The sequence below is a fragment of the Monodelphis domestica genome, chromosome 1 (assembly GCF_027887165.1).
Source record: "Monodelphis domestica isolate mMonDom1 chromosome 1, mMonDom1.pri, whole genome shotgun sequence".
In the NCBI taxonomy this organism is placed as follows: Eukaryota; Metazoa; Chordata; class Mammalia; order Didelphimorphia; family Didelphidae; genus Monodelphis; species Monodelphis domestica.
In genome coordinates, this window is record NC_077227.1 from 607,540,656 (window position 1) to 607,829,013 (window position 288,358).

General features: G+C 36.2%; 3 protein-coding genes, 1 long non-coding RNA gene and 1 pseudogene across 6 annotated transcripts; 2 read left to right on the forward strand and 3 right to left on the reverse strand.

The window, feature by feature from the left end:
* Window positions 1–27,956: 27,956 nt before the first annotated feature.
* THBD (thrombomodulin) lies at window positions 27,957–29,594 on the forward strand. Its single transcript, XM_056817809.1, has one exon. It carries the CDS (start codon window positions 27,957–27,959, stop codon window positions 29,592–29,594), a length of 1,638 nt encoding a protein of 545 aa, XP_056673787.1.
* Window positions 29,595–45,900: 16,306 nt separating this feature from the next.
* On the reverse strand, window positions 45,901–49,278 carry SSTR4 (somatostatin receptor 4). Its single transcript, XM_001382059.4, has one exon. The coding sequence runs from the start codon at window positions 48,375–48,377 to the stop codon at window positions 47,190–47,192; it is 1,188 nt and encodes a 395-aa protein (XP_001382096.3). The 5' UTR covers window positions 48,378–49,278; the 3' UTR covers window positions 45,901–47,189.
* Window positions 49,279–54,517: 5,239 nt separating this feature from the next.
* LOC103104513 (uncharacterized) lies at window positions 54,518–106,476 on the reverse strand. Of its 2 annotated transcripts, XR_008915598.1 has the most exons (6): window positions 106,235–106,476; window positions 99,947–100,126; window positions 65,249–65,398; window positions 61,864–61,952; window positions 61,446–61,540; window positions 54,518–60,862 (listed from the first exon to the last, which is right to left on the reverse strand). It is a non-coding gene; the product is annotated as an uncharacterized LOC103104513 (long non-coding RNA). The 2 variants fall into 2 exon arrangements; XR_008915599.1 differs by lacking the exon at window positions 65,249–65,398.
* LOC130456772 (U2 spliceosomal RNA) lies at window positions 100,620–100,763 on the reverse strand (annotated as a pseudogene).
* Window positions 106,477–106,674: 198 nt separating the features above from the next.
* Window positions 106,675–222,585, forward strand: LOC103104397 (putative leucine-rich repeat-containing protein DDB_G0290503). Of its 2 annotated transcripts, none has more exons than XR_008915600.1 (3): window positions 106,675–106,890; window positions 132,950–133,029; window positions 222,336–222,585. XR_008915600.1 is itself a non-coding variant. In XM_056813820.1 (3 exons), exon 3 carries the CDS (start codon window positions 190,068–190,070, stop codon window positions 191,967–191,969), a length of 1,902 nt encoding a protein of 633 aa, XP_056669798.1. In that variant the 5' UTR covers window positions 106,675–106,890; window positions 132,950–133,029; window positions 189,470–190,067; the 3' UTR covers window positions 191,970–193,488. The 2 variants fall into 2 exon arrangements, 1 of the variants encoding a protein (XP_056669798.1); XM_056813820.1 differs by lacking the exon at window positions 222,336–222,585 and adding an exon at window positions 189,470–193,488.
* Window positions 222,586–288,358: the final 65,773 nt, after the last annotated feature.

Below are 288,358 nucleotides of genomic sequence, written 5' to 3' on the forward strand. Positions count from 1 at the left end.
CAATATTTGTAGATGTTTTGGAATCATTTTATTCAGCATTTGGCTCTTGCGCAACCTTGCCTCCATTATAAAAAAACTAGTATTCTTTTTTTGTTTGCAAAATGTTTGCAAATGTTCTTTCAGGCTGATTCCTGACTTCAGACTTGATATTAGCATTAGACTTTGTGCACTTCTGGAGGGCAAGTCTGGGCTGGCCCTGTTTCTATTTTCTTGGACTATTAAGTGTGTTATTCCAGGATCTTAAGGACATGCTGAGGATAATGCAACCTTTCATTGCTCCTGAAGTGGTCTGATTGCTGCCCCATTGATCAGAAAGTTTCTGACCCAGGTTTGGGTCAAAGAAAGAGAAGACATACTGGACTCAGCTCCTCTTAGGCAACTCTATTGACTCAGAGCAGCAGGGCAGTAGATTCTCTTTTGGACTGGGTTCCCCCAACCCCTTGCTATTCCCTTGCAAGTAGGATTAGATGTTGGAAGTGAGACCCTGCTTTGCACCTGAAGTCAAAGCCACACAACTGGCACTACTGTTGCTAGCTTCTGAATGTCTTTATTTCTCAATACATTGTCCAGGACATCCTTATCAGGATATCCCACTATCCTTCACAGTCCCTCTTTCTCATTCTACCCAGATATGAGGCCCAGGACTTAGTAGTGAACAACAAAGCTGCCAGTCCATACTTGTCCCAATCCCAGGGCTTTATTCTATATCTTGGAGTCATCTCAACATGAGTAGAGACCTCCCCTTGCCCCAGTGAAAACCCTTCACTAAGTTCAGGACAGGTTGGTGCTCTTTCCCCACCCTTATCCCTGGTGCCAGTAGACCTGGGAAGGACAAATGTTTCACTGTGACTTTTCTGCATTTCTCCACCAAGTTTTGGTCAGGAACATTATCCAGATCTGTGAAAACAAGTTTGTGGAGAGGAGTTTGGCAACACTGCTTCCCATAACTCTGTTGACTTCATTTCCCCTGGCTTAATGATCATCTTATCATTTGCTACTCTTTTCCTCTTTTCCATTCATCAGAATTCAACAAACTAGCAATAGCAATGTACTAAATATCAGGAAAGAAATTAAGGAACAAAATATTTCTCTTTTTTTCCTTCAGAAACCAAATATTTCCATGTGTGCCTATTCCATATTTATGCTTCTTTGCATTTGAGTATAAGTCCCCATGGGAGGAACTCGATTTTTTTTTCAGATTAGTTTTTATTTGCTGCCAATATCTAATGAGCATATAGAATATATTATTTTCTAATGCTGCTTTATTAGAATTAAGAGACTCTCCTTGAAGCTTGAAAAGGGCAGTTGTAGGTCATCTAACAGAAAATCTTTGCAGAGTGGGTAGGCTACATATGGAATTCATTTTTTTCTGAGAAATTTTATAGGACAAAAATATTAACATGGTTGAGATATACTTAGGATCACTCCATAATGCAAAATAAAAGCTGGGAGAATGGGGGTAGGGTTAGGGTTATTGACACATGACTTTTTATGTCATTGTCTGAGATTGAATAAGAGGTTGAATTGACCATTGGTCGGACTACTTCTTACTGGGCTAATGTTTCCTGCAAAAGGAAATGCATCTCCCAGGAGAAATACAAGTGAATTCTATAGCAAATTATAAAATCTACAACAATGTTTGTTGTAACAGTAGAGAAATGTTTGGCTACATGAATGAGATAAATGGCTCTTTCCCACACCTAAACTATCTGTCTATGTAAAGTTCCTTTGATAATTATTACAATTTCATGGTGGACTAAAAGATTTAATTGGTTGTTTGAAGCAATATAAAGATGGGTTGAGTAGGGAAGGAAAGGAAAGGCATCAAGCATTATATGCTTACTATATGCCAAGCACCCATGCTAAGAACTATGAATAGAAATACAAGCAAAAAGAAAGAAAGCCTTTCTCAAAGAGTTTTAATTCTAATGAGGGAAGACATAAGTAAAAAGAACTTAGAAGCGATGGATACAGGTGGAGAGCTAAAGATACTCATGAAAGGATATAATTCTGAAGTCCATAAAAATCAAGGAAAAAGCTTGAAAGAATGAAGTTTTGCTGACCTGGACCTTTTCACAAAATGGAGGCTACAAGAGGAACTCACTTCAGAGAGGAGGGAATCAATCTGGTGGAGAGATATTCCAAGGTGAGAAGAGTGAAAGGGTGGTTGGATATTCTAAAGCAAGGAAACCACAGGTGCTGAGGGAAGTCCCAGGATGAGATAGAATCTGTATTATAGGTAGATCATTGTTCAAAACCTATTTCCATATTATTCATATCTGCAATGGAGTGATCTTTTAAAGCCAAAATCCCAATTACATCCCCATCGAACCACATGATCAATCATATATTTTTCTTTTGCGTTTTTACACCCACAGTTCTTTCTCTGGATGTGGATAGCATTCCTTTACATAAGTTCCTCAATATTGCCCTGGATCATTGCATTGCTGCTAGTAGAAAAGTCTATTACATTTCATTGTGGCATCATGTATCAGTCTCTGTGTATAAGGTTCTCCTGGTTCTGCTCATTTTGCTCTGCATCAATTCCTGGAGTTCTTTCCAGTTCATGTGGAATTCCTCCAGTTTATAATTCTTTTAAACACAATAATATTCCATCACCATCAAATACCACAATTTGTTCAGCCATTCCCCAATCAGTGGATCCCCCCTCATTTTCCAATTTTTTGCCACCACAAAGAACATGGCTATAAATATTTTTGAACAAGTATTTTTCCTTATTATATCTTTGAGGTACAAACCCAGCAGTGGTATGGCTGGATCAAAGTATAAGCATTCTTTTAAAGCCTTTTGGGTATAAATCCTGGTGCTTTCCAATATGGTTGGAATATAAAAGATATTGTGACTCAAATTTAAAAGACAGAAGTCACTTTCTGAGAAACAAAAAACAAAACAAAACAAAACAGCTTTTAAAAGAATTCGTTTAGATCCTGAGACCATGACTTTCCAAGTTAAAAATCAGCTTCAGAAAACATTTCTTTCTTAATGTTTCACTCTCATATTCAATAAACAATGGAAAATGGGGATGAAATGAGTTAACTCATTGTCCAGAATATAATGGGACATTTTAAGGTGTCTTGTTCAGTTGTTCAGTCATGTCCAATTCTTAGTGACCCTATTTGGAGTTTTCTTGGCAAAGATACTGAATTGGTTTTTCACTTCCTTCTCCAGCTCATTTTATAGACAAGGAAACTGAGGCACACAGCATTAAGTGACTTTCCCAGGGTCTCACAATTACTAAATGTCTAAGGTCATATTTGAACTTAGGTCTTCCTGAGGCCAGAAGCCACATTTTATCCACAATACCACCTAGTTGCTTAGGTATTACTAATGTGGTATATTTTAAAGTCCCTCTGATTTAGAATTAGCTGCATGCATTTATCTAGTTTCATCAGTAATACTACTTTGTAATTGACATTATCAACCTGATCCTGCCAAGACCTGTCTATGGTAATTTCCATTAGTCAGCTGGGCTCTAAAACCATGAGGGTTATTTCTAATTCTGAAGTTCAGTGCCAGTCCCTGAGGCCCATGGAATGTAAAATTAGGAAGTGGTTTATGGCCATCCACTTTTCAAGAAAGTCTGAGTGCCAGGTCTTCAGTAATGGGTTCCTTGAGAATTCTAATAGGTCTTAAAAAACAAAATAATGCTATGGTGGTCTATCCTTGGTGTCCCATTTTGTTTTTATATACCTCTGCTTTAGGGTTTATTTAAGGATTTTTGTCTGGACTATATACTTCCTTATCTTCTGTTAAATTTCCTGACAACTGAAAGCAGAAGAGGGGCACACTCTGAGCTCTAGGTGGGAGGTAGTTATTATCTGTAAAGATCTGCAGATGTTTGTTCTTTTTTTAAAAAAGAAATAATACTAATCTATAAACTAATTACAGAACAGAAATTTTAATCATAACTCAAATCTGAACTTGCTAAAACTTCAAGAGACTTTATAGTTCTCAGTGTGTTGAGCTGGGTGATAGAGGACATAGTGTGAAAACTGAGGAATAGTAATAACTGGAGGAATAATGAACCTTCAGAAAACTAGGTTTCTTCCTAAATCTGAAATTTTTGGTTTCTATATAACATCCTGGGGCACTTTAGAGTACACAGAATTTGGGGGCAAAAGATCTGGGTTAAAATCCCAGCTGGGGATCATTAGGCAAGTTACTAAACCTCTCTGTTTCCTCATCTGTGAACTGAAGGATTTGGGCTCCATGACCTGGTTCATCTTTTGTTCCTTCCAGCTTTAAGCTATCATCCTATGATCCTGCTACAGAGCAATGCTTTGTCTAATAGATCACTGTCCAGTCATTCTCCCAAATAGGTCAACTCTCTGTACAGCCAAAAGTCACAACTCTCAGAGGACTAAGAGTGTATTTGCCTTCAAAACCTTCATGTGTAAACACATGAAAATGCATACACCAGCTTGTTCTGTGCCATCACCTCTGACACAAGGACCTGAGAGAAGTCAGACACCAAGGAGTGGTCAGAGAATGTTCTAGTACACCCTGGGCCAAAACAAGTGCTTACTGGGCCTCTTCTGTGTGAAACACTTTTTAAAAAGGGAAAGATACCAAAACATATATGGGTTAAATGAAGCATGCTGCTCATAAAATCTTTGGAATGCTATTATAAGTGTAAGGAAAGAGTGATTGATTTACTCAACCTCATTCCACTTTAAGTAAGTGATAAGATGCCCAATCAATCAATCTCATGTTCCAACTATGGAACAGTATTTCAAACTATAGTGATATTGCATAAAGACAATGTTTGGATAGGCTGAGGAAATTTGGCTACAATTCAGAGATCAACTATAAATTATTGAGCAAGTTGAGAAGTAATGGAATCCAGAAATTGGAATGAATGAGGCTTTCCAACATATCCCTGAAGAGGAACCACCTGTGGAATTAAAAAAAGGCCTAGACTCTGGCTCTTGTTCCCTACTTCCACTTTGGACAGAGGAGGAATTTTTGAGTTTTGAATGGGTCTGGAGGATTTTGGACCTCCCATCTTTCCATAGTTCACCTAGGCATATCCTTGGATTAGGTTACAAGCCAATCATAGATAAACATAGATTTACCTTGCTTAAGGGGAACTTCTTGAGTACCCCTTAAAATAGGAGAAAAGTACTTACAGCAAACAGAAGCAGTGAGTCACTCCCTTTTGCCATCTCAGATTTCTTGACTTGATACCATTTTCCTTTCCACCCTATATTTAATTGTAGAAGACTATTTCACGGATTGAGGGGGGGTTAGATGATAATTTTTTTTACTATTTTAATGTATTATATTAGTGTGGCCCTAGAGATATGCTAGATTCTCCTATCTTTTGGAGAGAGAGAGTGAGAGAGTTTTGAGAGAGAGAGAGAGGTGGGGGTGGGGGTGCTTATGATTTCAATCCCTTTTCCATACCCATTGAGACATGCTGCATTGAGTAATCAATATTATCAATATTGCTTTATTTGTCCTCATAGATTGGGTTAAAACAAAAATCTAGATTCAAGGGCTTACAGCAAATTGGTATTTGGGAAACTAGTAGTCAAAAAAAGCATATTCCCATATACCAATATGATAATACAGCTAGAATTTCAGCCCTGCAAATGCTGGAAACTCATCTAGCTTGAAGGGGAGGGAGTCAAATCAGGAAAAGTACACACTCAACATTGGGATTCAAATAGATAGCTTTTATACCCTAAAAATAGTCGATTCCATATGTGGGAGGAGGCACTCCTAATGAGATCCAGATGTGGAAAATTTTCCAAAGTCACTTCTCTATACCAGTCTTGAGCTGGAGGAGTTCCTTTATTGGGACTAGAATTGATTAAAGGTTTGAGAGAGATATCTGAGGCATCATAAAAGGAATGGCTCACAGGTTTCTGCAGTTATTCAGGAATTTAATTCAATCATCAGCTTCAATAATTTGTGGAATACAATTATAATGTAATAGTATTGTGCCATAAAGCATGATGAACAGAATGGATTCTAGTCCCAATAAAGGAACTCCTCCTATTCTCAAGAAGTTCACAATCTAATTAATAAGAGGAGACAACATGCAAACAACAATAAACAAATGATATATACAGATTAAAATGGAGACAATTGTGGTAATACTAATAAGAATAATACTAAGATATGAGAAGTGAAAGAGATTAAGAAGTAGAGGATGACACATAGCTTGACAGCATAGGTTACCAAGATGACATATCTAATGGACTTTTGAGGAGAGACTTGAAATAGGGAAACAAATTAGAAAGCTTTTGCACTGGTCTAGATTTGAAATTATTTGAATGTCTATGTCACCATCATTGGCAATCTCAGAAAAAAGTATTTATGAGACATATCATAAAGGTGTAATCTACAAGATATGACAACCATTCAGATTTGGGAGGTAAGACATGAGAACAGAGAAAATAAGGAGGAGAGGATGACAGATAGTTTGACAGCATAGGTGACTGAGATGACTTCGTTTAGTGGTGTCATATAGCTTGACATCATCTATTTACATCACATAATAAAACATTTTGTTTCAAATTCTTCTTTTACCTGGAAGCCATATTTAATTCTGTTTCAAAAAAATGATAATATCTAAGGGTTGGGAGAAAAACCACAATGAGCTTAATTTATCTTTCCCAAATTTTGCATTTTATATAAATTGTTCTTAACTATTATCATATCTATAGGATATTATAAATTAGAGAACAATTTTCCACATGAACATCAAATATTCAGATATTGTCTTCATACTTGGGTGTATTTTATATATTTGCAGCAAATGAATACGGCATGAGTATGGAACTGAATTAAAGGTCATGTGAATCAAAGCAGTATATATGTCACAAAATTTGGGGAATTTAGTCAATAATTATGCAGTCAATAATAAATTACTCTTGACATAATAACATGAGGTCCTTGAAGACTCATATTGTTTTCCTTTTTATCTCTTTATTCCAAATGTTTAGTGTATAGTACACAATTAATAAATGCTTGTTGGTTGATTGATTGTTTTGTTTACTTCCCTGGGACTTTTTGGAACACCATTACTATTCATCAGCCAATATATTGTGAATGTTTATAGATTTATTTTTAGTCATACAATCTAAAATGTTTTTATGTGAAATTCATGAACATATAATTGGCCTATAGTTGAAGAAGTCACTGGTATTCTCATCTCTTATTAATAGAGTAATATCTCTCTAAGAAAGATGGGATAAGATATACAGCTGAGAGAAAGTTGTAAAGACTTTTGCTAGAAATGTATCAGACAGCTCCTAGATATGTGACACTGGGTAAATCATTTAACTTCTGTCTGCCTCCGTTTCTTAAACTGTAAAATGGTGATAAAAATAACATCCAATAGTTTTGTTTTTTTTTTTTGTGATGGACAAATGGAATATTCTTATGGCTTAGCATAGTAGGGTTTAATAAATATTTATTTCTCTTTTCCCACTTACCAAGCTTTGACCCAATTAATATGGATCTTATCTTGCCCAAAATTTCCAGTTTTGCAGAGAGGAATTTCTGTCATATCGCTTCATCCAATTACTATACTATTAATTCGTGCTAATTTTATGTTCTTCATTCAGTCCAACTAAATTTTCCTTGCAGTCAACTTTTTGTGACTCTAAAGTAGACAGAATTTCTTTTCAACATTCTTCCTCTTTAGGAATTTTTTCTCAACTTTGATTTACTCACTTCTCAAGTCTGTAATAAAACTGTGATGTTTGAATTATCTATTTTGTTCTTTGTGTTTCTGTCATCTAAATATAATCGGTATTATTCAGTGACTTTAAGATAATACTCATGAGTTGTTTTTTCACTAAGAAATTTGATTTTACATACTGAATGCTAAAACTTCTGTAATAAATATTAAATGCTATTTTGGAACCATACAACCTTAATAACAGAATGAATCATGGAAGCCATTTAGTTAAATCTTTAAATTTTATATGTGAGGGAACTGAACTTTTACTTTTTGGCAATATTAAATTCAAAAGCTCTTTTCATCCTAGGATGAAAACATCCTTTACTTACTGATTCCATTAATATCCATGCATAATAACTTTATTTACTAGATGAAAGAATCAAACTTCTAGGGAGTCTTTGTTTCTTTTCTGTTAAAAGTTAAACTTGTGTAGTCATGTAGTAAATATGATTTAAAAACACAGATACTTGTTGAAGAAATATCTTTAAAATAACCCAGAAGACCAAGCTGCTGACTCAGTATATTATATAGTACATACACATGCAAATTTCCAGGATTCCAATGGAATTGTAACCTGATCAACATTGTGTTTCTCCGCAACAGTGAACATTATAAACCATCCATGCTTGCTCATGCATTCAAGTTTTGTCCCTGAATTCTCACAAAGTTCACACATGGTGTGTGCCTAATGTGCTGCCTTAGAGTCAGAGGTATATGATTTTAAAATACTCATTTCTATGACTTTTACATTCTATAGGTTTATCAACATAAAGTGAAGTTTAACCTCGAAAAATCTACTGTTGGCATTAGAAAAAGTAAGACTGTCAGCGACTTCAGATTTCAAGATTTTACCTTTCAACAGAGAAATTTAAATTTCATAATTAATGCTTTCTAAAGCATGGTTAAGATGAAAGCATAGTTAGGTGAATGTAGAAGTGGTTGAAAGACTGTATCCTATTGAATGTTGATGCCAGCCAGGAAAAAAAAAAGTATTTTTATTAATGTTGAGTAAAAGCAGAAATGACATGCTTATCAAATTTTTAAATGGCACAAAGTTGGAAGGATAGCTCATCTGCTGGATGACAAAATCAAGCTGAAAAATTATCTTGATAGATTGGAGCCAAGAAAATGTAATCCAATAGGGATGAAATATAAGTTCTGTACTTGGGTTTAAAAAAAATCAAAGAACAAATCTAGCCAATCACTGAATTAAATTAATGAAGGAATGAATGAATGAATGAAATATTTATTAAGCACTTGGTACAAAGCATTGTGCCAAGCACTGGGAATATAAATAGAAAAGCAAATCAATCACTGCTCTCAAGGAGTTCATAGTCTAACGGAAGAAGGCAATATTCTGGAAAGTATATATAGAATGGTATGATCCAGCAGGTCTATGGGAACCAAAGGGTCTATTATTTGTTCCTTTAATTCATTCTTTGACCCCGTCATAGATATGCTACCCCCTTAATCTCCAATATGACAAAATCTGTTTTTGCAAATGGATCCTGTGTCATATTCCTAATATTATGGTTGCTCATAAGGGGTGTTACCATATGATAGATGAGGGCACTGGGCTTCAAAGCCAAAAAACCTGGGTTTGGGGTCTACTTCTAACATATTTTGGCTTTGTGACCCTTGGCAAAAGATTCATCCCTTCTGCTCTGAATACTTTATAACACTATTTTATTGCAGAGAAACTTCTGACATATATTACTCAGGGGAGTTTTCACACCTGATATTAAAATGAAATCAAAGGTCTAATCTCCAGCACGTGATTATTATGCCACCTTTCTGGCTTTCATTTTAACATGGACCTATGAATTCATCTTTGTAATATTTTCTAGGACTGGAAATCATTTAGCCATATTGTCAATTCCTTCCCAACATATCTTAGAGGTTAGTCCTGGACATATAGAAGTTGTGACTTTTCTATAATCACACAATGTATATACACATATATGTGTGTATATGTGTATATAGGCTATATGCCTATATGAATATATATGGGGATTTATGGGAATATTTAGGGACTGATGGGAAAAGCCATTTCATATGCATATGAAATGGCTTTTCCCATCAGTACCCAAATGCCCAGCCCAACTTTCCTTTGAGAAGAATGTTTCCTTACCCTACTTTATTGTTGCTAGCACTGTATGCTTTTTTTATTGTTCTAGTTAATGATACAACCTTTAATTTATTATTTCAGTTTCTGTGTTCTTTGGAAGGCCTGCAACTTCTCTTCTAGTTGTGGTAGTTTTCATGTTAATGCTGTTTGTGCTCATTTGTTCTTTCCCTTAAATAAAACAACTAGAAATGCTTACTTGCATATAGTATGTGTGTAGTACATAGTACATTTACACATACTCTCAGATATGTGTAAGTTATATGATCATGGACATATGTCACAACATACATATGTGTGCATACACATGCATTTCAGAGGCAAGACTTGAACCCAGGTTTTCCTGACTTAAAAATGTTTTTTCTGTCCACAAGGTCAATTGCCTCTTTTTGTTTTTGATGGGAGTACTCATTCCCTCCTAAAAGTTCATCTGAAAAAGCTATGATAGTTTCCAAGGTTCCAATAGAGAAGGTCCCTTCTTCTAGCATAGAAACTGTAAGCTTATAGATAGACCCTCTTAAATTGTTTTTCACAAAAATTACCTGCACAACCATGATCTGTAATGAAAAGGGGGAAACCAATGTTTGCTCTAATTGTCCCTTAAAGACTGATGGTGAGATATTATATTATATTATATTATATTATATTATATTATATTATATTATATTATATTATATTATATTATATTATATTATATTATATTATATTATATTATATTATATTATATTATGTTATGTTATGTTATGTTATGTTATGTTATGTTATGTTATGTTATGTTATGTTATGTTATGTTATGTTATGTTTTATGTTATGTTATGTTATGTTATATTATATTGGAATGGGGCAGAAGGTTCTTGACATATTTGATAGGTGCTCTGGTGAGGTGAATAACTGATTGTTTATGCATATACAATACATACCCATACACCAAATGAATTTAACTTATGGAAAGGACACTAACTGACAATTCTGAAAGACAGAATACCAAGAGGTGATACTTGAATTTTTAAAAGATTCTAGAGGTTTCAAGATGTTAAAATAGGTAAGAAAACATTTCAGAAATGGGACAGTCTATCTACAAACAAGGAGGTGGAAGATGGAAAGTGACATATGGGTAATAGAAAATGGGCAAGTTTGGGGAGAGTGAACAAAAGGAGTTATATTAAATCATCATGAAAGAAAGGTTAGAGCTAAGTTATAAGGTATTTCAAATTACAGAAAGGAGTTTATTTTATCCTAAAGGTAATAGGGAGGCACTGAAGATGCTCAAGCAAGTGAGTCATATGATCAAAACTGAAGCTATCAGAACTGAAAAATGAAAGGACCATTTTCAAAGATAATGATATTCTTTGCCACCAGAGATTCAAGCAAAAGACATTCAAATGGTTCAAAGATGATTCTGGATTTAGAAAGAGGCCTGAGTCAATGACTTCTGAGATCTTCCCTGATACTTTGAATTTGTGATTCTATGATTAATAACACCAAGTCAATATTATAAAAGATGCATTTTATCTTCGGTAAATTTCTCATCCAAGTACCTACAGTGCACTCTTATTTTTGTGAGAATACGCTTTTGAAAAACTGAAATGTAGGCATATAATCAATGTCATTTTACTAGGTATCCCCCAACTCTCCAAATAATCCTTGTGTTTCCTTTCTAAGTCTCCTGTTAAGTACACAATGCACTCATAAAACCAAGTCCTCAGGAAACACTTGTCAGAATGACAACTTTCACTTTAAGTTTCTTAAGTCCAAGTCTCAAGATAAGAACTTTTCTCATTGTGAAAAGAGTCCTAAAAAGAGAAACTCTTATCAGCTTTGGGAGGTCCATTTTAAATACCTGTTCATTTTTACTACACAGTGAAAGATTAACATCTTTATGGAAATGTTACTTAGATGGGGGAGGGAGAGAGAAGCTGAAAGCACAGGATAACCCAGGAAATCTAAAGGAAGGTATAGTACTTTATCTGCCCAGTCAGCCCTCCCCAAATGTTTTTTTCTTTAACCGCTCACCCGCCATCTGCTGATAAAAGCAAGTATTGCGTTATATAATTTCCCCCAAAAAACATTTATTTCCAAGTATGCCACACCCTTGTTTCTCTGCTCCTAATGGGCTAGTTGGTTTTCATATTAATTCTCTTTCAAAAAGGACCTAATGGAAATTGAGAGTTGAAATACTCTGAAATTAAGATAGAATGAAAACCTGATGCAGTGCAAAAAAAAAAAAAAAAAAGATGGGCTTGAAATCAGACCTTGGTTCTGGTCTTGGTTCTACTTACAGGTTAAGTGACCTATGGTAAGTCATCTGACTTCTCAATCTTTCATCATCTTTATCGAAGAAATTGAGACATGAAAACAACTTCCTTATTTACATTGAATAATTCTAGTGAGGACCAAATGAGATATATATGTGGAAGCATTCTAGAACCAATGAAGTATTATGTGGCTCTAAGGGATGATGATTATCTAGGCTACTCTGACAGAGTGTGTACCCATAGGATGAGGACTCTGGTCCTCAGGAGCATCTTTTTGTTCTGTTTCTAAAAATTAAGCTCTACTGAATTTGGGGTAAAAAAGGTTTGCTTCTAAAAAAGAGAAAGGATATCAGAGAAGGGAATCAAGCTATCTTTTCATCTACATTCATTTTTAGATTGATTCTGTTTTTTCACTAGAGCTATGTCACTAAGAGTGACTGGGAGGAATCTAATTTTAGGGCCTCCTATGTTTTGCCTCTCAGTCTACTAATTGATTTTTGATCATCAATAAACTAAATAAACAAAAATAAAAGTTCTGAACTCAAACCCTTAATGAAGAGTTTCTGTATTAGAAAAATTTTACCAGAGCATTTTCCTCATCCATATTATGTTAACAATAGTACCACAGATATGTTTCCTGTAGTTGAATTTTGCCCCTACAGTTGTTTCTGTTACTGATAGTAACAATCAACATCATACCTCAGGAATGTCATTTTGCTCTGGAATGAGAAAAGAATTGAGAAACAGGAGAGGGACATGGGTTTGAATCCCCTTTATGATTCTTGCTACATATGTGGCTTTGACTGCCTATATATGTGACCTTCCTGGGCCTCAATTTTTACATTTGTGAAATGTAAGAAGAAAGCCAGGCATTGTAGTATATACTTGTAATCCCTGATAATTGTTGAGTTTGAGGATCATGGATCACTTAAGTTTGGGGATCTTGAATGGTGGCAAGGCAAGGGATATCTGAACAAAGTCTGGCACTGATAACAATGAGCCTTTAGGAATGGAGAATTGCCAGGCTGCCTAAGGAAAGTCAAATTGTCCTTGATTAGTGCAACTAAGTGGCAAAGAGAGAGTCATGGGCCTCTAGTCAGGAGGAATTAGATTCGAATTTGTCCTAGGACACTTCCCAGCTATGTGACCCTGGGCAAGTCATTTAATTCCATATACCTAGCCCTTGTCATTCTGCCCAAAGTTGTCACTGGGACAGAAGATAAGACCTTTTTTGGTAATGTCCTTGATCCAAATAAAGTTGAGCAGGTTAAAGATTCCATGCTAATCAACTTTGAGTTTAGACCTGTTAGTGCCTAATTTACTTCCAACCTGGGCAAGATAAGGTGACTCAGTCTCAATAAAATAAAATAGAGAGGAAGTATTGAACTAAATAATTTCTATATTTCCTTTCAATTCAAGGTCATATAGTTATTATTTGTAGAAAAATATTTATAAAGGAAACATAATACCTTGGTCAAAGTATTGGATTGGTTCAAATCCCAGCTCTGTTACTTATCAAAGCAGACTGCACCTTTAAAACTGAAAAGAATACTCTGTTAAGAACAATATGCCAGGGGTTAGAGTCAAAATGGTGGCATAGAGGCAGCGAAAGTTCAGACCTCTGAAAACCCTTCCTCACCAATTAAAAACAAAATGCTTCTAGGGGACTGAAAGCCAAATCTAACAACAATACAGAGTTAAGGAACCCTCCTGCTTGACTTAACAGGTACACCCTCAAAAAGCCTGAATTTGAAAGGTCCCAGGACTTCTTCCCCGCCCCCCACCCACAGTACTGAGCCTTCAGCAGTGGTTGGAATCTCTGGACCAGCAAGGGTGCTGGCCTGAGGGTGTACCTTGCGGGCAAAACTGTGCCAGGCTCAGGACCCCAACACGGGTGGTTAAGAGGCAGCTTGAGGAGAAGTACAGAGGAGGTAGCCTAGTCACAGCAGAAAAGGCACTCCATATTGCCCTCCTCCCCTTCCTGAGGTTTTGGCTTCAGGACATATCCAGCTCTGCAAGTTCAACTCAGCTGGGCTTAATCTCATCAAACCTTCAGAGGGCAGGGAAGCTCAAGCTCCAACAACCCTGCCCCACAGACTGCTCTGAGTGACTTGCTAAGCTCCAAGGGTAAAGGCTGACAGAAAAGCCCAAACCCACAGATCTAGCACACAATGAAAGTAGCAAGAGTGCAGACAACTACAGGGGGAAAAGAAGGGGAAAATATGAGCAAACAACAGGAAAAGAAAAAATAAATTACAATTGACAGCTTCTATCCTGGCAATGAACAAAGAGCAAATATAACAGAAGATCAAGGAATACCACACAAAAACACAAAAACTCCAGTGAATTGGACAAAGGCTTTGGAAGAACTCAAAAAACAATTCAAAACACAATTAAGAGAAGCTGAAGAAAACTGGGAAAATAACTTAAAAAGCAAGATAAGTCATCTGGAAACAGAGGCACTTGAACTAAAAAGAGACTATAGTATCTTGAAAGCCAAAATTAATCAACTTGAAAATGAGGCAAAGGAGATGAAAGATGACCTCCAAAGAAAATCAGACCAGAAGGAGAAGGATGACCAAAAAGCCAGGGATGAAATTCAGTCTTTAAAAACCAGAATAGAACAATTAGAAGCAAGTGACTTCACAAGGCAGCAGGAAACTATAAAACAAAATTAAAAGAATGAAAAAATTGAGGAAAATATAAAACATCTCATTCACAAAACAGAAGATTTAGAAAATTGTTCCAGGAGAGACAACTTTAGAATCATTGGTCAACCAGAAGACCATGACAAAAGAAAAAGCCTGGACATCATCCTACAGGAAATTATCCAAGAAAACTGCCCCAACATTCTATACAAGAGGGAAAAGTGGAGATTGAGAGAATCCACAGATCACCTCCTGTACTTAATCCCCAAATGACAAAACCCAGGAATGTTATAGTCAAATTCAAGAACTACCAGACCAAGGAAAAACTATTACAAGCTGCTAAGAAGAAGTCATTCAGATACCATGGAACTTCAGTGAGGATAATACAGGATCTGACTGCATCTACACTGAAGGACCAAAAGGCATGGAATATGATATTCCAGAAAGCAAGGGAACTAGGTATACAACCAAGAATCAACTACCCAGCAAAATTGACTATTCTTACAGGGGAAAGTATGGTCATTTAATAAAATAGAAGAATTACAAGCATTTGTAAAGAAAAGACCAGCCTGAAAAGAAAATTTGATGTCCAAACACAGAACTCAAGAGAATCATCAAAAGGTAATTAAGACAGGGAGAAAAAACAAAAAACAAAGCAAAACAAAAAGTGAACAAACTTTCTTAAGGGATCCAATAAGTTAAAATGATATGTATCCCTACAATAAAAGAGGATATTGGTAACTCTTAAAAATTGTTATTATCACCTGGGTAGCTAAAAGATTTATACTTAAAGGGAATAGTGATAAACTGTATAGGATGAAATGCCAAGACATAAATATGTGTATATTCACATTCAGAGGAAAAACTGTGGGAATAGAAACATTGAAGAAAAAATGGCTTCTTGACTACATCGGTCAAAGGAGATATGATTGGAGATGTAGTCTCTAAATGAACAACCTAGTGCAAATATCAACAACATGGAAATAGGTTCTGATCAAGGACACATGTAATACCTAGTGAAATTGCAGGTCAGCTACAGAAAGGATGGGGGAGAGGAGGGGGAGAGAAAGAATATGATTCTTGTAACCAAGGAATAATGTTCTAAATTAAATAAGTAAATAAATAAATAAAGAGCAATGTGTCAAGATCTGCATGATATAGATAGGCTTACTGCCTATTGTTGAGCAATGTCTTCCAGGATCATCCCAAAATTCTCTGCAAAAAAAATTTCATTTCCCAGTAAGTGTAACTCTAGGTACTAGTTAGAGGGTGTTAGTTTTGGAGGCAGATAGCTCTGTTCTGTTTCTTATTTATACATCATTTGTTGCACATAGAGTAAGGACAGGAGGAACCAAACATTTATTGTGTCTATGTATCAAAACACTGTGGTAAATGTTTTTACAAATACATAAAAACCCTGGGAGGTAATGTTATTATTATCCCCATCTTACAGATGAGGAAACAGAGTCAAAGATTAAATGATCACACAGTAAATGGCTATGACTAAATTTGAACTCAAATCTTACTTACTCCAGGTCTAGTGCTCTATCTACTCCACTTACCTATCTGTTTCTTGGAGTAGCTGAGTAGGTATCATAGATTAACAACTTTAAAATTCTCTTTCTCTCTTGATTTGGTGAAGATCATATAGGTTCAGCTCCATTACAAGAGAAGGAGGAGAACCTTGTTCAAAGGCAAATCAAGACTCTAGAAGCATCAAAAACTTCCTTCTAAAAACTGGGCATTTCTCACAAGTGGTCTTGGCTGACAATAGTCTGAGGCTTCATCAGGAGTGTGTCACTAAGTGTAAATGGGCAGGTGGTAGGAACTTTTTTGTACTAAACCAATTACATTCTATTCTAATCCTTTTCCCTAGGAGAAGCCCCGTGAATCTTTCCAGTGAACCACAGCACTTTGAAAAAAGTCAAATCCTTTTTGGATCATGCCCACATCTCCTTTCTTTGTCACACATTTCCCGTTAGGAACCACTCTCTATTAACAGAGGAAAGGAACTTGATAAACACATTTATTCTAGTATAATAGACATAGATCATAGATTCTAGAGCTGGAAGGAATTCTAGGATCCATAGAGTCCAGCTTGTCATATACATATGGAGAAATGAAGATACAAAGAGACTGAGTAACTTGACCTGGGTTTTTTAAAGCCAAGTATGCCTGACTTGGAGGTTAGTGTTATATTCTCTACTCGAAGCTGCCTTTCCACACTTAACTAGCTTATCTCCTCTCAGGACTAACTGCATTTAAAAAGAGGATATGAAGAGAACAAGGTTTAAAACAAAAAAAAAATGAATAGTTGATATTAGAATTCCAGACATAAGTGGAATAAAATTTCATTTACAAGAGGATTATTTATTTCCCCCCCTTTTTTATTTAGAAAAATTTTCCATGGTTACATGATTAATGATCACCCCCCCTCCCCATTTACTTCCCCCTTCTGAAGCTCATGAAGAGTTTCACTGTGTCCTGGATCATTGCATTGCTGCTAGTAGAAAAGTTTATTATATTCAATTATGCCATAATGTATCAGTCTCTGTGTATGATATTCTCCTGCTTCTGCTCCTTTCACTCTGCATCAGTTCCTGGAGGTCATTCCAGTTCACATGGAATTCCTCCAGTTCATTATTCCTTTCAGCACAATATCTTATCACCATCATATAATACAATTTATTCAGCCATTCCCCAATCAATGGACATCCCCTCATTTTTCAGTTTTTGCCACCACAAAGAGCGAGGCTATAAATATTTTTGTACGTCTTTTTCCTTATTATCTCTTTGGGGTACAAACATAACTGGTATAGCTGGGACAACGGGTAGGCATTCTTTTAAAACCCTTTGTGCATAGTTCCAAATTGCCCTCCAGAATGTTTGGACCAATTCACAACTCCACCAGCAGTGTATAAGTGTCTATAAGGGGATTATGTAGATATGTCTAACTAAAGCCCATCAAAGTGTGCCACTTCTCTCTCCACTCCCTCTCCCCAGTCTTCACCTCTATAACCATATCTCCCCTCCTATAAGAGTGTGGCTCTTACATAAAACCATAATATAATGGAAAGAATCCAGATACTACAGTGATTAGGTCTGGATTTAATTCTATTTTTTTATTCAATCATTGTTTTATTGATCTATTGTCATTCATCCAAAGTTCATGAATTATTCTTTCATGCATTTATTCAACAAGTATTTATTAGTCCTACCTCTGCTCCTTGGAGATAGTGTGGTCCAGTAGAAAGAGGATTCAATTTGGAGCCAGGGAAATTGGACTCAAATCTTGGCTCTGCCCTTTGCTACTTTTGTGTCACATACTTTCACCCTGCTTCAGCTTCTTCATCTATGAAATCATAGGCCTCAATTAAATGACATTTAAGGAACCTTCCAACTTGAAATCTGCAATATTTACAATAACTTGGTGCTTACTACCTGTGTAACCCTAGATAAATGATTTAATCTGTGTGCCTCAAATTCCTAAGCTGTAAAATGGGGAGAATAATACTTGTGTTACTTCTAGAGTTCTTTTGAGGAAATATTATATATATATATATATATATATATATATATATATAACCTTAAAGCATCATACTTCAAATATCTATGATTTTTGAAGAATTGGCTAGTCCCTTGTGGTCAAACTGGCAATAATCTTCCCTGAACTTAAGTTTGTCCTTTATCAATAGATCAAAAATTCCATAAATGCTAAGTATCATTATCTTAGTTTTCCATCTATGAAATAGAATTGATCAAATGCTTCTTTACTGCAATAAGAACAGATAATTATATAGTTATATTGTTCACCTGACCATTAGCATGAGAAAGAGGATTTTTAGGCAGTTAAACATCTGATACAAGAAGACTAAGCATTAACTCTGGATTCATAGTACCTTGGTTCACATCCTAGATCTGATGCTTACCGTGTAGTATTGGGCAAGTAATTTAGCATCTCTTGCTTCAGTTTCCTCAGCTGTAAATGAAGGTGGTTGGATCAGAGGTCCCCTGAGGTTCTTTTCAGTTATAAATCTATAATCCTATCATCTTGTGGTCTATTTATCAAGCCTCTAGGAAAACACACTGAAAATTGTGTATCAAAGAAATTGAGGGCATATGCCCCAGGAGATCACCAGTTCATACACATAGCACATTTTGCAGAAAATAACAGGAACTTCTTGTGCCCTCTCTGCTATGCATGAACATGGTTCATGTGAATCTCACTTTCTTAACTTGTCTCTTGCTACAAAGGTCCACTCTATTCCCCTGTCTGAACTTTCTGTCCTGAGCTTATCAAGACTGATGAGGAGAGAAGATACTCTGTTAAATCTTGGAGCTGTCCAAACAATCCACCTCTGTCCCAGCCATATCCTCATAATACAGGAAGACATGAACTTCCTGAGAATTACCCCCAATCTCTCCCATCCCAAATTACAAGGAGAGACAGTGATTTTAACATGGAATACTCACCACCTTCTGTCTTGGCAGCACCACATCATTGGTTCAAGTTTCCTTCTTATACAAATTCTATTAAAACCCTTTCTCAGAAAAATAATGTTATCTTGGATCAAAATGTGTTGGGAGTGTCAGAAAGATGTTTATTATATTAGAATGTAGAGAATGCTCAAGAGTAGTCAAGGATTCAGAAGTACATTCAGAGAAATCAAACCCTTTGAAGCTGAAAACCTCTGAAAGGTACAAATACATACTCCTTTCCTTTTGCAAAGGACTTTGTAATATCAGAAATAAGTTTTTGTATTTAAAGTCCTAAGAATCTTTTTTCTTTTTCATGTTTTTCTCTTTCTGACCTGTGACTTCCCTTTCCCTCCCACAGATGATTTCATCACCATAACTTTGTTGTTATTACTATAAGAGTAATCTTGTAGTGAGAATATGGTTATATTCTCATTGCCCCCAGAGCAGTTGTAATAGAAAGGAGAAGTTAGGCTGAAATATTATACTGTTATAATTAACAATAACAATAATCAGGATAATTGATTATTTATACACATGGTCTGAAAAATACCGCAAGCCTCCTACGGAGCTTCTTCCTCATTCTCTCTCTGCCAGTAGAGTAATGCAAATTGAGGAAGCCCTGACTCTACTATAACACTTTGTATTTGTTGTTGTTGCTGTAGTTGTTATTATCAGGGCTACTATGAACCCATCTTCAAAAGGACCAAGCCCATTGGAAGAACATTATGGAGATATATGTGCATGACCCCTATATTTTTATACTCTTATCAGATCATCACACTAAAATTCTGTGAGATATATGATATTACTATCTCTATTTTATGGATCAGAAAATGGAGGCTGATAGAACTTCCATCCTATAGTCAAGCATGGAATTGAATACAGTCCTTCCTGACTCAAAGTCCAGCATTCTTTTTTTAAAAACCCTTGCCTTCCATCTTAGAATCAATATTGATTCTAAAAGAGAAGAGCAATAAGGGCTAGGCAAAGGGAATTTAGTGATTTGACCAGGGTCACACAACTAGGAAGTATCTGAGGTCAGATTTATACTCAAGACCTCCTGTTTTTAGGCCTGAAACTCTATTCTCTGAGTCACTGCATCACATGACCTGTAGATTCCTAAAAATACTCTGAATGGGGCAACACTTCTCCCCTTCTTGCCCCATCTTACTCTTAGGTTCCTGATAAACAGTTATACATCAGGTTTAAGGTACACCATGGATCTGAACTCCTAAAATTATAGCTTACTGGTAAGTCAACCAAATAGCATATTACATAAAAGCCATTTACTAAGATAATATATCATGAACAATAGTTAGAAGATATTTTCTCCATGAATCCCAAGGCCCATGATCCCATAAATACATATAGCATCCATGAGAAGAGCAGGCACATCTTAGAGTAAACTAGTAGAGAAGCACATGTTTATGGGACATGCCTGACTCAGAAAACATATCCCTCTAGTACTTAATTTCCTTGATTCCCTTTCCTTTCTTATAGTGTTCTCTTTGGCTACCCCTGGGTATAGCATTTCCACTGGAAAGGTGATTTAACTGGATTCCTTAGTCTTGTTTCTCTGGAGAGTTCAACTCCCCAATAGCCAGGGCTAATTTTCTCAACTCAGTACTCCTTTGGTCTTTTTTGCCTTGTCTCACTGGGTTTTCTTCCTGGTAGATGTAGTGTTTCCTACTATTCTTTTTCATGAGCAATTCTCTTGCAAGATGCCATGGCCAATATGGACTGGAGAAGAATGAAATTCCTTTCATCCCAGAGGTGAGAAAGGTTTCCTCTCAAGAACTAGGTTCTTTCCTAGTGCATTCTATTTTAGATTCAGAGGGCTCATACTCTTCAGAAATATCTATTACCTCAACTCACCCATAGAGTTTCTTGTTTTTTAAAGGGCAACCAGTGATATAGTTAATGGTTAGTGAACCCCTAATTCCATCAGCCTTGCTTAAACAACTTCACACCTCACAAAAATATGACAAATTATATTTTTGTAGTTAGTTTATAGTCTTAGTATATATTCTCTGCCCTTTAAAGTCTAATTTTTTTAAATATATAATTTTATTAATTGATTGGGTGTAAAATCAGTTGATCAAAAGGGTCCTGATTCTGTTCCCTGCTCCCATCTCATTGCATAAATATAAGGTACACTCATAAGTAAGTAAATCCCATTTCAAGTCCTATCTTGAAGATATGCTAGCTATATGATCTTGGGCAATTGTTTATCTTCTCAGAGGTCTAGAAAACTCTCTCAAACACCAAGTTGTGGTTAAGTTTCTGACCTACATTGAAGTTTCCTCACCTATAAGTTCCATAGGTCAATGAAATCACAGATGCAATCACTTTCTGTACTAAAAGATTATTGAGGGATTGATAGATAAGATATCTGGAAGAAGAGAAGTAAACATAACTGTGCAGGGATCTTAGAATTAATTACTGCTGAAAGAAAACCAAAAACATAACAATAATTACTATATGACTAGTGTAGACAATTTTTCTTATCTATATATGAATCAACAACATTCTCAATGAAGATAATAGAAGAAATAGTCTTTGCACAAGTGATATTAAATAATGTACTACATTTTTTCACTTTTCACAGTTGTCTAAAAGAAAATAAGAAATCTTATTTTTCTTATTAATTGTAAAAAACAATTATATTCAGTAGAAAATATCAATTTAAAAGTTTTTCCAACAAAATTGTCTAGTACACAAATATCAAAATGATTCACAAATCCTGAAAGGCATAAGAACACAAATAACCCTATTCAATGACTTTCTAATAATCAATACCAGGAAAAGCACAAAACCAGATGTTTGCATGCCAAAAGTATCCACTGCTGTGATAGAAGAAAACCAATGCAGAATCCAGGCTAAGAGGGATTATCTAAAGAGAGTGAGGTCCTGCAGATGCTCTGGATAAGAGATGACTTTGTACTTTGTACAAAGCACTAAAATAATGTTGAATCTCTGGCAAGAAATCTATAATTACTAAAAGAATTTTGGCCTGATCATCCACACAGAAAAGATCAAGGGGATAAAAAAAAATGTCTATGCCTAGATTATAACATGCATTCAGATGGACAAAGTACAAAGCTTATTGATTTGTATATATATGCCTGAGCTAGACAAATGATGTTTGGTCCAGATTTGAAGAGGAGGAGGAAAGTGGGATAGGTTGAATTTAAATAATTGCAAAGCTCCTTTAATGACTTCGAGCTTCTCATGAAATCAAATGTCCATCTTTTTTTTTTAATATCACCATTGTACTAGTATCTTTTCATGAAAGAGGGAGACATATAATTCATCAATTTCAGCAGAACTGAAAATGAAAATCACAAAGAGGGCAGTGAAGAGGTACATGATAGGTAAGCGTAGGATGCTACACAGAGCAAGTAAGTAAGAACAGGAGCAAAAGCCTTCATCCAGAAAGTGAATGATAGAAAGGAAAGATGAACTGATCAGATGGTAAGAATGAAGCATGAAAGGTGGATATCCAGAATGCTCCTCTCATATTGCTGGAAGAAACTGAAGGACTCCAAAATGTTAAGTGGGTCTCAATTCTAAATTATGGTAGGATATAGAACAAGAGATTCCCAGAATGGATTTCTATCTACATCTTTGAAGGGAGCTTCCAAATTCATGAAATCATAGATCTATTCAATTATTGGGTGTATGCAAGGTACTGCTTTATGTGTGTTAAAAATATATATATATTGTGTTAATATATAATTAATTTATATAAATATATAAATAAATTTAATTAATATATATTAATAATAATATATATTATGTGTGTTAAAATATAATCTTGAACCCAGTAGCATTTGTTTCAGGAGGAAAGATAAAAGATACAAATCAAGTGATTCCTACCACAGTATAAGAATGAATCATATTTAAAAAGCGTTAATGTTTACAAAGCATCTCCCCTCTCCCTGCACACACAAAACCACCCTACCAAGTAGCATAAGGATTACTATCTTTGTTTTGATAGGTGAATCCTTTACATTGAAGTCCTACTCTGATATCTCATCCCCCTCTTAGGTAATACTAAGTTCCCAAAGTCTGTGTCATTAAAGATCAAGCTCTGGCCATTCCCATAGAGGCAGAAAAATTACAACGTGAGCCCAGTATGGACAATAAAGTCTGTGGCCCCACCTAATGAGTTATGATAGGCTTATCTTCAGGCAGACTATTAGTAACTCTCCAAGTCCTTCTATTAATATGTATGAGATCAGTTATACTTGGTCAATTGAGGTCCCACATTTACAAAATTACAGATTTTCTAAAAAAAAAAAATCAGTACTTCTCCATAGCCACACAGCTAAATGTTAAATATCAGGAGTCTCTTGTTACTTTAGCCTATTGCTAGTTCCACTACACCATGATAAAAATGATATCAATTCTCTCATTCTCCACCATCCCCATTTTTTTTAAATCACTATAACTGGGACAGTTAGGTGGCTCAGTGGATTGAATGTCAGGTCTAGTGATAGGAGGTCCTCAATTCAAATGTGACCTCAGATAATTCCTCACTGTATAACTCTAGGCAAGTCATTTCACCACTCTGCTGCCTTAGAACCAATACATAGTACTGTTTCAAAAACAGAAGGGTTTTTTTTTTTTTAATCACTATAACACTTCTACGCAGAAAAGGACAATCTCTGACTGAATGAACTCAGGTGACTTCATTGGAGAGGTGGCATTTGGTCTGGATTTTGAAGAAGTAGAATGATAAATAATATGTTGAGGGAGAGGATTCCAACAATTTAGCTCAACAAACATTTAGCAAGTGCAGATTATGTGCCAAGCTCTATCTATGCACTAGAGATACAGAAAAAAAAAATGAAAGCTTCTGCTCTCAAGAAGCTTACAGTCTACTAGAAAGGCCCACACTCTGGGAAGAGAGAATACCTTGGGCAAACATGTGAATGTAGGAAAGGGTACTGGTGAGTTCATGGCCCCTCTTCTCATCACAGAAACACAACTGAGGAACACTTCATCTGGCAGTGAAATGCAGAATGATTTCAATGTTGAGAGAATGAAAGCAATGAAAAGAGAGGAAGCTATTTGACGACTGTGTGCAAACTCTGCTTCTGTTACTACCTCTCTGAGGTTAAATAAATAAATCAGTTAATTTCTCTGGCCTCAGTTTCATCATCTGTAAAATGAAGGGGATTGGGATAAATGACAGATGAGAGTTCTTCCTGCTTCTACATCCTTGATCCTAAGGTTGAATATGCATTTCATTCATTTAGCAACCAGAAAGAGCCCTAGCATCCAAGGACCCAGTTCCTAGACTTAATTTGTACCACTGATCAGTTTTGCGCCCTATGCAATCAAACAAATCCTCTCAGACTCATTTTTATTTGTAAAATGAGGGACTTGTACTAGATTCTGTTAAGCTCTTTGATTCTAACATTACCCTGTCCCCAGAGTGATGGTTTCACTGAACTCCATCCTGCAGCTTCCCAGGCTTTTTACTGACCTGATTAGCTGACAGTTTCCTGTACACTTGGCACAGGGAGCTCTTATCCCCTAAGGCGCCTTTTAAGACTTTGCCGCCATCCCTCACTTCTTTAGAAAGGATCACTTGTAGCGCTACCTGAGTCATTTACTCATATCCTATTCTCCTTCCTGACGCCCTCCATCTTCTCTAAACTGAATGGGGTCCTGCTGATGCTGCTGATACAGAAGGCGGGGCTGATTCCATTAGCTTAGCCCGGGTCTCCTTCCAGATGACATGCACAGCTGGAGATAATCTGTGGGTGGAGAGGGTTAACTTTTTCTCATTATCATGGGAGGGTATGATCCAGGTGACTCCCGCTGAGTCATACTGGGGCTCTACGTCCCACTCAAGTTCCGAGATTTGGGGGCGGGGAGAGGAGGGAAAAAAAAAAAAGATCCGCAACCCATTCTACTAGTTACAAACATTCAGACCCAGTCCTGCTCCCTCTGGGCTGGTCAGTAGACTAGAAATGGATACTAGACTACTACTACTACGTTATTTGGTCCCTTAGGAGGTAGCTGTAGATATAGTAGTGGACCTTGAGTAAGGAAGAAGAATTCGAATCCAGCCACAGACACTTAGCTGGGTAACCCGGGGCATATGATTTAATTTAGCTTCAATCTATTTGCTCATCTATAAAATGAGAATAATAGTAGGACTAACATTCCAAAATTGTTGTGAGGTTCAACTAAGACAATATATTTTTTTGTGCTCTGCCATAAACTAGGCTCAATGTTTGGGTAGAGTGGCCTGGAACTGGAGCCGATTACAGACAGCTTTTACGAAGTTTTTTTTGTTTGTTTGTTTTGTTTTGTTTTGTTTTGTTTTCAGGGAGAGGTCATAGGAACAAGCCAACCACCATTTATCCATCGGAAAGCTATGTGTGCTTCTAGGATCTGGGAGACCTGGGAGGTGAGCAAATCACTTCAGGGCACTGGAAGGGATGGTACTGCTTGCAGCACTGCTTCGTGGCCCTGGGACTCTTAGCGTTCTTGTGCATCCTCTCTTGGGGGGGGGGGGGGGGCGGGAATAGTAGGGAGAAAATATTACTCCCCGCTTCCCAACTCCTATCATCCTAACTCTCAGTTAGGGGTTAAATTGTGTTATATTTGGTTCCGAAGACCAGCCTTCTTATCCCCTTACACTTAACTTAGGGAGCCAGACTCCCAAACTCGAAAATGCTTTCTTTTTGCACTTGAAGAAGTTCTCATTCGCCTAAAAGTTGTATTTAAACGCAGATTGCTTCACTGACCTGGCCTGGAAGTAGTATAATAGCAGAATACATACACACCTCTGCCAAAGACTGTCTGTCCTTCACAAATCTGTCTGTCCTCTTTTAAGGGTCAGATGCTCCACAAAGTGGGAGACCTAGGCGGGGTCCAAACTTTTGCTGGAGCCCTCCCAAGCAATTTGCCTTGAGGGTATTTGGTAGAGTTCAACAGCACCCCCTTCTGGTGCTTTAAAGTAGTTGAGCACAGGGAGGGAGTCACCAAATTAAAAAAAAAAAACAAACAAACAAAAACAATACCTTTTTTTTCGGGGTTTTTTTTTCAGTCTATTTTGGGTTCTTTGGATTCATATTTTGCATGGAATTGTGGATTGATTAAAATTAAAGGATGAGAGCCATGGTCAGTTCATCCTCTATGTGAAGCTTTCTCTACTACCCCAGACTTTCAGTGGAAAGCTTTTCTGCTCCTCAGTCGCCCCATCCTTACCCTAAACCACACATTTGCCTGCACTATTCACTTGGTACTTGGTTCCCTTGGTTGGTTGATTCAGTCATTCAAAATATTTCTTTAACTCCTCTGACAGATACTCTGTACATATTTTTATATACTTAGATGTTTGTACATTGTCTTCCTGCTTTCGAATGTAAACTCTTTTAGAGCAGACATCATTTGCCTTTATGTTATAACCCCTGTGCTTAGAAATAATTGTTGCTTAATTTATATTCATAAAACTGCTCCCTTCTGCTTTTTAGTCAGATTGTAAGTCCTTCAAGGTGAGGGATCCCTTTCCTTACATTTCGTTGTATCTCCAGCATTATATGTAGTCTGCAGCAGGTACTTCTTAAATAGTTTTGAATGACATTATTTTCTTTTCCAAAGCACTGAGCAGCAAACAATTCCTATAGAAACATATAATTAACATCAGAACTTCTGGAGCCTCGATGTCAGAGCAAACTCAAGTTTTCTCTACTTTTTCCTCAGAGGCAGAAGCTCCTTAACCCGATGTGCTCATTTTCTGATACCCCCAGAAGCGTGTAACAGAGGTGCCCCGCATTGGGTGAAAGCATCCCAGGTTTAAAGTTAATAAAGTTGAATAGCTCTTTCCTTTCCTTTTCCCCTCTCTTATCCAGAGGAAATTTCTTTCATCAAACTCTTACAGGCACCCTTGATCAGAGACCAGTTGTCCTTTTAAACCCAATATTCCTTCATTCAACCTTATTGGGTAAGGGTATTGCTAGGCTAGGATGTTTTCTCCCTAAAGTTCACCATTCAGGAATTCTGCCTGCACAGCGATGTAATAAAATCTTTTCTACAAAGAAACAAACAAAAACACTTAAGAATCTGGAGTAGTGTTCGTGTATTTTCTTTTCTTTTTTTTTTTAATGGGAAAATATATATGCAGGCATTATCCTCTGAGATCATTTCTGATTGTTTGGGAGCTGGAGACCGTTATATTGTTTACTCTTCAATACTTTCCTCAGTCTGTGTTCTCCACTCTGTCCCCACCCCCAGTCTCCACACACCCCATTTACCCCACCCCACCCAATTCACCCTCTTTGACCTTCGTAGCACTCAGCAATTTCTATGACTGTACTTTACTCATAGAGCGAGGTGATCGCAGCGTTTTGGTAACACAATAATCAGAGAATGCACCATCAGCCCGTCCCACCAGGCACTTCCTTCCTTTCCCGAATTGCAAGGGAGGGCTGAGCACTTATAAAAACTTAGGCATCAACTTTCAGGCATGACAGAAACTTCCCTCGGCTGGAATCGGACGGTCACTGCATAGAACCGAGAGAGTATCAAGAAGCCAGATCTCCCTTTCGATCCCCGAGCACTTCAGGGCTAGACACCAGAGCCCCTGGAAGCAGAAGAAATCGCAGTCGATTTCACTTCCCTCACTCCTCCACCACTCCCTCTCCTTCCTCCCAGACAACTGGCCTCAGAGAATGCTGCCTTTCCTGCTCCCTCTCCTCTCTATTCTGACTATGGCGGAGCTGGGGCTCCCAGCCTCCCCAGCTCTGCAGCCCGGAGGCAGCCAGTGCATTGAGGACGACTGCTATGCTGTCTTCTGGAGCCCGGAGCAGTTTACTGGGGCGAACCTGGTCTGCCAGCAGTTCGGAGGCCACTTGATGACTGTGCGCTCCTCAGTGGCCGCCGATGTCATCTCTCTGTTAGCTCAGGGGGGCTCAGAAATCTCACTCCCTGCCAGTCGCCTTTGGATCGGGCTAGAGCTTGAGCAGAACTGCAGTCACGAACAGAAGGGCCAGCTGCGTGGGTTCAGGTGGGTCACAGGCGATACCAGCACCAGCTACAGTAAGTGGAAGCACAGTGGCCGTGGCGCCCTCTGCGGTCACCAGTGTGTTGTGGTCTCTGAGGATTCTGCTTCTGGCTCCGTGGAACTGGTCTGGGAGGAGCATTCCTGTGACTTGGTCACGGAGGGCTTTCTCTGCGAGTATAACTACTTCGGATCCTGCAAACCCCTCAACCTGGAGCCCAGTATCGGGGTCAATGTCACATACAGTACCCCTTTCGGGGGAAAGGGAGCTGACTTCCAGGCGCTGCCCCTCAACAGCCACGCCTTGGTAGTGCCTCTCGGTTTGGATCTTGTATGTAAGAAGGTCGAGGACACTCCTCGTTGGAGTAAGGAGAGCTTGGGACCCTGGGACTGCCGGGTGGAGAATGGTGGCTGCTCACAGATTTGCAGTCAAGACAATGGGAACCCTGAGTGCCTTTGCTCACAGGGGACTCTTTCAAAGGCCGACCTGCGCTCTTGCCTGACTGAGGGCGACTTATGCAACCCTGGGCGTTGTGACCAGTATTGCCAACTCAGCTCAGAAGCCCCAGGAGGCTACACTTGCATGTGTGATTCGGGTTACTACCTGGGCGAGGACGGTCACAGTTGCATAGACGTCGACGACTGCGCACTGGACCCCAATCCTTGCCCGCAGAAGTGCGTTAACACGCTGGGAGCCTTCAAGTGCGAATGTAACCCAGGCTTCGAACTGCTGGACAGCGAGTGTGTGGAGCTGCTCGACCCTTGCTTCGGAATCCAATGCCAACATAAGTGTTTACCTTTGGAGGGGGGCGCCTATCGCTGTATCTGCAAAGAGGGCTTTATGCCCATTCCAGACCAGCCCGACAGGTGCATGTCGTTCTGCAACACCAGTGAGTGCCCAGCCATATGCAATCCCTATAATCCGGACGACTGCCAGTGCCCAGACGGCTACATTTTGGATGAGGATCAGATGTGCAGTGACATAGATGATTGTGCAGCAGATGAATGCCGTGGGGGTGAATGCATCAACCTTCCTGGCAGCTTTCAATGCATCTGCCCGCCACCATACACACTCAGTAGGACAGGGCAAGAGTGTATACTTATAGAAATTGTCTCCGGTGATGAGGGTTCAGGAACAATCCCATCCACTGAGGCTACAGGTCCCACAACTTCCTCACCGGTGGCAGGACCTATCCATTCGGTCGTGCTCATTGGCATCGCCGTCAGCATCTTATCCATTATCACGGTGCTTCTTGCCACCATCTGCCACTTGAGGAAAAAGAAGTATTCAGCCCAGGCTACACTGGATTACAAATGCGCAGGCCCCACCAAAGAAGAGGTCTTGTAGCAGGTGCACATGGAGTCAGTCCCTCAGAAACTCTGAAAGATCTGGCTTATGCTCTCCTCACGAATCCAGGACCAAGGGCCCAAGGACAGCTTCAGTCCCAGAGCAGAGATGAGGGGAGCTGAGTAAACACAGATAAGCTTGATGGCATTAATTGATATTAATAATGACAATCCCTTCTCCTCCCCACTCAGTCTTCTGCTCTCTGCTACATTACTCCTACAACACACAGCACCTTAATTTTTTTTTTCTGATCTGGGGAGACTATTGCCAGAAACTTCTTTCCCAGATGTAAGGGAATGTAGTGGGTTATGGGACCCACACTTAGGGAGTAGTATGTAAAAACTCATGACAGTGACCAGCCATGGTGAACACTATGGTTATCAGTGAGAATATTGTAAGGTGTTTAATACAGATTACCAAATTGATTTGTGACCATAATTCAGATACTTCAAAACTGCACTCCTATTTGCCCTAGCCCCAATTCTGTCACCTTTGATGGATTAGGATAAATTTGGAATTCCTTGGTGGTATTTAGGATATTTTTTCCCAAATATCTATACTCCATTTTCCTTTTCATTTCTTCCTTTCATTTTTTAAAAAGAAAAATCTCTAGCTTTCTTTTTATAGGTCTCAAACAAGCATAGGAGTTCCTTTTAGCATATTAAAATAAAACTACTTTATTATGTGACTTTAACATTTCTCTGTGAATTTATATTATTTATAGCTCTCACAAATGTGAAATCAAGACCCCAATTTGTTCTAATATTCCTTGCCCTTTACCAACTCTCCCTCAACTTCTGAGAGCTAGGATAACTTTTACCTCAACAAATTCAGACTTCAAGCAGGATGCCTTTCTGTCCTTTCATAAAAATCCTACTCTTATCTTTCTCTGCTCAGGCTATTAGTCTTGGCCAGAAAAAATAACCACAGTGGGGGAAATAATCATTAAAAAATTATTTTAAACTGTTACTCAAATCTTCTACTTATATGGGCAGTATAGATTCAGCAAAGTTAATATGTTCAAAGTTTTAAGTCACTTTGCTGGGTTGGAACAGAAATAAATCCAAATGTCACTGTATCTATCTTGTTTTAGGATCTAGTTTGTGATTGAATTGGAAAGTCGATGTTATTGTTGGATTTTCTTTGTGCTTACCTTTTGTCTTATGTGATGGTGAAAATGCTGAGCATGTTGCTCTACCATGAAAAAAAAACTGATTTGAAAGTGCAGGGAAGAGCAATATCAGTGCTGGATTTGGGCTCAGGAAAGTTGGAGCTGAAGGACCCATTTTTATTGTGAGGAAAATCCAGAGCAGAGGGCTTGTGACAACAGACAAAAACACTGTCAAGGAAACTACTAAGTGTTGCTGTTGACAGAAAGCATTTTTAAAGGGTTGGAGGGTCAGGGGAGAGCCTACATCATCAAAAATGTAAGCCTTCATTGATCAGTCTCCCAGAAAAAATATACTCACACTTTCAAATTGCTTCTGTAAACCCAGATTTTAAATCTCTGGAAATTCTCAAACAGAGAATTAACAAGGAAGAAATAATAAGTCATCGTGACCTTTATTTCAAAAACAGAAAGTTTTATCCGATAGGCTACCTTTCTTGTAGAAATGACCAGGTACATATAACTTGAGACTGCTATGCAAGGTTGGAGAATGTTTTTTGGTCCAGTTAAGCTAGGTCGATGAAATTGTTCTTCAGCTGTTGAAAAAGAGCAAATGTGTTATGCAAAGTACCTTTTTTTTTTCAGTAAAGTTTTTCTCTAAAGTTTTGTAAACTTGGCACATTTGTAAATACTTATTTATTTATTGGAAACAAAAAATAGGGTACCAGAAAAAGCCTGGTTCCAGATTTCACTTGTAGAAAATAAAAGTTTTAAAATTGTTTGTGTTAACATGACTGAATCATTTATTTATTCTATGTTTTTTAAAAATCCATTTAAAAAATTTAGTGTGTTTCTTGTGTTCTAGATTCACATGAGACAGTACACAAGACAGCATGCTTCAAAGAACAATATATGTTATGGTATATTCAGTTATCTTCATTTTCTCTCAAAGATCCTTTCACAAGATGAAAAGCTTACATCTAAAAAAAACCCTATGTTTTTCTCTCACAAAACACAAAGAATTTTATGCTTCCTGTGCATGAATGCAGTACAAATTATTTATGACTTTCTGTAGTCACTTACTTTTGTATCATAAGGCATTATATATGTATGTATTTCTGATTACTTTGTAAGAGGATTATTTGGGAGAAAATATCAGAAAGTATAGCTGGATAGAGGACATCTCTGAAATGCTTCAAAAACAATACCTTCCATGACCCTCTGATTATGTTTTGTCCAGCATTGCTAAATTAGCTAAGGAAAAATTGGGATTTGCTTTGATGAAATTGCAGAGCATTCTGTATCAAAAGACCCTGTTTGAAGATCTCATTCTAGGGCACCTATTAAAATAAAACTCCATGACCATATTCCAAGATCTTGATAACAATCATTTTTATATAATCTACATTAAAAAAATAAAAATGCCAGTTCTTCAGTGTTCTCTCTATGCCTTTATCAATTATTTGATCTAACTCATAGTCCTCTTATAAGTGGTCTCTTAAAGCCGTTATAGAGCAACATTCAGGTAGAAATTGTAATGCCTAGATAAATATCCAGATACTTTTTAAGCATCTAGATAACTGAATGAATATTTCATCTTTCAACTGATTTTTAGAACTTGTCAGAATCTGTCTGAGGCCTTAAGTAAAGCAAATTCCACATGGAGCAAAAATACAGTATTTGGGAGAGCTGTCCTAAAATGTGCATTCTCAGATACAGACAAAATGGTGATAGCAAAATCATATTATATCAGTGATTAATGTCATAGTCAGACACAAGGGACCATCACTCCCCCCACCATGCCCCTGCAAGGTATCATTGTAATATTTTATATACATTTAAGTTGTCATACTATAGGGTAGTGGTTACCCAAGAATGTGTCTTCCTGGAATATGGTGAAGCCAGTTCTGTGGAGAGAGCAGATTGTTATATTTTCAATGTGAGTGTTTATACCTCAGTAATATACAAATATTACAATTCAGGGCCCAATTCGTTGTTTTGCTTATTACCTAGATTTTAGAAAGTAACAGAAAAATGTTAATAATACAGATTAAACTTAAAAAGTGTGTATCCTGTAAACACTTTTCCCCCCTCTGGAGAGCTGGTTATTAAACATTTACCAATCCACCACTTTATGGCTCATAGCTGCATTTCTTTAGGTATATCTTGAACTGTATGGAATTTAGCCATTCAATTATGTTACTATGTACAAGACTCAACTACTAGAGTGTGCCCCAATTTCTCAAAATGATAAGCAAAAAATGTTTGTTAATATTAAGGAAGCCAATGTCTTTTTAAGCCTCAGTCGTGTGCTCTGAAAAATAAGGATAATATCCCTTACCCAATCTACTTCATAGAGATGTATCAAATAGCATAAGATATTTGAAAGCACTTTGAAAACTATGTACATTATCATCATTGCTTTCTTTCATTAAATTTGCAGACTTTGGGGGATACCAATGTGTTGAGGGCAGCTTTGCATAGAGGATCGTGATGTCTAGACTCCAGTAAGTTCTAGATCCCTCCTCTGACACTAGCTGTATGACCCTGGACAGGTCATATAATCTTTTGGGACCTTAATAACTCCTTTAGGACTTTTATGTCTATTAAGCTATTGATAGCCTATTCTCTGTGTTGGTGAAGGGAGTTTCCCAGTGGAACACCCCAAGAGCTAAGTAAGTGGGGCCAGAGGCTCAATCCTCCACAGATGTTTGCTTTATCCTCTCAAAATGGCTTTGTACCATCTGTTGCATGGTAAAGGTCTTTTGACTAAACTGGCAAGTTAGTCAGTCATTAGTTATGACCCAAAGATAGAGGAACCAGGACAGGTTTTGTAGCCACCAGTCAATGGGCCCAGGGCATTGCCCTGATATGAATGTGGGCCATCCCTAAGTAATATCCACAGCCCTGACATGAAATTCATTTCACAATATATATATATATATGTATATATATATATATATATATACATTATACACATCTGTATATGCCTCTGTATTATAAATACATACACATAACACAGAAAAAAATACCCAAATTAATAGCATGTTTTTACTATGAGAGTTTTTTTTCACTTTAACTTAAATAAATTTTTTTATCATCATAGTTTTGATATCATTCATTTCAATATTTTTTCTCTTATCTTCTCACAACATGCCACCTTCCCCTTCCACCTTAGCACCTGAAGGGTAATATTTGAAAGGCCAGAGATAGTAGATTTGGTACATTTTTTTCTCATAAAATTATGAAGCACTATTAATATATTCCATATCATTCCCTAAGCTTCAATCTTGCACTCAACTTTACTTTTGCTATCATAGAATTTAGGCCTGCGTGGTAGCTTAGAGGTTATAAAGTCTTACCTCTCATTTTATTGGAAATTGTAAGAAACAGAAATGAAATGATTTACTCAAGGTCACACAATTAGTTAGTGTGGAAGTCAGAACTGAAACTTAGGGTGGTACCAGTGAGGGATGAAGTTGTAATAATGCCATTTCGGAAGACCTAGAACTTTTGGAGATAATGCAGGATGAAAGTGTTTTGTAGAGTTATTCTGATTGTCTATAGGAAGAAAAATGGCACAGTACTTCACAGGGGTCTCAATAATTATTCAGTGAATGAGCCAATATAAGAATGTATAAATGGCATTTTTTCTGGCCTAATTCAAATGATCTTGTGCAAAATGTTCTTGTAAGGCTTTATTTCTCAAAGAATGCTTTGTCATAGCATTAAGATCCCACAAGTAGAGTTCCAGGTTCAGGTTCAAAGTTGAGGTTCAGACTGAAAATCCAGAATTATTATGCTGGGTTTATGATAAGCTTTTAAGATACAAAAGGATCCAGTCTCACAGCTCATATTGTTAAAAACAAACCCCAAATGTCTTCTCTAGATTTCTAACCAGCTGCCAATAATTCTATGAATACAGTGCTATCAAGGTAGACTTGGGCCAGTATGAACTAAGCAAATCTGTCATTAGCATTCACCAGCTGTTTCTTTCAATGTCCTTTATACTCATTTGAACAACCCTTTCAAGAGATCCAGAGCTCTCAAGTTGGAGAAGAGAAATTAAAAAGCTAGTGAGAGTGATTAAGCAGACTTCTACTTGTAGCTTAGTGCCCCTTGTGCTCATTTCTAATTACTGTAGTTAGCTGATTAAAAGTAGGTATATAGGTGTGTCTAATTCTTTTAACCAATCACAAGATATCTCTTGTGTATTTATCCAATTAACAAAACACTTAATCCTTCTCAAATTGATTAAAGACTTGTTTGTACATAGTTTACACTTGTGATGGATTGATTCAATCATGAATAATGATAATCACTATTATAGCTAGCATTTATATAGCACATTAAGTTTTACAAAGTGCTTTGCATATGTTATCTCTTTTGACAGTGTCTTCAATGATTACATTAATTGGTATAAGGTAGAACCTTCCCTTCTCATTATCAGGAAAGAATTTTTAATTAGCCACAAATCAAACCTCTTCTGCAGCTCTTATCAAACCTTCAGATATTTTAACTAATGAAAACTGAGCAACCCACACAGGACCTGCCAACGAGAAAGCATTCCTTCTAAAAGGCTAGGGTTTTAACACTCCAGGGCTTAACAAAGTGCCTGTCACATTTTAGTCACTTAATTCCTTGCTGGCTTGAGGGAATTTAAAAGGGGAAAAAAAAGTGAGTACATGTAGTATTTCTGGGGGAAGGAATTTTTTTTTCCAGTCTGTATTCTGACTGTCCTTATTACAAGAGTTGGTTCAATTTTCAAAATAACTCCTAAGAAGACAGAGGATGTAGTGTTCCAGGTATCAGGAGATGAATTATAGTAGTACATATCCAAAGTATTTATGAGTTCTCACTTTTTAGATTTTCTATTTCCCCAAAAATGAATGAGAAAGGATAAAAATATTCCTACCAATTTTGCTAAAAATGTATGTGAACAGAAATGAAATAATAAAGCTGCTTTTCTTTGAAGAAATGTAATACTCAAATATGAAGTTTTGCCACTCCCTATGACTTGAAAAGTAAAATTTAAGATAAGATTTGAAAATTATCATCTGATCTTTTTAGATGCTTCTTTTTAAAATTCAAGGAAAAAAAATCACCATTCCCCCACACTTGTCTCTTTCTAGGACATCCCTTCTCCCACCCTCTGCTTTTTCTTTTCTGTAGAAACTTCCATTCTTTTCCCTTTTTTTTTTCTTGGTCAGCCATTTCAAATATAAGCAAACTAATTTCTTCTCACAAGAGAAACTGCATATTGTTTTAATACTGGATGCTAAATAAACTGAAGTCATTCCGCTTATGTTTTAAAATGTGTAAGTGTGAAGAAAAAAAGGATCCTAGATCCTAGGGAACATTAAGGAATAGTTATTCCACTGGTTGAATATCAATGCCACAACCAGGAAGTATTATAGAGAAAAAAAATGGAAACTGCCAATTCTCAAATTTGGGAAATTGAAAAATAATTCTACGTAGTACATGTAGCTGAAAGTCCTCCTCCAATTCCAGTGATTCCTTTTGTCTTATATGCTCACAGAAAGGATTTTCTTTTTAATGTAAAATTTCATGAAGGGCATTACCCTTAAAACCAAGTCCTGTCTTTCTCTATTATAGAGTAAATATTGTACCAGTGGGTGTTTGCACTCTTCGATAATGTTATTCCCTAATATTTTGCTTTCAATTAGGCATTGTACAATACATGTTCAAAATTTCACAGCTTTTGTTGAAGTAAGCAAAAACTTTGTTTCTTCTATTATAGGATGTAATCAGGAATATCTGAGTTCAAATCTGACGTGTGACCCTGGACTACTCATTTAATCTCTCTCTATCTCAATTTCCTCAATCATAAGAGAAGGATAATAGGCCTGTCTCCTAGGGCTGTTGTGATAATCAAATGAGATGACAATTTTAAAGTGCTTGAATTATTTTATTGTTGTTGTTCAGTTGTGATTGACTCTTCAGGTTCCCATTTGGAGTTTTCTTGGCAGAGATACTGGAGTGGTTTGCAATTTCCTTCTCTAACTCATTTTATAAATGAGGAAACTGAGGCAAACAGGTTATGTATCTTGTCCAGGGTCACACAGCAAATAAGTATCTGAGATTAAATTTTAATTTATGCCTTCCTGATTCTAGACCTGGTACTCTATCCAATATGCCACCTAACTATAACACATTTAGTACTAAATAAATGCTTGTTTACTTTCTCCTCTGTGCCCATTCTACTGTCTACTCTCATATAAAAATACTGGGGAAAAGAATCTGTGCTTTATATTACATTGTATCTCTAATACCTTGCATGGCCCCTTGCATACATCAAGCCCTCAATAAATGTTTATTGATGGTTATATATGTCAAAAATCCATCAGCCAGGCAGGCTCTGCTTTAGTCTAGTGTTCTGTACCTTTCCAAAAGGTAATGAAAATGATACCTACTCCCAGAAGTTATATAAAAAATAGATTAGGGTTCAGAGAAGAAGGGCAGGTTGGGAAAGAAGGGTAGTTTTTTGGCCTCTAAAGATTTCTATGGTGTCATTAAAAACATATGGGAATAATTTTATTTTCTGGAGAATAGTAATTATAAATATAAATAAAGAGATTGTTCAAGCAAATCAATTATTCAGATAATCTTCCATTTGGGATTATCTGTATCTCTATAACAATGGAAATCATTGAGAATTGATTGCATATCCAGGCAATCAAGAGTGCTTTTGGGAATTGAATACTATATATACTTATAAGTTATTATTATGAGTGTCATATAACTTCTTTGTTATACTCCTCAGCAAAATGGTAGAAAGGATGCCTAAAATATTTACTTCAAAAAGCTTCCATGAGAATTGAAGAATAATATATCTAAGGCATTTTGAAAATATTAAACTCTATATAAGTGCTATTATTCTTATTAATAATGCTTTATATGACTTCTTCTGAGAGTCTTCTATAGCCAGAAATATGACCAGTTTTGAGGACTGAGGTAGAGAAGGGAGATAATAATATCCACAGAGTTATCGAAATAATGTTCTTAAAATGTGGGTCTGATTATGTTTTTCCTCTACTCAGAAAAACTCTGTGGCTCCCTATTACTGACCTCTAGAAGCAAATAACTATTCACCCTGGCATTTTGAAGGGTGAAACTCTTCACAATCTGGTATTCAATTTGTATTTCAGGTTCTGTTATATATTAATACCTTTCACAGTCTCTACATTCCAGTCAGTCTGGCCTTCATACTCGTCCTTATATTCAGCACTGCAGTTCCCATCTCCTTGTCTTTGCATTGGCCATCTCCCATGCTTGGAATGAATTCCCTCTTTGCCTCCATTCCTTAAAACACCTAGTTTCCTTCAAGGTTTGGTTTAAGTGCTCCCTTCTTCAACTAAACTTTCTTGATCATTCTCAGGTGTTAGCAAGCTGCTCTTCAATCAATTTGTATCTATTTTATTATGCTTATATGAGGACATTTTGTTTCTTCCATAGACTATAAACTTCTTGAAGGCAATAACTATTTTTCTTCTGTATCTCAGGCTTTCATATCCCACAGTTTACCACAGAGTCTGACACACAGAAAGCATTTAGCAAATGCTTATTGGTTCAATGATGTTGCACTATGAATTTTAAAAAAAAGCACTTTCCTCACAACCTGAAGAGACAAGTAGCGAAAGTATTATTATCTTGATATTACACATGAGCAGTCTGGGAAAGGTCAGATAATTTGCCCAGGATAACCCAGCTCATAGATGTTCAATAGGGTCTTCTTTACTACCTTCCATGAACTCCAAATCAGCAGCATGTCGCTCCCATCATTATACTCCATCTCTAGACTCTCTAACTTTACTCTAACTGTTCTCTATTGTTGAAATTCTCTCCACTTTCTGACTTTCCTGACTTCTTCAAGTCTCAGTTAAAATCACATCATCTACAAAAAGCCTCTCTGGGTTACCCTCAAATCTAGTGCTTTCCCTCTAAGATGATTTCCCATTTACTCTTCATTTTATTTTTTATGCATGTGTGTACATGTAATATATATGTATATATATGCAATATATGCATCTATGTAGATATGTTGTTTAATGTGGTTTTTTCTGGCAAAGTCTAACTCTTCATAGGGTTTTCTTGGCAAAGAGACAGGAGTGGTTTGCCATTTCCTCCTCCACTCATTTTATAGAAGAGAAACTGAGGCAAATAAGGTAAAATAACTTGCCCTAGAGTCTCACAGCTAGTAAATATCTAAGGCCTGATTTAAATTCAAGTCTTCTTGAGTACAGGAATTTTATTCACTGTGCCATCAAGCTGAGCCAATATATTTGAATATATCTAAACATATATATATATATGCATATATATATATAATTATTTATATGTTTTCTCCCTCCTTAGAGTGTGAGCTTCTCAAGGACAGGAACTATTTACTCTTTGAATCCCTAGTACTTAGCACGGTGTCTGGCATATAGTAAATGCTTAATAAATATTTAATTTGTTGACTTGAGTTATGACTGAAACTCAGATATCTCCCAACTTAGAAGAATAGGGTTTTTTTTCTTTTGTCCTTCCCTCTCCTCCCTTTCTATGCCTCTTCTGAGCTCAATTGAGATACTTTTTTTTCTTTTAATAGTTTAATCAGAAAAGAGACTCCTATTTATCATCCTGTTAATCATACTCCATGCCAAGCCCATCCTCCTTGTGCACTATAAATGCATAATGAAGTTGCATACAAAGCATTATTTTCTGTAACTATAACAGCTCAGTTTTTCTTATTTCTTTGCTCTTCTGGCTGCAGAAGAAACAGACAGGTTCAAAATAGTCTTCCAGTTATAGTGCAATGCCTCTATGCTAAGAATCTAAACATCAGTCCCCTCCTATGCTATCCTCAATGTCACTGATAGTTTCCTTGTTAAACTAGTAAAATATAATGGAATAACCTCCCATATAATCAGATTAATTTTATTACTCTCTAATCAATTTCCATGTGAAGTCACTGATGAAAAGAGAAGCAAATGAATTAGGGAACTGAGAGAAACAACCCATCATCTGAGGTCTTGCATACAACCCTCTGTAAACTGGAAATGGTGATACCTGTTGCCTTCCTGATTGAATCCAGCTCTTTATCATGTATATTTCTTACCTCTATTCCCATTCTCTCCATTCTACTTTTACCCCAAACATATTAGTCTAAAGCCATAGGAGGTAGGGCAAATAATGGTATTTTATGTAAGTAAATTACTTCCACCAACCAAGTTGGACTAAAACCATCAGTACTTCCTAGAAGCTAGGGCACCTTGTTCTTTCTCTCTAGCACTTGGTACAGGAAGTCAGAAGCACTGATAAGAGCCTATCATGTTTAGTCATATTCTCCTATGAACCAATAGTGAATAATTCAAATAATTTCAGCAACCTTTTTTTAATATGGTTTGAAGCTATATGCTTATTTATGTTTTGCCTTCTTTGTCCAGAAGATAAAATATGAACTCTTCAGCCAACTTACTATTTAAGTCTTATTTCATATTACTCTTCTTCATGGACTCTATTCCTTTCAAACTGAACCAGTAACCATTTCCTATACATACCAGTCTATCTTTTCCCCTCATGGATGTATTCCCTTCTTACTTGTAACTTAGAATTATTAACTTTTTTTTTTCAAATTCCAGGTCTGGTGCCACCTTCTATAAGAAGTCATGTCTGATCTCTCTAGATCTGGTGTTCTCTCTTGCTTTTGAAATGATTTTTTTTTATTTTGTACATTTTTGCTTTTTTATATTCATGTTCTATTTCTCTAGCAGAATGTAAACTCTAAGAGGGCAGGCATTATTTCATGGTTGTCTTTGTAACTTCAGCATCTGTCTCCAGTATCTTGTATAATAGAAACTTAATTATTATTAATTAAATTGCAGTTGAATTAAGTTTTTCTAGACTTTAGCCCCTGGATTTATCCACTAAGCCACTCTAAGATCCATTTTTAAATCAAAAACCATCTTTAGTATTTGTTTTTAATAGAAAAGTTTACCAAACATCTCATTTCAAAAACATTTTTAACAAAAGCAGGGTTTTCTTCTCTTTTAAGTCGCTACTTTAATCCTCTAATTCATTCATTTTGCTTGAAAAGCAATAGAATATAAGTAGCCATTAGAAACTGCAGTCTGCCTGATTTATTCATGAGCATTTTAACTGCCTCTAAAATATCATGGCTCATAATTATGTTACCTTTTGAAATTCACTCTGGGAATGCATCAATCAGAAAATAGGCAGCATATGTGCAAAATATGGATATGAAACAGAAAAAATATAATTTAAAATTGGATAGTTTCTGAAAACATTGTTCTTGCAAAATAAGAATGGAAAGAAGCAATTGTCTTCTAAGTATGTAGAACAGAGACAGTGATTCAGCCTGAATCAAAATGGTGCTCAAACTTGTAGAAAAGTGGGGAAAAATAGCTGATTAACCAATTGTTTGTTCCCTCACTTTCCCCCAAATAGCAAATAGTGATCCTGTCTATACATAAGGTAGGAATCTTTTTTTCCCCTCTGTTGAAGGCTATTGATTTAGAGGGGAAAGAGGAAACAATCAAGGACATGTATAAATAAATTGCAATTTCAGGTTTTAAAATATATGTATATATATGTACATATGTGTACTAATACATACATAATATGTGCGTGCCTGTTTGTCTTTAGAAAATGAAATATTCCACTTACCAATTAAAAGAAATTAATGAAAGGGGAGTGCTAAGATATATTCAATAAATCTAGTCAATATGTATTCTAAATCCTACCTTAATGTCATGGTAATAGGCCCTTGAAGGAGGGAGAGAAAGGAAAAGAGAAAGTCTGTAAGGGAAGAGAAATGAGATAAATGAGTGGAAAGACAAATAGGTTAAAGAAGTATAATCTTGAAAGAGGGAAAGGTATCAAGAGAGGAAAGCTGGGAGAAAGAAAAAAAACTTTAAAGGAAGAGACAAAGTAGACTGTCATTTTTGGCTGCTCTCCTTTTTTACAGATGCTGTAAAAGTTCATATTTGATATTATCATCTTTATTAGATTCAAGCCAGATCTTCCTCTAAACAAATTCAAGGTAAGATGTGGGCTAAACTAACAATCATGGAAAACAGTCCCAATGAAGTAGATCTTTTTCCTTCTCACTTCCAATATGTCTCCCAACATCACACATGTGTATAAAGATACATATTACATACACATAAACATGAACACATAAGCAGTGAACACAAATTTTTGAGTTGCTGGATTAGTCACTCTCCTGAGAGAGGGAAAAAGAAGTATGGCTTTGGATCCAGAGTGGAGACACTCAAAAACTTCATAGATAACCTAACAGTCATGGTTTCTTCACTTTCTTTTGTGACCTCAACTCTGAGACACATGCAACAAGGGTTTTCTATCTATGCAGAAACAGTTATGTAATTATTTGTTGTAAACCTTAAATTTTCTTAGACTTGTGAATGTTGGAAATTTCACCATTGGAAGGTTTCATGCTTGGAGGGAATTTCCTACTGATAGTGGGAACTCTATTGGAATGTGAACCCCCTTGGCATGGGAGGTTCCTTCTCCTCCCTACTTGGGACTGCTTTAGGACAGAAACCTTTTGCTAAACAATGGAAAGGGCTTTGACCTATGCTTAAGCATAGAACAGGAAGTTCTTTGAGTCATGATTGATTTTAGAATTGATACAATAGAGATACTTGGAATGACAGAACCAGGTCTTGGAACTTACAATCTCCACCCCACTCAGTCCTAACAGGATTTAGGAAGGGCTGCAAAATAGATCAAAATTTAATTATTTGAGAATATGACCTTCAACAGACATGTGCAAAGGGGCAGACCTCTGGGCTGTCCTGGGTTAAACTAGAGCCACCATTGGCACAGGGAAGACATGGACAGTGATTGGTAGATGTGAGAACTGAGGGGAGAGAACTGAGATGGTTTCCTTAAAGATAGTGGGGTCTGAGGACTGAGGGTGGAGAGGTTTTGCTCTGAGAGGTTATGCTCTGAGAAGTTTTGCTCTGAAGGAGGCTGGAGGTGGAGGCCGATGAGACTGTTTCTCCATTTTGGTCACGTGAGTGATAGGGACTAATCTCTTTTCTTTGCCTCAGCTATCTAAGGGCTTGGGCCTTTTGGCCCAGCCTAAACAGAGGGGGTATTTAAGCCCTATTCCCTTCTCTCTCTCTCTCTCTCTCTCTCTCTCTCTCTCTCTCTCTCTCTCTCTCTCTCTCTATCTCTAATACCTTTCTTCCTCCTGTTTGTAATTAAACTCCATAAAAGGTTGACTGCTGACTTGAGTTTTCATTTAGGAATTACATAGCTGAATTCCTTGGCGAACTTAAATTAATATATATCAGTCTTTTAAAGTGATTTCCTTATCACATTGTTAAATTCAGGGCATTTAAATATTAAATATTGAGGCATTATTTTGTCTCTTATATTCCTAAATATTTGAAGATACTTGGTGATATTAACTGGAGAGTTCTCTAACTCCCTGCTTCCGTTTGAGTGTAACACCTATGTTAAAGTGTTTCTGCTCCCTGTGAAGTCCCATGGAAGTTGTGTTGTTGTTTAAATAGTTAGAGCAGACAGGTGAATACAAAAACCTTAAGCCCAACAAAATGAAAATGGCTTCACAAAGTGGATGACTAAAAGGTTTGTCATGTTTGAATTGATTCTGTTATGATGCCTCACAGATTTGAAACAGTTACAAAACTGGAGGAAAAAATACCCACTTCCAAAGATTCACATGATTTCCTGGCAGAACCAAACCTAGTATTACAAGTTCATTTCTAACAAGCAATGAATAAAATGTTAAAATCTATAAATTCTTTGGCTCATTCTCTCACTGTCTCTGTTATCAAACCTAGTCAGTACTAAAAAAAAAAAAGAAGAACAGGCAAGTACTGTGTTTTATACTCAATCAAATCCAAAATCTTTTCTTATGAAAAGAAGCAGCAGATTGTTACTTTGGATTTTGGCAGCTGAGGATGTATTACCAATATTCTTGGCTCATTCCTGGTTATTTCTTATCAGAGAAAGAAAATTGCAGAGTGTGTGTCATGGGGGAGATTGGAGCTCCTGGAAAGTGTTCTGAGATATGAGGCTAAAGGCAGTGTCCCCACCCAAGCCATGGCAAGGGTCCAGCATCCTTCTCTAATCTCTAACCATTGGCATGACTTAACCCCTTCACCCCAAGGCTATTTATCTTTTTTCCCCTTTGCAAATGTCTGCCATTTAAATAACACCTCCCACAGTCTCATCCTGTGATGCCATGGCTACAGGAGGTCAATAAATACCAGTGACTTACTTCCAGTTTCCTGAGATCACATGTTTCTGGAAAGGGAGGAAAGAGCACTGAACCAGAGATTAGGAGAGTGGGGTACAAGTTTCAGTTTGGCCTAGTTTCCCTGTGTGAGCTTGTTCAGGACTCTTTGCCTTAGCTTCCTCATCTGTAAAATAAAGGAGTTGGATTAAAGGGATGTCTGAGGAATCTTCTAGCTCCAAAATGACTTTCACTATCAATATAGTCAGGGGCAGAATGGTCGAATGGAAAGTGACATGGGAGGTCAGGAAGACTTAGATTCAAGCTGTCCTTCACATACTAGCTGTCTCATTAAATCATTTAATCTCCCAGTTTTTTCAGGAAACTCTTTAAAATGATAAATAGTTTTTCTCTACTTGTGGAGGTTTCCCACTGAGAGTTCATTACACCAATGAAACTTCAGGTCTCTGTCCTCTCTACTGCCAAAGATTTACTAGCAAATTAATTATTTGCAAGATTGGTATATCATAGAGTATATCAGACTATAGATTATTGGGGTGGGAGGGATAGGTGGGAAGAGGGTGACTGGGTAATGGTTTGGCAATTGGCAACTTGCTTTTGTTTCCCTCATATTTCTTTTAACATTTCTCTGGAGGAAGTTGGCCTTTAGCATTTTGAAACCTAGCTAGATGTAGAGAAGGGTGTGTGGGTGAGGTGATGTGGGAGAAAAGGAATGGTTCATTTCTTCACGGATAAAACTACAGATTACAATACCTGAAAGTGATCTTAGATATCCAAAGCCTTTATTTTTACAGAAGAGGAAACTGAGGCTCACAGTTGTGAGGTTGCTTTCCCAAAGACATGAAGAAAGATCTGCAAATAACTGAGAGCTGACTTGGAAGAATGTGTCCAGACTAAGGCAAGCTTAGGTAGAAACTTTCTATAAATAATTACATGAATGAAAAGAACTCACATTTATATAGCATTTTAAGATTTTTAAAGGGATTTAAGACTTACAACTAGAGTCAAGGAGGGTCTTATTGCTAAAATATGGTCAAAAATTAAACAACTATCCACTTAATTATGGCAAAAATTCTTCTGTGTCTCACACTAATCAAGGATTTGTTTGTATCTCACTCCACTGTGCTAAAGGACCAGTGACCAGGGAGCTGAAATGCTGGTTCCTTGAGAGCAGGAGCTCTGGCACTGAGAGAGAGAGAGAGAGAGAGAGAGAGAGAGAGAGAGAGAGAGAGAGAGAGAGAGAGAGAGAGAGAGAGAGAGAGAGAACGGGAGGGAGGGAGGGAGGGAGAGAGAAAAACTTATGCATATATGTTGAAATAGATTAAAATAACTAATCCTTAGTCCTGTCATTGCTTAATGGCAGAGGATATAATAACCTCACTTGAGTTCCCCTGTTCCCATGGAGATCATATGATTCCTTACTTGCCTCAAAGAGAGTGTCATCTTCTAAGTTTATGCCAGACTCAGGTTGGGAGGTACAAGTATTAGAGTTGATTTTACTTCCAGGGGACTCACACTTCCATTAAAATCCCAATTTCAAGTCAAGATATGATGCCTTTAAATTTTAATACATGCCCAAGAAAAGGCAGTGAAGTATGCTGGAAAGAGCTCTGGATTTGGGATCATAGGACCTGGATTCAAATGCATACCTAACACTTCATAGAGGTATGAACTTGGGGAAGCACCTTTTCTGCAATTGTTTTTTCTTCTGTAAAATGAGGGGATGGTATGAGGTGACTCTTAAAATTCCTTACAGTTCTAAATCTTATATCCACCAAGATCCCATTCTCTTCCCCATCTCTATTCCCCACAAGTATATATCACCATCACCACATGGCTGGATATTTTGAACATGGAATCATTGATTTCTCTTCCTTAAAATGAATCCCCCCACTACCATCCACCATGGACATTAAGCATATTCATTCAATAACAAATAACATTTTTATTTGGACTTCTAAGAAAAAGAACAATTATCAGAAATTACAGACTTCTCTTGATTTGACTGAGCAGAAATGAGACTTTTCACAAATTGGCTATTTCCATTGCAAGAACTGTCAGCCCTAATTGATCTAGCAAGAAAGAATTTATGTCTTTTGGGGTTCTTTAGATCTAAGGCTTGAGTCAAGGTTTATTATGTAAGTATTTTCTAATGGTTAATGAACTCTGTTACCTCCCCCCCAAGCAAACAAATGATGAAGAAAGGATAAACTTTCTTCTACATACACATTTACATCCTTTCTTAAGAACAATTACTTTTTCTATTTTAATTTTTCCTTCCCATCCCCATTGCTACTCTCTTAGCAGTAATACAAATACATACCTCACAAATATGACAAATTCCCACACTAAAGGGACAATGGTAAATAAATAATGGCACAAGAGCCAGGTGAGATTTTATCCTCTCTATTGTTTTTATTATTGCCTAACTCAATGTTTTACATTAAGCCCCACAATACATGGCTTCAAAATTGACTCTGGTCACAAAGAACCTGTTATTGACCAGGAGTGATACAGATGTCACTTATGATATGACTACATGCCAAGGCTAGAGGCAAACAAGAGAGTATCCTAGACTATTGTAAATAAATATCACTTGGTAACAGAGGAATAGGAAAGGAGTCTTCTGAAATATCGTATTCTTTTTTTTCTCTGTACATAGTTCATACTGTACCCAAATTACAATAAGAAAGACATAGCCCATAGAAAAGGAAAGAGTTCTTATTTTGAGGACAGAATCTAGGGTCAGGTTCCTTTCTGACACCTGACTGTTTTTTTTTTCTATCCTTTCTAAAGGAAAGCTGGAGAAACAAGTCACAGATATAGCACTCTCTTATTTCCCCTTCATCCCATCCCATTCCAATAAAAATGCAAAAACCAAAATAAAACAAACTCCAAGGGTACAGGAATGCTAATCACCATGGTCCATGCATTGAGTGAATCCTACCCCATTGGAGATGTCCTTTAGCAAACTGTGGTTCTAGGGAGAGGAAAGGGTCTCAGCAGGGTGCAGATGTCCTTTAGTATCTAGAAAGGAGATGGTCTTTTGGGAAAGTCTAGCCACTCCAGAAGTCCAAGGTTTTAGGGGATGTTCAAGGAGGAGGCAGTTTTACGGGACATGATGAGGATGGTCTCTTTGAAAGGTGATGATCTCTGCATAATGAACCAGGACTGAAAAAGTAATAGGTGGGACCAAGAAGCAGAAGTTTGTTCTTTAGAAGGTGGTGGTCCTGGTAAGGGTGCCATGCTTGCCACAGGGTTCTGGATGCACAGGCTCCTGCTGACAGGGCAGAGCTGGGCACATGCACCCACCCCCTTTGCTCTTGAGGGCTGTAGCATAGTAGTCCAGTGGTTCTTCCTCAGCAGCAGAAGCAGCATCCAGGAGACAACAACGAAGGCAGAGCACCCTCTGGAAAGAACGCCTGAAGTTATCTGAAAGGAAGCCATATAGAATGGGATTTGCACAGCTGTTAGCATAACTGAGGATGAGTGACACGTGGTTAGCAGTGGCATCCAGGCTAGGCATAAAGAGGTTCAGCAGCTGTACCACATAGAAAGGCATCCAGCAAAGCACAAAGACAGCTACCACCATGAGCACCAACCTGGTGATCTTCTTCTCTGATCTGCGTCTCTGCTGCCATCCAGCCCTGAGGGCCACTGCTCTCATCTTGCCCACAATAAGCAGATAACAGAGGCCAATGGCTAGGACAGGAAGGAGGAAACCCAGGAGAAAGGTGTAGACCACAAAGACAGCAGACCAGGCTGGGTGAGGCCAATGAAGGTTGCAGGCCACAGCCTGGCCCCCTCGAGTGGGCTTTGTATCTGCAAAGATGGTAATGGGCAGAGTGACCAGCAAGGATGCTAGCCACACTCCTCCATTGATGAGCTTGGCCACACTGGGCCTTCGGTAGGTGGCAGCTCTCAGGGGGTGCACCACAGCAATATATCGGTCTACACTGAGCACTGTCAGGCAGAAGACACTGGTGAACATATTGAGGCCATCAACACTCAGCACAGTCCTGCAGAGGGCAGAGCCAAAGGGCCAATGGCGTAGGGCAGCAGAGGAGGCCACAAAGGGCACACTGAGCATAAAAAGTTCATCAGCAATGGCCAGATTCAACAGGTAGATGTTGGTGGCGGTCTTCATCTTAGCATATCGTAGAATGACAAAGATAACTAAGGCATTACCCACCAGCCCCACCAGGCACACCAGTGCATAGATGGACTGTATAATTATCATTCCAGCCTCACCCCCTGCCCCGCTTCCTTCATCTTCCTCCCCGCTCATACTTCCCTGGGGGCGGCTGACATTGGGGGCCCTGGGCCAGTCCGTCCAAAATCCAATGATTCCTGTCGTTATGGCTTCCTCCACCCCAGGGGCCAGTGTCGAGGGGCCACTCATGCCGGCAAACGGCCCATCAATGGGCTGACCGCAGGTGACAGAAGAGAACCAATGAAGAGGAGATGAAGAGAAGAGAGATGCTGCAGGAGCCCCTGCTGTCAGCCAGATGTGAAGCTCTCAGCTGGGCAGTCAGGAAAGAGGGAGGAGAAAAGAACTGTGGCTTTGCCCGAGGCTGCAGTGGTGAAGGCTCTGGAGGCTGCTGCAGCTGTAGCAGATGTGTGCTTCTCAACTGCCACCGAGTCTGCCTAAATAGCGAGTGGCTGTCACCCACTTAAAGCTGCTTCCAATCCTGAGCAGGCTCGGCTTTGATTTGCTTCACACATACCCACTGTTGCATGACAATACGCTCTCTCCCTTTGGCTCTTCTTTTTTTTTTTTCTCTCTCTCGCACCGCCCTCCCCCCACCTCCCTCCTTCCAGATTCTCTTTTCTCCCGTTCCCCTCCCCTCTCCTACTTTCTCCGTCTCTAAAGTCTCCAGAAGCAGCTCTCTCACTCTATCTGTATTCTTTGTTTCCATCAGAATACATCCAGAGGGAGGGGGATGAAAAAGCAGGGCTTATTTATTTTTTGGCTTAAAAAAATCATTTTGTCCACCTCAACTCCTCTGAAGTCCCTTTTGGGACAATTCGGGGAGGAAAGGGATGATGGAAGGGAACGAATGAGGAGGAGATGCGGTTGTACTACATCCCAGAATGATATCTTTTCACGTTTCTTACTTCAGATACATGGGCAGCAGCTTATGTGTGGCCTTAAATCGTCTCTCCAATTCCCTGGAAGAGGTGGAAAGTTAGGAACAGGAGCTCAGTGCAGAGAGCAGCTAGGTCTAGATGGTGGTGTGAAGGAGATAAAGCAGGGAAGAAAAAGCCAAGTAATCCCAAACCCTGGACTGCTTCTCTGTCTCTGTTTGCTTAGTTCACATGGGAGCTGTCCATGGCTCCTAAATCCTAAAATCAGCAGAGATACTGGTTAAGCAAGTATTACCGCCTTCAATCTCCAGCAACCTCTGGCATCCTACACAATTTTCTGCAGCCATCCTTTGGGGGTGAGAAGCATACTTCCTATAAACTTCTTGCTTTTACAAACAATGGTCCAGTCCAAAATCTGGTCAAGGCTGGATAGTGAGGTGAGATCTGAGTTAAAGATCCAGACTTAGAAACTCAGGAAGGAGTCAGAATCTGACTTAAATTTGAAAAATGGCAGATTTTTTTGTACTCAAGAAAATCCTTCACTCCTCCAGAATTCTGTTTTTAACCAATGATACAATGTGATCTTTTTTTTTTTTTGGTAGACATTTTATTTTATCAATTACATGTTATAACAATTTTCCACATGAGTTTTCTGAAGTTATATCATCCAAATTGTCTCCCTTCCTCCCTACTTTCCCCTTCCTGGAAAAATGGTAAGCAATTTGATCTTAGTTATACATGTATTATCATGCAAAATATATTTCCATGTTCATTTTTATAAGAGAATACCAACCCCAAAAGTAAAATCATAAATAAACCAATGTGAAAACAGTATACTTTGATCTGCATCCAACCCCAACAATTCTTTCTCTGGAAGTAGACAAAATAGACAAAGCATTCTTTGTCACAAGTCCTTCAGAATTGTCTTGGATCATTGTATTGCTGAGAATAGTTGTCTTTCACAGTTGGTTACAGGATATTTCTATTACTGTGGACAATGTTCTCCTGGTTCTGCTTATTTCATTCTGCATCAGCCCAAGTAGGTCTTTCCAGTTCTTTCTGAAATTTTGTTCATTTCTTAAAGCTCAATTATACTCTATCACCACTATATACCACAATTTGTTCAGCTATTCCCCAATTAAGGCCTCTCAAAGAGCTGTTATAATATTTTTGTACAACTAGGTCCTCTCCTCCCTTTTACAAAATCTCTTGGGGATACAGACCTAGTAGTGGTATTACTGAATCAAAATACATGCATTGTTTTATAGACCTTTGGGCATATTTAAAAGTTGCCCTCCAGAATAGTTGGATCAGTTCACAACTCCACCAGCAATGCATTAGTGTTCCAATTTTGCCATATTTTCTCCAACATTTATCACTTTCTTTTTCTGTTATATGTGTCAATTTGATAAGTGTGAAGTGGTATTTCAGAGTTGTTTTAAATAGCATTTCTCTAATAAAGAGTTATTTGGAACATTTTTCATATGATTGTTGAAAGTGTTTATTTCTTCGTCTGAAAACTCCTTGTTCATCTCCTTTGATCATTTATCAATTGGAGAATAGCTTATATTATTAAAAATCTGACTTAGTCCTCTATATGTTTGAAAAATTAGACCTTTATCAGAGAAATTTGTTATAAAAAGTTTTCCCCAGTTTGTTATTTCCCTTTTAGTCTTGGTAAAATTGGTTTTGTTTGTATAAAAACTTTAAAATTTAATATTGTCAAAATTATTGATTTTCCATTTTGCAACATTTTCTTTCTCATGTTTGGTCATAAATTCTTCCCTGCTCCAAAAATCTAACAGGTAAAATATTCTATATTACCCTATTTTCCTTATAATATCATTCCTTATGTTTAAATCATATACCCATTTTGACCTTATCTTAGTATAGATATTAGTCCATACCTAATTTCTGCCATCCTGTTTTTCAGTTTTTTTCCAGCAGTTTTTGTCAAATAGTGAGTTCTTATCCCAAAATCAAGGGTCTTTGTGTTTATCAAACACTAGATTGCTGAGGTCATTTACCCCTAATCTATTCCATTGATCCACCCTTCTATTACTTAGCTGGTACTGGATTGTTTTGATTAGTAGAGTTTGAGATCTGGTACTGCTGGGCCACTATTCTTCACATTTTATTTTCATTCATTCCCTTGATATTATTGATCTTTTCTTCTTCCAGATGAATTGTTATTCTTTTTTTCCAATTCTATAAAATAATTTTGCAGTATTTTGATTTGGTATGGCACTGAGTAAGTAAATTAATTTAGGTTGAATTGTCATTTTTATTATATTAGACTATCCATGACCAATTAATGTTTTTCTAATTGTTTAGATTTGACTTTGTGTAAAAAGTGTTTTGTAATTGTGTTCATACAATTCCTGTTTGTCTTGGCAAATAGATTCCCAAGTATTTTATATTGTCTAGAGTTATCTTAAATGGAATTTCTTTCTCTATCTCTTGCCATTGGACTTTGTTGGTAATATATGAAGAAATGTTGATGATTTATGTGGGTTTGTTTTGTATCCTGCAATTTTACTTGTTATTAATTATTTCAACTACTTTTTCAGGTGATTCTCTAGGATTCTCTAAGTATACTCATATCATATTTAAAGAGTGATAGTTTGGTTTCCTTTTTGACTATATTTCTAATACAATATTGAGTAACAGTGGTGATAATGTGAATCCCTGCTTCATTCCTGATTACCAGGAAGACTTCTAAGTTATTGCTTTTGTCAGATAATACTTCCTAATAGTTTCAGATAGCTACTACTTATCATTTTAAGGAAAGACTCAATTACTAATTTGTTTTCTACTGTTTTTAATAGAAATGGATGTTGTTTTATGTTAAAGGCTTTTTCTGAATCTATTGATACAATCATGTGATCTCTATTAGTTATGTTTTGACAGTCAATTATGCAGATAGATTTCCTAATATTAAACAAGCCTTACATACCTGGTATAAATCGCACCTGGTCATAGTGAATAATCCTAGTGATATTTTGCTATTCTTTCTTTGCAAGTTATTTTATTTAAGACTTTTGCATTGGTATTCATTAAGGAAATTGTTCTATAATTGTCTTTTTCTGTTTTTGCTCTTTCTGGCTTAGGTATTAGCAACATATTTGTGTCATAAAAGAGAATTTGGTGGGATTCCTTCTTTGTCTATTTGCTAAATAGTTAATATAGTATTAAGATTAGTTGTTCTTTAAATGATTAATAAAATTCATTTTAGAATTCATCTGTCCCTGGGTTTTTTTTTTAATATGGAATTCATTGATGGCTTGTTCAATTTATTTTTCTGAGATGGAATTATTTAAGCATTTTGTTTCCTCATTTGTTAATCTGGGCAATTTATGTTTTTGTAAATATTCATTTGTTTCACCTAGATTGGCAAATTTATTGTCACATAATTAGATAAAATAGCTCCTAATGGTTGCTTTAATTTCCTCTTCATTGGTGGTGAATTCACCCTTTTCATTTTGGATACTGGTAATTTGATTTTCTCTTTCCTTTTCAAAATCAAATTAATCAGTGATCTACCTATTTTATTTGTTCTGTTTGTTTTTTCAAAACATCAAATTCCTAGTTTTATTTATTAGTTCAGTAGTTCTCTTACTTTCAATTTTACTAATTTCTCCTTTGATTTTTAGGATTTCCAATCTAGTCTTTAATTGAGAGTTTTTGATATGCTATTTTTCTAGTTTTTTAGTTGCATGCCCAATTTACTAATCTGTTTTTTTCTCTATTTTATTCATGTAAGTGTTTAGAGATATGTTTTCACCTAAATATTGCTTTGGCTGTATGCCATAAATTTTAATCTGTTGTCTCCTCATTGTCATTCTCTTTAACAAAATGATTGATTCTTTCTATAATTTATTTTTGACACAACCTTTTTAAGAATTATATTGTTTAATCTCTAATTAATTTTTAATTTAAAAAAAGATAAGGAAAAAAATTACATTTTGATAAAAGGCTACTATATATGATGAAGTAATATCAATACCAAGCATGTGCATCAAAATGATATAGCCTCCAAATTTGTAAAGGAGAAATTAAATGAACTTCAAATTAACCAATGCTCTACCTTTTCCCCCCCATAGAACCAGCTCCTATTCTTATTTATTAATTCAGTAGTTCTTTTACTTTCATTGTTATTAATTTTTCCTTTCATATTTAGGATTTCCAATTTAGTCTTTATTTGGAGATTTGTAAGTTGTTCTTTTATTAGTTATTTTTAGTTGCATGCCCAATTGATCGATCTGTTTTTTCTTTATTTTATTGATATAAGCATTCAGGGATATACATTTTCCCCCTAGTATTGCTTTGGCTATATCCCATAAATCTTGATTCATTGTCTATTCATTTTCATTCTCTTAAATAAATTAGTGATTGTTTCTATGATTTGTTCTTCAACTCACCTGTTTTGAGGAATTTGATTATTTAGTTTCCAATTAATTTTTAATTTGCCTTTTCATGAAACCTTATTGATTATAATTTTATTGCATTATTGTATAAAAAAGCTGCATTCATTATTTCTGCTTTTCTTCATTTGCTTGTGAAGTTTTTATGCCCTAGTACATGATCAATTTTTGTATATATACCATGTGATGCTGAAAAGAAGGTATATTTCTTTTTAACCCTATTTGGTTTTCTCCAACTGTCTATTAAATCTAACTTTTCTAAAATTTCATTCACTTCCTTTCCTTATTTCTTATTTATTTTTTGGTTAGACTTATCTAGCTCTGAGAGTAGAAGGTTGAGGTCCCCCACTAGTATAGTTTTACTATCTATTTCCTCCTTCAGCTCCTTTAGTTTCTCTCTTGAGAATCTGGATGCTATACCATTTGGTACATATGTACTAAATACTGCTATTACTTTATTGCCTATATTGCCTTTATTGGGATGTAATTACCTTACTTGTCTCTTTTAATCAGATGCATTTTTGCTTTAGCTTTGTCTGAGATTATGATTGCTAAAATTTATCTTATTTGAAGCCAAATAGATTCTGCTCCAGCCTCTTATCTTTATTCTCTGTGTGATTACCTGCCTCCAATATGTTTCTTGTAAATAATTTATAGTAGGATTCTGGTTTTTAATCCACTTTGCTATCCACTTCTATTTTATGTGTGAGTTCATCCTATTTATATTCACACTTATGATTACCATTTGTGTATTCTTCTCCATCTTTATTTTCTCTTTAATTCTTCCTTTCTCCTTTTACTCTTTTCTGACACACCAGTTTTTGGCTTTTAATCATCTTCCCCATTCCCCCTCCCTCATATTATCCCTCTTCCCACCACCACTTTTCTCATTCCCCTTCTAATTCTCTAAAGGATAAGATAGGAACCTATAGCCCAGTGAATCTAGCTGCTCTATGAGTAAATTCCAATGAGAGTAAGATTTAAGTATTGCCTATCTCTACAATTATTTTCCCCTTCCCTGTAATAGTTTTCTCCTTACCTCTTTATGTGATATAATTTACCCCATTTTCCTTCTCTCTTCCCATTTCTCTTAGTGTAATCCTCTTTTTCACCTCTAGATTTTTAAAAATATTCTTCTAAACAGCTTACTATCACACCCTCTGTCTATGTATACTTCTAACTTCAATGATAATGATTAAAAAAATAAGTTGCAGATATCATCTTCCATATAGGAATATAAACAATTTGACCTTATTGAAGACCTAATTTTTCCCCTTACTTATGTTTCTCTTCAATGTTGTATTTAGACATCAAATTCTCTGTTTGCTTGTTTTTTTTCTTCAGGAATGCATGGAAATATTCTCTCTAATCAATTATATAGTGTTTTAAGTTTTGCAAATCTCTTTATATCTCTTATCTCATTTCCTCCTCACAACAACCCTATTTTATAGATGATGACATTGAGTTTATATCCTGCAGGGATTATTTCTACTAGTTTTTTAGCTGATTTTATTGGATTCTCTAGGTATACCATCATGTCATTTGCAAAGAATGATAGTTTAGTTTCCTCATTGCTTTCTCTGATCTCTTCAATTTCTTTTTCTTCTCTAATTGCTACTGCTAGAATTTCAAATACAATATTAAGTAGTAGTGGTGATAATGGGTATCCCTGCTTCACTCCTGATCTTATTGGAAAGACATCTAACTCATCCCCATTGCAGATGATACTTGCTGATGGTTTTAAATAAATACTGTTTATTATTTTGAGGAAATGCCCGTCTATTCCTATTCTTTCTAGTGTTTTCAATAGGAATAGGTGTTATATTTTTTCAAAGGCTTTTTCTTCATTCATTAAAATAATCGTGTGATTTCTATTATTTTGGTTGTTGAAATGGTCAATTATGTGTTTTCCTAATATTTTCCTAGGTTTTTTCCCCTAATATTAATCCATCCTTGCATTCCTGGTATAAATCCCACCTCATCATACTGAATAATCATTGTGATAACTTGCTATAGTCTTTCAGCTAGTATTTTATTAAATATGTTTGTATCTATGTTCATTAAGGATATTGGCTCATAGTTTTCTTTCTCTGTTTTTGGTCTTCCCAGATTGGGAATCAATACCATATTTTTATTATATAGATGATAATGTTGAGACTCCATGAGTTTAATGACTTGTCCAGGGTTATAGAGTGAATAAATATCTGACATAAGGTTTGAACTTAGATCTTCCTGATTCCACTTTACCCACTACATCACTAAGCTTCCTCATGTAATTGACAAGTCTCAAATGATATTGGGGTTGCATATTCATTATTGAACTAAAAATGTCCTCTTTAGTCCAGGTACTTCATGGTCCCCAATAAATACCTCTCTCTTTTTTTGTCTCCAATCAATGTTTTTATTTTGGTATTCTTAACATTTTAGATATTCTCCTGGCCAGTGCCTAGAATGGAAATTCTTTACCTGGATTCTATAGACTCTACTGTGTTTATGGATAGAATATAGGACATCCATAAATCTATAAGACAAAAAAAATTTGAATCTTTTTTTCAACAACTTTTTAATGAAATTTAGTGTCTAAAAATATCATTGTGGTCCATTGGACCATATGAGAGTCCATGATACAGAAAAAGCTGAGAACCTCTGGCCTTGAACATCCTTAGAATAGTACCCTCTAATAGATTTTAGTATGACATTTAATTATAGATGGGATTGCAGAAATATCAGTAAAACTAAGAAGATGGATGACCTAAGGGATTTCTATAGAGGAGCCCAAAGCAATATAAATAGATAGTAATCAGTGAACCCACCCTAGAGCTCTTTCTCCAGTGGAATCAGTTCATAACATGGCAAAAACATATGTATACCAAGAAGGGAGTACTAGTCTTGTATATTCTTTAGGACAAAAGGTAAGAACTGATAAAATACTTATGTCAAAGGAAATCAATGTGGAAAATGAGACCCTCATAAAAAATCCTTTCAAATACCATTTCTAGTCGGCATATAGGTATATGTGGGTGGGGAGGAGATAATTTCTGACATTTTGATTGAATTTCTGTAATCAAACCTTGTTAGCTCTCAAAGTCAATCATCAATTTTTTATTTCATGCTTTGCATTTTAAAACATAATCACTAAGTGATACAGGAAAAAAAAATTGTCATTGTGAGCAAGAGACAAGAGATAACAAGTGATAAATACCATTCAAGTTTCTAGAAGTAAAGGGTGTCAAGTCAATATGTAGGCAGTAGGAATAAGAGAGTTGAGATTATTTTCATTTCATCATATGTATATGTAACCTAGGATCATGAGCTAGCCCTTTATTTTTTTGGTAAGTATGGCAGTAACATTTCCTCTTTGTCTGAGGTATAAGTACCTTTTGCCATATATACATCTTCAATAACAAACAAACAGACAAATCAAAAGCCCTAACATGCACCATCTAACATGGGGAAACAATTGGAAAACTCATGTTAATGAGCACCTAAGAATTTACCCTTGTAAGGGGGAAAAGGGAGTTATTTATTAAAAAGGTTGTACTGGATTATTTAGGAATAGGGTCACCAGGTATTTATATTAATTCCAAAAAATTTATTTTCAAAATATAGAAAGAGTAAGGTAAGAAAACCAGAGAGAGGATAGGGTAAGATATCTAGCCTGAGCACTAAATAATTTATTCCTGGTCCCTGGCTCAACCTTGGCAGGAAGACTTAGTTTCAGCCAGTCTTGGCAAAGCCAAGGACCTGGGGAATACTAGTTCAAGAGGTAGGTCTCTCCAGAGGTTAGTTTCTTCAGAAAATATCCAGGAAAGTGGTCAGCCTTTTCACTCTCCTTGTCTGTCCAAAAGGAAGAGAGTTAAGAATAGCCTCACCAGGAACTGGGTCTCACATCGAGTCAGCAGATTCTTCTTCAGCCTCCACTCCAAGTAGAACTTCAAGTAGAACTGACTCTGGAAGTTGTAACTCCCTTTTAAAGACACTTTCTTTTGCATCACTTCCTTTGCCTTCCCCTAATGTTATGTCTACCAAGCACAGTTGAAGCTTTGCTTTAAGACTGCCCAGGGGTAGTTAGTTTAATTCCAATTCATTACCACTATTGCACACATGGGTCACAGACCTCCCCCCACTCAAGTATGAATGGGGTGTTTAAACCTTTGGTGATTAAATCTAAAAATGGGCAGATCTCCCCACTCAACTTTTAAGTACTATGTTTACACTTTAGGTGATTAAATTTAAAACTGGGCAGGGGTTGCAATTTAATCTTCACAATCAGGGGAGAGTTAATTAATTTTATTTTCACAATCAGGGGAGAGTTAAATTTAATCTTAACCTCCTCTTATGTCTCTTCTGAAGCAGAACTTTTCCTGTAAGCAGGAATAGTTTCAACAGAATAGGCTATTATTCATGATTATTGTTCTTTAGCTTCGTTGGCTCCTGAATTTAAACAGCCAACAGGAATGTTCTTACCAGTTCTATCTTAGCTTAATTGGGTTTTTGTCATTATCATATTAAAAGAATATGTTTAGGCAGAATGATAATTGCATTGCATCATCTGTGAGGATATTAATGCAATATTTATGCAATCATTTTTCTTTCTCTCAAGATTAGGAAAGGTGAAAGTTCTAATTTTAATTTAGTGTTATACCAATCCATTTGATGAAAATAAAGAGTGGGCACTATATCTATTAAGTGAAGCTCTAAGTATAACATTATGTTTAAATTTGGACAGTTCTCAAGGAATTGAATATCCAAATCTCAAAAATTAATTAAAGGGAAAGAAATTAAGAGGCTACAGATTTATCCTCTCCCACTCAGAGAAAGAGACAAAGAGAAAGGAAGAAGATATATAATCATTGAAAAACCAATAATACAAAATATTTTCCTCAGTATAAAAATGAGCAATATCTTGCTGAATAAATACATAGTTCTTGAATTCAGTGACTATTTCATTCCTGTTTTTGTGTTCCCAAAACTTTGCACAAGTAGATGCTTAATTTATCGCACTAATGAAAGTATCACTGGAGGCTTTAAGAAATTGAATTTAAAATCCTGACTCTTAGTCTTCATTTGTGTGACCATGGACAAGTATTTGAAATAATCTGGGTCTCTATCCTTTGCTCTAAAATAAAGTTGTTAGGTTTCATAGATTTGAATGACCCTTCCAACTTTGGAGCCCATAAGTTCATTTGCATCATTTTTAGATTTATTCAGTAATTTCTCTCTTTTCTCTGGGATTGAAAATTTTACTATAGAAATTTTCTTAGGTAGGAATAATGTCAGTAGATTTGATTTTTTCATTTCACACTTACTCTGTCCAAGAAACTTGGTCTGAAGGCCAGTAGCCCAAAGCATTTGAACTTAGTAAGAAGAAGAAGATAGGGAACCAATTTTCCTTCAAGTCAATGGAGGATTAAAAGAACATTTCTAATATGTTCCTGACCTTAGACCAGTATCAATGACTTTAAAAGACTTTCATGACTGCACAAATAAGGAATTTATTAACTCTTGGCATTCGTAGTTCAAAGTATAATGTACTTTGGTTTTCATGTTGTCATTGTGAAAGTTTTTTTTAATCAATTTGCCAGTAAAGTATCAAGCATTAACTAAATGTCTACTCTATATCAAGCATTGAAATAGGACCTGGCAAAACAAAGAAAAAAGTGAAAAAGTCTCTCAAATCAAAGAGCTTACATTCTAATGGGGGAATATAACTTGTTAGTCTATAGGTAAATAGTATCTCTGTCTCTCACTATATAATATACATACATTTGTTTATATATATACCCACATATATCTATTTGTACAAAAATTTATATGGCTATATGTATGTGTGTATGTATATGTATATGTGTATGTATGAACGAAGAGTACTCTGTAAGCTTGAAGCAGTGCTCCCTCTACCCCAGGAACAGAGTATAACTTCAAAATATGAGCAAGGTAAGAAAATGAAACAATAACAAAAATTAGAAAAATGAATAAAAGACAAAGAAAAAAATCTGACTTTGGGAGGTTACTTTAGTGACAGGGAGCTCAACATAAAATTTAAGAAGAGAACAATAGTGTAAAAATGGAAATGTGTGAAACTTCAAAGGAAAGTGTGAAAGGGCATTAGGTCCTCAAGGAACTCCTGGAATAACTTGAAAAGAAGTTTTAAAAATTAAATAATAAGAGAATTGCAAGACCATCAACAGCTTGGGGGAAAAAATCAATGAATAGAACAACTTCCTAAAAATTAAAGTGAGCTACATTGAAATAGAAAAAAATACACTGGGGGAAAAAACAAAGCTCCTTAAAGAATAGAATTGGGAAAATGAAAAAAGAAACATAAAAGCTCAAGGGAGAAAATAATTTCCTAAAAATTAGAATTGGACTAATGAAAGCTAATGACTCCTTACGACATAAAGAAACAATAAAACAGTCGTGGGAATGGAAAAAAAATAGAACAAAATCTGAAATATTTAACTCAAAAAACAATTGACCTAAAATATATATCCAGGAGAGAAAATCTAAGAATCATCAGAACAGCTGAAAGCCATGAAATAAAAAAGACCCTGGACAGCATATTGCAAGAAATCATCAGGAGGAATTGCCCTGATATTCTCAAACAAGTGGGAAAAATAGAAATGGAAAGAATTTACCAATCTTCTCCTGAAAGAAATCTCAAATTTAAAATTCCAAGACTATTATAGGCAAATTCCAGAACTCCCAGGCCAAGGAAAAGTTATTGCAAATACAGTGATTCCTCAGTTTTTCTAAATAATCTGTTCTAAAACTGTAAAAATTGAATTAGTCTCTAGTAATAAAAATATTATATTTTATGAGGTCTATTAAGGATTATTAGAATTCAAGGAATAAAGAAAATATAGAAATAAGAAACCACATGCCCATGGCTGATTAGCCAATTCAGAATACCCACACTTAGCTTACTTACTACATTATTGCAATGGGAGAGCAGAGCATACAAGAGGGAGAGGTAGGCATTACTTCCAGTTTAAATACTAATTGTGATTTTGCCCAGGTGGAGACTCAGGTGAGATTATAGGGAATTATGGGGAATACCAAGGACTTCTGGGGATTGAAGTCTAAGGTTCAAATCTCCATTTTTACATCCCCCCCCTGAGGCCCAAGGAAGACTAGTCTCTGCGATGGGTCTTATAAATATACCAACTTTGAAATTACAATAATTTGAGGATAAGAGAATAAAACCAATAATTGCTATGTGCATTGACAAAAAGCCAGTTAGGGGGAAATCCCTCTTGGCATAAGAGTATACATACAAATAAATGTTCAATCAACCAAAGTTCATTCTTGATCTTCTCATGCAGCTTGTGGTCTGGAGGCATCTTCATGGTATCTTCTCCAAACAGTTCAGTTTCTGGATTGAGAGAGGTAGCATGTTTCTTAACCTAAAATTTCTCTTTCAAGGAATTTAAACTTTGAAATTAAAAATAATAATAATAATTATACATCTTCCCCCCCCCCCTCTGAACAGGGTGATTGAAAAACACAGGGATCATTTAGGGATACATGGCTGAGTTATGAGGTATATGAATCATTTGGCAAGAGAAATAAAAAAACATAAAAAAATCCAAAAAAAAGATAATTTATGGATGAAATATAGACTATCAAAATCTTATGTGTAAAAATGCTAAGTAAAGGAAAAATAAATCTATAACAGGTCCTTGAATCAGGGCCCAATTAAAATGATTTAAGCAATTATGCATTTACCCAGTCAGTAGCCAGGACTACAAAAAGTTGCCACATTATGAAAGACAGAATAGGGAGTAGATTATATGAGCCAGGTAAGAGCCAAATTTTGGTACTTAACTGTAAGTATTTTCACGAAAGAGTGTAGATACAAGGAAGGTCTATGTCTTAACATATGTCAAGCATCCCAACCTTGAGTCTCACATTAGGTTCAAGTCTTTTGTATTGGCTTAGAAGTGCATCAATCCTACCTGGATTGGTTCTTCTTTTGATTTTTTTTTTGATCTGTGTGCTCTTTTGGCACTATTCAGGTTAAATCTGTGCTCCTTTTTTGTATTATCTTGTCCTGGAATCAGACAAAATCATTAAGCAAAGTCCCATGAATTTTTTAAAATAATCAGTGGCTTCATTTTTATAGTCTCAAGCTTTTGGGTATGCATTAATATTATAGTAAATATATTTTAAACTTATATTACTGCAAAATCAAAAAAGGTTAAAGAAAATCTCAATACTAGTGATATGTTTCAAATATAAAAAGGAGAGAAAAATAAAGAACTAAAATATTATATTGCACATGCAAGAAAAATATAATAATAAAAAAGGAAAAATATAGCTAATAATCATTGGCACACTGTCAGCTAAGAAAATGTAGAATACAAGGCTTCTCACCAAAAATGAGATCCATTTCCTCTTCATATCTGGCCATGATTCACTGTGAGTACAAGCAAATGAATTTCACAAGGTAACAGTTTTTTTTTCTATAAAGAAGAACAATAGTACCACATGTAATGCACATTCAAAAAGGTATCAATATCCCCAAAATTCACAATAGCCCAATTAATTATAATAGCAAACAAAACCACTATCATATTTCACTTAAGTGGCTGAGATACTATGGGAGAATTTCTACTTGACTGAGATGTGATATCTCACTCCCAATGAGAGAGCTCATTAATTTTGTATAGTCAGGTATATATTCTCCTCCATATGCTTTATCTGATTTTCATTTTCTATCTGAATGGACAAATAAATTTATTTGCTTTTCAATGCATGTATTGCTCACATTGAGCAGGAGAACAGGTGGGTCACCATTTGTTTTCACAAAATTAGCATCAAGTTCAAGTGGGCATGCCCACAAAATCCAAGGCAACCAAGGAAAACCAAGACAAATTTTTCAGGGAAAAAATTGATGAAAACCAAAAATGATGATTAGCAATGTCAATGAAAACCAAGTTATTACTGTAGTCAAAAGGAAACAATTCAAATATACAGTCAGTCAGGACCACATAGAATGTAGAAGTTTCTACATTAAAGGACCAGAAGGTGTGGAAAATGATTTGTCAAAAGTCAAAGGACTTTGGATAACAACCAAGAATCATATACCCAGTGAAAGTGACCATAATCCTCTGGGCTTGGGGCAAATGATATTTAATGAAATGCGAGACTTTCAGGTATTCCTTACAAAAAGATCAGAACTAAAAAGAAAACTCACTGAGCAAATTTGACTCAATAGATGCCTAAAAAAAAAACTGAATACTTAAGGGATTAAATTATTTACATTCCTATTATGGGAAGATGATTAAGATATCTATGATACTTGAGATACTCAAGGTGCTTAAAGTACTCAAGATACTTAAATTAATTTAAAAACTTTATTAGGGTGGTATGAAGGTGTATGCACAGGAAAAAATAGCTTAGCTTATATTTTATCATATAAGAATTAGTAATATATTGTAATTTATTGAGAAGGGAAGCAAGATAGTCAAATTTGCACTTAAGAATAAAAGCATTGATGGTATTGAGCAGCAGACATGTTGAGGAGCTGACACTTCCACATGCTCCCAATCTCTAGTTTATCTGTGTCAAGACTTTGAGAAATTTCCTTTTGGGTGAGATTGGGAAATATTTCTTTTTCCCAGTTGATCTGAGATATCTTGCTTCAAGAGAGAGCTCATTCAATCTATGCATTGCACAGTATATCCTTATATATATATATATATACATATATATATATATATATAACTTCTCTGACTTTCATTTGCTATCTTCTTGGATTTATTCACTTTTAATTTTTAATGGTCTCGTATAACTAACATTTTATTTGAAGAGAGTACATCTTGATGAGTGCATCCCAATTCTAATACATAGTTACATGAGTTATTCTCTGTGACTTTCTCCCTCCCCATTCTCTTTCCATGCTTTTTGCCTTCCTCTACCACATCATCTCTGTCCTCATACTGTCTGTCTCTATCTCATTTACCATTTTTTCTGTGGCTGTTCATTCCTGCACCCTCTGTGTTTTATTAAAATGTGATTGAAACCTCACTCCCCAGTGCCATCATACTCTTTTCTGGCAAGTACACAAGAACTGAGTGCCTGTCTCCATTTCATAATTCCATAATTTACTTAGAAATTCAGTGGCATTCCATTACTTTTAAAATATGCCAACTAGGATAGTGGCTTGAAACTAAGGGTGAAATAATTTCCCTTGGACTAGCAATATTTGATGTAGAGGGGCCAATGAAAAAAATTCTCATCTTGCACCTCCTCCCTGAGGAAGTAGAGCAAGAATCCTCATGGCCCATGTCTTCTCCTGTTTTTCAGGCAAGAATCAAAGTCTCCCTTGAGACTTCAGAGATATCTATTCATGTATCTCTGAATAATATTTGGATAAAACTTCATGGAAATACACATAAACTGCTTGGGCAACACACACACACACATACACACATCTTACGCATTTAATTAGGGTGTTGAAGTAGGTAGAATCTAAATTCCTTCAACCTCTAAGTCTATGATTCTTCTGGGGGTAGAGGGGGAAGGAACTCTAGATGTTGAATAACCATACCACAGATCTTATTTTTCTCTCCCCTTGAATGTGGTAACATTAAATGGTACATAATTTCTGAGAAAATCATTGACAATGATGTTGACTATAACTGTGGGAAAATTGTAACAAAGGGAAGAAAAAACAAATTATATCTAATTAAAATTATTTATGTAACATGCTTGATTTAATATTATTAAAAACCAGCATTTAGCTATGCTATATCACAATAACACTAATGCTAAACAAAATTATTTACATATTTTAGTGTTAATGACTAGTAATTTTGAATAATAATGCTATATAATGCTAATAAAATAATTCATGTGAGATACTTGCTACTAATGATAAATACTAAGAATTAACTATATATAGTATGAACACTATACATGCTTTATCTCATTTGAACCTCCCAGCAACTCTGTAAGGAAGGTAATACTGATAATATTCCTATTTTACAGATGGGGAAATCAAGGCCCAGGCCAAGGGCCACACAACTAGGAGCTGTCAGATTTGTACTCAAATTCAGGTCCTTCAACTCCAAATCCATTCAATAAGTAATTCTGCATAATATTGAATATGTGTTTCATAACTTTGTCATGAATTTTATTTTACAATAATATTCTCTTCCTTTATAATCAGCATCTTGCATGAATCCATCTATGTAGCTGGATAATCTCCTTGAAACTTGAAAAAAAGGAAGGTATATTGATCACAGTTAATCTTTCATGTTGTATAAAAACTCACATTTCCCTTTCTCCACTCCTTGCTGTCCTTCTTTATAAATCTGGATTGAACATGAGATTGATTATCCCCCCCCCCCATTATTGCCCACTGAGCCATTGTGAAGACTAGTGAAAAGTTGAAAAACTATGAATGACTATTGAAAGTCAAAGGAAAAAGACTTGACTTGTAAATGTGATTATATAAAGCTTCCTAAGAGGGAAGGGAAAATGGTGCAAATAAGCATTAATTAAGTGCCTACTCTGAGCCAAGCACTTTAGGGCACAGGTTAACCCATCATCCCAACATGATTAATTTAAGGACATAGATTTAGGGCTGGGGTAGGGTCTTAGTGGATGGTGGTCAACACTTTCATTTTATAAATGAGTTTACTTCATCCCTAAGAGCTTAAGTGACTTGCTCAACAGAATGTGATTGGTAGGATATAGCTAAAGAAGCCCTCAAATTCCTCCATGTATAAGCATCGAAAGATCTATACAATACCTGCACTTGCAGGGATTTTGATTGACAAAATTAGCACACTATGTAATTAATTCATCTGGCGATCCTCATAGAAATACAGTTGAGTGGTCATGACATCTTTTATCAGACAAAGGTAAGACAGGCTTGTTTCAAGTATCAAACTTCTTCAACCTGAAAAGACAATGGCTACGTCAGTCATTATTTTTCAGAGACCAGTATAGATAAAGCTAGAACTAAGATGTAAGTGGCCACTACTCTGGTTCTACTTTACAAGTAACATATAAGACATATTATAGATTATTGAAAGGGAGACATTATATGCAGAGGACTTTGTCCTCAGGGCATATTTGAGTCTCAAGTCCTCATTTGAGGTATGTCTTGTCCAATGAGAAAATTCTACTGGTCTGAGTATCAAGACATCCTTCTTCCTGATTCTTATAGGATCATAGATCTGAAACTAAGAGGTACGTCAGAGGTCATCTAGATCTCTCATTTTACAGAGAGGGAAACTGAAGCTCAGAGTAGTTTAAAGGCTTGCCTTGTCACATAGATAGTTAGTGTCAGAGCAAGAAACTGAGTGAAGAACATAAGATTCAAAGTTCAGCAGTCATTCCTTTTGAAATGAGTACACAGAATAAGGATTTGAACTCAGGTCTTCTGTCTTCAGATCTAGTCTTCTTTTCACTTTGCAACTCCTACCTCAAGTTCCCATCTCTTCACTAAGTTTCTTAATCTTCATGCTTCATTTTCCCCCCTCAGTTTACAATCATCACCTCCTATATGTTCCAAGCCCACAGGGTTTTTGTGAGGCTCAAATAGACCATGTAGGTAAAGTATGTGCAAACTTTATCCAGGAGGTTTTTTATCCAAGGTAATATGCTTGGAAACACCTTGGAGAAATGTCACAGCATTTCTGTTAGTCTCCCAATACTCCCTCTTACCTAAAGAATTCTGATTTACTTTTAACATTCTAAGAACTGCAGATCCCAGAGTCCCCAGAATCTCCTGGTTTTAAGACTATCCCTCAGCCCCATCTCTCCTCCTCTTTTCTATGTCCCTTGTTCCCCTCCATCCAAGTATCACCCCTATAAAAAATGAAACAGGATACACAATGAAGATAAATGCAATTAGGGAAAAAATTGGGATGTTGAAAATAGTATTTGTGCAATGCTGTGGTGATAATTCTGATTCACTAGAAGCTCTAAAAGCAATAAGAAGTTCTAGATCTATATTGTAATGATGTATGAGCCTGGATTCCCTTCCCAAATAAGAATCTGTGGGGTGAATCAGCAGCAAGCTCTTTCAAAGGCAGTAAGCTTTCACAAGAGAACACTGCATTCTTGTAAACGAGCAGTAGCATTTGGAATGGGCTGCAAAGTCAGCAGCTTTGTTTTCAGAATGGACTTCTCCATGTGCCCAGAAGTTACATATTTCATTCTCTTGCCTATTAGGTAATAGGGATTTCTGAAAGATGATGATTGTGATGACTTTGAATAAGATCCTGGCTTAGGAGGACCAGGATCACTATTCTGATTCCATTTAGGTTAAAGGGGATCAAAAGTGATAACTCCAGGCAAAAGATGAAACTGAATTCCTCCCAGCATTAAAGAACAAATGGTTTATTGTACTTATCACTTTCCCAACCAGACTAGGTTAAGTCATATGTTTTTTTATTGTTGCTGTTGAACTCTTTCAGTTGTGTCTGACTCTGACATCCTTTTGGGAGTTTTCTAGGCAAAGATACTGAAATAGTTTCCTTTACCTTCTGAGCTCATTTTACAGTTTAGGAAATGGAGGTAAACAGGATAAGTGACTTGCCCAGGGCTACATATCAATAAGTGTCTGAGGCCAGATTTGAACTCTGGAAGAAGAGTCTTTCTGACTGCAAGCCCAGCATTCTCTCCACTGAGTGACCTAGCTGAGTCTTCAGGTGGTACTTCAGAAAAATTTCAGGTCCTTAGCATTATCATTTCCAAATTTCATGAACTGGATTATGGTGGGAAAAATTTGAGAAATACATAAATACAAGTTATTATTTTTACATAAAATGGTCAAATGACTTTAGCCACAAAAGCAAATATCTATAAAATGAGTTTTTATAAAGTGAATCTCATTTTTAATACATAGGGTTGATTGCAATTTGAAGTAAGCTTTCAGAGAAAGGTGAAAAGACACTGTTGTGGAAAGAGCACTAGATTTGGAATCAGAGAATCTGGACCTGCAATCTGGATCTGCTACTATCTGATTGGCCTCTAGCAAATCCTCTCCCTTCTCCTGGTCCCAACTTACACATTTATAAAAAGAAAGATTTGTATTAGACAATCTCTAAGGTCCCTTCCTATTCTAAATCCTACAAATCATTTTGAAACCTATTTGATCTCTAATGATCAGTTTTCTAACCATATATATTTATACATTAAATTTAGGTAATTTTTTCCCTGAACTTTAATTACATGATAAAAAGGTTCTTTACTTAGTTTGATTTTATTCCCTTACTTTCTCTCCCCTCTTCCCCTCCCATCCTCTTCCCTCTTCTTCCCTTTCCTTCCCTCCTTTCCCTTCACATTCCCTCCTCTCTCTCTCCCTCCCTCCTCCCTTTTTTCTTTCTCTTTGTTTCTTTGTTTCCCTCTCTCCCTCCCTCTCTCTGTCTCTCTCTCTTCCTATTATATTTTCATCATTTCTTCAGTGGATGGGGTGGAAAGTTGAAAGGGAGAAAAAGATAGATAAATATTAGAGAGGAAAAAAATACTACTCTCTGCAACCAAATGTCTCAATTTGTAGAATGCAAGTATTGAGGAACATTTTGGCTGGGGGGAAAAAAATACTTACTTTGATTATTGCTTTTTTAATCATAAAAAACATCATGACACTTTATTATTTGGAGAGTATAAACTGGAGTCTTGCCATTCAGTCATGGGGTGTCTTGGTTCTCCATGGTACTAACATGACCTGTAGTACACTTATGGGGAACCTAGCCAACTTCCCTGGAGACACTGGGTGTGGTGTACATGCTCTAAGGGGAGATGTGGGCTTCCCACAGCACATACTTGAATACATTCCTGTTCTAACTAAAATAACTGAAAGAATGATTTAACCTTTTATGAAAGCTCAGCTGCAACTAACATACCCCCTGTCTGAATTGGGCACATCTGTGTATACTTATTTATTCTGATTGAATACCAACAGCATGCTGGTTATTGGATGGGATTTGGAAATAAGAACAGTCCTGGCACAGTAGGAATTGAGGAGTGTAACTGCAGGTCTTTGAGTTGATATATACCATTAATAGAAATATTTAAAAAGAGAGGGAAGGACTGGAAGGTGAGTCTGTCAGTGCTGCCTCTAAATGGATGGAAATTAAGGAGACAAAGCTAAAATTAGAGCCTTGGATCCAGTGTGATTTTCATCCCTAACCACTACAACTAATAATATATTTTATATAAATGACATATTCTAATATGTATTATTAGGCATTGCACAAAACAAATGTTAAAAAACATAATTTTATGTGTATTATTTAGTATTTTATGTATCATATAAATATATAACTATAATATGCATATACACAATATAAATTTATAAATATATATCATATGTACTTATAAATGTATGTAATCTTCTCTCCATCATTTTCTTAAGTACTGACAATCAACAAAACAATAAATCCTTTGGCTTTTACTGATTTCTGAGGTGAAAATGTTCCCACTGAAAATTTAACAATCAATGCTCCCAAGTCAGTTTAAGTTACTCCAATACTCCCTTGAAGGGCTTCAAATTCATGCCATGTTAAGACTGATTTAAGGCAACTGGGGATTTTCAGCCTGAAGAATGCCTAATGAAGACAGGATAGCCTTCTTCAAGTATCTGAAGGACTTTCATATGGAAGAATGAAACTTGTTCTATTAGTTTCAAGCAAACAGAACTGCCAAAGGGCAGATGTTAGAAAGAAGTAGACATTGCATAAGGAAAAACTCCCTAATAATACAGAGTTATCTCAAAATGAATTGGGTTACTTCAGAAGGTAAGAGGTTCCTCCTCTTTGGAAATCTTCAAGAAAAAACTGAATAAACAATTTGTGGCATATGATTGTGATGGAATGCTACTGTGGCATAAGAAATTAACTTAACCTCCATTGTCTAGCCCCATGTTGGCAAATCTATGGCACATGTGCTAGAGCATTCTGGAGAACTAAAATTATCCCTACTTAACACTTAGTAAGCCACTAAGTAAGAGAGTTCACAAGCCATTTACTAGGGAAAAAAAGTTCACACCAACAAAGGCCAAAAACAAAAGTCTTTATCTTCATTGGCGCTTAGGTGAGATACTCTCTTTAGCGTAAGCTTTGATGAAATTCTTGACAATTTAGCCTCATGTGTGCTGAACATTCTCAGAAGATTTTTCAGTGTCTCTTGGCTATTCAGATTTCAGATTCCTAATTAGGTCTTTGGATTCTGGTGAGATTTGCTTTTGGATTTGCATTCTCAGTCTGGAGGAATTAAGATTAAGGTATTTGTACCTAGGGAATTTTTTTCTACCTCTTACCTATATTTCCCACTTTCATAGTTCTACCATGCTATAGATAAAAACTGCTTACAGTCATTTTGACTGGAAAGTTGATTATTTTTATAAACAGAGACCATGATAACTTTTTTAAAATTCTTATATTTGTTAAACTCATTTCAATTACATATATAAGCTATTTGACCAATATGTTAACCTTTAAAGATTTTTTTTAAACCAGTAAGGAATCTAGTATGTAAATTTTGCCTTGCAACTTTGTGTCTTTTGCAAATTCAATAACATTCCAACCAAGTCTTTATCCAAGCCCTTGATAAGAGTGTTAAATAGCAAAGAACTAATCACACATCTCTAGAACTCCACTACAGATTTCTCCAAGTTGACATTGAGCCAAAGAAAATGACAATTTAATACATTCAAACAGTTCTATATCTACTTATCTAGATTATCACTCAAAAAATTATGACCTACTTTGCCATGTTCTTCCTATAGTGCCATGCTGTCCCCTATAAATATTATGAAGTCATTAAAGAGAGATAGATAAAAAATCAACTACCTAGTTTCTGTCTTAGCCATGCCAACAGCTCCATTCAGGGATGGATGCTCCTGAAAGGGGAAAAAATGACTGGGAAAGTTTTGTTTTGTTTTCTGTAGATTGCTAGCCTAATGGATGTAAAAGCCTTCTGCTTTCTGAAAGAGCTATTAATCAATTTGGAAAGTCTGGAAATTTGAGTTAAAAGAGAAAAAATCTACTCTTCTCATGAAGTGGCAACAATTGCCAAGGTGAAGGCAGAAAATGGAATCATAGAAGTATTCCCCAAATAGAAAGCTTTCCAGCACTTAAGGAGTTAATAATCTAACCACCTTGCAGCCCTAAAATAATCTATACTTTTTCTATTGTGAGGACCCTTTGAAGGTCTGGTTAGAAAGCACTTGGAGAGCTAAGAAGGGTCATTAATCCCAACCAATGTATGTTTCTAAGAACAGTGAAATGTTAAAATACTCTGAAGTCTATTGTCCAAATAAACATTAGGGCATGACAAATAATTCAGGAACATGTTAGGAGCTACAGAGCTTCTCTCACTCTGTTTCTGTTTCTACTCATTTTTGCCTACTTTTGTGTGTGCAGAAATGTGCATTCTAATTGCATACCTGTGCCTGTCTCTGTGTTTCTCTTTCTACTTCATTTCCTGTACTTTGACTGCTCTTTTTCTCTTTCTCTTTTTTTCTTGACCTTCAATTTCCACTTCCTTTAACTGGCCATAAAATAAAATTATGACATATTTCAAAATGCCTATTGTATTTATCAAATGGAATTTTCCCCTTCTTAATTTTAAAAGCAGTTAAATTCAAGCTTTTATGTATCTCGTCTGCTTAAAAAGAATCTGTAACAAAATCAAGCTGCTTTTCTTCTCCCAGTTCTCTTCATTTTTTTTTCTTTTGCGTGACTTTTCATTTGTTTCTTTCTTTGTCACTATCATTTGCTATCAATAGCCAGATATTGCATTGAAGAGTGCCATACCTGGAGTGAGGAAGATTCATCTCCCTGAGTTCAAATCTGGACTCACACACTGACTAGCTGTGTGACTTCTGGGCAAGTCACTTAACTCTGCCTCAGTTCTCATCTGTAAAATGAGGTAGAGAAGGAAATGACAAACCAATCTAGCATCTCTGCCCCCCCCCCAAATCCTCCAAATAGTCATGAAGAGTTGGACATGTCTGAACAACAAGAAATCATTTGATAGGTCATAGATCTGGGGCTTGTCACTTTTTTGTATTAAGGCATTCTAATGAAAGCTATGGACACCTCATGATAAAGTATATGTGTGTATTATATTATGCCATGTTATATTAGATTTCATATATATACATACACTCATGCAATATATACATACACATATGTATATGCATATATAATATACACACACACATACACATTGCTGAATTGCTGACTTTCCATGCACTTTTCTATCTCTTCCCTAGATGCCTTCTTCCCACATTGGAGATTCCTCCATACCAGCCTCTTTCTCCTCCCTCCTTTGATTGTAGAGCTCCTCATTACAGCTTCCATTTGAGACAGATCCCATTCCAATCGGGAGCACTTCTAACCCAGGTTAGCTCCTTCTACCCCCTCACCCCCTTCAACTCCCTTTAATGTGTTTTCTTCCCACGTTAGAATATAAACTCTGTAAGGGCAGGGACTGTCTTTCTTTTTGTTTATATTTTTATTTCCAGTGCTTAGAACAGTGCCTGGCACAAAGTAATTGCTTAAGAAATGAATTATTTCTCTCAATATAATTATATTGAAGTATCATTACTGTGTGGAGAGAAAAGAATTAATTTGCTCTTCTCAGAATGGTGTGACAGAGGCTGGCACTAAAGAAAAATACCAGGTTGAAGAGTGTGTGGAACTGATCGCCTTGATGGGGTAGGGGCCCCAGGAGATTGGAATCTTGAGGAGAGTAGAAGATTCTGGCTGGAAGAACAGTTGGTCTCTCAGTCTAGAGAAGTTGGAGAGAGAAGGTAGAATAAGACTGTCTCCTTAGGGTTACCCACTTTTTCCTGCTTGTGACTGGAAGTCTTTCCCCTTAACACTTCCCACTTGAAGGGACTCAGAGAAGAGAAACCTGAGAAAAGGCATTTTGAATCTCTGTCAGACTTTACCTCAGCTCCTGTTGACCTGGGTCTGAACTGTGGCCAAGGGGCCAAACCTAGGGTCAGTCAACCTGACTTTCTCTCAGGGAGCTCAGGCTGCCAAAGCCTGAGTTCCCCCCAAACTTGAGGAGGGAGGTAAAAGGGTTTAATATAGAGACAGGGACCCCTTTTTCACACTTTCCTTTCCCATTCTTTCCCTGTCAGTTATTCCTTTGGATTAACCTGATTGAGTTGACATTAAAATAGTTATCTTTTTCCCTAAGCTGTGAATCAAGTGTGAGTGAATAGATCAAGGGGAGACCCTTTGGTCTCTAGTAGTGGAAGGGGGACAAGAGTCAATCTGGGAAAGCAGCCATAGCTAAGGAAGGAAGGCAGAAGGGAGAAAATCTTCAAACCCCCTCTCCTCTCTCTCTGAGCCAACTCTAAACATCAGCTGTCTCCCCTGAACCCCACTTTGAGAAGGGATGTCTCCTCTCTTTTCCTCTCTCTATATATACTGAAAGACTTGACCTCCCCTCAACTACAACAGAGACCACGGACTCTTCCCTCCAGAATCTTCTACTCTCCTCAAGATTCCAATCTTCTGGGGCCCCTCCCCCATCAAGGTGATCAATTCCACACACTCTTCAGCCTGGCACTTTTCTTTTCTTTAGTGCCAGTCTCTGTCACAATGGGAACCTCAAGGATTTTCTCTTATTGCCACACACCTAGTGAGTTGGGAGGCCTCTAAGCTGAAGAAAGCAGAGCATTATGTTATCCTACCTCCTAATCTTCTCTGATCTTTAGGAGCCAAAGCTTATGCTATGCAACTTGTTGCTTTATGATTGAGAAAAACTTGGAAAGAAATACACAGAATAATGAAAGAAGAAATGAGTACAAGCAAGAGAATATTATGCCCACCTATAGAATTATTGCTAGAAACACAAAGTGTGAATGTTCCTTCCAGAAAGTGAATGAAAAAGTGAAAAAATGAAAGACTTAATTTATGTGAACATGTTGGTCTTCTAGACAATACCTTTCACTGTTCAGGGGTGGGTAGAAATGGGGCTGGGGTATTTGTGGACAGGATTTATTATGTTGCTATGAAGAAAAGTAAGCTAAACATATAAGAGTTATAATATCATTTATGTACAGTCTTCTTTTTCTTTGTAAGTGGAAATGCTAATTTTATTTGGTTTTATAAAATTTGAAATTAAAAAAAAACAAAATAGGGAAAAATTCAAGACATCAATTCTTAATCTGAGATCCATAGACTGCTTGGAAATCAGCAGATGGATGTTAGAGGATCCATGAACTTGGTAGGAAAAAAAGATCTCTAGTTTCACTAACTTCTAACTTAAAATTAGCATTTCTTTCAATTATGAATATAGGCAATTACTCTGAGCTTATTATTCTGAGAAGGCTTCATCATATTGTCAAAGGAATCTATGACACTCCCCACAAAAGAACATTAAGAATCTCTGCTATAAAATGATCATGACATATCCTGGGGGTTCAGGTCTAAGGGATTTACATTCTTGGCTAGTAAGATCTTCCAGGTGCTGGTATTGTGTGGGTTGTATCCAGGCTCAGAACATTGCAGAGCCTATTAAAGAAGAAATGTAATCATTCAATACAGTTCAACCTAACTATTCACAAAGGGGGGGGGGAGCTATGTGAAGGAACAATTCTTTGATATACAGTTAATTGAATGGATAATTCATAGAACTCATCTGTCAGGGTTGACCCTGTATTTTTGGGAAGCCATAGAAAAGGCATAATGAGCTGAACCCAGAAATAATTAGGAGGAAAAGAGGGAGCCAGATTGTGTTTAGGAAAGTACACAGTGTTTTCAATGACCCCAACTGGAAGAAAGGCTTTTCCCCTCCCAATATCATCTTAGTGATATTATATGGCAATAATAATAGTCTCCAAAAAATTAAAATTTTAAGTCACCCAAAGGGCAGGGAAGAGATACATGGTAGGTAGCAGTAGAATGGCATATGTTACTAATAAAGAATTATACAGAAGAATTAGAATTAATTCATCATTAGAGAGATGTATACTGGAAAACTGAATTGGACCAGCCATGAAGTAGCAGCAAAGAATAACAAGTGGACAGCCATGTCTGCTCTATTAGGGTTCATGCCTCATGAAGAAATCTAAAGCAAAGGTTCTTAACATTTTTGTGTGTCATGGGCCCCTTTGGTGGTTTGACAATACTCATGTATTCCTCAGAATAACGTCTTCTACATAATTGAAGGAAGTGCTAAATTTCAACTAGAGGCTAGTAAAAGTAAAGATGTAATTTTTAGAGGGTTTATGGGCCCAAAGCAATTAAAAGCATTTATTTAGTACTTAATATTTGCCAGGCAATGTGCTCTAATCCCAAATTTAGAACCACTGATCTAGAAAATGGCTCTTTTTATCTTGATTGGATATCCCGTGGAGGCTTTCTAATAGGCTTATCATAGGAAGGCAACTCTGAGGCCATTGAATCCACCTCCTTCCCTTTAAAAGGAAGTGACTAAGGCTGCATTGTAGATGGGTTGCTATTGGCTCATTTGGAGGGAGTAGTCCCATTGAGGAGATCACAACTCCACATAAGTATTGAGAAGGAAGTAGGAACCCCAGTACCAGTTTTTGGTAATTGCATGTTGTCTCCCTGTTTAGTTAGGGATGTGAGGAAAAGGGCAGGTTTGTGGCCACCATTTTGAGAGCCAATATTGTAGGGAGCAGTCATTATGCTTAAAGTAGGGGTTATAAACCATTTTTTTCCAGTGTAATGAACCCTTGGTCAAGCCTATGGATCCCTTTTCAGAATAATATTTTAAAATACATTAAATAAAATAGATTATAGAGGAAACCAATAATTTTAAAACATGCATATCAAGCTATTTAAAGTAAAATGAGTGCTTGAAATCTATCAGGGGATATATGGATCATAGATAAAGAACCCTTTGTCTAAAGACAGTGCAACAAAGGAACAAGGACAGGATTCTGAGTAAAAAACACTGGGTTTGAATCTATTTGCTACCAATGTGACCCTGGTAGTCATCCAAACTCCTTGGGCCCCAGTTTATTCCATCTTTAAATTAAATGACCTATGAGACTCCTTCCCTCTCAGAGGTGTTATCTCATTTACAGTAAATTCTTGATAAAACAGTAAACCCTATGAAGTTTGTAACATGGATCTTTCTAGTCTCAGGACAGCACTGAAGCCCTGACCAATTTAGCATGTCACTCCTTTTACCTTTCTGATTTTGCTGTGTTCTACTCAAATAATGCAAAATTAAAAAAAAAAATCCTCAATAAAATCACGTTTCTGTTGTTGGATTTTTTTCCCATCTTCAAATGATATGAATGCTTCTTTGAGCAAGAATTTAAACAAAATAAGAGCCATATTATGTTCCTACCACATTCCCTTCACCAAGTTATGGCTCAGAGGGAGTATTTCCACCAATTTCTTACTGCTTTGTCTTCTGAGAATGAATGCTTCTATTGCACTTTTGAAAACACTTGATGAAAACAATGCCCATGGGATATATTTTGTAAAGCAAGGACATGATCCTGGACTGATTTTTCTGATGAGGAAATAAAACTCCACTGACAGGTTAAATAACCCAGCAGGGGTGTGATTTAATGAGCATTTGCACTTCCAGCTACTCTAGTATCCTGCCAATTCTTGCCTCTCCAACCCAGGAAATGGTGCTCGTAGGTGAAGAATAATGGAGATATTACCTAGATGGGACCAGGAAGACATTATGTTAAATCTCACTAAACTGCTGCCCTAGATGAACTCCTGACTATATGATTCAGGTGTCTGGTGCCAAATTAGACTCAGACAGGAGGAAATAGTTAAGCTTATTCTGCTTGTTCTAGTTGAGGGCTGATCAGGGACCAGGAGTTAAAAGTGAGAGAGCCTGAGATATTGAAGCCCTTAAACAAAGTGGAGAGAGTAGTCTCTTTTAGGAAAGAAATGTATGTCTCAGTCTAAACCATATGAACTCTTAACATCCCTTCAAATTTTATTATTCTAAAACCTTTATTGTATAATCACATTTGCTTGTAGATTAAACCTTGAAAAGTGTGTATGAGAGGCATAATTTACTAATTGTCAAGAATTTGAGAGAGACAAATTTCCAGACTTTTTTTTATGAGTAGATGATTCTAATTAAGACTCTTAACAATGCTATTTTTAAATTCTCCAGGCCTTGAAATTGAGCTAATCCTTTTTTCTAAGTCAATGGCTCTGAAGCCTGAATAAATACAACTATACATTTTTTATGTACCTTTCTTTGGAGTGCAGCTACTAATAACTCACATTTCCACAGTACCTAAAGGTTTATAAAACACTCTCTTTACAACTACCCTGTGAGGTAAGGATTATATATTAATAGCATTTCCATTTTTCAGATGAGGAAACTAAGGCTCTAATAAGTTAAATCAATAGAGTTGGAATTCATGTCTCTGTCTTCTGACTTCAAACAGTGATCATTTTCATTATGCCTCAGTGACTCAATTCAATTAAATAAACATTTTGTAAGCATTTACTATGGGCATTATTCTGGATTGGGTCTTGGAGAGAAAGATTTTAAAAGAGAAAGGGAATAAACACGTATATGGTCCCTACTATGTTCCAGGCACATTTTTTTTCTCATCAGATATTACCTTATTGATCCCTATAACAACACTGTGAAGTTGGTGTTATCATTATCCCCATTTTACAGTTGAGGAAAGTGAGGCAAATAGAGTCATGTGATTTACCCAAGGTCATATAGTTGGCTACTATATGTGGCTGAATTTGAGCTCAGATCTTCTTGAGTATGTATAAGAGTAGAATAATTTGAAATTTCTCTTCCTATGTTTCTAGCCTCCCTACATATTATTCCCCTCTATATGCTCTGCTGTACAATGACCCTGGCCTCCTTGCTCTTTCATACATAAGACACTCCGATCTTTTGATTCTTAAATGCTTTCAAAGACTGCCTTTCATGTTTGGAATTCTTTCCCTCCTCATCTCCACCTTCTGGCTTCCTCTGCTTCCTTCAAGGCTCAGCTATAGTCCTACCTTCTACAAATAGTCTCTCCTAATATTTCATTTTAGTGCCTTCCCTCTGAGATTACCCCCAATTTATCCCATTTGTATTTTGTTTGTTCATAGACTGTGAACTTCTGAAGAACACAGATCATTTTTTAAACCTTTCTTTGTATTCCCCAACATTTAGTAACATAGAAGGTGCTTCATAAATGCTAATTGACTGACTGAAACAAGGTTGAAAAAGCAGTTTTTAACTGGTTAATTAACATTCAGTATGCACTTACTAGGTGCCACCCACTGTACTAAGCCCAGAAAGGCTAAAATATGATTTGAGGAAATTCATGTCTGAATGTGGGAAAAACATGTAAACAACTATGAACATACAAGATGAATACAGTGTAATTGAGAGATGACTGCAGAGAGATACAATGAAGGAAATGGTATAATTTTATAAGATAAGAGTATAATGAAAGAAATAAATGTAAGCATATATAGAACAAGAACCAGCCCAAGCTGAAAAAGCATTCTCATTGGCTCTTCTTTTTTCCTCTCTGGACAAGGTCCAATTGGATTGGTTCCCCCAGGGCATGCTGACCCACTTGTCTCATACGCTTTTCTCTTTTGTTACAATGCACATATATAAAAACTATAATCTAAAATAGAATATGATATGCATGTAGTATGAGAAAATATAATAATTAAAATTAAATTATGAGGCTGATAGTAGCTTTAATAACTTTGTTAAATCAAAGTAGCAGTAGTAAAGAGAGGGAAAGCTAGGGAAGAGGGAGAGAAATATTTAGGTCCCCAATCTATTGGCCACCATGATGGATTGAAGCTGAGCACCAACAAGAGTTCCTCTAGGTTCTACACTCCATCCAGAAGACCCCTGGCAGGCTCCTGGATCTCTCCTTATAAGTTGTTTTCTCTACCCACTAGCTCTCACATGTCATGTCTAAGGAACCAACCATAGTTTCTTAATTTGTCTGGGCTGCCCAGGGAAGGCAGTGCCTGTGGAATCAGCTTCCTGTCTCATTGATTCCTTAAATTCCTTTCTCTGAGGTCTTGTCTATACCTGAATTATTCAGTGGTTTTTGACCTCCAGGTCACTGAGATATGACCTTAACAAAGCAACATAATGGAGAGAGAAATTGTCTTCCAACACAAGGCATATCAGAAGCTCATGGAAGAAGAGATTATGCCCATGGCCAGTATCAGGAGCTAGGAAACTGTAAGGGGAATAAAGTATTTGAGTTAAGTCTTGAGGGATAGGTATACAGCTAAGAGGCACAATGGATAGAACACTGGGTCTGGAGTCAAGAAGACTCTTCTTCTTGATTACAAATATGGCCTCAAACACTTACTAGTTGTGTGGCCCTAATCAGGTCACTTAAACACTACCTCAGTTTCCTCATCTATAAAAATGAATTGTAGAGGGAAATGACAGATTGCTTTAGTATCTGCTATTAAGATGAACATTCCCTGAAGCCTGTATTTTAATTTATATGTATTTATTAAATAAGATTTTTTTAAGTGGGTCAAAGAAAAAAAGTCACCAGCCACAAGTGGGTGGTTGTTCTCTTCATGAGCTTCCTTCCCTAGTCAATTCTTGCCTGTTGTGGCATTCTCCTAGCTTCCTTCCTTAAGACAGGTGCATGACCAAATAACAGACTCACCAATGCTCACCTAGCCAGCTCTTCTTTCTCTGTGGTGCCAAGGCTAAAGGGGTCAATTTCCTTTGAACAAATTCCCTTTGTGCTACTTGTGACATCACTTTTCTGAGTTCCTCTTTTTGGTGGATGCCAATCTCTATCTGGATCAGAGGCAGGTCTTCTGGATACCAAGAATCATATGGGACAAGAGGCAAAAGTATTTTGGGAGCCTGGGACCCTGGAGGCCTCTGCTGTCCAGGAAGGCATTCTTTCCTATCCAAAGTAGTTTGTTGACTGATAAGCACCAGGTTTTGTTCTTATTTCAGTCAAGGGGTAGGGCTGAATTGCCACATAGTTCAATTAGAGAATGGGCTATTTTCAAGCCCAATATGAAGTTTACGCCTTTAAATCAATCAGTGTATCAAGAAAAAGGGTACAGGCTACTTTTAATTTTTCACACTGCCAAGAAAATCCCAAAAGAGTTCACAAAAAGCAGGGCACAACTGAAATTACTGAGTAACAACTTGAGAGAAAGATAGAATTTCAATAGGTAGAGGTGAGTTTTGGTGATAAGGTAGAAAGAAAGGGGGAAAGCCATTTTATGTGCATGGACCAGTACAAGCTAATGTATGAAAAGAGGGAAGCATGGAGCATATGTAGGAGGTGACAAATACAGGTTTACTTCCATGACTATAGGTGTTACAATATTAATAATCAGTTATCAAGTCAAAATGACTTGGCAATAATGGTATAGGTAGTATAACAGAAAATCAATCAAACTACATTTTTGTAAGGTATTATAGAAAGGAGTCTTATGATAAGTTTATTAGAATATACTACTATAATTACTGGGAAATGATATCAGTTAGAGGGATATTATATTGGGCATGAGTATTTTCCAATCTGCTTGGGATGTGTAGTTCCAACGTGGAATCCAGTGAGATAAGCCTGGAAATGCAGGTTGGGGCCAGCCTCTAGAGTGCTCCCCCTAGACTCAAGTTGTTTACTAGGCTGTGCTATTCTCAGCAAATGAAGCACTTTGGACATTTTTCCATTACTCCATAGAATGACATTCAGAATGCAGGTTTCCTTCCTTATGAAATCTGAAATGAACTGAAATTCATAGAAGGCTCATGTTATTAGCTGGAAACGATAACACAAAAGCAAAAAGCTAGGCAAACTGCATTGGACTGTTTTGTTTTATTTAAGAAGTAGTCCTGCTTCTCCAAATTGACATTTCTAGATAAGTGGATTCTAGATATTTATGCTTTAGAGAATACCCTCATGGCCTGCTAATGCATGCATTGTGTTTATTACCAAGGTCCAGAAGTTGAAGGAAATAAAAGCAACAAGACATAAAGTAGATTGGATTGGGAAACATCCATTAATCTCTGAAGAATGAGGCTCAGGAGACATCTGGGAAAAAGCTAGCTTTCTTTCCCCTGAGCAAACAAAGCAGTGAGATGTCTCAGTCAGGATTTGCTTTCTTATTGTCTCACTGGTGACTCATATTCCTTCGCTCCATGAGTCAATTAGGTAAATGATATGTCTCAGGCTATTTATTTTTGGAGCTACTGAAAGGATTTATATGGGTCCTTCTCCTCTCCCCATAAAGAGTTGGAAGCCTTTAGAAACCCATAGAATATTATGAATTATTATCAAAAAGAGGAGAAACATATGATCAAGGCTTAGAGTTTAGAAGCCACTTACAAATGTGATACCTATAAAAAAAAAGTAAGAACACACACACATACATTTGCATGCACATGAATGCCCACCATCAATCAATCTACAAACATCTCTGTGTAGAAATACACATTTTAAAAAAGAAATAAGGTATAGACACAAGGAGGCACTATGATATGTTTGAAAGATGATAATTAAAGATATATTATCAGGTAACTTGTCTAAAGAAAATACTTCTGTAGGAGACACTATGTTAGAAGTCCCTGCTTTCAAGGAGCTAAGATTCTAACAGGAGAGATGAGTACACATAAATATATAGGGATACAAAAATACAGGAATCTACACATGTACAAAGTATATGTAAGGTAATTATAGGTTAATGGGGGTAGAAGCACTAGTGTCAAGGGATATGAGGAAAGGCTTTGCATGGAGGGTGGCACTTGAGTTGAGATTTTTTTTAAAAACCCTTACTTTCCATCTTGCAATCAATACTATGTATTGGTTCCAAGGCAGAAGCAAGGGCTAGGGAATGGGACTTAAGTGACTTGCCTAGGGTCACATAGCTAGGAAGTATCTGAGGTCAGATTTGAACCCAGGATATCCCATCTCTAGGCCTGGTTCTCAATCTACTGAGCCATCCAGCTGCCCCTTGAGTTGAGATTTGAAGGAACTTATAGATTCTCAGACATAGATATGGGGGAAGAATTTCATTCTAGGTATGAGGGATAACCTGTGCAAAAGTATGGAAGTAGGAGATGAGATGATGTTATAAGGAACAAAAAGAAAGCTTATTTGATTTGCATTAAATAGAAAATTATAAGAGTAGCATAGTGGAGAGTGAGATTGAAGCCACATTTTGAACATTAATGAGTGAATGAATGAATGAATGAATGAATGAATGAATGAATGAATGAAAATACATTTATACAAACTATTTCAGTATCTTTCCCAAGAAAACCTTTGATGGGATTATAAAGAGTTAGACATGACTGAAATAATTGAATAATAATAGCATGTACCAAGTACTGTGCTAAGTACTAGGACTACAAAGTAAATTAAAGATAGTCCCTGCCTTTAAGGAGTTCACAGGACAATCAGGACAAGGAGAATTTAATCAAGAAATATCACACAGAGCCACTCCCTGGGAGGATTATGTTCTCAGGAATCATATAGAACTAAAGCTCTGAGATGTCCCACTGAAATATAGAAAATGGGGTTTAATATGGATTTTGAAAAGGGAGAGAGCAACAGGCTGATTATTAGCTTACTGGTTTTCCATATCTTCTTCTCTGCTTCCTTACTAACTACTCTTTCCTCAATCCCAATCCTTTGCAATCTTATTTCTTCCTTAATTGCTTCATTAAAACTGATCTTTCAAAGGTCACCAATGAAATTCTAATCATCAAATTCAGTTATGTTTTTCTGAAAGTTCTCCATAGTATTTCAATGGGGTGTCATTTGCTTCATTTGACATTGTTCAATCATTGATCATTTTCTGGAGATTTCCTCTTTTTTGTCCTGAGATGACATACTCTTTGGATTTCCCTACTAATTGTTTCCCCTCTCCCCCTTTACAAGTTCTCCATCTTCTTTCTCCTTCCTCTAGGTGGATAGTTCCTAAGGTTCTATTCTTGGTCTGTATTTCTTCTCTCTATGTTCTTTGCTTTGTCAGTCTCATTCACTACTAACACCATTCTAGTTGAATGATTTGAATTCCAGATCCATATCTCCAACTGACTATAAACTTAAAATTTAAGATATCTCAAACTAATCTTTTGTTAAACTCTTAAGCCAAAGATCTTTTGGTTTCACCACTTTTTAACTGGTAACCCTGGTCCTTAGTACTATTTGATTTTTTCTTCTACTATGCTCCTTATATCTATTTGAATATGAATATGAATATTGAATATGAAGCCCTAATTATTTTCCCTAAGTACAATTTCTCTGTCAGCTACTTCCCACTCCCAATCTCTGTTCCTCTATCCAAAAACTTAGGATAGACTCCCCATTACTACCCATCTGGACTACTAAAGTATTTTCCTAGCAATTTTTTCTGTGGTTACTCTCTCCTCTCTTATTCTCTCTGCTCCCCTCCCCATCTCTACATCCATAATGCATTCACTGACCATTATTCTCCTATCTTCCTACAACTGGAAACTAGGACTCTACCCACCTAATGAATAAAACTCTCATATTTAAATATCTCCCTTGCTTTCTGCCTTCTTCCAGTTTTTTCTTTAAATTCCATTAAGATGATTTGTTAGTAGTGTCTCAGGCTAAATGATGTTGCCCATAATTTTCCTCCACTCTCTTCTATATAGTCTTTTTTTTTGGATTTATTTTATTTTATTTTATTTTGTTGTTTTAATTTGTATTTCTTTTTTTTTTTAAATATATTTTATTTGATCATTTCCAAGCATTATTCGTTAAAGACATAGATCATTTTCTTTTCCTCCCCCCTAACCCCCCATAGCCAACGCGTAAATCCACTGGGCATTAGATGTTTTCTTGATTTGAACCCATTGCTTTGTTGATAGTATTTGCATTAGAGTGTTCATTTAGAGTCTATCCTCTGTCATGTCCCCTCAACCTCTGTATTCAGGCAGTTGCTTTTTCTTGGTGTCTCCACTCCCATAGTTTATCCTTTGCTTATGAATGGTGTTTTTTTCTCCTGGATCCCTGCAAGTTGTTCAGGGACGTTACACCGCCACTAATGGAGAAGTCCATTACGTTCGATTATACCACAGTTCTTCTATATAGTCTTAACTTTAATTCATGTATCTTTTTATTTCAAACATTCTTTGATTAATTTGGTTAATAAAAACAATTGGTTAATTATATGAAAGAATAATCCACTCAAAAATAAAAATAGCTGATGATCTAAAAGACAATAGTGAGATACACAGCAGCATAAATGCCTTTAAACTGTTAACTTGAAGACTAGAAGTGGCATAAAAGTTCCTAGGAAAACAGCAGGAAGTGAGAAAGTCATAAATAAGAGCAAACAATAACAGATGGTTTGCCCAGATAATATTCAAGCGCTCACAGTAAGTTAAATGATCTAGTCAAAGTCATCTAGCATTCTGGAAAAATTCTCTGTGGAAGATTTATTAGGCAAAATGGACAAAAGTCTCATAGGATGAAATGATGTAGGAAAGTAGTCATTCCTTCACTGCAGGGAATACTGAGCAACATTGTTGCTGTTCAATCATTTCAGTTGTATCTGACTCTTCATGACCCCATTCGGAATTATTTTGGAAGACACTGGAGTAGTTTGCCATATACTTCTCCAGTCCATTTTACAGTTGCAGAAATTGAGTGACTCATACAGGGTCACACAGGTTATAAGCGTCTGAGGCCAGATTTGAACTCATGAAGCTGAATCTTCCTGACTTCAGGGCCAGCATTCTATCTGCTGACTAACACAAATACTATCAAAGATCCATTAAAGCAATTAGGGTTATTTGTGAATGTGTCATATATATTTACTAAACTGTAAACTCCATGAAAGGAGGAACTGACTTATTAAAATTATGCCTTTCATTTGGAACTCTGCCCAAAGGGTACTAAAAGTCTGTTTGCCCTTTGATCCAGCCAAAGCATTGCTGGGTTTATACCCCAAAGAGATAATAAGGAAAAAGACTTGTACAAGAATATTCATAGCTGCACTCTTTGTGGTAGCAAAAAATTGGAAAATGAGGGGATGCCCTCCTATTGGGGGATGGCTGCACAAATTGTGGTATAAGTTGGGGATGGAATACTATTGTGCTAAAAGGAATAATAAAGTGGAGGAATTCCATGGAGACTGGAACAACCTCCAGGAAGTGATGCAGAGTGAAAGGAGCAGAACCAGGAGAACATTGTACACAGAGACTGATACACTGTGGTACAATTGAATGTAATGGACTTCTCCATTAGCGGCAATGCAATGATCCAGAACAATTTGGAGGGACACATTCAGAGGAAGAACTGTGGGAGAAGAAACACAGAAGAAAAACAACTGTTTGATTACATGGGTCAATGGGGATATGATTGGGTATGTAGACTCTAAATGATCACCCTAGTGCAAGCATCAACAACATGGAAATAGGTTTTGATCAAGGACACATGTAAAACCCAGTGGAATTTTGCACTGGCTACTGGAGAGATTGCAGGGAGGAGAAGGAAAGAACATGACTCTTGTAACCAAGGAAAAATGTTCTAAATTGACTAAATAAAATTTTTAAAAATAAAAAAAAGAAACTTGAGGCAACTGTAAATGGGTTCAATCTCAATTCCTATTCTGTGAAGGCAGAAAGTTTTAAAGGAACCTCTACTTTCCCTTTGTAAAAATTAGATAGCTGGTTAGTAATCATGAAATCAATAAAATATTTATTAAGTGCTTGCTAAGGTATTGTTGATACATAAAAGAAAATCATCTCTACATTATTTATAATGATCAAGATAGTCATAACAGTAACAAGAACAATAATTTTATGTAGTACTTTACTACATTCCAGACACTGTGCTTGGCACTTTCCAACTATTATCTCATTTGATCCTCACAATAACTCTGGAAGAATATTAATAATATGAAAATAGGTCTTGATCAATGACACATGTAAAATCCAGGGCAACTGCTCATTGGCTATGGGAGGGGCATAGGAGAAGGGGAGAGAAAGAACATGAATCATGTAACCATGAAAAACTATTCTAAAACAATTAAATAAAAATTTTCAAATATAAAAATTATAAATAAAAATATAATAATTTTTCAAATCTAAAAAATAAATATAGAAGGCAAGTGCTATTATTATCCCAATTTTACAGAAATCAAAACAGAGAAAAACAGAGGCTAAGTGACTTGTCTAGGGTCATACAGCTAGAACAGGTGAGTCTGGATTTGAACCCATTTTCCTGATTTCAGGTCTAGTACTCTATCTACTGTGATGCCTCACTGCATCGAATACACACATATATACATATATGAATAATAAACATTAAAATGTTCATAAATGTATACTTATACAAAGTAGTTAAATAATGGGAAAAAAAACTATGCCTTTCCCTTAAGCACTAAACACAAAAGATGCATAATAAATGCATGCTGAATCATTGCCTCTTTTGGACTCTGTTCACTTATTTGTACCAAAGAATTTTAGTAGTGTAGTTGATAAATCACTTGGACTGGAGCCAGGAAGACCAGAATTCAAATTCAGTCTCAAACATTTACCAGCTCTGTGACCCTGGGCAAGTGACTAAGCCTCTGTTTCAGTTTTCTTAACTGTAAAATGGGTAATAAGAGCAACTCACAGGATTGTTATGAGGATTCAGTTGATCTGCTATTTGTAAAGTTGTTTAGCACAGTTCCTGGAATATACTATGCACTATATATAATACTTATTCCTTCCCTCCATGCATTTGAGATTTGTTGCCTTGAATCTTCTCTTATTATCTTAAATTGTTATTAAAATATTGTATTGTTACTTAACATTTCCTATTTATATCTGTTCTCCCAAAAGTACATTATAAAGTCCTAGATATTAGCAAACATTTCTTCTACTTCTTTGTACACTTTCTAGAGGCATCTGGATAAAGAGTCAGGCCTAGAGAGGGGAGGTCCTAGATTAAAATCTGCCCTCATATTTTCTAGCTGTATAACACTGGGCAAGTCACTTCCCTCCCATTGCCTAGCCCTTACTGGTCTTCTGTCTTGGATCTAATACATGGTATTGATTCTAAGATGGACAGTAAGGGAAGAAAAAAAGAAGTAAAAAGAAAGAGAAAGAAGAAGGAGGAGGAGGAGGAGGAGGAAGAGGAGGAAGAGGAACAAGAGGAAGAGGAAGAAGAAGAACAAGGAGAAGGAGAAGGAGAAGGAGAAGGAGAAAAAGAAGAGTTCAAATCTAACTTCAGACACTGTAACATTGGCAAACTGTTTAACCTTTATCTGGATCAGACTTCTCATGTGTAAAATGGAGATAATAATAGTACTTATCACCCAGAATTTTTGTGAGGGTGAAATGAAGTTTATTTATAAAGCACCTGGCACAGAGTAGGTACTTAATAAAAGCTTGTTTACTTGTTTACTTGGAGGTCATATAGCAGGTGTGCCATAAATAATCAGAGATGATATTTATATATTGCGATGCTTTATGCTTCTCTTATGTTTTGTTTCTTACAACCACCACACAAGGCAAGTTTTACAGCTATTATGATCACCATTTTTCAGATTAGTAGAAACTCAGAAAGGTTACAGTACTCCCCCCAAAATTATATGGTGGCACAGCTGTGATATGGCTTTAAACTAGTTCAGGTGGAACAGGTTTGACTCTTGGTAGGAGCCAGGGAATGGTATGTGTATAGGATAAGCAATATTAGGGTTGCCCATAGGAAGTGGTAGGGCAAATAAAATAGGTTAGGCTGGGAGCAGAAAGCAAGCAAGGGGTTTTTCAAGGGAGAAGCTTTTGATATTTGCCTGGAATTTAAATATCCTTGTTCATAAGCTGCTCTGATCTTTGTCTCATTTCAGATCCAAACTGACCTTTGGAGGAACAGCATGATTTGCATTGTGTTCTTGCTTATTCTATCTGTTCTCTGTAGGGAAATGACCTGAGAGAGAGAAGGTTGAGGAGAGAAGAAAAGAAAGAGGGAGAAAAGAAGGAGAGAGGGAGAGAAAGTGCGTGTGCATGTGTGTGTGTGTGTGTGTGTGTGTGTGTATGTGTGTGACTCAAATCCAATGTGTTACTTACAGGTCCTAATACATAAAAGTAAGATGCTACACATTGTTCAAAATAATAATATGCATTGAAACAAATCTATTGTTATTGAATAGATTCTATTCTAACTAACACATATTCAGACTCTGAAAAATTCAGAAGTATTTACTTCTGTCTCATATTGAAGAGAAAATCGAATAAAAATATAATTGCTGTCCAAGAAAAGTGTCAGTGTCAGTCCTGAAGAAGTAAAGAATCTTAGCATTGGAAGGGATCTCAGAGACTATCTACTCCAACTCATACCTAAGCTACAAATTCCTCATAATGCAATTTAATTCAGTAAAATCCAATGAGCTTTTCTCAAAAATAGTTGATCAAAAGAGAAATTTGTAAAATGCTTTATAAAACTTAAAGTGCTAAATGAATATATTATTGTAACCATTTTATTAACTATCTGTCCTCATTCTATCAATTTTTAAAATGCCTACTATGTGCCAGACACTATGTTAGGTGAAGAGACACAAATGAGAAAAAAAAAGTATTAAATGCATATGTGCCAAAAATTGTGCTAAATTCATGGGATAAGTGAAAATGTAAGCCAGTCAAAATCTCCCTGGTGTCCTGCTCCAGCTTTCTTTTGCATTTTGTCTTTATTCATTAGAATGTAACCTCCTCAAGAGCAAGTACTGTCTTTTTTTAAAATTAATATCCTCAGTGCTTATTTAGTACAATGTCTACACCATAGTAGGTCTTTTCAACTTTCATCTATTGCCTCAATCTCTGTTCTCAGATGTCAAATAAAACAGATTTAGTCCATCTTCCATTAGTAGAAAAAATTCCTAATAAACAAAAGCCATGTTTTAATGATTATCAATAAAAGATGCTCTTTCTCTCTGCTTTCATCACCAAATGAGTATGTCATGGGCATTGAACCTCCGAAACTCAGGCAAAGTATTATCAGGGAAATTCCTCTGCTCCCTTAGGTCCAACTGACTCCCAACCCAAAACACCTGACCTTGAAGATTACCCTCCTTTGATTACCCCCATTGAATTGAGGTGAACAAAGAGAAACCTCATTCATTCATCCTCCAAATCAGGAGAACCACCCCTATACCCTCTGGCTAAGAAACCCCTTACCCCAGAGTCATGTCCCAACTTCTGTAGAAGAATATAAAAATGGAGACACTCTGGGAGCAATGTTCCAGGTTGCTTCACTCATGGTGTCTTGTTTGCCAAAATTCCATGTTACCAATAAATCCCTCTTTGCTTTTAAGTTAAGTTTTGGAGTCTTTCATTCTTGCAAAAGGTATCCTTCCTGAACCCCAGGGGTACACCTCTATATTCCGCAACATATGTTCCTCCAATCCATTATCTCAATGCCCTTATCCTACAGTTCTCCTTCAAATTGAAACTTTAATGACTGTAGAAAGAATATTGCCATGCATGAACTTGTTCTATTTTTTATTCTCTGATAGTTTAGTTTGATGGCTACCCTTCTCTCCCCCAAGAAAATGAAGGATATTTAAATGAATCTAGAAGACTAGCTAGGACAGTTTGCTGAACTACAAGAATAACTGATTCTGGGATTATATTTCTTGAACTTTTAGCTGTATGAGTCTATTATCTTTCCATCTTATTTGACTACTCCTCCTTCCCAGAGGAAAAATAACAAAACAAAACAAATATTTTTAGAAAAAAAGTCAGAAAAGTCGAGAAATGCTACTGTTTCTGACCGTGGTCCATGAAATTGCCTGATGTATAATGAGCCTCACTAATGGATAGCACCACTAAGAAAAACAAATACAGGTAACCCTAATGGTGCAGAGAGATGTGTCCAAACCCTGTGCATCCTGAGAAATGCAGCTGCCTATATTAATAAAAATAAATGATGTTTTATAGAAACAACTGGGGCTTTAAGCAAATAGGAGGCAAGCTATGTTATCTTTGTGGGCAGCAATCAGCCCTGAATATCAAAGTGACTCTGGGGAAAGGAGCAATGCTCTAGGCCTAGACTAGAAAAATTTTTATAAACAAGATATGTCACCAATGAGTAAGACACAGCAAAATGTGTCTTATTGTTGTCTGACTCATTTATCATATACAACATTATTTTCACTGGCATTTTAAGATAATCTTCCAGAATTATATTCAATTCCCTTCATTACTCACTTTAAAATGTCAATTACTTAATTTTCAGGTGACATTTTTCCTCCCAATTTGGCCATATCTTGCCATGTATGACAACTATAGTACATTTTGTCTTTTAAAAAAAATGAAATGGATAAGTATACTACTGAATGGGGAGTTTTCTTTCCAATTCAAATCAGTTAAAAAAAAAACAAAACACCTTAACCTTCTGTTTTAGAATCAATACTAAGTATCAGTTCCAAGACAGAAGAGTGGTAAAAGCTAGGCAATTGGGGTTAAATGACTTGCCCAGGATCTCATGCCTAGGAAATGTCTGAGGCCAGATTTGAAGTCTCACTGCCTGAAATAAAATTAATTTATGCAGTTTTACTGTACCCTTTGTACAAAACATCAGATTATCTATTGTCAGTAGTCATTGTAAAATCATGTTGAATGGGGGACATGATAAAAGGCTGGAGAGAGAAAAATGTTTTTGTATTTAGAAAGTTAAAGGCCAGGTTTGATAGATAGATTCAGAATTAATTGAATGGCCGGACACAAAAGAGTAGTCATAAAAAGGACAATGTTGATTTGTAAGGAAGTTTTTAGTGAGTGATCCAAGGATTTGTCCACAGACCTGTAAACTTCAACATTTTTTTCAAAAACATGAGTCTCAAAAGTGCAGGTGACAAATAGTTAAAGAAACAGGTAACATATTGGATGATGAAGTTTGTGTTCAAAAAGGATCTTGCTAGGTTAGAATTTGGGTTCAAACCTAAGATGAGTATGAATATTTACTCAAATTTAGATTCAGGTTAAAATAGTAAATTCATAAATTCTAGATGGGAGAAATATTGCTTACGATTTGAGGAAGATCTAGCAATTTGTGGACTTTAGGCTCAATATGTCAGAAGTGTGATTTGTCAACCAAAAACACTATAGCAAATAGGGTACATTAAGAAACATAATGAACATGGCTAGTGACATGAGCACTGTACCCCCAGAAACTCAGGCAAACTATTATCAGGGAAACTCCCTTGCTCCCTTACATCCTTGTGACTCTGAGTCTAAAAACATTCAATGACCCCTCTAGGGTCCTGAGATGACTATCTACCTTTGATCATCCTCTAGATTTAAGATGGACAGAGAGATGTACCTCCAGGCTACACCTGGATCCTATCAGATAACATCTCAAGATATCTGTTTGTTAAGGAATCTTTATGCCTCTAGGAAGACCCCAGTCAGATGACCACCTCACCCCATCAAATGCCTGAGTGACTAGCACTCTAGGTCACGTCCACACCATGACATAGCATCTGTTGTAAAGAGTATAAAATCTCCAGAACTGATGTCATCTGGGGACAGCTTTTCCATCCATGCTGTCCTCCCAGGGGAACAGCTTTTCCATCCATGCTGTCCTCCCAAGGAACTGCTCCCCATCTTGCTGTTCCACCTTGCTATCCTCCTGGCCATTCTCAACATTACTTCCAAAATTAATAAATTTCTCTTTTTGTTTTTAAGCTAACTTTTGGAGTGTTGCATTCTTGCAAAAGGTATCCTTCCCGAACCCCAGGGGTATACCTCTCCCACCCCACAACAGCTAGGAAAGTGATTATTGTACCTTCCCTTAATTAGACTCGATATTAAATTGTGTTCACTTCTGGATGCCACATTTTAGGAAAAGCATTGAAAATTGTAGCAATAATATTAACAACATTAGTAATAAAAATAGCAATGCATTATAAACTTAGTAATGCCTACATTTTTTCAAACAAATGTGTTACACTATTCTGCACTCTTTATATAATAAATGTTTGAAAACAATTTTCCTAAGCTGTACAGTATTCAAATAAAATTAATAATGTATTATAATTGTATTATAGTACAAAGTATTGAGTACATAAAAACATTAAAAAAATCTATATACATATTTACATAAAAGTAGGGAAGGGATAGGATGAGTATTTACTAGGTGACTACTATGTGTCAGGCATTTTGCTAAGTGCTTCTTATCCCAATCCCACTAGTCTGTTGGTCAGATTTCCATAACAAAATTTCTGCTCTATCAACCTTTCAGGGGTCTAGAAGAGGATCTGAGTATCTTTTTCAGGCTATCAGCTCAAGTCTCCATTTTCATTCCTGCTAATCAATCACCAGCACCACATAATATAACCTTAATATTGTTAATCCAATTCACAAGCACTGAACAGTTGATTTAATTAGCTATCAATTTTATTTTTACAATGACATATTAACTGAGAAGATATAGCAAGAACAGAGTTACAAAAAGATATTCCTGACTTAAGGGCAAACTCTTCCTTCTATCAATTCCTCCCTGAGCTGAGACTCAAAGTCATGAATACAAAGCATTTGCTCCACCAAGTTTACTTATGAATGAGAAGGAGCCACTAAGCTGGTCACTCCTGTGCAACAAGACATGATTTTTTGACTTTGGGTTGATGTGCTGCTGAGCTGAGTCAGTCAATTAGTCAATAAGCATTGATTAAATATTTACTATATACAAGACACTGATAAGTGCCCCCAAAAGTTAAAAAAGCAAAGTGGGTCAAGCATCTCCTCCAGGATGCTGTAGGCATCAGGCTCAGCTGCCTGTAAACTTTGAGATATACTCTTATCTCTCAATCTCAGCTCTTCTGATGTTTGGAAGTCTCATAAGGCTCAACCAAAGGAAAGAAGCTGCAAAAAGGAAGTTGTCCTTTCTTAAGGCTATGCTTATCTAGGAGGCCATACACTCATCCCCTTCCCCTTGAGTTCTCCAGAAGTCAGGGATTTCCTCCTTGTATGTTATGGCCAGTAGAAAGGGAAAACAAGTTTTTCTATTGGGGTTTTTGATCTGCACTCTGAAATTTAGCTCAGCAGTCATCCAAAAGGCCTTTTTATCTTCACACAGTGAACCCATAAGAAATGATCACAGATTACCTATGCTCTGAAATGCAATAAAAGGCCCTTCTCCACTTCTCAGAAGAAAACTTCCTGAATATTCATGTAGGTTCACTGCATATGCTTGAAAAAGTGGACTTCCTTTGGCCAGACTGAATAGATATGGATTGATTTAAAAAATCATTAAAAATGTTCACATATAAAATAATAAGAATTACAATTCAACTATTTGATTTATTTTGTAATACAAACTTTTTTTTAAAATCCCCCATAGACTTATGAGAAAGAATGCTATCTACCCCAAGAGAAAGAACTGTGGGAGTTGAAATGCCAAAGGAAAACACATATGTGATTCATCTCTTGTCTATATGGGTATAGGATTTGGGGTTTTGGTTTTTAAAAGATTTCTCTATTACAAAAATGAATAATATGGAAATATGTATTGAGTGATAATATATGTGTAACGAGTAGAATTGCTTGTCAGCTCTGGGAGGGAGAGGGAAAAAGGGAGAGAAAGAATATGAATCATGTAACCATGGGAAAATACTTTAAAATAAAGAATATATTAAAAATATAATATATAAAAGAATATAAAGAATAAAAAATAATACACTGTAAATAATAAAATAAAACAATATAAATAATATATAAAAATAAACAATAATTAAAATAAACAAAACAATATATAAAAATAAACAATTAAAACCCCCATAAATGCAATATTTAATTTTGTAGTAAATTTGAAGTGAAACTTTTATTATTGTCATTTTATAAAGAAATTTTTTTTTTTGCTCAGTCTTTGTGAAAACTTTTCTCTATTTGCTTTTCTTGCAATAGCTTAAACTGACCTCATGGGCTTTTCTTCAAACAAGTTATATATTTATTCATCACAAAGCTGGCCAGGTCTTATTTTTTTAAACAAGAAAAAATGTCATATATTTTTTAAAATTATTTTTGAAAATTTCAGATGATTATAGTAATTCCTATTATTTAAATCTCCAAAAAGAAAAAAAGAAAAAATGTTTGGTTTCTTTGGGGGATGGTGGGAGGAGGAACCATATTATCATACTGTACATATCAAAATTAATGGTGCTGAGAAATAGACATTACCATCCTTTGAATTCTACACAGAGTAACTTATAGGGAATATAATTTACATTCAAATACAGCCTGCAATGCAATAGTTTAATTTGTGTCATGAGTCTGTGGCAGGTCATATCCTCTGGAGATTTACAGGAACCAAGTGAAATTTGATACCATTTATATGGATTATTAGGGAACACTGGCAAAAGCATTGAGTTAATTTCATTCAAAGAATGTAATCAGAATAGATATAAAATGTTATACTTCGGTATTAAAAAAACCAACTTCACAAATTCAAGATTGAAGAGGCGAAGTTAGATAGTAGTGGCAATCAAAAAACCTGTGTGAACTTGAATCAAAAGAGCTAGAGCTTCCAGTAATAAGGAAGTGATAGTTCTTCTGACTTTGCCCTGGTCCAACTACTTACATCTGGAGAATTGTATCCTGCTCTGGATGCCCCATTTAAAAAAGACATTGATGAAGTGGGTAGTATATAGAGAAGGGCAATCAGCATGATGCAGAAATGCAATAATATATGGAAGGTGCTTGAGAAATCTTAAAAGTACTATATAAATAATATTATTTCTATATCATATGAGGATCAATTGAATGAATTGGGAATCTCTGGCCTACAGAAGAGAAGTCTTGGGGGGGGGGTGAGCATAGCAATTATCTTCTAGTATTTCAAGGGATATCATTTGAAGGACTTCTGTTTGACCCCAAAAAGCTATTTGTGAGGGGGAAAATTCATGCTTGAAGTCAGAGAAAAAAAACAAAATTGAGTTGTCTAAAAGTGAAACGGATTATATCAAGAGGTGATAATTGTTCCTCACTGGAAAACTTCAAGCATAGACTGAGGGACTACTTGACAGATATATTATTGTTGATAATCTGATAATAATGTAGTGGGATAATAATAGCATTTTTCTCCCAACATTGTTGTGAGGATCAAATGAGACAGTGTTTGTGAAGCACTTGACACTTAAATACTTTCCTTTTTTCCCTCCTTCCTTCCTTCCTTCCTTCCTTCCTTCCCTCTCAGTTGACATAAATTATTTTTACTTAACCAACTCAAACTTTATTTTTATTGAAACAAGTAAGTATATTATTTGAGAGTGGTACTTGATAATATCTGATAATTTGTACAATACTTTAGAGTATAGTAAATAATGCCTTGTAGTATAGTAGTATAATTAATCAATGATCTATCTATCTATCTATCTATCTATCTATCTATCTATCTATTTAATGTTGGTCATTATCTTGAGCTTCCCTGAGATGCTTTCTCCCCATGGTGGTGTGTAGTGATAGAGATGGACAGGATAGTTTGCAAAAAAATCAAAGGATAATTAAAGCTGACTTTATATAATACTTTTGAAATTTATAAAATATTTTATACTAACTAATTTGAGTCTCTCAATAATCTTGTGAGTGCTACGGGTATTACTGTTGTCATTTGTATGTGAAGAAACTGTACCTCAGATTTAAATGGTCACATGTCAGAAGCAATATTGAAATTCTTTTCTTCCCAACTCTAAGTCCAACTCTTTAATCATTAAAACACACTTGTCTCTTCTTCACCACCCATTCAAATCAGTTGCCAAGCTCTGTCAATTCAACCTCCACTACATCTCTCACCTCATTCCCCTTCCCTTGACTCACACAGCCACCCTAGTTTAGGTCCTAATCACTGCTCACTTGGGCTGTTGCAGTAGATTCCTAATTGGTCTCCCTGCTTCTAGTCTTTCCCTTTTCTAATCCATTCTCCACACAGCTGTCAAAATAATCTTCCTAAAGACAGGCTTGCCAAAGTCCCTTTTCTCCTGAAGGATCTTCACTGGTTCCATATTGAAGGAAGGAAGAAAACAAGCATTTATGAGTAATTCTAGGGTTAAAGTTAAAGCTCTTAGATTAAGATCCAAAGCTCTTTTCAGTGATGCTCTAGGTCAGAGATGCCAAGCAAACTAACAAACCAGATTAAAATGTTAATGGGAAATAATTAACAAAATAAATAAAAATACAATAAACCATTTTGTTGTCCAGTAGATTCAGTCATGTCTGACTCTTTGTGACCTCATTTAAAGATTTTTTGATAACTAGTGCCTGAGGATGAAGGTGAGTTGTCCTCACTCAAATTCAGGGACTCTGTGAAATCTGCCACCTAGTTACCTTACAGAAAACATATTAATATATGGGGTTTTAAGTTAATATGCTCCCACAAGGGATGTATGGTTTAGTGCCTTCTCCATCTTTCCATTTGAGTTTGACACCACTGCTTTAGGCTACTCTTTCCTGCTACTTTCCTTCTTGAACACTCCATTCCAGTCAATTTGGTTTATTTGTTATTCCCCAAAATGAGTAGCAGCTCACCTCCTTCTACCTTTATGCATTTGTACAGCTTGTACTATATCTCTTTTCAATCCTTCTTCCTAGAATCCTTAGCTTCCTTCATGACTAACTCAGTTGCCTCATACAACAGAAATTTTTTATTCATAAAAAATTATCTGCATTTGCTTTGTCTATAAACATGTTATCCATACCATCCCCTGATTGGATGTAATCTCCTAAAGATCAGGGTCAATTTTTTGTTGTCTTTATTATCCTGGAACCCTAAAAATGCCTTGTAAATAGTAGTCACTAAGTAAATGCTTGGTGAATTAAATTGCCCAACAGAAGTTCCCTAGATTATGAAAGTTACAGAATCATAGAATCTGAAAGATGTGACACCTGCAGCCATCTGGTCTATAGGAAAAAGGAATCCCTATTATAATACAGACAATAAAGCATAAAACTGCACTCAGAATTCTCAAACACCCTGTGTAAATGGTCTTTTGACCTCTAGTTGAGACTCTCTAAGGAAAGTCCATTTCTCAAGGTAGTCTATTTCATTTTCCAAAATCTCTAATTATTAGGAAATTTTTCCTGACATCAAGCTCCTATTGTTTTCTTTGGTTTTGACACCCATTCTACCTGATTTCATTTTCTAGGGCCAAACAGAAAAAGGCAAAACCCTCCTCCACCAGAAAGCCTGTTCAATACATGAAGGATTCCATCATATCCTTGTATCATCTTCTCCATCTTAAATACAACCAATTCTTTTAGCTCATCTTCATATGATATGTACTTAGAAATCTTCATCATTTTGGTTGCCCTTCTCCGAATAAGCTTTTGCTATCACTGGTCTTCTCAAAATGTGGACTTGATAATAGAAAACAGACCTCCAGATATAGTCTGACTAGTGCAGAATATAGTGGAACTAGTAACTCTCTATTTCTGGAAAATTCATGAAATTCCTATACTTCTCTTAATGTAGCCTCAGAACTAATTAGCATTTGAGAGGGAAAAGGGGTATATTCCTATTACACTGTGTTGACGACTCTTTGGGAGGTTTAAGTCTTTTTTTCAGAACTATTTGTCTAACAGAGTGTCACATCTTGTTAAATGTGCTTGTCTCCCTTATTATTTTCATTCTTTGTTCTTATATATCTATGCCTGGCTTCTGATATTAACTTACTAGTTCTTTGATAATTAGTTGAGTGAATAGTTTCAGCCCAATTCTCTAGCTTATTCAGATTCTTTTAGCTAACAATATTATATTAAGTACTTACTATGTGCCAGGATCTAAAACATTCTTTTAGATCCTTACTGCCACATATTATGTTAAGTATCCCTCTCAGCTTTTAGTTATACACAGATTTAATGAGCAAGTCATCTATGCTTCTATATAAATCACTCAAAAAAGAATAAATGGAATAGGGCCAAGCACACATCAATGAGGTACTCTACAGGCAACCTCTTGCCATAATGACGTGGAGCCATTAATCTACTACTTTGCAATCAGTTCTAAATCCATCTAATTGCATTGTTATCTAATCTACATTTATCATCTTCACAAGAATAGTATGAGATATCTAGCACAGATTGTGCTAAAATCTAAATAAACCATAACCACAGGGAAATTATCTTAGTCCAACATGACCAATTCTTGATGAAGCCACAGTGGCCTATTGTAATCACCATTATTTCTCTCTTTAGATATTTAGCAGCTCTCATGAACAGTCCAATAATTTCCCAAGGAATCAAAGTAAATCTCATTGACCTAAAGCTTTTGTCATCTTTTTTAACTTTTTAAATTTATTTTAGGCAATTTTTTTCCTCTAATCTTGGGACACATCTTAATCTTTCAAATATCTTCTCCAAGCAACTCAAAATTGCATCTGCAGTTTTTGTGGTATCTAAGCCAGTTGATCAGAATTAATAAGTGACAGAAAGGTGCTCTTACTCTTGCCATAATTACTTTGGGTATCAACTCTCTATCATTCTTTTTCATTTTCTCATTTAAGGTGAAGAGTTCAGTTTCCTTGGCAGAAAAGGCAGAAGCAAAATAATTAGGCAGCTTTCCTCCTGCCTCTCTATTGTCAGTTATCATTATCATGTTTCCAAGAAAAGTTCAATTCTTACTTTTGTGTTCCATTTTCTTCCAATATAGGAAAAAAAACAGCAATGAAGCAAATAAACAAAAATAAAACCTCAGCTCATTCTGCACTTCAGTCTTAGCACTATTTTTTATTCTCATGACATGCTCTTATATTCATCTTTTGCTTCTCAACCTTGCTTCTATCATTTGCACATTTTTTTAAAAGTCTCAGTTGGTCAATGAACTCCTTGTACATCAAGGTTAATACATTCATGAAAACCCCATTTTACTTGATTGCCAAAGTACTCGAATGGTGAGGATTCAAGTACTTTGGCAATCAAGAAGTGAAAAATGTGCAATGTAAATGGCATATGCTAATACACAAAGGGAAAGACATCAACAAAATATGATTCAACTATTCCATAATTTTAATGATGGAAGACATGAACATCTTTAAGCCCTCAGAATATGGATCCATAGATGCATATCCCCATGAAAACCAAGGTCAAAGGCAACTAGGTTGAGTAGATATAGGACAAGACTGGGAGTTGGGAAGAATTCCATTTAAATCCAACCTATGATGTTTCTTATATATGGTACTCTGAGCAAATCACGTAATCTTTTCTGACTCAGTTTCCTTATCTATAAAATGTAGATAATAGTAGCACTTATCTCACAGGGCTGTTGTGAGGATCATCTGCGATTATATTTGTAAAGCATTTTGTGAACTTTAAATACTGTACAAATTACAGTTATTATTTTTAGTATTAAATGGATAAAAGGAATAGATAGTAATAATCATGTTTTTAAAACTGATGCTTTCATTTTTCATAATGCCAGCTTTTGGGTTCTTTTAGGTCTGGCATAGATGTTTATTACTTATTAATAGTATTTTAACCTAATTTTATTTGAATAAAGTTTGTACCCAGAATGTCTCCCCACTCTTAGTAACTTTCCAAGAATATATTCCTCCACAAGGAATTTTGGGTGCTGCAGGTCCTGGATTCACTCAAAACATTATTGGTTTTGATCTCCACACCTAGATCTTGTTTGGGGTTCTCCTCCACACTTGACTTCACCAAAATGTTATTTAATGTTTACATTTATTCATATCTCTCTTGATCTATGTTGCTTTCAAATTGCCTTCTGAACAAAACATTTTAACTGCATATATGAGGTTTATGTAAGGATTCCCTTGTCTAAATCTTATATAACATGTCTTCCAAAAGCTGGAGGAGAGGGACCCATAATTCCTTTTTAGCTCCCTATACCAAATGACCTAATAGTTTTTTTTCTAAAACTATTTCATATTTTGCATTTGTTCTTGGGAACAATAGCAAACAAGTCCTACATACATAGCAGAAATACATTTCTAAAGCAACATTGAGGTTTCAAAAGTTTCACAAAATGTATTATTTTAATCCTATATATTCAATCGTAATTGTGAAAATGCTTATTTAGATCTTGGTTCAAAATCTCATGTATTGAACATTGTTAATTTTGCATAGTCTAGGAAACTATTTTGAAGCTAGTTTGATCGTTTTCCTATGCAATGAAATGATGTCTGCATTAGTAAGCCTGAGAGTGGCACTGATCCCAAAGCCTTCCCAGGTTCTCTCTCCCTCTGCTGGTGTCTGATCTCTCAGTTATTTGTATGTAACTTAGTTATTTACTCTTTCAACTATTACTCAATTACTGCTAAAGTAAGTTGGGTGGTTCCCCAAAGGGGTAGCCATGCAGCAACTACTCTTTCACTCAAGATTCTTAGGGTAATCTTCATGGGTTATTATTCCCATCAACACTATGGCTCTTGATTATTTAGGGCAACTCATAACTCTGGATAGGTACATTTCAGTGCCCATTGTCTTTATCAGCAATTGTCCACAAAAGTTCCTCAATAAGAAGAGCTTCTGAGTTAAGCAAATGCTCCCACTATTAAACTGAGCTGATCCATTCTGTACTTACCTAATGCCTTGCCTGTAATAGTATCTTATCCAAGCTCGTTGATCCGATGAGTCCTTTTTTTAATTCTCTGCTTCTAAAATCTCCCTTTCCTTCTTGTCTATTTCAAGCTGGGCTTAATGCTTGACAACAACTATAATATCCATCAGTTATAGACACAGGATTTGGTGGTGATATCTTCAGCTGAAATAACAAAATCATTTGGAAAAAAATCAACATCTTTTATCTTCAAGTTGGCAAAAGATTTTCCAACTCTTCTACTTTGCAGGATTCTATTTCTTCTCGACTGTTCAACAACAGGTATAATATTTTGTTCCTTCTCCCACCTCTACTCAACAGTAAATATAAAACAAGGTATGTTCTCTCTACTCCTTACTGTTAATAGTAGTAGTCAGTTATATAATAAATTATTCTTTCTTCTTACTCTTTTAGGTAGCAGGTGTCAGTAGAGAATATTCCATAATCTCATTTGCTAAACAACACTGTACCTAGCAACAATTGACAAGGAAGAGTGGCTTAAAAATAAACAAACAACGCAAACATCTTACCTTTTGTCTTAGAATCCATACTATGTATTGGTTCCAAGGCAGAAGAACAGTAAGGGCTAGGCAATGAGGGTTAAGTGACTTTCCCAGGGTCGCACAGCTAGGAAGTGTCTCAGACCAGATTTTGAACCTAGGATTTTCCATCTCTAGGCCTGGCTCTTAACCCACTGAGCCACCCAGCTGCTACCCAGCTGTCCCCCCCCCCCCCAAGTAACTTTTTAAACCGATAAGAACAGATACTACATTTGATCTTAGCCAAAAGGTCTAGAAGCAATCCAAGAATGGCTTTTTAAAATAACTTAGTTCTGAAACTTTGTCATCTGTACCTTTTTTCTTGATCTTCTATTTCTTGGTTCAACATTTGTATCTTTTTTATAAATAAAATGACCTTAGGCTTAGTAACTAAATTTTTTATCTTTTGTATATTATCAGATGAGTTTCATTTACTCCATAACTATTGATTAGTTCTAGCATCCATATTTCCTCAGTAAAAGTTCTTCAGTTCTTCAATATTCCATATGCCAACCACCAAAGCAGATTATGTTTTCTATTAACTTTACTGTTCTATAGCTTTCCATAGGCAAATAAGCAACTGCTACCCTGAACTCCTGTTCAGATTTAACTCAGTAACTGTTTCTTTTAGATCCATAAGGCAGACCTGTGTCCCAGAGAAGTGAATTGTTAAGGCACACAAATGAACAATTATTTTTTATCATAAATAGATAAGCCCCAACTAATAACCTGTCAAAGGTCACTCTCTTACATCATTATTAGTGTTCCCTCAGGGGATATCCAATATTGTCTCTGATCAAACCAGATTAAGAGCTAACAGAAATAAAATTCTTGTATTCACATATATTGATCATAGTGTCAGTTTGGAAATGGAATGGGAGACAAGAGAATAACACGGAGTTGGGAAAAAAATAGTAGAATTTGCGCACATAAATTGACTTTTCTCCTAATCTGAAACATGATGACATATTCTTTATGGCTTCTTGAATTGTTAAAAAAATATTATTAATCCAAGAATTCTAATTGGAAAATAAAATATCATAATGATTGAGAGAAAAACCTTTTAATTTATTATTAATTTGGCAAATAAATAGGGAGAAAATAGAGTCTATTTTCTATTTCTATTTGATGGAGAGTCTCTGCTCCTCTCTCAGTCACAGCAGAACAACCTATTCCAATCAATTAAATTAAAGTTGAGGCTTCCTGTTTCCAATTTACTTTGGCCCAAAAGTGGCGGGATTGGAGTAGGACCAAGCTCCAATTTTTTTCAACCCTAACCCTAGCCCTAACACTAACCCTAACCCTTTCTACACTATTTTAAATGACCAGTTTAAATTTCTTCCTTTATAAAAGAAAGGAATTGAGTAAGATGATCTTTAAGGTTTCTTCCAGCTCTGACATGCTATGCATAATCCTGTAGGACTTGATTTCATACAGAACATCATAGATATGGAGAAGTATGTTAAGTTTAGAATTAGTAGAACACATTTCAAGGGAAACAATGCAAAAGTTAAAGACAGTCTTGTATAGCTGAAGTAAAATAAAGCTACATCCTCTACCAAATAACTTGCCCTCTCCAATAGCTACTCCCTGTTTATATAGCTGTTTATATAAAATGCAATTTGATTCCAAAGATCACATTTCTATTTTAACATGCTAAACTCTGTGCACTATTACAGGCTGTTTTTACCTTTGATTTGAAGAAAGAACTAAAATCTATTAATTTATCACAATATTATTTTGTAGTCATTAAATACTTATGTTGGGGGGGGTAGAGTCAAGATGGCAGCTTAGAAGCAGCAAAACATCAGACCTCTGAAAGCCCTTCCTTACTGATCACAAACTGAATGTTCCTAGAGGACTGAAATTCAAACTTAACAACAGGACAGAGGTGAGGAACCCTCCTTCTGGACTTAATTCAAAAGGTACACCCCCCAAAAGCCAGAATCTGAGAATACTTGGGTCTAAGGGGAAGGCAGAAGGAAGGTCCCAGGACCCCTCTCCCTGAACCCAGAGGGCTGAGCACCCAGTGGCAGTGGGAACCTCTGGGTGGGCAAAGGTGCTGGTCTGGAGGGTGTACCTTGAAAGCAACCTGGGCCAGGCTCAGAGCGTCCAACACAGGTGGCAGGGAAGCAGCCAGAGAGAGACCAAAGAGCCTGCAGCCCCATGGTGGCTGGGTCCTTCCATCTGGCTCCAGTCTCACCAGAGGTTTCCAAACCAACCCAGTTGAATCTAATCCCATCAGGAGTCCTCAGAGCTCAGGGAGGCGAGGACCCCTCCCACCCCTAGAGTGCAGGGGCTCCCACAAGGACAGGAACCTCTGAGCGGGCAAAGGCACTGGTGTACCTTGCAGACAGTGCTGTGCCAAACTCAGAGAGTATGGAACACAGGCAGCGGAGAAGCAGCTGGAGAGAACTAGAGAGAGCCTGGGCAGCTCCAGCCTTCCAGGAGTCTTTGACCTCAGAGCACATACAGCCCAACCCAGTTGAACTTAATCCGATCAAAAGCCTCCAGAGGACAGAGAAGTCCTCCCCCATTCCTCCCCCAGAGATTGTACCAAGAGATCTGACAAAGCTCCAAGATGGGAGACTAACAGCCCCAAAACAAAAAAAAAATGAGAGGAGCAAGAGCACAGATAAATACAGGGATCAAAGAAGGGGTAAACATGAGCAAACAACAGAAAAAGAAGAAAGAAATTATAATAGAAAGCTTCTGTACAGGTAATGAGCTAAGAGTGAACGAAACAGAGGGGGAGGGATCAGCAAAGGAAAAATCAGAAATCCCAGCAAATTGGATACAGGCTTTGGAAGAACTCAAAATGCAATTCAAAGCACAATTAAGAGAGGCTGAAGACAATTGGGAAAAGAACTTAAAAACTAAATCATCTGGAAACAGAAAATAGTGTCTTGAAAGCCAAAATCAACCAGCTGGAAAATGAGGCACAGGAGATGAAAGATGAGGTGAAGAAGATGAAAGATGAGAAAAAGGAGATTAAAGACAAAGTAAAGAGGATGAAAGATGACCTCCAAAGAAAATCAGACCAGAATGAAAAGGATGACCAAAAAGCCAGGGATGAAATCCAGTCTTTAAGAACCAGAATACAACAACTAGAATTAAGTGACCTCACAAGGCAGCAGGACTCTATAAAACAAAACCAAAAGAATGAAAAAATTGGGGAAAATATGAAGCATCTCATTCACAAAACAGAGGATTTAGAAAATCATTCAAGGAGAGACAATTTAAGAATCATTGGTCTACCAGAAGACCATGACAAAAGAAAAATCCTGGACATCATACAACAGGAAATTATTAAAGAAAACTGCCCCGATATCCTAGAACAAGAGGGAAAAGTGGAGATTGAAAGAATCCACAGATCACCTCCTGTACTTAATCCCCAACTGACAAAACCCAGGAATGTTATAGCCAAATTCAAGAACTATCATATCAAAGGAAAGATATTACAAGCTGCCAAGAAGAAGTCATTCAGATACCACGGAACCACAGTGAAGATAACACAGGATCTGGTTGCATCCACACTGAAAAACCAAAAGGCATGGAATATGATATTCCAGAAAGTAAGGGAACTAGGTTTACAACCAAGAATCAACTACCCAGCAAAACTGACTATATTCTTACAGGGAAAAGTATGGTCATTCAACAAAATAGAAGAATCCTAAGAATTCACAAAGAAAAGACCAGACCTGAACAGAAAATTTTATGTCCAAGCACAGAACTCAAGAGAATCATCAAAAGGTAATTTAAAAAAGAGGGAAAAAGAAAAACAAAACAAAACAAAACAAAAATTAAGTGACTCAATAAGTTAAAATAATATGTATCTTAATAAGAAGAGAAGTCATTGGTAACTCTTAATTGTTATTTCCTGGGCAGCAAAAAGAAGTACACTTAGAGGGAACAGTGACAAACTGTATAGGATGAAAGGACAAGACATAAATAGGTATATAGATATACGCATGCATAAATACATACACATGTGTATGTATATATATATATATATGTCCATATATAGATAGATAGATAGATAGATAACTAGAGCTAAAAATAGGTTAATATTAAAAGAAATGGGAAAAGAAACAAATGGTGGTAAATTTAAATGTCACAAAGAAGCTCATGGTGGGAGGGGGGAGAACATCAATACACTGGAAGGGTAAAGAGGTTGGAGATAGGAAATACTCAACTCTTATGTGCTTTGAAATTGCCCCAAAGAGGGAAGAACAATTCAATCCATTAGGGCAGAGAATAGATTTGTGCCCTCTAGGGGAGTAGAAAGGCAACAAACAGACTGGTGGGGAGGGACTCTGCAGGGATCTAGGAGAAAAAACACTATCCACAAGCAGAGGACAAACTGTGGGAGTAAAAACACCGAGGAAAAGCAACTATTTCACTACAGGGGTGGAAGGGACAGGAATGAGGAGAGACTCTAAATGAACACCCTAATGCAAATACCAACAACATGGAAATGAGTTCAGATTGAGGACACATGTGATACCCAGCAGAATCGCGCATCAGCTATGGAAGGGGTGGGGGGAGGGGAGGAAAAGAAAATGATCTTTCTTTCCAATGAATAATGTTTGAAAATTACCAAATAAAATAATGTTTAAAAGGGTAAAAAATATATATAAATAAATAAAGGGGAGTTTCAAAAGTTAAAAAAAAAATAGGCATTTATGTGATGCGGCAGTATAAAATGGTTAGGTTTTACTTAGTCAGCAATTATAAACAATATCAGTAATATTTCTCCATCTTTTAGAGAAGATTAGTATTCTTTGAGTGAAAGTTGTATTTTCCTTTTGGAAATTTAGGATGACAGAAATATTAAAATCAAAATACTTCTGAAAATAATACAAAGTTGACAATTTTAAAGGCAAAGTTTGAGAAAGTGTAAAAGACAGTGAGATGATTCATATTTTCAAATTAATCATTGTATTGATTGACACAGGGCAGCTAGGTAGCAAAGTGAGGACAGTGTGTGAAGCCTGCAGTCAGGAAGATTCCTTTTCCTGCATTTGAATCTGGCCTCAAACACTTCCCAACTGTAACTCTGGGCAAGCCATTTCATCCTGTTTGTCTTAGTTTTCTCATCTGTAAAATAAGCTAGAGAAGGAAGTATTAAAGTATGTTTTGCAAAGAAATGCAATTGGATAAGACCTCAGAGACTATCAAAGCTACCCCAAGTTTGGGCATCCCAACAGCATCTTCTATAACATCTATGACAGAGGGTCATATAACCCTTGCTTGAAGACCTCTAATGAAGGACAATTTCTTTTAGTTAGTTTTATTGTTAGGATGTTTTTATTCTCATGTAGGTACATCCTAAATCTGCTTCTTTTCAGCTTCCATCGCTTGCTCCTAGCTTCATCTTGTTAGAACTCAAATTAATTTTAATATTATTAGATTCAGATCAAGTTTGTCTCCCATTAGAATCTTTATGGAATCAACCTCTTTTTCCTGTTATGTTATGGCCTTCTAATCTTCACATTATTTACAAATTTGAGAAGCATACCTTCTATGCCTACCTCTGAGGTTCTGCTAAAATTTTTTAATCAATCCAGAGGCAAGGATAGAGCTATTCCACTGCAGGCTTAATTCTAAGTTGAAATCTATCTATTAATGACTTGTTTTAACCCAAGGGACAATGTGCTCAATGTGGAACTCATTAAATTCCTCTAAACACTACAGAAACAAACAAACAAACAAAAAAAAACCAAACACTTACTTCACTCTCCAAAATTCCCTCTTTTTATGGAGAGCTTGAAATCCTTCAACTCAGCTTTGCCATGTTGTAATTAGCCTTCACCCTTCCCCATCCTTATCTCCTCCTACCATCCACCAAATCCAAACAAATTGTTTCCATTTCTACTTCTATAACACCCCTTCCATCTGTTCCTTGCTTTTCACTCATATAGTCCCTCCCTACCCCTTCCTAGTATAGGACTTTATCATCTCTCCCCTAAGCTGTGGCAAGATAGCCCTAATTAGTTTCTCTGCTTCCAGTCTTTTCCTTCTCCAATATTTTTAAAGCAGAAATCTGATCATATCACTTCATTGCTCAATTAGGTCTTGTGATAGGTCCTGTGATAGGCTAGCACTAGAGAAAAAGTGCCAGACTGAAGAGTATGTGAAATTTATCACCTCAATGGGGGAGGGGCCCCAGGAGTGAATTTCCTGAGAAGAGAAGACTCTGGCTGGGAGAGCAGTGAGGATCTCTCAGTCTTGAGACATCAAAGAGAAAAGGTGGAAAAGACTTTCTCCTGAGGGTTACCCACTTTTCCTGCTGGTGACTGGAAATCTTTCCCCCCAACACTTTCCAATTGAAGGAACTTTTTGAAGAGAAACCTGAGCAGACTTTACCTCAGTTCCTGTTGTCCAGGGGTGAGTCCACCTGACTTTCAGGGGGCTCAGGCTGCCAAGGCCTGAATTCCCCCCAAACTTGAGGAGGGAGAAAAAGGGTTTAGAGACAGGGACCCTCTTTCCCCACTTTCCTTTCCCCATTTCTTCCCTGCCCATTATTCCTTTTGTATTACCTGATTGAATTAACATTAATAGATTGATCTCCTAGTCATCAGGCAAACCCCAGATCATTCCCCTGTAGCAGCATCCCTGTAACAGTATCTCTCAGTGTCTCTCTGTAGTAACTCTAGCAGCATTTCTCATTTATCTCCATTGTAACTAAGTACCATCAGGTGTGTCCCCATACTTAGCAGCAGTACTCTCTAGTAAGACAGAGCATTCAGTCTTTGCAACCAGTAATAGCGTCACAACACATCACCTTTTCTATTTGAACTAGAAATAGTTTCCACAGATTAACATTTCTATTTCAATTGGCACCTCTAGTTTGACTCGAACCCCATCCTTTTAAGGCAGGAAAGAAAGAAAGTAACTATGTTCAGACAAGTGGTTTTGGGGATTGTGATTATGGCAGCAATTGCTTGCTTTTGGGTATATCATATTCTATATAGCAGGATAACCCAAATGTTATTGGAAACTGTGGATTATGTTACCAACATTACACTGACTGTTTTACAAATGCCATTTCAACATGAACTAGTACTCTGGCAAGTCCTGGAACAAGTGTATGTACTCTTTATGGCTGTGTTGCAGACTCTAACCCAAGTGAAGAAAGTATTCAGATTTGTAGTACCCCTTAAAGCAGAGAAGATTATGGGCATTGACAACAACTTAGTCAAGATGATTAAGGCTGTGTTTGAACAACTGATCAAGGAAAAAAGTTTAGATCTAGTTATGGGCAAGGACAATGGGCAAACTGAGAATGTACCTCAGGAAAATCAAAATGGCAATGAAAATGAAAACCAGGCTGGTAATGCCCCTGAGAAAATCTGTCCATTGAAGGAAGTCACCAAGCTGACTACTAATTCTGGTGTGATTCATTCAAAAGCCCATAGACAATTCTTCACACAGGAACTGGAGTTCATAAAGCGTCATTTCCCAAAATTTGTACACAATCCTTTTAAGTCCCAAAAGGAGCTGAAGAGAACATTCAGGATCTTTGATCCGGACTTCGAAGATGTCAAGTTTCTGATATCAGAACTGTTCAGCCCCCATGAACAAAGGAAATTCTTAGAGAAAAACTAGATCTGAGGAAAAATTGACTAGCTGGCCAACTGTAAATCAAAGAAGGGACATGGACTTTGCAAATCCCACCTGAATGTCTTACCTGAAATGATGGCTGATGGATCAATCTATTTCCTAATCTCCTCCTACCCTCTCTCCCTTCCTCCCTCAACCTCTTCTCCCTACTTCCCTCAATTCCCAGTTCTTCTTGAAGCCTTTGACTTCTTCCCTCCCCCCTGAGTGAACTATAAAATACTCTAGTTTTCTTTCTCAGGTAAGGGGTTTATTGTGATAACAGGATGGAAAATTGAGGTAAGAGGGATGAGGGTTTCCTTAAAGTATAAGGAGAATTTAGAAAGGTTATGGAAGTAATCAGTTTTGGTTACAAACTGTGACTGAGAGACAGAGATGGAGGACAACAGTTAAAATCTTCTTTCTTCTTCACAAAGCCACCAAGAAAAGTCTCTCCTTCAGTTTGGTTTTCCTCCAACTCTTGGTCAGTCAAATCTCAGAGAGAAGAGAGGTTTATCTCTTGGTCAGAGAGCTCTCAAAACCAAGTCAGCCCCACAAGAATCATCAGCTAGCCTCAACTGCCAACTCCTGGGAACATTCCATTTTGGAACCTTCTTCTTTGTTGACAGGCAGGTCAGGTCCCCAGGCTTGGTTCTTGCATCTTGGCTTACAAATCCCCTCTCTCTCCATGCCTCTACCACAAACCTGTGACAAAGAAATGAAGTTACTTACCCAAGATTATTCAGGTAGTAATCAATCAATAAATTAATAGCATATATTAAACTCCTACTATATGTAAGGAATACCCTTCAACACTCTGAGGACACTAAAAGAAGAAAAAGATAGTCACTATCTTCACAAAGCTAAGAATCAACTGGGTGAGAAAATATGCAAACAAATATATAAAAACAAGCTAAATACAGGATATATAGGAGAAAATTAATTGAAGAATGGCATTTAAGTTTAAACAGACTTTGAGTAAAAGACAGAATTTCAATTGAGACTTAAAAGAAGACAGGGAAGTTAGTAGGTAAAGTAGAGGATGGAGAATGTTCTAGGCATGAGAGACAGCCAAAGGAAATATGTGAAAATGGAGGATGCAGTATTTTGTTGGGCAATAGCCAGAAGACCAGTATTACTAGGCCAAAGAAAATGTGTTATAGAGTAAGGAATAAGTAGACTGGAAAGGTAGGAGGAGGTTAGGTTAGATTAAGTTATGAAGGATTTTGAATGCCAAATAGAGTATTCTGTATTTCTATTCAATCTTGGAGGTAATAAGGAGTCACTGGACTTTATTGAGTACGGGACTGGCATATACATGACAGAGCCAGCATCTAAACTTTTCTCCAAAGTAGTGTTTCTTCCACTAAATCAAATGGTTGCTTTAATTGAAAACAGGGTAAATATATCTATGACTAAGTAGATAGGTCCTAGAAAGTTTCTTGAAGCATGAAATGTTAAAGTGATGTGTACAGTTAGTGTGATATGATTGCAGATAGCAAGTATGAGAGACATATTTAAACCCTGGTACCACCTGGTTCTAAAACTAATACTTTATTTACCAGACTAGAGCAAACTGTTTCTATCATATACCTGCCCCAAGATTCTATGAAACCATGATTAATGATTTATGTAATTATAGAAAGTCTTTGCAATTTTTAAAGTACTTTCAAATATGTAAACTTGCGTGATCCATGAAGATTAGGGGGGTGGGAAGGGATGACATTATCTCCATCTTACAGAGGTAAATAGTAACTCCTAGAGAGGTTTAATCACTTCCTTAAGATTTTGTAACTAACTCTCAGCCCACATAAGTTAAAGGGTTCAGATAATTAGTTAAAAGGAGATTAGAGGGATCACTTTGCTGGCTTATGGTACAGTATTCTGTTTCATTACTCATATATGGATCCAGGTTACAGTTCAAGTAGCATTCTCAAGGTGAGGAACATAGACAGAGGGAAGCAGGGGACCTTGTTTATAGGTCCAGGGTAGAAAAAAAGTGTTTGCAGTCCCTTATGGACCATAGCACAAGCCAGAAGAGTAGTAAACACACTTATTATATGATATCTTCTTGGAAGAATTGAAACCTTATAGATCCATAGAGCTAGCTCTGAAAGTAGCCATGCAAAGAACCTAAAGTCAGAACAGTGCTACCTTTACCATAGCAACAAAGTCTACTTGTAAAAGACTGAAAAATGAGCAAATAACAACAACAAAAAGAAACTCAACATGGAATGATATTTTGGTGACAGGGAAGACCAAAACTCAAACTCAGAAGAAGACAACAAAGTTAATGCTGTATTCAAAGCCTCCAAGAAAAATATAAATTGATCTTAAGTTAAAAAAAAAGAATTAATGGAGGAGCTCAAAGAGAAATTTAAAAATCAAATTAAAGAGGTAGAAGAAAAATTGGGAAAAGAAAAATAATGCAGGAAAAAATATTGAAGGAAATAATACCTAAGAAAATAGAATAGGCAAATTGATAAAAGATGAACAAAAATACACTGAAGGGAATTCCTGAAAAGGTAGGATTGACAAAATGGAAAAAGAGATAGAAATGCTTACTGAAGAAAATAATTCCATAAAAATTAGAATTGGGTAAATGGAAGCTAATGACTCCATGAGACATCAGGAAGCATTCAAAGAGAACCAAATGAATAAAAACATAAAAGACTATATGAAATATCTCATTAGAAAAACAACTGACCTGGAAAATGGATCCAATAAAAATAATCTAAGAATGAACTGACAAACTAAATGCTTGATTAAAAATAAAAATAGTCTAGATCTCACCTTTCAAGTAATTATCAAAGAAAACTGCCCTGATATTATAGAACCAGAGGGTAAAATGGAAATTTAAAGAACCTCACAATCACCTCCTGGAAGAGATATCAAAATTAAAACTGCCAGAAATATTATAGCTGAATTCCAGAACATGCAGGTCAAGGAGAAAATACTATAAGCAGCCAAAAAGATAATACAAGATTCAACAGTTTGTACATTAAAAGAATAGATGGTTTGAAGTGTGATGTTCTGGAAGGCAAATGAGCTGGAAGTATAATCAAGAATCACTTATCAAAAAAGACTAAGTGTAATTTTTCAGTAGAAAAATTGAGCATATGATGAAATATTGGACTTTCAAGCATTCCTGATGAAAAGACTTGTGGCAAATAGAAAAATTTAATTTCAAATCGAAATTGAGGGGTTCCATCTTTCAGAATAGAGAGAGAGGAGAAGAGTGGAGACCTCCCTTCTCAAAGCAGGGTTCAATGGGAGACAGCTGATGTTTAAGTTTGGCTCAGAGAGAGGAGAGGGGGTTTGAAGATTTTTCCCCCTTCTGCCATCCTCCTTAGCTAAGGCTGCTCTCCCAGATTCTTCTGTTCTTCTTGTCCCCTCTCCACCACTTGAGAACACAGGGTCTCCCCTTGATCTGTTCACTCTCACTTGATTCACAGCTTAGGGAAAAGATAACTATTTTAATGTCAACTCAATCAGGGTAGTACAAAGGAATAACTAGCAGGAAAAGAATGGGAGAGGAAAGTGGGGAAATGGGGTCCCTGTCTCTATCTAAACCCTTTCCCCTCCCTCCTTGAGTTTGGGGGGAACTCAAGCCTTGGCAGTCTGAGTCCCCTGAGAGAAAGTCAGGTTGACTCACCCTGGGTTTGGCTCCTTCACCACAGTTCAGACTCAGGGCAACAGGAGCTGAAGTAAAGTCAGAAAGAGATTTAAAATGTCTTTTGCAGGTTTCCTCTTCAATAGTCTTTTCAAGTGGGAAATGTTGGGGGGGGAAGATTTACAGTCACAGACAGGAAAAATTGAGTAACCCTCAAGAGAAAGTCTTTTTCAACCTTCTCTCTTCGGCTTGAGAGACCAACTCCTCTACCAGACAGTCTTCTCTTCTCCTCAATATTCCAATCTCCTGGGGCCCTTCCCCCATTGAGGTGATCAGTTCCACACACTCTTCATCCCAGCACTTTTCCTATGTGCCAGCCTCTGTCACAAAATACAGGACTCAAAAGAGGCATAAAATGTTAATTAGGAAAGAGATTTCATAAGAGATTTAACTAGGTCAAACTATTTATATCTCTCCAATGAAAGATGACATTTGTAACTCCTAAAACTTTATTATTATTAGAGAAAATAGGAATATATATAAACAGAGAGCAAAAGTTTGTAATTAATATGATGGTATGATATCTAAAAAAATAAAATTAAGGGATGAGAAAGAGGAATGCATTAAGAGAAGGGAGAAGGAAGAAATATAACGGGATATGTTATCACACATAAAAGAGGCACAAAACAGCTTTTATAGCAAAAGGGGAATTGGGTGAGGTATGGAGAGGAACACTTGAATCTTACTCTCTTCATAATTGGTTCAAAAAGGGAAGAACTATATATGTTGGGTATAGAAATCTCTTTTACCCTACAGGAAAGTAGAAGAGAAAAGGGAAAAGACAAGTTGATGTGACTGAGAGAAGAGAGAGCAAATTGGGAGAAATAGTGGTCAGAAGCAAAACACTTTTGAGGATGGACAGAAAGAAAAGAGAGAGAACAGGATAAACAAGGGGAAAACAATGGAAAGTAATATACAGTAATCAAGATAGTGAAAAAAATTACAAGTCTTCCTAATAAAGGTTTAATTTCTCACATACATAGAGAAATGAGTCAAATGCTTAAGAATACAAGTCATACTCTTGTCCCTGTCTTCCCAAAAATCCTCTCAAAAAATCCCATCCAACATTTTGAAGACCTTTGTCTAGTTCTCTCTTAATTGTTTTAGATTGTGATTAATTTAAAACTAAATGTTTAATATCAGTATAATGTTCAGTAATTAAATTTGCCTATTTGTGATTTATAATTGAATTATTAATTTCAATACAAAATATAAACCTCTGCCAAGATATTTTATCCATTCTAAATCACTTTTCCTGTTTTATAGTAATAATTCATGGGTATTTTGTTTTCTTATTCTGCTTTTTCATTTTGTATTATTTCATAATTTCTTTGTCTTCATAAATGCCCATCTATATTTTAATAACCATTTCCCTGTTGTTCAATGTTGCTTCCAGACTTGTTTGTTTTTTTTAAGTACAATGCTGCTATTAAACATGTAATGCCTCTCAAAAAAAAAAAGAATACAAGTCATACTCCAACTGATAAATGATCAAAAGATATGAACAGGCAGTTCTTAGGGGGGGAAAGTAATTAAAGCTACCCATTGTCATGTGAAAAATGTTTTAAATTACGATTAATTAGAGTAATGCAAATTAAAACAACTCTAAGTTACCATCCCACAACTATACACAAGATTGGCTATTATGACAGAAAAGAAAAATGACAATAGTTGGAGGGATTAAGGGAAAATTGAAATATTAATTCAGTGTTGATTTGTGAACTGATTCAACTTTTCTGGAGAGCAATTTGTATTTATGCCAAAAGGCATAAAAAGGTTATAAAATTTGCACATGCACACACACACAGAGCTGGGTCCTTTGACACAAATATTATTACTTAGGTCCTTTGTCCCCAAGAGATAAAAAAAGTAAAAGGACATATATGTTCAAAAACATTTAAAGCAGCTCTTTTGTGTTGGTAATACAAGATAATCAATGGTGACCATATGTGACCATTATTAGCAAAGAGGGGCTTCAGAAAAGTCTTCACATTGAAGGTGGAACTTGAGCTGAGCTTAAAGAAAAACAGGAATCCTATGAATTAGACATGAGGAGGGAGAGCATTCCAGACATGAATAGGGGATGAGGGACAGTCTATGTAAAGGTAGAGAGATGGGAGATGGTATCTTAAATGAAGAACAAGAAAGCCAATTTAACTATACTCAAGAATGAACGAAGAAGAGTAATATATAATAAGGTTGTTGTGATAGTTTGGAGATAGGTTGTAAATGGAATATGCTCCTGCACGAGTGTTTTAATTTAACATAAGGAAGGCACCCTTAGCTTTAATCTCCTTTGGAGAGATTAAAAAAATAGCTCCATTACTATGAATGGCAGAAAAACTGAATTATGCTTCTTGATTCTCTTAGCATTAATGGTAGTCACACTTACTGTTGCAAAGAAAGCTGTCTGAAGGGTTTATTGCAAAGTTTATTTTTTCTTTAGTCAGTTATACTGTTGATATCTTATCTCTGCCTCTCAGAGAAAGTCTGCTTTCTGTCATGTTATTACTCCAGAAAAGGAGTACAATAAAGAATCCATTCTTCTCACTTATCTTCAGCTGTCATCTACAGTGTTTGGTATATTCATCATCCTCACTGGCTTCTCTTAAGAAAGTTTTAAATATATATATTGGGTGGAACCTTTATAGTTCTTTCAATTCTGTCTCCACCTCCTCATATTCTTTTCTTTTGTTTTCATGTTCTCTAAGATAGACATCTTTATCTACAGTTGTTCATCATTTAGAAACTCATTTTCCCTTTTCTTTTCTGTATTTGGGGCAATTTCTCTTCTTTTCTTTCTATTCTGCCTTTAGCTGAACTCTTGTATATGGCTGTTTCACTCAATTAGTGTAAGTTCCTTGAGAGTAGGACCTATCTCATTGCTTTCTATATTTGTAATCCCAATACTTATCATAATTTTTAGCACATAATAGGCAAAATAAATTATTTTATTCTTCATTTAAATAATTCAGTGACCTGTGATATCATCCATGTGGCTATTCTCCTTTCTGATAAATAATGTAGATTTAGTAGAATATCTTTGGGATTTGCTGTAATGATTAGGGCCTATGAATTTAGCTAGGCTGGTCCTCAGACAATGCCCAAACAATATATTATAAGATAATACTTCCCAAAGTTTTTCCAGCTCAGTAGGACCAATCAGGATTTGTTATTTTCTAACTGGGCACCCAGAATCTTGGGACACATTCATGTCACAATAAAGCATTATAATAAGACTTTTCTGGAACAGGTAAAAGATATTAATAATAACAGATATTCAAAAATATAAATAAATTATATTTGGTTTTCCCAACCATCCCCCTTTATTTTCTATCACAGATTTAGATTTATACAATCCTATAGAACAAATAGGCTTCAGGTTACATCAAATCCAACCTTTACTAAAGCTTTAATCTCACCTAAAACTTCTCAAACTAGTAATCATCCAGATTTAATTTTGAAAACCTTTATTGATATGGTGCTCACTATCTCTGAAAACAATTCATTATATTTTTGGAAAGCACTTAGTGCTGAGAAATTGAGACCCGTGTGTTCTTCCCTCTCCTTCCATTTATTCATACAAAAGTTGTTTTGATCTTTCATAAAAGCAGAATGTCTAGTTCTTCCTTATATGATAGCTTTTCAAATACTTGAAAAGAGTTTTAATGTCCTCCTAAACCTTCTTTTGTCCAGGCAATTTTTTCAAGGGATCCACATACTCTTCAGTGCCATTTCCCTTTTATTTTACCAACATCCATATCTCAGCTTATCCTCCACTTTCCCCTTTTCCTGTTCCCACCACTACTTTCCTGAGTGTCCATTATAACCTATTTAAGCCTACATAAAAAGGTTAAGGTTTGGGAAAAGAGGAGAAAAAAAAGAGAGGAGCCCTTTCATCTATATACAATGACTCCATTCATCTTAAAGCCTCCAAGGATAGTTTGGGTGGTGATTTCACACCCCCATACTCACATTACTTTGTCAGATACTTTCTGGGGTAATTTTTACCAAAGCTATTAGTACTAGTATAACCATCCATTATACTGATTGATGACATGCATCTTTAAAATGGTTTCCTTCAGCACTGAGGAGAATATGATGAAAGCGAATTGAAAGATACGTTGTTATTCAAAGCAATTCCTAAATTTTTCCCAAATGAAAACATTTTGCAGGGAGCACAAAGCTATTTACTATGACAGAGGATGTTTTTCTTAAAGCACAGAATGGGGAGCTTCCCCCCTCCACTGATATAATATCACTATACTCTGGAATTCAGCATCAGAAGTAAAATCTTATTCCAGGTTTGCCTCATAAACTTTTGGCAAATCCTTTCCCTTCTCTTGTTTCAGTTCCCTCATGTGTGAAATGAAGGTTTTTGACTATGTCACCCCTAAGAACCTTTCTTACCCTTTAATTTTACAACATTCTAATACTTCTAGGTGCATAGCTATAGAACTCTAAGGGGCCTTTGCTATCATCAAACCCAGCACTCATTTCATTTTATAGATGAAGAAACAGACCTAGGATGTTTAAGGTCCTTGACCATTGTCAAATTTGAGTATATTCATTAGCTTCAGAGGTGGATTTCAAACCCAACTTCTCTGACTCTATAGGTAGAGTTCTTTGCACTGTACAAGACTATCTTCAAGGATCCTTAGTTTTGTTGGTGTGTGACCTTCCACTACAAATATAAAAGCAAAAACCCTTCTATGTGCTTTGGCCAACCACCTTCCTGAGTCAGCCGTGGAAACAAATAAACAAATGAATAACTATAACCTCTTGTGGCCACTAAGGTAATGAGTAAGGATGATTCACCAAGTAGTAGACCATAGTAGACCACAGATATAGAGTATGCTGCTGGACCCATTCCCAAAGTACTTCCATCTTGGTAGAAAGCTGCCAGTGTTTGATGCTTCACTAGCATATTCTTGGAGATCCCAAGGTCACCTCTATTCTACAAGGGTATAATATTGGAAGACTTTAATGAAGACAGCAAGAATTATTTTAAACCATATACTCTATTTATTGTTGTCATAAAGAGGCATTAAAATTAAAATAACAAAATTTCAAGGTACTTAATGTAACTAGTAGGAGAATTCAAGAAAGAGGGAGAGTCTCCACACAGTAGATAATTAAAGGAAATGGGAAATATAAAGTTGGGTACAACAGTAAACATGTGCTGGAAGATACCAAGGGAGAAGAACTGGTGAAAAATTCAATCAAAGACAAGCACCTAGCTAAAGAAACAATGGAACAAGAGTTCTAAAACTCTGACATACGCTTAAGAATTGTTCTCACCATTGGCTCTGGCTCTGCCATTCTCTCCTTCTTCAGCTTCTTTTTCATTATCCTTGATCAAAACCAACTGGTCATCTCCCATTTTTACTACTGTCATCATCCAGTAGGTTCTGCTACTCAGCAGAATCGTCCACATGATATTTCTTCAGAGTTGCTGCTCTGTTCCACTTCTGACATCATTTTGTTTACTTTGCTCTTTCTTAACTTTTTTTCCAGGTTCAAATATTATTTCTGACAATGTGGGTAACATTGAGCAAACTGTAGAAGTATGTATTATATATAGATCTAGAACTGAAAAGAATTGCATTAACTATTTGGTTACACCCCAATCTCCTCATTTTTATGGATACTGAATCTAGATATCTTTGTATACAGAGTACTGGACATGGAGTCAGGAAGTCTTGAGTTCAAACCTGGCCATAGATGCTTACCAGCTATTTGACCCAGGGCAAACCTAACCCAAAGTTGCTTCAGTTTCCTTATCTGTAAAATGGGGATAATAGTAGCACCTATATGTTGAGGTCATGAGGATCAAATGAAATAATATTGGTAAAGTACTTTACAACCCTATAAGTGTTACATAATTGTAAATAGTTGTTATTATTAAATAAATTTCTCAAGATCATGTTGGTAGTAAACATTTGGAATGGAAACTGAAACCAGAACTTCTTACCCTAGGGTCTATGCTCTTTTCCCTGCAACACACTTTTTTGCTAAGTCATTTAATGTCCATGTGCTTCAAACAACTCCTTTGGACTTATCTAATCAAAACTTTAAACAGATTGCTATTGGTGTTGGTCAGTGGAGGGAATTACCCCCACTATGAGTAGTGTCCTACTCTAATAATTTTAATAACTCTCTTTTCTAGTGAAAAGTCAGAAAGTCTAAGAGTTATTTGCAAATTAGAGAGAAAAATCACAATGGAACAATATACTTAGGGACCCTGGGGACTGGTGTTGTCGAAAATGCTGGCTGGAACAGAGGTACTCAAAGGAACTAATGAGGCAATAGATAACTAACCTGGTTCATTTTTCATATTGAAAATAGTCTTCCTTGTTCATTCTTTGACTTTTAAATTTTCTTCAGGCATTACAAAATTTCTGAGAAAGGGAGATGTTGGGTTCATTTGGCTCCTAAAATCTCTCTGGAATCTAGTAGAGCTGTCTGAAAGTCTGGAAGGATTCTATTTCATTGCATTTAAGATGCCCTGATAAAGATCATGTTCTTCATTTGTCATCATCATCATCATCATATTCCATTCTTTCTCCTTTTGTTCCCTAAGGTTCCATTTTTCATTAACTACTGCTCAGATACAAATGGAAAATCAACTTTGAAGGCAGTATTACAGTGCTGAGGGTTGTTGACATTTATACAAAGCTTAATGGTAACAAGCTCCTTTATATAATGATTCCATTTCATTCTCATTACCATCCTATGAGGTAGGAATGAGAATAATATCCCCATTTTTCAGATGAGGAAATTGAGGCTCAGAGTTTGTGGATTACATTGGGTTAGTAAAAACTAGAGCAGGATCTCCTGAATCTAAAGTTAGGGATCCTTACTCCTCCAGGTCTCCACTTCAGGCATTTTCTCTGACTTTCCCCTGTTCTTAGAATAGTCTCTGTCCTTATATCTGCCTAATGATTTCTCTGGCTTCATTTAAGACTCATCTAAAAATCTCATATTATACAGGAAGTCTTTCTCAATCCTTAATTCTATTGCTTTCTTCCTTTTAATTATTTCCTACTTATCCTTTACATATATAACATAATATATATATATGTATATATATATATATATATATATATATCTGTCTGCCTGCTGTATCCCCCATGAGATTGAAAGCTCCTTGAGTGCAAGGACCGTCTTTTGCTTCTTTTTTTTAATCCACATTGCTTAGTAGAGTGCATGGTCATCCTAGTCCCTTAATAAATATTTATTGACTGACTGGAAAGGTAATCTCAAGACAGACTGGAATTTGAATATTTATTTGCTTTAAAACAACATAGAGTTTTAATACTCCCTATTGTGTAGGAGAATTAAGTGGTCAAAGTGATTATTTTGGAAGATTATTTTGGCAGTCGTGTAAAAAATGGATTTGACAAGAGAGAAGAGGGAAGCAGGGAGACTAATTAGTGGGTTGTTGTAATAATCCAGATGAGACATAATGAAAACTTGAACTCTGCTGGTAGCCATGTTGGGGGGTTGGGGATATGAGAGATGTCAAAGAATTAGAAATAAAAGATTTAGAAACTGATTGGGCATGATAGTGAGGAAGAGAGGAAAAATCAGAATATTTCCTAATTTGTAAACCCAGGTGCTTGAAAAGGAGGGTTTTGCCTTCAACAGAAAAAAAGAATCCTTTTTTGGGAGGAAGGGGAAGATTTGGGAGGAAAGACAATCAATTTGTTTTTAATATATTGGATTTGAAATGCCCCAAAAGCATCCAAGTGGAGATATCAATTAGTCAAATGGTGAAATGAAATTGGAACTCAGGAATAGGATACTTTCACTCAATTCAATTATTAACTAGTTAGTAGGGATTAACTCATGTATTTCCTCCCTTCTTCAATTGTAAGTCATCAATAAGATGCTGAAGAGCCATTTGCCAGGTACCTGATAGTGAGGCTTCCTATTGGATATAAGATGCATTAAATATATGACTGAAGTCTCTTCCAACTGTAAAATTTTATTATTCTATGAACTGAGTTAAAACAATAAATGTAATGATTTACTCCAATATTTCAGGGCTTGGTTGGTTGCATCCTTGGAAGGGCCTTTCTTCTAGCAATGCATATCATGATCCCTGTAGCTCAGGTTCATAAGTTGCTATGACTAAAAGCTTAATCAGGTTTCTGTTGATGAACTTTTTCTACAGTGAATCATGCTATTCCTCAGCACATTATTTGTTTTTGGTTTAGTGCTGTCAAGCTAGAGAGCCTTAATCTTTTGTCCTACCAGAATTTGTATTCTGTTAACATAGCCTTCAAGAATATGCTTGTCCCCTAAACAAGAAGTTCTCAAAATGGATATACAGGTTATTTAACCCTTCTCTTAGCAAATACATTAAACAGAGAAGGCAAGAGTTGAGTTACCCACACCAATACAAATAAAGGAGAAGAAACTAGGACTAATTTTCATCTTGTTTGTAAACTAGTTGGATTAATCTAAACATCATGTTGGGCTTTTGAAACTAGTTCTTGAAAAAAGCACCCAAGTTTTAAGTTTAAATGTGCCTGTAGCTGTGATATGACATTTTGATGAGAAGTATAATGCAAATTTTTGCTTTGATGAAGAGGTTTAAGTTTATATGATTCAATTAGAACTGAAACCAATCAAGATTTCAGAATTGATCTTGTGACTAAGAAATATGATTTTTTTGGAGGCGAGATCTTTATTTATTTATTTATTTGTTTTAGTCCTCAAAACAAACTATCCATGTCTTGGACATAACTGAAATTTTAAAGCAGTATGTATGGCACATCATAATTTATGTCAGTGTCAAATCATTTGTCTTGAATTAAAGTCAGTTTGCATAACAGAAAGGAAACTGGCTTGTGGGACAGGAAGTCTGTGGCTTAGCCACCTTTTGCCAGTTACTTTTTGTGTGACCTTGAACAAGTTATTTCACCACTCAGAACCTAAGTTTCCTCATCTGTCAACTGAAGGGGCAGGACTGCATGCTATTGAAAACTGTTTCCAGTCTATGGTTCTATGATATAGCTCAGTGGGGAGAGATTTATCCAGTAAATAATCCTATTATACCCATTCTCTCTATAATAAACAGAATTGTTTCACTATGAATATAAAATGCAAATGTGGTTATCAATTTAAATAATTTGGACAGTGGGCATAACAGATAACACATGAGAGCTGATACTCAATTCACAGTATTTTCTGGCCTTTGTCTGCTCAGTTGGAGCCCTTGGAGAGAGATCAAATGGCAAGAAAGCCCTAGAGTAGAGAGGCATGACTACAAAAATGACTGGCACCTGCATATCTATATTTTTTATGAGAGAGGGACTTTAAAATGAAGACAGCTTCAAAATGACAGAAAAGCTCCCATAAGTGAATTCTGCCTTCTTTTTCATAAACCAAAAATCAAAGCAATGCAAACCGGATCCACTTACAGGGTCTCAAAAACATATTGCTGTCAGAATTAAAGGAAGGATACCTGATCTCTTCCTTGAAGCAGATGGGCTTTGATCTCTATTGGTTTCATCTCCTTGGGTGTTTTAAGTAACTGGCATTTTCTGTCAGGGCCTTAGAATCCTCCTGGGTCTGACCCATCCCTAAAGTCTTTTCAAAACAATGACTACTTCCACAAGCCTCTGTAGTTCTAAACTGGCAGTGATCTAAGTGAAATTTACCCTCACATTTTAGTTTTTGTTTTTCCAGGAGAGGCAGGCTATTTTCCCACCCTCATCTCCTAGGTAATTATCCTAGATGTCATGTAGCCAAGATCTATGGTCTAAACAGTGAGGGCATATTTGATAAAGAGACTCAGAAACTATAGAGATAATCAAGCCACATGGTAGCTTATTTTTGCCGTATGTTAAAAATGAGAACAGATGAAAACTTGATTAGGAATTATAGCTAGCAAGACTATGTGTATAGTCGTCCTAGTGTCTGTCTTCCCATGGACTCCAGCATTCAGTGCAAAGTGATGAAAAAGCTCTGTCATATGTGATATCTGATTGTGATTCTTTAGTATCCTCTACATGGGAAAATAGAATGTTAGACTTGGGGAGGGTAGTATAAGTAAACTGAAAAGTTAAGAGAGTAATTGGGAACTATTCAATATGTGTGAGAAGCTCCATAACTGCCTTTCTCTTTAAAGCAGTACCTTTTGTATAAACAGAGTATGGACTGCATGATTATTAAGGTCCCTTCCAGCTTTTAAATTCTGTGAATTGTTTTCCAAATGCATCTGGAGATCACGTCATAAATGTCTTGTTACAGCAAGTTATCTTTCTAATTAATTCAATTCTTATCAATCATTGCTTGAAGTTTTGCTCCTATACTTTTTCTTTCTCAGCTTCTGTAAAAGACAACTTGAACACCTTCCCATACTTACTGTATAACTCAATCTTTGTTCATTATCTGATCGTGAGATTCAGAAAAAGCTATGAACTGAGATTCCACTCTCATAGAATCATAGATACTCATTGTTGCAAAGGACTCCATAGCTATCTGTGAATCTAACTTCCATGCACAAAAATAAGTCCCTACTTCAACTTGGATGGAGATGTTGTTTAAGGATTTCTAGAAAGAGTTGGGAGTGAAGAGAATGAAGTTCATTTCACATTTGAATAGCTTTAATTGATAAGAATCCCCCTACCCTTTTTATGTATGCCCAAGAAGATTATATGTGTACACCTGGTTCTAACTAGATTTGGCTTATAGGGATATATACATACAATATTCATATGTACATAAAGCATAAAAAAGTAATTTGGCAGCATTGTCATTTTATTATACTATTTATCCAATTTTTTCTTTTCTTATTTCTATATCAAATGATTTATGATTGTACTAATGACGTTCCTGAGGTTTTTTTTGGCAGGTATATTTATTCTTAAGTATTTCATGCATTTTTTAAGGTATTTTGTATTGAATTTCTTTCCTATCACTTCTTGTTGGGTTTTATTGGAAATATACAGACATTCTATTGATTTATATTGGTTTGTTTTATATTCTGTGAGTATGCTGAGGTTATTGTTTTAATTTTGGGTTGACTCTAGAGTTTTCTAAGTAAACCATATTATCATCTGCAAAACAGAGGTAATTCTTCTTTACTTATTCTTATTTCCTCACTTTCTTTTTCTTGTTTAATTGCTGGAGTTAGCAACAGTTTCTAACACTATAGCAAAAAAAAAAATAGTGGTGATATTAGACAGTGTTACTTTAGGTATTCTCTCTATTACATATAACTCTGCTTCTTAGTTTTAGATACTACTTATATTAAGAAAAGGTCTGGTCATTCCTATGTTTTCTAGTTGTTGACGTTACTTTCAACAGGAATGATTTTTTTTTTGTATTTTGTCAAAGTCTTTTTCTGCATCTATTGATACAATCACTTGGGGCCTTTTGGACTGTTTTACCTACTCTTTGTTCCTCAAATTAATCCAACTTGACCATAGCATATAACTCTTGTAATAGGTTGCTGTTTTCTCCATATATATATATATATATATATTCATATCTGTACACACAAATAGTTACATATAATAAATATAATATAATAAATAAACCCAATATATGTATGTGTGTGTATATATATATATATATATCCACATATTGAGACTAAATCTCCCTATCTTAAGTCTTTTCAGTGGCTTTGTCTTAAAATCAAAGATCTTTCAAATAAACAGAGACCTTGCTGTCCTTATTCTTAAAAAAAAAAAAAACACTAACAATTATATAGTACTTCCTATATGTCAGGCAATATGCTAAGTGCTTTATAATTTTTGTCTCATTTGATACTCACAACTGACCTGGGTGGTAGTTGCTATTATTATATACTCATAAGTCTGATTCCATATTGATACAAAATGAGAGTTTTTGACCTTCCCTCTTTCTATCCTGGACTGAAATCCTTAATCAGCCTGAAAGAATGGGCTTATCATATTCATGCTGGACTTAGTATGGATACTTGATCAGCTTAGCACATCCCATCTTAGAACTCCTAGTATCAAATAATACTACCAGCCTCAGTCTCCTTAGTAGCAGAGATTATAGGTTTATACTATCATGCCTGATATTCATATTTAAATTTTATTTTTCATGAATGCTCATAAGGTATTTGGGTCTACAATTTTGTTTCTCATTTTTGATTCTCAGTGGTAAAAGATCAAGACAATATTTGAATCACAGGGGAAGACATTGGTAGGATCAATTCTATTCCTAACCTTTCAAATAATTGATGTAATATTAGAATTAACTTCTTTTTTGAGTGAGATAATTCTCTTTTAAATATATGAGGTCTGTCTGTTTTTACATTTTGAAACTTTTTTATGACTTGTCCAAATTCTTATTTGTGACATTAAGCTATTTCAATTATTTGTTTCTTCTATTCATTTGAGAATTTTATATTTTTGTAACTATTTCATCTGTTTCATTTAGGTAGTCAGTTCTATTTACATGTAATTGGGCAAAGTAGTTTCTAATCATTTATTTATTCTTCTTTTACTTTGAGTCTTTTTATTTTTAAGCTGGTAATTTATTTTCTGTTTTCTTTTCAAAATATCAGATTAGTTGATGATTTATCTAAAAACTTCTTGTTTTTTTTTAAAAAACCAGTTCCTAATATTATTAATTTAATAATGATGTATTTGTTTTCAATTTTGTTAATCTCTTCTTTGATTTTCAAGAAGTTCTCTTTTAGTACTTATTTTAATGAAGATTTTAAATTACATGTTTGCTGAGAAAAATTTTTTTTCATTTGTTTAATTGTGCATCCAACTTTTTTCCCAATCTTTTGTTGATGTTTAGAGATGTGAATTTTCTCCTACTGATTCCTTTGGCTTAATTCCACTGATTTGTATATAATAACTTTTTTGTTTTCATTATCATTATTCTGAAATTAACTATTGTTTCTATGATTTGTTCTTTGACCCATCAACTTTTTAGATTTAAATATTTAGTTTCTAATTTTACTCATTTTTTCAATGTACTTTATTGAACATAATTTTATTGCTTACAAGTTCTGCTTTTCTACATTTATTTATGAGGTTTTGGGGTCCTAGTAAATGTTGAATTTTTGTAAAAGTTCTATGCTTAATTGAAAAATATGTATGTTTCTTTCTATTCTTATCCAGGAATTGACAGAAATATATCATAACTAACACTTCTCAAATTCCATTTAAGAACTTAACTTTTTTCTTGTTAATTTCGTGGTTAGATTTGTTTTGTTTTCAAAGGGAAATATTAGTCCTCCACTAATATAGTTTTACTGTATATTTCTTTCTTTAAGTCACTTAGCTATTCCTTTAAGTATTTAAATTCTATTTATTCATTTATATAAAGAAATACAAAAATAAAAACAACAAAATAAAATTTAAAAGTAAACAACTAATACTCAAGATATCACAAAAGCTTCCTGGAGGAGACAGCACCTGGGCTGCAGTTTGAAAAAAAAAAAAACCTAGGGATTCTAAGAATAAAAAATGAACGGAAGGTATAGTCTACAGTCACAGAGGGGAAAGGCATAGAAGAGTCATGTGCAAAATCATGGAGGAAAGAGCTGAAATGTCATATACTGGGACTGGTGTATATGTCATTTTCAGTAAAAGAGAAAGCACATGCAAGACAGTAATATGAAATAATTTGAAAGAAATAATGATTGAAAAGACAGATTGGGTTGGGGATTTTATTTCTTATCTTATAGGCAATGAGGATAAAAATATAAAGAAGAAAATGGCTTTTTGGTGGTTCAAAAATTAAAAAAAGATTGTTTGAAATGCTTTATTTGTGATCTATTATATAAGCCTCTTTTATATTTAAATTTATTTTTACATCAATATTAATTGGGGATACTGGCCTACAGTATTATTTTATTATTTAATATTCCCTAGTTTATGTATCAAGACAATATTTCTGTTCAAGAAAGAATTTGGTAGGATTCTCCCTCCTCTTTTTTTTCCTGCTAATTTTTCAAAAAGTTTATATACTTTTAGAATTAGAATTTCTCTTAATGGTTGATGAAATTCATTTGTGAAGCCATTTGGTCTTTGAGTTTTTCTTTGGAAGTTCATTTATGTTGTCTTTCCTGTAATCAACTTTATTTGAAGCCCTTTCTTTTGTATGAGGAAAGAGAGAGAAGGTTTTTTTCTTTAATTCTGATTTGAAACCAAGATTGCCCTCCTCTGGTGGAATAGTTCTCATTGAGGCCTTTTTTTTATTTGAGACATTTTAATATTAATTTCTCTGACTATGTTTATTGTGTCTATCAGATTACTGTGTAGCAACTATACAAAAGAGTATCATGGACCTATAAATATAATATCATGGTCAGAAAAGCAAAAAACACAAATGCACTGAAAGTTTCAATTAATAATAAGTTCAGTTACAAATATGTGTAGGAAGATTTCTTTAGCTATTTTGACTGCAAGAGAAAAAACAAGACTGCTCAAAGAAAGAAGAATCCAGTTAGAGAATTGTCTTCTTGACACCACTGACCTCTGTTTAATTTAGTTTGCTTCCCCTCCCTGTTTCTCTTCTTTTTCTCTCACAAAGACCTCACACTCAAGTTCTTAACCTTTATTACTTTCCTTCTTCTTTTTTGACCCTTCTTTGTGATTTAACCTTCTGAGGTTTAAATTTGTTTAGTGTATTACTGATTCTCCATCTCCCTGTTCCTTTTCTTCTTTCCTTCTTTTTCATTAAAACATAATGAAACTCCTCCCAAGTGCTTTGTCTTATTTCATTCCCTCTATTACCTATGGTGACTTTAGGATTCTGAGGTGGCAAGTTATCATCTCCTACTATTAGAAAGTAAACATCTACTCCTTGTTTAGTCAATTCTGATTGTTCATATTTTCCTTTTTTATCGTTCTATTAACCCTCATGTTTTATTTCTGAGTTTCAACTTTAATCTTTTCATCAGTGATATTAGAAGACCTCTAATTTCTTCAAAGTCCATTATTTTTTCCCTTTGGATTATTCTCATATTTGCTTTTCTTTCTTTCTTTCTTTCTTTCTTTCTTTCTTTCTTTCTTTCTTTCTTTCTTTCTTTCTTTTTTTGGCCAAATTATTCTTGGCTGTAAACCTCTAGCTTTTGCTTTTACCTTTTGTTGTTATTCAGTCATTTAAGTCATGTCCAACTAACTCTTTGTGACCCCATTTGAAGTTTTCCTGGCAAAGAGATGCCAACTTGAGTTCTGGAAACCCCAGGTTTGCCTCTTTCCTTCGGGAAACTGCCTGAAGGGAAGTCCCAAAATGACTTTGTCTTAGGCTGAACAAAGGGATCACCAAGCATCCATTCAGTGTCCTGAATAAGAGTAATAGAAATGCTCAAATCCTCAATCCCTTTTCTCTTAGAAGTTTCCCCAAATTATATCAGAGATCCTTTCCCTAGAAGACCAACACCAGGCTGGAACCATCCTTTTTTGTACCCATTATAAGTGAGGCCATTCCCTGTCACCCTAACCTCTGGCTATAGCCTCTTGTAAACTGTTGGCCATATGTACTTCCCCAAAAGGTATATAAGTCCCCAAGTTCTATTAATCTTTGGAGAATCATCTAGCATCGTGATTCTGTCAGAGACACTGTCCCCAGACCTCCCAGGGTTTAACTCAGTGTGTCAGCCAATATATTTAAGAACCTGTCTCTTTCCTGATTAAAGATTTGGTTTTGCTGACTACTTTAGTAGTTCTGTGTTTTTCTAGGTTGTCAGAGACTAGATTGGTTTGCCATTTCCTTCTCCAGCTCATTTTCTAGAGGAGGAAACTGAGATGAACAGGATTAGGTGACTTGTCCAGGGTCACACATCTAGTCAGTGAATTAGGTCATTTTGAACTTAGGAAAGTGAGTTGACATGACTCTAGATTTGGCACACTATCCTAGCTGTTCCAATTTTTACCTTCAAGTATATCATATACCAAGCTTTCTGTTTCTATAGTATGGTAGCTGCTGAATCTTGTGTTATCTTGACTATATATATATTTGCCATTGAATTCTTTCTAGATATTTGCAGTATTTTTTTATTTCAGAAAATGATGTATTTTGGCTCCAATTTTCCTGCTTTTTTGTTTTTTATTTTTTTCCTTCAATAAATGACAGATGGATTCCATTTTTTATTTTGTTCTCTAGTATAAGACATCTAGACATTTTTTAATTATTTCTTGAAATATGGTGTTCATGCTATTTTTTTTATGAGAAGGGGAGGGAGTTATGTCACATCTTTCATATAATCTAATGGTACTTAAATTTTCTCTGTTTGATTTGTTTGACAGATCAGTTGTTTTCAACATACAATAATTTATATTTTCTTCTTTTTCAGTCTTTTGATTTTTTTAGCATTTCTTATTGGTTGATAGAATAGCTTCTTATTGGTTGTTTGATACCTTATTATTATCAAGATATTAAATCTTTATGTAACATTTTGTGCTTATTTTACTAATCTATTGATTCTTCCAAGTCTGTACTCCATAACTCTCATTCATTTTTTAAATCTTTTTCTATAGCACTCTCACATCTTATGTAAAATCATTTAAATTTTTCTTATTCTCTCTTCATTACTTTTAGTATTTCTAGAAAAATTTATGTCCAAACTGTACTTTTCTTTGAGGCTTCATTTATAGATGTTTTGGAGTCATCCTGTTTTTCTGGAATTGTCCTGAGTGTCCCTGTTATCCTATTCACCCTGAAAAGTAGGAGTTTTTGTTGTTGTTTATTTTTTTCTTCCAGTATTAGGACTTTGAATGAGATTTTACATACTCTTGGAAGCAATATCTGAGTCTTGCTTGGACATACTTTATATTCTTTCAAGTTTCACTGTGTCTTTCTCTAGGTATTGGGTCTCATGTTATGGAGGAGCTAAGGCTCTGGCCCAAACACTATTAGTGTACCCAAAGCAGTCTGGTCCAAGTAGAAATCTGATCTGGGTTTTGGTAACATAACTGTAGACTTAACCTTGGTTGGAACATCAATAGACCAATACCCTGACAGTTAGCTAGAATGCTTTTTTTTTTTTTTAGTTAAAAGCAATAGAACTGTAATCTATACCTTGGTTTGATATCTCTGACCCAGTTACTCAGTTCCAGTTCTCATACTGTTCTGGAAGCTAAATCTAAAACCCTGTTCCTTAGTAAGAATCATACAATTACTACTAGCCTCTATTCCTATTGCCTAGTATATATAGTGTTAAATCTGTGACTTCTTGCATTCATCTATCACTCTTGGTCCCTCCTTAGTCTGCACTGTATATGAGACCCATTGTGGGCTATGAGCAACAAAGATATCAACTGGCTCCTATTCCTGCTGTTTGTTCAATGTCAGACCTATCCCCAATGGATATTAGAGCTGCACAGGACTTATGTGAAACAAAAGGTCATCAGAGTTCAGCATCCACATTGGAGAGCTTTTTATTGAACCCTCCTAGGTAGTCTTTATCCCCAATATCTGTTTCTTTATTCTTGCCCAACCTATAAAAAGACTCTGATAAGATTTTTTATGATTCCTTTTGTTTGTCTTTGTGGAATAATTGTGGGAGAGAACTGGACTTTTCTATTTGCTCCAACTCTACCATCTTTATTGGTCTCACTTTTCCATTCTTCATCTACTCTTCCATATAAACCCTTCAGCTCATCAAAGTCCTTCCTAAAATGTATTGCCTGAGCAGACTATAATACCTTTTATATGGTCTTACTAAGGCTAAATATTGAGAGATGATCACCTCCCTGTTTCTGGAAGCTATACCTCTTCTAATGCATCACATAGTCTCATTCTCCTTTTTATTACCATGTTGAACTACGCACTCATTTAGTTTTCTATCTACCGAAAGCCCTTAACACTTTTCAAAATTACTTTCCAGTCATTCCTAGCCAGGGTTCACATCTAAAGTTTTCTACTTTCTGGCTATAGGATCTTGGAAAAATCATTTATATATAATTTTCAGTTCATTCACTGGAGATGGACATTCACAGATTATTCTTCAAATATTAATTAAATAGCTGCATGTCATGTTCTCTTGGTCCTACTCATTTCACTTTTCATTACTTCATGTAGGTCTTTCTGAATTAAAAAAAAATTAACCAGCTCATTGTTTCTTATGCCCTGTCCTCCTAAAATCTCTTCTAAATCCTTTAATGAATTCTGAGCAGGAAAACATAATGTGATTTGTTATTTTGTTCTAATCTAATGCTTAGTGAATATCAGGGTACAAAGAGTTGGGAAGCACATTTGGGTTTTCAAGGAAGAAGAGGAGCCTTCTTTTTTTTCTGTTTTCTGGTATTCCCCCCCCTCCTCCTTCAAACCACTTAAGTCTCTGTCTCAGCTAAGATGTACAGAGTAAACAAAGCTCTCAGATCTGACTGCAGACAAAGGGTGGAGACAGCACATCATTGTGCTTTTTGTTTCCTTTAAACACTAATATAATACCAAAGGCAGCCTGACATTTTGATAATGTACAACCAGAAAGTGCCATATATCAAAAATGTTGCCTGTTCTCGTTGCCACAAATATCCTAATATCAGCAATTGTTGTTTTCTTCTTTTCTTTTCCTCCAAAAGACTCAACATTCTTACTTTAGAAAGGTAATTTGAGGCAAGGAATAGTCTGCGTTTATATTGATGATTTCCTGTTTCTTAGAACTCCAGAGTGCATTGGAAAGTACTCCTTCATGAATGCTAGTTGAAATAAAATTATTTAATAACAGTAGCTAAATAATAATACTTTACTTTTATAAGGTACTTTGTTACTATAACATAAAGAGTTCTATAAAGTTTGTCATTTTAGCTTCACGTTAAACATTTGAGATTCTCTACTACAAATAAGAATAACATGGAAATAGGTTTTGAACAATGATACATATATAACCCAGTGGAACTGCGTGTCAGTCTTGGGAGGTAGGAGGAATGAGCATTGGGGGTGGGAGGGGAATCATGAATCATGTGATCATGAAAAGATATTCTAAATTAAAAAAGGGGGAAAATTGTGATTGGTAGGGCACTATATATAGGTAAGGAAACAAGCTCTGAGAGATAAAACAATTTGCCTAAGTCCACACAAGTAGAATGAGAAAGAGAGAAACCTCAGTTCCAGATGCTCTGACTATATATCCAGGGTTCCATGTCTATTTTGCCTCACAAGTTATATGGTGCATAAAGACAAATTGAGAGACAACTATTGACTGGACCTAAATGGATTGATGTTGTTTTACTCCACAGAATATATGCTTTTAGATGCTGTGATGATAATGATGAAAATTAGGATGAGAATGAGTGATATCATCAGAAATGTGCAATAATTTGTACTTTATATGCAAAAGATGATGCTTTTAATCCAAGAACTTCATTTTGATCACACTCTCCAACTTTTTCTACCCAATAAGAAACATGCACTCCAGTTCAGCTCCCTGGCTTTGGTACTTGAACACTTTTCCTTATCTTACTGGGAACTTGGCCTCCACACCATATCTGTTTCCATGACTTCATTCTCTTATTAATAATGGATTTTTATTTTTCCCCAATAACATTTCAATACAATTTCTTAATATTTATTTTCTGATATTTTGCAAGTCATATTCTGTCTTGCTCTCCCACCTCACGCCCACCCCAAGAAGGCAGACAATATGATATAGTAGTAGTAGTCTCTGGGTAACCAAGGATGATGTTTGTCTTTGTGTGCTTTCATCTGTGATGTAGATGAGTGTGCACAAAGACACTTGTGCATGAAGGAGATTTAAGTGGAAAAGTAAATGCACAGAGATGTACATATACTATCATATAATACATATTTCTATGTCATGTGAAAAAAGACCCATTACTTACACTAGAGAAAAATTTATGGAGGAAATAAAAAATAATATTTTCCATTTGCATTTGGACTCCATCTATTCTTTCTATGGTTGTGGATATCCTTTTTATTGTCATGAGCTCTTGGAGTTATCCTGAATCCTTTCCTTGTTGATAATAATTAAGTCATTCACAGTTAATCATTCTATACTATTGTTATTACTGTGTATGGCATTCTCCTAGTTCTGTTCATTTCACTTTGCATTACTGCATATGTCTTTCCAGGTTTTTCTGTGATCATCTTGTTTGTCATCTCTTATGTCACAATAGTATTCCATTACAACATATTCTACAACTTGTTCAGTCATTCCCCAATTAGTAGACATCCCTTAAATTTCAGTTCTTTACCACCACAAAAAGAGCTGCTATAATTATTTTTTTACAGGTTGGTTCTTTTCCCCTATCTTTAATCTCTTTGGAATACAGACCTATAAGTGGTATTTCTGTGCTGAAGGGTATGCTCAGTTTTATGGCCATGTGGGCATGGTTCCAGATTGCTCTTCAGAGTAGTTGTACCAGTTTGCAGCTCCATCACTAATGTATTAGTGCCCCAATTTTTCCAGCATTTAACATTTTCCATTTTTGTCATCTTAGCCGGTCTGATGTATTCTCTTATTATTTACACCCCACTGGAAACTTGGAACCCTTCACCTCTGGCTTCTCCCATAAAAATAAGTAGGTAAACTTTTTGCCTTATCTTTCTGGGTCCTTTCCTGGATCCTTTCCTTGTTGATAATAATTAAGTCATTCACAGTTAATCATTCTATACTATTGTTATTACTGTGTATGGCATTCTTTTCTTCCTCTATTACCTCTTTACATGTTTTCTTCTGCTACTAGAAAACAAGCTCCTAGAGTGGAGGTATTTTATTTCTTACATTTGGGTCCTTAGTAACTGGTACAAACTACACAATAAATACTCTAACCATGTATTCATTCATCTTCAGTAAAGATGACCTGTATCTTGATTTATTTTTCTTCCAGTAGGTATGTATTTCCCTAAAACTATACATATTCTTTCTGGTATTACATATTTTTATCATAACTAGTTAGGATTCAAAATGCAGTCTAGCAGTAAAGCAAGCAAAACTAATTGGTTAATATAGAGATGGGCCCCATGGTTGTAGTCTCATTACCTCTATGCTCTTAACAAACTGAGCTAACCAGTTATGTGGTAGGTCACTGGCATCAGTACACAGTGGTCCCTGGTTCAAGTCTTCTTTGCCAAAATCAAATAAGTCAGTTCCACAAATAAATATTTTAGCAGGAGATAAGCCAGGGCATACAGCTATGAACAATAGCATCTTAATAGAAAAATTATTCTGTCCTCATTGCAATTTTCATTTTTCTTTTGCAGTTCTCTTAGTCTAATTATTCATTGTGGTATGGATTTGACCCAAAATTTTTGAAGGCTGTGCCAGTGGAATATAAGCTCTGGTAAGTTCTTCCAAGTTAGAATGGTTCTGATACCAAATTATGCTGTCTCTCTCAAGACTATCCCCCAGTATTCTGGTCACTGGGTGATGAATTCTTTATCCTTGGTGACTGGTCCCATTCTTTTGTTCATGATATATCAATGTCATTTGTCCAGGAAAGACTTCTTATTTATTTTTTTAAATTCATTTAGTTTTACAAATGCTCTGTTCACAATATTTCTGTTTATCCAAGAATATTTTACAAAAGAAACAGTTTCTTTAATCTTTCACTAACATTAATAATCAGAATGTAGAAAAAAACACATGAAATATTATAAAAGCTTAATATAAATATTTCTTCATTAAAATGTAAACTCTTTGAAGGTAAGATCTGTTATATTTCCAACTCTGTATCCCCAGGACCTAGCCTAATGCCTGGGACATAGACTTAGTTTTTGATGAATAGTCCAAGATCAGTATCATGTCATCTCTTGTTACCACCCTAGCTCCATGTCAACAAACAGTAGGGAAGATGAGAAAAACTAGCAATGAGAACAACTAATCAGATATGGTTTGTTCTTTACCACATGCGATTGTTATCCAAGTCTCTCCCTGACAGTCAGGTTGACCTCAGAAATTAATGAATCTCTCATAGCTCCTATCAAAAATTACATGAAGGTATGTGTGCGGGGAGGTGGTAGGGAGAGAATCTGGCTTTAATAGTTCTCCTTGGTTTCCTATTGTTCTTATTATTGTTCAGAAGAAACATCAGATAGTTATTTTTTCTTTTATTTATTTTCCCCAGAAAGCATTCATTTTATTATACCACAATAATGGAAAAATATGTTTGGGGAAATGGAGGAAGGTAAAAAGGAGTTCCCTTTGAGAATGACCCTAAGACTGTAAATATTCCAGCACAAGGACCGTTTCTCTATTTCAGGAAGCTATCTTTAAGGATAGATGTTCAGCTAGTTATCTTAAGAGTGTCTGTAAATGTCATTAATTTTGAAGAACTCCTAGGCAGGCCCTAAAATAAAACTATCTGAATTTGATTTGTGATGAGACTGAGGGAAGTGCCAGCTTGGTTGATTAGTTTTCAGCTGGATCTTTTCAAACCTTCTGAAAGAATTTGGTTACCTTGGATTAACCACAGTTCTGTGCAGCTCCTTGACAATCAAAATGCATTTGCTTAAGATGAAGTGACTCCCAGGATGCAGAGTAGTCTTATCATAAGTTTGGCTAGCTCTCACCAGTTACAAAGACCTTTTAGAGGAAGTTAGTTTCCTGAGCATGTGGCAAATTGGGAACATGGTTAAAATGGGACTAAAATTTGAACTGGGAACTCTCAATTGGCTTATAACTTGTCATCAGTTCAACTGAGAGTATTTTGTCATTGGCTCTGGGTTAGACACTGTGCTGGATAATGAGGATACAAAACCAAAACCAAAATATCCCCTGTCCTCAAAGAGCTTACATCCTATTGGATAGTCAAAACATGTTCACAGATAAGCAACAACAATCTGTCTATAAAATAATAAAAAGTCATTCCAAGAGCAGAATGAGAAGGCAGCTAGGTGACTCAGTGGATAAAGTGCCAGGTCTGGAGATCAGAGGTTCTGAGCTCTCAAATCTATCCTTACATACTTCCTTATGTGTGACCCTGAACAAGTCACTTAACCTCAATTTCCTAGCCCTTACTGCTGTTATGCCTTAAAACTGATACTCAGTATCAATCCTAAGACAGAAAGTAAAAGTTGTTTTTTGTTTGTTTGTTTTTAAAGAAGAGCAGAATGAATATTAAAACATGATGGGATCTATAGATTTAGGGAAGGCGTTGTGTAAAATATTTTGTTTTGAAACTAGACATACCAAGTGAGGTGAGGAGGGAACAGATGTAGGGAGCCAACTATATAAAAAACATGAAGATAGAAGATTGTAAAGGATAGGGAACATTTTGCACACCACTTTGCCTGGAACTGAGAATGCGCAAAGAGGAGTAATATGAAATACAACCACAAACATATGTGGTAGTCAGATTGGAGTATTTTAATATAGTTAGAATGGTTTTATACTTTTCTCTAGAGGTACTAGGAAGTCTGCAAAGATTGTTTAGTTATCTTAGTATTACACATTGTGCTTTTTTTAAACCCTTACCTTCCATCTTAGAATCAATACTGTGTATTTGTTCTAAGGCAGAAGAGTGGTAAGGGCTAGGCAATGAGAGTTAAATGACTTGCCCAGGATCACACAGCTAGAAAATTTCTGAGGTCAAATTTGAACCCAGTACCTCCTACCTCTGGGCCTGACTCTCAATCACTGAGCTACCCAGCTGCACCCTACTTTTTGCTATTTGAAGTCTTTTAACAACTATTAGTTTATATGATTCAACAACTGGGTGAATTAAATAGAACAGATATTGCTACAGACAAAGAAACTGAGTCACAGAGCGATAATAATCCCGGTTTAGGATTACACAGCAAGCTTGCGGTAAAACCAGACTAAAATCTAGATCTCTTAGGTTCTAGCATGGTGTTCTTTCTACCACATCAGCTAGTTGTTTCTTAACTAAATCACACACTGCTTTTCTTGTGTGTTTATTGGTCCCTAAAATTAACTTCCCTTCTCTCCTGTTCCACTCATCTCATTAGAATACACTCTCTGACAGCTTCTTGCTATATGGTCCATAGAAAATGGATTACATATATGGATATAGTCCATAGAGAAAATGATTGTGATAATTGGGCACAGTTTGATTCTGTGGTTTATAGAGCTAAGAGGATATACAACCTTAGTTCACAGTTCCACTTCCAGGCACTTTACTTGATGTCTGATAGACCAGATTATGATAGAGTCTGGTTGCAAGACTCCATTTTCTTAGCATGCAGGAATTCTGAAAGCAAGATGAAGCTCTCAAACAGTAGGTATTTCCTCCCCAAACCCTTTCTAAAATGTCATCTTTTTGTATCTGGAAAAATCCATTTAATTTTATTGGAGAGGTACTTTATTTTATAACCTGGTATGTGTCAAAATTGATCTAAAAGAAAATGAGTCTCATCTATAAAGTAGGTGAATTGAACTAGATTATCTTTAAGACTTCTCTTGATTCTTTCATTTTCATCTGGATACAAAGACCAAATATCTGGTTCTCAGTGGGATGAGATATAATTTCCCTCAATCTTAAACCCAGTTTCTCTTTGCCTTTCAAGATGAAAAATCTGAAATCAGAAATAATCCCCCATTCTGATAAGGGTATCATAAAGTTAACCTAGAATCTGTTGTAGGTAGCTTGGCATTACGATCTTTGAGTCCAGAAGCCTTGAATTCCAGTCCTACCAGTGACAGATAATTATTACATTGTGAGAGTCAAATTATTTAGTTCATCAGTTTTAGGATGTTTGTGAAGGTTTTAAATTTCAGACAGTGGTGTGCTGGTAAATGTTTACTTGGCATTTTGAATACATACATATATATATATATATATATATATATATATATATATATATATATATATATATATGCCACATATATATATATGGTAGACTTTTAAGTTTTATGTACATTAATTATCATTTTCTCCATCATTTTCCCAAGTCTAGACAACAAAACAATAAATGATTTCTTGACTTTTAGCTTGCTGAATTCCGAGTTGTAAATGTTAATACTGAAAATTTAACAACTGGGTTCTCAGTAACTGGAATAAGTTAGCTACAGCACACTCCTTCAAGAGATGAGTTGCTGATATGCATAGATGGGCAAAGTTTCTATACTAGCAGATATCACAGATCTAGACAATAGCTGAGGTCTAAAAATCCTAGAATCTGACTAGGTACTTATAGATCACTAAATCTAATTTCCCCAAAATACTCTGCTCAATTTCATAGAAAAGGATACTGAAATATAGAGCGATAATATAACTTGATAAGAGCTAACAAGTTGACAACATAGACAGGTAGCAGAGCTGGAATTTGAACCCAGTGAATTGTGATGAGACAGAGCAATCCATATATAAGCAAGGATTCACAGAATCGATACTTTTGGTTTACATATGTGGCATGTCTTGGTTTTGAAAAATTTTGTTTTACTAGTTACTTGTTTTCCTAAAGTTCCATCAGAAAAATAACTGTTGCAAATCAAAACTAGCAAAACTCACATAAAAAATGCTCCAAATCACTACTGATTAGAGAAATGAAAATTAAAACTACTCTGAAATACCACCTTACACTTATCAAATTGGCTAACATGACAGAAAATAAAAATGATAAATTCTGGAGAGGATATGTAGAAATTGAGGCACTAATGCACTAGAGTCTAACTTGTCTAAAGAAAAATTTGGAGCTATGCCCAAAGGGCTATAAAACTGTGCATACCCTTTGAGCTAGATATGAGATCTATATCCCAAAGAAATCAAAAGAAAGGGAAGAGGACCTATATGTATGAAAATATTGCAGCTCCTTTTATGGTAGCAGGGAACTGAAAATTGAGGGAATGCCCAGTAATTGGGGAATGTCTGAATAAGTTGTAGTACATGATTGTAATGGAATACTATTGCGCTATAAGAAATGATAAGCCTAAGAAATGCCTAGGAACACTTGTTTGAACCCATGTAAAGTTAAGTGAGTGAAACCAAGAGAATGGTATACATAGTAACTATATTATCAAATGTGGAAGACTTAGATACTCTGATCAAGGCAATAATTCAAACAACTCCAAAGGATTTGTGATGAAGAATCCTATCCACCCTGAAAGAGAAAATGGTTGAACTCAAAATGTAGATTGAAGTATACTTTTAAATTTTTATTTATTTATTATTGTATTTAATTTTTATTTTCTTTTTCAACATGACTAATATGGAAATGTTTTGCATGACTTCACATGTATAATTGAAAACAAATTGCCTCTTCCTTGAGATGGAGTGAAAGGCAGGAAAGAGGGAGAAATTTTGTAACTCAAAAAAATTTAAATGATTGTTAAAATATTTTTATAAATTTTTTAAAAAACTGAAGCAATAGCATTGTGGAGCCAGGACAGATATCAATGAGTGATGTTCTTGGGGCTTCAAGGGTGGCTAGGCTGACAAACAGAAAAGACAAGCCTGAATTAATTATTGGCACAAAGAATCAACAATTATCTCCAACCCCATTTTTTCAAATAACACATTTCTGTGAAAACATTTTTACCTGTTAATTTTCCCACTTATAAAATGAAGATAATTATTTTTCAGAATGGAGAGAGTCAGGTTTAGAGTCATAGAAACTTGAATTTAAGTCCTGCCTTTGAAATACCAGCTATGTAACCACGGCAACCAAGTCACCTCTCTGTTTTTCCAAGTTGCTGAGACACATTGGGACAGGGTTTCCATAGCTGGAGTGCCCTAAAATGGATTTTTTAAAAAAGTCATTAGTTGATACCTTGAGGGGCAGTAAGGTATATTAAATAGGGAACTATTCTCAAAGTCAGAAAGATCTGCATTCAAGTTCTAATTCTGAACCATAAAGGCCATGTGATCCTGGATAAGTCACTTTAACTCTTGGTGTTCCAAGCAATAAGAAGAGAGTAACTGGCGAACAGTTTGTCACTGGATCTTCTTTGGCACAGGGAATTTTCCCACTGGGAAGCTCCCTACATAGATAAAAATTTAAGTCTGAACAATCCAACAATATCAAAGCTTCCTCAGAGTACTTGTCAAAGAAGTTTTTTGTAAATCTTAAAACACTATAGGAATAACATCTCTGGTTGATTATAATGGCCTAAAACTAATGGCTCTGGGGAGCAACAAGGTTGCAAAGTGGTTAGAATACTGAACTGGGAATCAGGAATACCTGAATTCAAATCCAATCTCTGCCACTTATATGATGCTGGACCTTAACTTAACCCTGTTTACTTAAAGAAAAAAGTGCTCCATTTGGGCCAGAGTAAATGGATGATACCTGGACCTGGATAGAGTTTGTGTATTGATTATTGAGGAAGCTAGTTGGCATTGGAGATAGAATGCTAAGCTTGGACTTTGGAAAGACCTGAATGTCAGAAGCAGTCTCAGATACTAGCTGTGGAATCCTAGCCAAATCTTTTAACTTCTGTTTTCTTCAGTCTCCTCAACTGAAAAATTGGGATAATAAGAGCTTCTACTTCTTGGAGTTATTGCAAGAATTAAAGGAAATAATACTCATAAGCACTTAGCACAGTACTTGGCAAGTAGTAGCCACTAATGCCTATTTCTTTTGCTTTTCCTATTCCTTTCCACAAGTATTTATTAAGTGTCTATTTTCTACCAGATACTCTGTGAAATACTTTGCACTGATATACAGAAATGAAATAGTCACTGACCTCAAGGAGCTTATATTCTCCTAAACTGCTGCAGCATGTACCCAAATAAGTAAATACAAAATCATTAGTGGAAGAGAGTATTCAAAGTTATGGGATTCAAAAAATGTCTCTGGCATCTCTGTTCAACCTTGACACAAAGCAGGTCTTCTCAGATGGGTAAGAGAAAGAGAGACAACATTCTAAAAATGGAGGATAAATTGGACAAAGATTCAGAGACAGGAGATTAAATGTTCTATGTAACAAATAAGTAAATTTTTCTGAACATGCAGTATATGAAGCAAAATTATATGCCATTACCCTGGAAAAGTAGGTTGGAGCCAGATTGTAAAAGAGTTTTTAAGTCAAAGAAATTTCTTTTCTATCATTATTTATTATTGTCATTATCATCTTTATTAATGTAATTACAGCTAACCCCATGTGTGCCCATGAATACATATTCTTAAAACAATATTTTCTTGAGTTTTTCTACTTATCAATATCATATTTGGGTTAAAAAGAAGAATTAAAATAAAATACTAATACACCTACGAAAAAAATTTTTTAAAGAACAAACTTTCCAAAATATAGCACTGTACAGAAACTCAAATCAGTTTATTGGAGTTTCTCTCCACCCATTTCTCAATTCTTAATGACAAAGGATGGGGAAGAAAGGGTGAACACAGAAAACATTTGAGGTGCATCTTGGATTTTTTCCCTCAAATTATGTTTTTTGCTGATGTGTATTTCCAGGAATTTATGTAATTAAATTCTCTCTGTCAGACTGAAATGAATTTACTTGTCTATAAGGAAATCCTCTTTAACCCTGATAACTCTCTGTGTATATTTTGCCACGTTGCAAATAAGAATTCTAACTTTCTATTCTTGAAGGGTGCCAGAAATGCTCTTTAGATTAATTTGCATCTGGAGTTTTAGCAAAACCCAAACCACATTCTCTCATAACGAATAGTAAACTTCATTGAACCATCATGTGAACCTGGACCCTAAATCAGGTTAGGATAGTCAAGGCCCATGTGCCCAAAAATAACTTTGGACTTGTTACTCCTCAAATCTGCTCAGAAATGGATGGTCTAGCCTTTGACTTTTCCAACATCAATATTAAACAAGTTAAATTTTAAAACTTTCCACTCTATTTTCCCAAATGGCCACAATAACATGAAAGGAATAGTTGTAGTTGTTGTTTTTCACATTAAGTAACCCATTAGCAGTTTCTTATGTTTTCCCAGATATGTAGAATTTGTACATCCTATATAAATTATAGGCAGGAATTAAAGAGAAAACTTGGCCTGTGTATAAGAATCTACAGAAGGTTAGCTACTTGAAAGAAACATTTGAATGTTTTCTTCCTCAAGAAAATCTGGGGCCATAATTCAAATAGAAATGAGTCTTTCTCTGGACCTAGAGGTATGTCTAAGAAGCTGTGCCTAAATAGAATGAATAAACTCAGATTGCTACTAAAAGAAGAGCACTTACAAATGTTAACAATATGAAATAGGTCTGGATCAATGATGCATGTAAAAACCCAGTGGAATTGTGCATTGGCTATAGAATGGGGGGGGGAGAAGATGAGGGAAAGAATGTGAATTATGTACCCCTGGAAAATTTTTCTAAATTAAACAAACAAACAAACAAATAAATAAACTTAAAAAAAAAAGAATAACATAATCACCATCAGGCCATGCTGCCTTAAAACCCTTGTAGGTAGCATTCAAAACATTTCAGATCTTAACAATTTTCTCCATTTAGTTAAAAAAAATGTTTCACATTTTATTGATTTAAAAAAAGAAGAGCCTTCAAAAATTTCTGTAAAACAAATTTCATTTTAAATCCAAAATGAATGACAAAGCAAAACATCAAGCCCAAATCTTAACATTTTATTCATCATATTTTTCATTAATGTTTTTTATTAGTGAACCCAAGTTTCTTTGAGACATTTGTGATAAAGCTGTTAAAAAAATGGCACAGACATTTTCTAAAACATTGAACCAAAATAAAACCCCAACTAATAATTGTTAAATTAAAATCCTTACTTTAAATCACAGAATGGGAGGCAATTATTTCAAAGAACTTTGCTGTGAAACCTCTTTTAAAGTAGCAAATCCTTCTAAAATGAGATCACTACTCATTTTTTAAAATGTTATTTATTTTGAACAACAAACACCAAATAAAATGAGCAATTCTATATACAAAGTAAAGTAGATAATAAAGATAGTACATGAAATCACAAATCTTTATTGTGTAAAGCTTGCTTTTTTTTTCAGTATATAATAAATTCAATACATTTCCTTCAAAACTCTCTTGTTCATATAGATTTACTTCTGATCATCCTTTAGATTGTGTTTTATTTGAAAATTCTTCCATATTTGAGGGGAAGACCTTCCTCTTCCTCTCACACCCCCTCAAAAAGAGAAAATCGAGAACTTTGCAGAAAGTATACATTGTGAAACAAAATTAATCCACACACTGCTCATACCCTAAAACATATATATATATGATTTTTAGTTTAGTAATTTATTTTCCCAATACACGTAAAAACAATCTTTAACATGTTTTTGAAATAATAATATTCAAATTGTCTCCCTCTTTTCCCCTTTATCTCCCCTCATTGAGATGGTAAGCAATTTGATCTAGGTTATATATGTAAATATCTTGCAAAATATATTTTCATATTGGTCAAGTTGTAAGAGAATAAGTATATGAAATAAAAACCCCAAAATAAACATACACCAAAGGTAGAAATAATATGCTTCAATCTGCATTCAGACTCCATCATTTTTTTTCTCAGGAGGTGAATAGCATTCTTTGTCATAAGTCCTGCAGAATTTTCTTAGATTATTGAATCACTGAGAATAGCTAAGTCTTTCACAGTTCATCAATATACAGTATTGCTTTTCTGTGCACAGTGATTCATATAGGTCCTCTAGGTCTTTCCAGATTTTCCTGAAGTTATCCTGTAATCATTTTTTATAGCACAATAATATTACATCATTATCACATAACACAATTTGTTTAGCCATTCTCCATTTGATAGATATCCTCTCAATTTCCAATTTTTTGCCAGCACAAAAAGAGATACTATAAATATTTTTACACAAAAAGGTCCTTTTCTCTTCCCTTTTAAAAAAAATCTCTTTGGGATATAAACCTAATAATGGTATTATTGGATCAAAGGATATACATAGGTTTATGGCCCTTTGGACAGTTGCAAATTGCCCTCTAAAATTATGGAATTATATTATTTCTTCTGGACCTATTTTCCAAGTCAGTTGTTTTTCAAATGATTAATATTTTCTTCTGTTTTTTTCCCATTCTTTGGAATTTTATTATTTCTTGGTGTCTCAAGAAGTCATTAGATTCTACTTGTCCAATGCTAATATTTTTCAGTGAGCTTTGGAACCTCTTTTTCCATTTGGCCAATTCTACTTTTTAGGTAGTTCTTTTCTTAATTGGATTTTGTATCTCTTTTTTCCATTTGACCAGTTCTGCTTTTTAAAAAGATCTTCTCTTCAATGGTTTTTGTATCTCTTGTACTATTTAATCAATTCATTTTTTTAGATTTTATTTTCTTCTTATATCACTTTCATTTTTCCCCATTTTCCCTTTGCTTCTCTTTTTTGATTTTTAAAAAATCCTTTTTGGGTTCTTCAAGAGACTGAGAATAATTTCATATTTCTTTGAAGTTTTGCATGTATCTGCTTTAATATCATTGTCCCCTTCTGAGTTTGTAGCTTGCTCTGTCTTGTCTCCATCATAATTTTCTATGATTAGGATTTTTTTTATGTTTACTCATTTTCCCAGTCCTTCTCTTGACTTTTATTTTTATTTTAAAGTTGGACTTTGTTCCTAGGGTAGAGGGGAAACTCTCTTGAATTTCAGTATTATCTTGTTGTTACCTCAGATTTAGTTCTGGATGTCTTCAAGATTCAATTCTTCCAAGGTCGTCTGATGGCCTGTGGGCTAGGAGCTCTGCAAAGAACTTCCCATTCTGATATAGTCTCCTTGAAAGTCTATACAATTCGTTTGCATGGCCAAGTGCACTGTCATGGATTGACTTGCAATGGTGCTGGGGCCCTCAGGTAGGCTTCACCACTGACTTGCGCTGACCAGGATCACTGAGGGGTTGCATCAGGTTGCAGAACTTCAAAGGGAAGATGTAAGTGCACTCTATTTTTGACTTGGGCAGAGTCTTGGGGTTTTGCTGCTGGCCTGGTGCCAGATTCAGAACTTCAGATAGAGGTGAAAGGTACCGGCATTGTTGTTGGCCTGTGCTGTTGGTGAGTCCATATTGTGGATTGCACTTCCTTTTCACTCCAGTGAAAGAGACTTTCTCTCCCTATCTTCCTAGTTGTCTTGTCTCACACTGTCCTTTTGTTGGTTCTGCCACTCTAGTATTCATTTTGAAGCTCTATTTTAAGGTTATTTGGAGGGAGTTTTCAGAGAGATTCTGGCATTCCTGTTTCTACTCCACCATCTTGTCCATACCCACCCATGAGAACTCTCATTCTGATTTTTTAAAAAGTTTAGATCTTTGAATATTGAATCTATTTGATAAGACTCAGGCCTATGCTACTAAAGAGATTTCTTTTATAATCATTGTAGTCTTTGCATTTTGTTTTTTATTGTTTCATTGGTAAAATATAAGCAAAAGAAGCAATGTTGTGTAGTAGATTGCCTGCCTCAGAGTTAAGAAGATATGAGTACAAATTCTATCCCTGACCCTTACTAGCCAAATAACTCTGGACAATTCATATGCATCAGATAATCTTTTAGTGTTCATCAACTAATTGCAACACTGATGAACATTTAGTGGAGCCAGTCCCCACACAGGAATAATGATTGGCAGAGTGGAGTGAAAAATGTCCTTCTTGATAAAGTAGAAAATGTCTATATTTCTAAATATGCCAAAATTATTTATGGTAATTGAAATCAGACATGACAGGTAGACTTTTTTTAGTCTGTGTCTTGATTATGACATTACTTTGCTTATTTGAATAAAAAGTCATTGATTTAGAGTTGGAAATTAAGAGTACATGCTTGTCTCTAGAGAAAGAAGTAAAAATAGACACTCTTCCTAAAGGAGTCACAGTCAAGGACTATGTTCTTTCTCTGTGTATCTTTTCATCATAAACAGTAAAAACATTTACCAAGCACTTATGTACAAAGAACATAACAAACATGTATATTCATATAACATGATGCATAACAAAATATTTTCACATGTCATCTCTTTTGACCTTTATAAAAATTTTATGAGATGAATAAAACAGATATTGTCATTGTTACTTTTCAGGCACAGAACTGTGCAGCAAAGAGTATGGGGTTATGGAAGAGGCTGAAATCTGAAGTCATGACACCTCAAGTCAATAAACATTTATTAAGAACCTATAAAGTACCAGTTACTGTGCTAGTTGCTCAGTATACCGATAATGGCAAAGGATAATCCTTGCTCTCAAGGACCACACAGTGTAATTGTGGAGACAATATGTAAACAGCAATGAATAAAAAATACATACCAGATAAATTGGAGACAATCAAAAAATGGAAGACAATAATATAAAATGGGACCAAGAAAGACTTCTTTTTGAAGGTGGGATTTTAGCTGAGAATTGAAGGAAGTCAGAAAAGACAGGAAATGGAGTATAGGAGGAAGAATTCAAGACATTTGAGAGATGAAAATACCAGAGTTGTGAGTTTTGTGGAGGATTAGCAAGAAGGCCAGGTCTGCTATATTACACAATAAGTGGAGGAGAGGAAAGTGTAAGAAGACTGGGGGAATGTAGATTCTAAGTTCTGAAGGTCTTTGAAAGCTAAATAGAAAATATTTTATTTTATTCTAGGATAATAGGGATTCATTAGAGTTTATTGTTGAGAAATTTTCCTTCCTGCTTGTCTACTGACAGGCTTTATGACTGTAGGACAAACCACTTCCTCTTTGAATCCTAGTTGTCAGACATAAAATAAGCAAGCAAAACTCAATGATCATTAGGGCTTCTTTCAGCTCTAAAATTCAAAAGTGTTTGTTATACAGAACTATTTTCTTACAAGATTTCTAGAAATTTTGTTTTACTAAAATGAGAGAACTCTTTTCCATATTCATCTGAAAAACTATTCAATATGCTTACATTAGATACCTATTGTATACAGATTGATAGGAATCAAGGTTTAATCTGAGAAACAACCTCTGCCCTCCTGAACATTTACAAAGTAGGGTGAGGATGTGCCACCTGAATCAATCACCGTAATACAAAATAATGTTCATGAGAGAAGAGGAAACAAAATGCTGCATAAGATTCAAGGAGGAAAGTCCATTGTCATAGGGGAAGGAGGGGATTTATAGAAAGCTTCCTAGAGGTGACTGAATTTATGTGAGCTTTAATAGGATTTAAAAGACTGAGAAATGTAAGAAGATTATCCTAAACATTGAGAACAACATGAATGATGGTAAGGATATAGCAAAGTTCAGACAACAGAATAGCTGATATTTATTAAAGAGGATGACTCTTGTCCTACTCCCTCAGGGATGCTCATTACATTTTACTTCCTTTGGGCACTCTTGTACCCTAAGGAGGAATGGAATTGACAGAGAAGCATCTCTTGCATCTGTTATTAGCCAAAGCCACTGCTAGATGTTCTCTCCTCATCTCTAGGGACCCAGTGAATTATATTCCAATTCCATTTAAACACTTAACATCAATGTGCTTTTAAAACAAAGAGAAATTTACTTCAAATATATAGCAAGAACAGACATACACATGTTTTCTGAGTATCTCCCCAGGAGCATAATATCCCTATATTATTGATCTCTGAGGTAGGGTGAGGAGCTTACAGTTTGTCTTGGTTCCTATATAGCAGTGATTGTGAACCTTTTAGAGATAGAGTGCAGGCCTTACTTCCAACCTACCCCCCCAGACCAGATGCTGTGCCAGCCCCCTCCCAGACTGAGTACTATGCCCTGTCCCCCTCTACCTCACCATGTCTCACCTCCCCATGACCCCCACCCCTCCTTTCCCCTGACAGGGGAGGGAAGAAGTGCTCCCATTGGGCTGCTGGGCAGAAGGGTAGGTGATGAGAGGTGAACATGGAGAGGGAAAGGAGAGTGGCCCTAGTGCTCCTCTTCCCTCCAGCTCTGCTCCCTTACAGCTATGTAACAAGCTATGAGCTATGCTCCCTTCAAAACTAGGTCTTCTCCAACCCCACCATCATCAGAGTCACCTTCACCACAGACTCAACAAGCTATCATCTGCACTATACCCTCATGCAGTATGAGACCCACCCCCCAGCACCTGACCCCAGACAGAGTAGGGAGGAAACTCCCTATTAGGCTCCTGGGCAGAGGAATGAGTGAAATGAGGAATGTCTTCAAGTACATGGAGAGGGGTAGGTGAACAGCTCTGCCCTGAGTCCCTCTGGTTTCCTAATAACAAACTGTGGCAATAATAACAAACAGGTGTGCCCACACAGAGGGTTCTATGTGCCCTTTTTGGTGCACATGCCATAGGTTCACAATCACTGCTAGATAGTATTAACAAGTCCAAAGCAAATAGTAATGGCTTTTTATGGGATGAAATCCCCAGTCTATTGTCTTCAGGGTGTTACTACTGATCCAACTACAACATCCATCTATGATTCCTGAATTTTCCAGATTTCTATGGCTTAAGATAAGTACCTGATTCCATTCCTTGAACCTAGCATGAAAAAGAACAAAGAAAGATACATTTCACTTCTAAGAATTTAATCATTATTAGGTCAGTTAAAGGAGTTCAAATATAAAGAACTTATATGAGTTTATTAAGAAGGAATGATTTTTTTAGTGAAGGTGTGAGAAGCAGAGATGAACTGGGAGAAGGAGAAAAAGGGAGGTAGAAAGGGGAAATTTTTCTCATGTTAAAGAAGTATACAAGGAAGAGCTTTTATAGTGAAGGGGGAAATGGAGGTATGGCACATAATACCTCAACATAACTCTCATCAGTATTAATTCTAAATTGGAAAACTATATATACACACTCAGTTGTATTTAGAAATGCAACTTACCCAATAGCATTATAGGAGGGGTAAAAGATAAAAGAAACGGAGAGGAATGATAAAAGGGAGGACAGACTAAGGGAGATAGTAGCTAGAAACAAAATAAAGCTTTTGAAGAGACAATAAATAAAATTAAATAAATAAATAATAAATCAAATAAACAACTCAGATCAAATAAAATAAAAAAGAAAGAGGAAAAGAAGAAAATAAGGTAGAAGGAAATACCCAGTGAATGAGAATGGAATGAATGAGAATGGAATGAACTCACCCATAAAATATAAATGAACAGCAGAATGAATTAGAAACCAAATTCCAACAATATACTATTTACAAAAGACAACTGAAACAGAAAGACATACACACAGAGTTAAAATGAAGGGTTGGAGAAGAATATAGTATGCTTCAAATGAACATAAAAAAAAAAAAGGTTGGGTAAAAATCATGAGCTCAGATAACGCAAAGGAAAAAAATCACTTAAAGATACCATAGACAATGGAGTAATATAAAAAAATGTAAAGTGAATTTCTCTGATAAATGCTTCATTTCTCAAATACATAGCAAATATAGAAGTGAGTCAAATTTATAAAAATGAGAACCATTTCCCAATTGATTAATGGTCAAAGGATATAAGCAGGTAGCTTTCAGAAGAGGAAATCAATAATATCTATAGATATATGAAAAATGCTCTGTCACTATTCGAGAAAATCAAATTAAAGTAGTTCTTCAGTACCATCTCATACCTAGTAGAAATGAAAATTGCTGAAGGAGATGAGGGGAAAATAAATTGTTAGTAGTCTCTCTGTAATCGAGGATGACGATTGCCTTTGTGTGTTTTCATCTATGGTGAATAAATGAGTGTGTACAAAGACACTTGTGTGTGAAGGAGATTTAAGTGGAAAAGTCAATGCACAGAGACAGTCCCACTCTCTCGGCGTTGGAAGCCTGGGTCCAGGGGCACTAAAAATCGTTATACCTGGAGACTTCCTCAGCTGCTTTGGATGGCCATGTTGTCTTTTGTGCTCCAACATGCCCTAAGCACTCCACAGTGCTTTGCTGCGTCGCCATCTCAGCCATTGAACCTTCTTATTGGTTTCTTCAGCCTGTTCCGCTGAAACAGTCTTCACATGCTGGGTGAGCAAAGCCCTGGTTCACCATGGGTCGATGACACAATGGCTACCCTCACAAGGTTTAGCTGGCCTGTCGAAGCTGTTGCTCGGGGTGTGGCCGCTGCCGCATGCTAGCAGCTACTGGGAGCCACAAGTGAGAGCTGGGTGTCAGGTGAAGGTCAGAATCCTAGAGAATCAACTAAAAAGCTAGTGGAAATAATCAACAACTTTAGCAAAGTTGCAGGATACAAAATAAACCCACACAAGTCATCAACATTTCTATATATCTCCAACACAGCTCAGCAGCAAGAACTAGAAAGAGAAATCCAATTCAAAATCACCTTAGACGATATAAAATACTTAGGAATCTATCTCCTGAGACAGAGAAACTATATGAACACAACTACAAAACACTTTCCACACAACTAAAACTAGATCTGAGCAATTGGAAAAACATTAACTGCTCATGGGTAAGGTAAGCTAACATAATAAAAATAACAATCCTACCCAAACTTTATATTTATTTGGTGCCATGCCCATCAAACTTCCAAAAAAACTTCTTTGCGGAATTAGAAAAAAACAAAACAAAATTCATTTGGATGAACAAAAGATCAAGGATATCCAGGGAAGTAATGAAAAAATGCGAAGGAAGGTGGCCTTGCAATCCCAGATCTCAAACTATACTATAAAGCAATGGTCACCAAAACAATTTGGTACTGGCTAAGACACAGAAAGGAGAATCAGTGGAATGGACTTGGTGTAAGTGACCTCAGCAAAATAGTCTATGACAAATCTAAAGACACGAGCTTTTGGGACAAAAATCCACTATTTGATAAAAATTGCTGGGAAAATTGGAAGACAGTGTGGGAGAGATTAGGCTTGGACCAACACCTCACACCCTACACCATGAAAAACTCAGAATGGGTAAATGACCTGAACATAAAGAAGGAAACTATAAGTAAATTAGGAGAACACAGAATAGTATATTTGTCAGACCTTTGGGAAGGGAATAATTTTAAAACCAAGAAAAACTTAGAAAGAGTCATAAAATGTAAAATAAATAATTTTGACTACATCAAATTATAAAGTTTTTGTACAAGCAAAACCAATGTAACCAAAATCATAAGGGAAATAACAATTTGGGAAACAATCTTCATAACAAAAAACTCCGACAAAGGTCTAATTACTCAACCTCCAGGGGAAAATAAATACACTAATGAATTATGATTGTCTTAGTGAACTGGTCCAAAAATTTGGAAAATAATTTGAACTACTTTTGAAGGGTTATAAAACTATGTATTTTTTGACCCAGCAATACCATTATTGGGTCTTTATACCAAAGAGATCAAAGAAAAAGAAAAAGGACTTATATGCACAAAATATTTATAGCAGTTCTTTTTGTGTTAGCAAAGAATTGGAAATTGAAGGAATACTTATCAATTGGGGACTTGCGAGACATATAAGAACTCATTCAAAGTGAAATAAAAAAATAAGAGATCATGTAACAGAAATGATGCAATAATGGTCAATTTTGAAAGACTTGACTACTCTAAGCAATACAATGATCTAAGGCAATTCCAAAGGATTCATTACAAAATGCTCTCTAACTCCAAAGAGAGAAATGTAAAACTCTTAAGCGCAAACTGAAGTATAATTTTCAAATTTCCTTTATTTATCTTGATTTTTCCTAAAATATGGCAAATAAGTAATATATTTGCATAATTTCACATGTATAATTGATATCTTGCTTGCCTTCTCCTTTGGTAGAAGAGGAGATGGGAAAGAGGGAAAGAATATAGAATCAAAATGTAAAATAAAAGAATATTTAAAATAAATAATAAATTTAAAGAGCTTTTCAAAGATCAACACAACTCATAGAATTAAAAAAAAGAAAAAAGAAAATCATCAATAAAATTATAACTTTTTTTGCCCCTTGTGAAAAAGACATTCAAATGGAAATTTCCTATAGATAGCTGGATGTACCCATTTGGGTTTAGTTTAAAAAATACATTCCTTTCACTTCTTTGACTAGTCCCCAGGATTCATAATTCCAATATTTACTGGGGGTAGATGAGAACAAATATTAAGCATGTACAGTGATCCCTCACCTATTGAGGAAGTTATGTTCCAGAGACCCCTGCTTTTGGTGAAAATCCTCAAAATAGTGGGAGAGCAAACAGATTGATGCTACAGTCACTGAGCTAATAAGTGTCCAGGACAGTGGTCCAGGACCACAGTGCTGTGGTCTGTCGCCTTTCATTCCATCAGCCAATAGTGTACAATATCACATTGACAAACTTGCGCAAGAGGTAATATGCTGCATTTTCATTGTTACAGTACAATATTCATCCTCAAAATCCTGTAATATAGTGAAAACTCGACAATACAGAATTATATATATATGTATGTATGTATATATATTTTTTAAAACCCACAATGCAATGAAGCCACAATAAGTAAACTGCAATATAGTGAGGGTCAACTGTACTTCCCACTCCTTTTCTCTTTTCCTTCCCTTAACTATTAACGCCTAAACATCATAGGTCAGGAAAAGCTGTATGACTTCATATTGATCAGATGAGTTGGGATTCATTAATTGTAAACCTTCTGGCAAAATAAAGGGCTAATATATCTCTTACTATTTGTACTACCCCTATAACCACAATGACAAACCTATGGCACACATGCCAAAAAAAAGGGCTCATAGAGCCCTCTCTGTGGGCATGCAAGCTGTTGCCTGCCAGAGTTCATTAACAGATGACTGAAGGATTGGGAAATTGCTCCCTTTACTCTCTCCAATGAGCTGAGGTTATTTTTTTTCACTTTACTAGCCTCTCTGTCCAGCAGTTTAATGGGAGCACTTCACATGTGGCAGAGCCTGGAGGGGAATGGAGAGCTGGTACCACTTCCATTCCCCTCTCCACAAATATCCTCACTTCACCCATACCTCTGCCCAACAGCCCAATGGGAGTGCTTCCTCCCTTGGCTGGGGTAAGTGGAGGGACATGGCATGTAATCTCTGGGGAGGGCAGGGCATGGCCATCACTTCCCTATAAAATCCTACCCAGCCCCACCTTTGATCCACTGATGAATCCTAAGAACCATGGACCCTTGATATCTGCCCTGCATGATAACCTTGGAATTTCTAGTCTTTTTCATATTTCCAACAATTCCACTTTTTTAACATATCATCTATAGTTATATATTGTCTCAATAGTCACTATTGAGAGTGAATTCCTTGAGAAGAACTATCTCTCCCTAATTTTTTTATTTGAAAATTACTTTTATTCTGAACTCCACAATGAAAAAAATATTTCCATTCACACAGCAGAATACAAAAGAGGATAATATAAGAAATTGTGACTAGTTCACAATATTTACTAATAAGTATATGTACATATTTGCATTAAATATGTATATATTATTACATTAATTATATATACATAATGAAATTTGCATGTTAACTTTAAAACTTCCTTTTCCTTTTTGTGAATTGTTCTGAAAATCTTTCTCTTCTGTGAATTTTAGAGCAATGATACAAGCCTTTTTTCCTATTATTATTGCTAACCTCCCCCCACTCAGTGGTCTCAACTTTCAAAAATTGAGGGAAAGAAAAAAACAAACTCTACAACAAATAAGTATAATTAAGCAAAATGAATATCCACAGTGTTTATGCCCCCAAATGTATGTCTTTCTGTACATTGTGTCTCTGTCAAGAGATGGCTAACATGTTTCATCATAGATTCTCTGGAAATATTTGTTCTTTACTATACTGCTTTCCTTGTATAAGCTGTTCTCCTGATTTGCTCTTTTAACTTAACATAAGGATTCTCTAAAATTAATGTTGTCATTTCTTATACCACATTAATATTCCATTGAAATCATGAAATGCAATTTGCTCAGACATTTCCCAATTGTCTGAGAAGAAATAAAAGGCATCCCCTTTGATTCTTTACTTACTCAACTCTCTTTTTAATTTCATATTCAAAAAATTTATTTTGTTTGTGACTATTCTCTTCCTGGAATTTCCTATCTTTTAACTCTCCTTTCTCTAATCCTCATTTTTCCCCTATTGATTTTAATATATTTATGCCTTAGTTATGTGTTAAATACTTCCTTGGTCCATTCAGGTAAGACTGAGGTTCAATTGATGTCCATTATCCCCACTACTTCTTACTTTATTGTAAATCTTCTAATGCACCCCAATTTTTAGAAATAACCCTCATTCTTTCCTATACTTCCATATTCTTCCTTTTAATTCAGAATCAATATAATGCAGGAAATTGTCTTTTATTTTCTTTAACTAGCTTAATACCACTCAAAAATATTATGATTCTGAAGGTGCCACATCATCCTACAAAACCTTCCAAGTATTCCAGTAACTTTACCCTCTAAGGTTCCCCTAGACTTCTGTATTCATATTTCATATTTCAGACCTTTTGTGATTATATTTATCACTGAAGGAGAAATTATTATTGGATGTAGTCTTGGTTTGCCTTTTGCAATATCATACTCCAGAATCTTTTCTCATTATGTTAGAAGCTTCCCGATTTGAATATACCTACTAGTTCATTGGTACTTTAATGCCTTTTTGAATACTTGGTAGCATTTTTTTTCCTAGATATGGGTTCTTTGGTTTTGTATTATAACATTGCGTGTATTCTTTCCTTTTGATGTATCTTTCACATAGTAATATTTTATCTTTATTTTCCTCCTCTAATTCAAGAGGATCTAGATAATTTTCATTTGTGACTTCTTGAAATCTAACATCCAGATTTTTTAAATGAAGGTTTTTAATGATTCTAAAATGATTTTTTGTGTTTTTCAGGTCATTTTTTAATATCACATATCATGCATCTTTTCTGTTTTTTTTTTTCAATTTTAAAAATCCTGTTCTTATATATTTGCTATCTCACGAAATCATTCATTTTTTATTGATCTTGTTTTCAGGGAGTACATTTTTGGGTAAAGTTTTATGACTTTTTATGACAGATTATTCATTCTCCTTATCTTTTATTTATTTTTTTTCATTCATGCTTCATTTCTTATAGGTATTCACATAGTTCTCATGGGAAGCACTTCTTATCTTTGAATCTCTGCTTACAGTTGATACTGTGTGGTATTCTCTTTGATTTACACATGTTTCTAGTTTTAGTTATTGAGCTGGGCTTTCTGCCAAGACCCAGCTCTCCTCCCCACTTCACCCTTCCTAGTCACTTTTGGGTGAGATGGTTGGTTCTGCTCAATCTCAACTTGTGTTCATTTTGTTCTTGTACTTACCATCACCTCCCAAGGTAGGGCACCTCTAGATCTTTGAATTTCAGAGAGCTAAATCTTCAGGGTTTTTCTGGCATATCAGGAAAGTGTTAGGAAATGGAAACTCTGAGGTGGAATTTGAATGTTGTAACATCAAAGCAATCACTGTTTGCTGCTCACCAGTGCTCCCTGTGACTTTGAAGTTATTGGGGTTTTTTAAAGACTTTTTTAAAGGTACAAGAAAAAAGAAGATCAAACATCCCAATTATTCTATTTATAAAAAAATTTCACCCTGTGTCTTTTTCATTTTCATTTTCATCTGCTCTTAATGGCTCTGGTCATATGAACTCATAGGCTAGTTGGTTTCATAATCATTATTTGTTTTGGAGTGAGTCAGGATTTTAATGGAGTAAATATGTGGGCATGTGTTGGTCTGACTCTTGTTCTATAAGTCATCTAGGAGAAAATAATGTAAAAACTTGTTAACTGATTTTTAAAATAAATTCTTATTTTCAAAAATTCTATTACCCAAAAAACATTTTGATTATCACCAAAATTTCTCCCAGTATCCCTCTCCTATCTACCAAATACTATTTTTAAAGGAACAAGCAAAAATAAGTTAATGGAATGTACTATGAATCTCCTGGACAGGGTTGTTGCATAGGTCTTCTTTTGAGTCATGTTTGTCTTTTGTAATTTTGTAGCATTGACTTTTAATTATTTTATGGATAATTCTTTTCACTTACATTGTTTAGTCATTTTCTCTGATATTTTCTTGGTCCTTCTTGTTTCACTCTCTGCATCAGATCATGTAAATATTTTCATGCTTCTCTGTATTTCTCATGTTGACTATTTCTTACAGCATAGTAATATTTCATTCCATTTATGTACCACAATTTGTTTTCTTATCAATTTTTATCAAGTAGTTATTTCCTAGATAATTTATGTTTTATATGTTAATTGACCATTGAGATATTGAATTCCAGTATTTCTAATTGTCTCATATTTAGTCTGTTCCATTGATCTACTTTATATTTAAATGAGTACAATTGTTTTTGGTATTGTATTGCTACTTCATAATATAGTAGAAGAGCTATTTTGTGTTAATATGTTTTTAAATTATTTCCTTTGATATTCTAGACCTTTTGTACCTTCAAATGAATTTAATAATTTTTATCTAGTTTTATAAAAAATACCCCTTAAAAGTCTGATTAGAAATATGTACATTCCTTAGCAGTCCCATTTAGAATATACACAATTCTTGTTCCTCTATACAGGTTGGGCAGAGGTATTGGGACAGAGTTGAATTTTGTTATTTAATGTCTCATGATGGTGTATTGAGGCCAGAGGGAAGGGACATGGGAGTGAGTTAAAAGAGAATATAGCAACTGCAAAGGAATATTAAACTTGGTATATGACTTATTCAGGTGTCTTGTACTCATTAAATCATTATATTTTTCTTTTATCACTCTGTCTCCATAAAACCATGCTTGATGTCAGTGTAATGGAACCCAGATATTCTGCTTTAATTTCCATCTTGATAAACAATACAATGCTGTTCAACTTTTGCTTTTTGAAAATGTCATATACTTTCTAAAATATTAGCTGCATCTGGAATGACTATACAAAAAAAAAAACTTCTGGGTCCATCTCTGAGTAAAAATCAGTGGGTAGAGTCAAGCCCTTTGGGAAGTGGATGTTGACAGAGGGCTAAGGATAAAGGATTAGCTAATTTGCATTTAGTTCATGGAATTGTTACTCTGTTGGGATTGTGAGAGTTAGACCCTGGAGAAGGTGAAAGTTTCTCTAAGTCTTATGAATAATTCTTTTTTTTTCTTTTAAAACCTAGTCTTCTGTCTTAAAATTGATACTAAGTATCAGTTCCAAGGCAGAAGAGTGATAAGGGCTAAATAACTGGGGTTAAGTGACTTGCCCATGGTCACACAGCTAGGAAATTTCTAAACCCAGATTTTAATCTAGGATACCCTATCTAGAGGTCTTGTTCCAGTAATTTTTATTTTTGAGGTTTGAAATATCATAAGGTTCAAAGAAAATATGTAATACTCTGTCTTATTGATCATGTAACCTAGAAGTAATGAATGCATTTCTATTAATTCGTTCAATTGAGGATACTGGGTTCAAATAATAGAGCTCAGCTACTTGTTAATTGCCAAGAATATTCACTTTATTTCTCTGGGCTTCATCTTCCTTATCTATAAAATGAGGGAACTGGATTCATTGACTTTTTTTTTTAATCCCTTACCTTCCATCTTGGAGTCAATATTGTGTATTGGCTCCAAGGCAGAAGAGTGGTAAGGGCTAGGCAATGGGGGTCAAGTGACTTGCCCAGGGTCACACAGCTGAGAAGTGTCTGAGGCCAGATTTGAGCCTAGAACCTCCTGTCTCTAGGCCTGGCTCTCAATCCACTGAGCCACCGAGCCACCGAGCCACCCAGCTGCCCTCTGGATTCATTGACTTCTAAGAACTCTTTAACAGTTCTATAAATTATCCCCTTTTATGGATCTCAGAACAGAACTCAGAATTAGACACATATATCTAGAAGTCATTAGCATAGAAACAGTAATTGGAGACATGGGAATTAATTTACCAATATAGAGAGTATGGGGAAAGAAGGGAAGGAAAGAATCAAAACTTGGGGAAAACTCAGGCTATAGCAATTGTTACCCCCTCAAACTCATGTACTATAATTTCTTTTCTAAATTTTGGTATAAGAATAACTCTGCCTCCGAAATTAACTTGATGGTATTAAGTTTTCAGGGAATTTGGTAGGAGTTGCCAACTTTTCAGAAGCAGCATATCTAGTTTTTATTATATATTTCCTTGTATGGGAAGGTAAGAATGAAAAAGCATGGGAAAACTGCTGTCATATTCCTGACAATATAGGAAAGGAATTTTTGTTTAAATAGAAATAGTAGTAAAGGTAGGCTCTTGCATTATACTCATAAACACATATTCATGTACTTCTATATATAGATAAGGTTTTCACAACTCATTATATATGTATATATAATGAATATATATATATATGTCCTGTGAGCAACAATTTCTACGATATTGTCAGTTGCCATATTAGTAAGGATTTTTAGAGAGGTACCTAAAATTAAGAATTAATCACAGGGTCATACTATTAGAGTTTGAAAGCCTTAATCTGTTCATTTTAAGGCTGAGGAAACTTAATGGTTAAGTGATTTTCTCATTTCCATGCAATATGGTCAGTGTTTGAGCTGGGAATTGAAACTAAGTCTTTTGATCTCCAACTTCAGTCCCCTCTCAGCTATATACCATGAAGATTCTCAGAATAAGTAGATCACACACAGTCAAAGAGTAGGTGTGTTGAGCTTGAAATTTCTAGGAGGCAAGTGAGACACATGGTAGGGGAGATGAGGAGGCATGAAAGACGATAAGAGTTTTAGTTGAAAGATTTAAATGTGAGTCTCAGCTTTGCTATTTATAAACCATGTGAACTGTGGCAAATAATGTTACCTCTCTGAGACCAAGGATGATGAAGTTCATCATCTTGAATTTAGGATAATAATAACTGTAACTCCCACATCACACCTATTTTCAAATGAATGAAAATCCAATAGGTATTTACAAAGTATAAAACAATGTGAAGTAATGAGGATACCAATAGGAAAGTAAAACAGTCTTTACTGTCAAGGAGGTATCATTCTAATCAAGACAAAACATATAAAAGTTTCAGCAGCAAATCAAAAATGAAAAGCACCATGGTCGTTAGTGTGTGGTAACAAAGTAACTGTTAATACATCCTTTTAAATATTATGTAATATCATTATTCTTAACATTCTTGAGTTCAGGGTACTAGACTATCTCCATTAGGCTTTCAATGGACATTATAGTTGATGTAGTATTGGCAATTTGACTTTCCTGGCACATGTCACTATCTGTTTTGCCTCAAGGTGCCTTGTTGCTTTCAAGTGGGTTGACTTGCTTACCATGTGTGGGACCACTGTTGAAGATGAATAGCCTTTTTTCCTTAGGTGTTGCTTCTTTAGATGATAGCTATATTTTTAATACTTTTGTACTTCTGGTGGTACAAATTGGCTGTGAAAACATGAATATCACCGTTTTTGTTGACCCCAAATTATAGGTGATTCCACAAAGCTATGGAAAGCCACATGATGAAATAAGTATTGATGTATACAAGAACAACCTAAAGATATCTTCCTGGAAGTCAAGTATTACACACACACAAATACACACACATATATATGATATATATATTTTTCCCATTGTAAAGGATTATATAAATATGAACAATGAAGTGTATTTCAATTCATACCTCTGCTTGTGCTATTGCTTCAAATCCTTTCACATATGACCTTTGATGTGTTTTTTGACCCCTGCTTCATTTAACTATTATGTCTGGGAAGATGTAATCCTGATATGGGTCATAGTCCATTATGGGTATGAACAAACCATAGATTGTAAGAATTAAAATTAAGAGACTTGTTCTTAGAATTTAATAAAGTTTATTAGAATCACTTGGATAGGTAAAAGATGCGAAATAGTTAGAAAGATAAGATAGCCTAATCTAGCTCTCATGTGGGTTCTCCCAGCATGACCTCCAGCAACAGTTCCCCTTGGCTAGACACCAGGGACAGGGAGCTAACACTAACTTGTTCCAACCTTTTAACCTCCCTTTTAACATCTGGGTCAAATTTAGTCAAGTCCGGAGCAGATTCAGAGTCACATAACTTACCCTAGGTGACATAACTTGGTGACTAGCCTAGGTGACCAGCCTAGGTGATGTAGCTCCAGGAACACAGGGACACAGACAGGACTACATCCCGTGCATGATCCTAGGAGAGGATTCCCTCACACTGTATATAGCAAAATCTTACTGAGTCTCCTTTGAAACTACTCATATTGAGAGGCCAAAAGACATTTATGGACCTTCAAATGCAGTGACTGGTACCACCCACACTGATATTCCAAACCTTTATTGACTTGGTTTCTCTTATCAAACAATGAAAATCCAAGGATTTGCTCACAGCAAACCAGACTTTACCTTTAAGTAAAAGTTTCTATGAATCCCTAAGCTAACTCCAATAAAAATTAACTGGTACTCAAAATTGTTAGTATTGTTCTTCAGTTGTTTTTCAGTTGTATCTGACTCTTTCTGATTTCATTTTGGCTCTTCTTGACAGAAACACTGGAATAGTTTGAGATTTTCTTCTCCAGTTCATTTTATAGATAAAGAAAATGAGGAAAAAGGAGTTAAGTAATTTGCCCAGGATCACACAATTAGTAAGTGTCTGAGGTCATATTTGAACTCATGACAAGTCATCCTAATTCCAGACTTAGCCATCTATTGACTGTGCCACCTGGATGCCAAAGTTGCTAGTGTTAACTACTTAAAATTACTTTGTATTACTTCATATGTACATTGTATTTATCTATGCATATGTAATAATCCTTCCCTGCCCCCTATAGAATGTAAGCTCCATGAGTTCAGTAAATGTTTCATTCTTGACCTAGCATGAGACCTTCTAATATTGTGGAAGACACAGTAAATGTTTGTTGAATTAAATTGAGTGGAAAAGAGCAAAACAAATGTGTGTGAAAGTGATCAAATTAAAATGTGAAAGAAAAAGATAAGAATGAGAGAATGGGATTAACTAGTAAGGAGGTGGTTTACCTAAAGAAAAAAAAAAAACTTGATATCCAAAGATATTCTGATATTATAGGTCATATTTACTTAGTATATTGGGTTTTGTAAAGTGCTTTATTCAAAACAATCCTAGTAGAGAAATAATATGGGCATTATTAGGGTAGTTGGTTAGCGCAGTAGATGGAGTATGGAACCTAGAGTAAGGAAAACCTGAGTTCAAATATGACCTCAGACACTTAGTAGCAGTGTGGATCTAGGCAAGTCATTTAACCCTGTTTGCCTCAGAATCCTCATTTGTAAACTGGAGTAGGAAATGGCAAACCACTCCAATATCTTTGCCAAGAAACCTCAAATGGGATTACATGAAGCTAGAAAGTATCTCAGAGAGAATCTGAACCCTGGTCTACTATAATGCCTTTTCTTTCATGACATGCTCCTTCCCTCAGGTCTAAGACAATAGATTAACAGGAAGAAGTAATACATGGGAAATGTTCAAATCAAGATTTAAGGTTCAGTATTTTAAAGTTCTCCTATGCAATGCCAATATATCAGGATCCATTCCAATCAATTAACTAAATAATAGTAATGAAGTTACAAGTTACCTGCAATTAATTTGCTTTCCACATACCACAGCCTAAATATTTAGGTACATGATAACCCCTGTGACCCTTTAACTATCCCAATTTTCAGCAGTTTTCATTTCAAAGAAAGTGCTACTTTTGGAGAGCTAGATTCTTTGGTAATAGAATTTGATTAAAGGGAAGATAATGAGTTTCATTTCTAGTAAGTATAGGAGCTACTCTTCTACTCATGAACTGATGAAACATTTAATAAGGTCTCTTTTCTCATAGCCACACTTAAGAGGGTATTAAAAAAAAAAGGTCTTACTCTTTTAGACGCAAGCAGTTTTCATAAGTTATAGTACTGCTAAGCTACTCTAAGCCACAAATACCAAGAGACTGTGTTTTATCCAAACTTCTCAGTCTTTTCTCATAGTAAATTATAGTTCACAGAAAAACAGATGCAAAGTCTGACTTTCTACTCTAGTTTTTGCTATCATTTGAGACAGGGCAATAAAGGGCAATAGGCACTGAGAACAAACTTCAGCTCACAATCTGTTATTGTTGTTCAGGCATTTCAGTCATTTCCAACTCTCTGTGATTCCATTGGGAGTTTTTTTGCAAAGATTCTGGATTGTTTTGCCATTTCCTTCTCCAGTTCAATTTACAAATGAGGAAATTGAGGCAAACATGATTAAGGGCCTGTCTAGGATCAAACAATTAGTAAGTGTCTGAGGCTAGATTGAAACTCAGATCTTCCTGAAGCTGGGCCCAGCCCTCTGTCCACTATACCACCTAACTGCTCACCTGCAAATATTATAAGAGAATAATAAGCCTTAATGGATCATCATACAGCAGCAGGATTCAGAGTTTCGAGCAGTTGCTACAGTGAATCAATAAAGCATTTTTTTTTCTGTTTCAATCAATATGTTTTCACCAAAAAAACAGCTAGTCGCCATTTTTCTTATCTGAAACACATTTCTCCCTTTCATTCCACCTGAGTTCAGCTGACTTACATATCTCTTCTTACTCCTTCCCTGAGCTTTATGTAAAAATGTTCTTATCTTGCACTCTTCTTATATAGGCCAGTGTCTCAAAAGAGTATCCTATTAGTCAATGATCATTTTTAATTCAGGAAGTAAAAATCAAGAAATGAACCTTCAGACAGATTAGAACCCAACATTCCTTATATAACCTTTCCAAAGCCTTCAAGGATTTATTTCATTTATAATTTTGTCAGTTATGACCTTTAAAGTTCTAAAAACAATCACGTGGAAATGAGCAAATGGACCACAATACCCTGAAGCCATCATTACCTCTGTAATGATAATTTATTACTATTCCAGGTCCCTTCAGAACATTCATACGAGGGGCAGTAAACAGTCTGTATCTCTCCTTAACCTTTTATCTGAGAGACTCTGTACTTTCACAAGTGGATCTTATCAGTTATTCTTAAACAATTATTCTTTTTTTTCTCATTTCAGCAAATAAACTGTTCATTAAAAAAGGGGGTTAGTACTTTTCATAAGCATTAATTGTCTTCAAATGTTTGAAGAATTGTCATATTTAAGAGGTGATAGATGTTTGTTTGGATCCAAAAGGTACAACAGAAGACATGATAACCATGGAAAAGATATTAAATCTGGCATTGTCAACAGAATCATAGGACCTTAGTTTGAATCCTATCCTTGATATACTTCATTTATGGCACATTTGAAAAAGTCATCTAAACTCAGTCTCAGTTTCATCAATTGTAAAATGAAGGGATTAGATTCCTTAGGTGACCTCTAACATCCCTTCAAGGTCTAGATTTGTGTTCCTATCATCCTGATTAAGATGATGAAAATTTAGACCTCATATGAAAAAATGACTTCCTACCAGAAATATCCAAAAATAAAATTAATTACTTTGTGTCATGGCAGGGTTCTTCTTCACTGATGATCTAAATTAGACTAGATCATCCATCCCTAAGATCCCTCCCAATTCTGAAATTCAATGATTCTGTGAAATGGCAAGAATGTTCTACCCAACAAGGGCAGATTCACAAAGTACATAACCAATACTGCTCCTATTATTATTAATACTTATGATGTGTCAGGCACTATGCTAAGCACTTTATTATATTTATTTTATTATATTATTCTATATAATATTTATAGTAACTAACTCATTTGACCCTCACAACAATCCTCACAACTATAGATGAAAAAACAGACAAACAGAGGTTAAGTGACTTGCCTAGGCACACAGCTAGTAAGTATGTGAAGCCAAATTTGAACTAATCCTGGTGATACTAGAGCTAGTATTCTATCTGTTGGACTACCTAGCTGCCTACAGATTTTTTTTTTGTTACATCAGGGTTCTTGGGCTTTTTAGGACAAGTGGGAAGGAATGATAAATGAGGTTTGATTAGCTGTCTTCCCATAATATGGGCATGGATTTTTATATTGCTCATTCATCCATTAATTCATTACTTTATTCATTCATCCAACATATATTATTTTTCTAGTGTGTATAAAATTCAATTCAACAAACATTCACTTGCTATGGTGAAAGTGTTAATAGTAGATACTTTGAAGTCATGAAATAAATCACATTCCTTTATGCGAGAGGTGCAATATTTCCTAGATCTCTGCCATGAAGGCTGAGCTAGACTTTCTTGTAGGCTCTACTGCACAAAGGTTGGGCTAATTCTTTTACTTAAAAGACTATTACTTAAAAGAAATCCCCTTTGACACTTAGTTGGCTGAAGTTATTGATGTGATTTCCTAGTTGCTCCATAGAAAGAACCCATTTGGAATTCCAGTTCTCTCTCTGAGGCTTCTCAGATTGTAGGTCAACAGATGGTCAATCCCTCGAAGCTGTACTTAGCTGAATCAACATGAGGTCTTCATTGAATTCCCATGCTATGATAAAATAAACCTCTTTTTTTTAAACTGTTCAGTGATGTTTGGGTGTCTCATTTTATTACCATATCTGAACTAAATTATTAGGGACTGCTCTGAGTCAGTATAAGTTAGTATAAAAAGTCTTATAGCTCTGCCTCTGTGTTCTATGCATGACATATTTAAATACAATAAATCTTAACATCATAGACTCTTAGAATGTCAGTGTTGGAGCTGAATCTTAGAGGGCATCTGATTCATTTCATTTATTATTTATTATATATTATTATTTATATTTATTCATGTTATTAATGAGGACTTTAAGGTTTAGAGAGAGGAAAGGACTTGTCCAAGTTTAGCCAGATCATCATAAGGACCAAAAACATTTCTGTTTGATGATATGTGGTACATAGTGCTATTCACATCACAGAACCTTAAAGTGCTTTTGCTTAATGAGTCATGTCAAGTTCAAAGCAATAATTAGCAATTTTTACACATGTGTCAGCCATCACTAACTATACCTTCAAATGCTGCTAAGGTTAAGGAATGGAGAACTTCTCTGAGTTGTGCCCAGCCTGAGGGTAAGAAGCCTGTTGCAAAACTCAATTGTTTCTGGCTGCTAAAAAACTAAAAATGCTGTCTGTAGTACACATTTCATTGCTCAAAGAAAAAGCCCCAGACTCCCAGCTCTGGTTTTAGACTTCATCATGTTATGACAATATGCTGCCATAAGTTTTCTTAGTAAAAGTAATATTAAATTAAACAGGTTAGAAATTGTGTATTGGACAATGGCCCTTCATGTTTGAAAACTACCTCCCTCACATTTAAAATTAATTAAGAATTAATATTTACAGGTGGAATAGGGAAAAGCTTCTGGCAGCATTTCTGTTACTCCAGGTATTGCTCTTTGGCTCTCTGGTATTGTCTCCCCAAGTCCTGCTACACAATTCTGCCTGTTCCTAGTAAACATTTCCCTTTGCACTTCCTCAGTTCTGGGCATGTTTATGTTACAGAAAGGGGTCTCAACCCATCTGGGATTTGTTTGGAAATGATAGGCCTCTTTTCTTTAGTTTTTAAAAATAACCTGGTGCCTTTGTGCTTTCTATACAAAGAACCAAGCCCAGCTGGCCTGATTCCAAATAGTCACTTTTTCCTGGGTGGGTTCCTTATAAAAGTGAATATTAACTATTGGTGCTGGGTCAGCACACTATCTCTTCATCATTCTTTTACTAACACACTCCACGTTATCGTCACCCCTATCACCAAGCACGTACCATGTTTGGCTAATAAAGTGGAAATTTATGAACAAAGATTGAGAGCCTGAAGTTTCCTTGGAAGCCATATAGTCTATCCAACTCACATACTTGAGTTCAAATTCAGTGTTCCTTCTACCACACTATGGTGTCTCCTTTAAATTATGAGCATGTGAAGAGTGGATTTCAAGTATGCGATGGAGATGAGTTTTGTCTGTCACAAAGGACAATCTGCATGAATTCAGAGAGATATCATCAGACTTAATAATTCACTAAAATAATTAATTCTTGCTCTTATAATTTCTATTGTTATTTATGCTACTCCTGCTAAAACTGCTACCACTGCTATTGCCCTCTCTGTGATGACTATGGTCATTATTGTTGCTGTTACAGCTGTTGCCACTACTCTTACCTAGCATTTATAAAGAATTTTCTAATTTTCAAAGCATTTAATATACATTATCCCAGTTGAATTTTGCAATAAACTTGAAAGGAATTAAGGGTATTACCAAGCCCATTTTTTTGCAGATAAGGAAATTGAGGTAAGATATTCTGAGTGACTTGCTTAAAAGCTATGGAAAAAAGTCAAATCTCAGCCATGACTCAGAACCATTTTTCTCTTGACTCCAAGTCAAGTCCTCTTTCCAATAGCACAGGTGTGAAATCATTGATCCTTGAAATATAGGGGTATATGTGAAGATTAAATAGATTTGTGTCATAAAGAGGGTAGAAGAAGGGGTGATAGGTAGATCTGGGATTTGGGGCCTGGGGTTTCATTTCAATTATACCTACGTAGCACTGATGCTCTTTGACTTGTTTTACAAACATCTTTTCTGAAACCTTAGTTTATTTTGTTTTTACTCTGACTTTATCTTAGCATGTTAAAGGATCTGTAGATATGTCTCAATTATAATCAGCACTTTACAAGTAAGAAAGGTAAAATTAATTTAATGTAGTACTTTTCCCCCCTCCAAGGAACATTAAGTGCTTTATAATAAACACTTACTTCATTATCCCTCAGAATGGCTGAGTGGAAAGGGGAGGCACCAAGAAATATTATCCACTATTTACAAAACTAAAAACAGCAATCAAGTAACTGGCCTAAGGCAATCTAATGATGCAGAAGCGAAACTTTGAGAATCATAATCTTTTGCTCCCCACTCAGTGAAGGCTAGCTTTCAAGTTTGTCTTTCTCAGTTTTCTCATGCAAGAATATGGTTCAGTTTAAATAAACACTTCTAGCCATTGAATAATTTTCTGAAATGCACATCTAAGCTTGCTTGGTCTAAGGTATTAATTTTGTCCATTTGCCACTCCCAGGAGAACTGGAAATGTACATCTGCTTTCTTGTAAAGTTGTTAAGATAATGTCATGGACATTTTCCCTGGGAAAAGGCATTAGGAGAAGGGGATGGACAATGTTTTCATTTTGAAAAAATTCTTAATCAGCTATGGATGTATTTCTCATATATACATGGTTTTTAAATTTTAATAAAACTTGGTTACAATGGGAAATATGTTAATTGAACTTCATTGGGATGGAGTTTCAGGATTTCCAAAAACATATAAACTGAGAAATATGACAGTTTATAGTCAAAGAGAGAAAAATGATTACCAACTAGAAAAGTATGATAGCCTAGAGCAAATTGTCCAAATGTTCAAATTTTGCTATGGCGACAGTGACCCGGGTCAGTGGAGAACTAAATTATAATTATAGACTGGTGGACTGGCTGAGATGATGGAAACAGATGTTCTGAATAAAGGAGAATATGTCCAGTCAGGTAAGAATACAGACTAAACAAGAGAGAAAATTAAGGGTTTGATATCATACAGAGATTTATGATTGGCCAGAAAAATAGTTTCATGTATATTCATAAACAGGAATCAAAACAGAATCCATTGGGAAAATAAATTGCAGCCTTATGGACAACCAAAGGTCAAGATTAAAATAGCAGATGAGGAAGAATATAGTTCAGGGTGTGACATAGCATATAATTCCCATGTATCTTGCTTTTCCAGTAGGAACTCATAGGATACAGAAATTCCTGAACTAGAACTATCTTAGATATAATTCTTAATATAAAGGACATAGCTGATCAAAGATTATATTTTCCTGAGTGCCAGGACTTAGAACATGATCACTTATTTGAAGAAGTTCTCAGGATTACATTTATCAGGAGATTGTTGGCTTATATCACAGAGAAATTATGTCTAGAGGAGATGATGACCAGACAAAGATGACAACTACTGGTGTAGGTTCATTATCATGAAGAGAGGGAAACTATCTAGGTCAGTAAAGATGTGGTCACAATTCAGATTTCAAATATTGCCAGAAATCAAGTAAACTAAGAATTTCATATAAATATAGAATAAGAGAAGAGGTGACACACTAGTGGGTAGTAACAATGTCTGTATTGAGGGCTCACTTCAATTTACTATACATTTTTTAAGTGCCTTCTATGAAGCAGACATTATACTAGACCAAAAAATGAAGAAAATGACTCATGTTTAGAGAAGTATAGCTACTCCTTTCTAGTGGAATTAGACTGGAATCTGCTGAGGTACCCATTAACTTGGGAATGGCTGAAAAATTATATATGAATGGAATTCTATTGTGATATAAGAATGAATGAAGTGATTGGATTCAAAGAAACTGGAGAAGACAAACTGATTTAGGGTGAAACAAGCAGAACTAGAAGAACAATTTATACAATATTAACATTTTAAATACAAAATAACTTTGAAAGACTTAAAAAGCTTGATCAATGGTGATCAAACACCATTGCAGGGTACTCTTTTTTTTTTTTTCAGGGTACTCTTGATAAAACATGCTACCCATCTCCCAATGCTTCCTAGTGCTAAGGCTAAACCAAAAGAAAATCATAGGCACATTTTTGTAGTCCTAGATCAGAATTTCTTCTAATTAAATAATCTCTGCTTACAAAAGCACACATGCTTGTGTGATAGACTCAGAGTACAGACTGAAACATAATTTTTGAACATGAAAAATACAGGAATTGTTTTGTTTAATTGTACTATAATTATAAGGGTCTTTTCTTTTTTCTCAGTAACCATTAAAGTATGAAGGTGAGAGGGAGGGAAAATAGATTTTTATTGTAACAAAAATAAAATTTAAAATTTCAATAATTTGGAATATTCATATATAAGGAATGCCACCTTCATTTGTTAATCATGTCAGTTCAAGAAATGCATCATTATGTGTGTGGATCAATGACATCCTATAAATTTATTTTCTTTTCCTATTTAATCACAATTTGGTCTGAGGTAATGAAAATTCACATTACAAAATATATGTACTATGTTTTTAAAAAGTAGGAAAAGGAGGAAATCTCAGCTAATAAAAGACCAAGTAAAGTCTATTTCTACATGCACATTCTTATTCACTTATCCACCTGCCAGATGTTGTCTGTCTCTCCAGGTATACTTTCAAAACTTAACTTTGCCTTTCTTTTTTATCTTCCTAGTTATCATGGTTGACTTTGACTGAAAAAAAGCCAAGCCTTAGTTGGGCACAGTGGGCCTGGGAAGTAAAGCAGAGGAGAAAAGAGGAATAAATATTTTCAGAAAGGAAAAACCTTATTAAGTATTGCAAAATCAGCCTTACTCAAAGTTCTAGGGGTTAAGACTAAAGCCAACAGAAAACCAATGTGATCCTAGATCAGAATTTCTTCTGAGTAAATAATCCCTGATCACAAAACCACACATTATTTTGTATATATGCGTTCCTGTTTGTGTGTTCTCATAGTATAACTTAGATTTGGGGTGATGGGGTGGTGAAGGAACAGATGCAAACACACTAATCCAATTGCACACTAATGCAATATATCAGCAAAGCTAATTCCACTGACCACCATTGCTTTTGGAAGGTGTTTGCCCAGTTGCTTTACTTTTCTTTTTATTCACACTTCCTTGCCCAGTCTTACTCAATTAAATAAAGTACACTCAAAATTGAGTGTTACTTGTAGGGACAGGACAGAAGGAAAGTAGTAAACCCATTAGACACCAGTAACTTCAAAATCTGGATAGCATTGCTCTAGATCAGGAGTTGTTGATTTTACAGTTTTACTAGACAGAAAAGTGGGTGTGGGGCCATATATCACATATCTGATTGGCTATAATTATAATCCAAAGGAAATAACAAAGGAAAGAAGAAACAGGTAGGTATAAGTAAGAGTGGGAATATGGTTAGATACACATATAGGATGACAGCCTGGTCAAGCCCATCTATAGAGCATGGTCTGGGGAAATATGTCTACAGTAATTCTCTTCTCTTCTTACCCTCCCCAAAAGTCTTGGGCTTTCAGCCAAGTGAAGACTGAGGAGTTTTGGTTAGGAAGGGATAAGTAGTATGGTAAAGTAGAAACAACAAATTGGTCTAAGAGGCAAGAAAACAGGTTTTAGCTCAGCACTATCAGTAAATAGTTACGTGATCTTAAGAAGTTAATTATGCTTTTGAGCACCCTTGTCTAAAAAATAATGTGTTTGGACTAGATGATTCCCAAAGCTCCTTCCACCTTTAAAGGTCTATGACTATCTGACTGAAAAAAAAACTTTAAAAATTTCTCCTTTGACAAAATTGCATTTTTACCCATTCATATCATAAAATATTTCAGGATCTCTCATGTAGAGGTGGGAGAGATTTTAAGGGCCATCTAATCCAACCATCTAGGCCTAGAAAAGTTATAGAATGAATATTTGAGTATATTAGCTTAAAAACTCCTTCACCAAGAGAGCTCAAAAAATGCTTACGGCTTAGCAAATAACTACTAAGGAGTTTCCTAGGAAATGTAAGTGAGTATCCCAGGGTAACATGGTTAGTAAAAATCAGAGACTGGGATTTGGACAGGTCTTTCTATTTCCAGGACCAGGACACCCTCTATTAAGCCTTGTTCCCTGTATTGTGATACAATGCTCTTAAATAGAATATAAGATCCTAAAAGAAAGGACTATTTCATTTATCTTTGTATCATCACAGTGCCTGACAGAAGATTGTTGAGTTCTTGTTGAATCAAATTGTCTATAGAGGAAAGAGTTTAAGAAATTATTAAGAGACCTTGGAGGAGTGGAGACAGCTAGGTGACTCATTGGATTGAGAGTCAGGTCTAGAGATGGGAGACTCTGGGTTCAAATCTTGCCTCAGATAATTTCTAGCAGTATGATCCTAGGCAGACTCCTATTAATCAACTCCAAATGCCTAGCCCTCTTCTATCTTGGAACCAGAACTTAGTAATGATTCTTAAATGGAAGGTAAGGGAAGAGGCATTGGGTTACAGTGGAAAACATTCACTCCAGAATTAGAGGATAGTGTTTCTGAAGTAAAATGCCCTGAGTTCAAATTTCACTGCTCTGCTTAATATCTATGTAACCTTAGACAAAATATTTTACTTCTTTCCCATGTATAAAATGAGGGGGATGGAGTAGATGGTCTCTGGAATCACTTCCATATCTATATTAATGTTCTATAATTTTCTTCAGACTACTCTAGGAATATTTTTTTCTTTATGGTAATAGGTTTTTTTTTTTTAAGTCTTGCATTTATTTTCTTTATTTTATAGAGGGCAGTTAAGGAGAATGAGGAGATTTAAAAAGACAAGATTACATAATGATAGAATATAGCAGCACAGGTCTGTGATCTCTGCTACTGTGGTAGCTGAATCTATTTAGATTAGGGATTCTGAGCTGCAGTAAACTAAGTTAATTGGATATCTACACCAAATCTTGCACCAATCCAGAATCTCAGGTAGCAAGGGTCCACCCACTCCACAGTATAAATGTAATGGATTTAAGCTCTCATGCTTGTCAGAAGTAGAAAAAGTCCCATCAGATGCCACTGTGCTTGTGGTGTAAGGGAAATAGGGAGGTTGAGTCCAAAAATAATTAAATAAAAGTATATTATTGTTTTTCCTCCCATGTGGAAGCACCAATGGAATATATACTTTTTAAGCTAATGAAAAATTAAAGGGATTAGAAATTACATAATATTAAAATTATGTAACAGATTTTTATTTCACAGGTATACAGAGTACAGAGAAAAGCTGATTTCCAAAATATATATGAATCTAAATTTTACAAGACTGGTTGGAACACCAGTCTCCAGGGAAGATTACCAACCTAATCTAATATTCCTTTTGGCTTCCACAAATCTTTTTTAAGGATCTTGTCATATCATCATTGGAGAAGCTGCATTAAAAAGAACATTTCAAGCTTTGAATACATTTCCCTTTCTGAGATATGACAACCTACTAGAAATAAGTTCATTTACACATCTGTTAGCTGGTGGTGCCTTAGCATGGTAAGTGATTGGTTCAATGGAGCATGAAATACCCTTTCAACATTTGTACCCATCAGCTGAAACCAAAGGCAGAAATGCACATGGCATGGGAATGGGGACGGGGAAAAAGGAGTCTGACAGATATATGGCTTTGGATGAATAACAGAAATTTCTCACTCTCTTACTTTTCCTTTCTGGAAAATTGGGGAATTGGCCTCTGTCCTCTGTCCTGTGGCTGGTGGGGGGGGGAGGGAAGAGGGGAAAGGGGTGTGTGAGAACTTGTTATGGACATTAGCAATAACAAAGACTGTAGTCTCAACAATAATTTTTCTGAACATGCATTAGACATTTCCTGATTTCAGGTCAGATTTGTAAGGTGAGAAAAAACCTTTCCAGAAAAATCACTCTATGGAAATCCTTCCTGTCCTCCTGCTTCTCCTCTCATCTCCTCTCTGCCCTCAACATGAAGTTTGGTATTTTAATATGACTAAAATTCAGACGAGAACTGAGGTAGGCCCTGAACAAAACTGTAATCCATTTTAGATATTGGCTGCCAATTTATTTATATCCTTCTGCCACCATAATTCCATTTTGTACTTGCCGCCAGTTCAGCCAAGGTATTAGCTGACAAAGTCTTAACACTGACCAGTAATATTTGCTTTGGAATATAAAGAATTCTTGAATATGAAAAAACTGTCAAAACCTAAAGGTCTGAAAATGCAATTATGGTGGTGTTAATATTTGGGAAAAGAAAGCTGTAACTGGTAGTCCCTAAACCAGATCATGAAATAGTCACTCACAAAACCTTACTGTTGGAAGGGATTAGAACCATAATTAGAGTATGGTGACTGGGACTTTGCATCTTTTATATATATATATATAGAGAGAGAGAGAGAGAGAGAGAGAAAGAGAGAGAGAGAGAGAGAGAGAGAGAGAGAGAGAGAGAGAGAGAGAGAGAGAGTGCTGATAGCCCTTTTACTCCTTCAGCAGATAGCTTAAAAATAATTAGTTAGCTTTGCAGATGACATGATGGTCTACTTAAAGAATCCTAGAGACTCAACCAAAAAGCTAATCAAAATAATCAACAACTTTAGCAAAGTTGCAGGATACAAAATAAACCCACATAAGTCATCAGCATTTCTATATAATTCCAACACAGCTCAGCAGCAAGAACTAGAAAGAGAAATCCCATTCAAAATTACCTTGGACAAAATGAAATACTTAGGAATCTATCTCCCGAGACAAACACAGGAACTATATGAACACAACTACAAAACACTTTCCACACAACTAAAACTAGACTTGAACAATTGGAAGAACATTAACTGCTCATGGGTAGGACAAGCCAATATAATAAAAATGACCATCCTACCCAAACTCATCTATCTATTTAGTGCCATACCCATGGAACTTCCAAAAAATTTTTTTTACTGATTTAGAAAAAACCATAACAAAGTTCATTTGGAAGAACAAAAGATCAAGGATATCCAGGGAAATAATGAAAAAAAAATACAAATGATGGGGGCCTTGCAGTCCCAGACCTTAAATTATATTACAAAGCAGCGGTCATCAAAACAATTTGGTACTGGCTAAGAGACAGAAAGGAGGATCAGTGGAATAGACTGGGGGCAAGCAACATCAGCAAGACAGTATATGACAAACCCAAAGATTCTAGCTTTTGGCACAAAAATCCACTATTTCATAAAAACTGCTGGGAAAATTGGAGGACAGTGTGGGAAAGATTAGGTTTAGATCAACACCTCACACCCTACACCAAGATAAATTCAAAATGGGTGAATGACTTGAACATAAAGAAGGAAACTATAAGAAAATTAGGCAAACACAGAATAGCATACATGTCAGACCTTTGGGAAGGGAAAGACTTCAAAACCAAGCAAGACTTAGAAAGAGTTATAAAATGCAAAATAAATAATCTGGAATACATCAAATTAAAAAGTTTTTGTACAAACAAAACCAATGTAACCAAAATCAGAAGGGTAGCAACAAATTGGGAAACAATCTTCATAAAAACCTCTGACAAAGGTTTAATTACTCAAATTTACAAAGAACTAAATCAATTATACCAAAAATCAAGCCATTCTCCAATTGACAAATGGGCAAGGGACATGAACAGGCAGTTCTCAGCCAAAGAAATCAAAACTATTAATAAGCACATGAAAAAGTGCTCTACATCTCTTATAATCAGAGATGCAAATCAAAACAACTCTGAGGTATCACCTCACACCTAGCAGATTGGCTAACATGACAGCTATGGAAAGTAATGAATGCTGGAGGGGATGTGGCAAAGTGGAGACACTAATTCATTGCTGGTGGAGTTGTGAATTAATCCAACCATTCTGGAGGGCAATTTGGAACTATGCCCAAAGGGTGATAAAAGACTGTCTTCCCTTTGATCCAGCTATAGCACTGTTGGGTTTGTACCCCAAAGAGATAATAAGGGAAAAGACTTGTACAAGAATATTCATAGCTGCACTCTTTATGGTGGCCAAAAATTGGAAAACGAGGAGATGCCCATCAATTGGGGAATGGCTGAACAAATTGTGGTATATGTTGGTGATGGAATACTATTGTGCTAAAAGGAATAATAAAGTAGAAGAATTCCATGGAGACTGGAACAACCTCCAGGAAGTGATGCAGAACGAAAGGAGCAGAACCAGGAAAACATTGTACACAGAGACTGATACATTGTGGTACAATCGAAGGTGATGGACTTCTCCATTAGTGGCAATGCAATGTCCCTGAACAATCTGCAGGGATCTAAAAAATACTATCCACAAGCAGAGGATAAACTGTGGGAGTAAAAACACCGATGAAAAGCAACTGCTTGACTACAAGGGTTGAGGGGATATGACAGAGGAGAGACTCTAAATGAACACTCTAATGTAAATACCAACACCAAGGAAATGGGTTCGAGTCAAGAACACATGTGATAACCAGTGGAATCGTGCATTGGCTATGGGAGAGGGAAAGGTGGTGGGAGGGGGTGCGGGGAGGAAAAGAAAATGATCTTTGTTTCCAGTGAATAATTTTTGGAAATGACCAAATAAGATAATGTTTAAAATTTAAAAATAATAATAATAATAATTAGTTAGGCACATGAAAAAGTGCTCTAAATCTCTTATAAAATCAGAGAAATGCAAATCAAAACAACTCTGAGGTATCACCTCACACCTAGCAGATTGGCTAACATGACAGCAAAGGAAAGTAATGAATTCTGGAGGGGATGTGCCAAAGTCCTTACATTAATGCATTGCTTTTGAACTTGTGAATTGATCCAACCATTCTGGAGGACAATTTGGAACTATGCCCAAAGGGCACTAAAAGACTGTTTGCCCTTTGATCCAGCCATAGCACTGCTGGGTTTGTACCCCAAATAGATAATAAGGAAAAAGACATGTACAAGAATATTCATAGCTGCACTCTTTGTGGTGGCAAAAAAATTGGAAAATGAGGGGATGCCCTTCAATTGGGGAATGGCTGAGCAAAGTGTGGTATATGTTGGTGATGGAATACTACTGTGTTCAAAGGAATGACAAAGTGGAGGAATTCCATGGACTGGAACAACCTCCAGAAATTGATGCAGAGTGAAAGAAGCAGAACCAGGAAAACATTGTATACAGAGACAGATACACTGTGGTACAATCAAATGTAATGGACTTCTCCATTAGTGGCAATGCAGTGATCCTGAACAACTAGGAGGAATCTAAGAGAAAAACCACTATCCACATTCAAAGGAAATACTGTGGGAGTAAAACACCAAAGGAAAACAATTGCTTGAATACATGGATTGAAGAGATATGGTTGGGAATGTAGACTAAATGAACATCTTAGTGCAAACACCAACAACATAGAAATAGGTTCTGATCAAGGATACAAGTAATACCCAATGAAATTGCACATGGGCTGTGGGAAGGGTGGGTGGAGGGGAGGGAGGGAACAATGTGATTATTGTAACCAAGGAATAATGTTCTAAATTGACTAAATAAACTAATTCAAATGGAAAAATAAATTAGTTAAATTAAGAAGTTACCAGATGGCACCCTTCCTGACCCCAGAAGGTACAACCTAAGGCAATTTCTTTCTGGTCTGCCTGGTGGTAGCCTTAAGGTTTCCTAGGTGTCTCATGCCTTTCTTTAATTATGTTCAATGGAATTTATCTTCAAAACCTGATTAATAGGTGGTTTAACTTCATCATATTGCCCTGTGTATCAGAAATTCTAGTGATGGCTAGTTCTATATGGTATTTGGAAATTTGTTTAGTTTAATCTCTTTCTGAATTCACATTCTATGGGCCACTAATATCCTCCCTTCAACTCCTCGTCTATTGAATTCCCTGTTGTTGTTATTCTGTGGCTTCAGTCATGTCTGATTCTTAATGACCCTATTTATGGTTTTCCTGGCAAAGATAGTATAGTGGTTTGCCATTTCCTTCCGAAGCTCATTTTACAGATGAGAAAACTGAATTCCTACACATTCTTTAAAGTTCAACTTTTGTTCTCTGAATCCTCTCTATCAATGAAACCTTCCTTCTTCACAGTGAGCTTTGATGAGCATATTTCCAATTAAACTAATATAATGTATAATAATAAACACAATAATATTATATTATCCAGCCTGTACTTTAAATACTTCTAATGATGAGGAAGTCACTACTCTATGAAGCAGTCAGTTCAGTTATATCAAATAATACCAAAATCTGTAATCCTTTTACTTCCTACCTGTTTTCTTTTATTCTTTCACACTTATAATAACCCTTGAAATATTTGAAGACTTCTAGGTAATTAATTAGTGCTTGTTGATTGATATGTCTACCTTATATTTTCTCTTTCAAAATTAAGGACAATTAACATTTGCATAGCACTTTAAAATATAAAAAATATATATACATATATATTTGATCTTGTATTTTATATTTTGATCTTCACAGACTAGTAGATAAATGTTATGTATTATTGTGTCCATTTTATAGGTAAGAAAACCAGCGTCGAATTTGCATGAGTGGAGTGGCTTAGAGTCACACAGTGACTGAATTGGGATTTCAAAGCCAGGATTTCCTGCCTCTTAAGTCCAGAAAACTAAATATATTAAATAATCCTAATTTCTTACACTGTCCTTCACATGTCATGGCTTCTTATCCTTTCACAATCCTGGTCTCATTCTTCTGAACATATGCTAGCTTGTCAATATTCTTTCCAAAACAAAGTGCCTGCTATGGAGTATAGTACTCTAGAAGTACTAGAAGTGCTAGACCTGACAAGTATAATGTGACTGTCTACTCACTTGATTGGCAAGTCTGTACTGAGAAAATATGATATAATGGCTGGCAAAATACATAATTAGTTAATACCTATTAGATGTGTCTTGTATATTATAGTTGTTGTTCAGTCATTTTTCAGTTGTTTCTGACTTTTTGTGACCCAATTTGGAGTTTATACTTATTGATCTATCTTAGCCCTTCCCTTCTATTCTACTCTATTAGAAAATACACTTCCTGAGGGCAAAGGCAACTGCTTCTCACCTCTGTCATCTGTAATGGCTAGTACAGTGCCTTAGATTTAATAGAATTTTATCAAATCAAAATTACTTGTTTCTCAGGTTTAAAGAGAGAAGGGAAAGACCTCAGAGACTAGAATCAATTTTCCATGTTTTCCTGAGGTTTTAGAAGATCTTTGAAAGTAAGTTAGTCACCTTTAGAACTAAAAGGGACCTTGGAAGTCTTCTTCTAGTCAGATTCTAATATTTTTATCATGAAAGAACTGAGACCTATTAAATTATTTCTCATCAACACAGTTAGTAAGTGGTAGACCTGAAATTTGAATCCATGTCTTTTGATTATATATCCATCACTCTTTCCACAACACCATATGATATCCCCCCAATAAATCTTTGTTTAATTATTGGTGTGATTTATGAATAAATATAAGACTCTTGCCCTATTTCTTTTTGCAAATAAGGGCAACAAACACATAATAGATAATATTATTTCACTCATAGAAGGAAGAACTAAAGAATATGCCATGGAACTCATGCTACTTCAAGGACCTAAGGTTGGTAGAACACTCTATAATCCTTAGACATTTTCAAGTCCTTTCTTCTGAGAGCTATCCAAACTTCATACTAAGTCTCAGATTCTGTTGTTTCTTGGTTTCTATCACAAATGAAGTTTAGAAATATGAGTTTGATGGAATGAGCCTCCTTAGATATTTTGATCAGCTTATTTTTGATATTCTTTCTTTCTCTGTCCTCTAGACTTCAGTTGAGAACAGAATGCCCATTATACTTCACAAGGTTACTGTGAAGGTTGAATAGAAAAAAATATTTGTAAAGCATTTAGTACAGTACCTGGAACATAGTATTTTCTCTGTACTGTAAATGCTTATTCTGATACCTCTTCCCATAATGAACCCAGTCCCTGATGAGTCATTCTACTGCACTCTTTTGTCACTCTTAGAACTCTCAAGGTCTTCTGTACTGAATTTCCATAAAATTCAGATATGATCCTTTGATTATATATATATACATATATACATATATATATAAATTATAGACCTAAACCATATTATAGCCAGTGTGACATGATGCTAATTCTACATGTCTGTTATTCTAGAGCTTTTTAAAGAAATAAATTAGTTTAAGGAACATTTTATTTTAAGTTAGGGTATCTGGGAATAGCTTGTTAAAGTGGAAAGAATGATGGCTCTGAAGCCAGTGAACCTACATTCAAATCCTGACCCTGACAATTATCACCTATACATCACTGAGCCTCAGTTTCCTTATCTGTAGAATGAGGGACTTGGCTTAGAGATTCATATTCTACATTTTGGATTCAAATCCCATTTTACTGTTTATTACTGTTGTGACATTAAACAAGTAACAAGTGTTTCCTAAGCTATAAAATGAAACAATTGGACTAAATTATTTCTAATATTCCCAAAATTTTAAGTCCTGTATTGTGTTAAAAGTTACTACTCTGCATTCTTTTTAAACTATGACTTTTCAACAAGTCTGGCTAAAATTGCCTAAGAAAAACAAAGGAAGAATATTTGGCCAAAACTGTTGGACTGTGGGATTGTTGGGAGGGGTGGAGAAAAATACACTATCCCATTACTTATAGAAAAGAAGCATGATCTCATGGAAAGATCTCTGGTTTGGGAGTAAGGATGAACTGAGATTTAGATACAGACTCTGACATGTATTATCTATGTGATAATTGACAAACCAGAACAGTTAGGTGGTATGATGGGTAGAGCACTGAGCTCAGAGTCAGGAAGACATCTTCTGGAGTTCAAACCTGGCCTCAGATACTTACTAGCTGTGTGACCCTGGAAAAGTCACTTAATTCTTTTTGCTTCAGTTTCTTCATCTGTGTAATGAACTCAAGAAGGAAATAACAAATTACTCAAGTATCTTTGACAAGAAAACCCCAAATAGGGTCATGAAGGATCAGCCACAATTGAAAATGATAGAACAACAATGGACAAATCAATCAATCTCTTATTATCAGTTTCCATAGCTGTTAAATAGGAATACACAAATCAGATACCCATGCAGATTATAGCCTATCCATATCTAATATTCTTATAGAATTAGCTTTGTCTCAGAGATATTGTCATTTAATTTGACATGGCAAGTGTCAAAGGTAATATTTGAAAGCAGATTTTCCTGACTTCAAGTTCATCACTGTAGCCACTGAATCTAATTACTTTTCACATTATCATTATTATAAAAGGAAATATTTTAAATGCCCTTTCAATGTTAGCTTCTATTACTGTTGGAGAATAACACTCTGCCTTATCCCCTCTAATCCTATCTGTGTAGATCATGCATTCATAATCTGGAGTCTGGGAATTTTAAACATATATACACACACACACACACACACACACACACACACACATACATACATATATATATATATATATATATATAGTTGTCATCTCTCTCTTTTTCAATGTAATTGGTTTCCTTTGGATTTTATACTATTATTTTAAAATATTATTCTGAGAAGGGATCTCTAGTCTTAAACAGATTGTCAATAAGATCAATTACACACAAACCTTGGTCTAAGATGATTTAAATAATTGGTTTTGGATGCAGAGGAAGGATAGGATGATATACAAAAGCTTTTCATCTTTTTGTCTTCTAAAAACTATATAAAACTGGTCATATGAAAAGCCTCATTTTGACATACGTACTATACCATTCACTGTTATAAAACCTTTATGAGAATGACCTGTAAGCATGCAAAGGTAGGGGTAGAAACTACCACTTCAATTAATGCAAACACAAAAGTTTAAGACATCTGGATTGAAAAATCAATCAATCAAAAATAATTATGATTGAATAAAGCATTAATCAATTACTTTGCTTCTGTTTGAAAGGGATGATTGGAGAACACTGAAAAAGATTTTGTTATAAAAAATGCTTTCTTTCCCCATCCCACACCCCCAGACTAGGTTTGAATATGTTGGATGCATGTCCTGTTGGACCCTATCATGCTTGACTGAATGAATCTGAATTAGAATGGTAATAAGTAATTGAATCCATAGTTCCAGATCAGTAACTAGTACTAAGGCTCAGCCAGCCTAACTATATTACAAAATATTTCATGCAATTGCTATGCTTCTAAATTGTCACGGAACAAGAGGTTTTTTTCCTTGTATTTTTCTAGAGAAATGTACCAGAGAGAGGCATTATTAGAGTTAGAAAAATCAATTCCTTGGGAAACAAAAACATACAATCCTCCCTGTTCTTTTGTATAGCTGTATATTTACACTTTTACACAGGTTTTGTTATTTCTCATTTCTCAGTCTAAAAGTTTATAGCTTACATTTGGATGAATCATCACATTTCCTACAACCTAGTTTTTAAAAAGAGAGAGAAAGAGAAACAAAAACAAGCCTCTGCCTAGCAAGTGTTTTCAGTGTTGACATCTCCTTCATGCCTCAGACTAAAGAGGACATAAATGAACCTTTTACAGTTTGCTCTTTCACCAGAGGAAATGCCTTTATTTAATAGAATAAAAAATAAAAGCAATGAAGTAATGGCAGAAAACTTTAAAGAAGGCAAATTTCCTTTATTCTTTTCAAAAGTTTCCTCAAGTTTCTGGTCAATTTTTTATTTCCTAAACACCTTGGTCAAGATCAAAGCTCTTTAGCTAGAGAACTAGACTACCTCCTCCAGAGTCCTAACATTGAGAACAATCTGAGGAGTTTCTTTACAGATAATTTTACAAGTCCAGTTCAGTAGTATGTATGTGTATATACATATATATAAGAATGGGAACCAATGAATAGGCTGAAGCCAAGAAGAAGCTGGACCTGCAGAGGAAGAATAGACTAGCCAGGTAACATCAGTTCAAATGAGTTATACACCTATAGGTGTCCTGTAGAAGTTGGTGCCTTTGGACTGATGAATTGCTGCTGCAGCACCTGTCACTAGTTCCCCTTAGGTTCTCAAAGAGCAAATAACTACTTGGAATGAGGAAGTCACAATTAATTATTTGCAGAGTTACAGCTTCAGGCTTCATCTTCTGGCACCTATTTATATGACTAGATAATGAATTTTCTCCAAGTATAAGATTATGGTAATTATTTCTGATCAACCACATTTAACTTTCTCTTCCTCACTATTTTTTCACTGAGATCCAGGGGTCTTAGATCATGGCATATTAGAACTTAAATACAGCTTTAAAGATTACCTGGCCATGGACTCAAAATTAACATATGGAAGAAATCTCTCCATTTTATAGATGAAGGACTGAGCCCTAGAGAAATGAAATGACATCTAGAGTGATAGTGAATAGAGAAAAAAATGGAAATTTTGTCTTCTCATTTCAAGTGAGTAGACTTGGGGTAGAATAGTAGAAAGAATATTGTTCCTGGAGTTTGAAGAATCTGGTTTAAAATCCCACTTCTGACATTTATTTATTGTATCGCTGTAGCCAAAATACTTAACATGATGGCTTCAGTTTCTTTACCTATAAAATGGAAATGGAAGGACTATTTTTCTTATCTACTTCACCTGGTTATTGTTACTATTTTCTTAAAGAAGCAAGGTAGCCTGCCCAAGGTAATACTCTTGGACCTTAGTAGAGAGTGGCAGAACTGGAAATATAACCCATGTTCAGTCTAATTACTTTCCTTTATTCTTGAGCTCAACACACACACACACACACACACACACACACACACACACACACCACATATAAAGGAAATAAAGGAAATCCTCAGTGAGGATGGGAGACATTCTTCAGGAGTCAAGTTGCAAGGAGAAAGTATAAAAATATTTTATTTTGGTTTCAATTTCTGGGAAATTTCTAGACTATATAATAAAGAGATAGGAAGTGAATACCTGAACAAGGAAGCAGTGAACAGAAAAAGCTACATGGCTTCAATACCAAATCATGCCAGACTAACCTCATTTCCTCTTTTGACAGGGTTATCAGTCTCTCATAATCTGTATAATATGCATAATTTACTTAGAATTCAGCAAAACAGTTGCCAAAATCTACTATGTTATTCTTGTGGAAAAATTAGAGAGATGTGTCCTAGAATGGACCTGGGAATGGTTTTATCAACTGAGTTAAAGGGTAGTCATTAGAAATCTGACATTAACTTGGCAGGAGCTCTCCATTGGAGTGCTTCAGGAATCTGTGTGTAGGCTGTCATTTAATATTTTAAATCAAGGCTCAGATAAGGCATAGATAGTAAACCTATTAGATTTCCAGATGATATAATATTAATGAACTCAAAAACAGAGTAAGTGTTTTCAAAGATCTTGATAGGAAAATGATTGGTATGATACCAAAAAGATGAAATGGAGTTGGATAAATCCAAAGTCTGAAGCTTGGGTCTGAAAAGACTAACTTTTCATTAACTTTAGATAAATCACAAATAAATAAACATTTATTAAGTGATTACCATGTGCCAGGCACTGTGCTAGATTTACAAAGTGAACAATGCATGGTGAGTCAGCTGTTTGTCTAAAGAAAGTGCAAGTTAACAAATTGCAAACTCAAAATAAAGCAGCAGTGTAATATGAGCAACAGGTGGCACAGGGAAGCTAAGTGCTATAATAAATAGAGTGACGGACTTGGAGTCAAGAAGACTTGAGTTCAAATATAGCCTCAGAAACTTCTTAGCTATCTGACCTTGGACAAGTCACTTAATTCCTGTTTGCCATTGTAGAAGGAAATGACAAGCCACTCCAGTATCTTTTCCAAGAAGACCCTATGGACAGAGACTCATGGGATTACAAAGAGTCAGAAATGACTGAAATAAATATGAATAAATAATATGGGAGTCCAAAAAGCTTAAAAATCATTAAGATACATCAAGAGACTCTTAGTTTGAAAGACTAGGAATATGACAATTTTACTGCTTTTTCCCAGTTTAATCAAACTATATCTGAAGTCTTTTGTTTGGTTCTGAGTACCAAAAGATAAGGAGATGTTGATAAACTTGAGGGTATCCAGAGTATGGTGAAAGTCCCTCAAGTTTATTCAGGGCTTTGTGAAGAAACTGAGAATATTTGGCCACTAAAAGAGTATAGAAAGAGGCAATGATATCACATCTCATTTTCTGGTCATAGATTTCTTTGATATTTTACAGTAGTTAGTGTGTACAATTCTAATATCTTGCCACCCATTCATATCTACCACATGTTCTAACAACTAGAACTATTCAAAAGTAGAATGGTTTGCCTTGAGGATTAGTGGGTTCCCTCTTTTTTAAAAAATATATTTTTCATTAAAAATATGTTTTTCAATAAGAATCTACTTTCTAACCCTTCTATCTTCCCCTCCTTTATTTGAGAAAGGAAGAAAAAGAAAAGCCCTAAAAACATGTATAATCAAGTGAAACCAATTTCTGAATTTGGCCATGTGAAAAAAAATCTAATTTTGTACTCTGTCTTTCACCTCTCCATCAAGAAAAGGGCAACATGTTTTATTAAGAATCTTTTGGTTGATCTTTACACTGATTACATTTCCCTAGTCTTTCAAAATTGTGTCTTTAGAATATTATTGCTTTTGTAAAATTGTGCTGATGGTGCTCACTTTACTCTGCATCAATTCATAAAAGTCTCTTGTTTTTCTTTGAAACCATTCCATTCATAACTTTTTTTTTGGTGTAAAAACTATTTTTATTTTTTTCCAAATTATATGTCAATACAATTTTAATCATTATTTTCTAACATTTTAAAATCCATGTTCTCACCCTCCTTCTACCCCTTCCACTCCCCAAAACCACAGGTAATAGGATATACATTGGACATGTGTTATTCTATATTTCCAGGTTCATCATAGTGTGAAAGAAGATACATGTCATTTACACTAGAGAAAAATTCATGGAGGAAATAAAGTTAATGGCATGCTTCATTCTGCATTCAGGCTCCATCAGTTCCTTTTATGGAGGGGGATAGTCTTTTTCATCATGAGTCTCTTGGAGTTGTCCTGGATCCTTGCATTGCTGATAACAGTTAAGTTATTCATAGTTGATCATTTTAATCATTCTACTTTATTGCTCCTATGAGATACAATGGTCTCCTTGTTCTGCTCACTTCATTTTTGCATCACTTCATAGAAATCTTTACGAGATTTTTTTGGTGATTATCCTGTTCATCATTTCTTATGGTATAACAATATTCCATCACAATCATATACCACAACTTATTTAGTCATTTCCCCAGTTGATGGACAACCCTTCAGTTTTCAGTTCTTTGCTACCACAAAAGAAAAAACCCTGTCAAAAGAAATATTTTTGTAGCAATAGATTCTTTCCCTCATTTTTGATTTCTTTGTTACTTTGTATATCAAAATAGTATTCCATTGTGTGACCATAACTTTTTCAGTCATTTCCCAATTTATGTGATCCTCCTCATTTTCATTTTTTCCCTCTAGCAATCTCTTGTTTAATTTTTAAGATAGCATTTTTCAAGCTCTTTTTTTTCATATCTTCAAGGAATTTTAGTTGAACTTGTGCTCAATCTACAGTTTTCTTTGAAGCTTTTCCTACATATGTTTAGGAGTTATTTTCTTATTATAGGTTTATGGTCTGAGCATCTTTGTAACCATAATATCTCTTTATGATGGGATTCTTTTTTATTTAGTCTTTCTTCTAGATTACTTAATGACTTTAGATTTAATGTTAGGGCCAGGTTTTCTGTGTTTTTGAAGGGAATGTCTTAGATGCCCTTGCTACTGCTTTCTTGGGAGTATTGAGTGTTGTGTTATTCCAGGATCTCAGAGTCATCTCAAGCTGGGAACCTGCATATTTTCAGGGTCACGGTGACCTGGTTCAGGATAAAATCTGATTATTGCCCCTCTAGTCTGAGCTCTGCAAGACCCCATTATGAGTTTGGGTTTAAGCAAGAGGTTTATGGACTTTCTCCCTTTGGAGTTTAAATAAACTGCTCTTGGACTCAGCCCTTATCAGTCAGTTAGAAACCTCAAATGGTACAGAGTAATAGAACTACAAACTCCTTGTAGTCTGGGGTTTTTGCCCTGGTTATTTCTCTGCTGGATTAAGACTAGGCTAGAAGTTGTAACTAAGAACCCACTCTGCTCTCCAAGTCCAAGCTACACAGCTGCTACTTGTTTAGGAAACTGCTCCTCTCCTAGTACCCAGACAGCAATTAATATTTCACTCTAGAGTGTTATCCTAAGGAACAGGTCTCTGCTCCAGTTTGCTCAGGCTCTATGACTCAGAATTAGGTAGTAACTGAAAGAACTGAAAATTTGCACCTCTTCCTGTGCTCTGTACAAGTTTAGGCTCCTCCATGATGGATCTGGACCTTCACTCTTCCCCTGTGCTGGAATGTTCCACACTATGCCTCCCTGGCTATGCCCAGTCGCTAGTGTCTGCTGACTTCTCTGTCTGTCTCATGTTAACTTGGACTAGAATAATTATTTTGATTTTTCCCCTCTTAATTTCCCAATCAAGTATTCTGGGAGGGTTTTGTTTATTTGTTTGTTCTAAACGTGAGATTGTTCTTTAGGCAATTGTTGATTGCCTATGAAACCAGAACTAGGGATTCATTCCAAAGGCACTCATCAGCCAGTGCCTTGGTCTTTGTTTAACCTTTTCCTACCTGTCTGCATTCAGGTGAAAAAGACAGTGTGGTAAATGGAAAGGTCTCAGACCTTCTCTATCAGAGAGCAATATGTAGATCATTAATATGACCTCTGTTCTCATGAGGTTATTATTTTCTTCTTTACATGAAGAAAATTGGGAGTAGCTATGACTTTGTGAGCTTTGAAAGTTCAGAAATGAAAGGCACCAGAATTGTACAACAGTTCATGTTGCAATCTCACTGGACCATATTTGGAAGTGAACAGAGGGATCAATACTATGTATAAATTCTGTCAGGTTTGAACCCACTCTCCCTAAGGACTGAGGTAGTAAGTGTTGGGAGGAAATATGGTACCTTTGTTCTTTCTAGAAAATTGAAGTAAATATCCTTTTGCAAAAGCTATTAATTATGTTAAATGGAACTAGACCAATATGTTAAAACAACTAGGGAAGTGGAAGTGAGGTAGAACACACCAGAATGGGTCTCATGCTGATAGCATTAGGGGAAAGCACGCCATATTCACAGTAGTATCCCTGGAAACCCTAGGTAGAAGTAAAATGGATAACACTGGAAAATTAAAAGTCAGGGTATCATGAATCTAAATTACAAAATTTCCTCTCTTTAAACAAAGTCAACACAGGAAAATATTTTTACATAATAAATAAACTTTAAAAATAAAAGATTTTTGTTGTAAGGCTCTTTATCTTACAAAATAATTATAATATGCTTTTAGATAGTGAATTCTATAGAACACTTTATCTAATTTAGATATACCTTTTAAAGATATATTTAAATATGCTTTTTTCTTTTCTTTTTAAGAATTTATTTCTTTAGAATATGTTTCCATGGTTACATGATTCATGTTCTTTCCCTTTCCTCCTCCCTCCCCTCTCCTGGAGCTGACAAGAATTTACATGTATCATTGTTCATAACCTATTTTCATATTATTACTATTTGTAGTAAAATGATCATTTAAGGTCAACATCCCCAATCGTATCTTCATTGACCATATGACCATATGTTTTTCTTCTGTATTTCTCCTCCCACAGTTTTTTGTCTGGATGTGGATAGTATTCTTTCTCCCATGTCCCTCTAGAACATTGCATTGCTACTAGTAGAACAGTCTATTATATTCGATTGTGCCCCAGTGTATCAGTATCTGTATACACTGTTCTTCTGCTTCTGATCCTTTTGTTCTGTATCAATTACTGGAGGTCTTTCCAGTTCACATGGAATTCCTCTACTTCATCATTCCTTTCAGCACAATAATATTCCATCACCATCGGATATCACAATTTATTCAACCATTCCCAAGCGATGAACACCCTCTCATTTTCCAATTTTTTGCCATCACAAAGTTGCTAATGGAGAAGGTATTGTTTAACAAAAAGATGCATGCATATATATAACTCAAATTCCAGTTCGTTGCCACCACAGTGGTGGCAAATGTAAAAGTTCTTTGCCTTCTTCTCTGATCTAATTAGGAAATAAACCATATGGTGGTATTACTGGATTAAAAAGTATACACAGTTTTATAATTCTTTTATAATTCATAATTCCAAATTGCTCTCCAAAATAGTTGGATTGGTTCATAGATCTATCCATGTGTATTAGTGTCCCCATTTCTCACATACATTCCAAGATTTGTCATTTTACCCCATTATCATTTTAACTAATCTAATAAGTGTGGCATGAATCTTAGAATTGTTTTGATTTGCATTTCTATAATCAAAAAGAATCTAGAGCATTTTATATAGTAATATATAGATTTGATTTCTTTAATCAAAAACTGTATACATGAGTTTTTACCTTAAACATTTTATTCAATCTTCTAAAAATATAATGTCAGGAAATAAAATAAAAATAAGTCCTAAGGGGGAAAACTAAAACCTTCCCCCAAGATTCAGCCAGGAATCTGTGAACTCTTTTGATTAGGATTCATTTCTCCAGAAGGTGAGAAGTAGTTCCTACAAACACTGCCCCTTGGGCAGTGCTGGGCGATTTGGAAGCTGTGATTGACCCTTGTGAAAAGGGGAAGGGACATGAAGTCACCATAAAAAGTAAACCCCAAACTCCTTCAGGGTAGATTGTCTTTAAGAAGATAGTTTGAAGAGATTGTCTTCTGGAGATAGTCTTAGATAGTCTTTGAGGGAGCTTTGCTGGAGACTATAACTTGGATTGTGGGTTCAAAGCTTGGCTTTTATTTGGACTCTGACTCTTGGATTTACTTTGTTGAGTGAGTAAAAGACTGACCCCTTTCCTAGCTTCTGGAGATACTAGCTTCCATGTTGTTTCTCACTACCAGTTTTTCAGTTTGAGAGCTAATTAATCTCTGCCTGTATTAAGCAGATTTGGAGCAAAACATTTAGATTTATAGGATAGATAATTTCTCTATTCCCCTCACATTTCTCTTCTTTATTGTTTCCTCTCTGTAAATAATTTTCCAACTCAAGATATATCCAATACTGGTGATCACATAATTTCATATAATCATTGTCCAATCATTAATTTTAATCTTTATAAGTTCAGGGAGAGGATGGAAGGTGGGAGATAGCTGGGAATGGTTTTTTAAAACATAGTAAGAATTTTATAAATGCTTTTAGATTGAACTAAAAAAAATCTCATTTAAATCTATCCAAACTTTATTTCTGCATCAGGAAAATCCATGCACCATAAAGCTATGTATAGTATGTAATTACACTTCTCATAGTAACCAAGGATAACTAGTAACCAAGGATAAGCAATAAAGAACAAATCCCATATTTAAAAAAAAAACATGATTTATTTCTTCTTTGAAAAAGTCACATTATTACTTACTAACTCTATGTCAAGGAATGAATAACTGAATTTCAGCAACCTTGTTTGTAAAATTGTGTTAATTCTATTGAGTTGAATATATCATAGGGTTATTATGGAGGGCAAAAACCCTTTGCCAAACATGCAGTGCCATGTGAATGTAGGATGTGTGGTAATGGAAATGAGGCAGGGAAGACCTTCAGGGATGTAGTTATTTACCATTTACTCTGAGAAACAACAAAAGCAGTCACTTAGGAAGCAATCATTTGTGAAAATATGTCCTACAAAAGGGAGGGAACAGTGAAGAGGTTTGTTGTTGTTGTTGTTGTTGTTTTTCATTTTACATTATGTCAGTGCAAGTATTCATAGCAGATGGCCTAACATTCCTTCTTACATGTATCACAAAACTGAGCATATTCCAATATAGTTTCAGGGGGAAAAAACAAAAACAGAGGATATTATGAAGCACAAAATTTTCTTTTGCCTATGCATATGTTCAAAAAGTCACCAAAAGAATGAAAATATATTATTTAGATTTATGATTTATATAGTCTTCATTCTGTCCATTGGTTGTGAGGAGGATTTTAAAGTGAAAGCATAAGTAAAACAGGATGATTATAGGAACTCAAAATCAGATAAAAGGAGTAGAGAAATAGATGTATCAGTGACCTGGGGAAAGCTAATTTTCAGTTAAGAATTGGGCTTATCTTTAAACTTCCTGATAGCTAAAGTGAAAGGGATATTGGATATTATTGGATATTATATTAGATCATATAATTTTCTTTGATTAAAGGAAAACAAAGTTCATCTGAAAAAATAAAACATTTCTGGCATTGAATTATAGATATATAGATATAGAGATATAGAGTTTAGATATAGATATATATAGATATAGAGTTTTTCATGCAGATCCTTACACAAATGGCATTGAGTAATGACAAATCTATTTTACAAATTAACTTTTTTTATTAAATTTGATTCCAAATTTCCCCCCTCCCTCCATTCCCTCTTCCATCCATTGAAAAGTCAAGCAATATCATATCCATTATACATATAAAATCATGCAAGCCATATTTCCACATTTGCAAATTTTGTAAAAGATATGCATTCTTTGAAGGAAAGGTTCATGTTGGCCTGCTCTAAAATATGAAGTTGTTTGTAAAACCATTTCTCTGAGGAATTTAAATAATATTGTCTAAGGACTTGACATTTTGCTCATCTAACAGTCCATGTCGAAGAACATAAGGAACCTAAAGAAAAGGGTGCTTAGTATATCTCTTAAGCTATCTTTCAAAAAGGAAGCTTCTTACAAAGAGTCATTTCAAGGCTGACTTTCTGAGAGAACCTTCCTCTTGTAGGTATTTCATCCCATTTGTTAAGTGGATTCCATCGATTTTATTTCTATTTTTTTAAACCATTAACTTCTGTCTTGGTTCTAAGGAATGTGAATTTTAAAAGTCTCCATCTTGGTCTAGCACCCAAAAATTGTGCACACCCACACTACACGGGCATGCGCTAGTCAATGACAAATCAGAAATAACTAACTGCCCACCTGGGCTGTCCTAAGCCAAGCTAGAGGCAACCATTGGATTTGTGAGACACAGGAAGTGAGGTAGGGAACAGCCTCTGAGATTCGCGGAACTTCCTGTGGAGAGAGCTAGAGGGGGTTGGTGTTAGGAGCTTGGAGAGAGAGGACGCCCGCAGACAGCTTTCCTTCAGATCGGTCACGTGAGTTAAGGACTGATTCTTTCCACCTGGGCCTTTGGGCCTAAAACTCCCCCTGCCTTGGTCAGAGGTTGAGTAGCCTCTTTCCCTTTTCTCTTCTCTCCTTCTCTCCCTAACCTTTTCCCTACTCCCAGTGTGATTAAACCTCCATAAACCTCATTCTGACTTGAGTGTTTCATTTTAGGAATTTCATAAGTAAATTCCTTGGCGGCCATTGTTAAATATTATATAAATCTTGTAGCCACATTTGTAACCATTACTATATTATAACCTTCTCCCAGAAGCCTTAAATTTTCCCATTACAGTTTGGCTAACCACTACGGGAAAAAAGAACCTTATCAGTCTTCTGATCTCCTTACTATCACCTGGGAGAAATCCCACCCCGGCTACCCCCTCTGGCTCTTGGCCCTGCCTTAGTGCTTGGAAGGTTTCTAGAACCTCAATAAATTTCCTGAATTTTCTTGCCTTTTCAACCCACTTATTGCTCACTCCCTCAGTCCTGTTACCAAATACCTTGGCTTAAAGACACAGCTGCCAGAACAGGTGAGTATAAAATACTTTTTTTCTCTTTTCCCTTTACCCCTTAAGTTAAATTGGGGTCAACAGGATTTTTTTTTTCCTTCTCCTCTTTATCTCTCATTTCCGTCTCCTTTTACTTTAAGGAGGTGGCTCAGTAGATTATAAGGCAGGCCAGACTTAGCTAATCAACTGATCAACAACGAGGAACCTCAGGAGAGGAAGCTCTTAGGAGCTCCTAGCCCGCAAAAATCAGCTGAATACAGCTAGGGAGCTAACTTAAAAACCATTTTTTTTTTCTGTTTCCTGGCCTTTCTAGTCTTAAAAATTTAAGTGGGCTTTGCTCAAGGAAGATAGCACATGGTCCTAGCGGCTTTAGCCTGAGGGCCAAAGAAGATTGCTGGGACCCACCCACATACACTTTGTAAAGAAGGAGAATTTACAATACAATAGGCCCTTAGCCTGTATAGGGTTGTAGACTCAGAGCCACCTACTGTAAAAAGAAAAAGCCTGTGGAAAGTTTGCTGCTTTGCCCTGCTCCCCACTTGCTTTGTGAAATTACAAAATATACATATAAAAATGAGTACTATATCCTTTGACAATTATAAGACAGCTGAAGAAGTAGGGGCATTGAGGAATGAAGGATACCTCCAAATTTTTATATTAATAGGTACTGTCATTTTTGTACTCCTCAATACTATATTTAGAGATGAAAAAATAAAAAAAATTGAGGATAAAATAAAACAAAATGAGGAGAAAATAAAACAAAATGAGGAGGAAATAAAGCAAAATGAGGATAAAATAGAAAATATTGAGGATAAAATAGAAAATGTTGAGGATAAAATAGAAAAAATTGAGGATACAATAGAAAAAATTGAGGATAAAATAGGAAATATTGAGAATAAAATAGAAAAAATTGAGGATAAAATAGGAAATATTGAGAATAAAATAGGAAATATTGAGGATAAAATGGGAAATATGGAAGATAAAATAGGAAAAATTGAGGATAAAATGCAAGCCCAATTAGAAGATCTAAAAAGTTTCTTACAGGATCAATTGACAAACAACCACTCTACCAAAAATAGACCTGTTTCTGAACCTTTGAATGAGGAAATTTCCTTCCCTGAAATAGAGATGGAAAATACCTTTCCTATAGCCAAGTTAACAGACTGCTTCTCTGGTGTAGTGCAAATCTTGTCTGAATTTAATCCCCAAAACCCTTCCCCGGCAATCCCAGATTCTCATGTTCCTTCTCCTACAGAAAACCAAATTCCAATGCAAGAGAGATCTTGTCCCCCTAGAAAAACCTGTCCTTGTCAAACTGACCCACAGGTGCAAAATCCAACTAGAGGTCTGTTTCCTCTAAGAGAAGTACCTGAAATAGGACGAAATGGGGATGTGGTGACTTTAAGACATAGGATACCGTTTACTCCCCAAGAAATAAATGAATTTACACGAAATATTCCCACATATGAACAAGATCCTTTTCTAGTAACAAAAAAGATGGGAGACATATTTTTTCAGTATAATCCGTCTTACAAGGACGTTGAGAGCTTACTCCAGGCTTTTTTAAGTGAACGTGAAAAAAATAAAATAATTGCTCATGTCAGCAAAACCAGGGGGCGTAATGCAGCACATTGGCCATCTCAGGATCCCGAATGGGACTATAACAATCCTGAGGATTATCTACAACTATACCGTTGTAGAGAGGCCATCCTCACGTCCATGAAGGAATGTGCGGACAGTACAGATAAGTGGATGGAACTGGAAAAAATTAAGCAAAAGGAAAACGAAACACCCTCCAGATTTATGGACAGAATTATCGAGTTTGGGGACAGATACTTAGATTGGGACTTAACTAAAGAGAGTAGTTTAAGACAAGTTAGGAGAATCTTTGTAAACAATTCTTGCAAAGTAATTAAGAATTATTTTAAAACACAATGCCCAAGATGGTCAGATATGGACCTTGAAGAATTGCGAAAAACAGCTATATATGTTTTAAAGGGAAACGAAGAAAAGGAGAAAGAAAATGATGATGACATGGAGGAAATGAAGAAAAAAATGAGATATTTAATAGATAGGATAACTAAATTAGAAAGTGGGCAGGGTAATGAACCAATGACAATTGCCCCTCTCCAGAAATCCAATTATCAATCCATTACTTGCCACTTCTGTGAGAAGAAGGGCCACAAAATGATGGAATGTAGAATCTTTCTTAAGATGATTGGAAGAAATACACAGTCTAATAATAGCTTTAGAAATAATAACTATAATGAATATAGAAATAAGAACTTTAGAAACCAGAATTATAGAAATAGGAATTGGGAAATCAATGACAATGCTCAAATTGAAGAAAATTTTAATGATAATACTCAACAATATATGAGAAATGGCGCTCGTCCAAAAATTACTCGAGGTACTAATGACTCTCAGAGAGGTGCCCTTCAGGGGGGTTCCCAAGGAATATCCCAAACACAATGATGGTGCCCGGGGGGGGCTAGGGCACAGGAATCAGAGGATACAACCTTTGATTTCCCGGACCCTGATGTCCTACTACCCGTTGTCCCTATCCACTGCCCTCCCCATACTAATGAACCCCATGTTACCTTAAAGGTGGGTAACACCTATCATGATTGTCTATTAGACACCGGAGCTTCCTGGTCTGTATTAAAGAGAAAACCTGATTTACAATGTTATTCTATTGGCTCAGAGAATGTAATGGGAGTATCAGGAATAACCCAAAGAGTTAAAAGACTTCCTCCTAGAATGGTGTCTGTAGGACCCCTAGAGGTACAACACTCTTTCCTTTTGATGCCTGACTCCCCTTTAAATTTGCTGGGGAGGGACCTTCTATGCAAACTCAGAGCCACAATAACCTGCTCCCCAGATGGCTCATTATCATTAGAAGTACCAGAGGAATCTTTAAAATTACTCCCTGTACTTCTCTCGGAAAACCAGGACGCAAAAGAGCCTTCCATTTTCGAAATACCTAAAGATATACCTGAGTCTCTTTGGGCCACATCTTCTTCTGATGTAGGATTACTTAAATCTGCTGTTCCTGTGCAGATAAAAACTAAATCTAGCCCACCTCCTTCTATCCCTCAGTATCCCCTCTCAAAGGAGGCAATTGAGGGTATTACACCAGTTATTAACTCATTAATAGAACAGGGAATAATAATCCCTTGCAAATCTGAATACAACACGCCCATCCTACCAATTAAAAAACCAAAAAAAGGGCCCGATGGCAAGCACATCTATAGATTTATACAGGATCTAAGGGCAGTAAATAATCACGTTATAAAGAGACACTCCGTAGTTTCTAACATACATACTATTATTTCATCTATTCCTAGCACAGCTACATACTTTACAGTAGTAGACTTGTGTTCAGCCTTTTTTTCCATACCAATACATGAAAACTCCAGACATATTTTTGCTTTCACCTGGAAGGGCTCACAATATACCTGGTATCGGCTGCCACAGGGTTATGTCGAAAGTCCGAGCTTATTTGAGCAAATTTTGAGCCAAGACACAGACAATATAACATTTAAAAATAGCAAATTAGTCAAATATGTAGATGATCTACTCTTGGCTTCAACAGATGCAAAAACATGTCAAGAAGATAGCAAACACCTTCTTTTGGAATTGCACAAAAGAGGTCATAAGATCTCGAAGGACAAAGTTCAGTGGTGTCTCCCCAAAGTAGAATATTTGGGGTTCATTCTGACAGCTGGTGCCCGCTCTATTTCTCCCAAGCGAATTGAGAATATTCAAAAATTGAGTGCTCCTACCACTAAAAAACAGTTAAGAGCAATTCTGGGAGCAACAGGGTTTTGCAGACAATGGATTCCTTGTTATGGGGAAATTACTAAACCTCTTATAGCACTAACAAGGGATGTAGTCCCTGAACCCCTCAAATTAGAGCCTGAACACCTGTCAGCTCTATCAGAGCTAAAAAAGGCTATCTTATCTGCCCCTGCTCTAGGCATCCCAAATTACAACAAGCCATTTACTTTATATGTACATGAGCGAAGAGGAGTAGCCTCAGGCGTTTTAACTCAGACTTTGGGACCTTCTCAGCGCCCAATTGCCTATTATTCTGCCCAACTAGACCCAGTAGCAGCAGGAGCACCACCATGCCTTAGAGGAGTAGCTGCTACAGCCTTACTAGTAACAAAAACCGTTGATTTAGTATTGGGATGTCCATTAACAATAATGTGCCCACATGAGATTGAAGCATTATTGGTAAAACATAGAACACAGGCATTCTCGGATCAGAGAATTACAAGGTATGAAATAACCTTATTAAATAGTGAAAATATTACCTTGAAACGCTGTTCAACTCTTAACCCTGCCACCTTGCTTCCAGATTTACCTACTTCAGGAGAACCATTACATAACTGTGAAACATTAGTGTCCATGGCAGAAAAGCCTCGAGATAATCTCTTGGACACTCCCTTAGACAATGCAGATCTGATTTTATTTACCGATGGTTCCTCTTTTATGAGGGATGGCATACGTTACACTGGAGCTGCCGTAGTCTCAGAATTTGCCACTGAATGGTCAGCTTCACTACCTTCTAACATTAGCGCTCAAGGAGCAGAACTCATAGCTCTGAAACATGCCTGTATAATTGCCAAGGATAAAAAGGCAACAATTTATACGGATTCTAGATATGCTTTTGGCATTTGTCACTCAGTCGGGATGCTATGGCTCCAGAGAGGATTTTTAACCTCAGCTGGAAAATCCATAGCTAATGCAGAAATTATTAATGAAGTTCTTTCTGCTCTCAAACTGCCTAAAGCCCTAGCTGTAGTTCATTGCTCTGCCCATACAGGTGGCTCAGACCCTGTCTCTAGAGGAAATGACCGAGCAGATGCCGCTGCAAAACTAGCAGCCATAGAAGGACCTGGATTAATTTTAACATTAACAACCACTGATAATTTAAATTTATCACTCTCCTATAATGAAAAGGAAGTGGAAAAATGGAAACAAAAATTTAAAGCAAAACAAATTAATGGAGTATGGGTGTCATCTGAAGGAAAACCCCTGCTCCCTAGAAGTTTCTATAACCAAATTTGCCAATCTATTCATAAAAATGGTCATTTTGGTACCCAGGGCATCGTGGACTCTGTTAAGAGAGTATGGATAGCCCCTGGTATAACTACCATAGCCTCTAAAGTGTGTTCATCCTGCTCTACCTGCCAGGCATATAACCAACATGCCTTTCGTGGTAAAGCCTTTGGTGGACGTCCTCTGGCTTACACACCTTTTGAGCACCTGCAGATAGATTTTATAACGATGCCAAAGGCTGGACAATATAAATTTTGTTTGGTCATAGTAGACCAACTGACCAGATGGCCGGAAGCATTTCCTACAGCCCGAGCCACAGCAGCTTTTGTTGCTAAGGTGCTTTTAAAAGAAATTATTCCTCGTTTTGGCCTACCAGCACGTATTGACTCCGATAGAGGGAGTCATTTTACCGATTCTGTCTTAAACCAGATATACTCTTGCTTGGGGATAACTCCCAAATTCCATGTTCCATATCACCCCCAGAGTTCAGGCCAAGTTGAGAGGATGAACAAAGAACTTAAAACTATGATTGGAAAATTATGCACTGAGACCCATTTAAAATGGCCTGAAATTCTCCCTTTGGCCCTATTTTATCTTAGAAGCAGGCCTAGAGGAGACTTACATATTTCACCATTTGAGATGCTTTTTGGACATCCGCCTATACAGGCTAAGCCTTTCTCCCCGGCTTATACATCGCTATTAGGGGGAGATACTACTATTGCTTCCTATATACAGGAATTACAGCACAAACTGCGTGAGCTACATGAATCCGGAGCTGCAGTACAAGCTGGACCACTAGACTTCTCACTTCACGACCTGAACCCAGGAGACAACGTGTATATAAAGAATTTCAAGCGTACTGGAGCAACTGAAACTTCATGGGAAGGACCATTCCAAATATTGTTAACTACTCCAACATCTATAAAGGTTGGAGAAAAGGACTCTTGGATTCACTGTTCTCATGTAAAGAGAGCATCTTCTGTTGAGACTGATTGACTCTATCCTATACATGCATTGGAGATAACTATACATTGACAAGTGAAACTGTTTTTATTCTGCTTTTGACACATTGAATTCCTAAATTTAATTTTTTTCCTTTTTTCCTTTTTTTTCTCTTTTCCTTATTTTATTATTATTATTATTTTTACATTATTTTATTTTTTTCCCTTTTTCTCATTTCTATGTACTTAAGGTACATATGATCAATATTAATTTTTATTCTACAATATTAGTTTAAATATATATACTTGTTGTTATTATTAATACGCACCCAAACAGCTTTAGACTATGGGAACCTGCCATTTATTGATAATTGTTGTGGGACTATGATTAATGTTTGTGTCTGATTCTAGATATGAGATCAAACAAGGAGCACAGATATAACCTGGATAATGCCAAAAGAGCTCACAGGTCTAAAATCAAAAGACCAATCCAGGTAGGATTAATGCATTTCTAAGCCAATACTAAGGACTTGAACCTAGTGTGAGACTCGGGGTTGCGACACTTGGCAGACGTTAAGATGTAGGCCTTCCCTGTATCCACACTCTTCGTGAAAGTACCTACAGATAAGTACCTAAGGTTGGCTACCATCCTGGCTCCATCCATTCCTGAGAACGAAGGTAAAATCAGACGAGGGAATGACACTTCCCTAGATATAAAAAAAGAAATCTGGTCCTCTTTTTTCTCTCCTATAGTATGGCAACTTCCTGTAGCCTTGGCTGCAAATGGGGAAGTAAAATATACTGCATTCTGTCCTACAGACTTGTGGGATTAGAAATTACTTAACTGGACCCTAATACAGGGGCCTGTGAAAAAAAAAATTTTTTTTTATTCTTACTTTCTAAAATTTTGTATACATAGATTTTTTTTGGATTTTGATACTGATTTTGAATTCTTCTTTAATATAAATATGCATATATAAAGGGTTTATATTTTTTCCCTTAATTTTTTTCCCTTTTTCTTCTTTTGATTTTGATTTTATTTTCATATTGTTTTGTTTTTCTTTTGAATTAACTCACACACCCCCACAACTAAAACTTGAATCCTCAGCTGGACTCAGTGTTTTTTCAACACTTTCTTCAGGGGGGATTGTATTTCATCAATTCCAAGATTTAAATTTTGTTCGAGAGAAATCTTCAGAGAAGAAGCTTGCTAACTAACTGAATCCAGAGAATGAACTGTTTGCAGAAATATATCTAAACCTTTTCACTACAGGAAGATCCAGAATGAACCTTGGGGTGTGGTTGATTGAACATTCTCTGAATGTACACTCTTATGCCAAAGGGGACTGCCCCCTAATTGGCTTTTGTCAATGCGCCCAGCAAAACATTGGTTTGCTGTCCTTCTCTCTCCTCTATTTCCCCATATTTACAACTATTATAATTGTCCTCTTAGTGGAAAAAAAATTTGTATACACTTATAGTTAGAAATTTTTGGGGTGCAGTATGCTTATGTTTAGTGATCAATTGGGGAGACTAGTCTTCCAATCATCATCAGGGAGGATTGTGAATTTTAAAAGTCTCCATCTTGGTCTAGCACCCAAAAATTGTGCACACCCACACTACACGGGCATGCGCTAGTCAATGACAAATCAGAAATAACTAACTGCCCACCTGGGCTGTCCTAAGCCAAGCTAGAGGCAACCATTGGATTTGTGAGACACAGGAAGTGAGGTAGGGAACAGCCTCTGAGATTCGCGGAACTTCCTGTGGAGAGAGCTAGAGGGGGGTTGGTGTTAGGAGCTTGGAGAGAGAGGACGCCCGCAGACAGCTTTCCTTCAGATCGGTCACGTGAGTTAAGGACTGATTCTTTCCACCTGGGCCTTTGGGCCTAAAACTCCCCCTGCCTTGGTCAAAGGTTGAGTAGCCTCTTTCCCTTTTCTCTTCTCTCCTTCTCTCCCTAACCTTTTCCCTACTCCCAGTGTGATTAAACCTCCATAAACCTCATTCTGACTTGAGTGTTTCATTTTAGGAATTTCATAAGTAAATTCCTTGGCGGCCATTGTTAAATATTATATAAATCTTGTAGCCACATTTGTAACCATTACTATATTATAACCTTCTCCCAGAAGCCTTAAATTTTCCCATTACAGGAAGAAGAGTAGTAAGGGATAGGAAGTGGGGTTAAGTGTCTTGTCCAGGGTCCCATAGGTAGGAAGTGTCTGAGACCAGACTTGAGCCCAGGACTTCCCATCTCTGGGCCTGGCTCTAAATCCATGAAGCCACTAGGTGCCCCTCTATAGGCTTTCAATTCCAGACTGCACATGGAACAGCTGACATTCTATAGTAAACATTTAGGAATCTGAGTAATATGAGTATTCTCACTGAGAAAGAGATCCAACCCAGTTTCTGTAGAAAAAGTGAGCTTGGTGATAAAGGTGGGGAAATTGAGGCCATATTGTGGGGAGTGGAATTAAATAGGAGGATAATGAAACCATGCAGTAAACTTACTTGGAAGGAATGGAAGTGCCCTTTGAAACTTGACTTAAAAATATTGGTGAGCTCATGTAAAACCCAGTGGAATGGCATGTTGGCTATGGGAGGTGGGGTGGGGGGAAAGGAGAGAAAGAACATAAATCTTGTAACCATGGAAAAATATTCTAAATTAATTAATTAAATAAAAAATTCTAGATTTAAAGATAAATAAATAAAACAGGTAAGCTTTTGAATCCTTAATTGAGGATCTTAAAGGTATAGTGAAATGCAAGGAACATTATGTTTTAAGAGCATGGGATTATGAACTTAAGGTTGGAAGAGACTTTAGAGTACAACCTCTGTTTTTTATGGATGACAATGCTGGAAGCCTAGAGAGATTAAGTGATCTATCCTAGGAAACATAAGAAACAAATAATTGTGCCAAGATTCAAGCCCAGCTGCTCTACTTCTAGAATCACCATTCTTTTCATTGTATCACATTTGGCTTCTGAGTAATTGGCATACTCCTTGATTTCCTTAGAACCTAGGATGAGAATAAAACAAAGAAAAATGACCAATTGCAAGAAGAAAGAGAGGAAATAACTCCTTCCTCAGCTATGTGTGAAAGTTATTCAATTTTTGGTTTTGTTCAAACTGTGTTATTGCAAAGATCTGTAATATTGTTGTACTTGTTTACCTCTTAGATCCTTTCCAGCCCTAAATCTGTTGATTTATATGGTGATCCTGGTAACCATCCCACATTAATATAAATTAATCAATAAACATTTATTAAGGACCTACCATATGCCAAATATTGATTGTGAAATAAACACCACTCATAATTGGATGTGGATAAGTATAGCAAGGAAAGGGAATTATAGCAAGAGCAACATTGACAGGCCTGGATTCCAAGCTACTGGGTCAGAGTTCCACACTGTTGAAGGGACAGTTTTTCCAACAGCACTCTGGAGCTGCAAGTTGAAGGAGAAAAGTGTGTGGCTGAGACATCCTGGAAATCCATTCATCAAACAACTGGCCTTGAGGATTTACTAGCTGTGGTGAGAGAATATCTCCAGTCTTCCCAGTGGACAGCCAGCCTGGAGAAAAGATCTCTACCCTGATGGGACATCTGAGGACATCAGCTAGACTCCTGTACCTGACTCACCAAGGACTCTCTATTTGTGAGATTTTGATTCCCTGTTGGACTTGCCCTTAGGAACTTAGGTTTTAGTTTAGTGTGAGTTAGATAGGGTTGATTTAGTGGGTAAAACATTTAGATTTTTCCCTCTCCCACTCCCCTTCCCTTCATCCTTTCTCTGTTAAATAAATTCAATAATTTTATATGTACTGTTTTCCCACTGTATTACTTTCCTTCCCCCTTTCCAAATTATATACATTTTAACAGATGGTATAAAACACCAAATCTCCTCAGATATTTAATCCAAAAATACCTATAGAATTGGCCAAACTCTCTCCTGAAAAAAAGTAGCCCAAGATAGGAAAGGCATGGTGACATTGGTACTAATCTAACAAGTTGTGAGGTTTATACAAAGTCATTTCTCTATTTCTGAGCTTTATTTCCTGCTTCTGCCACATCAAGAAACTGGGCAGAGTCCCTTTAGGTTCTAAAATTCAGTGATGCTAGGATGTAGTCTCTTGTTTGTCCCTATTTCAGAATCTTATATCTCTTTTAGTATAAGAAAGAGATTGGTATTTACCGATTTAAGCTTTGACCCACAGTTCTTGGAAAGGTTATTTAAATCTAACTAGGAGACAAAGGTTAAAGGTTATTGTCTATAAATTCTTTGATCAGGGCATAAGCAGTTTCCATATTCTTCTATTTCCTCCTGTATCAAGTCCAGATATTGAGGCTATGTAGGCAGCACCTTCATCTCCCAAGTACTTCAGCTGCAAGGTGGCCAATACTCCTCTTTTTGGGGGCAGAGGGGGTTAGCAATCCAACATCAGTTCCCTCCCACTAAGCTCTTGCAGAAAGAAAGGTAGAAAATGAAACATGAAAAATATTAAAAACATGCTGATCCAGTCTTTTAAGACTCACTTTTACTGACTATAACTAAAGATGTCTCCTCTCAGCAGAGTCTATCCTCTTAAGAGCTGCTGTGACTCAGTGGAAAGGCTTTGGAACAGCATTACTTGCAGTATGACCTTAGGCAAATCTCTGAAACTCTGGGCTTCAGTTTCTTCACCTATATAAAATAAAAGATTGGAACTAGCAGGTCTTTGAGGTCTTTTCCAAAACTATATAAATCTATAATCATGGATCTTAATTCGAGTTTTTTTTTTTTTGGGGGGGGGGGGTTGGCCCTGTTCAAGATGGTAATTGGTCTGTCCAGATATATCAAAAAATTTAAACAAAAACAAAAACAAAAAAAATTAGAAAAAAAGGTCATGACTTCAGAAACTTATAAAACTAATCATCAAATTGCCTTAGATTTGATACGCATAAAATGAGTGGGTTGCTGCTCTGATCTTTTCTAGCTCTGAATTCCACTGCCCTATGATATGTTAGAGAAACACAAATGCCAGTATGCAAAATAAATTATCATATAACCCTGTAGAGAAGCTTATCTCATTATGTAGTATAGTTTATCTTATTTTTCTTCTTCCTTCACGTTTTTCTTAGTACCATCCTCTCTTTTTTGTCCCCCCCAATTTTTTTACATATCATCTTGAACAAAATACCATAATCTGTACCTTTGAATAATTATTCTATCTACTATGATAATTGAAAAAGGAATTCTTAATCCCTTTTTCTAATTTAACTGGGGACCTAGAGGTCCTTTTACCATACCATTTTACCAATGTATAAAGATTAACCAGCTCACAGTGAAAGGAAGTAGAAACCAGAGAGACAGGAAGTGAGGTAAAAAGGGATATAAAAGGGGCCAGCATGAGTTGGTAGAGGTAGTCAGTTGCTGATAGGTGCTGGCAGTTGCTGGGAAGTTGGCTGCTGGGAGTGAGTTGGGTTGGTGGTTGGCATTCAGTTGCTAGAATATAAAAGGAGGGCCTGAGCTTACTGAGATGGTTTTTTGACTGTAGCCTTTAGAGGGCTTTTAGGCCTTTTGGCTTTTGGTTTGGGCTGTTAGGTTTTTTTCTTTCTTGAACTTTTGGAAGGTGGCTGGTCTTCATTAACAGATTTAATTGAGGTTGGATTAAACACTGATTAGGTTGGTTTTGATTGAGCTGGATTGGATTAGAACTTTGTGAGGTGATTATTAACAGTAGTTATAGGCAGATATAGGTAGATATAGTCAGTTTTAGACAGTAGTTATAGGTACTTATAGAATAACTAGTAAAGACATTAGGAAATTTTCTTTTTCTACTTCTTTCCTATATTTCTCTCCTTTGCTATATTCATTTTATTATATTCTTTTATTGTCTCTATTTTAATTAAACTAAATGATTAATTGTTAAAAGCTGCTAGAAGTTTTCTTTTCTCTGGCTTAAAGGGATAATATTAATTTACAATTCTAGTATATTCTTATTAAAACTTAAATAATTAAAAGTTGCTCTCTCATTTTGTCAAAACTCCTAATTTTACCTTTACATAATGAAAACAAGTTTTAAGAGTTACAGATATCATTTTTCCATATAGGAATATAATGAATTTGACCTTTCTGAAGCCCTTAATATTTTTCCCTCTTTCTCATTTACCTTTTAATCGTCATCTTGAATTTTGTAGTTGGACATTAAATTTTCCATTTAGTTTATTTTGTTTTTGTTTTTAGGTATGCTTAGAAATCTTCTATTTTGTTACATGTCAATACTTTCCCATAAAAGCATATAGTCAGTTTTGATGGGTAGGTTCTTGGTTGTAGACCCAATTCTCTTGCCTTTCTAAGTATCATATTCCAAGCCTTGTGGTCCTTTAGCAGAGAGGCTGCCAGGTCCTATGTAATTCTGACTGAGGCCCCTTGATATCTGAATTTTCTCTTTCTGGCCTCTTGCAATATTTTTTTTTCCTTGGCTTGGAAGCTCTTGAATTTGGCTATAATGTTCCTGGGGCATGTCTTTTGGGGATTTAAGGGACGTGATCTATAGATTCTTTCAATGTCTATTTTGCCCTCTTGTTCAAGAATATCAGGGCAGTTTTCTTGGATAATTTCTTGTAATAAGATGTCAAGGGTCCCCCTCGCCTCCGGGCTTTCTGGTAGACCAATAATTGTTAAATTGTCTCTCCTGAATCTGTTTTCCATGTCAGTTGTCTTTTTAATGAGATTTCATGTTTCCTTCTATTTTTTTCATTCTTTTGATTTTGCTTTATTCTTGCTGTCTTGTAAGATCATTAGCTTTTACTTGTCCAATTCTAGTCTTTAAAGACTCATGACCTTTTGGTTTTCCTTCTCAGTTTGGTCTATCCTGCTTTTCATGGCTTCCAGGTCAATTCTGATCTCCAATTTGCTTATTGCTTCATTTAATTTCTGTGACTATTTTTCCATATGGGCAATTTTGTCTTTTAAACTCTTATTTTCTTTTTGTATTACTTTCATTTCTTTTTCCCACTTTTCTTGCCATTTTTCTTTTATCTTTCTTATTTGGTTCTTTAATTCCTTTTTGAGTTCCTTGAGATCTTGAGACCAATTTCCATTTTTTTAAAGTTTGGGTGTGTTTGCTTCCATTTCACTCTCTGCTGCCATTTCTGTATTTTGCTTTTTTTATCCATAGAAATTATCCAGGGTCAAGAGGTTTTGTTTGTTTGTTTGTTTGTTTGTTTGTTTGTTTGTTTGTTTTTGCTGCAGCTTACTCCTTTTGCCACAAGTGGATTGGGGTTCCTGCATGTTGATTTCTTTCTTAGCTTCTGTCTAACTGGGCTTTACCTTGGTGGTATCCTCCCTTACCAGTTAGAAGTCCGAGTGAGAACAGGTAATATGATGTCCTTTGTGTAGCTTGCTTTAAAATGTTTTGCCTGAGGCTATCTTTCTAGCCCCTGCTGCCTCTGCTGCATCCAGCCTCACTTCTGGCCAACTCCATTTTCTGCTACCCAGTGTGACAGAGGCTGGCACATAAAGAAAAGTTCCAGGTTGAAAAGTGTGTGAATCTGATCACCTTGGTGGGGAAAGGACCCCAGGAGATTGGAATCTTAAGGAGCAAAAGATTCTGGCTGGTAAAGGAGTTGGTTTCTCAATTAGAGAATCTGGAGAAAAAAAGTGGAATAAGACTTTCTCCTGAGGGTTACCCATTTTTTCCTGCTTGTGACTGGAAATCCTTCCCCCCCAACATTTCCCAATTGAAAAGACTCACTGAAGAGAAACCTCAGAAAAGACATTTTGAATCTCTGTCAGACTTTACCCCAGCTCCTATTGCCCTGGGTCTGAATGGTGGCCAAGGGGCCAAACATAGGGTTAGTCAACTTGACTATCTCTCAAGGGGCTTAGGCTGCCAAGGCCTGAGTTCCCCCAAACTTGAGGAGGGAGGGAAAAGGGTTTAGATAAAGACAAGGACCCCCTTTTTCCCACTTTCCTTTCCCATTCTTTCCCCTGCCAGTCATTCCTTTGTATTATCCTGATTTAATTGACATTAAAAGTTATTTTTTGCCCAAGCTGTGAATTAAGTGTGAGTGAACTGATCAAGGGGAGACCTTTTGGTCTCAAGTAGTGAAGAGGGGACAAGAGGGACCATAGCAAATCTGGGAGAGTAGCCATAGCTAAGGAGGAAAGGCAAAAGGGGGAAAAAATCTTCAAATCCCCTCTCCTCTGTCTGAGCCAACCCTAAACATCAGGTGTCCTCTCCTAGATCCTGTTCCTTTTACCATCCCCAAAACTTTTCTCCTTTACATCAGCTGCCTCCCCTGAACCCTGCTTTGAGAAGGGAGGTCTCCATTCTTTTTCTCCCTCTCAATACTGAAAGACCAAACCTTTTTTTTTCCCAATTCACCAGGCTCCATGCTCTTTAGCCTCTGATCTCAAGTCTTGCTACCAAGGCCTTGCACTACCCTCAGGGGTAATGTGCTTTCAGCCAGCCCCTGAGAATTTAGAGGTTGCCCAGACCTCACTCTGACTCTCACATGGTAGGTGATTTGGGGTCTAATATCCTGATACTTTCCCCCTGATTTCCAACTAAAACTGTCTTTGAGAAAAGATTAGAAATCCTATAGTGTTCAGAACTAATAACAGCTTAACTCTCATTTCTTTTATATAGGCATTCACATTTTAACAGCTATAGAAACCTTAAGCTAGAAGAATGAAGCTCTTAGAATAAAATTTCCAGAATAGAGGAAGTTATCTAGGGAAAATAGTGAGGCCAATTCAATTCAATTTAAAACACATTTATTATATTAAGCACCTATTTTCTGAAATACACCATGGGAGATGCTAGGGAGAAAGATACAAAAATGAAATAATGTCTGTCATCGAAGACCTCAGCTCCTATTAGAAGTAGAAGTTGGGGAGAGGAGAGAAACAGCAAATATACAGCTAAGGGAATATGATGTATATGCAAAGCAACACAGAGCAATATCAAGCCAAATGGAATGATCAGGGAAAGCCATGTGTCAGTGATGGACCCTGAGCTATGGTAAAGGTTCTATGAGATGAAGATGAGGAAACCAAATGCACACATGGACCATTGGTCATGTTCAAAGATAAATTTCTTATTCTTAATACTAATCCATCATCTATGTCGTGAAGTTAACAATTACAATAAAAGCTATTTTATGTATCACTTTTAAGATTTGCAAAGTATGTTAAATGCATTATATCATTTAAGCCTCATAACAATCATGTGAGTATATATTATTATCATCTTCGTTTTTCAAATGAGGAAACTGGAGCTGAAAAAAATGTTAAATGACTTCCTCAAGATCACAAAGTAGAGGAGAGGGATTCAAAATCAAATCTTTTTGACTTCAGGTCCAGCACTCTATCCATTATGGTTTCTAGTAAATGAGCCAAGGGATGATCGATCACATGAATTCCACCTTTGTGGAAGATTGGCCCAAGAAACTTTAGAAGAGTAAAGATATACTTTGAGTAGAATTTATGAGGGATGAAATGTTGGAAATAAGTGTCTAAAAGATAGGCATATAATAGATGGAAGAAGGAGGAATAGTCTGGGGTAGAAGACCATTAATATTATTAATAACCCAGTTAGATAAGACTTTCCTCACAAATATTCTGTGATAATAGATAATTGTTAAAGGTATTAATGTCCTTATTCTGCAGATAAGAATACTGGGGTCCTGAGAGGTTGACTGACTTAACCCCACAGCTAGTCAATGTAAGAACTGGGTCCATAGTAACATTTAGGCCTACTAAGTGTAAAAGATATACTTACCAAGGTCTTGGATTCAAGGAAAATTCATCCAAGATGCCCAATTCAACCATCTGTGATTATTTAAATTTAATGTCTGGAGTCCCAGTTCTGAATGAATTAGAAAAGTTGCATGCTTAATGACTTCCCCAGGGAGGAAAGCCTTCTTGCAGTGCCTTTGATCCTTTCAAAGTTTAGGCCCACTAGAATATCACAGTCTGTGCTCAGAGGTATGTACATTTTGTTCTGCAGCCTGGTTTTGATATCCCATAGGAAAATCTGACTATGCCAAAGGAGTATAAAGCATAATGGATGTGATTTATAAGCCTTATAAACACCAGCCTACCCCTTTTAGAAAGTTTTCAGTATCACCAGAGGCTTAAACACAACACCAATGAGTCTGAACAAGTTTATCACATCTTTTTTTCCCATTTCTGGTCCTGGAAAGAATACTGGCTCCATTTCACTTCTGACCTGAACTTACTTATTGTTCTATGCTTCTTTGATGGAGATTGTTTCAATCTGTTTCTGAGTAAAATATTTGGACCCAACTTGGTCATCCCAGATCTCTGTTTAATATTCTCCCCAGGGGCAGCCCTGTGGCTCAATGGATTGAGAACCAGGCCTAGAGACGGGAGGTCCTATCTTCAAATCTGGCCTCAGACACTTCCCAGCTGTGTGACGCTGGCAAGTCATTTAACCCCTATTGCCTAGCCCTTACCATTCTTCTGCCTTGGAACCAATATACAGTATTGATTCTAAGATAAAAGATAAAGGTTTAAAAAAAAAGATTCCCTCCTAGATATTTTGTTAGGCAACTCCATCCATCAAGAATTTTGCCCTTTTTTTCAGACTAATTATCTGTACTGGGGAAAAAAAGGAAAGGAACACATTTCAACTGTTCCCTTTAAAGTTAGAAAAACAACTGAGTCATACTAATTGCAGAGTCTGAAACATGCAAGTTTTATTACCATCATCACAAACATGTTTAAATTTTTTCCTTCAATACTGTAAATAACATAGTTCACTAGTGTTTTAGAAATTAATTATGTGGACATTTTTTCTTCCTTCCACTATTTTATTTTCTGAAGCTCTTATAGAATCATGATGTTTTGGAGTTATAAAGCAAAGGAAAACTTGCAGAAAAAGAAAGCTAGGTCTCCCCTATACAGTAAGAAGTCTCTCATTCCCACTTATTGGCTTCTCATATATCTTATTACATCACCTGTCACACTGTAAGCATGTGAAGGGCTAAGGTGGTTATTTCCTAAGGGATGGGAAAATAAGTCATAATTCATCAATCAGGTAAAACCTTCCAAATACGGAAACTTTCCTGGAATCTGCTCCACAATAGCTAAAAGTCCTTTTTCACCTGTTCAGTTGTTCTCTGTCATCTCTGACTCTTTGTGACCTCCATTCCATTTAGGGTTTTCTTGGTAAAGATAATGGAATCATTTGCCATTTCTTTCTCCAGATCATTTTACTGATGAGGAACTGAGGCAAACACTGTTAAGTGACTGTCCCAGCTAACAAGCATCTGAACTTGTGTTCCTGACTCTAGGCTCTGTGCTTTTTCCACTTTGCCAACTAGTTGACACAACTTTACACATAATGAGAGATTAATAAAGACTTGCTAATTGATGGTCACCTCCTATTCCTGTCCATTTCTTATCCGATTTACCCTTTTCATTTTACTATTCTTGCATTGCAGGTAGTTTCTGGATTGCCTATTGGACCCTTGATATTCCTCCTTTCCCCTCAAAAGAGTTAAAAAGATGCATCAGTGTTACTTTCTAGGGTCTACAAAGTATGGGACCAAGGAAAGATCTTGGTGGTTATTTCCTTTTCTCTGGATAGATCCCCAGCAATAGACCATCATAAGAAATCCTCAGAGACTTGGGGGTAGTCTGACTCAAAACCCTAAGGTCTCTTGAATGGTAAATGCCTCTTTCCAAGCCTTTTCATGAGTTGTGAGAATCAATCAGACATATGGAGTAGATTTTCCTTTGTTTTGCATGTCAGTTTAGAAAGTTGTGGAGAGAGTAGAGGAAGGGCTTTTCAAAATGTGTTTGAGGTTTTGCTGAACTGAAAACATCTCAGAAATAGTTGGAGATGTGAAATACCCTTGGGCTCTTCATCCCAAACATTCACTGTGGTATCTCAATCACTGGGCAATTTTTCTGTTCAGAAAATACAATTTCTTAAAAATGCTCAAGTATTTCCAGACTTCCAGACTGAATTGACTATGTTCATATTATTTTCCAGTTCTTTAGGAGATAATCTTCAGAATACCTATGAAATTAGGTCACACATGTGCTATTTATATCCTCACTTTCTGGATAGGAAATGGAGATCTCACAACTAGAATTACATTTTCTAGTCTTGGATAGACTCTAATGGCTTTACCTAAAATTAAAAAAAAAACTCATCATAATTTACATGAGAGCTCATCTTTTTTGTATTCTTTTACCCATACAACATCACTTACATTTCTCCCTCTCCATTCTTATTATCATTCACTCTAGTTCAGGCCTTTATTACTTCTTACTTTGAATATGCCTCCTAATTGGCCTCCATACATTGCATCTTTCTCTTTATTTACATTTTTGTTAATCAATTAATAAGCATTCATTAAGTGACTATTATGTGCCACGTATTAGAGATAGAGTAGACTTGTAATTTCATTGGTATAGGGAACTCCTAGAGGAGGAAATTCATTCTATCAAAATGGGTCAGCCCCATTTCTGCTATTTATAAACTTGGAGAATTCCTTAGATACTCAGAGCCTTGCCCAGAATCACACAGCCCATATGTCTCAGAGATATGGCTTGAACCTGGGTCTTCCTGTCTTCAAGTTAAGTTCTCTAACTATTTAATCAACCAATAAACATATATAAAGTTTCTACTATAAGCTAGGCACTATGTTATGTACTGAAAATAAAAAAAAAGAGGGAAGAGACAGTTTCTGTCCTCAAGGCACTTACAGTGTAATAGAAGAAACAAGCAAACAAATATATCCCCAAAAAAGCTATTTACAGTATGAACAAAAAAAAATAATTCAGAGAAGGAAGACACTGGATATAAGAGGGGTTGGGGAAAGTTTCTGGTAGAAGTCAGAATTTTAGTTGAGACACAAAGGAAGCCAGGAAGGTCTATAGTTGGAGGAGAGAACAAAAAGTGTTTCAGCCCTAGGGACAGGAATACATGGATCTGATAGATAGCCTTGTTCATGGAACATCCAGGAGGCCAACGCAACTGGATCCATTGGATAGGTAAAGTGCGGCTAGGTTATGAAGAGCTTTGAATTTCAAACAGAGAATTGTATATATGTTTCTGAAGGCAATAGAGAACAACTGGGGTTCATTGAGTGTGTGTGTGTTTGTGTTTTGGGGTGGTCATTTGGACCTATATTTTAGGATCACTTTAGTGGCTGAACAGAGGAAGAAATGGAGTGGGGAGAGACTTGAGGAAACCAACTCACTAGCAGGCTGTTAGAGCAATTAAGATGTGAAGTATCGAGGGCCTAGATTAGAAGAGTGACATTGTCAAAGGTGAGAAAGGGGTGTATTACAGAGAAGTTACAAAAGTAGGACAGACAGACCTTGGTCAGACTTTGAATATGAGAATTAAGAGACAGTGAGGAATCTAGGATGAATCTTGGGTTTTTTAATATAAGAGACTGGGAGGATGGTGTTGCCTTTTATAATAATTTCCTTTTTTCTACTTATTTTACAGTTAAGAAACTAAGGCAAGCAGGTTTAAGTGACTTGTCTAGCTAAGGTCATACAGCTAGTAAGTGTCTGAGGCCAGATTTGAACTCAGGAAGATGTCTTTCTGACTTCAACTTCTGATCCTCTAAGTTCTTAACACCTGCTCTCTACTCTAGCCTAGACACCACCTAAATGCTCCTAGTACATGGTAGATGCTTAATAAATGCATTTTGATTGAATGCATGAATGTATGAATCTCTTCTGCAGCTTCCATGAAGAGATTATCTTATCTCTGCCTGAATATTATGCATTTTAGAGCAAGATGCATCTTGGTCCATAAGTCTTGAAAAATCTTCTCTGTCTCATATTTCTATCACAATAAGGAACTCTGCCCAATAAGTTCTTCAGTCTTCCCAACAAAGATCCCATTATCTATAAAGAGAATGGTAAGTGTGGGATCATTACAAGCATGACTAGAAAGCAGGATATATTTGAAGATAGAACTGGTTGATGATGACAAGTATGCTTCCTGTTGTCTAACATGAGGTTTATCTTGAAGAAGACAACCTGATGGGTGTCCATGTAAGCACAGAATTGAGCCAGAACTTCACATTTCAATTCAACAAATATTCAGTAGGAATCAAGTATATGCAAGGCACTGCTAAGTTCTAGACTTACAAAGATCATTCTTCTTCCCCCCACGTCTCTCTCTCTCTCTCTCTCTCTCTCTCTCTCTCTCTCTCTCTCGCTCTCTCTCTCGCTCTCTCTCTTCTCTCTTCTCTCTTTATATTTGAATCAAAGTACAAACAAAAACAAAATGGTCCTTGACCTTGAAGGATTTTTTTTTTGCTAGGTGGTACAAAATGTACAGAGGTAAATACATACAAGTGATGTGTGAAGAGAGCAGGTATTAAGAACTTAGAGGATCAGAAAGGTTTCCTATAAAAAGTGGCACCTGTAGGAAGGAAGGTAAAGATACTAAGAATCATAGGAAAGGAGGGAGTCCTTTGCAAGCAGTGGGAACAGCCTTTATAATGATTCAGTTGTAGAAGAGATGGAATTCTGAGTTCTGGGAATAGCAATGATGAATGTATAGAGGGGACAGGTCTAAAAACTATAGAATGTGAAGGGCATTAAATTTAAAGTGTTTAGAAAAAAAGGGTTTGGGAGTTAGTCAATGAGAATTTATTAACCTTTTATAATGTTCCAGCCACTAGGGATTCAAAGAAAGGCAAAAACCAGGTCTATCTCATGAATTTGTATTCTAGTGGGGACATACAAAGAATGTACAAAGTAGATAATGAGTAATCTCAGAAGGAAAAACACTAGTAATGGGTGGAGTAGGGGAGACTGTGTAAGAGGCTTCTGCAGAAAGAAAGATTTGAACTAGTTCTCAAAGAGAGCCAAGGAAGCTTGAGGCCAAGGTAAGAGGTAGAACATTCCAAACATGGGAGAGTGCCAGTGCAAAAGCAGAGACACAAGATAGAATAACTTATGCAAGGAACAACAAGTAGGCCAGTATAGTTTTATTTTAGAGTTCTGGAAGGGAATAAAGTGTAAGAAGCATGGAAAGGTAAGAAGGGGCCAAGTTATGAAGAGTTTTAAAATGCCAAAAAGAACAGTTTATGTTTGATACTAGAGGTAATAAGAAGCCACTAGTATTTACTGAATAGGTGAATGAAATGGTCAGATCTAGTCTTTAGAAAAATTAACGTGGAGTTGAGTAGAGAATGGACTGGATTATGGTGGCTGTGTAAATAGAAAAGATAACTTATAAGAGGAGACACTGAAGCGTCTTCAGAAGAGGAATGGTACATTTGAACTTTTGTCATAAGGTGCTTATTTTGGTCGCTCTGTGAAAGTGGGGCTACAGAAGGGAGAGGTCTGAAGCAGGATTGGGTAAGGAAGCCATGTCACTGTATATCCCAGCATACAGGAACATTCTCACAGCAAGGAATTTCCAAGATTAGTAGAATTAGCAGGAAATTATTGTGAATGAAGCCCATCAATTCAGGCTGATCATAGAATGACTAAGTTTTTGTTTGTGTTCACTGGGATAGTGATGAACTAGGACATATCCCATCCTTGAGGTTCATATAAGCGCCATCAAGATATAGATATAGATATATACATATATATAACAAGATAAATAAAATAAAGTAAAACATAGATCATATTATATTTTAAAACTAAGGCAATATGAGACCCATAGGAATACTTATTTACAGTTTGGTGGCCTACATTTCTGTTTGAGTTTGATACCACTGAACTATACCATTACATTTTAAATGGCTTAATTTTCAGACTTATAACTAAAGTTGCATCTAGATAGATGTATTCATTCTCCAAAGTCCTTCTATCCAGTTTATCTTCTTTACTTCTTTTTGCTCTTAATTTTTTCCTTTTTCTTTCCTAGTGTACCTTAAACTCAGTCATGAAGACATGGTTTCATTTCTCTCCCCTGCCATTCACTAGTTTTGTGCAACCTTGGACAAGTTACTTAAATTCATCATGCTTCAGTTGCCTCATCTCTAAAACTAGCTTAATAATACTTACCTTAATCTACTGCACAGAGTGACTCTCAAGAACAAATGCTAGGAAATAATGTTCTATAGTAGAAAAAAAACAATTTAGAGTCACAGAATCTGGGTTCAAATCTTGCCTCTGACAATTATTACCTGTATAACCTTAAGTAAATCATTTTTCCTCCATATGTCTTAGTTTCCTCATATATAAAATGAAGCTATTATAGTAAATGGCTTCTCAAGACTTTTTCAATTTTTTATTTAAGATTTTATGGTTGTATAGTACCATATAAATATAAGCTAGGTTTATGAGATTTTTCAGAGAAAACTAATACCTCCAGTATGAGGACTCACCTAGCCCTTTTTAAAGGTTGCTTTTTTTCCTTTGGGATTCACCTGCCACCTAGCTCTTACCTGTGGCTCCAAGAAGCTATAGTATGTACAACCACCACACTTCATTAAATCATCATGGCAGATGACTAAACCAGATTAAATATAACTGAATTACACTCAGGCAGTGAGTAAGAAATGTGTCTACACCAGGCATGTGAAGACCTTCTCTGGGAGAAGGGGCAGATAAGAAAAAATCATTCCAATAGTCATAAAGGTGATGGAAGCAGATGCTGTGGGGAACTTAGAGTTTGGTAGCATCAAAGGATCCAGGGTCATTGACTACATTCTGAGTTATAATCAGTTGTTTTGACTTTTGTCTTGCCACTGGTCTTTTATGACTCTAAAGAGAGCCTATGCCTTTGTGCAACTCTGCCTCACTTAAATCAAATTTATGCATGAATCAAAATAATTCACCAGGGATATAATTTTGGTCCTCTCTGAGTATGAAGACCAACAACCAACCCCCAAAGGTAAGCTATTATCATCCCTATTCATCCTTTAAATAGGATGAATGTAGGCAATTTTCAGATAAAGAAATCAAAACTATTGATAATCACATGAAAAAGTATTCTAAATATTTTATAATTAGAGAAATGCAAATCAAAACAACTCTAAGGTACCACCTCACACCTAATAGATTAGCTAATATGACACAAAGGAAATTAATAAATGTTGGAGGGGATATCGCAAAATTGGGACATTAATGCATTGCTGGTGGAGTTGTGAACTGATTCAACCATTCTGGAGGGCAATTTGGAACTATGCCCAAAGAGCACTAAAAGACTATCTGCCCTTTGATCCAGCCATACCACTTCTGGGGTCATACCCCAAAGAGATCATAGGGAAATGTTTATAGCCATGCTCAAAGGGTTGGCAAAAGTTGGAAAATGAGGGAATGCCCTTCAATTGGGGAATAGCTGAACAAATTGTGGCATCTGTTGGTGATGGAACACTACTGGGCTGAAAGGAATAATGAACTGGTGGAATTCCATGTGAGCTGGAACGGCCTCCAGGAATTAATGTAGAGTGAAAGGAGCAGAACCAGGACAACATTATACACAGAGACAGATACACTGTGGTACAATCAAATATAATGGACTTCTCTACTAGCAACAATGCAATGATCTAGAACAATTTGGAGCGACTTTTGAGAAAGAACACTATCCACTTCCAGAGAAAGAACTGTGGGAGTAGAAACACAGAAGAAAAACAACTGCTTGATCACATGGTTTGATGGGGCTATGACTGGGGATGTAGACTCTAAACAGATCACCCTAGTACAATTATCAATAATATGGAAATAGGTCTTGATCAATGACACAAGTAAAACCCAGTGGAATTATGCATCAGCTATGGGGTGGGGGGGGGGAGAACATGAATCATGTAACCATGGAAAAATATTCTAAATTAATTAATTAAATAAAATTTTAAATTAAAAAAAAGGATGAATTATTTCCTTTCCTTTCCCCCTCCCTTCCTATTATGTAGTTTTATTGTGGGAGAAACACACCCAAGTTTGTAGCACAGTCTTGCCCTAAGAGTGGGAGATTCAAACTCTGTTTAATCCAGAAGTAAGAAAAGAATTGTATTTGAAGAAGTGAATTATGGTGGTATAATAGTCTAATAGCTGGAGGAATAGTCTGAGAGTTAATCAGGTAGCCTTAGGGTTGATGGTTAATCCCAGGCACTAGTAGAATAGCTTCTTTGGAGCTGGTTGTATAGAATGGCAGCTCTGCTGTAGAGTGTGGATTAGGATTACATATTTATTGGGATCTGGGAGATGGTTATCTATCATTCAAAATTCAGGTGGAGTTATGTTTTGGGGTTTGTTACCATAAGGAATAAGGAGCATGTGCAAGTTTGGGGGATTCCTCTGGAATGCCAGAGTCCCCAGGATACAGATTCCATATTCCCTATTGTCCACCTTGTCATCATTTGTCAATGTGGGAGAGGTCTCAATGCCCTTCTAGAATAAAAACATGGGGGGGAGGTATGGTACATTGGAGGACCATGATAGGTAATTAATTATTTCTTTAAGTTTTAAAAACAATATAAGTAATTAATAAAACAGATTATGCACAAAGCTGATGCCCAATATAGAATATTGAAGATTCAGTACACAGAATGAGTAATTTATCAATCTACAACTCATGCTTGACTAAAGCTAAAGCTACAGGTTTTACTGTTGATATTTAACCAGTGCTATTTAGTAAAAAATGCAAGATTACAGAGTATGAGGATCCCATTGCTATTACTACCCCTCACTGCCCAGTGTCAGCCCACATTTATTTTACTTAAGAAAAAGATGATTTAATTGGCATAGGGGATTCTCATTGAGGGAACATACTTTAACATAGTTCTACAATTGCTTCTATGTTTATTATCTTAGAGAGTTTCTGGCAGACTTAGATTTTTGATGCCCAGTAACAAGTAGATAATGTGTCAGAGACAAATCTTGAACAAATCTTGAGTTTTCTGACTCCAAGACCGGTTCTCTATGTACTGTACCATGTTGATTTTTATTATAACATTTTGGGGATAAATACCTACAATTTCACAAGTTGAGGAAAGAAAATCCTATGAGTAAATACCCTTTACCAATGTATGTTAGCACATTTTCTGCAATTTCTGATCTTAGAGAGTTGCTTAGAGCACTTAGAGGTCTAAAGTGATTAAACTGATTTGCTCAGGGTTATAAAACAGTAAATGTTAGATGTGGGTCTTCCAATGGCTGAGAGTTACTTGAGGGTAGAGACTGCTTTTAACTTTCTTTTAATCCCCAGGGCTTAACAAAGTACCCAGAACATAGTAAATATTTAATAAATGCTTATTTACCTGAATAAATAGTTATTGACTTCCTTGTTCAAAGGCCTGCTCTCTAACCAAAATGTTACATTATCTCTATTATGCAATTAGTTTCTCAAATATATAAAAATTTCAATAGTCTAGAGAAATTATGTTTTTGATTTTATGGTAGAAAAAAATCAAGCTGTTAGCAAATTAATGGGACTATATTATATAATTATCATATGTTAACATTTGGAATATTTTCTGCCATAAAACCAATATACACATGACTTCCCTAGACTAACAACATATTTATTTATTGGTGATGCTAGCAAAGTTATTCATTGAAATGACCATTATCATTCTAGTAATATTATTTGACTTTATCATATTATTTATGTGTGGGAAAGAAATACATTTATATTTTAGTTTGTTGGGGGTTTTGGATCATAAATCACTGAGTAGAGGAAATGTATAAAAAATAAAAGAGAAAGATAGAGGATAAAGGAGGGACTTTTGAAAGGGGGAGCAAAATCAGAATTAGGAAGTAAGAGGGGATGGTAAAGGGAGGGGACTTTTAGACCAGTGGGTTGATTTAGAACTTAGGAAGGAAGGGAGAATGGAGAAACATTCCTGAAAAATCATTATTTTATTATATTATAAAATTCTTTGTCCTTTGTCCCTTCAAATGAAATGTTGATTTGTTAAGGGACTATTTCTTATTTTTGAATTCACTGATTAGAAAAAGAGATTTCCTTTTCAGTTCTAGCTTCTCTCTCTCTCTCTTTTGTCTCCCTCAATCTATCCTTTACATCTTGGCTTCCATTTTAGTTGACTTAATGCTTAATGTCAACATGTGCATGCACTCTTAGTCCTGATACCTCAACTCCCTCAGCCCACCCATTATTTAGGGAAGAATAGCAGAACCTCCCAGTTCATTTGCTGATGACCAGTTCCCCATCATCCCATAAAACTAGACCTGTAATGATGAAGCAGTATTTCTATATTTCCCTGTAACAGTGAGTAAAGCAACAGGGCACTATCATATTCCTTCCTTATCTAAAGATACCCAATGAGGTGACAAAATACTTTCATTTATCAGATAAATTAGGTTTAGAAGAAATCCTTGTTTTTTTATCATTTTAATTCTTTCTTCAGCATGTACAATAAGTAAATATCATTTACTTCTAAATTATAAATATAGAGAGTAATTTGAGATTATTTCATGTAATTTAATTAAGTCCACAGAAAAAGAAGTGATTTGTGATTGGGCTGACCAGAAAGAATGTCATTGTGGTTAGATTTTTTATACTATTTCTAACTAAGAAATGCCAAAGTATTTCATTCCAAATTTTATCACTGTAGACTAGAAAAAGAATGGGTAATAAAACAACTCAAGATTTAAAGACAAATACTTTCTAGTTAAGCATTCTAATTTCTAGTGATTAGTTTCTTTTCCCCAGTTCAGGTCTCAGAGGTTGGCTCTATTTTAAAATTCTGTAGCTAAAATGGTTTCCATTTTCAGATTGTATTACATCCTATCTCATACCTCATAGTAAGTTACACTTGTCAAGGGAAAGAATGCTGAATATGGAGTCAAAATCCTTACTTTTAATTTTTGTTTTGCCATTTTAACATTTGCATGACTTTGAGTAGACCACTTAAATTTTCTGGGCCTCAGTTTCCATAAATGTAAGAAGAGGAAATTATCCTAGGTGACCTCCAATGATTCTTCCAATTCTAAAATTATGACCTTATTACTTAGGTGTAGGATTGGGAACTGTGTTTAGAAGTCTTGAGCAAACTTGTTGATAGACTGAATTTAATTGATGACAAACTTTCATATATTTTAGTGTCATATAGACAACAGACCAGATCTTTCACTTCCCCAAGAGTCCCAGTGTTCAAATTCATTCAGCCAGAGTTTGGAAATTCGGGAGTTGCCACCATGACAAGTCTGGAGGATCAAATGGTGTTCTTTATCATTCCATGCAATCTTGCTCTGATATCTCATCAGGACATGGCAATGACACTAAATACTTGAATTAAAAACTCTACTGGAGTATAAGCTCTGAAACGTTCTACCATATTGAAGAGACTTTGAGTATGGACCTTGTAACAGATTATGGATGCTGGTTAATGGCTGTAATTAAGTATGAAGAGTTTTATAACAAAAAGGTTGAATACTTTGTGGTCAATTTTTTAGACCTGGCAACCTCATGAAACAACTCATTCCTTTGAGGCCTTATTCTTCTTTGATAGATGTAGTAACTGTCTCTATTTTTAAAGTGTTAAGAGGAGTAAAGGGCTAAGAATCACATATATATTTTAGATTATATATTAAGTTTAATTTTGCTATTGATATTCTAAGTCTGAAATCCTCATCTAGTGAGTCATGAGTGGACAGACTGCTGAGGATCTAAGTAATCAATCTTGAAATTGTTTCTATACACAGAAGAAGGAAGTCACAGCCAAATAGAAAGATGGTTCATAGGTGATCACTCCATAGAGAAGAAAACCAATGAATTATTAGAATTAATTTTATCATAGTCCTAAAAGCAACAAAAAAAAATTAGGGCATCTTATGGTATAATACCAATCAATAGTTAACATTTGTAAAAAAAGACTACTATGAAAATAAGTACAACTTATACACCAAGGTCATTTCTTGAGAATGAAAAGAGGAAAATTGCATGAAGAATACTTATATAACATTTTATAACACTGAATGTAGCATATTCTAAACTATTAACAAAAATTTTAAAGCATTATAATTAAACAGATAAACAAAATTTTATTAAAACCTAAATATACAGAAAACAAATTAAAGCAATTGTCATAATAGTGTTTTAACTTACTCAGGCATTTATTACTTCAAAATTAAAATGAGGACTCAAATTTTAATAAAAAACTAAAAACATAAAGACCATGCTTCTCATCTCTATCTCTCCCCAACACTTTTCTTAATGTCATCCTTGACAAACTTCCCCTAGCCATAGGAAGCCTATTCATCAATTTATTTGCCCAGACTTGGAATCTGTCTTTGACTCCCCTATGCATTTAAGAGGCTATGAAATCCTAATTCATTTGCTCTCTAAATTTCTAAAATATTCTCTTTCCTTTACATTCAAAATCATATAAATCTCTCATACATATCTTGACATGGGTAAATTTCTGATTTGTCTCCCTAACTCCTTCACCATTTGAAGAATTCAGGAATTGGAGTCACAGAAGGCAGTTGAAAGGCTGTTGAAGTCATTCAAATATGAGACATGAGGGTTTAAACTTGTGTGGAGGGAGTGGGAATGAAAAAATCAAAAGAGTGAATCAGAGGCATTTTACAGGGAAAGGACCCATATAATGGTGGAAGCATAGAATTTTTTAATTTACCAATTTCCTTTCTATAATGTGGTTAGTAGAATTCAACACCCTACTCTCAAAGTGTTCTTATTAGCTCTACTCCAAATTTACCATTCCATGTATATTACTTTCCTAACTGCAGTGTACTTTTTACTAGTCAGACCACATCTAAAAATCACTTATAGGATCACATGTTAAGAATGACCTTAGTTAGATGGGAAAGCAGCTACATTGGTGAAGGTCCTCAAAAAAAAATCCCATATAATGTTTTCTTGAAGGAATTGGTTTGAGATGGTTAAAGGATATTTAGTAGAGACACAATAACTATGTTCAAGTATTTTTTTTGGGGGGGGAGTATGTAGAAAGGACTAATTCTTATTGGCTACAGATAATAGAATTAAGAACCATTGATGAAAGTTTTAAAGGGACCTTATTAGCCTTGTAAGGGGAAAATATTCATTGTTGTTAAGTTGTTTCAGTTGTATCTGACTATTTATGACATCATGGGGGGGTTTCTTAGTAAAGATACTACGGTGACTTGCCATTTCCTTCTCCAGCTCATTTTATAATTGAGGAAACCGAGACAAGCAAGGTTAAATGACTTGCTGAAGGTCACACAGTTTGTAAATGTCTGAGATCAGATTTGAACTCAGGAAAAGGAGTCTTCATGACTGCAGGCCCAGTGCTCTATCCACCATGTCTCATAGCTATCCCTGCCACATAGTTGCCCCAAAGAGGAATGAGCTACCTCAGGAGATAGTCTGTGTCTTGCTGCCTTCTATTCCTATTCATTAAAAGTCTCTAAGCAAAGATGAGAAGGTGGGAGGTAGGTATTGTAAAGGAGTTACTCATTTGGGTAGATAAACTTAATTATGTCTAAGATTCCTTCAAACTCTGAAAGGCTTGGATTTTGTGATTCAAAGATAAAAGATAAATTCAGGATTCCTAGCCTGATAGACTAGAAGAATGAATTACTATTGATTGGCAGTGTTGCTGGATGGAAATACCAATGCATTGAAAGTCAATAAATGGTGGGTTTATTCTTAACCCTGCCATTATTAGTTGTAAGATTTTAGACAAGTCATAGACTCTCTGAACCTCATTTTTCCCATTTGTCAAATATGGGAGTTAGATTAAATTATTGCAAACATATTACCCACTTCCTAACAGAGAAGTGATGAGAGAAGTGATGATGGACTCAAGAAGCAGAATGAATCACATCTTTTTGACACAGCCAATGAGGAAATGTATTTTGCTTGACTATATTTTTATAAGGATTTTCTTCTTTATTTTTCTCTCAGTAGGATGAAGGGTGATAGTAGTAGTTGCTTAATAAATGCTATCAATTAACTGAGGGAAGGAATATAAATTTCTGTTCATTAGAAATAAATTAATTTTTTAAATTATCTCTAAAGTTGTTTATGTTTCAGTGTTTATGCTTCTAGACCTACTAAGAGATATAAAAAATTCAAAAGTTACCAAAAAAATTAAATCACTTTATCATTTTGCTACATAAACTAGTTTCCACAGCCAAAAAATTTTAACCCAAAGAAAATGATGATCTATATGATGAAATTCTGAATGATATTCCAAGGTTAGTATTTCCATCTAAAAGGATCGGGTCATGTGTTCTAGGCTAATAGTAACCACATTATTCCTTTACCCAGAAAATCTTACTCAAGAACACAGAAAACCTGTTTATCCAGTAGTGATAGGCTATCCATACAGTTAGTCTCTAATGATGTTCTAAACTACCAATTTAGTTGTTCAGAAACATGTGAAGGTGAACACACAGGGGCTATACTAACACCAGGGAAATGCCTCCAGTACTGAATGCAAACTTCTTGAAGACAAAGAAAGTTTTCAGTTGTGTCATTGAATTTTGACTGCCTGGCAAAGTTCAGGAAAGGCTTAACACATTAAATCAAAGTGAAAAATGACCAAAGGGGCACATTGCTAATCTTGAAGGTGACACATTCTGAGAAGAATGACTGAAATTACATGGTACATTTCCACATTAACTGTGCCTGAAGGCACAGCTTCTTATTTCTTCTCTTTTTAATTTTTATCTCTCTCTTCCTCTCCTAAACAACCAACAGGCAAACAAATAGACTTCTTACCCTTTGAAATTTTCCATAAGAAGGATTTATTTGGAAAACAAGCCTAAAAATCTGGTGTGAAGATGTTCTGTCTGTGAGACTTTGGGGAAGTCTCTTACCTTTCCTAGTCCTCAGCTTCTTGATCTATAAAAAAGATATTGCTAGATTAGATGCCTTCTAAGATACCTTACAGATCATGATTCTATGTTTCAGTTAGCATCAGAACAACAAATTGTTCAATAGTCTTGCCAGTCCCAAATTTGGAGAACTTCATGGCCTAGAGGTACATAAAGTTTATGAAAGCTTAGTACTTATCTAGATATCTCCCCTCTCAGGAAAAGCATGTAATTGTGTGTTTGTTTGTTTGTTTGTTTTAATGAGTCAAAGGTTCCATGTCTAGATTATGTCAACCACAGTAGCTCTGTGAATACTTTGTTCCTTTCCTGGAATTACTGGAGGAGGCACAAAGAGAATTATAAAATCATAGGATTAGGGTTAGAAGGGATTTTTAAAATAAAGGAAACCAAATTGTATTGAAATATATGTTGATATAAACATATATTTATATATATATATATATATATGTATATATAAAGTGTGTAGACCCCTCATTAAGAACTCTTGCTTTAGAAGGAACCTAAGAGAAAAGCTCTATCATACTTAAGGGGAGCATCACAAAGGCTCCAGCAAAAGCACTTGCAGGAACTATAAATTGGAAAGGATTTTTAGAGACCTAATCTAATACAATAACAATAATCTCATCCTACCACTAAAACTGATATAATTGTGTTGACAGTCACATTGTACAATAATTGATAGAGGCAAGATTTGAACCTAGGTCCTCTGACTCTGAATGCAATGCTTTATTCACTATACCATACTACCTTTCCAAGGAATCATCTCTTCCAAGTCCCTGATTTTATATACAGAGTTTAAAATCTTCCTTCCAGAAAAGTTAACCCAAGTTTGAAGGACTCTATGGGTCTAGACCACTAAACCCATACTTCCTTGATATTTTTTATGATACTTTTATCAACCAATCAGAGGAACCATTACTTGGAAACAAAAGACATTTAATCAGACATCATAGTAAATAAAGTAAAAAAAAACTATCAACAATTTTGTATACTCTTTCACAGATGACCTACCATATAACTGGTGAGGAAGGGTAATGTAGTATGCAGTAAACATTATATGGAGCACATGTGACAAGGAAATAGAAATAGAGTCAAACAAGCTTATCTGCCTTAGTCCCTGATCTACCAAGTTCTTCCTTCAGTTTCCATATCAGCTAGCAACAATATTCATTGGTCTTTTGGGCTGCATTCTATCCAGCACAAACTTTACTGGTCTCCATATATATATATGTTGAATGTCAAATAATATCAAGAGGGAAATTTGAGCCCATAAAGGAACAATAACTATTACTCAAGTTCAGGAAGGCAAGTTAATAGCAGAGGATTTGATTCTAGACTCATTCAAGGGACTCCAATTTTTTTTTTCACTCCACCATGTTGCTTTACAGTAAGATACTATTGGACAGGAAGCATGTACCCTCCAGACTACACATGAAATTCAGTTCAAGAAGAAATGGAAAGGAACAGTTTATTTCTTTGTATGCTAGGAGATATTTTAGTTACTTTCTGGGACTAGAGAATTCCTCTGATTCTACTGGTTAGTTCAGTCAAATAAGGACAGGAGGAAGGGAAGGTATGAGAATACAGACAGAAATGCTAGAGTTTTCATGGCAGTCGAAGGATAAGCAGTGGGGAAATAGCACTTAAGCTTCTTCATGAAAAATGGGGTTAAAGATTTTAAATGAAGTTGGTAATAATTCAGGAAAACGAAGAGCATAACAGAGATTGTGCCAAGGACATAGAAGAGGACAGACTGTCAGACAAATAAATACTAATGCCACCATCACATTCTCACTAGAGTGAGTCATGCTGTTTTCTTCTGTTAGTGACATTTTGAAGTAAGATTCAAATTTTGTTCTATGCTGAATAATATCATTTTTAGTCACAATAATTGTCCAGTAACAAAAACCCTCTAGCTCATGCTCTCTCTCTCTCTCTCTCTCTCTCTCTCTCTCTCTCTCTCTCTCTCTCTCTCTTGCGATCTCTCTCTCTGTCTGTCTGTCTGTCTCTCTTTCTCTCCTTCTTCCTCTTGTGTCTCTCCTTTTTTTTTCTCTCATTGTTCCTCTCTGTCACTTCAAAAGTAAAATATTTCCTGTCCTCAAGGAGCTCAAATTCTGTGATGGGAGACAACATATACACCCAGAAGTGAATATAAAATATATACTACAAAGTCATTTCAGAGAAAGAGAAAACTAATAACCTGGAACAAATAAAGGCTTCCTGTAAGAAGTGGCACTTTATATAACTCTTGAAATGAGATATGGATTCCACCATTGAAAGTGACAGAAGAGAATCTTCAAGGCAGGAGTACAACCTATCCAAAGGCATGAAGGTAAGAGAATGTCATGGATGAGAAAAAGCAAGTTGAAATGTAGAACAGAGGAGGGAGAGTAATTTGTAATCAGATTGGAAAAATAAGTCCAAGCCATATTTGAAGAGCTTTCAGTGGCAAATAGAAGTTAGAATTTATTCTACAGGGAAGTATCACCATAGATAAAGTGCTAGGCCTGGAGTCAGGAAGACTTATCTTCCTGAATTCAAGTTTGGGTTCAGACACTTACTAGCTGTGTGACCCTGAGCACATCATTTAACCCTGTTTTCCTCATCCTAGTCCATTTCCTAATCCATAAAATGAACTGGAGAAGGAAATTGTTACTCACTCCAGTATTTTTGCCAAGAAAATCCCAAATGGAGTCTCAAAGAGTTAGACACACCTGAAATAACTGAACAACAACAACAATATTTAATCCTTAAGGTAATAGGGAACCATAGAAGCTTCTTCATCATAGTGGTGATATCATTGGATTTGTGCTTTAAGAGCTCTGTGAAAAATGAACTAGAGAGGGCATAGATTAGACATAGAGAGGCCAATAAGGAGATTAATATAATAGTCATGAGAGAAGTGATAAAGGGCTGAAACAGAAAGAAGATAAATGTGAGAGGTACTACAGAAGTAGAAATGTCAAAAATTGATAACTAAATGTATATATAGAAAAGGCAGGGAGCAGCTGAGTAGCTCAGTGGATTGAGAGCCAGTCCTAGAGATGGGAGGTCCTGGATTCAAATCTGACCTCAGACACTTCCCAGCTGTGTGACCCTGGGCAAGTCACTTGACCCCCATTGCCTAGCCCTTACCACTCTTCTGCCTTGGAGCCAATACACAGTATTGATTCCAAGAAGGAAAGTAAGGGTAAAAAAAAGAAAAGAAAAAGCAGTAAAAAAATGGAAAAAATGAAAATGATTTAAAATTTTCAAACCTGAATAACTGTGTTTTCAATATTAGGGAAGTTAGGAGGAATGATTGGCTTGTAAAGGAGAAAATGAGCTCCATTTTGGACATGTTGAATCAGAAATGCCTATGAGACTTCTAGGTAGATATATCCAAGAAGCAGAGTGATGTAGTCACTAAGCATTGGATATCAATTTAGACATCATCTAGAGTGATATTAATTGAACCCATGGAACTGATGAAATTACAAAGTGATCATTGATAGAAGAGGAGATAGAACCTTAAGGGTATACTCACACAAAGGGAGTATAATATGAATGATGATACAGAGAAGGAGACTGAGAAATAATGGTTGGGTAGGAGAAGAATCAAGAGAGAATCATGAAAACATAGGGAAGAATGAATGAATTAAGGAAATAATTCAAGAATGTGTTATATGTTAGGCACTGTGCTGAGCACTGAAAAATGCAAAAGTAAAAAGAAAATGCCTGACCCTCAATAAACTTATATTCCAATAAAGGAAGTTAACACATTTAGGGACATGGAGGAGGGGTGATTTGGTCTGGGATGATGAGTAGAATTACATGGCCTTTTCTGGAATGGCAGTATTGATTTGGCTGCTATCCTAATAGTGGGTTTTATGACAGAAAATGGAAAAAGGATATGAAGATGGTGTGTGGAAGGAAAGAGGAAGGAAGAAAATAAATATTTATTAAATGCCTATAATGGGTCAGATGCTTTTTTAAAAGATAGCTTATCTGATCCTCATAACAACTAGTAGTTGTAGGTGCAATTATTATCCTCATTTTAGAGTTGAGGAAAATGAAGTAAACAGAAGTTAAGTGACTTGTCCAGCATTATATAGCTAAAAAGTAGCAGAAGGTGGATCTGAACTTCAGGCCAAGCATTTTAACCATTGTGCTAATAATCCCTAGATTAAAGATAGCAAAGAGAGCAACTGGTAGCATCGGGAATTGGAATCTTGATGGAGATAGTAATGTAGAACTCTTACTGATTGGGACTGGCAGGTTCCTAAGGTAGGAGGAGGCACAGAATGCAGATGATCAGGGTATAGCAAAAGGAGATAATATCTTGGAACAATGGATAGGCAACTAAGTTAAAGAGATGAAAAGAAAGAAGGAAGTCTAAGAGAAGGCTATTGGATCCAGCAATGAAGAGATCATTGGTAATCTAGGGGAGAATAATTTCAGTTGACAGCTGGGATTGGAAATTAGACTAAAAAGTTGTTTTTAAGAAGCAAATGGAATGTGAGGAAGTGGAGGCATTGATGCTAGATGGCTTTTTCTTTTGTTTAACACTAAAGGAAAAGAGGCTGCTGATTTTAAAAGACTATTGGAAAGAGAACACAAAAGAGAAAGTCAAGTCTTAGAAGCAAAATATAATGAGAAGAGATTAATTTCAGGGGCAAAATCTTTAATGTCAAATCCTGCCTCTAACAATGGGTAACACTGAAGGAATCATAAACTCTGCCCCTCAGTTTCCTTGGCTGTTAAATTGAATTAAAATAGGAATAATAATTCTTGTACTATTTACCTCAAGCACCATTATATAAACCTCAAATTGTACATAAATTTGAGTTTTCATTATTATTATTTGTCTAAAATTCAAAGAACTGAGATAGCCAGAATTTTTAAGTGTTTTGTATATTTTGTATTTATAACAACCTCAGGGGACTTCAAGATTAAATTGTGTTCAATTTCATTTGAATATTATATATGTTATATTGTATTCTGATTCTCCTAATTTGGCTATTCCAAATGGAGTAATACTCAGTTAACAAGGATATTCAAGTAACCAAAACTCTCCATTGTCCAAACATTCTGAATAAACAGCAATGTAATAGTCATGCTTTAGTGGAAGAAAAGGGGAAAAATAGCCCATTATAATTCTTTTCTTCCCCTTCAGTGGTTTTCCTGTCTTACTATTTCCATGAATGTCCTTTTTATTGCAAAAGAAATGTTTCCAAATTCTTGAAGGGGAAAAAATGCATTGATTTGATTGTCTTAGTGGTTGAAAAAAATCAATCATTTCCATTGCTTCTAGAAAGGTCATTATAATTTTCAGTTTCTCTAGCCAATGGTTTCTAACTCATCAGAAATGGCATCAGTTTACTTTAGAAGCATTTTCCTTTTTATTAATACCTTAGCCAAACCACATTCTCCAAGAACAAAGAAGTAGTGAAAATGTATCATCACCAAGATTTATAAAAGTTTTTGTTTCATAAGGGTTGTTCTGTTTCAGTTAACATTTTCATTAAATTGCTCAACTAAAACCACACTCTATGCTATTAGGCTAGATTGAGACTTTTTTTCCAAATTAAATTATTGTTGCTGAGGGAAGAAATTTGGCTTTGAACAGATTCTTCACCTCCTATCCTTTTCTTTCATTGCTGAGGTTTTTTGGGAGGTAGGGAGGGATAGGGGAGAGGTAAGGAGAAAGAATAGTAGAGGGGGGGAGGTATAGTTTATCGTTTTAATTCCAGCCATCACAACTGAAGGACAAGTTATTTTCCTCATTTAAGGAGGTAGAGAGAAAAAGGGAAAGTCTCTTAGCAACTAACATGCTTTAGAACAAAAACAACAACAACAACTGAGGAAAACGGGGGAAATGTCAAAGAAGTGTGGCCCCCAAAATAACAGCAAGGGTAATTAGAAACCGACAGAGCAAAAACCCAAGATTGATAACTTCTAATTCTGCAGAAGTGGTAAATAGGGTTAGGGAGCCTTTGGCAAAGAAGTTTTGATGAGTACTATAAATAAAGGAAGCTAAAGACTGCATAATGTAATTTCTACCATGAAGAGAGGAATAAAAGAGACTGTTTTAAACTGCTCATAGATGATATACTTCAACTGTCAAAGAACTCTGACTATTCTACGATGTTGAACTTTTGGTTTTTTTAAAGTATTCTTGTCTATAAAATGGGTATAATTATTTCTATTCTAACTCCTTTACAAAATTGAGATAATCAAATGATCAAATACATGGAAAGGCAGTTTGTAAATACAAAAGAAGGGACAGCTAGGTGGTACAGTGGATAGAGAACTAGGCTTGGAATCAAGAAGACTCATTTTCCTTATTCAGATCTAGCCTTAGATATTGTTTAGTGGTGTGACCCTGGGCAAGTCATTTAACCCTGTTTGCCTCATTTTCCTCATCTGTGAAATGAGATGGAGAAGGAAATAGCAAACAACTCTAGGATCTTTGCCAATAAAACTCCAAATGGGGTCACCAGGAATTGGACATGACTGAAAAATGACTGGAAAACAACACCAAAAAGTTATTTCATAGTTTTGTCTATATAAACCACAGGATGCTACTATATAGAAAAGCATAACTGTCTAATCTTTCAGGGTCAGTGTTTATACAAGGAAAGAATAGAACCATAAATGAAGAGGTTGGGCTATTTTACACAAAGCAATAAACCCAGAGTAATGGTGGAAAAAACCAACACATTGTATTTTGTGTTAGAATCTGGCTTTGAATTCTGGCTCTGATGATTCCTAACTCTGTGATTTTGGTCAAGTCATTTAAATATTTTAAGCCCCAATGTCCTCATGCAAAATTGAGGGACTTGGGATTAGATGATCTACAATGTTCTTTCTGACTCTAAATCTTATGACTAGAAAATGATTCTAAAAATTTCTAGTGGCCTCTCAGTGCCATCCCTCAAGATGAATACAAAGAAGACAGTTTTGCCATAAAACAGAAACTCTTATGAATAGAAAACTGGAAGGAGGCCCTCTCACATAGAGTAGCACATTGAATTAGCCTAGGAGAAACATGGAGAAAAAGGGAAATGGCACTGTAAAAATGTATTCTGCTTTTCTTGAGGTAAGGAGAAGTAATATTTAAATGGGGCATCTAAAGGGAAGAAAGGATGAGGAATCAGGTAGTGGGTGAAGAGCTGGCCACAAATTGGCTATTTGGGAGTAGACTGATTTGTTAGTAGGGAAAGCAATGGATTCAAATCTGTCTTTTGAAGATAACGATTATAGAAGAGCAATGGATTCAAATATAACAATTATAGAAAAGCAATGGATTCAAATATGTCTTTGGAAGATACCAATTATAGGATAACGATTATAGGATTATATGTGTGAGAACTCTGGGGAATCTTCCCTTAATAGACATTGGTATGTTTCATTGGTCTTTTAGGATCCAATACAAGTTCCTCTCTTTGGTATTTCAAGACCTTCACAGCCATTTCTTCATTTTGGCATTAGCTTGGATGTCAGGAAAGAGAGGAGCTGATGAGTAAGCCTTGAGAGTTAATGGAAGAGCAGCACAGTTTCTCTATGTGGGGATCTGGGAAGCCTTCCTTTGCATGGACACTTTTATGTGTTTCCCTTCACTTTTAGGATCAAACATAAACTCCTCTCTTTGGCATTTAAAAGCCTTCACAGTTTGGCTAAAACGGGTTTTTCCAGGATTATTATTCCCTGTTGTATACTCTAAAATACAGGCAAGCTGGCTTTCTCACTAGATAGCATTCCATCTCATCTCTGTGCCTTTTCATGGGCTGTCCTGTCCTCCAGTCCTGGAATGCTCTTCCTCCTCACTTCCCCCTCTTAAAATTCATAGTTTTGTTTTTGTTTTTTTTTCAAAGCTCAGATCAAATGACACCACCCTTATAAAATCTGCCCATTCTGATTCTTCCAGAAACTAGTGCTTTCTCCAAAATTACCATGTGTTACTGTAGAACTGGGCTCAGAGGTAGGAGGATCAGAGTTCAAGTACTTCTATTGATGCATGTTGACTATCTGTCCTTGAGTAAGTTACTTTCTAGGCTCTCAATACTATAATCCATTGCTGAAGAATATAAGTGATAGAGAAGGTTCTGCCTTGCTTTGGGAGAAGGACTTTCTGTGGGGAGTTCATAGACCAGTGAAATCATAGGCCTGGTCTCTGTCCCCATACTTAGATGTGTGTAGAGTACTACATAAATCCTCTGCTCCATCAAGTGAGGATTTGTTTCATTTTTGTCTTTGTGTCCCTAGGAATTAGCACAGGACCTGGCACTTAGTACGCACTGAACAAATTAGTTTTGATTAGCTGATCTATCAGTGTACTGATCCATTTGAAAAATGAGTTGAGGACCAAAAGAAATATAGTTATTTATGTAATAATAATAATAATAAATTTTATATAATACATACAATATGCCAGGTCCTGTGCTGAGCTAATTTATTGATGTCATCTCATTTGATCTTCACAACCTGAAGTAGTTGTTATGATTAGCCTCATTACTGAAGGGGAAACTGAGGCAAAGAGTGGTGTGGTTGGGTGATTTGCGCAGGGTCATTCAGTCAGTAGGTATCTGAGGTGGAATTTGAATTTGGGTTTTCTAGCCTCCACGCCTGAGCTTTATCTACAGTGCCTCATGCTTCTCCCTTTCCCTTATTTTTCTCATATCAGTTAGCTCTTTTGGTAACTGGTCCAGAGTAAGAAATCTATTTGTTGGAATGTAAATCTGTGATAATATCCTAATTCAGATATACTCCAGGCTGATGAATTGAGACTCAATCCCATCACATGAATAGGAGGTTAGAATGTCTCCTGTGTTATATAAAGAATTCTTAGCAAAATTCCCACCTTGACATTTCTACCATTAGTTGATGGCTGCTATTGAAACACTAGTAGAGGCTCATGAATATTCCTTAAACTTTAACCTGACTATCACAGAGTGTCAAGGAGTTTGGGATCATGCTGTATGAGCTTTGGTAGGAAATCCTGGGGATATTTCAGTTGGATAAAAGAAGAAAAATGAAACATGATAGCTGTCTCCAGGTATTTGAGGAGCTGTCAAAGAGAAGAAAGATTAGATGTGTTCTGCTTGGCTCTAGATGACAAGACTAGGGGCAATGGACATAAATTACAGGTCAGAGCAATTGCATGTAACAGAACATTCTCTAATAATTAGAACCATTAAAAAACAGAATGCTCTGCTTCAGCATGTCTGCTCACTAGGAGTCCACAACAAAAGGCTAAATGACCATTTGGTGGGTCATTCCTGGCAGAGATTCTTGTTCAGCTGTGTTTTGCAGTAAATGACCTCCGAATTCTCGTTCAGCTCCAGAATTCTGTGATTCTTTCAACACTTCAGCTCAGTATTCATTTATCAGGAATTTAAGAAATGATACACAGGAGCGTTGAGGAAAAAATGCAATGAAATGACTGGGTGAGAAAAGTAGATTAAAAAAAACAGATTATAGAATTCAGTCTGCACTGGAAGAGTATCAAAGTGGGAACCTTGGAAAACTGAAATGAACTGGTGATGAGTAATTAGCTAGTAGAAGACACTGGCTGTTTAAAAGCTGACAAAAAAAGAGAAGAGAAGTCAAAATAGGGCATGGTGAAAGCTAAAGGTATATTGTTTATGCATATATCTGATTTCTTTACCATTCTCAACTGTGGTCTTATGAATGAATACCTGATCTCACTCCCTTGACCTTCTATCATATTTATTTTGCCAAACTCTAGTCTAAAATCACTCCCACTACTAGTTTTCACCAATCCTGATGCTAGTCCACTGAGTTGTGCTGGATGATGACGATGAAGACAATGATAATGATAATAGCAATTAATCTCAGCAAATGACCTTGTCTATTTCTTTACTAAGAAGGAGTTTATTAGACATGGGCTCACCTATTCACTTCTTTTTTTGTTTGAAACATTTTTGTTTCTTTGATTGTCTCTCCACTTGAAAATATATCTCTATCTTTATCCATTCCTTTGTCCTTTCCTTTTATCTCTGAAAGAATATCACTCTTCCTCCTTTTCTAGGCCCCCTGCTTGACCTGGGCTCTTAGTCATTATTATTTTACTGCCCCTCATCCAGGACCTTAATCAGTAAGCTTCCCTCTTTGTTGAAACTGTATTTTCTTCCTCTGCCTTCAAATATAATCAAACTCCTTGACTTGGGGAAGTTGGGATAACAAAAAGAGAAATATTTTCTTTAATTATGCTATCCCCACTATCTACTGTATTTTTGTCCTTTCCTCCTTCATTCCTTGTCAAATTTCTTTGCAACTCTATGTCCTCATCACCTACTTATTCCTTAACCCCTTTCCACCTGGCTATTACTTCTATTGATACAATGAAAGTTTTTTATGTCATCAATGATTTTAGAAGGGTTCAATCCATTGAATTTTTCTCAGTACTCATTCTCCATTATTTCTCTTCAGTAATTAATACTGGGACCAACTTCATTTTGAAAAAAAAATTTCCTCACTCAAGATAAGTTCCCCCCTGTAAAAATTAAAATTAATATAGAATAATTTCAAATATTATATTTTATAAGATTTATTAATGATCACTAGAAGTAACAAAATAAAAAAGATAACGAAATAAAACCACAAGCCCATGGCTAATGTACCTATTCAAACAGCTTGCTCCACCAGTGTCCCAAACCAGGAAGGAAAGAGACCTAGCCATAGAAAATTGCCCTATTTATTCCTTGTCTATGTCAGCACTTAAGAACAGGAGTCAGCGGGCTCCTGGGAAATGCAGTTCAAAGGAGCACAAGATTTCCAATTACATACCCCTCAAGTAAATTACCTTATGTATTTGATGTATTTTATTTAGACTTATTTTATAACCAAAATCTACTTTCTGCCCTTTTCCATATGTGTTTTTCATCTTTCTACCCAATACATCTTGAATTAATTGCTCTCTCCATTTTTTTTTGTAGAAGTTCCTTTTTTTCCCAAATGGCTTAGTTCTAATGTCATTTTCTCCATGAAGTTTTTCTTGACCCACTCTAGGGGAAAAGGACCCTTTGATGCCCAACTTTTAAATTGTATTTTGCCTGTACCTCTTTGTACTTAGCTTGGTCTCCTTTGCATCAAAGTATTTTGAAGTACCCATCTTTGTGATGACTTGTGGATAAAGTGCAGGACTTGAGTCAAGAAGACTTAAGCTCTAATTCTACCACAGACACTTGTCTAGTAGTTGTGTAATTTCTGGGAGAATCACTTCACTTCTCAGACTCAGTGTATTTATCTGTAAAACAAGGATAAGAGTTTCTATCTCACAGGATGTTTATGAGGATCAAATGAGATGATATATGTAAAATACTTTGTTTAAACTTTATTATATAAACATTGGCCATTATTTGGAATAAGGTATAGGTCTATGATTTCCTTGATACAAGGAGCTCTTAGGTTGAGGAAGCTGTCTTTACCAATGAAAATGCAAGATAGCACCAAATGGAAACGTATAGTTTCTTAGCGAGTTGCCTAGAGCAGGGGTGTCAAACTCAAATTGAAATGGGGGAGAAGCAGTTAGGTGGCTCAGTGGATAAAGAGGCAGACCTGGAGAGGAGAAGGTCTGGATTCAAAGGTGGCCTTAGATACTTCCTACTTGACCCTGGGCAAATCACTTCCCCCCATTTGTCTAGTCCTCATTACTCTTCTACCTTCAAATCAATACTTAATATCAATTCTTTTTTTTTCCTTTTTAAAACCCTTACCTTCCATCTTAGAACCAAGACCAATACAATGTATTTATTGTATATCCAAGTCAAAAGAGAGTAAGAGCTACACAAAGGGACTTAAGTGACTTGCTCAGGGTCACACCACTAAGAAGGCCAGATTTGAAACCAAGACCTGATATCTCTAGGCATGGCTCTCAATCCACTGAGCCACCAAGCTGCCCCCACTTAATATCAATTCTAAAATAAAAGGTAGGGTTGCTAGCAATCCATATATATTTAATTAATTTTAAAGTGTTGTCTATTTTTTACATTTTTATTTTTTTCTTCAATATTTTCTAGTCCCATTTTAATTCAGTTTGGACCACTAGGGAGTGTTGCACTAACACTATGCCTCCAGGACAAAGTGTTTGGCATTTCTGGCCTAGAGAACTGAGAGACTGAATAATTTGTCCAGATTCATTCAACCAAAGTAGGACTTGAACTCAGACCTCCTTATATATGAGATCATTCTCTAGCTATATAGCATACTGCCACTTGTTCACCCATCTCACCATCATAATCACCACCACTATCAGCAGCAGCAGCCTGTAAGCTTCTTGAGGGCAGGACCTTTGTGGTTCATCTACCTTTATATCCGTAGCACTCAACATAGTACCTTACACTCTGTTCAAACTATTAAAATATTGGTTGAATTTAATTTGCTGAGTATTGTGAGTTAAAGATATCATCTGAGCTTTGGAGTGATTGCTCTGGAAAGAACGTTGACCAAAAGGAGCCAAGTACTTCTCTTCCTATAGGATTCCAGGATTCTCCCTTCAAGAAAGGATGCTAGATTTCTTTTTAAACCTGTTTTAAATTATACTGGAGCTGACTAGGGAAGATTGAGTGTGCCTTCTCCAAGGGAGTTTTATATCATCTACCATTTTTTTAAGTGTATTGAATTGTATTATCTTTATATTGTGTTGCCAGAGCCCAAATCATCTGGGGCTCAGTCTCTGTTTGCTGAGATTACAGGTTTTTAGGGTAGAAGCCAATGTTGACTGATACTTTGCCAGTTCCTGAGTCTTTTGTCTGCTTTCTGATTGGAATTGGTCAAGGAGGTGACAGCATCTCTGGATTGGTTTTAGGCTCTCTTAAAGATGAATTATATAACCTTGAAGAACATTTTTAAGGAAATTTGCTCTGATTGCACGTGCCTATAAATGCATGTGTAAAGCCTATCAGGCTAAAGAGTGAAATGGGTGGCTCTTCTTTACCTGTCCTTTTCTTAACTCTCACCAGGGTGTATAGGGTTCAGGGAAGACTAGCACCTCTGGTGTATGTGCTTGCTCTGCCCTTTTCAGGACTGCTCATCAACCTTTGGTGTCCACCTGCCAACCAGCTCTCATCTGTGGCTCCAAGAATCTATAGCATGCACAGCAGGTAAAATGATTTTGGGCAGACAGCACTTACACCTCTCAGGAAATTAGGGTGTTATCTACTCCAGGCACATGAAGATCTCTCCCAATGAAAGGGGGAGGATAAGAAAAATTTATTCCAAAAGCTATGAAAGTAATGGGAGCAGACACAGCAGGCTTAGAGCTTAGCTAGTTATCTGTGACCTTAATTTCTCTGACTTTCTGTCTTTGCTCCTCTTATTTTTCTTAATCTAAGCTTAGGGATGAAATTATTTCTTTTAGTTACCCTGCACTAGTGTCTCTTATAAAATCAACATTTCTTCAAGGAACAGAAGGGACTATTGGAGAGAACTGGCTCAAATTTCTAAGAATAAAAATTATTCTCCAATTGATAAATGGTCAAAGGATATGAACCAACAGTTTTCAGATGAATAAGTTAAGACTATCTATAGTCATACTAAAAAATACTCCATGTCACTACTGATTAGAGAAATGCAAATTAAGATAACTCTGAGATACCACCTCACATTCAGATTAGCTGTTACGATCAAAAAGGAAAATGATAAAAGTTGGAAGGGATATGGGAAAACTGGGACACTAATTCACTATTGATGGAACTGTGAACTAATGCAGTCATTGTGGAGAGCAATCTGAAACCACAACCAAAAGACCTGTGCCTACCCTTGAACCCAGAAATATCATTACTAAGTCTGTATTACAAACAGATCAAAGATAGGGGGTATAGACATATTTGTACAAAATATTTATAAGCATCTTTTTTAGTAGCGGCAAAGAATTGGAAACTAATGGGAGTATCCATGAATTGGGGAATGGTTGAACAAGTTGTGGTATATGATTGTGATGGAATACTATTGTGCTCTAAGAAATGATTAGCAAGAGGACTTCAGAAAAAGCTAGAATGACATTCAGGACTGATGCAGAGTGAAATAAGCAGAGCCAGGAAAACATTGTATACAGGTAACAGTAATATTGTACAATGACCAACTGCGAAGAATTAAAATATGCAATGGAAAGACCCAAGATGATCCCAAGGACCTCATGATGAAAACCACTATTCATAGCCATCAAGTCTGAATATCAGAGTATGAGTGAATATTGAAACATATCGTTTTTTATTTAATTTCCTTCACAATTATTTTCTTGTGAGTGAGTGTGTGATATATATCTTTCACTATATGGGGAGTATGGAAATATGTAGTACATGACAACACTGGTATAATCTATATCAGATTATTTGCTCTCTCAGGGAGGGGGAAGGAAGGGAGAGATTCAGGGATTATGGATCCAAAGATGTAAGAAAACAGTTGCTAAAAATTGCTTCTACATATAATTGAATTTTTAAAAAATTTTAAATTAATATATATCATGTAGACACTATTTTGATCACTGGGGATGCTATGAAAAGAAAATGGTTCCTATCCACATAGAATCAACATATCAATAATGAGGTACCAGGGGAAAAAAAGCTGCAATCATATGGAAAGTAATCTGAGAGGGCAGGACAGAAAATCAGGAGTCCAGGAAAGGCCTCGTCCAGAAAGTTAGATTTAAGCTGAGTCCTTCAGGAAGATAAGGAAACCATTACAGACATGAGGAATAGCCAATACAAAGGCCTGGAAGCAGGATGTGAAGGGTTATAATGAAGAATTGCAAGGAGGTCAGTGTTGTACATGGAGGGAAGAAGCATAATAAATGATTGGAAATGTAGGAAAGGGCCAGTTTATCAACAGCTTTAAATGATAGTGTTGTTGTTAAGTTGTTTCAGTAATGCCTGGCCCTTCTTGGCCCCATCTGGGGTTTTCTTGACTAAAATACTGGAGTGATTTATCATTTCCTTCTCTAATAAATTCTATAGATGAGCAAACTGAGGCAAACAGTTGTGACTTGCCCAGAGTCATACAACTAGTGTCTGAAGCTAGATTTGAACTCAGGTCTCTCTCACTCCAGGCCTGGCACTCTATCCACTACATCACCTACCTACTTTCAAGACAATATTCTACTATTAAAAAAATTTTGTGTTTTATACCTATGCATGGTTTGCCTTGACCCTGGACAAGTCAGTTAACCCCAATTGCCTAGCCCTTATGACTCTCCTGCATTAGAACTGATACTTAGTGTTGATTCTAAGACAGAAGGTAAAGTTTTTAAAATAAAACTAACTCAAAGCATCATTATGAGGGGGAAATGAGCTAATATATTATGCAATGCAATGCAATAAAAATCGATGCAGTATAATATTAATTGAGTGCCTTTTATGGGTCATGCACTAAGTACTAGGGATATAGTAAAATATAATTTAAATAAAATCAAAAACTAAAAACAGCCTCATCCCTCAAAGAACTTAAACTCTAATGGAGGATGACAACACCCAAAAGGAAGCTGGACAGTGGGGGAACACTAAGAGGTATGTAATGGAGGAGGAGATCTTATTCAAACCAAGTAGAACTACAAATGGAAAGTGGTTTGCATCCTTAAAGTGTTATATAAATGTTAACTTTTATCATTGTTATCATTATCATCATCATTATTCTCCCCCCCTCTTCAAACTGTTTTTATCTACCCTTAATTACTCTCTCATCCTCATTTTCCCTATTCCCCTTTCCACATCTTTCTTCTCACTTTTAGATCTATGTGTCCATTTTCTAGACACTCATGCACTCTGCAATGCCTAATTATTGACTTTGTACCAGAAAGAAATTCAATAATTACAACTAAAGTACATAGGAGTGGGAGATTGATTTGGCTCAGAGAAAAGTTTGATAGAACATTTTTAAAAAGAAATCCAACCTTTGCTTTCAGGGTTGTAGAATAACACCATTGCTAAGACTATAACTGTGAAAAATTATATAATGCTTCAGGAAATAAAAATCAGTTATAAACAAAAAAGATAACTTAGATAAAGAGGGAGAAAGGAAACTGTATAAAGAGACTAAAATAGATGCAAAAGGAACTTGTGAACTATCTTTTTAAATGAAGATGTGAGCAAGAACAGTTAATGTGGTGGGGGGGGGGAAGAAAGTGGACGAAAAAGTTAGGTATAGACCTGGAAGATTAGCCTTTCAGAATATTAAAGTTATGAAAAGCTAAAACTATCTATAAATGATAAGGACAAAAGCAGAGCTTTTTTTTATATTTATGTTGGAGGCAAGAGGAAAGATGAAAGGAAGGATAAGGTCATTCCTTAGAGTTGAGAGGACAATGATGACAGATCAAAGAATGATAAATTTAGAACTGGAAGGCACCATTGAAATCATCAAATTCAATTTCCTCATTTTACAGATGATGAAACTGAGGCCCAAGGGCTGGTGTTCAATAGAATGGCTTCAACAGTAGTGGCTGCTCTGTAACTTATAAAATCCTAACTTAGAAAGATGGGAGAAAAAAAGAAGAAATATTTAATTCTTATTTTGCTTCTCTTTTCTTTGTCAAGAATAATCTTTAGACTACTTGGAAAGAGATTTTTAAAAAACCAATGATATTTTGTTGAGTGAAAATCAAGGTAAGTAAGGAGACATTAAGAGAACACTCAGCTATCCTCAGTTAATTCAAGTCAGCAGGCTAAGATGAACTAATTCTTAGAGTACCCATAAAGTATTCATTAATGGATTCATATCAATTAGGAGGAACAGCTCTGGAACGTTTATCAGATTTGCTGATTATATAAAAGTAGGAAGGATAACTGAAACATGGGATGACAGAACTAGGGACAAAGTGATATTAATAGATTAGAACAATGGATTGAATCAAGTGAGATGAAATGTATTTATTTTATTTTTATTCTAAACTTAATAAATTCCAAAAAAAAAGAAAATTTCCTATACAGAAAGGAATACAAGATTATTGTTTTTTTTAATAAAACTGTGAATTTCTATTGTATACCACTTGCTTTCATAAAAACGACATGACTAACTCAACCTTTTTACTTCTTTTTTTCTTTTAAACCCTTACCTTTCATTTTAGAAAAGATATTTTTGTATTGTTTCCAGGCAAAAGAGCACTAAGGGCTAGGCAATAGAGTTTAAGAAACTTGAACAAAGTCACACATCAAGGAAGTGTCTGAGCCTAAATTTGAATTAAGGACCTCCTAGTTTTAGGTGTGGCTCTTTATCCACTAAGCCTTCTAGCTGCCCCTGCAACCTTTTATTTTCAAAGCTATTTTGTTCATCTGTGACATTTTATGAACTAACTCCTGTACTCCTCTGTACCCTTTTTAAATGTTTCAATAATCTTTCTTAATATTCCTCCATACTCTTCCTCATCATTCATCTATTAAATTTACTTCTGGGTAAGATTTGGGGAAGGGCATTTGTAAACTATAGCATAATCAGGGCAGGAAATAGGAATCAGAGGGGGTTAATATATTCTATTTACTACATATATGGCACCGATCAAGTCATTTCATCTCTAGGGTTTTCAATTTCCTCATCTCAATAATGAGCAAGTTAGATTAGAAGACTTCAGAGGTCTCTTCTAGGTCTAAATCTATGATCCCTTGAAAGTACCCAGAAAGATGAGGTAATCAAAGAGTATGTTATGTCATTAGTTTAAAGAACCAGAGATACTTAGAAATCAAATGAAATGATTTCTACAAAATACTTTGTGAAGCCTAAACAGTCAGCTATTTTTAGGCTGGCTAAGAGAATCCTTAGTGAGAATATAATAGTTATCTTCAAGAATTCAAAAGATTTCCATAAGGAGGCCATATTAGACTTATTCCACTTGGATCTAGGGACCTAGGAATAACAGAGAAAGGGAAGTGAATGGGCATTTATAAAGCATCTACTATGTGCCAAGCAGTGTGCTAAGTCCTTTTTACACATAGTATCTTATTTGATCCTCACAACAACCTTTGGAGATAGGTACTATTATTAACCTCATTTTATAATTTAAGGAAACTGAAGCAAACAAAGATTAACTGATTTGTCTGGAGTCACGTAGCTAGTGTCTGCAGCCAGATTTGAACTAATATCTACTTAACTCCAGGCCTAGTATTCTACCCACTGTACCACCAGCTGCAATAGACATAATTTCCAAAGAGGCAGATATTCTTATTGTTTCCAGTATTTCCTCTCACTCAGATATCTTCCATACAATTACCAAAATCATCTTTCCCAATGTCAACTTTTAACTATTCCACTGCCTTCCTTAAAAATCTGCATTTGTTCCCTATTTCCTCTGGGACAAAATGAAGACTCTTCAGCCTAATAATTACAGCCCTCAACAACCTGGCAGGAACATGACTTTCTGGTTTTATTTCATATTTCCCCTTCTATCTATGCTCCTGCCAAATTGGATTACCTGCTTTTTCCTGAACTCAAGTATTCCATTTCTCATCCCTCTGTCTTTATAGAGGTTATCGCCTATTCCAGGAATGACTTCCCTCTTTACTTCCCTCTCAGTAGCCTTATTTTTCCTTCATGGATCTTTTCATTTGGATCTAATTCTATAATCATTTAAGTGCAAACTAATAACCAAATCATTGCCAGCTTCAGATAACTTCAGTGGGGAGGGGAGAGTGAAGCGTGAGGGAGGGTGGATGTTGGGCAATAAATATATAAAAGTAAGTAAACAGAAAGGGTTTTTGATTGTGTTCTTTTGATTTTTCACTTGGACCTTTGATTTTTATCAGCATAGGGAACTCTGGAAATTCCCTCTACTTATGAAGATTGGCAACTCACTTGATATTACAGTAAAGTAGATAGTTTATTCCCAGTCCCTCAAATTTTTTGGAATGACCCTATTATTTAAACTCTATCCTAATTGTGGTTCTATATCTGGCTGACATATGCAATTTCTAATAAAAAACATATTTTAAAACCTCCTGTAAAAGCAGTCCTAAGACAAGCTGTCCATAGGAGAAAAGAAGCTGCCTCCCAAGAAGTTCCTTGGGGTTCTCAGAAGCTCCCCAGTAGAATGCTGGGTTTGTCTTTGAATACCCCTTGCCCAAAGAACCCTCAGCAATATTCCAGATCAATCCACCTAGGAATAATTGTCTCCATTCTGCTGAAGGGTATCTTGGCTCTCAAAGAGCCCTGGATGGTACTGTAGGAATGTTGGGGTTAACTCAGTCTGGGCCTATTCCATTAGAGTTCTGACTCACCACAGACTTCCCCAAAAGTTAAATATACTTTGATGGTTCCTGAACAAGTAATCCCTTTCCCATTAAATTGACTTTGTTTCAAAGACTGACTGGTTTTGCTGTCTAAGCAGAGTACTATTCATTACTTCAGAACTATGGAGATAATCCTCTTCTTTTTCCCAAAGTATGATGGATCAGGAAATTCCTTATTCTGTGTAGAAGGTCTAATGTCTGAATTCTTGAATTCTTGAATTCTGGAGCTCTTGAATTGGCAATTCCCAATGAGAAAACCACCAAGGCTGGGAGTCTTCTGTCTGGCTAAATGAACATAAATATCTCTGCTTCTGCTGCGTGCTTCTACAGAAACACTCCTGGAACTTGTATTACTGTCCCTTGAACTGGAAAGGATCATTCCAAGTATCAGTCCTCACAGGTTGAATGCACATGCATGTGACTATGTGCTTCTGAAGGAATTCTATCTATGTCTTAGCTGCTCCCACTCTATAGAAGCTTGACCTGTGCTTCCAAGCTAGGAATGTTTTCTCTCTCCCATGCATATAACTACCACATGGAAGTGAGATCTATTTCATCCTTGTACTTCTTCAGGCAATCTCTGTGTTCCATCTGCTACCATCTCTTGAGCTGGGAAAGTCCACTCTCAGGATGTCTCTTCACTGACTGGGTATAAGCATAGACAACTCTGCCATGTACTTCTGTCCCAAGGCAACCATTTAATTCCTTGATCAGAAAATAAAAGTTTTTCTCTTCCTAGAGCCAGGGCCTCTTACTAGTCTATCTATAGAAGGCAAAATGAAATGCAAGAGCTACACAAGTCTCCCTCTAAGACTCTAAGAGCTTTGGGGAAACACACATGTTAGGGGCTAATAGGGAATAGATACAGAGGTAGGAGGGAAACAAAAATAAAAAAGAGAGAAGTATCATTGAGACCAAGGGCAGAGATGACTTCTAGAAGAAAGATATGATCATATTGAACACTAGAGAAAAGTCAAACAGAATGAAGACTTAGGAGGAAAAGTCACTGAATTTAGAAACCAAGAGATTACTGGTAACCATGGAGTGAACAGTTTCACTGAGAGATAAAGTTAGAAAATGGAGTATAAAACATTGAATTATCAATGAAGGGAATTGAGATGATCATAGTCAATCATTTCTTTGGAGTTTTCACTAGGGAAGAGAAAAAAATTTAGGAAAATAGTTTGAGGTAATTTTTTTTTTAAGTTTCAGTGTTTTAGAGGGGTGTATGTGTGTGTGTGTGTGTGTGTGTGTGTGTGTGTGTGTGTCTAGGATGGGAAAGACAAGACAGCCTTTATAATTACCACAGAACATATGAGGAAAGATTGAATGATAGAACAAGAGAAGAGATTATTGAAATAGCAAATTTCCAGATGAGGCAGGAAGAGAAAATATTAAGAGCAAAAGTACAGGTATTAACAAAGTCCTCTGTTGAGAGAGAAAGGTTAATAGGTGGAAAATGAGGTCTGGTCCAAGTTAGTTAAATAACATAACTGTGCAATTAACCAGATCTACACAACAGTATGATGTTTTGTATGTTTGTATTACCCTATTTGAGTGGTTTTTTTTTTATCTTTTTGATTCTGAGATAGGGTTTTGGATAAACTAGTCTTGTAGTATCATTTGTAACTTGCTTAGGATTTAAAGCTAGAAAGAACCTTAGGATAGATCAGATCACTGTAGTAATTTCCAAGAAGTAGCCAAGAACCAGTGAAAGACTTTGAGTCACTGTGGGTGAATCATCTTTAAAGAACTTGTTGAAAGATATAGACAAGAATCACATAAGAGGAGAAGGTGTGGGAGTGAATTTTGCAGTTGAGAGTTTAAATGTGTATAAAGTTATCCCCAAAACAGAGCTCATGAAGGAAAACAAAGGATTTGATCCATCCTGGCCCTGAATAATTGACACTTAGAAACATCTATATTTTTTGCTTGCCTCTAGGAGTTCATCTATAAGGAAGATGATTTCCAAGTTTCAAGAAATTTCTTTATATAGCAATAGTTACCAATAATGGAGTGCTTCAAGGTTTGTAAAGTACTTTACATATAGTATTATCATGACCGCCCTGTTGTTATTTTATAGATAATGGAAATTAAGGTTTAAAGAAATTAAGTGACTCATTCAGGGTCACATAGCTGTCTGAGGTAGAATTTAAATCCAATCTTCTTGACTCTTAGACAAGCACTTTATATACTTTTTTGCTTGAGAGATAAAGCAGTCAGAATTGCATAGCAGAAAGAATTGACTGATGATCATGCTCATTTCACCTTGCCCAGGGATGTGGTGATCCCAAAAGGAAGGTCTTGCAAAAGAGATAATTCAAATGTTTGTTCAGCAGCAGACAGTTGTAACTCTCTTAAGTGGTCATGGGCACTCTCCTGTCCTAGCCTCTCCCAGTTCATTATTTAGATAAAAGAGAATACTTCAACTCTCTTCAAATTAAAAGTCTATGTCCCCCTATTCTGTTCTTCCACCTGATCAACTCATGGTACTCTCTCAAAGTCATAGATATTATAAATTGAAAACCTGAGTTGAAATATGGCCTCTGTGAAGATTGGATTTGGCTCTCCCCTGATTGTAACAATGAAGGTACTTAGCTCTTCCCTGATTGTTAAAATTTAAATTATAACTCATGTCTAGTTTAAGATTTTAATCCCCATAAGTATAAATACCCTACTTAAAAGTTAAGTATGGAGGCCTGTCTATTTTTAGATTAAATCACAAAAAATGTAAACACAATACTTAAAGTTAAGTGGGAAGATCTGCCCATATTAGATCTAATCATCAACTGTGTAAGCATCCCACTTAATCATTTAGTGGGAGGTCTGTGACCCTCATATGAAGTAGTGAGTAACAAATCAGAATCGACTAACGTCTTCTGGGCAGTCCTAGAGCAGAGTGTCAACTATGATTGGCAGATATGTAATTAGGGGAAGGCACAGGAAGTGACACGAGAGAAAATGTTTTTTAAAAGGGCTGTCATTTCCCATGAAACTCAGTTCTTCATTTTTGGAAGTGGAGATAGGAGTTTTGGAGTGGAACTCCCTGTGCGAATTCAATTCTTGATGCTTTTGAGTTGAGGCTGGTAAAGATGAGCAGAAAGATCTGTTGACGAGACTGACATGTGGTGAGTGAAAGGCTGACTCCTTTTCCCTTGGCCTTTCTGGAGGCACCAGCCTCCTCAAGAGGCTCTCTGGTTCAAGAGGATCTCTCTTTTTTTCTTCTTTAATATCTTCCCTCTTTATTGTAAAATAAACTACCATAAGATCCAAATTCATTTGGGATTTAGTCATTAAAACCCTGGCAACTAAACTCTTAAATAATCAAGTCCAACTCTTTAAAAATTAATCCCTTTTCCCTCTTACACCTTGGACCCTTACTAATTATGAACACTAAATCATTTAATCTCCATTTACAGTTTTCTGTTTTGTTTTGAGAATCAAATAAGATCTAATTTATAAAGCATTTAGCATAGTACCTGGCACATAGTAGGTACTAACAGATGCATGTTTCCTTTCTTCCTTTATATTTCTCCATATTATCCATAATGATTGGAAGCTTATAGAAGGGAGAGTACTGATATACCTATGTGGTTTTAGACAATTCCTAGTTCAATACTACATTGAGAATGTTACTCAATAAGTGTCCTCTTTCCCATGGTTTAAAATAGACATTTGTTATTAAGAATTTTTTTTTTCTTTACAGACATAAAATGAGACACAGGAGTCTCCATTTGTTTCACTCTTTCAGTGGCCTAGCTAAGCTTAAATGGAATTACACTAAAATTTGGGAATTATTATTAATTGATTAAAGTAACTAAGTGATATAGCAGATAAGAGTGGTGGCCTGGAGTCAGGAAGACTTCTTCCTGATTTTAAATATGGCTTCAGACACTCACTAGCTATGTGACCTAGGCAAGTCACTCCATTTCCTCATCCACAAAATGAATTGGAGAAGGAAATGGTAAATCACTCTAGTAACTTTGCTAAGAAAACTGGTCTTGAAGAATAGGACACGAGTAAAATGACTAAAGAAATTTAATCACTAGAGCTATTAAAAATCTCTAAATTAAAATTTTAATTTAATTTAATTTAATTAAGTTCCTCTTCTCCCTCCCTAGAAACATTTTGACAGATTCCTCTTTCTCCTCATTTCCCTCATTTTCTTTCTTTCCCCCTTCCTTATGATCAGTTTCTGCATAATGTGACCCCTTTTTCAAAAACAAGATTTTCAGTCAGGCAGTCAATAGACATTTATTAAAGCACCCTCCTTGTGTCAGGCCCTGTGCTAAATACTGTGAATTTAAATAAATAAATAAAAAAGAACAAACTTGCCTTCAAGAACCTTACAATCTAATGGGACAAGACAATGCACAAAAAAAAAAGGGAAAAGAGTAGGGGAAGAGTGGAAGGAAGGGAAGAGAAGGTACTTAGAACATGGGCATGATGGAGAAGTCTAAAGGAGTCTCAAAGCAATGTAGCAATTGCTAGATAATGAGAAGACTGTGTTGAGCTCCTTTTTGAATTAGAGACCCTGAAACTCATGGCTTGTCCTCTAGTTAGTCTAATAAGAGGCCTGGATGGTACTAATGACATGGGAACACTAAGTCATATTTTATCTTGCAAGAGAATGAGATTTTCCATTGAGTTTCCTAGGGAAGAAAGACATGATGCAGCAAGAAAAGATGTCCCAAAACAGTGTTTTAGTGTGTATCAGACTGAGTTTCTGCGTGATTATTTTAAATTTGAAAATTACTTTAGAGATCATCTAATTCAGGCCTTTTATTCTACCCAACTACTACTGCTATTCAGTTTTGCAAAACAGACTTCCAGATGTCATCATCAGAAGGAGTTAAGCTATTCAGATCCAGTTCCCATTCTGGATGATGTTTCTTCAATTTTATAATATTCTCCCCAAAACCTCAATCACGTATTGCTCTGAGAATTGAAATAACTACTGTTATTTCTATGAAAAGAATTTGCCAATAGATTACTTTGTTATTCCACTCTCCATCATTAGGATTTGTCAGACCAAAATACTCTTTTTTTTGTGGGAATTGTCTCATTTTTGTATCTATAACCTCAGAGCTTAGCACACAACACTTGACAGAGTATTTAATGTTTTTTATTCATTCATTCACTTACAGACAAGGTCACTGGGACCTAGAGAGGCTGAAAGGCTTAGCCATTGTCACACAGTGGAAAGGGGTAGAGCTGAGATTCAAATAGTATATATGTGATTTGCAGATGGTCTTTTATTAGTTCTTTATTACATTAAAACCTCTCAATCATAACACAATTTTAGGTATATTACTTGAAAAAATCCTGCTATGTTCTTTAGAGATATTCATTCTGATCTAACCATCAGGCATAATCTTAATTAAAGCATGAATCCCTGACTATAGAACGCTTGACAAGTAGGTGATCCCCATGAATCCTTCTCTCTGTATTGGTCTGGTTGGGGGGTGGGGGGGGGTAAAAGGTGGAAGTCTAGGAGATCCTACCAATTCTTCCATTTGAGGAGGGCTCCTGGGCATTCATTCTTCATTGTCTGACTGACCTCCTGAACTTCACCATCTCCAGAAACTCATCATTCTGCAAGATGAAATCAATACTGTAATTCACCCTTCCTCCTCATTTCTGATTCTAGATGAAGGATGTCATCAAGCTGCCCCCCCCAGTACAATGTGCTCTGCCTTAATATCCCTCCCCCTTTTTTAAATCATTGTCTTTCCACACCTTGATGGCAGGGTCTCTTTTATGCCTTTTTATCCATTCCTATCAACTAGCCCAATGCATGACACATTTCTCCACCTGACTCTATGTGCTCCCCTGAATTTTGCCCATATGGTTTTCTTGGCAAAGATACTAGAGTGGTTTATTTCATTCTCCAGTGTGTTCACATTTTACAGATGAGAGACTGAGGCAAATAGAAGTTAAGTGACTTTCCCAGGGTCACATAGCTAGTATGTGTCTGACACCAGATTTGCAGTCAGGTCTTTTAGACTCCAGGTCCACTGTTTTATATACTGTGCCATCTAGTTGCCCCTGCCTGGCAAATACTAGTTGGCAAATATTTATTATGTGTGACCTTCAGCAAGTCATTGAGTCTTTCATGGCCTTCATTTCTTGATTCATAGAATAAGGAGTCTAGACTAAGATCTGACTTCTAAGATCCTTTGGATCTCACTAATCTATAGCCACCTAGTTTTGGAATTATCTAAATGACAAAGACTTCTCATCCCAGGGAACTATAATAGGTAGGTAAACAAAATTATTTTTGTAATGTACTCAGTGGTTATCACACATAGTCTACTTTTTTTCCCTATGCTTGTTCTATTCAAATATTGGACTAGGTAAATGGAGGACTAGATATCAATCAAGTCAGGAAAGGTGCAAGTCTTGCAGAGCTGAAGGTCCCTCTTTGTTTTCCTCTCCCTCATCTCCTTCTAGCCACTGTGCTCTCTTGAACATTCGGGGCACCAATTTTTGTTAGATTTCAGAAAGGGAGGCTAAAAATACTTCCTTATCTCACTGTGGGTTATAATTCCAAACTCTGAGCTCTAACAGTGAAGTGCTAGGACTTGGAATTCCTTTTCCTGAGCTTATCTTCTCAATTTACAGATGAACTGACTCTGTGTATACACACAGGAGCAAAGCCTCGGTATCACTTCCTCAGAATGACCCACCCTTTCTCCTTGGGACCTCTCCCACCCAGCCCTTCCCTCCCACTGCTATATGCAAGCTAATGGCACTAGCACTATTTTCAGCCTAAAACCTCATTTGAACCCCAGATGTCCTTCCTTATCTATGACTTTAGGGGTGGGTATCCCTTCCCTAAGAGAATACTCCCTACCGGTCTAGAGCTGACAAGACACCTGGATTGTTACCCAATTTATTCTTGTATACTTGGGAAAGTAGCCAAATTACCTCCAGGTGCTACTTGAAATTCTCCTACTTCTGTAAAAGGGGAAGATTTGTCTGTCCTCCTGATGAGATCCACTTTAATAGATTTTTAACTGTGTTCAGTCCTGAGACTAAATGAGACAGTTCCTTCATGAAGAGAGGGGGGACAGTGTACAGTAACTACATCTGGAGCACTTTGTTCATCTTAGGAGTTAGGTCCTACTTCTTATTTCATTGAAAAGAAGTATAAAATGATATAGGAAAAGCCAGAGAGGTTAGTCTACTCATCATAGTCTGTGGAAAGCAGTGGTTAAAGCAACTGGTCTGGAGTCAGGAAGATCTGAGTTCCAATACAGGCTCATTTCCTTACTAGCTGTATGACTCTGGGCAAGTCACTTAACTCCTATTTGCCTCAGTTCCTTATCAGTAAAACAGGGACACACAGAAGAAGAAAATGGTATATTACTCTACTTCTTTGCCAAGAAAACCCCATGGAAAAATCAATGGGGTCACACAGAGTCAGACAAGACTGTACAACAACAACCAAAAAAAGATGCCATAATGAGTTCATGCACTCACTCAACAAACATTTGCCAAGTGCTTGCTGTTTCCTTGAAGGAGACCATCTCTCTCTGGGGGAATTATAGCACTGCCATTGATTTTTTTTTTAAAGTTCAAGCCACCAATTCTATTCTTATCTTGAGCTCCTTTGCCTCAAGGAACAGAGCAATGAAGAGGAAAGGGAGTGAAAATTAACTACTGGATTCAACATTTTTCTCTCTAGCTCAAAATCTCAGCCAGGCCACCTCAGATCCCAATCTAATGAATCACAGGGGCAGTGGTGGCTATTAAGAATCCATGTGAAAAATCAGCTAATTTCAGTGTCAGGAAATTGACTCAATTGTAGCAAGTGCAATCTGAGAGGTCAAAGGTGAAAGGACTATGAAGAGAATGATCCATGCCTCCTTCCAGAGTTATCTCCTGGAAGAATGTTTGTGGAATTGAATTGAACCAAATCCTTCTAGGACAGAACTGATATGCTTCAGGAATCATGTTGTTGCCAGTACTGGAATGGATGTACATAGGTCTGTTGGTATCAGAACATTTTTAGTGCTTAGTCAAGAAGAAAATGATTATATGATAGTATTAAATAATAATTATTATAATGATGATAATATATTGCCATCACTTACTGATAATAAAGTACTTAGCCGGGTGTCACAATGGATAAAGTAAATGGACTTGAAGTCAGGAAATTTCATTGTTGTTCTTCAGTCATTTCAGTCACGTCCAACTCTTCGTGACCCCATTTGGGGTTTTCTTGGCAAAAATACTAGAGTGGTTTGCCATTTCCTCCTCCGGTTCATTTAACAGATGCAGAAACTGAGTCAATTGAGACCTCTTGCCCAAGGTTGCACAGCTAGTAAATGTCTGAGGATAGATTTAAACTAAGGAACATGAGTCTTTCTGACTCTAGGCTGAGCACTCTTAACTTACACTTACTAGCTGTGTAACCCTGGGTCACTTCACCTATTTGCCTCAGTTTCCTCATCTACAAAATGGACATAAAAAATAACACCTACCTCCCAAGTCTGTTGCAAGAATCAAATAAGATAATATATTTAAATCATTTTGTAAACCATAAACTTTGATATAAATGTATATTATTATTAAAGAAAAGGTGTAAACAATCACAAAATTCAGGGCTTGCAACTTTTGATGCATGACTTGGTAGTACAGTTATTGCAAACATATTTGCAGGCCAATTTTCAAATGGAACTTGCTCAACCTGCTTAGCAAAACTCTGTCTTGGTTTTACCTCTTGCTGATCAGTGAATCTTAGCTAAATTTGTCCAACCTGGAAGAGGTATTTTCATTAATGATGAGCAAATTAAATCCAAACTTTGCCCAGTACTTAGTTGACTTTTTAAATGTAAACATCTCTCTGGTTCTTATTATTTTCCATCTCTGTCCTCCCTGGTATTTCCTGGTTCCAACCCAAACAAAAACAAAGGTACAAGTAGTCTAAATTGTTTGTCAGGATATTTTCAGTTTCATTTTTCAAGAATCTAAGCATCCAAGAGGATTAGACAATTTAACTGAAGTTCAACTACTCACCCAATAGCAAGTCTTTATAAAATGTGTATAAAAGTAGTCAGTATCTTCTTAAACATAGGTCTGGCCATATTGCCTTACCTCAAAATTTTCACTGTCTATTGTCTCTAGGATTAAATACAGAATCTTCCACCTCGCATTTAAATGCCTCCCCAAAATGCCCCCCAAATGCCACCACTAAAAACAACTTTTACAATACTATCCTCATTTTCTCTAGACAAACTAGACGCTCTATCAACTAAACATTTTTTGCTTCCAATATTTTATTTTTCCCAATTGTTTGTAAAAATAATTTTTCATATTAGTTTTTTAAAATTTTAAGTTCCAAATTCCTCTCTCCCTTTTTCCCTCCTCCATTCATGAGTAGTGAAACAATTTGATATATGTTATAAATGAGAAATCATACAAAACATATTTCCATATTGGCCATATTGTGAGAAAACACATACACAATGACTAAGAAAATAAAATGAAAAATACCATGCTTAAATCTGAATTCAGAGTATACTAGTTCTTTTTCTGGAGATGGCAGGCATTTTTCATCAAAAATCTTTCAGAATTGCCTTGGATCATTGTGTTGCTGAGAATAGTTAAGTCATTCCCCACTGATCATCATACAATATTGATGCTACTGTGTACAATATTCTCCTGGTCCTGTTTATTTCACTTATATCAGTTCATATAAATCTTTCCAGGTTTTCTGAAAGCATTTTTCTTAACATTTCTTATATCACAATATATCATAATAGTATTCCATTGCAATCATGTACCACTTGGTTAGCCATTTCCCAATTAATGGATATACATTCAATTTCTAATTCTTTGACATCACTAAAAGAACTGCTATGAACTATTTTGTACAAATAGGTTCCTCCCTCTACTCTTCTAGAAATCTCTTTGGAATATAGCAGCGGTATTAGAGTGTATGGGGTGCTCAGGGAGAGGTAATATCTCTGGTATGGAGGGCTTGTCGTGCCCTCCTAGGGCAGCTCTCCAGCCTCTGACCCCCACCTGACACCCAGCTCTCACTTGTGGCTCCCAGTAGCTGCTAGCATGCGGCACCGGCCACACCCCCGGCAACGGCTTCCACAGGTGGGCCAAACCTTGTGAGGGTAGCCTTCGGGTCGTCGACCCCTGGTGAACCAGGGCTTTGCTCACCCAGCATGTGAAGACTGCTTCTGCTGAACAGAAGGAAGAAACCAATAAGAAGGTTCAACGGCTGAGAGGGCGACGCAGCAAAGCACTGTGGAGTGCTTAGGGCGTGTTGGAGCACAAAGGACAACACGGCCATCCAATGCAGCTGAGGAAGTCTCCAGATGTAATGACTTTTTGTGCCAATGGACCCAGGCTTCCAACGCCAGAGAGTGGGACTGTCTCTGTGCATCGACTTTTCCACTTCATGCACAGGTGTCTTTGTGCACAAAAACGCACAAAGACAATCGTCATCCTCGGTTCAAGAGACAAACAACAATTGCTAGATCAAAGGGTATGCATGGTTTCATAGCCCAATTAGTCTCCAGAATGGTTGGATCAGTTCAGACCTCCACCAATAGTACATTACCAACTCAGCAGATCTGAAATGTTTTCCAAAAGTACTGTGAGGTAGGTGCTTTTATTAGCCCCAATTTATAGATGAGGAAACTGAGGCTGATGGTGATTAGGCAAGTTTCCCAGGGTCATATGGCTACTATATATCTGAAGAAGAATTATAATACTTGTCTTCTTGACTCCAAGTTCAGCATTTTATACACTATGCTGTGCTGAATTTCTACAAGAACTTAAGAAAACACGCATATTCTGAGTAGAAGAAAGCTTTTATTTCATCTCATAGACTGTACAAAATGCAGAGGAATCACCATTTTTGTTCAGTAATTTCATTTGTATCTGACTCTTCACAATCCTCTTTGGAGTTTCCTTGGCAAAGATAGTGAAATAGTTTTCAATTAATTTCTTCAGTTCATTTTACAAATGAGAAAACTGAGGCAAACAGATTAAATGACTTGCTCAAGGTTATACAACTATTAGGTGTCTGAAGCCAGATTTGATCTCAGAAAGCTGAGTCTTTCTAACTTCAGGACTGGTACTATATCCCCTGTGCCATCTAACTGACCTAAAAGTTTCAAGGAATTCCTAAATATTGAAAATAATTCTTTCTCTTCTACATTTTATAAGTTTCAAAGTTTAGGCTACCTTCAAAAGGGAACTAAATTTTTGAGTGGCCACTAGAGTGACTCCTGCTTCTAGCTTCTAGTAGGGTCTTGCATAGTTCAGTCTTTGAAGTGCTAACCTATGGCTTAGACTTCCTCTAAAAAGTAAAATACACATTGGGATTGCAGGACAGGCATGCCCATTCCTGTTAGACCTACAATATTTGATTAACTTCTGGTAATAGTAGTGATCAAAATCCAGGTCTTTTGCGCTCTCTTTTTCTTCTGGCTTTTGCTCACTGTCTTCTGGCTATGGAGTAAAAGGGACATATGTGAACCATTCTCTTCTCTTTTGGAGAGTCACATTACTTCAGAAATTCCATTTCTCTTGATAGAGACCAGACTCATATTCCCAAACTCTTAAACTTTCAGTAGCTTGTCTGACAATTCCCTAAATTGATGTTACCCTGTAAATCCCCCTTAGGGGACCAGAAGGCTGGATTCCAGGATCCCACTGAATAGGAAATCCCCATCTGGCTAAGAGGCAGAAAATCAGGGACAACAGAGTCCAGGAAGTCTTAGGTCACATGGTCTTCCCCTGCCATATGTATCTCCAAAGCTAACACTAACAGACCCTAGGTGTGAGTTATGGAGGCACTGAACCCTTTTCTTACTCTGCTGATATACACTCGCAATTTCTATAGAAGAAATGCAGAAGTAGTCAACTCCACTCTGGGTTCACTCTCTCAAGGCATGCATAGTAGAATCTAGAGGCAGCTAGGCAGTACAGTAGAGAGAGTTCCAGACCTGGAGCCAGGAAAGAAAAGTTCAAATCCAGCCTTAAACACTTGGCAGCTGTGTGATCCTATGCAAGTCACTTAATCTCTACTTATGTGATGAGGATCAAATCAGAGAACAAGTGCTTTGCACAATGTACAGGTAAACACTATATAAATGTCAGCTGTTCTTATTATTGGAGTTAAACATGAGAGGCTGAGATTTTTATTACTGTTGCTTATGATCCCTTACTTATTTCCTACCCAATTATCATCAGCCAGGTGATGTCAATGGCTCTTTTCAAAAAGGCATTCATTGAGAAGGTATCATAGCAAGAAGAGGAGTTACAAAACAATCTCCTCAAACTGGGGGAGCACGCTCTGCCCTTGCACACAAATGAGGGGCCTGATGAGAGTGGGCTCAGACTTAACAATACAAATGTAGCAAATAATATACTTAGGAAATCGATGTGCCTAAAGGTTGTGTCATGACTGGCTCAGGAATCCTTTTCTCTTTTTATAAAAGGTCTCAACATTTCCTTCTGGGTGAGGTGTTGACAATGGACCAATCACTCCCCCAGATCAGCTGGTTCCTTAAGCAGCACATCTCATCTGAAGGGTAAATACACTCCTGGGCTGCATCAGGTAAGTTAGTTAACTGCAGTTACTGACTTCACCAGATTTTCTGCTGATTCAACTAGCCCGAGTTGCTGCTTGGACCTCTCAATGACTTCTATGGATCTTCCAGCCTAACTGGTCACCTGGGCACTCCCTTCTGAGAATGCTCATTCATCTTTAATGTTAAGAGTAAATTTAGGGTTGAGACAATATTAATTTACTTGGTCGCCAGGGATTTAATTTCTAAATCCCAATGAAATACTCAAGTCAGAATGAAAATTTATGGTAGTTTATTTACAATAGAAGAAAAAAATTAAGAATGAGAGAGAGAAGAAAAGAATCTAAACTGCTCCAGCCCAGGCTGAGCCAGGCAGGAGTTCAGAGGCCTTGGCCAAGGGGGTCTCCCCAGAAAGCCAAGGGAAAGGGGAGTCAGTCTTATCACTCACCATGTGACCGTCTCAAGGAAGCCATATGAGGAGCTCCTCTAGGCTCGAATTCTAGGGTCAACTCTGCCAAGCTCCTCTCCACAGGAAATGACATGAAATATGAAGGCAGTTCTTTATATCACTTCCTGTGTCTCACATGTGCCAATGGTGGCTCAAGCTTGGCTTAGGACAGCCCAGGGGTCAGTTGTTTCTGATTTGTCACTTGCTAGCACATGCCAGTCATGGGCCTTCCTCCCGGACACTTAATCCTTAAGTGTGTATGTATATATTCCTGGGTATTAGACTAAGCAAAATGAAGAAAATCTAAAAATCACATTAACCAAGAAAGAATAAGCATTAAAGAAAGGGGGGCATCATGCATTTACAGACACACAGCAGTAGAATGGGAGCAACGACAGTAACTTCCTCTGCTCCACAATGACAATTTACAATAGTTCTTCCTTCACTCACAATAGAAAATAAAAAGCCCTCCAGAGGCAGTCGTCATTCCCTTACTCTATCCATGTAGATATTGTAGTAGACTTCCAGGGTCTAGTCCCTAAATATTTTCTTCACTACACTTGTACATTAAGTCTGAGCCCATTATCCCCAGGCACCTGGAGTAGGCTCCCCAGTTTGAAAATAAAATTGTTTTGTAACTCTTGGTATTATAATACATTCTCAATTGATGACCTTTTGGAAAAGCCAATTGATGTTAACTGGCTGAAAGTTATTGGGTAGGACATAGACAAGGAGTCCAAAGCAACAGCAAAATAAACCTCAACCCTTCAGGTTTAACTCTACAGAGTTCTGCTTCAGGAGCCAATTAAAATTATTTTCTGTTACCACACGATATAAAACTTTTCATCCATAGCGAGAATCCTTTAGAGGATAAGGCTGGGAAGTGAGTAAGAACCTGGCCATTGTGAATGCCCAGAATCAGGCCTTCATGGAGTTTCTTTGCACTTGCCTAGGATGCTTTATCATGTTCTGTAGAGGAGAAGTTGTGGCAGAAGATGCTTATGGGATGCTACATAAGTGCCCACTAGCTAATTTATGAACAAGCCACGTTTGTTCTTCAAGGAGCACTTTTATCTTCTGGGTAAGGTTCTCAACCTGGGTAAGATACAAAATAAGTATTTCTGGAATGACTCTTTGACAACCTAATGACAGTGAGTGAAAGATAGAATGCCTGATGAAAAGAAGTGTTGGTTTTCTGAGCATATCTATTTATAAATCAACATATGGCAATTGTCTAACAAACCAGGACTTTCCCCTTCCTCAGCTTAGGGCTGGGCCTTGAATACAGGGAGAAACAGACTTATTTTACATTAAAAATAACCAAAAAAAGGCCAATTAATAAAAGAAAACAATACAGTTTTAGGTAATCTGGTTTCTAACTGGAAAAAAAAATTATTAGGGGCTTTCTACATTGGAAAAGGGAGAGTGAACAGGTACAATCCCTGAATTCAGATAAAGAGGTGTCCTGTTCCCCCCCAATCTCTGTAAACTATTAAAAGAGCATGAAAAAATAACAGATTTATCAGTTAAAGGGTCAGTTTTAAGATAAAACATATAGGTTGCTTGAAATGTACAATTGTGAGAAAATTTTTTGCATTAGTTTTTGGATCTGATTGAGTCACTAGTCAGAGTAACCTAGGTCCTGGGTTAAGGATTTCTAAGCAACAGGGAGAAGTAGTTCAGTTTCCCAGCTATGCAAAGCTAAGTTCAAACAATGCAATAAAGTTTTGTCCCAATTCCCACAATCGGATGAAGTTTTCTCACAACTCAGAAATTGGAATAGACCCATAATTGAATAGAAAGGGAGCTGAGCTAGCTCCAAAATTGATGGAGTCAGTGTGATTCACTCATTTCCCACAATTAACCACTTGCTGTACTAATCCATTCAATTCCCTCAGAATCAATAAATTCCTTTTGGTGAAATGGGATAGTACAAAGCATGCTGGCTATAGGTCAAGAGGAGTATATCAAACAATCCTAGAATCCATGACATTTTAGAATGCAGGGCCTCCATCACTGTTGGCATTTACTAAAAAGAAATGAAAATTCAGTGAAATTTTGATGTTTCTATATTGGATCTTGAGAGTTAAGTGGTACAGTAGATAGAGTACCTAACTTCAAGTTAGGAACTAATTTTCCCGAGTTCAATTCTGATTCAGATACTAACTATATGACCCTGGGCAATTCATTTAATCCTGCTTGCCTCCGTTTCCTCATCTGAACAGTGAAGTGGAGAAGGAAATGGCAAACTACTTTAGTATCTCTGTCAAGATAACTTCAAATGGGGGAGGGGGCAGCTGGGTAGTTCAGTGGATTGCGAGTCAGGCCTAGAAATGGGAGGTCCTGGGTTCAAATTTGGCCCCAGACACTTCCCAGCTGTGTGACCCTGGGCAAGTCACTTACCCCCCCTCCCCCCCATTGCCTAGCCTTTACCACTCTTCTGCCTTGGAACAAATACACAGTATCTATTCCAAGATGGAAGGTAAGGGTTTAAAAAAAAAGATAACTTCAAATGGGGTTACAAAGAGTTAGACAGAATCAAAAAACAACTGAATGATAACAACATATATTTGTGGAATAACAACAAGGTCAGTAAGGAACGTAGATAAATAATTTAATAAAAATGTAGGATTTGAATCTGGAACAGATATTAAATATCATCTTGCCCAAACCATTTATTGAACATATCAGGAAACTCAGCCCAGAGAAATTTAGGAAATTATCAAAAGTCACAGATTTATCAAAAAGCAGATTTTGGATTGAAACCATATCTTCTGATTCCAAAGTCACTGTTCTTTCTGATAAACCAATAGTGGTACTGAATATTGTCAACCTGAAAAATAACTCATAACTACCAGGGTAGTTTTAAGAACAAATCTTTAATCAGGATGAGGGAGACAATAATCATAGCCACCACACATAGCCAACTGATTGAGATGATCACTCTCTGTAGAAAGACACACAATAATATCGTTACTGTAATATTTTGGATAGCTGGCATAGGCATAAGGGAAAATGGATAGAGGAAATGGATTATTACTGAATTATTACAGAACTTTACATACAACCTCTTCACTGTCTCCTTTTAGTTCAGTTAGCTTGAGAGATACTCTTGAGTGTCCTCATTGAAGGTAAAGGGGGATATAATCAAATGGTTAATGAGAAGAGAGCTATTGAGTTCAATTTCGAGATTGTTCGTAATTACATCACATTCATCCTCCCTTGTAGGGTTCCTATGAGAACATCCCCTGAAAAAGCTCATTTCTAACTTTCTTCTAGTTGAATTAAATTCCTTGCCAATGTGAAGCTAACCAAGAATATGTAATAAAGAATACATTCATTACGTTAAAACTTTAAAAATAGAGAAACGGGTTTGTGCCTGAAACAATAAACAAAGGAACTTTCACTTTTGTCAAACCTTGCCTTTGCCAGGGGCTTTCAAAGTTATTTCAGACTCATAGCCAACTCTGTGACTGAATACACCACCACCCCTGGTAGAATGAGCTCGCATGTTATCAACAAGTCAGATAACTGGCTCCATTTTTAGCCAGCCTTGAAAACCTTTACAATGCCTTATAAAAGTGGGCATTTGTTAAGATATCTAGACTTAGAGGCTTCTATCTTTTACCACTAGTAGAATTAGAGTAACTGAATCCCATTCACCTTTTCATCACTTAAGGGTGAAAACAGTATGACTATCCCCACCTTCCCTCCATTCTAATATATATACAAGCACAGAGTCGATACTTGCTTGGAGTCATCAAAGACTGCACTGTTTGACACGGTCACATGTGGAACCCTGAGAATGCAAAGGAGGCCCCGGGAAGGATGGAAACATCCACTGAAACCCCCCCCTAAGTGGGGGTTTCTTTATTAACATTCCCTTATTACTGGAATTGCTATGATTATTATTCTTACTTAGCTCCAGGAAAAATAGATGAGAACAACATGATTGCATGGTCATTACAGATGTCCTACTCTGTTCCCCCCAGAATATTACCAAGAGATCCCACTTACAAAAATTAAAGCTAAGGATTCTTATATACCCACTTAGATAGAACCCTCTTTTCTAGGCATAAAAACTTCTAGCAAATCTGTCATGTTGATTCTACTCTCTGACCCTGCACTTGGCAACAATGTTTTGTTGACTATCTCCTTAGGCTTTGTATCTGTTGTTAGGTTCTATGGAACCATGTATGTTGAGAATGAAATTGTGTGCCAAATATATGTGTGATCATGAGGGTATAAAATAAAGCAAAGCCTCAGCCAAAAGGGTAGCAGTTTCTCTGTGAAACCCTGTGCTGCAGGTTGAATAGGAAAGTCGCCTCCCATTCATCATTATTTCACTTAAGTCACCATACCCAGTCAGGAGGAACCCTCAGCTTTGCAGTCTGTAGGTCAGCTTGCAAAAGATGTTTCTACTGTCTTTTTTAGTCATAGGAACAGTGGCAGTGGTAGAATCTCTAGAGGAGAAGGAGCAAAATTACATTCTAGCTACAATAGCAATGATTCATGTCAACATTACTTGATTGCTATTGTTTGTTTTCTATGGTTCTTGTTTTTATGTCATGATATGAAGGGTTCTGAGCTCTTTGTTACTAGAAATATTAAGGTGTATGGGTGTTCAAGGAGAACTAGCAACTCAGGTTGTGAGGGTTTGCTAAGCCCTTTTTGGAACTACTCATCCATCTTTGGAATATATCTGGAATTCTCCAAGAAGCTATAACATGTCCAGTGGTTCTAGTAAACTATCTTAGCAGATGGTCTAAACCAGGTAGAGGACCATGAACTTGTCAGTAAGTGAGGTACAGGGGGGTGCTAACTCCAACCATGTGAAAACTTTCCTTGGTTGAATAGCAGATGAGAACATCTATTAACCATGAATGCAGCTGATGCAGGCTTTATGGAAAGCTTAGAGCTTGGTTAGATAGTGTAGTGGTAGTCTCTCGGTGACTGAGAATGACAGTTGTCTTTGTGCATTATTACCTATTGATGTACCCTCATGTGGCTTTGGAGTCCAAAGACTGAGGCACAGAGTGTGTGGCACATGGGGCATGGGACTCCAGTTGTTACGGGAGATGCGGTTCTGGCCTGGTGTCGGCATTCACGTGCAGCGGCAAGACATCGACGTCGTTCATCTTCAAAGGTGGTGGCGGCATGGTGAATGTGGGTTCACCAGCTGCTTCTGTCAGAAGCAGCAAGTTCTAGTTGCTTTGGTGTAATGCCAGCCCACTTCAAGTTGGACTTTAGCTGATCCTTGAATCTCTTCTTTGGTCGGCCTTGTTTCCTGAGTCCAGCTGACAGTTCACTGTAGAATACCTGTCTTGGTATTGGCTGTGGGTCCATGCAGATGACATGTCCAGACCATCGTAGCTGGGGTTTGAGGACCATGACTTCGATGCTGGTGGAGTTGGCTCTGTCGAGGACTTCCTGGTTGGTGATTCAGTCCTGCCATCGGATCCTCATGATTGACCGGAGAGAGCGTTGGTGGAATTGCTCCAGCTGCTTCATGTGCTTCCGGTACAGTGTCCATGTCTCGCCACCTTACAGGAGCGAGCTGAGGACCACTGCATTATACACTTTGAGCTTCGTCGCAGTGCTTACACCTCTGTGTTGGAGGACTTTGAAGCACAGCCGCCCGAGTGCCTGGCTGGCCTTTTGGATCCTGGCATTAATCTCGTGGTCTAGGGACCCGTCGTTGGTGATGGTGCTGCCCAGGAACTTGGAAGTGTTGACGTTAGAAAGCTGCGTGCCGCCGATTGTAATGCACGCTGGTTTGTTGGCCTCCCTGGTGCAGGTTAGAACAGCACCTCTGTTTTGCTGAGGCTGATAGTCAGGCCAAACAGTTTTGAAGCTGTAGAGAACCTGTCCACAATGGTTTGAAGATGATTTTCTTGGTGGGCCATGAGAGCACAGTCATCTGCAAAGAGAGCTTCCAGTATGAGTCTCTCTGTTGTCTTTGTTTTTGCAGTCAGGCAGCGAAGGTCGAATAGTGAGCCATCCAGTTGGTATTTGATGTAGACGCCCAGGTCTAGATCCATCACAGCATATTGTAATACTTGGGTGAAGTATAGGTTGAATAGTACCGGAGCGAGGACACAGCCTTGTTTCATGCCATTGGAGATGTTGAAGCAATTGGAAGTCTCTCCACCAGATAGGACTTCCCCTGTCATGTCGACATGAAAGAGCTCGATCAGTTTGACGAATTTTGCTGGGCAACCAAGCTTGCTGAGGATCACCCACAATGCATCCCTGTTCACTGTGTCAAATGCCTTTGTCAAGTCTATGAAGACAATGTAGAGACTCAGGTTCTGCTCAAGGCATTTTTCTTGCATTTGCCTCACCATGAAGACCATGTCGATGGTGCTACGATCTGTTCGGAAGCTACATTGTGATTCAGGCAGGTTCTTCTCTGAAACAAATGACAGGAGTCTGTTGAGTATAACACAGGTAAGGATCTTTCCAGCAGTGGAGAATAGAGAGATGCCTCTGTAGTTGTCACAGGCTGCTCATGAGCCTTTGTTCTTGTATATGGCTACGATGGAGGCATCTCTGAGTTCTGGAGGCATGTCTTCCTCTTCCCATATGCTGGTTAGCACTATGTGGAATGCCTGAAGTGCCTTTCCATGTAAGGCCTTGTACACATTGGTTGGGATCCCGTCTTTACCAGGTGCCTTGCCTGCACTCATTTGTTTAATGGCTTTTTGAACTTCCTCTATTGAAGGAGGGACATCGAGTTGTTCAATGGTGCGGTTTTGGGGGATCTGGTCAAGGGCACTTTGGTCGATTGAATAGGGTCGGTTGAGAAGCTGACCGAAGTGTTCTTTCCACCTGATGCTGATGCCTTTTTTATCTTTTATGAGAGTGTCACCATCAGAGGATAGCAAGGGAGTGGTGGTGGGTTTTAATGGCCCATAGACAGTCTTGAGGGCACTGAAAAATTGTTTGTAGTTTTTCGTATCTGCAAAACACTGGATTTCTTCTGCCTTTTTTTTCCCCACCATTGGTCTTTCATCTTCCTGATCTCATGCTGCGCCGTGGCTTGGAGAGACTTGAATCTGTCCTTTTTAGGAGCAGAGTTTGGGTTATTTTGCCACTCCATAAAGGCTTTGTTCTTTTTGCTTAATAGGTCTTCAATAGCAGTGTTGTTCTCGTTGAACCAGTCCTGGTGGTTGCATTGTTTGGGGCCTAGGACTGCCTTTGATGTTTCCTTCACTGCGTCTCTGAACTTGTTCCATTTCTCAGTTGAGCTTCCAGTGTGTGGTCCCTTGGCAGGCAGCTTGTCGTCCAGGCAGGACTGGTTAGATATTGAAGATGCTAAAGTCATCCACTGCATCCTAAGCCATTGTCAATCATTCTGATTTTTGTCTTGCTACTGGACTTGGATAATTCTGGAAAAGAGAGTGAGATTGATGACTTTTTGCAACTCTGCCTCACTTAAATCCAATTAATGCACAATGCACAATATCATTCTAGTGATATTATTGGTCCTCTTAAAAAATGAAGAATAATCAACCATAGTGATTAAGCAAAGCCTGGATGATTGCTATTCAATGCTTTATAGTTTGAATTCCTGCATATAGAAGATGGTTGAGGTTACTTCAAGTCCTTTTGAAGTATGAATCCATGTTTTTGTGACATCAAATATTATTTTCATTCTACTCTATTGTAATGTTCATTCCCTATGTTCCATTGTCTTAAGATTTCACTGCTCTACTTTTATCACTTTTTCTTTTCTATTCAATATTACCCCTTTGTTTCCCCCCAATTTAAGAAGAATAAATTGATTTTAATGGGTCTAAAGGAATAGGATAGAGGGTTTCTGAGTCCTGGTCTTCATAATTCTGCCTATGCCATAATCTAATTTATCTATCTTAAATTAATGGATTAGAGTTCAGAATTACAGATATCTGTGCAGGGGTCTTTTAATGATTGACATAAGGGGAAAATATATAACTTCACAGCACTCAGTGATATACTCTATAAACTCAGGACAGTGTGCAGAATCAAATACTTGTTCTGTCAAATTCTAAATGCTAAAAGTACAAGACTTGAAATATATAACGACTGACAGATCTAGTTTAATTCAAACAATGAATAGAATTGTTTATTTCTGCTTTTGGCCACCAGGACTCAAGCCAGTCTGAACTGGTCCCTGTTGGCCAATTTTAAAGTCTGCCTCCTTAATTCTAGGATATAAGAGGGTCCATCACAGATGGTCTGGATAAAACTTAGGCCTGGAATCTTCTGTATTCTGACTTCTTTTTTTTTTTTTAAACCCTTACCTTCCGTCTTGAAGTCAATACTGTGTATTGGCTCCAAGGCAGAAGAGTGGTAAGGGCTAGGCAATGGGGGTCAAATGACTTGCCCAGGGTCACACAGCTGGGAAGTGTCTGAGATCAGATTTGAACCTAGGACCTCCCATCTCTAGGCCTGGCTCTTAATCCACTGAGCTATCCAGATGCTCCCATGTATTCTGACTACTTATTTTACTTCACTGGCAAAATAATAGGTTCAAGTCCTTTAACCTTTAAATTTGCTATTGAAATATTCATTAGGTGATTGTGGGAAATCTATTACTGATTTTGTACCTCAATATTTTATATGCATGAATGGGGTTATCCTGAAAGGAATAAGTAAAAATGACCACAGCAAATATAAAATACTGTATTAGTAACATATCTACATAAATAACATAGTCAAGAAACTTGTATGCCTTAATCTGGGGCCTAATGCAGAATTCTATTCTCCAGAGACCTGATGCAAAAGGAGCTAAGGACAAAATAAACACTAACCCAAATCATAGAAATTTAGACCATATTGATGGTAGTGTTCATTCAAGGGACCATGTTTAAAGTGGATATGAATAAATAGATGATTCATAAATAGATGATAGATGGGTGATAGGTAAATAGATAAGTAGATGAGAGCGAGAGAGAGAGAGAGAGAGCAAGCTGTTTACTGTGTGTCAGATACCAAAAAGACAAATACAAGAAAATCCAGTGGTCTCTGCTCTCAAGGAGTTTCTATTCTAAAAAGGAAGAAAAAATATAAAGGGGAGCTGGAAAGTAGGAATGGGGAGGAAAAGGGGCAGGATAGATATATGCTTAAGAGGGCAAATTTCCTGGAAAGGACATGAAGCAATGAGTTAAGCCAGAAATAAATATGGATGACTCAATGTATATATGAAGTGGGTTAGTGACATGGGCCAACTTTTACAAGAATTCACAATAAAATAATCTCAACAAAGGTTCTTTTAGTTGTGAACATATTTTCACCCAATCAAAATTATGTTTATAAAAGGCTACTTGAATCCAGGGTTCCTCTTGACTGTGGGACCCAAAGAGGGTAGCTCTTTTTCTAGATATTGTGTGGGTCAGAATTCTCTCCAAGCAACTGTATACAAAACTCCACTGTTGTGTATATTTTACTAGTCATTTAAAGGATTTATATGTCTCAGAAATTAGGGAAATTATCATTTGTGAAGAGGGATAAGAGTTGAGAGCAATTACTTTTTAGTGAAATAGCATAATAATGAAAGTAATAGAATATTCCTCCAATAAACCTTGGAATTCCTATGTCACAAATAAAAATACCATCAATGGGGAGAATAAATATGCATAAGTACTATGTATAACACATACATATTGGGAACAAATGACTAAAACACACATATTAAAAGGCAACCATTGTCTTCTAATTATATCATTATTCTGCTAGTTCTGCTCCATGCCTAGTCTTACTCTCCATTGCTCTCTTCTGACTACTACAACTGATCTTCAGGAATCCAGTCATCTTCCACATCCCCCGATATCCTATCTGTCACCCACTGGTGATACTGTGGTTAACAGCACCATAGAGGATGCCATCAGCTTTATCAACCAATGCTTTAACTTACTTTACCATCCACTGGGGCTCCTGTCGTGGAGATGCTTTGTAGTCATAAGGGAAGACTGCAGTTCTTAAAATTAGTGTTTCTGCAGCTCCTTGAGTCTCCCACTATGTCCTGGCTATAGTCCTTTATTGGAGAACTCTTTGGAACCACTTTCCACCACAAGTTGCTAGGGTTAGTAAATCTATCCCCTCCAGGGACAACTACAATTCTCTATCATTCTCCAATACCTTTGAAACTGCAGCTTTACCATTTCAACCAATAGCTAGCAAGCTTTTCTCTTCACCTAGACTGCTCACAGAATATAACAGATGCCCATTATAAAAGCATGTCTGCTTTTTAAAAAGTTTTTGAAACTCTTCTCTCCCCTGTTATCTCCTTGGATATAACTCAGTTCAATTTTCATCAACTTACAGTCAGAAGTATATTTAATTCTTAGTTCTTATTACAACCCTCTGGCTGGGGCAAATATCCCTGGGGCTCTATTTCCCTAAAACAAAAAGGAATTGGGTGAAACTGTGGTGAGGAAACTACTTTTAATCTCCCCTGTCATACACAGTCCTATTCAAATTGCAAAGACTAAGTTTGTCAGTGAAATCTGATAATGTTGGACACCCTCGTTTTACCCCACAGCAAATCATAACAGTCTTCCTACGTGCTGAACTAACTCTTACATTTCTTTTACTGAATGGGTTATCGTTGCTTTCTCACTTGCTAAATGTTTTTCCCTTCCCTCTTATTTCAAAACCAAGAAACATAGGTTCTTTTCTCCCTTCTGTGTGTGTGGGGGGAGGGGGGCAGAGGGGAAGGGACAAATAAGCAACTGATCAGCTAAGATTTCAACCTGATTTTTGAGAAGAGTCACGGGGATATTTGTTTTGAGGGATCTAATCAAGTCGGTGGTGTTCAGAATCACTACATCATCTCAACTATCCACATCACAGTTTGTGACTTCTTACAGGTTAAGTACAGGTACAGGCAAGAAAGAACAGGTTGTCCTCTTTCCCCAGCACAGATATAGATGTATCTCCCACTGGACAAATATCTTTTAATCATTAATCAGTAGCAGTAACAGTATTAGAAAATTTTTTTCTCCCGAAAATTGATTTCAAGATTTGTGACAATGGTTTGAATGTTAAATTCTATTGAGCAAATTCACTAAGAAGACGAAATGTTTTGTACAAATATATTTAGAAGTTCACACTTCTCACATTTCTTAAATCTGTAGCCATTTTGAGTGGGGAGGGTGGAGAAGTGGGAGTGGTGATAGAAAGATGAGTGACTCTAGGATTATATACATAAAATCTCCTATTAAAGAAACCAGAAGAACCAATCCAAGTATTTAAAATAATAAATTGGTGTTTAAAATTTGGAAACATACCAGTTTATATAATAAGCCACATTTTCAGTGGGGTTAGAAGTATAAACAATATGGGTCTCCAAGCAATCAATTGCTCCATTGTTTTTCTTAAAGGAATTGGTTTAACAGTAAGAATTCATCTTTCTATCCCATGAGCCAGACACCTCCCACAGTCGACTTCCCACCCTTGCTATTTTTTTCATGGCAATTCCTGAAACATAAGCTGATCTTAAGAAAAAAAGGAACATGTTGCGAAAAGACCAATAATTCAAAGTTATGAAAAACATTAACAATAAGCTAAAATCTCATCTCATCACAGACTACTTGAAATGGGGATTTATTTTTTATTTTGATTAAGAAACCTAATGAAAATACTTCCATATTTCTTCCCATCTTGATGGTGATAAAATCGCAACTGAAGGATATTATTTGTTATTGGGAATCACTAAATAATAAGTAGTAGAAGCTCAACATGACTGGCCATAGGTTCCATTGGTACAGAGGATTAGCTGTTTAAAGCAGTATGCAATAATGGAAGGACATATAAAAGAAAAAAAAAGTATGTTGGTTCTTTGGGATTTTAGAGAAAATGTATGTGTTCCAGCTCAGTTGAATAATCTCAGATGTTATTCAGAATCATAGAATGCTAAAGCTGGAAATATCCTTAGGAGCCATCTGGCTCAAATCCTTCATTTTATTGATAAGGAATTGAGGCTTAAGGTTATACAGCTAATTAGTGGCAGGACTAGTACTAGAGGCAAGTTTGTTGTTGTTGTTTTTCTTTTCTTTTTTGCTCTAATTCTTAGACTAGTATTCTTTCCATCATAATATGTAGTGGATGTATGTGACATGACATATGAGAAAGTTTCATTTTTATAGTAGGCAAAGGCAAAAACAATGTTGGCTAACTACCAGATTATATCTGCTCCAATATTATGCCAGGAGACCACCAGTTTGGGGAATCCCCCTATTTCTAGCACTTTAATTCCCAGTCTTCTTTCCTAGCAGGCCTGTCTAGTAGCCCAGCAGTTTAAAAATGTATTTCATTATCTCAGTACATATGGATTGATTCTGCCTATGCTGCATATGCACAGGTTAATCTCCTATGTAGGCTGAGGAAACAGTTAACCATAAAGTATAAGATGAAGAACATTTTATCTTGAGTGTAACTCAAGAGCCAAAAAGTTAACAGCAACTTATGAGATCTGGATGGAGGCTCTCTACTCAAGAGAACATGGAAGTGGATACTTAAAGAGTTTATATCAGTAAGAAAATTATAGAAGTGTTATGTTACTGGAGATGGGCAGATGTGCTCACTATTTTCAGAAAAGTGAAAATGATTAATTCAAACTAAGAGCCCATCATCTTCTTATTCATTTCTAATATTCTAGAATATCAAAAGGGCAATATTTGAGCATTTAGAAAGCACTCTTAAGGAGCAATCACTATAAGCCAACATGAATTCTTTTCAACTAGATTATTAGACTAAATCAGAGGAATACCATGAGCGTAGCATATCAGAATTTTAAGAAGACATTTTGTAAAGATTCCCATAATGTTCATTTAGATAAGTTTTATAGGAATGGATGTGATGACAACGTGGGTGAATTTGGAATTGGTAGATTGATTGGATCCAAAAAGTAGAAATGAAGTAATTGATGACATACCAGAGAGGATGACTCTAATTTAGAGTGCTGCCTCTGGCCCATTTCTGCCTCATTCCAGCTCCTGTTTGTGTATTGTCTTCCCTCATAGAATATAAGTTCTAACTGACAAAAAGAAAGGTTTCATAATCACCAGAACTTTAATAGCAGCACTCTTTGTGGTAACAAAGGCCTGGAACCAAGGTTATCTTATCTAATGGGGAATGGCTAAACAAATTGTGGCACGTGAATGTAATGGAACATTACTGTGCTATGCAAAACAATGAGAGGCATGGAAAGACGTGCATGAACAAATGCAAAGCAAATGAAATGGAGCCAAGAAAATAACACGCATAATGACTACAACCATGCTGATATAACAACCATAAGAACTGAAAATGAATGTTGCAAATGTCAGAAAGAATAAGCCTGGTCCCAAATAAGTGATATGAAAAGATGTTTTTACCCATTTCTTTACTGAAGTGTATTTCTGGGATATGTAGATATATACATACTGAAATAGCAATATTAATTTGGAGGGGTTTAGAATGGAAAACACATAGGGATTAACATGTAAATATTTTGCTTTTATTCAACAGAGATTAGAGGTTTGGGAAAGGAGGGAGGGGAGAAGGAATGAGGGAGAGGGAGATCTGACAGCTTAACTATTTTAAGCCACTGGTGGTCCCTTAGTCCAACTAAGGGTATTGAAATATTCCTATCCACCCATGCTTCAGAGGGCTGCTTGTAGAATGATCCAAAGATGTCCACAGGGCCAGAGATCAGCCACCTCCAGCTTCTTTGGTAGCCGCCAACCCCACAAGAGAGACCAGTAAACTGTTTCTCCAACAGTTTGGAAATTTTCCCCTGCCAGCTCTGAAGATTCTCTGCCTGTCATTCATGCTTATGCATTAAGCATCACATTGAAACAATACATATACATACATATATATTGCATGTAATGGCAGATTGTTTTCCACTGGATCAACTAGTTTTCTTTAATTTCTCTTATTTTTTAAATATTTTATTATTTTTTCTTAAAGGAAAGAGGATATCTAATACTAAAGGAAATTAGACTTTGGAAAAAGACAAAATTAATTAAAATTTATTAAAAAATAAAAAGAAAGGACATAAGTTCCCTAAATGAATGGGAGAAGGACCTGTCTTGCTTGCTTGTGTTTGTATGCTCAGCACTTAGCACAGTACCTGACACTTTTAAAAACTTTCATAAACTTTTTTAATTCATTATTCATTTTTAAAAGAAGAAATACATAGTTGGCTTGAAAAAAAATCACAAAAGCACAATGGGGACACATAGAAAGATAGCAGTCACATAAAAGAATCCTAAGTGTTATAGTGGCCTATAAGCTCAGTAGTAGGAATAAGTCAATAGGACATCTCAAATTTTGCAGTTTTTAAAATGTTTTATGTACAGTAAATCATTTGTTCCTTACAACAGTCCTGTGAGTTAAGCACTGTACTTACCATTCCAATTTAGTAGCTGAGGATTCAATTTTACAAATGAAAGTAATAATCACACATTTGGCAAATGAAACAAACTTTGCCCTCAGGTAAGTAAAGTAAAAAAGTTCCAGGTTTGTTCTACTCTGTTTGGATAACGTTTTCAATATTGTGCCTAGTTCTGGGTTCCATATTGCAGTAGAGACATTGCTAATCAGTTAGTAAACAAGCATTATTATGCATTAACTATATGCACTATACTAAACCCTGGTTGTATAAAAAAAAAAAAGTACATCTGGGGAATGGAAGGTGGAAAATAGACCCTGTCACAATAAAGGTCACAGTCTGAAGAAGGAGATAACATACAAATGACTATGCACCAAATAAACATATATGTGTGTGTGTGTGTGTGTGTGTATTATATGTATATAAGAGATTTTGGAGTTCATTTCAGAGGGAAAGGGAAAGAACTAAGATTAAAGAAGGCAGGGGAAAACTTCCTATAGATGGTGGGATTAAAGAAAACTAGAGGAGGTAAGAGGTAGAATTGAAGAAACAAATAAGTAATATTCCTTGAGTATACACACTAATAAAACATGTTGTATATTCCTATGCTTATTATATTTTATACAATCTTCATACTAGAAAAATTAGATCATCTTTTGCCCCTTATACATTCTCCATGGGCTTACGATGATTTGTGGAATGCCTTCCCTCTTGTCAGTTGTTAAACAGCTTACCAGATCTTAAAAATTAACTCAAATGCCCCTTTTTTTTCTAATGTCTTCACTGATCCTGGCTCTTAGTAATGACCTTCCTACATGTGACTTATATAGATTTTTTTCTTTTTTTTTTCCTTTTCCCAAACCCTTACTTTCATAGATTCTTAGTCTCCTATCTTGAATATTCCTTCCAATGCCAGCTATTTGTATTTTCTTGTCCTGTCTTACTTCTGTCCATATCCTTCCCTAACTGTTCCAGAGAAGATAAATTCTTCACACTGATAGTTTTATTCTGCATTATTTTATATTTCATATATATCTAAACTATACTCTAATAGTTGGGCTATCTAGATCTGACCTCTAGCTCTTGTGATAAGAACAGTCCACCTCCCTTTCTAGCCATGTCTTTGATGCCTTTATGTCATTTTTGAAGCAATCATTAGTAATGAATTTAGTAAGAGTCAACCACACTTATGTATACCATATAGTTCTCCATTGCCCATTGGATCACCTACAATTGTGATTAGTCTGATATAATAGTGTTCTGTGATGTAATGTAGGTCAGAGAATATACTAAAAGAAAGATCTTGGCAGAAGGAAATAGCTTGAGTGCCACTGAAAGGTGCTATAAACTCTGAAAAGATGCAACATATTAATTTCTTCTTAATCCATCCTGGACCAAGTTAATTCTGGGGCCACTTCAATATAAAAATAATGATTGACTAAGCCAATGGACAACTTTAGGTCAGTGATATCCAAACATTTTTGATCATATAACTTTCATCAGTTAAAAACAACTGAATTTATAAAATATATTTTTCTCTAAATTTATGCATGCAATTAAATTTTGTATATTATAAAACACAAAACAAAAAAGAAATTTAAAAGGATGAGATAAAGATGAAATCAATCTTTTTAAAATGTTTTATTTTATTTGAAAGCAACAAAATTAACTATACTTAATTATTTTTTAAAAAATCCTTTGCCTTAACATTTTGTGGTACAGAGGATCAAAGTTCAGGTTTTAAGAACACTTTATTTTGATGCTTAGTTTTAATGACTACCTTAAATAAAAGATACAAAGAAAGATGCATAGACTCAAAAGTAAGAGTATGTCATTTGCTATACTTAATCATGATAATTATTTTTCCATACCCTCCACCAATTACACAAAGGTTTTTTATAGATATCCAGCTTGCCAATTTCCATCTTCTTGGATGTGTTGGATGGGAAGGAGAGTGACAACATTCTCATAATGTCAGGTCCCAGCTCTAGAGGTGTGGTGGTTTCAGGCTAAGAGAAAAAAGCAGTGTTGGAGAAGTTGGAAACATGCTTGGTGTGTCCTGGTTTTCTAGTGGTGATTGGACTTCATAATTTAGTTCCAAGAAATTTGGCAGGGACTTGGGAGTAAGGCTGCTAACCTGAGAGAGTTTTGTGCTTGGTCTCCTGATCCTCACATTCACTAAGGATTCACTGGTAACATTTCACCAATCACCAATTACTAGCTGCTACCATGCATGATTATCTTAAGGTTTTATGCATATGCTACAATCTGGATCTAATACAACTTACCTAATTTTGTTAGTGATTGAGGGAGAATGGAGATAGGAGCTCAAGGAACTCAATCACTACTTATGTGGGCCACAGGATCCATGAAAGGCGCTCTATTAGGGATATCAGAGGGAAGACAGGACCACATAGGGAACAGATAGGAAGTGACTGCCTCCCCGCTGGCTTGTCTGGGAAGAAGCTAGAGTCCTGACCCTGCTGTCTGCAGTGCCGCCCACATTGGGCACAGAAAGGAGAGAGAAAAGCTCGGAGGCTGGTCTTGACTGAAAATACACTGAATAGCTATACTACTGCTCCAAGTGCAATTATTTTTTCAGTAACCTCAATAGATCATTTTTCTCACTCCTAAAGTTAAAAAATAGAAATTTAGAGACCATTGGTCTAGGCAACATCTATTCTTCATTCACTTTCCTCTGCTGTTGTGGACCACTGAGCCAATTTCATTTAGAATCCTAGGTCTCACTGGGAAGTCCCTATAATTTTTAAGGAATTAGCACTATCAACAAACTATCATCTTCAAACAGGAACTTTTGGATCATAGTCATCAGTCCTAGTAATCCACTACTATTTTGTTTTAGGTTTCACTTAATAATAATCCAATCACTGAATAAAAATAGCTTTGTGGTTGCAGCTATTAAGCAATATTGTATGATTTAAGCATAAGCTTGGGAGACATTTTTAAAGCTATGTTATGTTCTACTTAGTTGAGTGATACTAGATACTAGATTTAGAGTTAAAGAGAGGAGGTGTGCAGCTAGGTGTCACAGTGAATTGAGAGCAGGAGGTCCTGTGTTCAAATATGACCTCCAACATTTCTAGCTGAGTGACCCTGGGCAAGTCACTTAACTCTCATTGCCTTCCCTCTTACCACTCTTGTGCCTTGGAACCAATATACAAAGAGTAAAAAAAAAAGAATTAAAAGGAGCCCTAGAGAATATTTTATCTATTCCATACATTTTAGAGAAAAGAAAGCTGAGGCTAATGGGTTTTTAATTACTTATCCAAAGTCATACAGTTAGCAGTAAGCAAAACTAAGATTCAAATGAAATTCCCAAGTTTAAACAACTGGCACTGACTCTCCCAAGTGCTCTGTGTATGTGTGTTGGTGTGTCTGTGTGTGTTTAACTGAACAATTAGGAAAACAGATGTTGTGCTTTCTTCACATCTATACCATTTGTGCTACTTTGAAAATGTGGGTCTACACCTCAGGAAAGCTTTCCTTTTCCCCTTATAGTTTTATATAAAAGAGACTTGTGATTATGTGAGACTATTTTCATAAAGAAATGAGAGATGATAAAGTGAGGATATGGGCTGCTGATAGTTCTCATCTTCTCAATATTTTTAGTAGCAATGAGATTTAGCATGTTCTTCTCTTTGAAATATGTTGAAAATCAATTAAATGAGTGATATTAAAATTATGTTACCCCAGGATGAATTTCTTTAGTGTATATTTATTCAGATACACCTGTTCTTCCTGACTTCATTTTCTTGAGTGTCATTTTTATTAAGTTAGATAGCAAATTGGGTACTTAGATATATTCTAAATGTGGTAGTTTTAATGTCATTTACAACAAGTAAAGTTAATTTCAGAAATGCCGAAATCTCCATTCCGTTTTGCATATATCTTAATATAAGTACTTGTGCATGTATAGTTGACCATGCAAATCCTTTCAAATTCTAGTTGCATATAGAAATCCTTGAAAATTAATAAGGTTTAGTTGGGTCTCGTGAATGCAAAACTATATGCAGATTGTTTACCCCATCATTTTTTTTCATTCTCTTAGCTTATCCTATTCCTTTATCATCTTTCTCCAAAATCATTACTAGTAAGCTTTAATGCTAAACTATAAATTCTGTAGTTAATATTCTGTTACTAGGTTCCAAGTTGTGTCACTTTTAACTTTTTGTTTTCTACTTGACGGAGAGTTGAAATGTTTGTTGGTCAAGGTAGTTCCTAGGTTCTTTGGGATTCTTTGTTGTGATATTGGTTTTACGTGAATTATATTTAATTATATGTTCAATGAAACGTAGATAATTTGCAAAAATATGATAGAAGTAGTTAATATTAAAGGACACTTGAGCAATCCAGGAAAAAGACTCTCAGGAGTTATGTCATACCCTTTGTCACATGCTTTAGGCCAGCATTTGTGAAGTATTGGCATCCTACTGAGCCAGCACTTAGGGGAGTTGCTCTGTTCCTCCTCTTCCCAGCACCAGAGGATATTTTTTGCATGCCTTGCTCTTCTGTTCAGTTACCCAAAGGGAACACTTCCTCTCTCCACTCTCTAGGGTAATGGGGGGGGACAGGCAGCTTGAAGTTTCCATTTGGGCATGTGAATTTGAAAACTTTCAACAAGCTGCTCTTCTAGTCTTTAGCCCACTTTCCCCAGATGTACTTATAGAAACATATGTTATAGACTTTGGAGAGGATGATATTTTGTGACAACCAACTGTTCCTATGATATTGCTTCATTAAATACCCTTAATTAAAAGGTGGTCAAGTTTGGCCTGCTAATTTATATCAATTCATAATCATTAGAGAGGCATACTCATGGAGATTAGTGGGCTTCATGACAACAGAAAAAAAAAATACCTAACCTCTCTAGGATTATTTTCAGGGAGAATAGTAGCATTCACATTCTGGTCCTTCAGTTTTTCTAGAGCCATTGAGTTTTAGATGAGTGAGTCCAGAGCTTGTGCTATATAAGAAAACAAACAAACAAAGTCTATAGTGGTTCTTCTTCAAGACAGAAAGGTGGGGAACTACTAGAGTAAAAATGCTTTGTACATCATCACATATAATCACTATATATTTGGTAGTTTTCCTCAATCACTTTTCTTTGTTTTGGGGAAGAATTAAAATTGGATAAGAGAGAGATTCTCCCTACCTCCAGAAGTTAACTATAGTTTAAAAAATCATCAATCAAAGTTAGATTAAATGTAGATTTTTAAAACATAGTTTATTATTCTTTTCAGTTAATAAGCATTTTTTATTCAACTATATTTCCCATTATCTCTTTATTGAATGTTTTTTTTAAAAGCCCCCAATACATTGCTACAGGCATTATTTAAACAAAACAAAGTTATACATTAGTCATGTTCAAGAAAAGTCTGTAAAGCTCAATAATATTTCATTGCATTCATATACCACAATACTTCAGCTGGTCCAAATAGGACACTCTTAGTTCCAATTTTTAGAACACCACAAAAAAGAGCTGTCATAATGTTTTTACATATAAATCCTTTTTTTAAATTTCTTTGGAGGTATGAGTCTGGTATGGCTCAATCAAAAATTATTCAGTGGCTGGTACTGTGGAAAGGAAAACTGAATCAAGCTTTGGCATTTCTGCCACTGAAGTGGAGCAGACAGCAGTTGAAATGTCAGAGTGAAGATATTGACAGTGAAGGCAGTTGGAGGAGGAAGGGGAGACTTAGAGACTGACAGTTGCTCTCAAGGGTTTCTTTCTTTCCTGACCCTTGGAATGGAAGAAGCACTCTCTCCCTGTCTCTGGATAGAAGTACTTCTATTCCTGGATCTTTCCCAACTGTGTGCTCTACCTGGATTCCTATAATCATGTCATCAAACAAAAGGATTTAAAGGGAGTGGCTTGAAATTAAGGCCATCCTTTAGGGGTGCTAGCCTGAAGAGACAGGCTCAACAAGCTCTGAAGGTCGGAATCTTTTCTTCCTCTTGCTATCTACTGCTAAATCCTTTGAATTTAAGAAAGCTAGTATAGATTAGCATAGACAGGAATAAAAGAAACCCTCCACCAGCCTGTGAGGCCTGGTCTCAGCTCAAAAGCTGAGGGAGACTCAAACCCAATCTGTGGCAAAGTATAGGGAAATCTCTATTCCCTCTTCCCTGATATCTTTCCAGTTTGAACTTGTTATTAAATTCATCTTTAGTTAAATAACACAGTCAGATATCTTTGTAAGGGTGAGGGGACCTTGAAAGGAATAAGGTTTTTAGGGGAGAAGGTTCTCTATAACCTCAAGTAAACCAAATCTTGAGGTGCCCATCCATGCCTCTTCCCCCTTTCACCCCTGGTATATTATCTGTCCTAAGAGTATTTTTTCTTACAGCAGCTTTCTGGTTATAGTTCTAAATAGCTTTGTGGAATGGGCAGACTAATTCACAGCTCCATTAACAGAGCACTAGCATTATCTGTTTCTCCATAGTACTCCAACATATTTTTCTTCTTTTGTCTTCTTTGCCACTGCATTAATTATGAGATAAAACTTCAAACTTACATTAATGTTCTTTTCTCTAGTTATTAATGATTAAGAGAGCACTTTTTCCATGTGCATTTGATAACACAGATTTTTTAAAACTATCTATTTCTATCTTTTAATCATTGATCTATTGGGGAACATATTTTTGGTATCAATCTTATAAATTTAAATCAGCTTATAATGTATTTTGAATATAAGACCTGTATTAGAGAAAGTTGTTGCAATTTTTTTTTTACAATTCCCTGTTTCCCTTCCAATTTTCCATCATATTAGATTTGTTTAATTGGAAAAATGTTAATTTTATATAATTGTATTTGTCCATTTTATCTTGTACAGTGTTATCATTCACTTAGTCATGAACTCTTCCCCTAGGTATAAATAAGAAAGTTATTTTTTCCTTGTTCCTTTTATTTCTTTTACTATGTGTATGTATACTATATATAAATAAATTAGATAGATAGATAGATAGATAGATAGATAGATAGATAGATAGATAGATAGATATAATATTCATTTGGAACTAATATTGTTGTATGGTGTGAGGTAGTGATTTAAACCTAATTTTCCCCAGAGTGCTGACCAGTTTTTCCAGAAATTTTTGTAAAAGAATAAATCCTTTCCCCACAAATTAGGGAGCATCTTTTTATTTGTATGCTACTTACTATGTTTTGCTTGCTTTGGCATTTTGGTTACCTAATCTATTTCACTAATTTCTCTCTCTGTCTCTGTCTCTCTCTTTCTGTCTCTCTCTGTCTCTGACTCTGTCTCTTTTTCTCTCTCTCAAATAATTTTATAAAACATTATATTTTTTTTAATTACATGTAAAAACAATTTTAACTTTCACTGTTTTTAAATTTTGAGTTTCAAATTCTATCTCCTTTCCCTCTTTCCTCCCTGAGGCAGCAAACAATTTGATTTAGGTAATATACATGTGCAGATATGCAAAATATATTTCTATATTAGTCATGTTGTAAAGGAAAACATGGACCAAGCAAACAAGCAAACAAAACAAAAAAAGTTTAAAAATTTTTAAATTTTAAAAAGCTATGCTTCAATCTATATTCAGACTCCTTCCATTCTTTGTTTGGAAGAGGATAACATTTTTCTTCATAAATTCTTTGGAATTTTCTTGGATCATTATATTGCTGAGAACAGTTGTCACTCATAGGATCATCAAAGTACCAAATTTTTTTCTTACACACACATACATATATCTTGTATATGAAATATATAACATATTTTGTTAAATATATAATGTATGTATATAAATATATTTGTAATCATGGCCTGTTTAATAGTTATATATTATAATATAGTATAGTTTATATATAGCACATAGATATATATTCATATGTATTGATATATCACATAATTTTTCCTTAGTATTGAAAGGGAAGAACTGTAGGGACATCATTTACTGCTTGCTCAACCTACCCATGCACAGGTATATACATACATACACACATATTTGTCTGTATATAGAATTATGCATTATCTATAATTTTAGGGATCAGTGATTGAGCAATGGCTGAACAAATTGTTTTTTAGGAGATGTCATCTGAGCGTAATTAGTATATACACCAAACCCTGCTCTCTCTCTGTCTCAGGGTTGACTTGCAGGGTCCACTGGACCTGTACTCATAGCGACAGATTGGGGCTTCACAGATAAAGCAGACACTGCTCCTACTTGCTTTCCCAGATTTTGAGGGAGAGCCCTGGTGGGAGAATACACTCCTGTTATCCTACATTATAACTCAAGTTCCCAGACTTATGCTTCCCATTTAGCAAATCAGCCAGCTGAACTCCATTAATGCAATCAGAAACATTGAAGAAAATGAATAATAATTACATAACACTAACATAAAGCGGCTACACAGTCTCATTCTCAACAGCCTCCATGCAACCCACTGAAGATGGTGGGGGGAAAGCACAAAAGAACAGAATCTTAGCAGGGATGCCTTTGCAGAGGCAATGCATGTGCCTGGAGCAGCTCACAACTCTGAACTAAAAGCCATAATATTTGTTTTCCTGAAGGACAGCCTTCACAATAGTTCCCTGATAGATGAGATCATTCTTCTGCTAGCTGAACCACGTGGGTCACTCTTTTCTGAGTTGAGTTCAGCAAAATCAGAAACCTTAAGCCTTGTCTTCATCCAGTTCTGCTGTTTTGTTTTGACTGAAGATTTTCTGTCTCTCAGAGGTTGCTATGCAGGGAAAGGTAGAACTTTTCCCCCTTCTATCAGCTCTTCCCAGCAGCGAGTGGAAGGGGCAAAGCTCATCACCTTCCTATATTCTCTTGCTGTGACAAATGGAATTGAAAGTTCTGAAGTCAATTCACAAACCCAGCTAGAAGTCCCCTCTGGGATTAATGAACGCAGTATTTCTAAAGTCTAAGCTCTCTGTTGACTCTCTCATTTCACATAGTTACTGGTCCAAAGCAGGGTATCTTCAATGTGATACCTGATGTCTATTGTGTGGTGGCTAACCGAAATCCACATTACTGCTTCCATAACATAACTAGGCAATTTACATTTTCTCATAGTTATGAAACCATTCTAGGGGCTATGTTTTCCCCAAGTATTGACTTTGAAATCCTTAGGTCAGTCACATATAAATTATATGCTAGGAGATAGGACAGTTTGGCATTCCTTACTTAGATAGAGTAAGTGCTTTTCTCTGAGGAGTGTTTTCTCAGTGTTTTCTTACAATTGTCCTTTTTTTCTGGTCGTTTCAGCAAGTAAAACTATTCAAACTGAAAAAAAAAAAGGCATCCCTTTATATGAAGAATTTAAACAGAAACCAATATATGATAAGGTTTATATGAAATGATGCAGAATAAAGTAAACAGAATCAGGAAAATGATATACACAATATCTGTAATAAAACCCATGAAAAGAATACTAAAATAATAATGAACTCAGATCAACAAATGGTCATTCCTGGAACTGGAAAAAAAATAAAAAAAGATACACCTCACTCTTTTCATGGGAGAATTAGAGGACTATGAATGTGGAATATTGTATATGCTTTCATATGTAACCCCAATATTAGCTACGGTTTGCTTAATCTCCACCCCCTTTTGTTATTCGGGAAAGCTTGTTGGCTTTATATGTATTGTGAAGTAAATCTGATTGTGAAAAAAATAAGCAATATACAATCCTTTGTTTCTCTCTCATTTCTAAATCACAACAAATAATTCTCAATAGTTTTGCTATTATTCCCTTTTCTTAATTTTGTACTGGAATTAAAAAAAAATTACCATAGTTGTTTTAACTTAAATTTCCCCAGTTGTCATTCCTTCTTAGCATTTTTTTCATATTACTCCCAATAGCTTGGTTTTCTTACTTTGAAAATTCTCTATTCATTTCTTTTAACTATTCTCAATTGAGGAGCAAATCTTATTTTAAATTTTAATCAATTCCTCATATATTTAGTATATTAAACCTTTATTGGATAAACTTGCTATAATTTCCCCCACAGTTAACTGTCTTTTTCTTAATTTTAACAATTTAATTTTAAATAACTATACTTAAGGTATTTCCTCCCTTGCTCTTCTAATTTGCTTGTGATTATTACTATATTGATCTGATATATATTGATTTAAAGCTTATCTTAAAATATAGTGTCATATATTACTTAAAACCCAATTTTTGCCACATTGATATTGTTTTTTTCCAATAGTTTCTTTGCAATGGTGTATTTTTACTAAAACATTTGCTGTTTTTTGTTTTATCAAATGATATATTACTATGTCTCTCCCAGGTTTATGTTTATAAGCCCTCGATATTATTTTTATCTTCTTTCATATAATATGTATATAATCTGTTCCATTGATCATCTTCTCTATTTTTTAATCAATAACAAATAATTTTAATGATTACCATTTTATGGTACAGTTTGAGATTTGGAACCACTAGCCTCATTTCTGTTTGCCCCACCCCCGATATTTCCTTAGAAAATCTTGACCTTTTATTCTTTTAGGTGAATTCCCTTATTGTTTCTAGCTTACTTAAATAACTCTTCTGTAGTTTAATATGGAAATGAATAAGTAAGTTAACTTAGTATTGTCATTTCTCATGATGAGCAATTTCTATTTCTCTCTTTACTTTTCTTTATTTCTATGTATTTTTTCATAGGTTTATTCATATAGTTTCTTTATATTACTTGAAGAGAAGAATCACAAATATACATTCAATAGTTATTTTGAATGAAGTTTGTCTTTCTATTACTTCCTGCTGGGTTTTATTGGTATTCTGCAGAATGTTGATGATTTATGTAGTTTCATTTTTTGTATTGAAACTACTGAAATTATTCATTTTCAATTAATGAACAACATTTAGTTGATGATATTAAAAACATGAAGATAGAGACATTCATCTCTCAATTAATTATGCATACACATGAAAAGAAGTTATACACATAAGTGAATAATCAAGAGTCCAATGAACACTCAGGAGCATGAATAATTTATTCCTCTATTATTTTTCCACCATGTAGCAAAGAATCCCTTGTACATAGGAGCTGTTTAATGAATGTTTGATAAATAGAATTGAGTCAAATATCTATCTATCTTTCTTATGTTTATACGTTATTTTAGAGGTGACATATTGGTCAAAGATGAGAATAATCTTCAAAATGGACTTTCCAATACCTGTATGACCTTGGACAAGTCTCTGAACCTCATTTTCCTTATCTGTAAAATGAAAAGTTTGGACCACATGGCTTCCTGGATATTTTCCAGAACTATAAACTATCTAATCAAAGTTATGACCACAGTTTTTGTCTCTAGTTTTGCTTTAAAAAAAATCAAAAAATGGCAGCTAGGTGGCTCGATGGACAGAGAGCCAGGCCTAGAAATGGGATATCCTGGGTTCAAATTTGACCTCAGACATTTCCTAGCTATGTAACCCTGGGCAAGTCACTTAACCCCTATTATCTAGCCTTTACCATTCTTCTGCCTTGGAACCAAAATACAGTATTGATTCTAAGATGGAAGGTAAGGGTTTATGAAAAACATTTTTTAAAGAAAATGACTTCACTGGATTGCCTGGGAAAAATCAGAAAGCCTCCTTATAGTTTAAAGGTAAATTACAGCCAATTGTTCACCTTTATCTGCTCTCTATTTTATTTAGATGATGAGCAAAGGGCATGGGAGAATCCTGCTGGTTTCATCCAATTCACTTGGTGTGCATTGCCTTTTCCCACCCTTTTCAGAAAGGATATCCTTCATATCCTTTTCCTTCAAGTTATAATGAGGACATACTGTCTCAGGAAATGAGACTCCTCCTTAATAGAGCTCAGGAATACCATTCTAGAATAATTCATACTACTTCCCGTTCTCCTTCCTGTTCTTTACCACAGCCGCCCTTCTGGTCGGGAAAGGTCTATGGGGTTATCAGTTGAATCTTGCCACAAGTCACTCAGGTCTCTGAGCAAGTGATATCTGCCTGCCTTGTTTTGCTTATTATTAGATTAACCCAGTCATCTTTTTGGGAGGCTTCTCAACTACCTGTGAGAGTTGATGCTATTTTGTCATGTTCCCAGAACAAGATTGCTTTTAGATTGCTATTTTTTTTTTCTCTCGTCCTAATCATCACTTAAATCTGCAAAGCATCTAGGCTGTGGTCCCAAAGCTCACTGACGAAACTATTGACTGTGTGGTCTTATCAGGCCCTGCCAGTGTGCTACTGGGCAGGTCAATGAATTCTCTTGGGGTTGCGTTGATGTATTTGTTAAGTGGTGGTGGTAGAATGGTCTGCTTACTGAAAAAGAAGAGAGATTAGGCTTGTGCTGCTTAGTCCCAGGAGGCAGAACTGGGATCAGTGGGTGGAAGCTGAAAAGAGGCAATTTTAGACTTGGCATAAGGGGGGGGGGGGATATTAGCAACTAGAACTATCCAACAGTGAAATGAGCTACCTGAGAGAGAGGGAGGGAATAGATTTCCCCTTATTAGAGGTCTTCAAGCAGGAGACTGGCGTGGGGTGGGAACAAAATAAAACAACACTCTCTGGAATATTATAGAGGGAATTTTTAACTGTGGCTTCACCTAGGTGTCTGGTGAGGTCCCTTCTAAGTGAAATTCCCTAACTCTGTTTCACAGGATTATGGGAATAGGAAAAAGTAATGATTATAAGGGAAATGAAATTTTGTGTGTGCATGTGTGTGTGTTTCAGCAAGGTTCACCCTATTCTCCCCTGTGATCTCTCCTAAATCCCACTTTTAGGTCCTTGGGGCCTGTCTGCTGCCCTTCACAACAAGATCCCACCAAGCACAATCATCCCTATATTCTAGATCTCCCCCAGTCCTTTCTCTCTTGACCAACATCAGTATTTACCCATTTTTTTCATTCATTCGTTCAACTGCAATTGTATTTAACAATTGAGCTAAGGAAGATAAATTGATCAATAAAACTTTTATAAGGCATCTGCTCACCCCGTAGGGTACTACTATTTACTTTCTAATCTAATAAACTAATTCATTCTAATATATTAAAAAGAACTAATGTGCCATTTATGTCTCCTACCTCAAAAAGAAAGAGTGTGTGTGTGTGTGTGTGTGTGTGTGTGTGTGTGTGTGTGTGTGTGTGTGTAACTTTTAAGAATTGCTTTCTGCAGAGATGCTTCAATGCAGAAGACAATGATGGTGAGCCTATGGAATGGGTGCCAAAGATGGCACATAGAGTGCTCTCTGTGGGCACATGGCTGCCCTCCCCCCACCAGTTCATTACTAGAAAGGCAGAAGGACTCTGGTGGAGCTCTCCCCTCCCCCTCTCCAGTGTACCTAATGACATTTTTTCATGTCCCCCACCCCATTTCCCAGAAGCCAATAGGAGCACACAGGTGATAAGGTGGGCAGCTCACAGGTGGCAGAGCTAGAGGGGAGCAGAGCACTTGGGCCACTCCCCTTTCCCTCTCTACACTTACGGTGGACATTCCTCACTTCAAATGCCCCTCCACCCAGCAGTCAATGTAAGTACTTTCTCCCTCCCCTGTGTGGGGTAAGGGGGTGGGGCACACCCAGCATGCAGTGGGAAGAGGGGAATGGCACTTGTTCTGGGGTGGGGGTGGGGTGGGGCACTCCATCTCCAAAAGGTTCACCATCATGGCAATAGGATATCTGACAAAGCAATAGATATAATATTTACTGTTTGTATAGCACTTTAAGGTTTCCAAAATAATTTATATATGAGACTAAAGATGACTAATGAGGTTCTAGGAGCATGAACAGGAGTTCCATACCCATTTTTGGAAGTTTCATGATGAAATAGAAAGCAGGGCCTCTCTAACACGAATTTCCAAATGCAGGCTCACCAAGCATTCCTAGCATTGGGCAATAATATCATATCATTTGATCTTTCTAATAATCACATGAGGTAGGAGTTCTTATCTCCATTTTATAGAGGAGATAACATGCTGAGTGACTTTCCCATCATCACACAACCATTAAGTATATAAAACAGAATTTGAACTCCAGTCCTTCTGACTCTAGGCCCAGCACTCTATCCCCTATGACACTCCACGGCCTGAATTAATGAGGGATATTGTTAAAAAGGTGAGTTTTACAACACTACTCAAATAATATTTCCTTCTTTGTCTTTGGGTCCTCTACATAGGCAGTTAGTTGGTTCACTGGATAGAGTGCTGGGTCTGAAGTTAAGAGGACCAGAGACTAAATCCAGGTTCAGGTAAATACTAGGTATGTGGCCCTGGACAAGTAGCATAACTTCTATCTCCTTCATTTTCCTAAACTATAAAATTGAACTAATAATAACTCCCAGGGTTTTCCAAGGGTCACATGAGATAATATTTGCAAAATAATGCTCTTTAATCATCTCACTGGGTGACCTTATCTGGTTGTTCATCAGAAGAATTTCAGATTCCACATTAATTGACCAGATATGGGGACTTTTTATTTTTTTATTTTTATTTAGAATATTTTTCCATGGTTACATGATTCATAATCCCCCCCCAGCTCTTTCCTTCCCCTCCCAGAGCTGATGAGCAATTCCACTGGGTTATACCATGTAACGTTGTTTTAAACCTATTTCCATGTTATTCATATTTGCAGTAGAGTGATCTTTTAACATCAAAACCGTAATCATATCCCTATCATGCTACATGATAGAGCATATATTTTTCTAATGCATTTCCATTTCCACAATTCTTTCTCTGGATATGGATAGTATTTTTTCTCACAAGTTCCTCTGGATTGTCCTGCATCATTGCATTGCTGCTGGTAGAAAAGTCCATTACATTTGATTGTGCCACAGTGTATCCGTCTCTGTGTACAATGTTTTTCTGGTTCTGCTCCTCTCACTCTGCATCAGTTCCTGGAGGTTGTTCTAGTTCCCATGGAATTCTTCCACTTTATTATTCCTTTGAGCACAATGGAATTCCATCACCAAAATATACCACAATTTATTCATAAATTCCCCAATCAATGGATACCTACTTAATTTCCAATTTTTTGCCACCACAAAAAGTGTGGCTATAAATATTTTTGTACAGATATGGGAACTTTTCACAGACACTGAAGAACCATAAACAGTTGCCACTTTGCAAATTAGCACACAAGTATTTCAATTCAACTAAGAACCTACTATGTGCTAGGCATTGTTAAGTGCTTGGGGTGGAGGGAATTAGAAAAAGATAGTCCTTGCTCTCAAAGATCATATAATATAACAGAGAAGAGAACATGGAAAGAAAGTTGAGGGGTCAGTTTAGATGGTTCTATGGATTGAGTGCCAGGCCTAGAAGAGAGATTATAGGTTCAAATCTGACCTCAGACACTTCCCAGTTATGTGACCCTGGGCAGTCACTTAACCCACATTACCTGGTTCTTACCACTCTTCTACCTGGGAACCAGTACATAGTATTGATTCAAATACAGAAGGTAAGCGTTTGAAAAAGAAAAGAAAAGAAAAGAAAAGAAAAGAAAAGAAAAGAAAAGAAAAGAAAAGAAAAGAAAAGAAAAGAAAAGAAAAGAAAAGAAAAGAAAAGAAAAGAAAAGAAAAGAAAGGAAAAGAAAGGAAAAGAACAGAAAGGAAAAGAACAGAAGTTGAAAAGAGAGTGGCATTAGGGAATACCTGATACTCAATATTTGGTTGTGGAGAGGAAACCAAGCCAGCTACTGATGGAAAATAGAGAAGTACCTGGAAAGTACATTTTGTGAAGTTTATTGCTCTTTCCTCTAGCCTTCAAATTAGAGAGGAGGGAAGCAACTGAGGAAGGTGAGAAGGGATTGGGTATCAAAAGCTGAGTCAAATTACAAACTAAGGAGTCTTTAGGTGAGATGTGCTATTGCCATGGGCACAGAGAGTCTTAGTGCTGACTCAGAAACTCCTGAGGATGGTGCCTAGCAAAGAGGGGGAAGTCTTGAGGAATATGGGGTCAAGATTAATGTAGAGAGGAAGAAGAGAGCTGAAGATGCTGAATTATAGGCAACTGAGCTAAGTTATGCCCTCTGGCAGAGGCTAATTGGTCCCATGGTATATGGAAGTCTTTCCCACTTGATGAAGCCAGGAACAGAATGTATTATCCAATCTGACAAAAGAAATAGTAGTCTCAATACTCTCACTGGAGAGTACATCTATAACTTGAACCATGCACTGCCATGAAAAGGGTTTTTTTTTTCTCTAACATATTCTAAGTTAGAGAGATTCTTTTGGGTGGCATGAATCCTTACATGCTCCTTAAGTTCAGATAATAATATGCTGTTTTTATTTAGCTCCAGAACAAGTTAGAGCTTTATGGAAGAGAACAATAACCAGTCACAAGAGTTTGACATAAATATTCACACAGTAAAGACCAAGTTATCCATTTTCCAGCCTATGACATATAGCTGGATAGGCAATCTAGGAGGCATATCTACTAATACGCATATCTGGGGTTGGGGGGCAGCTAGGTGGCTAAGTGGATTGAGAGTCAGTACTAGAGACAAGAGATCCTTGGTTCAAATCTGACCTCAGACACTTCCTAGCTGTGTGACCCTGGGCAAGTCACTTAACCCCCATTGTCTAGCCCTTATCACTCTTCTGCCTTGGAACCAATATACAGTATTGATTCTTAGGCAGAAGATAAGGGTTTTAAATATACATATATATGTTATTAATTTTGAATCTTGGAAGCTCCATTGGGCATTTTTGCATTTCTACCATTTGAATATCTCTTTGTTTAGCTCCAGAATTGAAAATCACCCTTTTTTGAGATGGTGTATAATGGATAAACGGAGCTGGTGCTAGTTTATCTGCAGCTTGAATTGGCATCACTGCACCAACCTTCTGAGACATGAATTTCTCTGGGGCTACTCAGATCTCTTCTACATTCTCCTTAATGGATTCTTCATTGTGTCTTTTCAGGTCTGTATCATCTGCATTTATAACATTTTTGGGAACCACATCAGTATATTTGCTATAAACGGCCTTATCTTTGATCATTCTTGTCAAGCAATTGCATCATATTTTGGAATTGAATTGGACACACACACATACACATATGAACAGTCCAAGTGAACAATTTGGACCCATAATTAAATAGGAAGACAAAAATGGGGTAAATTGGTTCCAGGAAATGACAAAACTTAAAAAATTGACATAAAAAAAACAAAGATGCCTGTTTTAAGTGCAAATGACTATACTAAAGTTTTATGACTGAAAGATTCCAAATACAAAGTCTCCAAAACATTGAAAAAGAGTATCACACAAAGATCAATTGAATAGTACATTGTGGGTATGAGTAGATTATAACCCATAACCAGTGGAGGATTTCAAAAAAGAAGAATAAAATATGTTATTGGGGAAGTGTATGCTGGGAAAAGAAGACCAGTTATGTTAAACGTTAAACGTCCTCCAAGCTTGGTTAGTTTTTCCTTTTCCTGATTTAGCTGTAATTAAATATAAGTGGAATTATAGATACTCTGTGAAAAAAAGGGAAGACTACTAGGATCTGTAGCCAGTAATTTTCTAACCTAATTTAGCAAATATGATAGAGGGATATAGCGCATGAACCATTTAGGACTTGTGATAAACCCTGTTTTCTCAGAGTAAAGCAAAATGTGACCTTTTTTTGGTAAATTGTATCTTTTTTTGATTAAGGATTACTTTAGTCTTGAAAAATATTTTCCATATTAGTATCACTAATGAAAAAACTATGTATATTATATCATTTTCCTTATTTTTCAGCACCAATAGAACATTTGTTATTTGGCAGAAGGCACTATTTAGTTTCCTGCCATCACTAGTTTTCATCTTATGCATAGTTAATGAAACAGAGATAGTTTAAAATCTGCCAAGTGAAATGTAGAGAGCATGTTTCTTCTTTCTTCTCCATTAATCCTAAATACAGATGTTTGTGTCAAAGTACCTATTGACTTTACATATTATCGTGAGTTTGTATGACACCTTTCCTCCAAGAACAAAAACATAGCTTCTCATATCATAGAAAAGATCCTAGAAACATACAGCAATAGAGCACAAAGATGGCAAAAGGTCTCATGGTTGCTGTTATGCTTCACTCCCTTTCCTTTTATGTAGTCAATACCTATTGCTACCTGCCCGTTGGAAGAAGAATCAGTGTCACTCACTGTCACACATCAGAAATACAAAGTTCAACATATTGACAGACTACTTTAGAAGGTTCCAAGCTGATGCCAACTTCATAGCAATTTTTTAAACCTTTATCTTCTATCTTAGAATCTATTCTAAGTACTGGGTCTGAGAGCTAAGGACTAAGCAATTGGAATTAAATTATTTGCTCAGTGTCTCACAGTTAGGAAGTGCCTAAAGTCAGATTTTAACCCATGACCTCCCATCTCCTGGCCTGGATCTCTATCCACTAAGCCACTTCATTACCTTTCTATAGTAAAATATTAAAGAATGAATGATTGCTAAGATTTGTGTGTGTGTGTGTGTGTGTGTGTGTGTGTGTGTGTGTCCAAACAAGACACTGGCCTTGACTGAGAATTAAAATCTCCAAATAGATTTGTCCCCTTAATGTACCCTCTATGTCTAAGTTGTTTTCACTTTCTTATTTCCTGCCATATTATTTTAGTCATTCTGTCAGTTAGCATTCATGAGGCCCCTACTATTTGCTGGGCACTGTGCTAAGCATTAAAAATAGAAATAAAAGCAAAATTAAAATAAAAAGATAAACATGCATATACACAACAGTCCATACTCTCAAGGAGTTCAGAGTCTAATGGGGGAGACAGAATGCAAACAATTATGAATAATCAATCAATGAATAATCAGTCTTTTATTTTTAAAGAGAACCAACAGCACTACACAAGGTAATACCTTGACTTGTATATGAATTAGATTTAAGTGAGGGAGAGTTGCATAAAGCCATCAGCCTAGCTCTCTCTTCCATAGTCAATGAAATCCAGTGTCAAGACCAGCCCAGTAAGCAGTGAATGAATTTGGCATCTTCAGTATCTGGGCAAGCTCTGAACATTGCATAACACCTGCCTTAATCACTTTCATGGCCCTTGGAACAGACTGTTATCTGTCTGTTCCACTGGGGGAAGTCTTCATATTTGGAATAGATGCCACCTAAGTCACCAACAGGTGTATGACCTGTCGGTTACTCTCAGCCTGGTTTAGCTCATCTGCTGATTTGGTTTAGCTAGGTGTGGCTGTTGTGTATGCCTCACCTGCTTGAACCCAGAGTTGAGAGGTGAATACCAGGTGGTCACCAAAAGTGGATGGGCCATCCTGAAAAGGTTCAGCAGCAAGTCCTTATACCAGAGGTTCTAGTCCTTTTTGAACATCCCAACTTGGAGTAGTTTAAGAGGAAAAGACTAGAATTAAGGAAGTCTAGGAAAAGCTTCCTGAAGAAGGTGGGACTAAAATTGAAACTCAAAGAAAATCAGCAAAGCCAAGAAGCATAGATGAGAAAGGAGAGAATCCTAGCATAGGAGATGGCCAGTTAAAATGCTTAGAGTCCCAAGAATCTTTTCTTGTTCAAAGAAAAGCAAGGGAGACAGTGTCACAGAATACATGGAGAGGGAGTAAAGTAAAAAAGAAAGGAAGTTAGGAAGGGCTTAGTATATGATTTGATTCTGAAGTGTGTGTGTGTGTGTGTGTGTGTGTGTGTGTGTGTGTGTGACAGAGAGAGAGAGAGGGAGAGAGAGAGAGAGAGAGAGAGAGAGAGAGAGAGACAGAGAGAGAGAGAGAGAGAGAGAGAGAGAGAGAGAGAGAGAGAGAGAGAGAGAGAGAGAGAGAGAGAGAGAGAGAGATTCAATGATCAGACTTGTTTTAGAAAGGTCAGTTTTACAGTTGACTGAAGGATTAGAGAATGGGAAGTATGGAGAAGCTTGAGGTTGGGAGATCACTCAGAAAATTTTGGCAATCATCCAGCTACAAGGTGAAGTGAGCCTGCATCTGAATTCTGGTAGTATTATGACAATAGGAGACATATACAAGAGATGGTATTAAGATAGAAATGACAGGATTTGACAACTGATTGGATATTGAGGTGAATTAAGAGAGAGTGAGGAATTGAAAATGAACCTAACTTGTGAGCCTGGGCAAGAGTGGTACTCAACAGAAATAAGAAAGCTAGGAAGAGCAGAAGGTTTGGGAGGAAGGAGTTCATATGAGGGCACAAGTTGTGTCTATGAGACTTTGGTTTAAGATATATAATAGGCAGTTGTAGATACAGGATTGGAAGTAGAATTAGAGCTAGACAGGTAGATCTGAGAGACATCTGCTTAGAGACAGTAATTGAAAACATGGGAGCTGATAAAATCACAAGTGAATTAGAAGAAAAGAGGACATTAGAATAACCATTGTCACTAGGAGTAATGAGAATGAGGATCCAGCAAAGGAGGCAAAGAAATAGCTATTAGAGGCAAGAACCAGGAGAAAGCAATGTTCTGAAAATCTAGAAAGCTAAAAAATATTAAGAAGAAATGATGATAAAGTGTTAAAGTCTTCAGAGAGGTTAAGAAGATGGGGTTTGAGAAAAGGCCATTACATTGAGCAAATAAATAACTTTGGAGAGAGCTGTTTCAGATGAATGAGAATGTAGAAAGCCATATTGAAAAGAGTTAAGAAGATATTGAGGGGGCAGTTGGGTAACTCAGTGGAATGAGGATGGGAATTACTAGGTTCAAATCTGACCTCAGCCACTTCCTAACTGTGTGACTCTGGGCAAGTCACTTAACCCCCATTGCCTAGCCCTTACCACTCTTTTACCTTAGAACAAATACACAGTATTGATTCTGAAGCAGAAGGTAAGGGTTATAAAAATTTTGTTTTAAAAAGAAGATACTGAGAAGAAAGGAAGTGGAGACATCTATTGTAGAAGGCTTTCTCAAGGAATTTAGCCACAAAAGGAAGAAAAGATGGAAGGTCAGTTAGCATGAATGGTTGGATAAAGTGAGGCTTTTTTGAGGATGAGGGAGAGATGGGCAAATTATATGCAGTAAGGAAACAGCCAACAGACAGGAAGTAATTGAAGAGTAATGACAGAGTAGAGATGATAGAAAGGACAATCTATTGGAGAAAACAGCATAGAATAGGATCACTTGTGTATGAAGAGAGGTTTGCCTTGGCATGGAGAAGGGATGCCTTTTGTGAAATAGAGGTGAAGTGGTAGAAGGCATCTGAGTGACATGAGATGTGAAGAACAGGGAAGAAGCTCTCTGTAAATGGCCTCAATTTTTATATCCTGCCAAATCTTTTCCCTCGTGTATCTCTTTTAATTCCTCCTTTATTTTTTTACCCTTCTCTAATCAGCTTTGTTCTCTCCTCTCGAGCATTTATTGGGCTTTAAACTCTGATGCATCACTGCTCCTCTGTCCCCTCTCTTTCTCTTCCTTCCTAAGTATTAAAAGAATATATTGCCTGGTAATAAGACAGTTGTAATTGTGTAGATTATGGATACTATGCTTACAATTTATGCCATTCTTTTTTCTCCAGCTTCACTGTTTAGATTGAGAAGTTGTTGAAAACAGGAGGAAATTTAATGGAAAATATTGGAGAAATAAAAAGAACAAGATTA

What these genes read in the sequence shown, in the direction of transcription:
- THBD (XM_056817809.1), top strand. Translation starts at nt 27,957, where the DNA reads ATGGCGGAGCTGGGGCTCCCAGCCTCCCCAGCTCTGCAGCCCGGAGGC.
- LOC103104397 (XM_056813820.1), top strand. Translation starts at nt 190,068, where the DNA reads ATGAGTACTATATCCTTTGACAATTATAAGACAGCTGAAGAAGTAGGG.
- SSTR4 (XM_001382059.4), bottom strand. Translation starts at nt 48,377, where the DNA reads ATGAGTGGCCCCTCGACACTGGCCCCTGGGGTGGAGGAAGCCATAACG.